Source organism: Amblyomma maculatum, chromosome 1 (assembly GCF_055883805.1).
Source record: "Amblyomma maculatum isolate TAMU_Amacu chromosome 1, ASM5588380v1, whole genome shotgun sequence".
In the NCBI taxonomy this organism is placed as follows: Eukaryota; Metazoa; Arthropoda; class Arachnida; order Ixodida; family Ixodidae; genus Amblyomma; species Amblyomma maculatum.
In genome coordinates, this window is record NC_139344.1 from 115,373,607 (window position 1) to 115,661,964 (window position 288,358).

A 288,358-nucleotide genomic window follows, 5' to 3' on the forward strand; every position below is an offset into this window, starting at 1 on the left:
AAATGTGAAGCTCGGGCTCGGCATGCTCTCCTTTCAAGGCTAGCTTTCGAGGTACGGAGATGTGGCGAAGCTCAGGAAGCTGTTGGCACCAAATTTCCCATTTCTCAAGTACGTCTGAAGGCAGTTTCTCATCCCAGTGCGTACCTCGCTCCCAAAGGGTTTGAAACAAAATCTTGGCTGTGGTGGAAATTGGTGCAAGAAACCCAAAGGGATCGAAATTACGCGCTGATGCTTGCAGCAAAGATCTCTTCGTGTCTTGCCGTTCAAAAAATCTATTAGGGTTTTCATTTCAAACACGAAGTCGTCTGTATGAGGCCGCCATTCGACACCGAGAATCTTGGTCATGCTGAGCGCCGGCAATTTGCCTCGTGCTTTCTCACTCTCGAACATCGACGAAAGTTGTGCCGAATTCGAGCTCCACTTGCGTAGGTGCATGCCGGCCTTGTGCATAGTGCGCTGCGATTCTTCGCAGATGCGTGTCGCCTCCTCCATGGTGTCGGCGCCTGTTACCAAATCATCGGCATATAAATCATTCTTGAGGATATTGGCTGTGCTGGGATAAAGGTCTTGCATTGATCCTATGTGGTGCCTCAGTGCTGCTGCCAGTAAAAAAGGGCTTGATGTTGCCCCGAATGGCACTCTAATCATTCGGTACACCTTAATAGGAGGCAGAGCTTCTGACTGTTAGGGGGCTCGCGTCACCGTCACTCTCCATGAGCTCTACCTGGAGGAATGCCTTTTCGATGTTGGACATGATAGCGATGCTGTGGGTTCAGAACCTGATTAGAATGTCTGCGAGGCTTGGATTCAAATTTGGTCCAGCAGAGAGAACATCATTTAACGAGAGCTCGCCTCTTGCGCTCGAAGAGGCATCGAAAACAATCCTCAGCTTAGTGGTCTCGCTAGTCGGTCTGACAACGCCTCGATGCGGGAAGTAATAAATAGGTCCCTTTAGGGACTCACCATTTTCCTTGACTTCCTCCGCATGCCCACAAATCAGGTACTCTCTCAGCGCTTGATCATCAGCTTTGTTGTTAATGACCGAAGCCTCTGAGTAGCGATGGCCTTGTTGTCGGCTAAATCTGAGGCATTCTCCTTCCAGGGCAGGGCGACCTGATAACGGCCGTCTTTATAAGTAATGCTTTCTTGAAAGTTTCGCAGAACACCGTCTTCCTTTTCTGTTGGTTCTGTGTCAACTATTCCGAGATGCTCCAGTTCCCAAAATGCCTTCAGCTGACTGGAGAGGTCATCTTCTTGCTCGGCGGTCACCAACACGCGCATGACTCCGGTCGTTGTGAGACAGGTCGTATTTTTGGTCAGTGTGCCTTGCAGTGTCCACCCAAAGATGGTTTCCACGGCGATGAGCATACTAGAGACCCGCTTGACATCTCCTGTACTGACGTCCTAGTAGTGGTCAGCGCTAATCAGGAGACAGACTCCGGTGTCCTGTCGATAGTCATCCGGGACCAGGTCAGCGAGTTGGAGCCCTTGGTCGGCAACCAGGCGAGTAGCGGAAGCGTCAGGGGGCGGCAAAAAGTCCCCAGAAATTTCTGGAACTTCGAGGGCCTCGACTCGAATTACATGGTCGTTATGTCGGCTCCGTAGCCACACCTCGACTCTGTTGTATGTTGTTACATTTGGACTGGTGGTCCCGAAGGTGTGAATAGCGAGACGTTCTTCTGCAACCACTCGAAGCTTGAGACGCTGAGAAACACCTTGTTTTATGAACGTTCTCTGGCTGCCACCGTCGAGTAGAATCCTCGCCAAGGCGCGCTTCTCTCTCGATTCTTCCCAGGCTTGTGCTGACTGTAAAATCACGCGAAGCGTACAGCCAGTCTGTGCAACCTGCAACGATGAATGCATGGTGGTCTAAGGAGGTGCAGAATCGTTTCTTTTAAGGGGTGCTGTCGACTTGCTAACTTCGCAGGCGCCTGTCGCGTGCCGGGCGGAGTATTTCGCGCACTTGAGACACTTGACTGTTCTGCACTCGGCGGCACGATGGTTCTTTTTCGTGCATTTAAAGCACCGTCTCTCTTTGGCCATTATTTCTCTCTTGACGTCTGGCGAAACGGAGGCCACGCAGTCTGCTGTAACGTGGATCTGCTCCACAAAATGAAAATTGTGACTTGTGGTTTTTTACAACGAAGATTGATGCAGTGGGCGGTCTTCCCTTTAGGCTTGACTCTCTCGGTTTAAGGTCCTTGTTCAGGGAGTGTCGGCTACCGCACTGTGCTCGTTCTCTGCTTTCCACTTCCATTCTTAAGAACTCGAGGAAATCTTGGAGCTCGTCTTGGGGAACGGTTGCAGCACTGGCCTTCCTTCGGTAATATTCAAGGCAAAGCTGATCTGGAATGCTTTTCTGAAGTACAGTCAGCAACAACACGCCGTACGTGCTCGATGCCACGCCCAGTGCCTCGAGGCTTCGGACCCCAGACTATACCTCATCATAGAGGGTCCTGAGCCGTTCTGTGTCATGGAGGCTGTTTACACGACGAACACCGAGCAAGCGAGACATGTTTTCCTCGATGACGACGTCCTCCTTGCAAATCTTTGTCAGGGTCTTGACGGCAACGACATAGTTCTCATTGCTTAACGACAAACCCTCAATAGCCGCGGCAGCCTTCCCTGTAAGATAGCTTGTTAGGTACTGAAATTTATCGATTGGTGAAAGAGCTCCGTTCTCGTGAATAGTTGCCTCGAATTGGTTCTAAAATCTCTGCCATGATCGCAAGTTCCCATTGAATTTCACGATTTCGAGCTTCGGAAATTTCGTTGTTGTCGAGAGAAGCTGGCTTGTGGTAACGTTGGCGTGGACTAACTGCCGAGAATTAGGATCGCAAGAGGCCCCCGTTACTGATGGAGTTGTCGATCGGTCTTCACTTCAGGCTTGATCTCGCAGAGCTCTTTTGATACGCGTTTTAGTGAAGCTATCTTCTCATTGTAGGCAGAGCTTGCGGACAACTCTACGTCAAGTTTCTGAAGATCTATTTTCTTTTCAATCTTGTCGTTGGCTGTTTTTAACTCTTCTGACTGCTCGACAACAAGGCCAAATTGTTCTTCCAGCTCACCGCTTTTCGACTGCAGGCTGTTGTAGAAGGTTGGCGACTGCTGCGACGATCTTGTCGATGGCCTGTCGTAGTGCTTCTTGCTTCTTTTGAAGTCGCTCCATGTCGCCGTTGAGGACAGTAGACCAACACTTCCCGTTTTTCGGCACCAAAATGTAGAGTTCCTAGTTCTCTTTGTTAGGTTAGTCAAAGTTTCACTGTACAGCGAGCACCACGGAACGATGCTAGCAAGGTCGCACCACGATTTCCTTTTACTGCGCGTTAAAGGGCCACTGTCCAGGGAAGGACCTTTTAGGCGAAGGAGCCCAGTGTTTCGATCAGCTACCGGAGATAGTCTGTGCAAAATGCTACAGTGACACGCGCGCCGCGAAGCAACGAAAATACAAATCAAAGCTCTCTCATGCTCTCCATTGGAACGCCAGCTTCCCCGTTTCCTGCGCTGGCCCGTCGAGCCACAGTAATGACGTACTTCCCGCGAACGACGTCCATTGGTCCGCCTCGCTGTCTGAGGGTGAAGGATGGGTGTCTACCGCTCGCTGCGCGCTTTTCTCTCGCCACAGACCGACTGAATCCAGAGGCGCGCGCTCCCTCGCCCGTTTTTTTTTTTCGCGCAGGCGGAGTGCCACGCCCTACCTCCCGCCAAACGCGGAGGAGGAAGGCGAATTTGCCTTGCGGAGGCTAGACGACCGGATAGGAGAGTGAAAAACCTTTGCGAGAGAACGGAAGGAGAGAAACACGACAGAATCGGGTGATTGGGGTGGCTGTAACTGCGTTATTAACTACTCTTTTCAAAAACATTTTGCGGCCTTGCGTTCTGGGGGCGACGTCTCACAGTCACCGAGGAAGAAAATATTTTCGACCGGAGGGTGGACAGTGGGCCTTTAAGGCTGGTTCACATGCAAGCGAATTAGCGAACTGTGCGTCGAGCGGCAGCGACAAGAGCAAAAAATTTCCAACGAGTTGGAACTCTCTCGCCGCTCGAGCCGCCGCGACAGCTCAGAACGGGTTTTTGCGTCGCAGCGGCAGAAATCGCTAGCGTTTTCGCTTGCATGTGAACCAGGCTTAAAGGCCGGAATACATGGAGCGTTTTTGCCGCGTCAAACCGGCGTTTCACGCCCGACGGCGCGCACTCGACGCCCCGCGTCAGAAAAAACGCGCGCCGCCACCGATCTGACGCGCGGGCGGCGAGGCGTCCTCTCGAACCGGAAACTACTGTCGACGCGAGCCAATAGGAGTGCGGAAAGCTGGCATTTCCGGTTTGAGCGGCCGCTGTCAACATGGCCGCCATGGCTGACGAGGTATGGGGCAGTTTGGCCGCAGAAATGTAATTATCGTAAAAATAAACGCTTAATCAAGCACGAAATGTCGTTTTTTTGTGAGTATACGACTTACTATCGGATCGTTGTGTGTTTGTTTGCTCCCTGGGGTGAAATTTGTAAAAATAAGAAAGAAAACCGTGCCGCTGGTATCCGAGCGGGCATTCCGAAGTATCTTCGTTCATTCGAGCGAGCCAAATCCTTGCGCACCTATGTACGCCTTCTACATTTAGCACAGTAGCATTAGAATGAGCACTTTCGGGATTTTACCACAAGGGAGAGCGTCGCTTCTCTCACGTACCTCGCTTTGCGGTTATTTCCGCTCGCTGCTGCATTTGCTTTCGCATCGAGGGATCCGCGGCGGTGCTCGCGCCGCTTCGTCGTTCCATGTATCTCGAGCTGGGCGTCGCGTCAGCGCGGCAGTTTTCGACGCGCGAAAATCATGGAAAAAAACGCCGCATGTATTCCGGCCTTTACTCGTTCGGGCGGCAGGGTCGCGCACGTAGGAGAACGACGCACACACGTTGGTAACGGTTACGAGACTCCGTTTATTTTACAAGAAAGTGTCGGACAGCACTGGAGAGGAGAGAAACTGAAAGGAGGAAAGGGGGAGAGGGATAGGGATGTCTGCTGTAGCTTCGGCATGCTCAGGTCACATCAGACGTCACAAATTACTGGTTTTCGCGGGGCAGGAGCGGTCCATCTGCAGCTTCGGCTCGGGTTTCGTTTGCGCGTTCGAAGTGCGGACCATAATTCCTGGAAGCCATTTTGTGTTCTCGTTTCTTCTTCCTGCGCTCGACTGGTGCCCCTTATATGCAGCGTTTTCTAAGACACGTGCATCTCCCATTTTCTACAGCCTGTGCTAGCAAACAACAGAGTGTAGTTAAGTTTGAACTGTAATGCAGGTTCCTTTCCCTCATGTAATCAGCACTTTGTTTTTATTTTCTGCAGTATGCAGTCAGGGGAATGTCCAGCTTAATGCACTGTACTCGTACCTACTGCCGAGGCACTGAGTCACAGATAACTTGCAAGTGTGTGGCAAGAAATGGACTGAAGTGTCAGTTTTTATTAGGCTCTCAGAGTGCTCATATCTATAGCGTCTGTCTGTGTTGCATAATGCGAAGACTTTTTACACTAAGGTAAGTGTTTGCATGTGTTTGGAGAACAAATGTATTGTATTTCAGTCTTGCCGCAGTGGTGCAGTGGTTACGGCGCTCGACTTTGTACCTAAGTATGTGAGATCAAATTTCTACTACGTTGGTTGCTTTTCTATGGGGACAAAAATCAAGGTTTCTGTGTGTTGCGCAATGTCGGTGCATGTTAAAGAACCTAAGAAGGTTGAAATTTTCGAAGACTTCCACTATGGCGTCTCTCATAGCCCGAGTCGCCTTGTGATGTTAAACCCCGTAGACCAAAGCTATATTGCACTTCAAGAAATAATCTTCTGTCGCTAATGGGTTACAAATTGCGGAAAATATATACGCTTGCTCTTCCAGCTACATATACTAAACTTTATGAGGTTGGGGGTTCGGATTCTACTGGCAGCATGTGGCTATATTATTTTTTTGCTTTTTAATCAATCAAGTTTCAGTCATAAAATAACTAATATTCATTCCTCGTTGATAAACACTGCAAATTAGAAAGTATGAATAGTCTTATTCTTTCCTTGGTTTTAGTGACAGTTGGCTTTTTCCCTGTCTATAACTATACTAACCTTTCTGACAGCCATTGATGAAATGTGTGATCCATTGGATATTGCAGTCCTTGCACACCTGCCTGTCACATCTGGATACACGAACAGTATGCAGTGTGAAAGGTTCCTTTGGGTTCGACTAATTCCTATACTCCTTCTGGAAGCCATTTGCAGTATAACCAAGAGCAAGGCCACCTGGGCCAATCCTGGCACCTCTGACCTCTGCACTATAACAGATATGTGTGCTCCTACTGTTAACCCCATCAATTGGGGGGGGGGGGGGTAGGGAAGTAGGAGCGCCGTTTTCTATTATAGTGCATATCCTAAATGGCTCAGTTCACTCTTGCCTTCCATGGGGCTGCAAACAGCTTCTGAAAGGGAGTATCAGTTTCTGAATGCAACATTTTGCTTGATACCTGCTACAGAATACAACGGCCATTTTGAAAGCATTGAGCCTTACAACCCCGGACCGCAAATTGCATTTTCGTTTTTTTCGTGCCTTTTGAAGAGTTTTCCTCATTTCATACTGACTGGCACTCACTGCCTTATAAGAGCAAGGAAGTACACACAGCACAATTTACGCTCTTGCCTTATAAGCCCTGTGGTGACAGGCTATAATTTAAGGCAAGCCCAAAATTGTAGCGTGCTTTTTTTTTAAGTTTTAGCTTTCCACATTCATTGCCTTAAAGTATGCATGCTTGATGCCTGTTTAAACAGGAGTGAGCTGTTATAATTTTCCCACAATCAATTAGAAAAAATTGCCTCTCAATATTTCTTTGCCTTTTTTTCAAACTTCTGCAGGCAGTTATTTTACTGCTTGCTTGATTTTATTTTGTGTACTATGGGGGAGGGGGGGGGGGGGGTACATTGTAAACGTTTATGTATCGGGTAATGCCATGGAGGTTTTGTTGGTATGTGGCATGAAAGTTAGAGAAATAGTGGGTTCCACCTTTGAATAATATTTTCATTACTGTCTCTTAAACAATTGCTTAGCCTTTCATTGATGTTTAAAAAAAATCCCATCTCGGATTAAAAGTTAAACAGTGAGAACATTGCCTCCACACAGTAACCATTCCACTGCATGGAGCTTGCGCTGGAGCTTGTACCATCTTCAAGACTGAAAGGAAGCCTTAATATGCCACGAATTAAATTATTTGAACCTGCTTTGCAGTCACTAGTTTCATTGCGGTATGCATCTGACATGGTTGGGTGTGTCCGAATTTGAGCATCCCATGGGCTTTTATAGAAGCCTATGGGTCCGGTTTATTTATTGCGATAGCAATACTGCGCCAGGTTTCAGCCCGTCACGTCGTCCCGGGAAGGGCCTTGTTCGACCTTGAAAAGAAAACGAATGCTCGGTCATCGGCAGCTAATGCTTTCGCTCCATATTCGGTTCAGCAGCATTGAACCCTTCTCATTTATATGTGGGCTGGTATAATTGCTTACGCTCTCGCGTCATACTCTTAAAGGATGGGCTTAAAAGTGTCCCCAATAATGTAGCACCTTACACTGACAGGGCGTGATAAGGAAATAATGTAGCAGGCAAAAGAAGCTTCCGCCGCCGCTATCGCAATCCGCCTTTTGCGCGAGTTTTCTGCGCATGCGCGAAGTCGTAGCGGCGACCGATGGAAACACATTGGACGGCGTCGACGGCGTTTCTCGGCGCCGTCAGTGCACGAGGGCTGGCGGCACGGTGACCGTCACAGGCTTCGCAAAGCGATGCCAACCACATCTGCCGCGTACGGTTGCCACTCTCTAAGCGTGCCGAGATGCAAGACGCGGTTTTTCAGGTTTCCTTCGGCGAGCCGGAACCAACAACGACGTGAAGCTTGAATTAGGGCCACCAAGCGTCAAGATGTGAATGGCCGACCTTAGGAACCGACTGCGTACTCTCGACTGTGCGAAAAACACTTCGTTACAGGAACATATGCATCTTAAGGAAATGTGCATAATGAAAAGTATCTACCGAGTTTGCACCAAGCATGTAACCCACCAGTGATAGGCGCAATGAGCATTTGTTCGGCGCGTGTTTACTTTATGTGCGACAGAGCCTGATGGCGATGCATTTTGTCGTTTGTTTTCTTTATGTGCGAAGAGGCCGGGTAGCGCAGACATCACAGGTGGCTGTGTGCGCTAGACCGTAACATTTAGCATGTTTTATCGCGACTGCCGCCTGACTAAAAAGAAAAAAAAAAGTGGGCGTTTGTTGTGATGCACCGCTGTTCGCGAGCTGAGTGGTTGAGCTGGTCATGTGGCTCGCGAACGGCAGTGCATTAAAACGCCGTATTTATTTTTTCTTGTTAGTCAGGAGGCAGTCACGACAAAACGACGTGCTAAATATTACGGCCTAGCGCACACAGCCGCCTGTGATATCTATGCTATTAAAGCCCTTTCGCACATAAAAAAAAAAAAAAAGAAACGACCAAATACATCGCCATCAGGGCCCGCGGCGCAACTAAAGCAATCACGCACCGAAGAAATCCTCATTGCAGCTATCACTGGTGCGTTACAGGCTGGGTGCAAACTCCAGTAAGTACTTTTCATCATGCATATTTCCTTTAGATGCATACATACCTGTAGTATCTGTGTTTTTGCCGCTAGGAGCATATGACGCACTTGACACTCTTGTATGACGCACAGTATTTTTTTTTTTACCTTAAAGGCTCACCTTCGTGCACGCCAAAGCATTCGGATTTTGTTCCTTCGGTGTACGCGATCAGATGCAGTTCGTTAGGGAGCTTGATAATCGTCGTCTTCGTCCAACCGTTTGCAACGGCAAGAAAACCGCCCGGCACAAATGAGTCTCCTGGAGGGTTCATGCTCGTTCACTTGCAGAGTGGATCGCTCTGGACGTATAACAGCGTTGGTTCCGGACCGAGATGCGCATCCGATATGTAGGAGATGCATATGTGTCACCAAGTCGTTGATTCCGCAGAAATCGCGACGGAGGCAGAAATGTTGTGAATCCTTTCACAACAGAATGACCATTTTATGAGCACCGAGAACCTTTTCACCACTGTGACCACATTCGTTTTGACTCCTGAGGGCAGAAACCGGCTACAGCGCTGAATCATCCATTGCCAGAAAAATGCCGCGCTTTTCCTTCAGGTGTGCGTTCCGGCCGGGACAATGCCCTTTTCCGGGGGTGTGTATAAGTGCCTCTCTGCAGAGCTTCGTAGATGAAATCCTATAGCTGCACGCTTGTAGATGACGCAGGAAGCGACGCCCATTGCACCATGCCGGCGGCGCGGTGACCGCATTGTGCTCGGTAACCCAAGACACCCCGCGCATATGCGCCGCTCGTAAGTCACAGGAGACGATTCCACCAAGCTCTGCAGCATCAACAAACCCCTGGCTGCTTTGCCCTTTGAGATCCCTCTCTCTCTCGCTCTGCCTCCGAGCTCTACTTTACGTTGTCAGCCGAGATCTCTCCAACTTTTTACAATCTTCTTCGCATTTCAGGTATCAATGTCAGTAGCCTCCTTCCTCATGTATGTTGCTGAGGTAGCGTCGCAAAATGAGCTCCTGACGTTCAGGAGCGTCACTCAGGGTCGCGAGGAAACAGTGGAATGGATAGAGGAGATCGAGAAGCGCGCGCGCGGATCGACTGCCGAAAGGAACGAGCGGAGCGCGCTTTTTCATGGTATGTATTTTTTGCCGACGCCATGACGTCATTCATCACGTGAAAAGCAGAGGCCCCGCGCCTAGGCCGATTTGGTGTGAATGTAGCATCATCCGCCCATAACCTGCACGCTGAGAGCGTCTCATTCTTTCACGTCGAACACGGCCCGCGCTACACGCTATTACAATACGAAGATAGTATATGCGTGCGTTATGAGTAGATTGTGAAAACGCTGTAACATTCCCCAATACTGCGTGAACGTGATATACTGCAGTCACTGTCACTACTTTCCGCGTCGAGGCCAAAAAAGGGGGGAGCTTTCGCTTTCTACCTGCGTTGGCGTGGCCATTTCGTATGGTGCGCTATCGCGTCGTCTGCTACACTGCCGTCCAGTGTGTTCAGTCTCTTGTATTCTGACAAAAGAAAAGATGCGACGCCAAAGGACCCACTGCGTTTTTGATTATTTGGTGTATATCGCGATGGTAGGGCCAGCCAGAAAAGTATACCAACAATGGGCAGAGAAGCATCGCTGACTCATTGAGCATTCCAAAAGCTACAATAAGTGATGGGAGTACGTGTAGCTGTCCAGGTTTGTCCACTGTAACCAACTCCCGAAACGAAAGGTGTGTCTCATGAGGAGAGGGCAAAATTAGAAGTCACTCAATATAGTATAGAGCTATGCTATAGCGACTTGCAGTACGATGACGGCAATGAAAACTGCCTTCTTTATATAGTTGATTTAAAACACACGCAGCAAAAATGTCCCGTTTGTAACGGTGCTAGGCAGCAGTTAACCCCCTTTCGCGCACTTTTGGCGCTACACGCGACGAAACACTCTCGTGGCCTCCACAGCGATGTCGCCATCGGGGATGGTTGACGTGGGCATTCATTGCGAGCCTATCGAGTTCTACGGGCACCAACTTCACCAAGCTGGACGCCTGTGGAAGCGAAGTAGCTACGGTATCGCGGGCGCTTCGCTAGGTTTGGGCACGAAGGCCTGAGCTTCGTACCTCTTCTGGACATGCCCTTGCATGTCCAGAATCACGTCGAATTCAACCACTAGCGTGTTCACGACTCCATCCTGAAGACTGCCCTTATCTACAGCGGTGGGGCCCACCAGGCTGTGCGTTTCCGCAGCTGCCAGACCCTGGCGGCCTTGACGGCTCTGGCCAAGCAGCAGCTGGCGCGGGCTGCATCCAAATCTACGTGATGCTTTCGCGTCCTTGCCTTTTGCGCAGCTGGCCGGGGCCGTCCAGCAGCCGCCATCCTTGACGTAGTGCAGCTGGATGGGCATTGCTGCAAAATAATTTATTTTCTTGTATGTTTCGTCACGTGTTGTATGTAAATGTGTTATGATTCTGATTCGATAAATGTCCATCTTGTAGCTGGACCTTCGTATATGCTTTCTTCTATCATTTGTGATACTGTTTATTTATTTTTCGCTAAAATAGTATGCATCATACATGCCAAACATGCAGGCTAATACTTTCGCCAGTTTTACTCCTCGAGCTCCAAGAATGCAGTGTTGTGCCCCTCATATCAACCTTCCTGTCAGGCAGTGTGTGTGCTCTTCATGCGCCTGCCCTTGAGGTCCACATGTCGGTGTTTTCTTTTTTTCTTCTTTTCGCTCGTGTTTAAAGAGGCAGACAAGAACTGCACTAAAGCTACCGTGTATGGAAAACACCATCGTCAAAGTAAAGATCCCCTATAATAAGCATGCAGAACAAAAAAAAAAAAACAGCTAGAAGCGCGGATCATATATGCATTGACAATGAGGCGGGCAGATGATAGCTGGCTCATCTATTATGTGTTCCTGTGTTTCTATGCAGATATGACTCTAGAGCTCAATAGGAGTTCGACGACTATATCAACTCTAGAGACGATCACGTCCATGCTGATCAAGTCGTACAGCGGTGACAAGGATCTGTCTCTGGTCGTCCTCAACTACCTCCTCACCCAACCACTGAAGCATGTTCTCTTGCAGAGCTCAGGAAATTCATAACATTCCTGCCGACCTTCCCACAAAGCTTCAAATCGTGCTACTCTACTAAAGCTCATCAAAAACATTTCCAGCATAGACAGAGTGCAATGGTACAGGTACGGCTGCTGGAGTGAAGTAGATGAATATCTGGTAAATAACATCTGGCACTCAAGTTGGAATTCCCAACCGAGGTCCTATACAGTGCAAACCCCAAGAGGGGCTATGCGCGGAAACGATTCACCGTTCAGCTTGTATGCGATGCCACGTGCTAGCTGGGGTCTCCATTGTGAATTAATTGGGCAATTGCCACAGCACAATAAATAATTCCATAAACACCATTAATATATCTGTCACTTCTTTGCATATGCGATAACATAATCACGTATCAAGTTATAAAAACGCAATCCTCTTGCGTAAATTCATATGAATCTCATTAATCTGCTTCGAATGTTTGTGCACTACATCAAATACTGTTTTGCGCACTATATTCATGATGTACAAATCATCAATGCCCCAACAAAGTGCTCACGAAATTAGATTGCGCTCTTTTCTTCTTTTAATACACTCATTTGCATACCTATGTGCTACACTTGCTCGTCTGCGCAAGACGCTTACTTAGTATTGCATTATAAAAAAAAAATGGTCTAGCATAAAAACGACCATTTTAAGGTCCGGTTAAATTTTTCAAACGGCTTTCAAATATAGGCTGTAGAGTCTCATAATAAAGTATATTGCTATTAAATTCAGTAGATTTTTTTATCGTATGCACCTTACATTAGAGTCAATACTAGATTATTAAGAAAGACTAGCTTTTTGCCTTGGATTTTTATTCCTTTTTTTACTGACGTCTTTCGGGCACCTGGAACACTTTAACGCGCACCGAAATAACTCTGCGCGAGTGAGTTCGCATCTCGGTTGCATCAGATTGCGCCCCCAGTGACGTGCAGATAACTATACTGATCCATTATTTCCAACGCTCCCGAAGAGTATACTTTTTCATCGAGCGAGGCAGTTGAAACTGTATTGGAACGTAGGGGGAAAAAAAAAGAAAAGATTTCTACTTTTCGAACATGCAACAGTTTTATTGCGTCATCTGGAGTGCGTCTTGTACACGCACGTATATATATATGGCTGAAGACGAGACAATGGAGAAAAGAGCGTTGCAGTTCTTAGCGCGTCTTTGGCGCGAGCGTTGCGTAGAAGGTCCTGATGCGCCCGTCCGCCAGGCGCACTTTGTAGCCCTCCTGGTCGCGCACGATGCCGGAACCCCCGAGACCCGAGTACGCGGTTGAGGTCTGCGTCTGGCGCCACGGCAGACGGCGCATTTCGTCCAGCAGCATGTGGCCGCTCAGGCTCGCCTCACGCACGTCCTCCAGCAGGTTGCCCTTGAGTAGGCGCTGCGTTCAAGCACGGCGTGCAACCACTCACGTGGTCGCCCACAAGAGCCCTAGCCGTTGTTGCGAACCATTTGATATTCCACTCGCACTTACGCAGTAGTGCCACGGGAAATGCACGTAGCGCCAAAAACAAAACCCCGACCTAAAAATGACGTCTAAAATTTTAGAAGGCGTGCAGGAGCCTCGTCCACTCACGAAAGCTTAATGGTACAAATATATTGCTTTATTTTAGCGTGACTAAAAGCAGCTTAGCTCGGTTTCTGGGAAAATAAAGAGGACTTTGACGTAACGTTCACGTGAATTAAATGATTTTTTCGATCGATTCACTGGTCACTGACCATGGCCAATTTTAAAACAAATGACGTTTCGGAAGCGCTACGGCTCCCTTGTTCACAATGAACAACCGGCCGGACGTCCTGGGCTTTTTGTAGCAGTTAGTACTGTTCTTAGAAATTTCGCGTAGATAGGATGAAGTGTGCCATCATTCTTGTTTATTGTGTTAGATAGACAACATCTAACACAATAAACAAGAATGATGGCACACTTCATCCTATCTACGCGAAATCTCTAAGAACAGTACTAACTGCTACAAAAAGCCCAGGACGTCCGGCCGGTTGTTCATTGTGAACAAGGGAGCCGTAGCGCTTCCGAAACGTCATTTGTTTTAAAATTGACCATGGTCAGTGACCAGTGAATCGATCAACAAACCATGATTCCTGACCAGACGGTATGCCGTCGAACCCTCGACTACATGAATTAAATGAGCAAATATGAGAAAAGGAATTTAGTCGCAAGGCAGCACTTTTATACTACTCCAAAAAAAGCTTGTTCGTAGAACGTTGAATTCACAACCTCATCTTCGTCGTTGTTAGTTTCTAGGGCTACACTATTCTGTGTACTCTAAAGAATCTCACTTTATACAGGCAAAATTCACCAAAAAATGTGATTTTGCCAAAATGGCAAACGGCCGCCATAGGAGAAGGAGGAGAAAACATTTATTTACGATGATATGATTTGGGAAGGGAGGTGCGTTTCGTTGTGGAGCTGAGTGGCATACCCTATTCCGGGACGCCATTGGCCGCCGCCGCTACCCGAGCTCTCTGCACCAAGACACGCTGGGCCTCCAGGTCCGAGCTGGACAGGGCCGCCTCCCAGACCTCCCTAGTTGGCTGTTTTACTGGTTTTAGTTTATATTTTGCTGGCAGGCCCACGCCATGTGGTATAAGTCAGCATACTGCCCGCAGAATTTGCACCTACCCGGAATGTCTGGTCTACGTGTTTTAGTACGGCGGTATTTAGAAAACACCCGGTTTGGAGCCATATCGATCCCGTTCATAACTTATTCGGACATTAGAAATTGTTTACGCCTCCCTCTGCAGAAGGGCACTCCCGGGACCCGCCAAAGGTTTAGACAGATCTGTGGCCGCCATAGTATGAGTACGAAAGTTCCATAACCAATCTTCTCGTGGGTGATGTTCAAACCGTGCTAGCCATGGGCTGCTTAAATCTCGAACCCTTTAAACACAGACAATGGTTAGAAAAACTACACTGCGATCAGACGATGAGACGGACAAACAGAGGTTGGGTTGATTTAACCTCGAATTTTTTTTTTTTCATTTCCGCCGATAATGAAATAAATTGCGCGGAAACACAATGACAGACTCAATGACGAAAAAAAAAAAGGGACAAACAATGAGATGTTTTTGTTTCTAAACGACCTTCTCAGTTAAGAAAATAATTTTCATTCGTATCGCATGGTGATAAACATTATCAGTTCTGCAAAAAGGAACAATTATCACTACTGGTTTTTGCCAAGGATGTTCTTGCATTAAGGGATAGCTTGTACTCTCATTCTCGTCAAATTATAAACTAAATCATTTATCTGGCATATTTCTTTTCTAGCGTACGAAAGAATACATAAATGTGCCTGCCGCTTCTTTTCTAGCAGACTTTACTAAGCAGTTTTTCATCAGGCACTGGCGAGAATTTCGACTTGCAATAATCGTAAGAAGAAAAACTCTTCTTTACTGATTTACGCCGCGCTATAAACGCGAAACTGGGCAATTCTTGTAGACTGTATACGACGGAGCGTGATGGCCTACCGAGTGGCACGCTGGAGCGGAGAAAGCGCGCGTTTACCGTAAGTGGGATGGGCTTGTCACTCGCTTCCTTGTCTTCCTTGTCAAGAAGGAGGTGCTCGAGTCGCAGTAGCAAGCGTGAGGCCGAGAGGACCTCTAGAGTCAGGATGTGCACGTTCTCCGGCAGCTCCTCGCGCAGACCCGTGAACTGCGACAATTGAGGACACTCGGGTGAGCTGTACACGAACAGACTCGCTGACAGCGCGGTACCAATGCGAGGAGAAAGCGTCACTCTGTGTAAACACTGCTGGTCTTTGAATGCGTCTCTTTACAGCTTCCATATCCATCCGCCCAAAAAAGCGATGGACGGCTGTTTAAAGCTAACAATGGCAAACCTCGCAATGTGTACGGCTATGCTTTGTAAAGCACTTTGAGGTAAAGAAACAGCAAGATCCCAGCTATAAATACAACCGCAGAACCCTGTCAAAATTATGACAAAATATTCTGTTGTTTTGCCGTAAACGTCAGACTTTTCTGTAGTGCTGTAGTACATCCCTATATTACTGGAGTACTGTTCTAACTATAGAAAATTTTGATGTTACTACAGAAGTTCATGTTGCCACAACAGGCTAACAGTAAAAAACAGCACAAACATTTACTCTTGAAAACAAAACATTTTCTGTACTTTTTTTCCGACTGGGACGACTGTCTTCAGGGATGATCACATAATCAGCATTTTGCCGTATGATGGCTGGTTTTTCAACAAGCCTGCTCCGGAATAATCGGGGACGCCCGGCAACACGCCCTCCACACTTAATGTGGCTCTGCCCCCGAAATTTAAGCGTGAAACGAAATTCTTGGGTTCCTTATTCAATATTTAAAACAGCACTTTTCATTGGAAAACCACTGGCTCTTTATAGCACCCTACTTTCACATGCAGCGGCAGCTGGTTCTTTTTTTTTTTTCTGTTCTACACACCGCACACACGAGCTCGTACAGCCGGCAGTGAGACTGATGCTATGTATGACAGCATCGCTTCAAAGTCACTGTGAGGTCTTGGACAAAATCTTTTGGCAGAAATCGGTTTGAAGTCGCAAACGGTCCAGTAGAGTCGTATCGCAACACAAGGAAAGGATGAGCAGGCTCACGAAGAAATTTTCTTTCTCTAAACGACATTGGAATTCTACTGCTATACCATTCTTGCAGCGCGTAAACAACTTGGTGTAAACCAGAACCTTATTGCCAGAGGTTTTTCTATCTCGCCTCCATTTAGACGCGGTACCGAACCCGCGTACGACACTCTCCTGCGCAGTTGATCGACAAGATTCCATGTCAGCTAGGTCCAGCTTCGGGGATACTTACTGAAGGAGTAGATACATCAAAATTTCGTATGTTTTGTTCTTGGAATGATGCGCAGGATATCGCAAAAAATGTAAAGCAACGTGGATAACTCGTAAAAGCGATAAATAAGTTATAACTTAACTTTTTATCTTGTTGCAGTTTTGATTCTTCCTCAGGGTCGCGGTTGTGACGTCACTGATGGGTTTGATCACGTGAGGTGCAAAAAAATTACAGTACGGGGGCTGCTTTGTCTTTGTGCTTTTGTCGTTCACAAAAGCTCCTACGAAAGCCTGCCCAAGAGCTAGAATGGGCAAAAAAAAAATGAATAAGCAGTGATTATATGCCAGTCTGTTCATCACTCTGGTCTGTGACATCATAACCCTAGTTAAAAGGTTGAAACCGAAAAGTTGCAAGAAAAATTATCCAGCTGGCGTTGGTGCATTCCACGTCCAGCCTCATGTATACACTTTTTTTTTTTTGCACAGTTCAAAAAAAAAAAAAAAAGGCGCGTCCAAACTTTTCCTGTTTCTACTCCTTTATTTGTAAGGCAACTGCGGGGTAATAATAATTGTAAGCGACGCCTACGAGCATACTGGTAGAAATAGTCTAAGCTTCCGGTATGTGGCAAAAATCTTCTTGTGAGGATTGTCCTGCGCTTACAACGAGTAACTAAATGCTGCCACAGAAAACCATTAGGTCAAGCTTGGGAAAATAAGCAGCAAAAAAAAACACGCCTGCTGAGGGAGGATCTGCAGTTACACTGATTATTATGATACAATTGCACATTTAGTGCAAATGGTTTTTTAGACGCCTCTTCGCAACACTTTATGATTTCTAGCTAGGCTGAATTATGCCCACCCAGAAAACGTTTATGCCACTTTATACGAGTTCTTTCTGATCTACACCAAATATTCACACTGTCTCTTACCTTTCGCAATTTTACCAAATCTGCCATTGCCGGCATAAAAGGCTCTGTAGATATAAGAGATTTCAAGAATTTAGTCTTTTCTCCTTATATTCGCTGCACAATCAATGCGCTCTGAAATCCGAAAGCCTGCTTCAAGCAGGTTTTCGCGAAAAAAAGTAGATACGCGTTTTCTTCACCCTTCGAGTTCGTTCCAATTGATGAAGCACGCATGCATTTGACTGCACATGCAGGCGTAGATACTTTGCAAATGAATGGGCTTCTTTTTTTTTTCTTTTTTTTTTTAATGGAGCCATGCTGTGCGAACATGACTACCCATCGATGACTTCGCTCTATATTTGTTTTTTATCTTCAACTACGGTCTTTCTTTCACCTTTTTGTCATTTCACAGTGTAATCGGACACATTTCTTCGGCGCCCATGCGGAGAATCACTGCACTGTCTCTATGAATCTGCCGAAAGTGATTGTATTATATCCCTATTTCCTTTCACTGTTACCGTTATCCTAAGGAGCCATGAGAGAATACGGTCCGCATTCTGCAGTATATGCTCACGTTTCCTTTGGCGAGGGTGCTATCGAAGGTTTCAGTGTTCATCTTGGCGTATGCTAGCACAGGGGCATAGACGAGCTGCAGCGCCCGCTGACGCATGCCGGGCCACCCAGAGTTGCCCAGGTGCACCCAGTGGCGCCCGCGCACCACGGACGTGTCGTTCAGCACCTCGCCCAGGCCACAGCCGTCGTCCTCTACCAACCGTCGGTGCACCTGCGACCCGGAAGAGACAACCGCATGCGGAAACTTCATGCGCGTGCTCCGCAAAAAATCGAGAATGTCAGACCGTGCACAGACTCTAATAAATTTATAATAGGGAACATGGCGGACCCAGTGAAGTGAACCGACACTCTTCCTGTCAGAGCCGGTTCGTGTTCACAGTCATGAGAAAAACGTAAAATTTTATGAAAACTGTTCGCTAAAGTAATACTGGTCATCCAAGATGCTGACGTTGAAGATCACTCGGTAAATTGGCTTCTCCTGCGTGAAGGAAGAGCTAGCGCCGGTATCAATACTGCTGGCAAAAAAATAATAACAATAATAATAACGCTGAACTCTTTTCTTTTTCTTCTGGTAAAACCTTGGCAAAATGCAAAAGCCACCCCTCTCCTTTCCACGTGGTCACCCTGTAAGAGCTTTTTCCGCCTGGAGGGCACATGATGAAGTGACAGGGGCTGCACATTTACCGCGTGCGTCCTTGACTGCCACGTTAGCGGCACTTCAGCTATCTATGGCCTCTTGCGTGAAAATAATAGATTTTACGCGCTATGTGTTACAAGCCCCTGCAGAACGGAAGATCAGAAATAGTGGGTGAAGGTGGGTTGGGAGAGTCCAGAGGGTTTGTCAGTGGATGAAGCATGTGCATGACTGGCGTGCAGCGTTTTTTCTTCCTATCCTTCCAAGAAACAAAGCAAAAAAATCCCGTATCAAATGTCCAAATCAATAAATTTTTCCATGGGGGTGGCGGTTCATTTCGAGTATGAATTGACACGGGTGTCACCTGATGTAGCCGCCGCACTTCTGCTCCTGGCGTCGTTAGGGTCCAAAAAATACAGCCTTATTGAATGTGAGCAGCAGATTTGGGTACCTCGCACGTCGAGCAGAGAAGTGCGATTCCTCTTCGCAGAAGACATTTGGCTATCAGCGCTGATGTAAGGACCATTCTACTTGACAGAAGCCGGATTGTGTAATTAATTTTTGTGAACGATCGTAAAAGGATTCAGTTACTGGTGACCTTGTTCACTTTACTTCAAGGCCGTCTTGCGCTGAACTTGGCCCTGCAGAGTACCAGATGCAATGTAGATGTGCGATCATGCCTGGCGTAGCTGCTGGTTCAGGCTGACCTCCGTCAATCCATAGGTCACTTAGGGTCTGGCCAGTGACACCTTACAGATTCAACGGCGCTTGTCGGGATTTGAGATGGTTGTGTGCGCGCGAGCATCACTGTATTACGACTTCGTAGTGCCGAGCAGCCATAAATACAATTCCTCTATGTTCCTGAAGTCCACACCAAAGGGCCCTCTTTCCTGTTTGTCCTTGCCCCGCTGTGTTCCAGCGTAGGCGTCAACGAGGGGTGGAAAAGCAGGTTGTCATTATTGACAAAAGAAGCTGTCGCGAAGTAGTAGTTGCCCTTTTTGTGCATTCTACTACTGCGTGAGGCAGGCTACCTACCATTGAGCAACATTAAATCTTTGCTCGTCGCAGGCATCTTGCTTATTACACGAAGCTGATGTGGTACCTGAGGGCAGGTCCGAGTGCCGCTATGGCAATATCAAAGCCTCCCTCGCCCAGTGGTACTCAGGAAAACGACCACCAACAGTAGCCCTGGCATAAGGAATGGATGCTTACGGGTGTGTATATAGGCCCCTTGTGCTTTTTATTAAGTTAACAATCACGGTTGGGCGGGACGCGACTTGCAGAGAGCGATCGACTATAGTAGGCCGCTGTAGCAGCACCCGTGTAGTAATAGAGCGAGGCCTTCACGTAGAGGCGCATCACTAGTAGACTGAGATACACTGCATAGTTTACTAATATGATACTTGTGGTACAGCCATGCAAAATACATTCTCTGACTAGCCACAGTGAAGAAAAATAAAGCGTTCGAACTGGCATCATGGCACTGATAAATAGGTGAGCAATATCAGTAAGCATGGTGGCTTGGGTCCGTGCCGAGCCAACACTGGCAAACCACCCCAAGATAGTTCAGCAGATGTTAAAATTGCGCTTTATTCTTTTTTTTCTATTTAGATGTTGTAAAAACAGTCTACATTACCATGAGTTCAAGCTCCCCGTCGTGGAGACTAGCTGTCCCTTGTGCCGAGTCCGGTAGAATGGTCATTTGTATGTTTCGAACTACGTCCTGTCGAGTGCGGTAAGAGAGAAAGAACCGAGTATACATGCTTCGTTAGGTCTGAGAATTCGCGAAGCATCTACGCTAACACGAAGGCAACAATTCTTGCCTACTGCGGGTGCATTTCACTCTGAATGAGAGCTACGAACAGTAGCTTACCTTGATGTATACCCAAGACACAACGGGGTAGTACTGCGAAGCTGTAGTACTCCAGTTATCGCTTCCTTTTCTTGCCGTGGGTCCCCGTCTGCGAAAGGATGGTGTCGTGGAAAACAGAAAAAGAGACACCATAATACGAAGCTGTCGTACGCTGTATCGGAGACACCCAGCTACATATACCAGGCGCTTCAAGCGAAGCGACCATTATATTTTTTGATTGGCTGTTTTGAGATATGAAGACATTTTGCGCGGCACAACTGCACTGTGTTATTTGTGGATATAATTAAATAGCTGTTTAAATATTAGCTAACAAGTTATATGGTGAAATAACACATATATGATTCATCATGCAGTCATACAAACATCCCACAAATGTAGTGCATTGTCATTAAATATCACACATAACGTACGACAATCTATGACATTGTATGACATCTGTGTGATATATGCATGATAATATTTGTATGAGGTTATTGCATCATGCAACTTTCAGTAGGCTTACTATAAGTTAACATGTTTGCTGATAAATAAGATTTAGCTAGTGTGTGTTAAATATTTATGCTATCAAGGGTTCATAGCTCACAATTATGAATTGCTGTATCGGTTTCTAAAATTCCGAAAACACGATTACTCTCGGCACTGTTGCTCAGCAAGCTCTTGCTACCTCGAGACAAAAGACGCGTGCTTTCGAAAAACCCGCGTATAAGCACTGCCTCCAGCACCATCAGTCGATGGCGCAAATGCCCCTACACCTTCTTTCCCCCCTGCACTGCAGTACTCCTCATTGCTATAGTAGCTAGGATACAGCATTAAAAAAAGCAGCTATTGTTATATTATAGCCAGTGGTACGCGGCGTCTGTAAAATCCGCTGAAATGTAAACAGAACTACTTTTTGACATCTGACTATACCGAACAAGCCAAAGGCATCAAAATTCTTGGGCTTAATAATTTGGTCTGATGGTTAGCTTTTTGTTTCGGTAACCAGAAAAGCCTTAACTGCGGTCTATACTTTCGGCCACGAAGGGAATGTCAGTGGCGGTTGCTGCAGACTTGAGTTTTATCCGACTATAGCTACTACATTCCAAGCGGAACAGAGAAGGTGACGTGACACTTGCATCATTGAAGGTACGGGGGCTGTTAGGAATGGTGACAGCGAGTTGTGCAGGAAAGCAGCTGCTTCACAGACTGCTCAGGCAGGAACCGGAAGCTATCACGCTGAACGCTATAGAGACACGACTTGAGGCAGCAGCACAGAAGAGCTGAAGAGAAACGCGTTGTTGTTTGGCCGGTCATCGAAAGCGGTCAGCGAGCGGGCCACTGGGAAAAAAAAAAAAAGGGCTCAAGTAATTCCGCATGGATCGATACCCTCAAGGCGGCTATGCGGGCATTCCCTCCTCTGGGTAGCCGAGCGCAGGGACAAAGTATCGTTTCTGGCTACGCTTCTCCCTCCTCTTGCCAACGGCGCCCGTCGGCTCCTTTGACGCAGGTGTGCGCCCAAAACGTAAGACACTGGGCGCTTCTTGTGGCGCCATCTTCACTGTCTCAAATACTTCCTCGTCACCACCGATTCCGAATCCTTTCGGAGGCGCGTCATCAGGAGTGAGAGAGTGTGAAAGTGCGCGATATAGCAGAGATCAGGACACTCCCTCAACTACGGGTTCGCCCTTCACCTAGGGAGACTAGGGAAAACGAACTCTATAAAACTCTGAGTGTGTCCGGGCATTGGTGTTCTCGGTTTCTTGTTCTCGGATCTGGTCCCTGGTTCTTCGTTCTTGTTCTTAGTTCTAGTATTCATCCAAGATGTAAATAAAGCCAGTGTTTTCCTTCGTTCAGCTCCGTACACTGTAAAAAAAAAAATGTATGTGAAAAAAAAATCGGAAATTCCATGAAAATATTAATGACTTGACTGAAGATAAAGAGCACGGGAAGACACACACAAGAGAAGACACAGGACCCGCGCTCTCTCTTGTGTGTGTCTTCCCGTGCGCTTTATCTTCAGTCAAGTTACAATGCACCATCTAGCCCAACTTCGAGTTTTGTTAAATTTAATAACATAACTGTGTTGTTCTCGTTTGTTTTCTGATTTAAATTTCTCTGTAATTTTGGCAATATTTTCTGTTAGCGCGTTTTCTGTAATTCAACAGAATTTTAAGTTTCCTAGTTTTTTGTTAATAACAGGTTAGTTGTGATTTCACAGTTTTTGCTGTCAATCTTTTTTCTGTAATTCAGCCGAAATTTTATGTTTTAGTATTTTGTTAAAAAACAGGCTAGCTTGTAATTTCACATAATATTGCTGTCAATGCTTTTTTTAGGTCTACAGATATCTTCTGTTCCTGGCATCTTGTAAAATAACAAGCAACCTGTAAAAATATATTTGTTGAAAAATACAGAAATTTTCTGTTCTGCTATGTTTTCTGTTTTTAGTTTTTCTTTGAGATTTTACAGTTTTTGTTTACAACTCAAAGAATTTCTGTAAATTGACAAACATTTCTGCTATACTGCGATTCTTGTTTTTTATTTTCTCTTTCTTTTTCGCAGTTAAAAGAATAATGCAAATATATCTTTTTTACTCGTGTTTCAATTTTACAACTTTTACAGCGTATTGCGTGATGATACACAATTTTTCATTCATTGGTTTGCTTCAATTTTGTAGAAATATTTTGTTCTAACGTTCCAATAGGTTACATTCCCTCCTAAACCTAGCACTGGGTTTAGTCGGGAACGCAACCTATTAATAGTCAAATAAGTTTAGCGCAAAATATATTTCTGTAAAATAGCAGCAAACCAACAGTACACTGAGGTTGGGAGGGAACACGAAGATGGAAATTATTAACACAGGGAGTTTAAGGCAATGGTGTCAGCTTCCAAGTGGTGCATTTTATTAAAAATTCTGAATTTGTATTGTTCAGGTCATTTGCCAAGACACTCATACACTTTTGGAGAAGAACATGTCGACACTTGTTGTGTTTCCGTGCTTTTTTTTTAAAACGTTGTTTATTGCCTCAGGGCATAATGGAGTATGTAAAAAAATTAAAGGGGGTTTAAATGAAAGAATAAAAGGTCGGCTGCTCTAATAGATTTCAAGAGAGAGCGATGATAAGGCCCTTGCGTCCATGCAATGTATGAGTTTCCGTGCTTCTTTCAGGGTTCATTGCAGAAACTGCCCTCAGGAAAACGAATGAAGAGCCTAGATTAGTGTACCAGAATGCTATTTGGATAATACCAAGCAATTTCAAAAGTCTGATGTTAGAAGTGTCAACAGTTTCAATATTTTAGGGCTTTTCCAATTTTTGGCAAAAATATTATCACCAATAAGCCATATGCATATACATCAGCCATGCCTAACGATGATAATTTCAACACAAGCACAGTGAAATTATCATGGCAGTGAAACAGAAGTATATCGGTTGAACTTTAATCATCTCAGATGCCACTTGCCATTATTATTATATTATCTGCCCAGGGTATGCATGCCTTTAGGAAAAGATGGAAGATCTGCTTAAGAGAAGCAAGAAAGACTCAAGGGATCACGGGATTTCATCTTTCAGTGGTTCCAAGCTATCAATCGAGAATAAAAATGTAATAATACAGGTGACAAGAAATGTACATGACACGATGTAGTGTCCTGCAAAATTTATTTCGGTGTGAAATATTCCTTGTTTTGGCTGACTGAAACTAAATCCCCCCGTTACTTATTTCCACAGACTTTACATTTACATCGCAACATATTTTCCCTATCTCTGGTGCACTTAGAAAAACGACCATGAACTGAGTACATACAGCATTTGTCAAAAATGTTGACCCTAAGGGTCTGCATCAGGACCACACTATAACAGGTCAGAAAAATTGCCACCCGAAATCCATATACTGGGTGTTTCCACGTAAGGCCGAACAAATGATGGTCGATCGACCTTTTATATTTATTTCAAGGTTTTATGTGCTATTGCCTGATGACTGGAAAGAAGAGATCTTCAATTGAGTTTGCTGCAAAAATTTTTTTTCGGGGCATAGGGAATTATAATAATGACGAAGAGGTGGAATGCCTAGCTTATTTTTTTTGCTGTTTTGGCCAACTTTGGTTATGAATTACACAAAATATGTTAAAGCTAGGCAGCTGAAAATTGTCTGACTAAATATATGCACGCTTTTATCTGTATTTGGTTAATTTTCGATTTTCAGGCTAGTGTAGACGTTTTATAAAATTTCGCAAAGTCGGCCCAGGAAACAACATTTTACCTACTTTGCAGGCCTTTAATTAAAAACAAAGTTTATGGCAGAGCAGCAATAATTCCACACTATATTCGCAGCATAGTTATCTCTCAAACAGATAAAGTTTATATATATATATATATATATATATATATATATATATATATATATATATATATATATATATATATATATATATATATATATATATATATATATATATATATATATAAAAACTTTATATATATATATATATAAAGTTTATATATATATATATATATATATATATATATATATATATATATATATATATATATATATATATATATATATATATATATATAAACTTTATCTGTTTGAGAGATAACTATGCTGCGAATATAGTGTGGAATTATTGCTGCTCTGCCATAAACTTTGTTTTTAATTAAAGGCCTGCAAAGTAGGTAAAATGTTGTTATATATATATATATATATATATATATATATATATATATATATATATATATATATATATATATAAGATATGATCGCGATAATTTCAAGAAAACAGCCAACAATAGAAATTTCTGAGGATAATTAAAAAACATTTTTGATATTTTTGAAACTGTCTCCTTTACTTCAGCTTTCAAAATCATTAAAACATGTTGCATAATTTAGTTGCACCAGTAATTACGGCCACTTTAATTAGGCCCTTGTGCAAGACATTGCGCACTACGCAGGTATGAATATCTTACGGCATTTGTGAATCGCCCACGATTTTTAAATTTTGGCTTAAAATTGTAACAGGAAGAAATATATTACAACAGAGGATTAAAGATATGTACATTGAGAGACGGCCAAGGAGCCAGGCAATGAGGGTCCAGCGTTCGATGCACTTCCCTTCACCTTCCACAAACGAGCGCGCCACTTCGTGCTCATAGTTCTCCACTCGTAACAATATTGCATCTATATGAAGAACTGAACAAGGGTATAGAGGGTGTGCCTCAGTTCGCAGGTCGAGACAACGTTTCGACAAGTGGACTTCTCTCCGTCTGGGCCCAGACGAAGACAAATCCACTAGTCGAAATGTTGACTCGACCTGCGAACTGAGGCGTGCCCCCTTTACCCTTGATCAGTGCTCCTTCATACCGTGTATACCATCTTCTTCCTCTCGTTCTACCTGAATATTGCATCTAGTCCTTTATTTGTCTTGACGCTGCAAATTAGCTGGGACAGACACAGAAATGAATGATTCAGAAAACATTTTTGTACGCGTAGAGTACCTGATGCGCTGTGGCATCGGGCAGCACACATACGTTTTTCGCAATCACCTTGACCATAACGCGGATTACATAAAAAGACGATAAAGTTCAATTAGGAAGCAAAGTATTTCAAATGATGTTTAGTGAAATGGAAAAACTGTGAAGGGCATGAAGAAGTGCTTCATTAAAAGAGAGGGTTTCTAGGCTGCATTCGTTTATTCTAATGAACCGATAGCGCGCATTATTTTCATTCCTGTACACACAGTTTCTTCCATGCAGTCCCGGTAATGCGTGCCAGCATGAAGTGTGAACAGCAGACCGAACGCACGCGTGTCACTCTCACGACGGCTGTGTCGAGTTTATTATTAGTTCACTGCGCTCTAGCAGTATCAAAACTTTCGTAGGTTGGGTCCCTCATAGCTGCGCTTTACCATGCCTACGCTCAGTCCTTGCGTGCGCGTTGCAAGGCGCAGCCTCAGAACATTGCGTATAAGCAAATATTGACTACGCGTGGAGACAATTTAGGTGAACAGTGCTCACGGAATGTGCCGAATAACGGTACAGTAGCACACGCCTGCATATCCTCTCTAAACTTGAAAGTGAATGCCGCTCAGTTTGAGGCAAGGAATTTTCGCGGTGTCTTGTGCTAAAGTAGACCTTCTTTTTTTTTCTAGGGGGTGGGGAGTTGGAGGGGGGGGGGGGGGGGTTCTTCGGCTGTAACAATAGTTGGTAAGGGGATCTGCAAAAACCTCATTCTCATCACTGTTGTTTCAATTCAATCACGTCGAAATAAATGTATCGGCTAAGTGTGGTAGCAAAGTACATTTAAGCATCCCCATTTTTTATGTACGAAAGCACAGCGCCATGCGGGCCGTAAACATGGCACATATATAAGAGTAAATGCGAGGCGTCTTTAACACGCCGCCTTTTTATTCTGCAAGTGCCTTTATACTTCTTTTTTTGCTTAGGATGATGGTTGGACACCAAGTGGACACCTAAAGTTGTTAGATGTGTATATGTTGTCGGTTTGAACCGTAATCGCAAAGTAGCCTCCACCTGGACAAGAAAGATGATGTAAAGTCGGGAGCAGAATGGCATGACACCACCCTGAACCCTGCACAAAACAATCGGTCCCGCATTACTTGGGCACAGTAGTCGAGTGCCCTGACCTCTGCGCCACCACGAAGGGCTGCAAGCTGTTTGTAGCACTACAAGGTAAGGGCTGCGCTCGTACTCTGCTGTGCCTCGCTCGGCGATAGGAGCAATCATGTAGTGCAGCCACCGTGGCTATAACATAGGCCGTCCCTACCTTTCATAAGCTACAAACAACTTGCGAAACGGATAGAGTATAGCTTTCATAGCCCAGTATCGAAAGACGTTCGCGATAGAGGTGTTCGAGAAAAGATTCACGTAAAGAGACCCTTTTTTATTAAAATCAAAAGCAACCATTTTTCTGCATAAACATTTTCGGTTCATTCAGAGGAAAAGTACATTATATAGCGCGAACTGATAAAAAAAAAAAAAGAAAAAAAACCTGTCTTATAGATAAAGAATATCCTGTTATCTTTATTTCAAGAATATTTCAGTACCCAAAAGAGAAATCTCCGTTTTTGTTGTGTTATTTAACAGATATTTTTTACAGTGTACTCCTCTACTCGTCAGCATCTCTCTCCTGGGTGGAAAGAGCGTCGACTTGGCCAAGGAATCGTCCAGCGCAGCACTCGAACCCCACATCTAACAGGGCAGTGCTTAGAGTGCAGGTTTTTTGAATGCGTGCGTATTTTGGCTCGATGTAGGCAGAACGTGTTGAGCCACATGCACCTGATAGTAATCGCATTTTCGAAATCCTAAAAATTGATATCCATACTAATAATAGCCGGATGCAAATCACTGATTGCATGCAGCTAGATGCCTAACTGTAATATTTAAAAAGTTGTAATAATCAGTAATTAATGAACCAGCTTACTAGTTCACAATATTTTCGGATTTTGTGTTGTTCGTTAGAACTGTGCCGCTGATACCGCCTTCATATCTGAACAATCCTGATGGCAGGCATTCTTGAAACACCTGTAATACGTCAAATATGGGGGACGAGAGAAGATTTTGAGTGTCGGAAACATTGTCTTGCACGGCAGCTTCACGTTTCAGCAGTAAAAGTTGAGCTCACTGGTACTGAGCCATAAAAAAAAAAAATACCAGCCGCTCAATGAGCCTTGTTGAACACCTTCTGTCCTGTCCCTTTCCTGAAGGCGGCACTTTCAATGCCCAATGTGCGGGGATGGTCGTAAAGAGTGCCACGTGCAAGTGGACGCTGTAGTGGTATCTCGTCACAAATATCTCAGTTTTATTTCGTACTGCACTCATGGGGGTGCCATGAAGGAAGGTGCTTCCTGCGTTGAATTCCATGCCACACTCTTCTGTGCTATGCGCTGTCCGTTGAGTTCCTTCAGGATAGGTACTAGTAAAAAATTAACTCCAAGATATTATATGGTTATATGTCCCATTAGTACAGAAGGCAGCGGTGCCCGGCGTCCATGCCACGAAAATCATGAGCATGCCTCTGGAAGGTGGTGTTGAGCAGCACGTTTAAGGTGGGATTCAATCTCGCAGGGGGTCTTGAATCCCAACCCAAACGCGCTACTCATCTATGTCATTCCTGCCAACTTAGGTAGCATTTATCATGCATGTCCTCCTCAAAGGCATGGCCAGTCACTGCATTTGGCCAGCCGAATTTCGGACCATGCACGCCCCCATCAATTTTTGTGCTAATCAGTGCCAGTTATTAGCATAGAAGTTGACTGTGCTATACACGGCGTAGAGTATGTACAAATATTACTCATAGTCATCATGACTCGCAGTCATTAAAGATCTTCGCATACTGGCGCACAAGCAGTCTTAAGTGTCATTGAAGAATTTGTTTTCAGGTATGGGCATTATTAATAAACAAAAATGATAGAAAACATAAGAAATATACATTGAGGAGTTCGGAAATGACATTTCATATGGTCGTGCTGGCTCTATCTGCATTACTTCTGAAAGCGCATCAGCGTTTTGTGTGTCGCTGGACGTTGTTATGAAATTAAAGATACGGTAACGGCAGCGATACGTCCTTGTCTGGTGATGATTTCCGTCACTTTCCTTTTCTCCTTCCCTTCTTTCACCCACTCCCACCCTACCCTTACGGTACCGCTCTGGTGTTCCGTGAGAGCGATACATTTACTTCGTCTTTCCTTTAGAGAGAGAGAGAGGCCCTTTAATGAAAAACCGAGAATTTTGCCGGCGTTTAGATTTCGCTTCGTAACTTGCTCCTTCCAATGAAAGCTAGGGTTTTTAACGGTGGCCAGTTAATTTTTGGGATCGTTTCGGACAGATTCATTCGTTGTTTTTGTGCAGCGACTAGTGTTTCCTAGAGGTCTCCGCCATTCCATAAGCAGCAATGCTGATGTTTCAAGCTGACACTGCTCATACGACCTGCCGCAGTAATGCACGCTTTGCGTCGAGAAATGTGGATGGTGCATTCGTTATAATTTTCCCATAATTAATTAAAGGCCACTGGAAGCCAAATTATGCGAGTCGAAGCTCTAGACTAGAATAAATAATAGCGGACAAACATTGTTGGCTGTGCCTGTTAAAGCTTCATTTGGCAGCGCAAAACTTCTGCGTAACCAATGTGAATAAGGCTGTTATACAGCTGTGTACGAACAATAGGAAATCAGGTGTTAAGCTGTGCTTTTTGATGCAGTAGTGCCACGCAAAATTCCTGCAAGGAAGACAGTCAAAGAAAGCGATATTTGGAAAACACCATGAATTGACCAGCTAATGTGTGAGTTATAGATTGAGTCCCATAAACCATTTAATACTTACGTGCTTTACTTAATAGTCCGCGCACTGGCGGCTTTTAATTGCGAAAGCATTAAGTCCCCCATCGGCCGCGAAAACCGTAGTCAGCGTCCAGTAAAAAGCGGCACCGAAACCCCATTATGTTACACCCGCATGACCTCGAGCGGGAATTCCAAACACCCCACAAAGCTTACGTTACTCATGACGTCATGCCCTGGAGTGAAATTAAAACATTTCATGCATTTAACGGACGCCGCATCAGTCAAATTCGAAAGTTGAAGTAATATTTTCCGTTAGTAACGTGATTCGAAGTCACGACTCTTCGGTTTTCAACCAAACGCTACCGATTAGACTAAGCAGTCCACACTCGAAGACCTGTCAACAAGCGGGGTTTGTATGCTTCGCCGCCGGCCCGCTTAACACGAAAGCTCGAGCACGAGGCATCAGCCAATATTAGCGCTGCTCAGCGCTTGCGGATGGGTACGAGATTGTGCTAGTAGCTACGGCACCCGCTACCACCGCCGACCCCGAACACAATGTGCATTCCAGAATGATCTCGCATTCGGCGGGAAGCACAAATCATCATGCAGGCCACACGCCCGAGCGTTCACTGTAAGCGTGCTATCGGTGGTATGCCGTAGGGTCGCCTAACCTCGCAACAGAACTGACGATGAGACATTAGGCTTCTTTTGGTTTATGAGGTTTAACGGCGCAAAGCAACTCGGGCTATGTGGGACGCCGCAATGGAAGGTTCCGGAAATTTCGACCACCTGTGGTTCTTTAACGTGCACTGAAATCGCAAAGCACACGGTGCCTTACTTTTCGCCTCCACTGAAAAGCGCCCGCCATGATCGGGATAGAACACATGTCTTCATGCTTTCGCATTCACAGCACGTATGTAGTATTAAGTGCCCTCTGTAATTTTACAAGACTGAGAGTTGTTTTCGAGGAAGGCGTATGGTGTGCCTTTAGCGTTACACAGAAGACGTGATCATGCAAAAGTGAGAAAACCGCACTCGTTTACTCAGTGCTATCAGCATGCGCGCGATGCGTCAGCAAAGCGTTGGTATACACCAGAGGCAGCCGAACTACGTCTCCCGAGCCACATGCCGCGCCTCACGGGTCCAAGTGCGGCTCGCGAATGTACGGCATCTCTGCCCCCTTCCCACCTCCTCCCTTCGCCCTCAATCAATCCTTCAGCATTAATAGGATCATGGGGCAGAAACGTGTCTGTCCGCAGAAGTCGGTGACATGGGCAGATACACTTTATTTTCTAGTCTTTTTTTTTTCTTTTTCTTTTTTTTACAGCCTCAACATAGCATATGTCCGCAGAAGGTGTCTACAGATCGATATGATAGATAAGGAGGTAATCGATAAGTGTTATTGCTATGTAGATATTAACTTCGTAATTGGCTGTGGAAAACAGTGGCGTCATTCATATTGAGGTGCGTGGGCTACCCCAAAATTTGGCTCCCCAGGCCCCCGAAATTTGACTTCGTCCCAATGTGACCAAAATAAGCATCCAATCGAATTTCACCATGATCAACTCAATCGTGACTAGCAAATTTAGGTAGGCCACCCTCGAAATTTGGCATGCTTATGCATTCTCCGCACATCGCAGGCTACGTGCACTGTCGGATTTTTTCCACTCCGGCATGCAACCTCGTCATTCTAACTGAATTTTTAGATGCTCGCTTCACGGATTGGGCAGCACAATGCAGAAACGCAATGAGCCATCTCTGCATGAAGGGAATACGTTGCGTCGGCCAGCTTTGTTGCACGAAATAAAACAAAGTTGCCATCAGGCACAATTTCGTTCGAATCGCTTCCTGACTAAAAAAGATTATTTTCATGGCTCTGTATACGTCTGTTTGGCCACTCCTGATGTATGCCAATCCCTGCCGGTCGTCTGATCGTATCGCAGCTCGCAGCTAACGTGAGTACCTCCTCTCGATGGTTGTCCGACCATTGGAGTCTGTGTAGAAGATCCCGTCGTTGAGAAGGTTCGTCGTGAAGCGCGTGACAATCTCGCGGCCCACGAATTTGGTTCGTCGGCTCCTGCGAGGAAAAGGAAGTTGGAAATTTCGCGCCACATGCCTCAGCTACTTCTCTTTGCTTAGCAGAAATCAAAGCTTATGTGAAGATACAGACGTGAGAAGCGCCTCAGAGCGAGATAACAAAATCATAGGAAATAAACCCTCCATGTTACATATGATAACTGTGCACAAGTCGGACATTAAAAGCGCAAGTAACCTTTGGAAAAAGGAAGAACTGCCAACCTTAATAAGAGGAACTGCCGTTGCATTTCTTCAAGAGGAGCTAATATTTTCCCACGCGTCCTTATGTGATTTGAATGGGTAGTTGCAGTCCGTAAAGTTTCTCAGAGAACATTTTGTCGAAGTAATGAGCCCGAACGTGCACTTCTGAAGGCAAAAAGTGAATGCATTCCTAATTCTCGAAGAGGAACGGACTAAACGAGTTATGGTCACCGTTGCCTGAGTGGTTGGTATTTCCGGAACTCAGTGGGCTAAATCTAGTGCTCTGAATGGTCGCCGCAACATTCTAAAGGATGTTGGGTATCGCGCAATTTTTGTTGAGGCGAGAGCTTGAATAATGCTCCCATTTTTTCAACTGCTTTGTTATTTTGGGGCATATTTTCTTTTCTCTCTTCTTTTTAACGATTACGATTTTATTTTCTTCTTCTTTCTATGTTTTAAGAATGTCCATGCGTCGGTGTTCTTGTCCTGCCCTATTGTCAAACCGGTTTATGTAGTTCGTACCGAAAATAGGTGATGACATGTTCATTACGAATAGACTAAGACCTTACGTAGGTGGTAAGTAATTTTTATTTTCTTATCAGTCGCGCCACACTTCTTCAGGTTGCCATTTTGTCGGGTATCCAAGTCGTAGTATCTGCAGGAGCCGAAGCGGCGCACACAGGGGGCGAGGATGTTGAATTCCACTTTTTTGTATATAGTGCTCAATTTCACGTGCTGAATCAACTTTTCGCGGCAACTGTCTGCTCTCTGGGGTAAAAATTTAAAAAGATAACTTAAAGTGTCCATTTATGCTCCTACAGCAGTATCGAAGTGGGGCCAAAACTACGAAAGGAAAATAAATGAAGAAAAACGATGGTTCTGTGGGTCAAAAATTATACATAATACGTTCATGATTAAAGTTCCACGCTTGACCTCATCTAAAGCACTTGCCACAGTAAACAAAGCTGAAAAGGAACTGAATACAATGAGAATAAAATCACCTTTTCAGTAAAAACTAATTATCTGGCTCTTTCTAGGCATGCTAACCTTCGTCCGGTCGCAAATAATAATAATAATAATAATAATAATAATAATAATAATAATAATAATAATAATAATAATAATAATAATAATAATAATAATAATAATAATAATAATAATAATAATAATAATAATAATAATAATAATATAGCTATTTATGGGTGAGAAACACAAATTTAAAAATCTTCCCGCCTCTCGATTCAAACTCGCGACGTCCCCATCCGTCAGGTACCAGTTGCCGAGAGCTGGCTTTGGAACAAACATGGTGCAGCATCGATTTGGGATGCGCATTAAAAATTCGTGTCGACGAACGCAGTTTTCGTGCGAAATCGGTCACATGTCCTGTTTTATGTTTTATGTATTTCAGACATAAATGCATTTGTCTTGCTTAATTTTAACACGATGCCACGTATACGTACGCTGGTGTAGATGGTTTCATTTTGTATATTCCATTACTTGCTCTTTGTGCATTTGCTCGTGCCAAGTGCAATGTGATGCTATTTCAGGAGGACAGGCCTCTGTCAGGCGTTTTCATACGCCTTTTACCCGTTCGTCCTTGATTGATGTATACTGAATCAAATGTCATATATAAAAAAAAAAAAAACAATGTGGCGGCATCCGTATTTCGTTTTTTGTTCTTCACTGACTTATAGGTGTTCCGTTTTCAACTAGAGTGGTCGATTAGGTTTCATAATGCCGTAGTATTTCGGTACAGGCCAACTTTAATTTGTCCTCAGTTCCCTTTAAGTACCTGGGAGTCCATAATTCTCACGGTTGACGCTCAAAATACCAAGATTGAAAAAAATTCTTCAGTTGCTGCTAAAGAAAGCAGATATTGAGCCGAATATTAAAAATTGCTTTGAAATCTGCGAAACTAAAAGCCTATTTTTCTTTCGTGTGACAAAATTGAAATCTTTCAGCATGATTGGGGTCCCGTAGAAAACAAATTATTCAAAATACTCGACAGCGTACAAAGAAGAGCGGTTAGATTTCCATGTCCAGACATATACCGGTTGTTCCTTTTTTAGAAAGTCTAACATTTTTAAAAAGAGAAGAGGAACGGAAAAAGGGAAAGGGAGGGTCTTTAAACTGATTTTAGATTAATTGTAGCCGTGTGATTATATTGCGCGATATGGCGGACGCCAGCTAAGATGCAGAAGGCTTCAATTAGTTCGTTAATTAACTAAATACGTTAACTTTTTCGACTTCTATTTTAAAGGGTATGTTGTATTTTCAGAATTAGAGCTGCCCTCCATATTTTCTTTTTTAAAATGTAGCGGGTTTTACATGGCCCCCAAATGTGACCTTGATATGTGGTTTCACCCAATAACACAGCGCACCCGGCGTATATCGCTCGGACAATGCGCACTTTGAGGCAGAACTGCAAGCGCAACGACTGCGCGCATTGGATACCGAAGCGGCAGCTATCATCGAGGCCGCGGCCGAAACGAAACTGACCAAGAACCCCTGTTTTGCAGGGAACGAACCTGTTTACGTGCTTTTACGTTTACGTGATGTACAAAATACCCTTCTCATGTGGGAACTGTTACATAGGGCAAACTGGACGTTGCTTTAATGTTCATTTAAAGAGCACCACGCAGCAATTGAATCATTGGCGGGGGCGGTGAACTGGCAGAACATTGTCGCCATTACCGTAACTGCACGCCCGGGTTCCGTGACACAATTGTCTAGAAAAAATTACTGAATCAGCTCAACAGGGAAATTTTCAAAGCCTAAAACAAACAAACAAAAAAGAGAATAACTGTTGCATAAGCATTATTTCAATTTCGATTTCCATCAAGGGAATGCAACTATCTGAATGCTAACTTGTGTCACGCTCGTCACCGCGCGTGTATTACATGATGATGTCTGCTGTTTATCAGACGTGATTAAGAAACTTGTATAAATCTTGTTTTCTTTGTAGCAAACCTTAGTTCAAGTTCCGCGTTTTTGTCCTGTACTTTCTTCTCTTCGTCCCTGTCGCTTCGCGCGGTTGCAATATGCATTCTATAGTCAACCACCAACTAGCCTGCCTTCGTCTGTTACATTTACATTGTAATCTGACGAAGTTCCCTCGCGTAATCGCGAAGTTCCCTCACGGCCATCATTGTACACAGTTCACGGTATGTCATCAAAACGTGCGAAAGTGTAAATAAGCCTCGAAAGTCGCCATTTCTAAGGAGTTCCGCTACAAGCCAGCGGCAGAAAAATCGCGGACTTCATTTTCTTCAGAACACATCGCTTCAATTATAAGGGGCTCACTCTACGGGGATGGGCCCCAGCATCCACTCGAACTCGATGATGTCTAGGCCCCTGTATAGTCGGATGACTTGGGTGATCCATGAGTCGAACACTTGCTGTATCTCTTGCACCACTCGGCCCTGCGAGAACGCAAAAAAGTTAGAAAATTAATTTCACTTTACCCTCCTGCCTCACTCTGGTTGCCTGCCACGTCTCGCTCACCAGGTTAACATTATATATTATATTCTCATTATATTATCATATTCTCCTAAGGAATAGAATTTGTTTTACATTCAAGGAGTCCTGTGATAAATTTCACGTTTTCTCTGAAGACAATGCGGATTTCGCCACGAAGGTTTGGTTTGGTTTGTGGGGTTTAACGTCCCAAAGCGACTCAGGCTATGAGAGACGCCGTAGTGGAAGACTCCAGAAATTTCGACCACCTGGGATTCTTTAACCAGCACTGACATCGCACAGCACACGGGCGCCTTGCTTCTCGTCTCCATCGAAAAGCGGCCGCCGAGGCCGGGATTCGATCCCGCGTCCTTGGGAACAGTAGTCGAGCGCCGTAACCACTGCGCCACCTCGGCGGGGTACCACGAAGGGTAATAGTTAACGCACTTCTTCAAGAAAAAGAAATAATACTTGATAGCTTTGACTCAAAATTGTTTACGTTTGTAATGTTTGTTGGGTCCTTGGAAACATTTAGCCGGCTTAATTACTCTATACTATAAATTAAACTAGAATGCGAATGTCTTTGTGGTGTAGCATTAGACCTAACAAAAAGTTAGGATTTCGAATACAGTGTCCGGTAGTAAAGAAAATGAAATGTGGATCTCTGCCCATCCGGTCAGGCGTGCCTGATGACATTGTTTTGCAGCCGCTATTGTTTAACCTGTTTAATAATTACATTTTAGACTGACCCATTTGCATAATTCAAAATATATGCCAATGACATTAACATCTTTATTACCGGAGCGACTAGCGAAGCATTGTTCGGTATGGTGAACATTATGCCAAGAAAGGGTCAAGTGGATGCACCTAGCACAGGAACGGGTTATTTGGAGTAATATGGGAGAGGCCTTCACCCTGCAGTGGGTAGAGTCCGGCTGATGACGACAAACAAAAAAAATAACAAAAAAACTTCATGAATGGAGCCAGAGTTACTCACTGGCTGTTATTAATGTTAAAAAGATAAAAGTTGTATTCTGAACTACAAATACTATAAACCGCGCCATGCATTTATTTTGCCAATACAAATTCACTTTAATTGCGTGACTTGTGCAGAAACAGTCGGAGCAACATTCAAGAAACATCAGTGTTGATTCAGTTAAAATGAGGATATTCAAAGGATATTGTAAGTTGAACTTATAATACTTTGAAATTTTCAATTGCTTATCTATTGCTTATCTACAACTCGATTTTCTCTAGCAATCTAACATGCGGTAAATTAGTACGGTGCGCTAAAACACAGACTAATATAAATAAATTATATAAGCCTTGACGAAAAAAAAAAAACGATACAAATCATACACAATATGCCCTATGGCACGCCCCATGTGTGCTCATTTCATGAACTGAAAGTTATAACCGCGTACGACTCGTTGTAAATACACCATAATACGTATTCATATTGTCGCAAAGCTTTGTTCCCTCTGCGTCTTAACGGTCAGTATCGTTGTGACGCGGCTAATTACCACTTCTTTGTAATGTCAAATCTCGAATGATCACAGCCGCGCGCGACTACTTTTACATTACTTCAGATCGTTCTAGTTACCCTTCGCGGATTTATCTCAATGTTTTCTGGCCAGCTTTAAAGTGAGCGCTGCCGAGAGCACGAGAAAATATGTAGTTCGATGATCGCCGAGCATGTTTGCTGCCATCGCCGCCACCGAGTTGTTTGTACAGTTCTTTGTGCATAGGTGCAGGTAGCCTAATAGATGGGCTATTTTAAAAGCATTTCGGTGCCTTCTTGATTAACGAACAGCCATCACTGCAACATTATCAAGAAAAAAAAAGACCCAAAGCAGGTTACTGGAGTACATTGCGAGACGAACGACAAATATTAAAGTAAGCACGTTGTCGATGCATATACAACCAGGGTATATTCATTTCTGTCCGACCCGTTAAGGTGAGGAAAGATTGAAGCGTCGATTACCTAGCTTACATGCTAAATGAACTGCACCTATTAAATATTCCTATTTATTCACTTACACTTTACTCATATAAATTGCACTGGCTTACATACAATTAAATTAGGATCTTCATTCAACATTCACATGATGTGCGGACACTAATACACAGCTACATATTGATGCAATGTTAGTGTTTCCGAGTGTGATGTAGGCATTTATCCGAAGTGCAAGTGCACTTGCTTTCGTCATTTTTCTCTTCAATTTTTTTCCCCCACTTATGTGTTTGGAGTGCTCATCGATCAGTCGCTTTCAGATGATAAAAGCCACAGTTCTGAACGCTGACACACAGTGTTTCTCTTCATCTCACTTTTTTCGTTCCCTTTCTTTACTAGACATTTGCGTCGTATAATTTTCTCGTATGGACGCCGATGATGCTGCGGCTATATATTTGGTATGGTACGTCTTTATAATACAATGCCCTTGCGTCTTTTTCCACCATGCCCCCAGCATCTTGTAATAGGGCTGAACAAAGAGTTGAAGTGAGGTTGCGGCCAAGGCTGCTATCCCGGGTATCCCAAAATCAATGAAAAAACAAGGGCCAATATTTTAAAAGGATTTTGCTGGAAGCACTAAGTTGTGTTAGCATATACTATCAGTCTTTTTTTCCAAAACAATATCAGTTCTTGTAGTTCATTTATTGGTTATTCTTGCGACCAAATGTGGTATTAAGCAAAACTCACCGCCAAATTCATGGGACAAGTCTGCGCACTGCTGACGAATCCATTTATGCCAGCCTTCAGGAGTGGGGCAATATTCTGTACAGGAAGCGAATATCGTGCCTGAATAAACGCCTGTCTTGGAGTTAAAAAAACGCTGAGAATACGAGCTGCCAATGTGCACAAAAGAAATATATGCACATGCGGAACTGCAATGTATAACTTTTGCTCTCATTTTTTTTTTCGTTACTTCTAAACACAGACGTAGTGCTTTCTTTCTGTCGTATCCACGTCCTTGCTGCTTGCGGTGTTTTGAGGCGCTGATGCATCGATAAAGCGTGTTTTCCATCAACTTTGGCTATCAGAAAACCGTAGTATCCCACACCGGAGCAGTGCAAAGTCTTTCTGTCCAGCTAACACCTGGATGACAAAGTCCAGCTAATGTTCCGAACATGCAGTGCAACAGTGGCTGCTAGAGCTCTGGACTGAGGGGCTTGGCCGCCTCGACTCCTCTTCAGAGTGTTTTCACTCACTCACTCACTCACTCACTCACTCACTCACTCACTCACTCACTCACTCACTCACTCACTCACTCACTCACTCACTCACTCACTCACTCACTCATCAACTCCTTGAATTAAAATGACCGGAGACGTGGTACGAATTTAACGAAGTCGCTTACTCCGTAATCGATTAGAACTACAGTGAAACCCAGTGACGATGAAAGTACTTTACATAGAATTAATTGTAACAAAGGAATACCTGTCACCCGTGCAAGCTCCCATAGAAACCCTTGATATTCCGTTTTTACGAAGCATACTACAAAGAAACCCAAATGAAATTTAATGGCTCACTGAGAATGTCGATTGTAACGGTGCACACGACCTCAGCATATATTCGATTCCGGCAGATTGGAGTTACCCCGCAAAATCTGATCTCCCGAGCCTCACACAGACACGCTGAAAACTTTTCTTGCCTTAATCTGGGCCCGCATAGAGCGTTTCTCTGGGCGACTTGTCGACGTTGGCTTAGGTGCGGATAAGTTTTTGTCGGTGCGTCAATTTTCGCTGAAGCTCAGGCACGCAGTTTTCTGAACGATGTCGCGTAGCGTGGCGCGCACAGCAGCGCTACGCCGAGACACACTTGGAGGGCCCCGACGCGGTGGTGCAGTGGTTAGCGCGCTGCACTACTGTGCCCAAGATTACGGGATCTATTCACGGCCGCGGCGGTTGCTTCTCGATGGAGGCGAAAAGCGAGGCGCCCGTTTGCTGTGCGATGTCAATTCACGTACTATAGGTGGTCAAAATTTCCGGAGCCCTCCACTACGGCGTCTCTCATAGCCTAAGTCACTTTGGGTCGTTAAACCCCACAAACCAAGTCAAACCAATTACTTGGAGGGGTCAATAATAGGGCCATTGTAGTTTCCCACTCACCATCACTGCAATTTTCAGGTTTTTAATGCTTCTCATGAGCAGTCTGCTGTCCAGTTTCGCTTGTCGCGGAGTGGAATTTTTTTTTTTTTGGACAGCACTTTTACTGTGAGATAACTATAGAGTATTTTCAGGTGCTGTTGTGAACATATTGACAATGGTGAAACCTGCAGATGCATAGAAAAATCTTGCTTTTAAAGTACATCCTGCGTTCGCAGTTCGCACCGAGTACTTAAGGCTGCCATAGAAAACCGATGGGCTGCGTTTTTGACATTAATTGTGCAGCAACAATGAATGACCCTAAGTATACTGTTACGAACACATCCATGAGCATGAAGTAAACTTCCGCCGCACAGCAAAATCTTGCTTGAACGTTTCTCCTGCGCTTGCACCGAGTATAGGTAAAACTGCCATAAAAACCAATAGAGTATGTTTTTGACAAGAAAAGGTAAAAACTAGAAAAATCTGCAGATATATTGATTCTTATAGCGCAATCTTACGACATGCGAAAAAAAAAAAAAAAAAACTACGTTCATAAACTTCTTATAACTTATAACTTCTTATAGTATAAGCAAAGATATTCGCTTGTCCAGGATTTCTGGGCATGGGCCAAGTGATTCATAGTTTCGCAGCGTATTTCATATCTCTGACGATATGGATGGACTGGTATCACGAGGCCAGAATTAGTAACAACGGTAAAAACGAAACTATAAGACGATTTCGATTGGCCAGGATGACATGATTAATGCGATTGCATCAGGTACAAGATGAGCGTCAGATAGTGAAGGCCTTTGACGTACCTTCGAGCTCGCTGTCTACAATATTCGGCAAAAGAGAAACAGCCACTAACCTAGGTTGCTCCTGCCGCTAAAGGAACAAGAAAAGCTGAAATCGTTTACCGTCGAAGCAGTGGAGTGAACCCTTTTCACTTTATAAAATATTTTATCGGTATCCTTCCATCTAGCGTACGCTGCTGGCATGCAGTGAAGTGTTATGGCATGTAAACCTGAACGGGCAATACCCGAACAACGCACTTGAGGCCTAATATCGCGCTTTTTAATGGGCTGCTTCACCGCATCTCTGACATTGGCTGCCCTGCAGCGTACCTTGATGATTCTGTACGTCGCGTGCATGCCCAGGTCGTACGGCTCGTTGTCCGCTGGGCTGAAGACGTAGGCGCCGGAAGTTGAAGGACCACCCTGGCCCGCTTTGCCTCCGGAGTGCTGCGCCTCATAGCAGTAGAAGGACTGGCGCAGCTGCAGCGTTTCTCCCCTTTCCACGATTATGATCTCCTTCAGAAGGCCAGTGGTAACGTCCACGATGAGGCGATACCTCTGCAGGCATAAAACAGTGCCAGCTGTGTGCGCACTACACGTACGCAACCTTCTTACGTCTCCCTACTGGAACCAGCAGAAGCCACACAGTCACACCATCTCGTCGAGAAAGTCGTGGGGTGGAGCTAGTGTAGAATTGTGCGGCAATTGTTTACAAATTTTATTCTTTTGTTCAGTTATCATTAGTAAGTGTTTTCTGTGACGTCAGTGCTGATAGCTAGCAAGGAATATCAATCACTCCGAATTTTATATTTCGTATTATCCACCACTACTGTCACTCACTCTGTGACATCCTTTTGTACGTAATCTACATTTCACCACACGATGCAATAAAATTGATTCGATTTAACGTTTAGAAACACAAACTCAAATTCTACCTCGTTTTCGATGGATGCTTCTTCCAAGTCAATCTTGAAAATGTCATAGCTCTCGCTCGCTGGTCTTTTGACTGAAAAAAAAAAAAGAAAAAAAAGTGACGGGCTTCTGCATAGCCTTCTGTAGCTCGTGGCATTTCGGTACATATTCTAGTGTCTTCTTTATCACAGTGTTTGATTCCCAGCTCACAGACGACTCAATCTGTATTTGTTTTGCTACCTCAAAGTATAGCGTTGATTCCTTCAGGCACTGACCGCTGGATGAGGTTAAGTAGAATGGGTGAGGTCATTGTACATATTGTACATATTTTTCTGTCTCTATAGTGTGCTAGACAAAAGCGCCCTGACGTGATTGGTAGACAGAAGAACGGAAGTCGTTGCATTGGCACCAGTAGCATTCAGTTAGTTTTACGACTCTCGTTGACACCTGCCTGTCTCAATTCTGCAAACATATGAACTCTGTAATGAACCAACTCGCCTCTTCGGAGCCACACGTTAAATTTGACGTGCGTTCCTTCTGGAAGATACAAAAACTGCTGAAGGCGAAGCAAATTTTTCTAGGCACTGAGTGGTTGTGCCTCGTTTTCAGCCAAAACATTTTTTCGATTCAAGAAAGCAAGAAATTCGGACGTACTTCAAAGTAAATACGAAAACCAGACACATACACACAGCTGGTTGAATCTACATAAGCGATGCCGCGATATCCAGGCTTATTAGGAGGTAGTTATCGACCTTGGTCACGGTTATCTAATAAGCGCCTATTTTCTGATAGTATAGCCTACAGTGTCTCTTTAGTATGGGCTCTTACGGTAGTTGTCTGGTGATATGACACGGTGCAAGTAACGCAATACAGTATACAATAGCCCGGCTAAGTGCTCGCCATAGCTCTGAACTATACCCAGTCTCGCGGCTCTTGGACGATTAGCCTATGGGCTTCCTTATACACGTCTGCCATCGCTGTGTGCTTTGACTGTCAGGGATCATTATGCATCGATTCCATAATTCTATTCCAGAGGATGCGTTTACTAAGCCTCTCGGGATTGAAGATTCCTCGACCCTAAGTGGTGGCCACATGCGCGATTCATATTAAGAGCGGCTGAAGTAAACGCACTTGTGATCTTGGACACGTGGTAGGCAACTGCTCCCAGCGGCGGCATATCGGCTTCGAACACCAGCTCGTTCGTGGCAATGCTCTTCTTGAGCGGAAGGTCCATATCCGTGTTCGCCATGGGAACAACCTGATGAAACAGTACAGGGTACGAAAAAGAGTGAATGAAACATTACATTCATGTATTAGCTTAATGAGAGGACCTTAAAAGACTAACGTGCCTTGACACGTCACCTCGGTTGAAAGCTCCCTAACTGCCCGAACTGACGTACGAGACAAGGAGGCTAACGCCAGCTTCGAAGAGCAGCCAGCAAAAACGGTCCAGGCCTGGCGGTCCCCTATGAGGTCTCGGCCTCACTTTTTGTCGCGCAAGGGGGCCTCCGCATCAGGATAAGTAGTTCTACCGGATGGCAATGGTTTCATCGATAGTGTCCAGCTACGGTCTAGACGTTAAAGGTAAGCACCATGCTCTCGGCCTCTTCACTCCTTACGAAAATCGATACTCTGCTTTGGCGTATGTCACACTGAATGTTTAGCTCCAAAGAGAAAGCAGAGCAAAATAAATTGTTTACTAGAAGACAGAGGCATAAATCACCTATGTATTCAAGAGCTAGGCCAAAGTAGAGGGATAGGAACAGTCCGGAAGCTTAGTGCGATGTCGAGGTACTATGTCGGGTTGAGCCATGCTATATACATGGGGACGTCTGCCGGCCAGGTGTGTCCTTGCGAAAAAGTTGCCTGGAATTGAAGTGCAAGCGTATATTTTGTGTCACATAAGGTGACTTGAGATTTGTGATTTTTGCTTCGGTTGGGCTGAAGGACATGTCATCTCTACTTATGCAGGTTCCTTTTTTTAGAGAGCCTGCAAAAATATACGGAAAAGAAATAGTTTTCATGTCAGAATTATACAGTGCCTTGACAGCTCGTAGCCCTAGAATACTGCTGTCACACGGGCACAGCTGAACGATCCTTTTAACTCCCTTCAACCAAGGTAGTCTATCTCAATGGAGATACGTGCCGTGTCACACGACAGTCTTTTAGGAAAGGAAGTTTAAAGAAGTTCCTAGAGTACGGAGTTCCGACCATGTCCCTCGAGCAAAGGGAGTACTCTGGTTCCCTGTGAGCTTCAGTGCAGGTAAAAAAAAAACACATATGCATTAATTTCGTGTTTATAACTAATTTTAATACTGTAGCACAACGCAAGCATGGAAAAAAGTCAACGCGCAAATATCCAAGCATGCACGCAAGAATTTTGCAAGACCATTGTGGCCAGCCGAATGGACAAACCCGCTGTGCTAGTAAAAGTAACAGCGCATTCCTTTCACATGAATGAAGAATGCATTTATATTTTAAATTTAATTCAAACTGTTGAAAATAAAGCATCTAAAAATTATTTTACATGTTTTTAACTTGATTATTTTATATGCATACACAAAACGAACAGCGCATAATGGGACCCCGACGGCGTCTCTGAGAAGATCGTTCTTAGCCGTGTGACACGGCGACAACTTCATTGAGGCTAAACTCCTTCCGTGGTACTTTATGAAAAAGAAGTTCAAGGGAGTTGGGACTTTCCCGTGTGACAGAAGTATAAGACCCTTCAGGCACAGAAATTCCGATATATTGTCTTGTCTGAGGGACAAGTATACCTTGGAAGATGAGTCGGCGTGTTTACAGGGCATACGGAGCGAGCAGTAGAATCACTTTCAAGGCACTGTGGTCACGCCCTCCTCAATAGGACTTACATCTCATTCGACTCAGTACAGTGGTGTCATTAACAGCGTTAGTAGTCCAATGACAGTCAGTGAGTCCCGGGAGAGGGAGATATAGACGGCATTGTGCGCACCGGTTTGCACGCGCCGTCTCGGCCCCGCAGTGGCAGGTGAGTCACCCATTCACACAAGCGCCCCATGGAGTGAGCACAAAAGCGGTGCAATCGTGGTGACAGGTGAGCTGTAGAAGTGGCGGCGGTCGGCCGGGGGTAGCAACGCAGTGGAATGTAGGAAGGATCTGACACTCGGAGTTTTGCGTTCCCCTCTTCTTTTATAAGTGAGAGAGGGTTTAATCAAGCTGCCGAAGCCACGAGCGAGACGCATGATTCGGCAGCCCAACCACCTTGTCTAACTTTCTCTCCCGTTGACAATCTTCTGTAAGCAATTCGATGATCTTCGGAGCGTACTTGCTTTGTGCTGAGAGTTGAAGTGGGGGTTGTACGTTGCAACGAAGCAATCATGCTGACGTTTGTGGTCATTGGACATTGTGTAAATTAGGGCTGGACCACAGGGGGTGTAAAACCGAGCCCGAGGACCCAGTCCGGCGTTCTGGGCTAGAAATGCTCAGCATCTTCAGCTATGCTGAGGTGGGAATATTTCCCTGTTAGCCAGTTCCACCTTGCACTTCTGTTGTAAATGTGGTAAATCTTCTGTGTATATAAATATTCAGTTTTTCTTCTCGCAAACTCCTGTACTCGCGTCTTCGATATACCGTCTCCGACGGGGCGCCTCTCGCACAAGGAACCTCCGCAGCAACATATGCCGTCTCTGACGCAGCCCTGGTGCACAAGGCAAAAGAACCAACAATGGAACTTCGCTCCGTGTTTTGCCGGTGTCCTACTCAGATCACTGCACAATCAATTCTACTTTAGGAGAAAGGAAACGAAGCAGTGGCTTCTCTTGAGGCTTGCGGAAATTGGAGTCTAACTTGCTAAGTGCCGAAATAATTACTGAGGTTGGGGTGGAAAATATAACAAAAATAGTAAATGATAGCCAATATGAAATCGGACTTCATTGGGAACTAGCGACAAAAAAAAATTAAAGTGTTTGAGCGGGCCATCACTCAGTTAAAGCACGAGGATAGATTGCATAAGAGCTCAGCAACATGGTAGAAATATTAGTGAAACAGAAATGCAGAATGCCGATTGTAAATTTGTAAGGAGGATGTGAGGAAAAAAAGAAAGCTTGAACTTATCGAAGAGCAGCATCGATGGGCGCTTGTGGAGGAGAAACCGATGGAACTGTTCGAAGGGTAGACGTTTAGCAAATGGTCGCTAGAAATGGCAAAAGCGCATGCTAGGTGCAACTAAGTCCGAGGAGTCGATAGGTGGATGTTGCAGTGGCAGGTGATAATTATATTCTTTTGTCCATTTTGAGTAGCACCAAGTGTTGTCTGCGCAAGACGAAGTCGACTCTAGCAGATTTAAAGACGAGTTTCTCAAGTCTATGCTGCGTTAAATGAAACCTAAAAAAAAAAAAAAACTTACAGCTGTCACTTACGAAATGAGAAGTTGAACACGCAATTAAGAACTTTAAAGCTGAAAAATTTCCAGGTGCCAATAAATTCATCATCATCATCAGTCGCACCTACTCCAGGGTGAAGGCCTCTCCCATACTCCTACAATTAACCCGGTGCTCTGCTAGCTGCATCCACTTTACCCCTGCGAACTACTTAACCTCATCCACCCACCTAACTTTCTGCCGCCCCCTGCTAAGCTTTCCTTCTCTTGCCATCCAATTTGTTACACTAAGCGACCATACGTTGTCCTCTCTACGCACTACTTGCCCTGCCCATGCCCATTTCTTCTTGATTTCCGCTAGCATGTCATTAACTCGGGTTATTTCTCTGAGCCACTCTGCGCGCTTCCTATCTCTTAACCTTACACCTACCATTTTTCGTTCGATAGCCCTCTGCGTTGTCCTCAACTTAAGTAGAACCATTTTCATTATCCTCCACGTTTCAGCTGCATAGGTAAGCACAGGTAAGATTCAACTGTTGCATACTTTCCTCTTGAGCGATACCGGTAAACTATTACTCATAATCTGCGAATACTTGTCAAATGCGCTCCATCCCAATCTTATTCTCCTAGTTATTTCTCATTCATGATATGGATCTGTGGTTACTACCTGTCCTAAGCAGATATATTCGCCTCCCATGTCCAGTGCTTCGCTACCCATTGTGAACTGCTGTTCCTTCCCGAGGCTGTTGAACATACCTTATTCTCAACGAAGCAAAGCGCAAAAAACGACAAAGGACGAGGAGGGGACAAGACAAGCGCTCCCCTCCTCGTCCTTTGTGGTTTTTTGCGCTTTGCTTTGTTGGCGATGAACCAACACGCCCAAACATTTTTCCTTCTGTATTACCTTATTCGTCTGCATATTGATTGTCAAGACTACCCTTCTGCTTTTGCTGTCTTGGTCTTCAATTATTCCTTGCAGTTCATTCCTTGAGTTACTAAGCAATACAATGTCATCACAGATTACTGATGTATTCTCCATCGACCCTTATCCCTAACTGTTTTCATTTCAAATCTCTTAATACTTCTTTTAAGCAAGTTGTGAACAGTACTGGGAAGGCCGTGTCTCCTTGCCTAATACCTTTTTTTTTATGGGAATTTTTTTACTTTTTTATGCAAAACTATGGTTGCTGTGCAGCCACTTAGGCATCTTCCAGCACTTTCACGTACGGCTCATCTACCCCCTGATTTCGCAATGCCTGCATCACCGCAGAGATTTCTATTGAGTCAAATGCTTTTTCGTAATTATTGAATGCTAAGTATAAGGGCTGGTTATATTCCGAGCATTGCTCTATCACCTGGCTGATGGTATGGATATGATCGATAGTAGAGTACCCTTTCCGAAAACCTGCTTGATCTCTTGCTTGCTTAAGTCTTGGATTGTCCTAATTCTGTTAACGATTACCTTAGTAAACACCTTATATGCAACTGGTAGTAAGCTGATTGGCCTGTAATTTATCAAGTAATAGGTGTCCCCTTTATTAGAATTAAGGTAAGGATGTTAGCGCTCCGCTATTAGTCTGGTACCGTAGATGACACCACGAATTGCGTATTTAGGGTGCCCTCCCCCTCCTCCCTTCCTTCAACAAATCTGTAGTTACCTGATCCTCGCCAGCTGATTTCCCAATTTTCATAGTTTCTAAAGCGTTCTTAACCTCGTCCTTCGTCACTGGCGGAGCGTCTGACTGCTTTGCACTACTGACTACGTCATTATGGTCCTTACTACATTGGCTACTATATAGATCAGTATAAAACTTCTTGGCTACTTTTACTATCCTGTCCAAATACTTGATGGCATTGCCCGCCTTGTCCGTTAGCGTATATATCTGATTTTTGCCTATGCCCAATTCTCTCCACCACTTTAAGGCTGCCTCCGTTCTTTAGTGCATGCCCACTTTTCCCATGTTATACTTCTTTATGTCGGCCACTTTACGCTTATTAACTAAGCTTTGATATCCCTGCCAGTACTATCCTGTCTGTTGGGTTGGAAGTTTTCAGACTTTGGCGTTTCTTAATCAAACCTTTCGTCTTCTTAGATAGTTTACCGGTACCCTCTGTAACTATCCTACCGCCTACTTCTATGGCGCACACATTAATGATATCTCTGAAATTATTGTTCATTGCTTCTACACTAATGTTATCATCCTCGGCTAACGCCGAATATCTATTCTGTAGAGAGATTTTGAATTCTTATTCCCTCCCCCTCAATGCTAATACGCTGATGGACTTCTTGCCAATCTGCTCCGTTCCCTCTTCAAATCTAGACTAATTCGAGACCTTACCAGATAAATTAAACGATAAGATTATATAAACGTAGCTTTTTATGAGACGTTTTGAAGGGAATTAACTCCGCTGTTTACGTATTTATTTAATGATGCATACTACCGCAATGCGTTGCATTCATCTTACGGTACGTACCACATAGTTGCGATCCCAAATATAGATGATGCGGCAAACCTCTGGCAGGTTAGAGAATAGAGGCTCATTCCCCGCACGAACATCGATTATAAAATATTTGTGAAAATGCCAGCAGCGAGCCTTGAAACTGTAGTAAAGCAACTGTTGGCTTTCATCAATTATGTGAGATAAACGAGCAGCCTATTATTTACGTATTTTCAAGGAGAGGTGTATGCTGGAGTGCTGTGACTGGAGCTGCACAAATACTGGAAAATTTCCAGTAGGGAATTGAATATTATTCGATTATTCTAACGAATCTAATAATAAATTTTGGAAATTATTTGAGCTGAATTGAATACGTTACGAACTTTTGGAATATGCTTGCAGGACTTAGCGCACAAGAACACGGAGAACGACAGGACGAAGCACTGAACATATTTTATTTCGAAAATGAGGCGGATCAATATTTAAAAAGCGCCCTATCAAGCCATGTGACCACGGTAGTCAAAACGGGAATCAAGCGAAAATGACCTGCATCTAAGGTACGGTGAAGCGAGGGCGGGAACACACATGCCCAAAGCAACGAAACAGATTAAGAACAAGGCACAAAATTATGATATCTGCATACCCCCAAAACCAGCTCAGCAAGTTTTGCGAAGCCTAAACGTGTACGGAAAGAAGGTCAACGTACAAAACGCAAACCTAAAAGCCTCAGGAAGGGAGAAAAAGCAGTAAGTATGATAAAAGTAGTAAGCATAAGTAGTAAGCAGTAAGCATAAGACAGTAAGCATGATAAAAGAACTGTGATGAATAATTGAGAAGCCAACATCTACCACAAAAAAAAAACAACATTGAAAGCAGAAAGGAAGGGGAAGTAAAACCGCTAAAAACAATAAAGCCAACAACTAACACTGCAAAATGGATAAACAGCATGAAAGGGGAAATAAAATCTTCAAAAACATGACGGTAATTGTGATGAAAAACCCATGAGGAAGCTAACAAGTAACACGGCAAAAAAAAACACACAAAGAGGGTAAAAAGCTGAACAAGAAACACAACAAACAACTTAAACAGCATTGATAAAAATCTAAAACTTCGTGTCAGAAAGGCTAAATCGATATCTTTCTCCGTCAAAGAAACTGAAGGCTTGCTTACACAGCCTCACTTGTCAGCTTATTACCGTGCATCCCTCCCTGTGGTTTTTTAGAAGTCAGGTAAGCACCCTGTCTCCAAACTCCAAAACTTTGCAGGTTCGGCAGTGAATGGCATTGTGAAAGTTCTTTTTCTTTGGAATACTTTGCACAAGATTCGAATACGGTCCGCCATAGTATTTGTTTTTTCGACTGTCCGAAAATAAGGGTCCACACCAACGCTGCGCATCATCCTGCAGCGATCAGTATGGGTGGTATGATGGATCCAGGGCCTCTACGCGGTCCAATCGTATGGCACCGTTCAAAATGCCCATATATGGCCTCCGAGACTGGACTACGCAACAAGGCCAAAGTAACTTTACAAACCTTGCCTTGAGGCCCGATTTCAGAGCCCATTGTTCATAGAAGTATTATACATCCGTCTTCGGTGCATACGTGCTATCTGGTGTCTCATGTCCTAGGGTGTGGCTCTAGCATATTCTTTTTAGTCATCGATAAAAAAAAATTATTTTTTTCTACACGTACAACATCTCTCATAGAGGTAACTGATCGAATTCGTGTTGCGGCTACTTGGTGAAGTGCAGTGTTACATCCTTCATATAATGTTACTGACAAGCAACGAAGAAGAAGCGCGCAGTGGCACGGGCAGGAGTGCTCGAGCTAGGACCGTTAACATATTCATTAAACGTCATCTCACGACCATCGAGCATCAACTCTCTGTACTCTGTTCTCCTGTTTTCATCGGCTTGCCGCCACGTAACATTTGATGGAGGTGCTGGGTACTTCGTCATCACCCGGTCATCCTGGTCCGGAGACTCCTTGTGCCGTCGGTGAAAGGTTAGGAGGCATCGCATGACTGTTCCCCAGCCTGCCGTACCCAGCAAGACCTTGCCATTCCACCGTCCCGACCACAAGACACGACGAAGGAGAGACTGACCCGAGACATCTCACATGACCAGAAGACACAAGGAGAGACCCGAACGACCATATGTGACCCAACTGACCTGATATGCCGACCAACGAGCCCGCAACCCAAGACACCGCTACACTTGAAGACATCCTCCCCTGCCTATGCCATGCGGTGCGTGCCTTGGCCTCCGCCATCGAGTCGTGAAGACATGTGGCCCGAGAGTGCCCTGGGCCAAGGTTCATCGGGAATCATCGAGCCGGCAAGCCGTTCTGTTCTTTCTTCCTCTTCTTCTTCTTCTGAGAAGAAGAAGCGCGCAGTGGCACGGGCAGGAGTGCTCGCGCTAGGACCGTTAACATATTCATTAAACGTCATCTCACGACCATCGAGCATCAACTCTCTGTACTCTGTTCTCCTGTTTTCATCGGCTTGCCGCCACGTAACATTTGATGGAGGTGCTGGGTACTTCATCATCACCCGGTCATCCTGGTCCGGAGACTCCTTGTGCCGTCGGTGAAAGGTTAGGAGGCATCGCATGACTGTTCCCCAGCCTGCCGTACCCAGCAAGACCTTGCCATTCCACCGTCCCAACCACAAGGCACGACGAAGGAGAGACTGACCCGAGACACCTCACATGACCAGAAGACACAAGGAGAGACCCGAACGACCATATGTGACTCCACTGACCTGATGTGCCGACCAACGACCCCACGACTCAAGACACCGTTACATTTGAAGACATCCTCCCCTGCCTATGCCATGCGGTGCGTGCCTTGGCCTCCGCCATCGAGTCGTGAAGACGTGTGGCCCGAGAGTGTCCTGGGCCAAGGTACATCGGGAATCATCATGCCGGCAAGCCGTTCTATCCTTCTTTCTTCCTCTTCTTCAAGCATCCAGACACGCCCATCATCATGCCACGTAATCATCAACATCAGTAAACTTCCTCGTCCACGATCGGGACGATCGCTCAGTGGCGCGTGATTCCGTTCCCTCAACGGTAGGGTCCTCTGAGCAGCGTCACCTGGCGACAGATAGCGAAAATATTGCAAAAATGAATAATAACGGGTGTAAAGCATGCCAAACTCGTTGCTTCAGTGGCGCAATGGATTGACACTACTGACCTCAGCAATAAGCGCGTAAAACAGATGTTCAAATTCTGTAATAATAACTTTTTCTTTTCATTTTTTTAGTTTTTTTTTTTAAGGCAGCATTATAAAAAACTACCAAGCTCATTCCTGGAGAGTGTTCTCCTTTAGGTTACAATAAGTAGTGTTTTTATTTCTTAATAGCAGCAAAATCAGCTCTGAACAGAGCTACGAGGTGATGGCATGCCAATGGTGACACTAATCAATTAACCTTCACCGTAATCATTTCCTGCCTTCAGTGAGTGTATGTTACCTTTAGGTTGCGTTCAGAGACACCTTTTGGTAACTATCGCCATTTAACGCGCTGAGAGGCATTCAGTGAGGAGAAAGAGGTTGCGGGACCCAACTGTTGAGGAGACGGAATTACGCCTCGGTGGCCTCGGGTCATGTTACGGACGAGCAACGAAGAAAAAGCGGGCAGTGGCACGGGCAGGAGCGCTCGCGCTAGGCCTGCTAACATATTCATTAAACGTCATCTCACAACCATCGAGCATCAACTCTCCCTTCTCTGTTCTCCTGTTTTCATCGGCTTTCCGCCCCGTAACAATATCATAAATAGCTCTTACTATGCAAATTTTTTATGGCCATATTCCAGCGCCGTCGCTGGCGCTTCAGTGTTCAACTATTGCCCGTTTTGTACGATTATTCGCAACGTAGCGAATAGTCGCAGTATTTGGTTCGTTTTCCCTGTTTCCAGATGCTACATCATATTGGAATAAATTACCTGAAGATGCGGTGAAGTGTACGTCCGTGGAAATGTTTCTTAATTATATCGAAAAAATTGACTTTTCTGTTTAATTCTCTCCTACACTTTCTTTGTGTGTGGATCAGAGAACATCTCTGTATTTTTTGTTTTTACTCTGTTTGAGCACAGTGATGCATTGTAAACACTCCTGCATGGGCCCGAAAAGGGCCTGCAGTATGTTCAAATAAAATAAAATAAATAATAAAGGAGGTCCAAGTTCTACTCCCAGCGACGGAAAATGCGGTCTGATGGTGTAGCGGTTAGCACTCTGGAGACTGAATCCAGCGATCAGAGCTCGAATCGCGGCGAGACCTGCTCTCCTCTTCCTTCCCGTCAATTTCTTTTGGAGCCACCTGTGCATGCGTTTAAGCTTCCTCGTTGTGTTCCGGCGTGGTCTAGTGGCTAGGATACCTGGCTTTCACCCAGGAGGCCCGGGTTCGATTCCCGGCGTCGGAATGTGCGGTCTCATAGAGTAGCGGTTACCACTCTGGACTCTGAATTCAGCGATCTGAGTTCGAATCTTGGTGAGATCTCTTTTGCTTTTATTCTTGTCATCAGATTTTGCAGCCGCCTGTGCATGCGTTTAAGCTTCCTCGTTGTGTTCCGGCGTGGTCTAGTGGCTAGGATACCTGGCTTTCACCCAGGAGGCCCGGGTTCGATTCCCGGCGTCGGAATGTGCGGTCTCATAGAGTAGCGGTTACCACTCTGGACTCTGATTTCAGCGATCTGAGTTCGAATCTTGGTGAGATCTCTTTTGCTTTTATTCTTGTCATCAGATTTTGCAGCCGCCTGTGCATGCGTTTAAGCTTCCTCGTTGTGTTCCGGCGTGGTCTAGTGGCTAGGATACCTGGCTTTCACCCAGGAGGCCCGGGTTCGATTCCCGGCGTCGGAATGTGCGGTCTCATAGAGTAGCGGTTACCACTCTGAACTCTGAATTCAGCGATCTGAGTTCGAATCTTGGTGAGATCTCTTTTGTTTTTATTCTTGTCATCAGATTTTGCAGCCGCCTGTGCATGCGTTTAAGCTTCCTCGCTGTGTTCCGGCGTGGTCTAGTGGCTAGGATACCTGGCTTTCACCCAGGAGGCCAGGGCTCGATTCCCGGCGTCGGAAAGACACAAGTCTCATGGTGTAAGGGTTAGCATTCCAGCGATCCGAGTTCGAATCTCGGTGAGACCTGCTCACCTTTTTCTTCTTGCCAATTTGCTTAGCAGCCACCTGCGCGTCCGTTTATGTTTCATCCCAAAGTGCCGGCGTGGTCTAGTGACTAGGATACCTGGCTTTCACGGGATTCTACTTCCGGCCGCACTAGCGAACGAACGTATGACGACTGGCTCCGTCAGAGCGGCTGCAGCGGCCATGGCTGTCCGCGGAAACAGGTCTGCTTTTGACAACGACTACCAGGTGATTCTGCCAAGTCTATCTACCAGTCCAATTGTGTTAAACACAGTTTTTCTTTGCACGCAGACGTTGGAACCGCCCTTACAAGGTGGATGAATTTCGAGATGCATTGGCTGAGCATTCAATGCTAAACGATGTTATCGCCCTAGGGGCGTATCGTATGAGTCACGTCTGGGCAGTTACGTTCAAGGGCGCCGAGGCAGTGAAGAAACTCGTCACTCAAGGGGAAATTAAAGAAAATAAAGGCCGATGTATCATCATAGACCCTGCAAATCAAGACGTGCGTATGAATGTTCATTATGGCTACTTCATAATGTGCCAGTGAAGGATGTGCGGCTTGCTTTCGCGCCTTACTGAAAGGTCACCGACGTCGCCAAGGAGCGGTGGCGTGCACACGGTGTTTCTGATAAAGGGTCGACCACACGGCTCGTAACCCTGAAGTTGAAGGCAGGTGTGCGACTTGAGCTACCACACCTGGTGAGCGTTGGCGGCGAAGTGGCTCTCGTGGTGGTGCCTGGCAGGGCTCCGCTATGCCTGCGCTGTCGTGGCACGAGCCATATTCGCCGTGATGAGTGCCGAATTCCACGCTATGGATCCTACCGTCGGTTTGGACATGAGGAGGGTCAGTGCTCCCGCACTTACGCCAACGTCACCGGTCCATCTAGCGGCTTGGATTCGTCCGACTTGGTCATGGACGAGGCGGATACTGAGGAGGCTGCAACGTCACGAAGCAGCACAAAGGAACCGATGGGTGTAAACTCACCTCCGAAAGAACCAGCCGATGCGAAATTCAGCGTAGACAACAACCTTGCAAGGGACAAGCCAGCCGCTATGCAAGGAAATGTGGCATCTCGGGACATGGTAGGGAGCGTGGATTCGTCTAGCCCCGAGTGCACCCAAAACGAGGCCGTGGAAGTGCAGACTGTCGTGTCTGTTGCATCGGGAAAACGGCCGCACTGGGAAAATGCTCCTCAAACGCAGCAACCGAGTGCCGATGGTGGCGACGAGCCACCAGCAAAAACGTCTGGGTTGAGACGGTCGACCTTGAAACACCGGCCGAACATCCCGTCCGAGCCAAGGCGGGCGGGGGAACCGCCTCCGTAGTTATGTGCGCCAGCTGCGAAACAATTTTCGGTGGCGGTGCACAGGACCGGTGAACAGTGCTGGTGGCTGCAGTGTGTGTCGAGGCAGCAGTGCGATGCGCTGGCAAGATACACTTGCCTTGAAACATCGGCATACCAGTGGAGGGGAGACTCATACATGCGCACCCTTGGCACTGTAAGTCAACAGAATGTTTACGGGTCGCTTATGAGCTTTCCATTGCATGCAGGTCATAATTCCTCAAATCATAAAGGTTAAGCTCGACGCAGCGATTCATGCAGCATCTCTAAATGTAAGTGGGCTTGGAGCGAGAAGGCGACAATATCAACTCAGCCGCCTTTTCCTTGAGAATGACTTGAATATAATAGGCCTGCAGGAAACGAAAGTAGAGAGTGAGGAGCTAACTGATCGTATGGTGACGCCTTTTCGAGCGCTTTATGATATCTGCGTTTGCCACTCCGTTGGTGCGTCCGGCGGATGTGCCCTTTTTCTCCGAAAGTCACTTTGTTTTAATGTAGTTTATGTTACAGCGATCCAAAGTGGTCGCTTGCTACTTGCTTGTTGTTGATTTTTCGCACTCTAATTTACGTCTTCGCGTTATCTGTGTATATGCTCCTAACGCTCAAGCAGAGTGCAAAGCATTCTTTGAAGAGCTTGAAGTGCACCTAAATTGTGACATGATTGTGATCATGCTGAGTGACTTAACTGCGTTTGTTTTGCTGCTGATCGCGTGAAAGGAGTGTCACTGCGTGATAAAAGCGCCGAGTCGTTTAACACCTACGTTCGTGAACGAAATCTCCTATGTACAAAAGTCATGACAGTGACCTAGTTTTCATAGCGGTGCCAGGCCGTCAGGTTGCCATTATGGCCCGTTTTTACCAGTGGCATGCGTCCGCAGTACACGCACTTCCAACGTAACAGTCATGCTAGGCTGGACAGACTATATGTGTCAAATGAATTGCTATCACTGTGTTCTGGATATGAAGTGAAACCCTTACAGGTCAGTGATCACTGTTTGGTAGTAGCAAGTTTCGGAAAGAAAGAGAAAAAAACAAAACAAGCTTCAAATGTCAAGCCCTTAGATGATGAAGGATTTGCAAATGAAGTAGGAAAGGAGCTCGACGAAATGCTTGCAGTGCAGCCTTAAAATTGTGCTGTAGAATGGGAATAGTTCAAGCAACGGGTGAAGATGAAGGAGATATAAAAGGCTAGCACACTACGGTTGCGTGAGAGGCAAAAGGAATATGAACTGTGTGAAGAGCTGGGATTTCTCATAAGTATGGAAAGTGCACTGCCGGCATGTTATGCACGGGATATAAAAGACGTTAAACGGGCTATCGCTCCACCAGCTGCTTCTTCTGCGTCTACTTGGTCCATAAGATGTTCTGCCTGGACTTCGTTGCTTGCACTGAGACCTGCTACATTGGCATACGACCTAAAGCACTTCGTTTCTTCATGGCCGTATCGCTCGCACATGGCACAGCCAGGCACTTTACACTCCCTCCTGATGTGCCCTCGGCTATTACACTCAGACATAACGGCGGGCGCCCCAGTGCGACTAGTAGTGCCATACTTCCAGAAATGCGTATTTGGTGAGGCAAGTCCTCCAGTGTCACACCGGGCTTTAACTTGAGGCCTACAGTGCGAGTAGAGGAACTTTTGTCTGCCATACCCTGAACGCGCCAGCACTCCCAAGACAGGTCCGTTACTTTGACGTATGGGGCTAGTGCAACCCGAATATCTTCGGGGCGTTGTGAAGCACCCAATAGAGCTTCAGCCATACATCCTGGTTAGCCGGGTCGATCACAAGGCACCGTTATCCTTTCACTTGAATATCGCTAGCTTCCAAAATTTTTCTTGTCGCTTCTGGGCTGTTAAAGGTGACCGCCCACACATGGTTCATCTGGAACGCCCCCAAAGCTAGCACTTCAGGGAGCATTCCAAGACTGACCAGAGCGGAAACCGTCGGTGATGCCACCGACGTGATCCCCAGCCAAGTGAGTGTTAGATCCACCAACGAAGGTACGACGGCTAAGGCAGGGACAGCTTCTCGCGGCGATTTAAAAAACGCCGTGTCTACGAACTGTAGGCTGCAAAAGACTGTGCAGAAAATGGGATTTCGATCTGGGGTTCCACAATCGAAGGTAATAGATAGTAATAACATGCGGTTCGGGAGCTCCTTGAGGAAAAAAATGGCAGTGAACATAGAAACAAGTTTGCATGTGGCCACGCTGAATGTGCACGGCTTGTCCACTCGAAGAAGGCAATGTCAGCCAAGTCGACTTTTATGGAAAACAACCACGACGTCATTGCTATTCAAGAGACAAAAGTTGAAAGTGAGGAAGCAACGAACCGCATGGTGGAACCTTTAAGAGCACATTATGAGGTGTGCATTTCTCACGCTATTGGCACAGCGGGTGGCTGTGCCCTTTTTGTTAAGAACTTCTTCGAAGCAACCATTGAAAATGTTTATACTCGTGGCAGTGGCCATCTAATAGTGTGTGACTTTATAATGCAAAGTAACAAGTATAGAGTTATTCGTTTATACGCTGCACATAAGGACAGTGAACGAAAAATGTTTTCCGAGTCAGTTGAGCGCCACCTAAACACGGATGAAATGATCATCGTAATGACGGGTTATTTTAATTGTGTGTGCCGATCCGAAGACCGAACTCGGCAGGCGCCTATTCGAGATGCGAGTTCAGTTTTTGAGCGAGTTGGTTGACGACCGCGGGCCAGAAGATGTAGGGTTAATTATTCAAAACCAACATCACAATAATTTACCCATCACCAGCGAGGCAGCCTCGCCAGATTGAATCGAATTTATGTATCTGCAACAGTAGTAGCTGTGTGCATCGATTATGATGTTAAAAACGTTTATTTCAGTGACCACAGTTTGGCCATGGTTATGCTGGGTCCGAGAAAACCGCCCAAATTGAACTGGGATCTGTGGAATTTCAACGTACATATTCTCGATGATGAACCATTGTTCAAAACAATATAAAAAAAAATTGACGACTTGCTTGTTCGTAGGCAGGAAAGCTACAGTGAGGCGGGGAAACTGTTTAAACAAGAGGCGAAAATGATTGCGATCGAAAGAGCCGGTGTAATGAGTAAAAACAAAAGGAAGAAAGAAAATGAACTGCATACTAAGTTGGACTGTTGGATTTTTTTTTTTTTTAAGCGCCGAAGCATCGTCGCCAGGCCGATTCAGTAAGGAAATCAAGGAAGTGAAGAGCGAACTAGAAATAATCGACGTCGACAGATACAGGGGAGCGGTAACCCGTGCGCGCGCAGAAACTCTGTACATGGGTGAAGCCCCAACAAAATAGTACCTAATTATCAGACGAAAGAAGTTATGCTACGCGCAACGAAATAAGAGCGATAACTTTCGGGAACAGTGTTGTGCGAGATGAACAGTCGATACAACGGATTTTGTGGATTATTACTGTGAATTGCTTGGTCAGGAGCAACAACTGGAAGAAGGGTTTGAAAAGCGATTCTTAAGGCTCACGCCGCAAATAGGAGATGAAAGCAAGTTTGGAAGCGCCAATTAGCGTTACAGAAGTCGTGTTTTCAATAGACGAACTAAACACATTCAAAGCGCCCGGACCGAACGGGTTCGGCGCCAAGTTTTATAAAGCGTTTAAAGACGAGTTCCCTATAGTCCTATACCACGTAATAGAAGAAGCATACAGCATAAAGCAATTGCCCCGTCTTTTAGGCACAGTTATAGGGTGCTGTTTTCCCAAATCAGACGACCCTACTCCGCTGTTGTCAGTACGAGCATACCGGTTGATAACGCTTGCAAATACAGATTATAAGATCTTTGCGAAAATTATTAGGCAGAAGACTGCAACGCATAATACAGAGGTTGGTAGGGACATACCGAACGTGTGGTATCAGGGGGCGTTCTATTCAAACAAACATCCAAGTGGCTAAACTATCCTAGAGTGTTGTGATGCGTACTGTGAGAGAGTAGCAATGATACAGTTAGATTTAGAGAAAGCGTTCGATAAAGTCGCCCAGAAAATCCTTTTCAGAGTCTTACAAAATGTGAACGTCGGGAGGGTACTAATAGAAGGAATTAAGTTATGCTATACTAACATGTTCACCAAGATTGTAGTCTATAAGACATTACCCACTCCATTTCAAGTAGAAATATCTGTTAAGCAAGGGTGTCCCTTGTCGCCTTTACTATTTTCCGTGTTTTTGGAGCCCTTTTGATTAAGCATTATAACCAAAAATGCTATCACCGATTATCGATTTTATTCAACTGAAGTTAAGCTTTTAGCATACGCGGACGACATAGCTGTTTTCTGCACTGATGAGACCAGTATCACTAGCGCGGTAAGCGTAGCAACAAAATTATGCAGAATGACGGAAAGAAGCATTAACAATCTGGCACGGGGAATGGGGCCCCACGCGAGTACGTTTTGAAAACATGAAATGGTCACGCTCGCCAACGAAGTATCTCGGTGTGCCCCTACAACACTATAAAGACACCTCGGAATATTGGAAACAGGAAGCAGAGCAGCTCAAAGAAAAAACCGCGAAGTTAGGTGGGCGGGACCTATTCATCTTCGCGAGGTCAACTGTTTGTAACCTGTTTCTCGTAGCGAAAATTTGGTATGTTCTGCAAGTCATGTGTGCTTCGAGAAAGAGCATACAAAAACTACATAGGGTGTTCGCCGTATTTATATGGAGGTCGACATGGAAGTGCACAAGGCGCACGAACCTTTTTCGTACAGCAAAATTTTGCGGACTGGGTTTAGCTCACTTGTTCTTGAAACAAGTGGTTTCCAGGTTTCTGTTCGTGCGAGACCAAGGCGATACTTTTTTAAGGACTCTGATTCAAACTCGATTGTGTGATCATGGGCCATATTTTGCTGTGTCTTCAACTCGAGTTAAGGGATCAAGTGTGAGCGGATTTCTTCGAGAGGTTATTTAGTCTTTTCAATTAATCTAAGCACGATTTTCAGTAAAATACCTGGGTGACGTAACCCGAAGGCAATTGTACAAGGATGTTGTTGATGTATGCATGCCACAGCATACATCAACAACAATATATCGCTTGATGCATCCAAAAGGTAAAGGTAAAGATGTATTGAATAGAGTAAAGCGGATGCCAGTTCGACCTTCTACCCCGCCGGGGTGGCGCAGTGGTTACGACGCTCGACTACTGTTCCCAAGGACGCGGGATCGAATCCCGGCCTCGGCGGCAGCTTTTCGGTGGAGGCGAAAAGCAAGGCGTCCGTGTGCTGTGCGATGTCAGTGCACGTTAAAGAACCCCAGGTGGTCGAGATTTCCGGAGTCCTCCACTACGGCGTCTCTCATAGCCTGAGTTGCTTTGGGACGTTAAACCCCACAAACCAACCAACCAACCAACCAGTTCGACCTTCTGTAAAAAGCTTCTTTTTTCAAGTACACACTGCAACTCTGCCAGTGAAACCGTGGCTCGAGCAGAAAGGTATTTTTGTTCCGTGGACAGTAAACTGTTTGCATTGTAGAAGACCAGAGACAATTGATCATATTTTTTTTTAGTGTTCTGATGCTGTTTTTTTTGTGGGACATACTACAACGCACCTTAAAAAAAAGGACTTACTGATAACACCATATGGCATCCGCTTTTTCCCTACATCAAACGATGGAGGGGTGCCGCATGATATGATAATGGTAGTATGCATGCACGGCATATGGCGCACTCGGATGGCGGTACATCACGCAAATCTAAACACCAGGCCCGCCAGAGAGTACTTTATAGAAAGTGTACTGTATGTACATTTGTGAAGTATGTAAATCGAGCACCGACCCACTAGAACAGTTACCCGTGTTAGATTACCTTGTTAACTTTAAACGTTTTTAAACACGTGCTAGACAAAGGTTGGCAAACGCTCTTAATTGCGATTGTGTGTATATGTAAACATGTATCGTAATGGCCACACTTCAGGCAATAAAGAAAAAAAATCCGGCGCTGTCTAGTGGCTAGGATACCCGGCTTTCACCCAGGAGGCCCGGGTTCGATTCCCGGCCTCAGAAGGACACAGGTATCATGGTGTAATGGTTAGCACTCTGGAATTTTAATCCTGCGATCGGAGTTGGAATCTCGGTGAAACCTGCTATTCTTTTTATTCTTGCCAAATTGCTTAGGAGCCACCTGCGCATCAGTTTGTTTTAAATCCCAGTGTTCCGGCGTGGTCTAGTGGCTGGGATACCTGGCTTTCACCCAGTAGGCCCGGGTTCGATTCCCGGCGTCGGAATGTGCGGTCTCATGGTGTAACGGTTAGCACTCTGGACTCTGAATCCAGCAATCCGAGTTCAAATCTCGGTGAGACCTGCTCTTCTGTTTTTTTTTTTGTTCTTTCCATCTGATTTTAGAGCCCCCTGTGCATGCGTTTAAGCTTCCCCGCTGTGTTCCGGCGTGGTCTAGTGGCTAGGATACCTGGCTTTCACCCAGGAGGCCCGGGTTCGATTCCCGGCATCGGAATGTGCGGTCTCATGGTGTAACGGTTAGCACTCTGGACTCTGAATCCAGCAATCCGAGTTCAAATCTCGGTGAGACCTGCTCTTCTGTTTTTTGTTTTTTTTGTTCTTTCCATCTGATTTTAGAGCCCCCTGTGCATGCGTTTAAGCTTCCCCGCTGTGTTCCGGCGTGGTCTAGTGGCTAGGATACCTAGCTTTCACCCAGGAGGCCCGGGTTCGATTCACGGCGTCGGAATGTGCGGTCTCATGGTGTAACGGTTAGCACTCTGGAATTTTAATCCTGCGATCGGAGTTCGAATCTCGGTGAGACCCGCTATTCTTTTTCTTCTTGACAAATTGCTTAGGAGCCACCTGCGCATCCGTTTGTCTTAAATCCCCGTGTTCCGGCGTGGTCTAGTGGCGGGGATTCTGCTTCCGGCCACGCCAGTGAACGGACGCAGGATGCAGGGCTCCTCAGGAGCGGCTTCAGCGGCCATGTCAGGCCGCGGTAACAGGACTACTGAACAGGAAACTACTTACCAGGTTGTTTTGCCTGCACTGCCAACAGGTCGGTTTGTTTCGAATACCGTTTTTTTGCACGCCGATATCAGGGCCCGCCCGTACCGGGTGGAAGATTTCCGGGATGCGTTCGCACAGCACTCGCTAATCCCCGATGTTATCGCTATGGGGGCGTATCGGATGAGCCACGTCTGGGCCGTAACTCTCAAGGATAGTGAAGCGGTGACTAAGATTGTTAGTGTAGGTGAGCTTACTGTGAAGAACGGCCGCTGCTTGGTGATTGATCCGACGAACCAGGACGTGCGACTCAAACTTCATTGGCTGCTGCACAACGTGCCGGACGAGGATGTTCGTACTGCCTTTGCGCCGTACGGAAAGGTGTCGGAAGTTACCCGGGAGCGCTGGCATGTTAAAGGTATGTTTGAAAAGGGCTCTACTACTAGGTTCGTCACGCTGAAGCTGAAAGCTGGCATGAAGCTGGATGACCTGCCGCATCAGTTGAACGTTAGCGGTGAGCTGGCGCTCGTCATAGTGCCAGGCAGACCCCCGTTGTGCCTACGCTGCCGGAGTACGGGCCACATCCGCAAAGAGTGCCGGGTTCCTCGCTGCGGAACCTGTCGACGGTTCGGGCATGAAGACAGCCAGTGTGCACGTACCTACGCTAGCATTGCCGGACCTGGGACCAGCGAAGACTCTTCCGAGGTAATTATGGACGAGGCGGATGCAGAGAAGGCTGCTGACATTAGAGGTCAGTCAACAAAACAGGATGCACCTTCCATGACGGTTTTAACAAAGAATAAGGTGACGGTCTCAAGAGAAAAGAATGAAACTCGGCATGTCTTGAACGTTCCATCCCAGGACCATGAAAACGCGTCAAAGGAAGCGTCTGAAGACGTAATGAAGTTTTCTGACGCTGAGGAGGATCTCAGTACTGAGCCTCCCTGTACTGATGCCATGGAAGTTGGGCCGGAGGCAGCAGCCCTAATTGCCGCAAAACGTCCGCACGAGGAAAGCGTCGAGGAGACTCAGCTGCCAGGCATCCGCGGGCATCCGAAGAGCAACTTTGAGACCGAAGCCGAACTTCTCGGCTGACACGCGGCAGGCGGGGAAACCGCCTCCGTAGTTCTGTGGTGTCCTGAACGTTTTGTGGGTCGGCTGCCTACCTACCAGCGTCAGGAACATTCTGCAACCAAGCGGGGCATGTGTGAGCAAAAATGACAGACGGTGCTTGGATTTCGTTTGTATGCAGCCCGACGTTCTGCTGGGAGGACAATACATGCACACATAAGCCGGGTACCGGTGTCTCTCGCTAATACATGACTCTCAAGACCCGCTATTCTTTTCTTGCCGAATTGCTTAGGAGCCACCTGCGCATCCATTTGTCTTAAATGCATGTGCTCCGGCGTGGTCTGGTGGCTAGGATACCTGGCTTTCACCCAGGAGGCCTGGGTTCGATTCCCGGCGTCGGAAAGACACGGGTCTCATGGTGCAATGATTAGCACTCCGCACTTTGAATCCTGCGATCCGAGTTTGAATCTCCGTGAGACCTGCTATTCTTTTTCTTCTTGCCGAATTGCTTAGGAGCCACCTGTGCATCCGTTTGTCTTAAAAAATCCCCGTGTTCCGGCGTGGTCTAGTGGCTAGGATACCTGGCTTTCACCCAGGAGGCCAAGGTTCGATTCCCGGCGTCGGAAAGACACGGGTCTCATGGTGCAATGATTAGCACTCTGCACTTTGAATCCTGCGATCCGAGTTTGAATCTCGGTGAGACCTGCTATTCTTTTTCTTCTTGCCGAATTGCTTAGGAGCCACCTGCGCATCCGTTTGTCTTAAATCTCCGTGTTCCGGCGTGGTCTACATTCTACTTCCGGCCACCGCCGTGTACGGACGCAGAATCATGTGCTCCGACGGAGCGGCGATTGCGGCTTTTACCGGCCGCAGAAACAGGATCTCAGATAGCGAAGACCGCGATTATCAGCTTATTCTGCCTCAGCTGCCAACCGGACGCATCGTTCAGAACACCGTGTTTTTGCACGGCGACGTGCGAGCAAGGCCCTACAGGGTTGAAGATTTGCGAGATGCGCTCTTGCCTACAGGCTTACTGCCGGATGTGGTGGCCCTGGGAGCCTACCAGGTTAACCACGTTTGGGCAGTCACCCTTAATGGGGCCGAGGCTACAAAACGGCTGCCTGGCGTGAAGGAGCTAATGGTGAAGAGGCGACGCTGTGTCATCATCGACCCGCAGGAACAGTAGGTGAAGCTAAAGCTTCACTGGCTATTGCATGGAGTGGCGGACGAGGACGTCCTGTCCGCACTTGCGGCCTTTAGGACTGTAATGGATGTCAGACGAGAGCGCTGTCGAGTGCAGGGTGTGAGTGACAAGGGCTCCACAACGAGGTTAGTGCTTTTGAAGCTGATGAACGGCATGAAAATAGAAGACCTGCCGCACCAGTTACGGGTCGGTGGTGAACTGGCACTATAGTGGTCGCACCTGGTCACCCGATGCAGTGCCTGCGATGCCATGGCTCGGGCCACGTGAGAAGAGAGTGCAAGGTGCTGCGTTGCTCGAGCTGCAGGCGATTTGGGCATGAGGACTCGCAGTGCGTCCGTACCTACGCCGCGGCAACGCGAACGGCGGCGAGTGATGACACCGAGCACCTCATGGACGAGGTTGAGGCGGAGGACGCTGCGGAGGGGACTGGTGAGATAGCGACTGCTTCGGGAGCAGAAATGCCTCTCCTTAGCGAAGGAGCCCAGGATAAAAGCACGGACAGGGCAAGTGAAATGGTGGAAAACCCATCTACGGCAGAGTCGGACATCAACGAAGATGGATCCAGTCAAGTGCAGCAGCCAGCAGCAGTGAAGGGTCAGGAGCTCCCAGGCAATGGCAATGTAAGTTCAGTGGGTTCCGGAACTGCAACTAAACGCCCCCACGACGCAGCCGGCGATCTCGACGACATGCTGTATGCAAGCAGTGTTGACGAGCCGCCTGTGAAAGCGGTGCAGGGACGGCGGTCGTCCTTCAAGCCGCGACCTAACATCGCAGCGGAACGAAAACCTGTCGACAAGCCACCCCCGCCGAAAAGCGAGACCGGCCAGCCGGGCGGCTCCGGAGGCGTCTAGCTATTTGCTAGACGTTAAAGGTAAGCACCATGCTCCTGGGCCTACCTCATAATTAGAGCAACAATGGCACCTGAACCGTCTCTAAGTGTAGCCACGTTGAATGTCAGAGGACTAGCGAGCAAACGAAAACAAAGTCAATTGTATCGGCTGATAACAGATTATGACATTGACGTACTAGCTGTTCAGGAGACAAAAGTCGAGGGAGAAGAGGAGACTGGGAGCATGGTGCTGCGTTTTACCTCAAGGTACTACGCTGTGTTTAGCCCCGATGTTGGGTTGTCGGCAGGATGCGTACTCTTTGTCAAAAAGTTACCGGGTCTTTTTGTGCAGAGCATCACATCAGGGTCCTCTGGAAGATTCGTTATTTGTGATTTTAGTTATTGCCAAAGGGAATATCGGGTCATTTTCATATACGCACCAAATGCAGTGGATGAGAGATATAATTTTTTCGCTATGGTTCAGCAATATGTGGACCCTGAAAAATGCCTCATTATTTTGGGGGACTATAACTGTGTGCTGAATTCTACAGACAAAACCAGCGGCACGGCTTTCCGAGATAAGAGCACAGATTTATTAGCCGATATTGTTACCGCAGCCGAATTAGTCGACGTGGCCGAAGTCCTAGAGAGTGGACAGGCAGTGAAGTACACTCATTTCCCGGGGACAAGCCACGCACGCCTAGACCGGGTTTATGTAGCACTCGACTTTATCCCAAAATGCCGCACTTACACCGTGCTACCGCTGTGTTTTACTGACCACTGTCTGGTTAAGTGCGTAATAGGAACAAAGGAACAAGTTAGGAAGTTTGCTTGGAATATGGGGAAAATGAACGTTAAGCTTCTCGACGACGAATATTTTGTAGCAAGAGTGACAGAAGAAACCAACAGAATAAATATGAACGATTACTGCAAGATGGGACAACAGTGGGAACTATGCAAAGAGCAAATCAAAATCACAGCGATTGATAGGGCCAGTTCGATTCGATTTCACGAAAAAAATTAAAGAAAACGTACTGCAGAAAACACTAAAGATGTTAATAACAGAGGAATGCAAAAAGCCAGGTGTTTTCAAAGATGACGTGAGGATTATAAAACAGCAATTACAGCTGATCGAAGAAGAGCGTTATCGGGGCGCGCTGGTGCGAGCTAGAACAAATGCACTAAAAGCGGGCGAAGTACCTACGAAGCGGGCTTAAGGTTTGGAAAAAACGAACGGCCAACGAAACCACGTATGCGAGATAGAGCGGAAGGGCGTTGTGGTGTCAGATAACGAAGGCATTGGGCGGGAGTTCTTTGAGCATTATCAGGCGTTATTCGCGTTTCATGAAGCTGACTTAGACGGTTTCAAAAAGATGTTTCTGGGTCAGATGCCGCGACTGGCCGACGAGGTAAAAGAAGTTTTGGAGCGGCAAATAACCGAAAGAGAAGTGTGCCGAGCAATTGAAAACTTGAACGACGGAAAGTCGCCTGGGCCCGATGGCTTGAGTGCCGCGTTCTACAAGTTTTTCAAAGACAAGTTGTCTGCAGTGCTTACAGCTGTATTCAATCAGGCATACCAACTGAAAGAATTACCAACGTCATATAGTACATCACATACTGTTCTCGTACCAAAAACTGACGATACAGAAAGACTTCGCCTTGTAACGAGTTACAGGCCCATCTCTTTAACCAATGTTGACTATAAAATATTAATGAAAGTCTTAGCAACTAGGCTCCAGAGAGTGATTAAGGACATAGTAGGGTGCCACCAGACATGTGGAATCAAGGGAAGGTCTATAGTAAGCAACATACACAAGATGCGGTGCGTGCTTGAGTGCTGTGATGTCATGCAATCTGGCGTCGCGGTTTTGCAGCTCGACCTAGAGAAGGCCTTTGACTGTGTATCACGTGTTATCCTGTTCGCCATTCTTGACCATATTAATGTCGGTTCGATTATCAGAGAGGGTGTGGCCATGGCGTACAGGAGTTGCTCAACGCGGCTTATTGTAAACAAGTCACTGGGGGCCCCCATTGCCGTGCAGCGTGCGGTACGCCAAGGCTGCCACCTCAGCCCACTTTTATTTTGTCTGTACATCGAATCACTATGCTTGACAATTATTAAAAATGATTCTGTTCACGGTTCGACTCCAAGCTGCCGAAGTGAAGCTCTTAGCATATGCCGATGACGTCGCAGTGTGTTGTATTGATAAAGAAATTATTATAGCAGTGGTCGAAGAGGTAAAATGTTTTCGGGACATCACAGGGAGTTTGATCAATTGGGAAAAATGCCTGGGATTTTGGCATGGAGAATGGGCGTCAACCCCAGACACTTTTGCACGCGTAACGTGGGTGAAGACCCCAGTGAAGTACCTGGGTTTCCCTCTGCAATTCCACGAAAGCAATGATGACCTCTGGAGAAGCCAGACGCATGAAATACGTGAGAAAGCAGACAGATGGAAGGGGGTTCCTCTCTCATTTTTTGCCAAGGCAACTGTGTGTAATCTTTTTTTTTATAAGCAAATTATGGTATCTAATGCAGGTTTTGCATTGCTCGCGGCTAAATGTGCAAAAGCTGCACAGAGTGTTTGCCACCTTTATTTGGGCATCGCAGTGGGAAAGGTGCAGCCGAACAAATTTGTTCAGAAAGGTGGAGGACGGCGGTCTTGGTCTGGCGCACCTCTTTGTGCGACAGCTTATTAACAGGTTTCTGTTTTTCCGGGACACAAAAGACTCTTTCTTACGAACGGTGTGCCAAATGAGATTAAGACGGGAGTTGCCAAACTTTGTGATCGGCACGAATGAAATACCAGGGCCAATTAAGGGCTTTTTCAAGGAGGTGGTGATGAGTGTATGTTTCTTGACAGTACGATTTTCTAACGATTATTTGTTTGCGGTGAAAAGGAAAACACTGTACAAAGATGTGTGCGACAGCATACTTCCTGTATCGATGTACAGAGCCATGCACAGTGGAGGGCCGGGCCAGAATGTGTTAAAACGGGTGAAGAAAATGCAGGTGACACCAGGCATGAAGTCCTTTTTTTTTAACTTCATACTGAAACACTTCCATTCAAAACATTCCTTGAACAACGAGGTTTTTTTTCTTGCCATGGGGAACTAACTTGTCTAATCTGCAAGCTACCCAAAACTATAGATCATGTTTTTCTTCACTGCTGGGAATGAGTGTATTTCTGGGATGTTCTGCAGAGAACAGTGAAAAAAGATTTCCCTCTAGATCCACAGTGGATCAGATATTTGGCGGTAGATAACGCAGATGGTTTTCCTTTCGATCTCGTAATGTTGGCTGGCCTCCACTCTGTATGGCGCTCCCGCATGGCCGGCTTCTATTGTGATCCTGATGCGAGGCCTGCACGGTTGTATTTTCGGGAGAGCATTTCCCGCTTCGTTGAGGTGCAGAAGACACTTCAGTGTGTGCCGCAGTGGCTGCCAAGGCTTCCAGCCTTGGCAGGGCTAAAGGAATTTTAAGTGAAAATGTCAGTACAAAACTGACAGCGTTTCCTTTTTGTTACAATTCTTGCTTGTGTTTGTATATAGTGTATCGTGATGTAATGAGGTGGTTGTCGGAGCCCGGCAATAAAGAAAAAAAAAAGTTCCGGCGTGGTCTAGTGGCTAGGATACCTGGCTTTCACCCAGGAGGCCCGGGTTCGATTCCCGGCGTCGGAAAGACACGGGCCTCATGGTGTAATGATTAGCACTCCGCACTTTGAATCCAGCGATCCGAGTTTGAATCTCCGTGAGACCCGCTATTCTTTTTCTTCTTGCCGAATTGCTTAGGAGCCACCTGCGCATCCGTTTGTCTTAAATCCCTGTGTTCAGGCGTGGTCTAGTGGCGGATTCCACTTCCGGCTTTCGAGCGATGCGGACGCGGAATGGCTGGCTCCCACGGAGCGGCCTTGGCGGCCCAGGAGGGCCGCGGTAACAGGTGTTTTGCTTCTTGTGCGAAGGATTATCAAGTTATTCTGCCAAAATCTGCATACTGGTCGCATTGTCGAGAATACTGTTTTCAAGCATGGTGGCCCAAGGGCTCGTCCATACATAACGTGTCGAAGACTACCGGGACACTGGCCAATCTCGATGCGCTCCCCCACGTTTTAGCGTTGGAAGCGTGCCAGATGAACCACGTATGGATGGTGACGCTGACAAGTGCCGACGCTGCTCAGAAGTTGCTTTCTGCTGCTGAGTGAAGGTAAAAAGCCGCCGTTGTTTGCTCATTGATCCAAATAACCGGTAAGTTCGCTTAAAGCTACACTGGCTGTTGTTCGGAGTTAGAGTTCGGGTGGCCCTGGCTCCCTACGGGAAGGTGACGGATGTGACCCGGGAAATGTGGCGGGCCATGGGAGTCACGGAAAAAAGATCTACGACCCGCACAGTGGCACTGAAATTGCACGCGGGTATCAAACTTGACGACATCCCCCACCAGCTGAAGATATCCGGCGAGTTGACCCTTGTGCCTGGACGGGCTTCGCTTTGTCTGCGTTGCAAGAGCACCGGACATACGTCGCGACTGCCAGGTGCCTCGGTGCAGTCGTTGTCGCCGTTTCGGCCACGACGACGCCCAGTGCCCAAAGACGTACGCCAGCGTCGCGGGACCGGTCGATGCGACCGATTTATCAGATCATCTTATGGATGAGAAAGACTCGGAGGAAGCAGTAATGGCGACCCTCAATGAGGCGACCAAAAAGAAGGCTCTTCGGATATTGAAAGAGACAAGTCTTTGATGCAGGCAAGCCTGAAGCTGGGCTTCGACAAGAAAACGAATGTGCCAGTTGCGAAAATGTAGAGACCAGCAGTGCGAACAACACAATTCTCAGCGGACCCAACGTGAGTCACAGCGAGGTAGAGCCAATGTCTGGGACTGATACATGCAGTGCCAACTCCACTGGAAAGCGAGCTCACGACGCGGGAGACAATACGATGGGACCTGGTGCCGTTGCGACTGGTGAACCGCCAGCCAAGACGACTTCGGAGCGGCACCCTCTCTTCCGGCCTCGCCCGAATATTTCAGCGGAGCGGAAGGCGGCGGAGTCGCCGCCTTTGCCGACGTGAAGGCTCCGTCGTGACACGGCACTTAGGAGCACAGCGCAGCAGGGAGGTAAACGTTATGCCTTCGACCTTTACTCCGCTTTGAAAAAAAAAAAAAAATCGTTATGGATAAGTCAATTCCTGTCGCAACTATAAACGTGCGCGGGCTTGCCTCAAGGAAGAAACAGAATCAATTGTATCGGCTGGTAAGCGACTTTGATTTGGACATTTTAGCAGTGCAGGAGACAAAAGTCGAGGACGACGAGGAAACCGGAGGTATGGCGCGCCAATTCCTGGTGCGATACAGCGCTATTGTGAGCCATGCTGTAGGTACCTCTTCCGGCTGTGTGCTGTATGTGCGACAGAGCCTAGGAGCTAAAATTGAAGCTGTGATAACATGCTCGTTAGGGCGGTCTTGATCGTCTTCTTTGTGGCGTGTCATTTGTTTGTACGCGCCGACTGTTGTCGAAGACAGGCGGCAGTTTTTTTTAGCAGCTGAAACAATATATTCAGCGTAACAGATTTCTTACTGTTACTGGTGATTTCAACTGTGTTTTGTCACCCCATGATAAAACTAGCACCCGACCGTAGAAAGATGCGAGAACCATCCTTCTAAGCGAGATAACAAAGGACTGCAATTTTGAGGACGTTGCTGAGTGCCTAAGCGGCGGGAGAACTGCGCAGTACACCCATTTTCAGGGATCCAGTCACGCCCGTCTAGAGCATACTTGCGCCTTGATGTAATACCTCATTGCAAGGAGTACCAAGTGAAAGCTGTCCCGTTCAGTGATCATTGCTTAGTATTTTTTTTTTGTTAGGAAGCGTAAAAGAAAGGAAAACGAACTTTAATTGGCAGTTGTGGAAATTAAACGCAAAAATACTGAATGATGAGCAGTTCATGACTGTTGTAAGCAGTGAATTTGAGGAAATTAATGCTGTAAATAATATGTGACACCGTGAAAAATGGGAGAACTTCAGGCAGGCAGTCAAAATTAAAGCATTAGAACGATCGAATGCTATACGCAGAGAGAAACGAGCAGAAGGAAACCTGATGCGCAGGAACCTGTAAAAATTGATTAGGGAAGAGTGCGAAATGCCCGGCAGATTCATGGACGATATTCTAGAACTGAAGCAGAAACTTGAACAGCTCGATGTCGAACGATATCGCGGAGCTCTGGTTCGAGCAAGGGCTGATAGGCCGATAATGGGAGAAGCACCTTCAAGAAGAGCGCCGAGCTCAGAAAAATGGCAAGCACGGCGCAATCAGACAATAGAAATAGAGCATAATGGAAATGTCAGTGACGGGGCTGAAGATATTGAGCGTGTTTTCTACGAGCACTACAGTGCTTTATTTGCCAATTGCTCAGCTGATACTGTTCGTTTCAAGAAGGAGTTTTTGTCATTGATGCCAATGTTAGGGAACGATACCAAAGAAATATTGAAGGCACCTATTTCTGTTCAAGAAGTGCTAAATGCTATTGATAGTATGCATCCGGGGAGATCCCCTGGACCTGATGGTCTAACTTCTGCCTTTTACAAATGTTTTAAAGGGGTTGTCTCGCCAGTGCTGCCTGACGTATACATACTGTATACGTCTAACATGACATGAATGTGCTACCTCCATCTTTCTCGTCTTCCCACACAGTTTTTATACCAAAATCAGAAGATCCCGTCATATTACGCAGAGTAACATTTTACCGGCCGATTTGCCTTACGAACTGTGACTAAAGATAATGATGAAAGTATTGGCTACGAGGTTGCAGACAGTCACTAATGAGTTAGTGGGGCCGCATCAAACGTGTGGCATTGAAGGCCGAACAATTTCCACAAACATACACATAGCGCACAGTATACTTGAATATTGGGACGTAATGGGTGCGCGAGTGGCAATGCTCCAAATTGACTTGGAGAAAGCCTTTAACAGGGTGCCTCATGACGTTCTTTTGTGCATTGTACCCGCATGTATAAATATGGGTAGTATTATTACATACGGGGTAGCCATGGCGTCACTGCCTTGTCGTGGCGGAGGGGCTTGCGAAACTCGATGAAGTCGTGAGCTCTGCTGTGTAGGGCCTCGCAAGATAGACAGGTCACGGCAGAGAGTTCTGACAAAATGTGATTCACTGGAGAAGGTAATGGCAACCCACTCCAGTATTTCCTGCCAAAAAAACCCTATGGCCAGTCACAATAGCATTAATGATATGACGCCGGAAGATGAACACCCCAGGTTGGAAGGCGTCCCACATGTTACTGGGGATGAACAAAGGGCGATTCCTAGTAGCTCCAGGACGAATGAAGCGGCTGGGCTAAAGCCAAAAGGACGCTCAGTTGTGGATGTGTCGGGAAGCGACCGGAAAGTTCGATGTTGCAAGGAGATATATCACGTAGCAACATGGAATGTAAGATCTATGATGCAAGGCAAACTGAATGTCGTCAAGCGAGAAATGGACAGATTGAACATTGATATCTTGGGTATCAGCGAGCTCAAGTGGACCGGAATGGGAGAATTTAACTCCGGCGACCATTATGTATTTTACAGTGGGCACGAATTCAAGAGAAGGAATGGGGTCGCTCTCATAGTAAACAGAAGAATGGGCAAAGCAGTGCTAGGGTACAACCCCAAAAACGACCGAATAATTTCACTTCGGATCCCAGGTCACCCTTTCAACATAACAGTTATCCAAGTCTCCTACCACTGCTGCTGAAGAAGCTGACGTTGAGAGATTTTATGCGGAACTGCAATGCCTTTTAGACCGTACTCCATCAGACGTCGTTTTTCTCATAGGAGACTGGAATGCTAAGGTCGGGAGTGAATAAATATCCGGAATTACAGGCAAGTTCGGTCTTGGTGAGCCAAATGAAGCTGGGCAGAGGCTAGTAGAGTTCTGTCAAGAAAACAACCTGACCATAGCGAATACTCATTTTCAACAGCCCAAGAGGCGCCTGTATACACATGGACTTCACCGGACGGTCTGTACAGGAATCAGATCGATTATATTCTTTGCCGGCAGAGATGGAGAAGCGCTATACAAGCAGTAAAAACAAGGCCTGGGGCCGATTGTGGCACCGATCATCAGCTTCTTGTTGCCAAAATTAAGCTTCGATTGAGGAAAACGCAGAAAACTAGAAGGCCTTTCAGGTATGATCTGGATCAAATTCCATCAGATTATGCTGTGGAAGTGAGGAATCGATTTCAAGAATAAGATCTAGAAGACAGAGAGCCTGAAGAGATGTGGACTGAACTTCGTGATATAATACAAGAAGTTGCTACTAAGGTAGTTCCAAAGCAAAAGAAATGCAAGAAAACAAACTGGTTATCTGAAGAGGCTTTGTAAATAGCTGAAGAAAAGAGGATGGCAAAAGTTATGGGGGAAAGAGAAAGATACAAGATTCTCCATGCGGATTTCCAGAAAATAGCAAGGAGAGATAAGAATGCCTTCCTGAACATAAGAGTGCCAAGCAGTTGAGGACAACAGCCAATAAAGGAACACAAGAGCTCTGTATAAGACAATCAAAGATATCAAAGGAAGCTTCTGTGCTAAGCTGGGCGTGATAAAGGACAAACGAGGCAAGGACCTCACTGAAGCCTCAGAGATAAAGAAGAGGTGGCAGGAATACACAGAAGAACTGTACAAGAAGGACCCGGATGTGCAAACCCAACATAAGACGGTTGTGATTACTGATGTCGAGCCGGGCATCCTGAAGAGTGAATTTGAATGGGCCTTAGCCAGCCGTGCTAAGAACAAAGCTAGCGGAATTGATGGTATTCCAGCTGAGTTGCTTCAAAACCTCAACCACGACGCTGTTAACATTCTGCATACATTATGTCAGAAGATTTGGACAACCCTGCAGTGGCCACAGAATTGGAGGAGGTTGGTTTACATCCCCATTCCAAAGAAAGGCAGTGCCAAAGATTGTTCCAACTACCGCACGATAGCGCTTATTTCGCATGCTAGCAAGGTGATGTTGAAAATCCTCCAAGGTAGGCTGCAGCAGTATGTGGATCGGGAGCTTCCAGACGTGCAAGCTGGGTTTCGCAAGGGCAGGGGAACTAGAGACCAAATTGCCAACCTTCGCTGGATCATGTAAAAAGCAAGAGAGTTCCAGAAACCCATCTACTTCTGCTTTATTGATTATGCGAAAGCGTTTGACTGCGTAGATCACAGTAGATTGCGGCAAGCTCTCCAAGAGATGGGAGTTCCAATTCACCTCATCTGTCTCCTCAGGAACCTGTATAAAGGGCAAGAGGCCACAGTCAGAACTGGGCATGGTCTTACTGATTGGTTTCCGATTTAGAAAGGAGTGAGGCAAGGCTGCATACTGTCGCCCTGCCTATTGAACCTATATGCAGAGTGCATCATGAGGAAGGCCGGTCTGAACGAGTCTTCAGCTGGAGTGAAGATTGCTGCAAAACGTATCAACAACCTTAGGTATGCGGATGATACCACTTTAATGGCAGAAAGTGAAGTGGAACTCAAGAGACTTCTGATGCGCGTACAAGAAGAGAGTGAGAAGTTTGGGCTTAAACTGAACATTAAAACGACAAAGATCATGGCGTCTTGCCCTATCAAGTCCTGGGGCATCAATGGACAAGAAGTGGAACTGTGACAGGTTTTCTCTTCTTGGGCTCCAAGATTACCTCGGAAGGAGACTGCAGCCATGAAATCAGGAGACGCCTGCTTCTGGGAAAGAGAGCAATGGTTAGCCTTGACCGCCTAGTAAAGAGCAGACACATTAGTCTGCAACCAAGATCCGTATAACTCGTGCTATGGTCTTACAAGTTGTAATGTATGGATGCGAGAGTTGGACTGTGAAAAAGGCTGACCGCCGAAGAATTGACGCGTTTGAATTGTGGTGCTGGCGAAGGCTCTTGAGAGTTCCTTGGGCCAGAAGATCAAATCAGTCGATATTGTCGACCATAAACGCTCACTGCTCATTGGAGGGTCAAATTCTAAAGTTAAAACTCAGACACTTTGGTCATCTGATGAGAAGAGAGGAGTCGCTGGAGAAAGATTTGATGTTGGGAAAGGTTGAGGGTCGCCGGAGAAGGGGTAGGCAGCGAACGCGATGGTTAGATGGCATCCTCGAGGCGCTGCAGATGAAGTTATGTTATGTTAGGAAGATAGTGAGAGACCGGAAAGCGTGGCGTGACATGGTCTATAGGGTCACGAAGAGTCGGACACGATTGAACGACTGAACTGAACTGAGCCATGGCGTACCGGGACTGTTCAACGCGGCTAATTGTCAACAAGATTGTGGGAGCGCCCATTAAGGTCCAATGCTCGGTACGCCAGGGCTGCCCTCTCTCGCCACTGCTCTTTTGTTTGTACATAGAGTCCTTTTGTATGTGTGTGATAAAGAGTGATTGTGTACAAGGTTTCAAAGTGCATGAAGCGAAATTTCGTTTGTTGGCGTATGCAGATGATATTGCTGTGTTCTGTGCCGATACTGACATTGTCACGCAGGCAGTCCAGTGTGTAAAAAATAACGTTTGCTCTGCAAGTGGTAGTGCAGTAGACTGGAGCAAGTGCCTTGGATTCTGGCATGGTGAATGGCCGGCGACGCCAGCATATTTTGCAAACATGAACTTCGTTACAACACCGGTCAAAAACTTAGGTGTACCCCTTCAGTGTTATCGAGACAGGGATTCATATTGGAAGAGTGAAGTAGATAATCTACGAGAGAGAGTAAACAAGTGGAATGGGTGGAACTGATCCATGTTTGCGAAGGCCACAATAAGTAACTTGTTTTTAGTTAGCAAAATTTGGTACGTTCTCCAGGTCTTGCACCGCTCAAGAGTAAATATCCAGAAAATTCACCATGTGTTCACCGAATTCATCTGGGCATCAACTTGGGAAAGATCAAGCCGTACTAATTTATTTCTACGATTGCGGAAAGGAAGACTTGGTTTGACGCACTTGTTTTTGAGACAAGTTGTAATTCGTTTTCTTTTCTTCGAGAATGTGAAGCATCCGTTCTTACACACTGTCTGTCAACTTCGTCTAGGGAAGCAGCTGCCTAGTATAATGGTGTATGTCGGCAGTTTGCCTGGTGGCGTTCACGGTTTTCTACGCTATTTTGTGATTTCGTGCAGGTTCTTGTCAAGACGTTTCTCACTGGAATATTTGGCCAGGGTAAGCCGGAAAAAGCTTTACAAAGATCTTTGCGACGTTGTTTTTCCCGTGCCATTATCTCAATCACTGTACAGCGCAGGCCATGGTGACAATGTTTTAAAGCGCGTAAATGCAACGTTAATCCCAGCTGGTGTCACGACTTTCTTTTTTAAGCTCCACACGGGAACGCTCACTGTCATACCGTAGATGGCTGAAAGGGTTTTTTTTTTTTTTTTGTTCCCTGGGGCGCGCGCTGCATAATATGCAGAAAGGAAGAAACAGTTGAGCATGTGTTCTTGATTGGTTGAGATGCTGTGTTCCTCTAGGATGTTCTTCAACGTACAATAAAAAAAGATTGAATCCAGGAGGCCTGGGGTCGAATCCCGGCGTCGGAAAGACGCAGGTCTCGTGGTTTAATGGTTAGCACTCTGGAATTTGAATCCAGTGATCCGAGTTCAAATCTCGGGGAGACCTGCTCTCCTTTTTCTTGTAAATTTGCTTGGAAGCCACCTGTGCATCTATTTATGCTACATCCTCGTATTCCGGCGTGGTCTAGTGGGAATTCCACTAGCGGCTTCTCAACAGGACGGCCGCGGAATGCAGGGCTCCTCAGGAGCGGTTTCAGCGGCCCAGCTGGTCCGTGGTGTCAGGTGAACGGAAACACCCGTATAGGATTGCCAGCTTGTTTTGCCACGCCTACCTTCAGGTACGATGGCTGTGAATACAGTGCTTCGGTGATGTGAAAGCCAGGCCTCATCGTGTAATGCGGCGAGTTGGGGCCAACCCTGTCATCTTGTCTTCGTCCACGTCTTTTTCTGCGCTGCTTTTCCTTATCGCGTCGAACATTTTCGAGGCGAACTTGCCCGTCTCCAGCTAATGCCGGAAGTGTTGGATCTCGGGGACTACCAAATGAATCATGTCTGAGCAATAACGTTCAAGGACGAGGAGGGCAAGAAGAAAATGCTGGTTACCAAAGCGATCAGAATCGAGGAGCATCGATGTGTCGGTATCGACCCGCGCAACCAGGACGTTCGCTTTAAATTGTGCTGGCTACTACATTCCCCTCTAAATGACGACGTTAGAACAGCTCTGGGCCCCTTTGGAAAAGTAACCGAAATTGCAAAAGAGAAATGGATGGTTCAAGGGTGCATTGACAAGGATTCTCACAACCGGCCAGTATCGCTGCGGCTGAAGACAGTTGAAGACATCCCGCACCAAATACGGGTAGTGGAAGACAACGTTCTAAAGTATGTGCCGAGCAGGCCTCCGCTCTGCCTACGGTACTGTGATACCGGTCATACACTATGTGGGTGCAAAGTGCCGCGCTGTGGTAATTGTCATCGCTTCGGTCACGATGACTCCTCATGTGTGAAGACGTATGCGAACATTACCGGTTCAGGGCGCAGCGTTTTGCATCTGAGCACCTTATAGACCAGATCGATGCGGAGAGGAGTGTGGGAGGGGGCAGAGATGTTTCCTTATTCGGGTACACAGGCTCAGATGTTTAATTCACCCTGGAGGTTTGGGTTCGAGTCCCAGCACCGGAAAGATATAGGCCGGGTGGTGTAACGGTCAGCAATCTGGTATCTGAATCCAGTGAGCCGGGCTCAAATCTCGGTGGAGCTGGTCTCCTCCTGCTCCCTTGTTTATCCTTGCTAATTTGCTTATTAAGCTTCCTTGCCGTTTTTGGCCGTGGTCTAGTAACTAGGATGCCTGTCTTTCATTCAGGAAGCCCGGGTTCGATTCCCGGCTTCGGAAAGGTAGAGATGTCATCGTGTAACAGTTAGCGCTCTGAATCTCGCGATCCGAGTTCAAATCTCAATGAGACCTGCTCTCTTTTTTTTTTCTTGTAAAGACCTTGTTGGCATCACGCTGCATGTACCTTTTTATTGCAAGTACCTTATCGTGGAGTCCCAGGGCAAGGCATTTAAAACTAGTTAGACCGGCCGTCAAAACGTTCTTTTTGAAGTTGCACTCTAATACTATTCCCGTCAAAACCTGCCTTCACAAAAAAGGAATCTTTCTCACTTGGTGTACAAACTGCCAGCTATGCAAGAAGCCAGAGACCATTGAACACATATTCTTGGACTTCTAGGACGCAGTACTGCATTGGGACGTCCTACTGAGAACAATAAAAAAAGAATTGTCACTAAACCTTTATGGCATCAGATATTTACCAGTGGAGGATGACGGGGTACCCTATGACTTAATAATGATTCTAGGTCTCCACAGCTTGTGGAAAAACGCGGATGCAAGTAAGGCATGAAGATATTAGCATTCGCAGTGTACGCGAAAATTTTGTAGAAAGGGCTATTTATCTACGGGAGTGTCTCCGGGGTGGTGGTGGTGAAAACGTTTATTGTATATTTGGAGGTTTGTTTGACGTGGAGCCTTAAGGGCCTCGGCCTTACAATACTGGGTGGAGATCCTAGTCAAGGACTCCATTGGCGGTTGCCACCGCCCGCGCACGCTGCGTTAAGGCTCTTTGGGCCTGTAGATCGCAGCAGCCGAGCAGCATCGCTTCCCAGTCCTCCCGGGAAGGGTTAGCGATGGGGGAAAGGGATGGGTTTCGTTGGCAGGCCCATACCATGTGGCGCTCCCTGACACCCCCCAGTGGACAAGACTTCTGGATGATTTAGTAAAATTGGAGAACTTTTAACTATACACGCGTAAGCGCAAGTGCAGCGGAAGTATTCTATTAAGTGCGACCATTTGTTTTCATGTATACTTCGGAAATAAAGAAAAGTGCGACCATTTGTTTTCATGTACACTTCGGAAATAAAGAAAAAAATCTAGCGATACGAGAATCTCTACGGCACCTGCCCTTTTTAGCCGCCTATAGTGCTTTATCGCTGCTTATGCGTCTGCTTGCAATTGTAGCCCGTGTTCCGGTGTAGAATAGTGTATTCTGCTTCCAATCACGCACATGAACGGACACGGTATGTATGGCTTCGCAGGAACGTCCTCGGACGTAATGTCTGGCCCCGGAAGTAAGGTTTTCGCATCTGACGAGAATACCAAGTGATCCTGCCAAGTCTGCCAGCCGGCGAGTCGTTTTGAATTATATTTTTCTGCACACTGGCGTAAGGGCTCACCCATGCAGAGTGCAAGACTTTCCTGAAACGTTTGCCGTACTGTCGCTGCTCCCAGACGGTATTGCTCCGGGGCCTTTCAAATGAGCCACGTATGGGCGGAAATTACAAGGGTGCGGAAGGTGTGAAGATTCTGAGAGCAAGCGAACTTAATTAAAGATCACCGGGGTCTTCGACTCGGCTAACCAACACATGCGTATGAAAGTGCACTGGCTTCATGGCGTGACTGATGAAGAAGTGCGGCTATCTTTTACTTCGTCCGGGACAGCGGGTGATGTCAAGAGAGAGCGGCAGTACGTTCATGGTGTCGCCAGTAAGGGCTCGACAACAGGGTTGGGATGCCTCAAGCTCAAGTCAAGGATGAAGCTTGACGACCTGCCCCACCAAGGTGCAGATTTAAGGTACAGCTCCAAGCGAGTTGGCACTTGTGGTAGTACGGGAGAGGCCATCACCCTGCCTCCAGTGCCATTTTACTGTTCACATCCGACGCATTGTGAAGCACCGTCTTGAGGTGCTTGCCGAAGGTATGGACATGAGGAGAACCAGTGCAATAACATGTATGCCAGCGTCACAGGTCCCTTGGGCAAAGAGGATACCTTCGATCTGCTCATGGACGAGGTTGAATCAGAAGATGCGACAAAAAATGTAACTGATGCGGAGGAAACACAGGCTGAGATGTTTCCTGCTTCGGATACGAGCCGAAGACAAACCGTGAAATGAATTCTTCAGCCCAGACCAATCAGATGGCGGTCGTTGCCGAGAATACGGCCTCGACAGCAGAAAAGAATAGGCAATTTGCTGAAAATTCAGCACCCAGCACAAAGACACGCGTCCCCCGCTCGAGCAGCTGTGGAGACGGTGCCGCTAAGGCTCAAATAGTAAACTGGCTCGTCTGACCAAGTGAATCTTAGTCACTTATGTCGCCACCAGCCATCCCCAGTTGCATGATCGGCCACTCAGCTGACAAGTGTATGGTGTAATGGACTGGGCCGGCACGTGCAGTAAATTGGATATTAGTACCTTCCTCCACTGTCTTGGAGTTTTTGCGCATTTGACTATGGCAAGAAAAATACAATTAAGCCCATACTGAGAAGTGCTTTGAACATTGCCGCAGTTGAGGCTAAGGCTTTACTGTTTTTTTTTTTTATTGCAAATATTTTGCTTTAAAAATTATTTAAATGATAGACTACTTGCCGGTCACTCATGATCCGGATGCGTTTTTAAAATCTTAAATAAGGTGAACGATTATCACCAATTTGGTCACGCTTTTAATCGTGCTTAATTCATTGTTTGAGAAAATTCCGCTAATCAGGCTACGGTTCTACTGCCGAAGACTTTGATGCAGTCATTACGCTGACAAGCGTGCAACTACGTTTTAAAGGTCTTACTCAGCTGAGTGATGCATCATCAAGACGTATCAGCAATTAAGGAGTAAAATCCTTTCACAGCTGTGAAATCAAAGACAGAAACTCACATTTGGGGTATAACGCCATTTTTGTATCTACGTAATCCTGGAAACTCGATGGCCGGGAGTATCGGCGTGCGGTGCCATCGACTGCTGCTACGGTGAGAGTGAGCGGCTCATTTACCATGCAATTTAGCGGGTCTAGTCAGGATGATATATTGGCAAAGAAGTGTATACCACTCGCAGCAGAATCTGGACTGCACAAGAAGCTTGTCCATATGGAGAAGCACCGACCTGATTTAGCGCCCAGACGTTGTGGGAGGTATGTCCGAGATCACAGCGCACACGTTTATCCTGACGTTTTAAAAAGTACCCGCTTTGAAATAATGTCCATAGATTTTGTGCTCTCCATCGCGTGCACCCATTCAGTACCTCCCCCCCCCCCCCCCTTCCGCTCCCAGAGAGTTCAAATTAATTTTGCCTCCAAAAAAAAAAAACATTTCAGTTTTACACATTGTGAGACGGATGTTCTCGGATTTTGTTGGCGAACGGTGATGTCATGTACACTGTGAAATTAGATACCCACTTTGAAATTTTTTTTCACGTGCATTCCTACGGGCCGCATACGCACCTGTTACTCTCTTCCTTCACCCGGCGACAGCAGAGCTAACAGAGCTTGCTTGCGTCACAGATTTGCGTTAGTCTATATTTGCGAAGGGTGCTCACTTCGCGCAAACTCGGGCTAGAACATCTACAGAGCCTTACGTGAGGCATGCTATATACACGTGTGGCCCACTCCGGATTATGATTGGATTTTATATGCTGTGGAGTAAGCAACCATCTGCGACATACAGCTTCGACACATGCACATGAAGATGACCGTGCCGATTTTGAGGGCTCCATTCCTTTCGGCGCCCAGCAATGGCTTCCGTTTTTACAATTTCGGCATCAAAAACGCCGATTTTTGATAACTGTTTCTAACTGGTCGTATTTCGAGCGTGGCGTTTTACCCTGAAATCTCCCCCTTCTACTTCCGTCTCCCTGCCACTGTATAATTTGCATGTACGACATTTTCATACATTTCTTCTTTAAAGGTGGCCTTAATAAGAGGGGACAGTACATATAGATAAGTGGTATGGTAGTGGCGTCATATAAGACGGCATTCGAGTTGTCACATGCAGTTCTTCGACACACCCGTACCTGAGCCTCCAAAGTTTCGTGCTGACGTGTCTCGACCTTGTAGCCTTCTTTGGAAGAGACGGGAAGCCGAATGTAGTGCTTCACATTCTGCCCCAGCGGGTTGTAGACGACCACCAGAAACTGAAAGAATAAACACAGCAAGCACCTCCAGGCGTGGTCTCTCTTGTTGTAATCAACTTTTGCTATCGTCTTTCGTACACACGGGTCTCGGTGATTTGTAGATATACAGCTGTCAGCAAGCGCGTGGCATAGACGGATATTTGCACCGGTGAGCGCTAACCGCTGGGGCTGAATTCATGCCGCACGGTATGTCTGGGGCCGGTGAAGACCCCTGGTGCCCTTTAGCCGCCTTATAAGCATATCAGATTTATCGGCCAGCACTGAGCGGCGCCTAAACTCATCGAGGCCACGCGTGCGAGCATTCGTGTAAAGTCTCGCGCAAAAGTAAGCAAGCGAAGCGGTACACACTGAACAAAGCAACATCTTGCCATGGCGGCTGGCGGCTAAGACAATATTTGCGCGTCAGTGCAGTAACGTAGACCTGCGAGTCATATAGACGCTATATGACATTGCTTTCGGTAGCTATACTCAAATTCAACTGCACCCCTCCGGGGTGGCGCAGTGGTTAGGGCGCTCAACTATTGTGCCCAAGGATGCGGGATCGAATCCCGGCCTCGGCGGCCGCTTTTCGGTGGAGGCGAAAGGCTTGGCGCCGGTGTTCTGTGCGATGTCAGTGCACGTTAAAGAACCACAGGTGGTCGAAATTTCCAGAGTCCTCCACTACGGCGTCTCTCATAGCCTGAGTCACTTTGTAACGTTAAACCCCACAAACCAAACCAAAGCAATCAAATTCAACTGCATTTGGCGCGCAGTGTGTTGTTTAAGCTCACTACCCGAGAATAATCGCAGCTTTAAAGTCGTGCAATACGCGAAGTGGATCCTGAGAAAGCCGGCATCGATGTTATGTTTGCTGTAATAGTTATAATCTTATTTATTCAGGAAGAGAGATATAGAGATAGAGAGACAGAGAGAGAGAGAGAGAGAGGGGGGGGGCATCTACGGCGTTTGTTGATGCCGGCATAGGTGAAATTCGTGCTCTGGCTACATTTTCTGGATGGCGCCGCAATGCAAAGCGCCTCGTGTGTCTAACGAGCGAGCGACGCAGTGGTGGGAGGAATCGAATCCCTTCTAGCGCCATGCGTACTGGGCGCCGACGGGTCACCTCTTCCCCATATCATATGCAGGCCATGACGTACTGGCTTATCAAGTGTGCGTATTCTAGAGGCCAGTTTGTGCTTGACTCAATCCCAATTCCGCCACCTGCTCCCAGAACTGTGGCAGCAATCCGCACAAGATCCCCCGCCTCATGGTGTCCCCCACCACTGACAGTGGTGCACAAAAGGTTGCCGATACATTCATGGTTGAGAACCACTGCTATAGAGCGTATAAATAAATAGTCTCAGTGATCCGAACTCACTTAATTCGAATATGGAGTGTAAACTAACTCTCTGGTCCTACGAGCGTCAAGCGTAATAAAAAAGCTGCCCTTGATTAGAACTCAATATATAATTCGACATAATATTCTATTGCTTTCAAGTTCTTGATCACTCACTGTTCACTGGGAGTGAGCCAATAGATGTGAATTGTAGACAGTTTGTCTTCACTTTTTCACTGGCAGCAGCTCTACTGGAAAGTGCAGCCTCTAACATGTCGTGGTAGCATTTGTCTATGCAGCCACTGAACAAATTCTCTTGCATCTGGAATTTCGGGGGCTACGATTTCATAGCGTTGTAAGTGCATCGAGGATCGGAATATACCTGACTCTCGTTCTCGGTGATGTAGCAGACTGTCTCGTTCGTCCGGTGGCAGAATTGTAATTTTTCCTCGTAGCTGTCCGGGTTGTGCCACAGCAGGTTGACGATCCCGTCACTGATCACCTTCTGCGAGAGCCAGACGCAACTTCTGCACTGAGCGCCTCTTACCTGAGCGGAGCATCTCAATCCATCATAGTCGTCGCTCGTATATTCGATATGTATCCTGTCTGCCAGCCTGGTAGAGCTCAAGCAATGGGAGTCACGGCTTGCACCAATGAACCAGCGGCTCAATTAGCAAGACGTGTATCACGTAAAATGTTCTCTGCGCTCACGATGGGAAAAACGGCTACAGTGCCGACCAATCCTACGCCATTTTTGCGAGCGGGATGATTGACTGTTTGGGCGGCTTAATCTGCTGGCACAATCTGTAGCTCCCATTACTGGAGTGTCAGTGAATTGTGCAGAGTGGGTAGGTTCTCCTCGTAGAAATGGTCTCCTAAACTTTTGAAATTATCGAGGCCCACATGCAGTGCTAATCAAACCCCTCCTTTGTAAGCGCTTATACGCGATTGCCGTTTCCATCGCATTTTCAACTTTCAGCGACATTTCGCACTAGCTTCTCATGTGCTACAGCGATACCGATGAGGCACTACACGAAGCAAATGCAGTAAAAACTCGTTGATAGTAAATTCACTGGGACCGGCAATAATCTTTACTATATCAGGGTCCTCACTTTATCAGTTGTTAGTGATGACATGGCCTTGAAGATGGTGTGTGGTAATTAAATGTCTACTTACTGAACACGTCTTGCTGCTCAATGTAAAAGCACTCTAGAGTCTAAAGTACCTTCCATCTCTCTCTTATCATCTCGTCGTGCATTTTCTTTCTTTTTTTTAAGTAATAAGATTTCTTATTTACATCTTGTGGAAGTATCTCTTAAGCGTGAATGCAACGTGTTTACGAATACAACCAAGTTTGATTTCATGTGAAAACCAAAGACTTTAGTGAACGCAGCGTAATCTTCCACTGTCTCTGTCTGGTAAAAGGCAATAAAGGAGAAATGCGCGCGGCTCTCAATCGTGCTTCACAGTGCTGCCAATGGTCGGCCGTTCCTTACCTTCCTTATTTCTCGCTGCACTTTTACTCTTTCTTACTTTCTGGAGGAATCGCGCCGCCTTCTTTCATTTTTTTTTTTTTTGCGCGGACCAACGGGACACAAGGAACAGGGTAGACATGATAAGGCACTTTTATAATCTTGTCCCCCTGTTCCTTGCTTAAAACCAACTTTAAGAAATGCTCCAACTAGCCTGCAATATGTATGTATACCAAAGCAACACAGCAAGACACACAATGAAGAGCGAAGACACACCAGCGCTGAGCTTTCAACTGACATTTACTTAGTTAAAAATGTACTTATATTCTTGATTCCTGAACAGCATTTAAAAAATTTCTAACAGCCTTGATTCCTTCCATGTTTGTAGACAGATTTATATTTTATTTTTATTTTCCTCCACGCGCTGTATGCTGTCCCTCACGGCTTCAAGCCCATGCAAAGTTGGCTTCTTTTGAGTGCTGCAAGCCTGGTGGTAAAGGCATTGTAAAAATATATATCTTTTTTTTTTTTCAATTTTTCAGTGTGATTCGCTCTTCTAGGTAGCGCGTGTGCGGCGATGTCATTTCGTGGGAAGTCCTCTCCACGCCAGGCGCACTTCACTATAACCGATTTTTACCAAAAATACATTTACTATTAATGGGGAAAAATGTACGGTTATCTACAGATGCTAAACTGGGACTTGAGTTTCACTTTACTATATCCGAGTTTACTACAGTGGTGTTCTACTGTATCACCAATCTATGAGCTTCAAACACTATTTGACCGTCGTAGTTTTTACTCTATGTTTTTTCGCAATGATAAGCTGAATTAGAATTCGAGTCCGTCAACAATTTTTTCTTCTATTCTTGCTGCTAATGAGTATATGGCCACCTTGAACGTGAGCCATTTACTTTACGGGGAGAGGAGTGACGCTCATTGGCTCTTCTGTGTTCTTGGTTTCTACGAATTCTGAAGAAAAAGCCTTTTTTTTTTTTAATGCTGCAGCAGCTTTCTATCCTACATGTGAGCTTCCTCGTGGGCATGGCAGTAAAAAGAACTCCTGTAAAATGAAGACAGGAAAAGGGGAGTTAACGCACTATTCTCACCTCGCACTGAAAGATGCTGTCCCCTACGATCTTGGAATAACCTCTGGCTGCCTTTTCCGAGCATGTCCCCCTGCGCACAATGCAGCGTTTGTCGAATCAATAGCAGCTCAAAATGCCCGTACTATGCACCGAAAACGTAACTGCTCACGTGATTGCATCATGGTGCTGCAACGTGGCGACGGCCCTCTCTGTTCAGAAATAGTTGGGCGGCGTAAAAAGAAAAGACAGGTGAGGAAGAACGTTAACTCGATGCATTATTTAATGAGACACATTTTTAACCACAATCAGAAACACTGCCGTACTGGCCGTAATACTGCGGTGCATGCTTCGGCTGATCAAATTCGTTCCTTCTCTCCTATTTATTTATTTATTTATTTATTTATTTATTTATTTATTTATTTATTTATTTATTTATTTATTTATTTATTTATTTATTTATTTATTTATTTATTTATTTATTTATTTATTTATTTATTTATTTATTTCCATTTTCCGCAGCCCTCAGCTACGGAGTCTCTCATAGCCTGAGTCGCTTTGGGACGTTAAACCACATAACCAAACCATTTTCGGTGCGTACTCCATAGCACAAACACCCAAGAATATCGTCTTAAATTCTGGTACTAATTCTACACCAACTGTCTGCGTCTATACGAATAACTAAAAGAAAGGATTCAAAATCGCCCATTTGTCCTGCAGTTTCTCGCAGTGTTCTTCTGACCCCATTTTGTTTTTCTAATAACCTGGCGTCACAGTTACGTTCAGACTTTGGGTGTAATCAAGCAGAAAACGCTATTATGTGCCGAACTTACTGAATTTGTGTATGGACGCTCGAAGTCCAGCTGTGACAGCAACCTGCTTGCAAGCCTATTGAAAGAAATATATTATCACAGATTATGCGCAATCGTAACATTAAAGAATGGATTTCCTGTGCAGGTGCGGCCAGAATAATGTGGATGCAATTCAACGTTCACACATTTATCACGCACTACTTCAATGAGGTGTGAGAGTAGTATGATTGCCGCCGTTTTCCGCATTATTTTGGCCGTGGCTCTATAGTGCACCCCGGCAATGAAAATTAGATGAAAGATTGCAAAGATTCAGAAAGGTGCATTTGCTGTTTACAAGCGATCTCCTGCTGCTTCCTAAATGTTTAAAAAGAATGCAGGGAAAATGAGGCGCTTCGTATATTTAAGCAGCCATGAAAATGGTATAATGGACTGGTTAGTAGCTTGATTTATGATTCCTTTATGACTGACGAACTAACTGACAAACCGACCGGCCTGAACAGGTCTGGCCTGACCTGATTGACTGCGCATTTGCGTATTAACTGCGCATAAAGTATACTCAAAACAAGCGCAGAGTCGCAGAGTGATTTTGAATACTGAACTATTTCCGCTGCGTAAAGAAAGCGCAGCGAGCAAGCAAGCACCTTGTTGCAAAAAGCAACATCCATTCTTTCATTCACTGCCACAGGCTTCAAGAGTTAAAGCGGAGTGGCCTTGACACTGCATGTCTCATATCTAGAAACGCAACCTAAAAGTAGGAATTTCGGCTACATGCCGCGCTCCTCTCCCAACCAGTTTCCTCAGCCTAATGGCACGTCCACACTGATCTTCTGAGTGGCCAGTTACGCAGGCGTTCCAACACAGCTCGTTTAAAAAATTATTTTCCTTTGACGCGAAATATGATTCCATGACCTAAAATCAGCGGCAAACGTCAGTCCTGAAACCAGCAAATGCGAGAGGCGCGGTGCACGCTAACATATTCTGAGGCTCACTGTTTACATTCGAAAACACAAATGGAGGGCAGCGTCTATCCGCAGAGCTTACAGCATCGGCCGTCTTGATGGTGGCTGCTATGCATCTGCCGGTGCTCTATAATACCTAAAGGTAGTACGTGCGCTGACGGCTTAGCAATTTAGCCTTACCGCGTAGGACAGGCGGCGGTCCTTGTCTTCATGGGTTACACGCAGTGACTATATTCGAATGATTTCTCACACAGTGTACTGACTGCATGGTGTCTGTGAAAAATTCTAACCTTTAAGAATGTGCAGCTTAACAGTTATCACTGAAAGTGACAGGCTTACAGTCTTTCCTTCGCCCCCTTAAAATTATATTCATACAAACTACGCACTTTATTAGGAAGAAAGCTCGTGTCAGCATCCTAAACGAGAAAATTGAAAAATTGGGGAGGTTTAACTTTTCTAAATTTAGATGACAGAGCCAGAGCTCGGTTCGATTTGGTTACAGTTCTTAAGTTTCCATGTCAAAAGTCAAGGGTCAAATATTGTTGGGGTGATTAGACAACGCAATGCTAGCGCCTTCTTAACTTTAAACCAAACTGAAAGTTACTGGCTTCAAGGTCAAATTGCCCCTATTGATGACCTTGACGAAGCCTGGTGTAATAGAGCTTTCGTTATAAAACCATTTCAACGCTCACTGCAGACCTGCATTACCTCCACCACACGTCCTGCTTACCACCTCGCAGCTGAACACATTCATCACCCCAGCCTGGCTGTTTCTATGCGATTATCGCTTCCAACTCCTCTTGTACAAACTGCGCCTGCTCTTATGCCAACGTGGGACGTCTCCTTTTCGCCTGCCCAGCAGCCATCCGTTCTCCATATTACCCCAGCCCATCTCTTGCCCAGCGCGGGCGTGGCTACTCTCGGCGGCTCACGTCGATCAGCTGGTGCAAAGCTTCTTAGCGGAAATGCATTTATAAGGTCTCTATTTGATCTTGAATAAAGTTTATCCTTATTTAGACACCATAAGGACTTGTAATTGACGTGAAAACTATGTTTCAAGCGTTGCGTCTCATCAAATACCAAGGTCGCGTCCTTCAGCATATATTTAAACGAGCCTTTCAAGCCCCGATTTTGGGTTCTGCGTCTGTTCCTGATAAGCATCGACTACAAAGCTATTCACCAAAAGGATCGCATGCAGAGAGCTTTGAAACCTTCGGCTCGGTATCAGCGTAGTGAACGAATCGCCACGCATGAACGAGCGTTGTTAAGGCCACGCGGCGCCACATGCGATTCATTGTAAAAACATTTTGTTGAAAAATACAGACATTTTCTGGCAGCTGTCCTGCCAGAAATTCTTTGTTCTGTTATGTTTTCTGTTTTTAATTTTTTCTGTCATCTTACAGTTTTTTTCTGTTTACAATGATAGAAAATGTTTGTGAATTGGCAAATCGTTTCTGTTATACGGCGTTTTTAATTTATTTTTTTATTTTTCAGTTGCAGTGAAACGTATGCTCCAAATATATCTTTTTTTTTTGCTCGTTTTTCATTTCACGTTTTCTGTCTGTAACAACAACAAAATTGTGTTAAGCGCCAATTTCTTTAATGAACACCATTTATAAGGAGAAATCCTTGCCAACTCCATCTCACAAATATCTCATGGCGTTGGCAATACGCAATGGCACCCATAAAGTTGGCCGCGCAACAGTCGTTGCCGAGCCACCGAAAAGAGGCAAATGAAAAATGCCTAACAGATACCACTGTAGCAGGGAGCCAACTAACAACGTACCTTAATGTGGCGCTACTATTTATATTCTTTCGAATCGAAATTGTTACGCACCCGTTCGTCGGACAGCGCCTTCGGGGTTGTCATAACATTTTGCTTTCCATCCAGAAATTACCTACTATTCAAGTAAAAATGAGTTTGCGGTAGAAAATAGAACAGGCGAAAAAAATATATCGAATTGTTTGCCTTCCAATTGAGGTTTCGGCTGGAAAACAGAAAATTGCTGTTTTTTTTTTTTGTTTTTTTTTTTCGTGAACGTATTTCGGTAAATGAAGTAGAACAGATATTCTCTGTACGGGGACAAAAATTTTCTTTAAATACCTGTAATTTCACACATATTTTTTACAGTGTTGTTTTGCGTCAGAGTGATAGAGATACGCTGGAGCTTACCTGAAGAAATCCGTTGGCACGCCTGGCATATCGTTTGAGGCACGGCCGGCTGGAGTAGAAACCCGTCCAGTAAAACTGGGGTCGGTCGGCGTAAGGCAGGAAGTCACGCGTGTATGCAGGCCAGGTCTTATTGACTGCGTGCAGAGCCTTCAGGTAGCACGAAGGGCTGGAGTAGAACGCTTGCAATTTCAAGCCTGAGCTCGATGCCTGCGATTGATTGATTGATTGATTGATTGATTGATTGATTGATTGATTGATTGATTGATTGATTGATTGATTGATTGATTGATTGATTGATTGATTGATTGATTGATTGATTGATTGATTGATTGATTGATTGATTGATTGATTGAACCGGTTGTCGTGGAGAAAGAATAAAACTGGAACTCTTTACTCTGACCATGGCAAACGCTGAGAGAGCGGATATGTTCGCTGCTTGTTTTCTTCCCGGGAGCATAGCTTCCGGAAACATGGTCCTGTGAACGCGTAGCTTAACGCTTGCTTAATATCGAATGTTAAAGTCTCCACGAGGAAGTTATCTGTCATTTGCCAGCCGGCATTTTATGGTTTCTCTGAAACTATAATATGCCGGCTGCAAAATGACAGATAAGATAACCAAATGATCAAGCAGGTTTTCGGAAAGGGTACTACCATCATACAGATCATAAAAAAAATGGTCGGAATATAACCACTCCTTATACATAGCATTGATTGATTACGAAAAAGCGTTTTACTCATTCGAAACATCCGCAGCCATGCAGGCATTGCGAAATCAGGGCGTAGAAGAACCGTGTGTGAAAGTATATTGGATATATATATATATATAAAGTGGCTGTACAGCAACCATAGTTCTGCATAAAAAGGTAATAAAATTTTTATAAAGAAAGGTACTAGGCAGGGATGCACGATCTCTTCATTCACGGCTAGCTTAGAGAAGTACTCAAAGACTTGGAATAGGAGCAGTTAGGGATAAGGGTTCATGGATAATACCGCAGTAATCTTACCTGTCCTCACCTATAGGGTTGAAACGTAGAGGCTAACGAAAAGGGTCCTGCTTAAGTTGAGGACAACGCAGAAAGCTATGGAGTAGAAAATGGTAGGTGTATCGTTACGTGCTATAAAAGCGTGCACAGTGGGTCAGAGAAATAACTTGAGTTACTGACATTCAAGTGGAAATCAAAAAGACGAAACTGGCATAGGCAGGACATGCATACGAAGAGAGGATAACCGATGGTCGAAAAAAAGTAACAAATTGGATTCCAAGGGAAGGAAAACGTAGCAGGGGGCGGCAGAAAGTCGGGTGGGCGGAGAAGGAAGTTCGAACGAGTGATACAGCTAGCACAAGAACGGGCTAACTGGAGGAATACGGAAGAGGTCTTTGCCCAGCAGTGGGTATAGTCAGGTTGATGATGATGATGATGATTTTATGGAGTACAAAAGTAACGAATCCCCCTGGTTACTGAGCATATTCTGCCGTTCCCGAGAATATGACCCGCCGTGGTTTGCTCTAGCCGCGCTTCGCTTGCGGCTACAGGGATAGCTGGCGGCCGTGCACGTCAGCCGCAGAAACTATTTAAAGTTGAGACTTGCTTGAAAATACTTATAGTCGGGGGCAACCATAATGAAACGTGAAAATTCAGACGCCGATCATAAAATAAAGAATAACAAAAAAGACGCTTCTGTTTCTGTGTGGAAGTCTTGTTTACATTACTACGATACGAGGACTCGAGCGATTTAAATACGCTATGATACGAAGAGTCAAACGATTTAAATACAAGAATACACGCGGGTTCGATTTCGTGTGCTGCGATTAAGAATATCGTTAGTGCCAACGTTTGCATGATTAATGATTATTTCAGGTGAAGACGAGGAAATAACTTCTTTTCAATTAGTCACACATGTGCCGTGCCCCAGTCGACGTCGTAGCCGTATACAGTATGCGGCGGTAGCATTGGAGCCCCCTTTTTTTGTGTTTCTAGCATCGTTACTATGCTTCTTTAGGCGCCCATCAATATTAGTGGTTCCGACGATGTAGACGCAGTCGGGGCATAGGGCTCTGTAAGCGACCCTATTGTATACTTTTCTCGGAAAAGAACATCCTTTACGTTTACCAGCCCGCCCCGCAATTTTCCTGTCGGAACAGGGGTGATATGGACATTGAATGTGCTCAGGATGCGCGTCAAGGTCTCGCTTATGCTGTGAATGGAGCCACGGCACGTTTCATGGACGATAAGAAAGTTGAAAGGAATCAATTTTATAGAGTTTTCGTCGTGTGATGGTGGCTTATTTTTCGTACCCGTCATGTGCTTTGCAAAACTGCTCACGGCTCGTTCATATGGAATGACACCGCTTTTCGCGCTGAACCTTCCACAGTGAGTAGTGTTGCGCAGGTTACAAGTTCACTGCGTTCGGCTGATTCCAAATCACCAGATATATATGATGCCGAGGTCGTGGTTTCGTTTGACGTCAAATAGTTTTTCACATGCGTTCCTGTTTACTTGACTGTACAGGTTTGCTCTCCTGCGGTCGAGGCTAACAAACTTTCCCTTGAAAGGAAACCCCTAGACGTTCTGGATCACCGAAGGCTCCTACAGTTCTAGCTGAACAACACTTATTTTGTATTTCAAAAATCTTCAACGACCATTTCAGGACACGCTAAGATGGAGGTTTGTGCACGTTGGGAAGCCCGGAGAGAACCCCTGCTGAACCGTTTGAACTCGACACCGTGAAGAAAATTGGCTTTTGGGCTGTATGAAGGAAAAAAAAAAAAAGTGGGAGTCCGAAAGAAGTTTTTGTAGATCGCACTCTTCTTTCGTGATAGGATCCTTGTCGGATAGGGAGTTGGTGCTGTCATATTGCAGCAGGCTCTTCGCAATATCCGTCCGGTTCAGAAGGATTCTGGTGTTTTGCTGCCTTTGTCCGCTGAACAATACTTGCTGTTGCGAAGGCTTTTTATATAACAGCATGTCGTTGTTCAGCGATCAGAGGAGACAAGGACCTTCCCGGGCGATACACGAAGAGGCGTTGATAGCATGAGTCTATATCGCTCATGTTCAGGTTAGAAAACTTCGAGATGCGCTGGTGAACGTAAAATACATTCTTCCCAAAGAACAAAACGCTGCCACCGATTACAAAATCCGGTGTTCTGGCTGTGACTATACGCCCACGCTGTCCAGACTGTAGACATTGAGAAGCGCCAGAAAGGAACATAGTAACGGAGCTAGAAACACAAAAAGTAGACTAATGATATCCCTGGCCACTCCGTATGAAAAGGCAACGACATCGACTTGGGAGAGCTTAGAATCATATAATCATACTAACCGCTAGTCACGTCCTCAAACGCGACACTGGCAATCGAACCCCTGTACACGCACGTTCCCTGCACCTTTTTAAAACTCGTTTAGCCGCGTATGATTTCTTGATACTTTGTGTGTGTGTGTGTGTGTGTGTGTGTGTGTGTGTGTGTGTGTGTGTGTGTGTGTGTGTGTGTGTGTGTGTGTGTGTGTGTGTGTGTGTGTGTGTGTGTGTGTGTGTGTGTGTGTGTGTGTGTGTGTGTGTGTGTGTGTGTGTGTGTGTGTGTGTGTGTGTGTGTGTGTGTGTGTGTGTGTGTGTGTGTGTGTGTGTGTGTGTGTGTGTGTGTGTGTGTGTGTGTGTGTGTGTGTGTGTGTGTGTGTGTGTGTGTGTGTGTGTGTGTGTGTGTGTGTGTGTGTGTGTGTGTGTGTGTGTGTGTGTGTGTGTGTGTGTGTGTGTGTGTGTGTGTGTGTGTGTGTGTGTGTGTGTGTGTGTGTGTGTGTGTGTGTGTGTGTGTGTGTGTGTGTGTGTGTGTGTGTGTGTGTGTGTGTGTGTGTGTGTGTGTGTGCGTGCGTGCGTGCGTGCGTGCGTGCGTGCGTGCGTGCGTGCGTGCGTGCGTGCGTGCGTGCGTGCGTGCGTGCGTGCGTGCGTGCGTGTGTGTGTGTGTGTGTGTGTGTGTGTGTGTGTGTGTGTGTGTGTGTGTGTGTGTGTGTGTGTGTGTGTGTGTGTGTGTGTGTGTGTTGTCAGCGTTGCATTTTCACGTTTTAGCAGAAACTATTTTCATCAAGTTTCCCCGAACACAATGAACAAATTAAATTCTGAGCAAAGCTGATCATAGATCACCTCTCTGTTGACAGAAGAGATGAGACGGTCGATATTGTCGAACCACGTTTCCGCTTTGGTATATGCCAGGTCCCCGCCCATGGTCACCATCACATTTTTTGTGTCGTAATACTTGGCCTGCGTAGAGGAACAAGATCTCCGAAAAATGCATCGTTGAAGATAGCTTGAAAGCCCGCACTGCTACCGACTATCATCAATTTCAACAGGTTCGAACCAAAAGCGGAAATTTTGAGGTTCATGGGGAAATCGAATTCCACTGACCCCCCTGCAGTGCTAGGGAACAGCCGCGCTTCTTATACAATTTCTATTTACAGTAGAAGTGCGAGCCTTTATCGTAGAAGATAGACTGCCCTCACAAGAGTGGCTCGGTAATATGTGGTCGTACAACGAATGATCAGCGTGAAGGTCACCCATCGCTCGAGAACGACGAGCCGCTTCTCGAATGCCATGCAGCGCTTGTGTGACTCGTCGTTCCGTTCCTTGTGTTCTCGTCCTTTAATTGTGAGCTGTTCGTTTCTGTCATGCCGAGAAGCTTAAATTGCATGAACGGCGATGAAATACATTCGTCTCTTCGCAGGGAATGATTGCTTCCTCCCGTGTCGCCCGTTCTTCCGTCCTTGCTAAAAAGGATTGAAGGTAAATAGTGCACAGAAATAATGTATTGATTTCGCTTTCCTAACATTGCATGGATAAAATCATACAAAAGCGAAAAATGAGCCTCGTTTCCTTTCAACGCTGTCGAGTAGCTTCGTGTGAGTCAGTTCGCTCATGCTTACACAACAACGACAATATTGCGTGATCAAGACAATTGGACAAAAACTGCAGCGGCTCCAGAATACCGGTACGATGAACATTAAAAGAATATTTTTGGAATGTTTCCATAGTACCTGCCGCTTTCTAAATTCCACATTTCTACAAATCATAATGGCAGATACATTGAGAAATGAATTTAGCATATAATAAACACATTTCAGCATTTATATGTACAGCTGTCGGAGAATTACAGTAAATAGCAATCCGTGAAAGGTTCACACAATGGGCAGCGGGTATGCGTTTCGCGCACGCGTTGCTTCGAGTAAAACTCACGTATTCCCTGACGATGTCGATGAACTGCCTAGCCCGTGTCCTTGCATTGTAAGCCTGCAATGATTGAGATGAATGCGTTAGAATTAAATTCTAGATGAATCCACGGGTAAGTAATGCAATGCTCTTTCACTTATTAAAACTAAAGTTTACGAAAATATCAACGGTCCCCGTTTGTTTTTATTCTGAGATTAGGCCGCCACTCAGTTTTGGCTAATCGCTTCGCAAAAACATAGAGCATATACATCCGAGTATATAGGGCGATTTTCTTAATCGATATTGGTTTATATAAAAAGAGGCCGACGATTAGATAGATGCAGTCATTGACGGTCGTCTGCTGTGAGCCGCGTCTCAGTTAGCCAAATAAGACAGTGGTCGCAATTATTGGGAAAATTAATACAGATAGGTTAATGCCTTTTTAATCGTTTTCTATATGACCCGTAATGCTGCCTAAGCTTTGTAGCTTGTCGGCATCCCGTAAAATTTGTGCAATTGGCGGAAATTTAACAAACCTCAAGATATTTTCACGTGGTAGTGACAGTACCGTAGGCGTCAAACGAAAAGGCTAGCGGTGCACTAAAAGAGACTATTGACAGTTACTGCGCCTTTCCCTTCCTGTGAACCAATTTATTATTGGGGCTGACTTGCGCCCGCAAACGAACAAAGCAACACGGTGGCGTCGAAAGCAGCAGTCGTGTTCGTCGGTCGTCTAATTATGAATTCCCGTTGCAGGCGCAGAAACATCTAGATAAACCACCCAAGAGATACTGGGAAAGTCCGCAATAATACGGAAACAATTGTGTCTGCCTGCGATCATTCCACCGCGCTACAAGGAAAGTGATAAAGGCGAGTTTCGCGATACCGAGCATGAAGAAAGAAAAAAGCACAAAATTAGCCTTTTTAACCTATGGCCACAGTGATAAGGCCGCGGGCTGATGGTTGTGAAAACAACAAATAAATATTTCAAAGGTTTGCGGCCACATTCATTTATCATTTTTTTTGCTAGATTTTTCCGAAACATAACGGTGAAAGAGCGTCGCAAGCGCCAGTAAATGACCAAGAAGAACGTCCTGCAAGTTTAAAGGCATACGCTCAAGAGTAGACCGACATGTGCTAAGGTTTCCCTAGACGGTCAACATCCTCATCAGCGCAACACCGGTGTTGCTTTTCAACTGAATACTCTGGTGGATGCTGCTCCCAGTCGAAATTATTTGTTATTGCTTTTTAGCTTACTGATGCAACATGTTCAAAATGATTTTCAGCATTTATTTTGTTAGAGTGGAGTGGAATAAACAAAGCGCACAAAAATTAAATGAAGGTCCGACTGCAGGGCCGCCGACTGACTGCTTGACTATGTTCACCGGGTTTGGCGCGCCGTGCTTAAGCACTGCGGCAACGGTGGCATCTGTAAATAAAAAATCAGGAAGGCCCGAAACACTGCCCCTTTTCAGAGCAGCCAATTAATGGTAGTTATTAGGCAGAATAGGAATAATGTAAGAGGCCTAACTTTTGCTGGAAAAGAACAAGTGGATTACGTAGGGAAAGCAAAGTGTCAGTAAACTTATGCTGCGCAGCAGCTGAAGCTGACACAGGTATACCTATACACTCGAAAGTGACCCCCGTTGTAGCCATTTTGCAAAGAGAAGCCACCCTGTGCGGGGACGTCCCGGATATTTACTCAAAAGCTGAAATTAGTAAAATAGTTACTGCTTTCTAGTACGCGTCACGAAGAAATAAAAATATCTTCGGCTATTTCAAGGAAGCAGCTTTATTTTCTTTGATGGAGGCCTGTATGAATGCCTTCAGAATATATTTGCTGGTTGCCGCATGCCAGAGGCGAATCGTGTTGGACAAATCATAACTCAGAGCAAGACATAAAGGTTCCAGAGTCTTAGTTATGGAAAAACAAAGCAAGAGAAAAGAAAATGAGGCTTGAAGGTAGGAAGGTTGGCAGTAAATTGCTGCTCATGTTCGAAGATCGAGGGGGGAAAACTCAAGAAAAGGAGCGAGACAGTGCTGGAAAAATTAATGGCAAGCTCCTCGGGCCGGTTATCACTCACTGACAAGGTTACAATCGTCACCGCCCCGCAACGGTGAACGGGCGACTCGACATTCATAATTCATATTCAAACGAAGCTGCATTCCCTCAGGGGGTTAATTTTTCGCCCCCTTTTTTTTTTTTTAATGAAGGATTGTCTAGGAGGCAAGGCCATCAGATGCTTCGTTGTATTTTCTGCGGCGGTGTATTATTTGTGAGCTTCACGTGTCCCACATCTGTCGTTAAAACCGAGGTATTCATCAAGTGTACCCGCTAGCTTTGTTTTTTTTACTTAGGCCAAAACCACGGCAACTTATAAAGGTGATTTACAACAGCCATGTGTCACTTCCGATATGATGAAGCACCTGTTTTATTTTTTAATACTTTTACGCTAACTCGCAACCTCTGCTTCAGTAATATTAGTGCATCTTGAGTTGCGACTATACTCTTACCCGAAGCAATTTAACTATTTTTTTCTTTTTTTTTTATGGAGAAAAATTACCCACGGTTTTGTCCCTTTAGCATGGTACCGATTATGGCTGATAGCAAGAGCCTGTGCAAAATGTTACAATGCCTGCTGCCCCGCCTCTGCCCCCCTCCCCCCCCCCCCCCCCTCCCTGTCCACTGATGAACGCGCTATACAGTTTTGTACTGACAGTGCCTATGCTTTTTAAGCCACCTCAGGGCGCCGAGGTGGTATAATAGCGCCCTTGTAGCTGAGCCCGCCGTGTAGTATAGATTCAGCATAGCTCTGATTAGCAACCGCGCTTCGGTAGAGTTGAAATGAAGAAAACGTTGGAGAGATCATAATTCAGTAACGGCGGAAACCGAGGACCTCGTCGTTACAGTGCTTCTCACAGCCCTTTGTGTATCCTTCAAGACCTATATACAAGAACATAGCCTCGCAATACATAAATTGCTCGCGAGCCGCAAATCTGAAAGCAAATGAATCAATTACAACTGATATTTCAAATTTTTCCAGCACCCAAGCAACTATCACTGTCCGAATGTCTAAATTTTTCAGGTGCTAATGTGCGTGCATGTGGTATGTTTAGTATAACATCCTACGTTTAGTATAACATCCACGACGCTACATCAAAAGGTCATGATATAATTTTCCAGTGGCTACCTGGACATTGCGGTATTGAGGGAAGCCACCAGGCAGACCAAGTTGCCCGTTCTGCACACAACGACGGAACTACAGTGAATATTCCTATATCTAGAGTTGACGCAGCTTGTCGACTTCGTTCCTTAGCGGCGGAGCTAACGCTTTCAGCCTGGAACAAAGGAGAATTTTCCAATCGACGCCTCAGGGAACTAGACCCTGGGCTGCGCCTTCGTGTTCCACCTAACAAAGGGCGGCGCGAAACAACACTGATGTGCCGTATGTGGCTCGGTGTTGCATTCACCAAAAAATACGCTTATGTGATGAGAATGGCGGATAGCCGTAACTGTGAAAGATGCGGCTGCGAAGAGACCACACAGCATCTCCTTTGCGAGTGCCCTGCTTTTTCAAGCGAAAAATATGCGCTGCGTTCGGCTCTGGACCATCTTGACAGCCGTCCTTTCACAGAGGAGAAAATCCTCGGCCCATGACCACAGAAGGCGTCTAACGGCAAGCCTTCAAAGCACTTATGTGTTTTATGAGAGACACAAACTTGATTGAGAAACTGTGACTGTGCTCCTCGCCGCCTTACCTTTCCTATCATTCTCTTCTATCTTTCTCCTTTACACTCCTCATTCCCCTTCCCAAGTGCAGGGTAGCAGACCGGAAGCTTTCCTGGTTAACCTCTCGGCCTTCTCTCTCTCTCTCTCTCTCTCTCTCTCTCTCTCCTGAAGCAGCATATGCAAAAACAGGAGTGTTGCTTCCGTATGTGTTAAGAAGTACACACAACCGTGTCGTACGTGTACCTCAATTAGAAGCACTGTGAGCCGTATTATATATGCCGCGTATATGGCATCGTTAAATCGGTAGCCGAAATTACAAAGCCGCTCGCGCGTAAGAAAACGTCACTTGATTGGTCGCCACTTCAACTATTATGTAGCCAGCTATCGGTATTTTTCAACGCAACCGTATTGGCAGAACACACTTAGCATTTATGTGCAAGCAGCCTCGTGAATTCGGCAGAGCACCATCTCCAGCTTCCAAGATGCAGCACACTATTTGCGAGACAGGATGATTTCCCACGCGCCAGCAGAACACAGCACCAGAAGGCGACCCCTCTCCGGCCTACCAGTATGTCCGCGTCGGTGGTGCAGCTGTACTTGTCGAAGCAGAATCCTCTGGGAGGCATGTACATGTTGGGCAGGATAGAGGTGAAGAGATCGGCTGAGCTCCCTGCGCGCGCGAGATCGTCCATGCCAAACGCTCAGACAAGTGTGCCACATGGATGCAGGGAACTACAGCATACTGCCGTGAGAGCTGCACAGCAAGCAACGCCTACAATTTGCGGCGTATACAAAGCCTACAATGTGCAAGAGAGGCGCGGACGAGTGTCCGAGTGCGGCGTGTCCACTGTCTGATCCGGAGTCATTCATCGAGCCGCTTCTCACGCTTGGCAGTAGCCACAGTAGTGATTTCCCTGAAATGCTTATCCCTTACTTATGATGGAATGTTTATTTCCTCGGCAGAAATGCAATCTATTTATTCTGGCCACTACATCAGCTTCACTCATGTTAATATATTATGTGATACTATGTGCGCGTTTCGGTTCGTTTTAGCTACGTTAGTATCCTTAGCCAGTTAGTTAATGTAGAGATTAGGTACTTGCATGGTTTTACAATATATTTACCGCAGTTTCCGCGGGACAAGTCACTGTGCTGCGGTACATTCTCCGCTGACCATAGGTATATGCACGAGCGCGGGCAGGAGAGAAGGCGAGGGGGAAGAGGTCTTCCAGTCGTAGAGGTGGTGCGGCAACGCTTGCCTTCACCTTTCCAACCTTTGGCTCGAAAGCCTTATTCTTGCCTGCGCCGATGCCGGCCCGTGCGTTTAATTCTCGGGTTTATACATGACCATCCACTTTTCTTCCATCTGTGTGGGTTTCCCGATTAGCTGTAGAATTTTTGCGCACGTTGGCAAAAGTTTCCTCGCATTCAAGGAAATCCAGCTCTTTGATCGAGTATGTGACAAATGATATATACCCAAGCTCGTATCGCAGCCATGTGTTGCCGAAAGAAGGAAAAGGCACCGGTTCTCGAGCAAGTAACATCCTTTTACTAACTTATGAATATTTTGTGCCCAGTCGCGTTTGCGTCCAATCATTCTATAACAGGGTATAGGATCAGAGACTTCCACTGCTAGAGTCACTGCGAACACTGAAAGAATGCGACTTAGTTCGTCCTGATTCGCGTCAAATAGCGGGCCTATGGGACGTGTAGGAAAGGAAGAAACAAAGTGAAGACAGCAACAGCACGAGCCCTACTCACATCCGGACATATACAGTGTCCAAGCTAACTTCAGCAAAGGGTTAAAAAATAAAACATTTGAGGTAAGCCAGGGAAACCAGTTGCATAGAGCGGCCAACCGTCTTGCATGCACACCACAGGTAATGTTTTTGCTTCGCAAATAACCAATTAGTTAATTAGATATTTTTTCTAAGTTTACTAAATATTGACTTCAGACAATAAATGTGATTTGAAAACTTCTAGAGCACCTTCAGAAACCCCCACTCCATTTATTTGCGATGAGAAAAGCCTAACACGTCGTTTTTCCGAACTCCAAAAAAGCCCGCGAATTACAAAACAATCATGTGATAGCCAGCGCATGTGACGGTGCAAGTTACAGCGAGCTGGCTTCAGCCATCACCAACTTACCAGCCTAATGCTGGAAATGGACCACCATGGCACGGCCGTAGGTGAGTTTGGTTCACTGAATCCACAGTTGAGAGCAGCGCAATCGTGGCGCGCAAATGCGCTTGTCACGTGATTGTTTTTGTATTTCGTGGGCTTTCTTTGGAACTCGAAAAGATATACATATGCGACTTTCTATTTGGTGGTGGTGGTGGTGGTGGATATATTTATTTAATAACCAAACAAAAAGAAGGAAAAGAGTGTTGCTGGCCGCGGCAACTGCTATCTAAAATCTGAAGCACCCGAGCTGCGCCCGGCGGGAAAGAAAATGGGATAGGGAGAGGATAGCGAGGGGAAGTACAGAGGGGAGCGATAGCAAAAAAGGACAGGGGGAACATTGCATATTATTTACAAAATACAAAAAAGGACAACGAGTTCGCGTCACTCGCGCGCAAGTGTCCGAGCACTGTCCACAAATGACTGCGCGCGAGCGGCCATTGCAATTGTTTACACTATATGGTCAGGGGATGTATATACATAGCCGCGCGCACATAGCGTCCTATCGCAAATGGAATGTGGGTTTCTGATGTGATGGTGCCCGCCAACTTTGCAAATCACGTTTATCGTCTAAACGCAATAGTTAGTAAATTAGAACCATTATCTTAATTACTAATTAGCTAATTACAAAATAAAATATTGCCTGTTGAACGCCAGACGGATGGCAGCTGTATACAAGTAGTTTCGCATGCCTAGCTCAAATGTTTTAGTTTTAAACCCTTAGCAAACTTTAGCTTGGACACCCTGTATAGGCCGATACGGTGCACTTTTGAGTAACCTTTTTCGTATTAGTGACTTAGGCTCAAAATATTATGTGTTCTTCACATTCCACAGTGGCTATTTTATTTAATATACACTCCACTTGTTGCGAAAATGTTATCTGCGTGTGAGAATTTTGTCTAATTTCAGCGAGTAATTCCTTGCCCATGTATCAATACTTTATTACCTGAATGAGTCAACGAGCTGGACGCGAACACTTGGGCGCAAAATCCATGCAACACACAAACGCATCGCAGTGCAAGAGGCTGCGAGACACGAACCGATGTTCCGGTCGGCATTCCAGAGGAACTCCAGTGAGCGCTGCTTGCGGCGGTACTCTTTCTCAGCCACGTGCACACGGCCCAGGAAAAGTGCGTCGAAGCCCATCTGCATATAGGCATGTACTACGTGGCCTCTCTGCGCAGCGAACTCATGCGCGCAGTGCGGAGTAACAATGATAAATGCGGTACACGTAGAGGCTGCTTTCTTCAGAAGGTTAGATCAGCCGAGCTTTTCTTCGAAGCACGGGAACAAAAGATGAAGCAAACAGCACATTCATAAAGAGGGGTAGAATAGATTTCAATGGCAGAAAAAGCGACAAACAGCTCGAAGTCTCGCCTGCGTGCATAAATTATTGGCACTTGCATAACACGGTGCCTAACAGCTATAGACGGAGGCTAACTCTGAGATCAATATTTACTATGTCTGGCGTTTTAAACACCACCACGCTATTTATGCAGCAAGAGAGTCAATGCTACCCCTTCTTCGCTTGCCTCGAGCTTTTTTACAGGTCATGAGGGAAAAAAGCAAGACTGCTGCATAATTTTTGCTTTCGTAATTTGGTGTGATGCAGTATGAAATCATCGTGTCTGACCGCAGTTTCGCATTCGTCAGGAGACTTTATTGAGCGTATGCACGTCAAGGTTTTTTTTTTATGTTTCAGTATTCAGGTTAGAACTCGGTCATGGTGACCGCCTTCTGATTGAGGGCAAAACGCAAAAAAGTGCCCGTGGTGTGCGAGGTTTAAGATCCCCAGGTGATGAAAATTATTCCTGAGCCCTCCATTCCGGCACATTTCTCTCTTTCTTCTTTCTCTCCAAAATTCATTCCTTACAGCGTGCTTCAGGCGCCCACTGGAAAATGAAAAAGCTTCTCTCCTAAGGAAGAAACTGATTTCAATTTTTCCAACACGCACTCCTGTGCTGAGGCCGAGCGATCAGTATTCGGCGGCTAGTAACCCTAGAAAATATTTGATTCACGTTTTTTTAGTGTTATGTGTATACACCTTTATTGAGATGGCACAAAAGTAAAAAAAAAAAAAAGAAATTGTAAATTTTGAGATATAACGTCCCCAAAGCGACGGGCTTTTAGGGACGCCATAGTGGAGGGCTCAGTTTAATGTAGCCCATCTGGAGTTCATTAATGTGGGCTAACACAGCACAGCACACGGGCGTTTCTGTATCACCTCCATCGAAAGACGGCCGCCGCGGCAAGGTCTGGACCAGCGAAGCCGAGCTCCAAAGCCACGCACATGAGCCGCTGCTGTAGGCCGCACGCACTAAAGTGTGTAGTCCAAGATACGTCTGGCATACTGCAGTGAACCTGATTTCGTTTTAAATATTACGCTCGCCACGGTTTCAAAGCTGCTTAAAATATGTGAGTACATAATGCAGGCGCTCCTTGGTCATTGAGCTTGCTTGGAGAACTCTGAAAATGGCGACGATCTGATCCCGTGGCTGTATATAGTGCTCGTGTCTGTGTTGCTTGCATGTCACATACAACCTGTGCCCCCCTCCCATAAGTTCTGCCTCTTAATCACAGCAGCTACAATCAGGTATTCGGTCATTTGCCTCAAAGCACAATGGACGAGCCCTGCTCAGGGGTGGATTTAGGGAGGAAGTGAAGCGGTTGATCGCCTCCCGTCCTCCTCTTCTAAAGCAAAAAAAAAAAAAAAATGCTTAGGAAAAACACGTTGGGGAGCCCAATTTTTCGGTGAAAAATGTCCAAAATATAAATTCTGGTGAGAGCTCCCCTTCTGGAAACGAAGCATAAGTTCGCCCTTGGCTCTGGACGGCAAACCTAATGATAAGAATGGACAAAGTCGATTGGCTGCTCTGCGTGGTCACAAAGTGATGAACCTGAGCGGATTCGTGCAGAGTCAACCGACTAGTGTGCACGTGAACGAGCGTGTCGTACACCTACCTGAGCGAAGAGGGCGGCGTTTTCGCGGGAGTGGCCATACGGGTCGATCTGCCAGGCTACACGGGGCCGGCCGCACTCTCCGAATGTGTCGTTGAGCCAGCGCAGCCCCAACGTCATCTGGTCCACGATCGCCGAGTAATGCGTGATCGCCTCGTCGCTCTGCACCCAGCCGCCGCCCACAAGCTCCAGCTGCCCTGGATGTAGGACAGACCCGGGCAGCAGTGCGTTCTGTCACAATTAATGTTGAGACGGTTATGGTACCAGATAACAAGCCACGAGAGCTTCTAGCGATGTAGTGAAGAAAAGGATACAAAGGAAGCACGGGGACGAGCACATGCAAGAGACGGCTCACCTTGCTGGATAAGCTTGCGCACGCTGGTCCGCCGCGGAGGCAGCTGGTCCTGCCACCATCGCTCGAAGAAGGCCGTCTCGGCCGACACGTACTTGCGGTCGCGGCTCTTGTGCAGGGCGTCCGTCACAGAACTGTAGATCTCCTGCACATCTGTCGGCACCGCCATGCCGATGTGTTTGCCTTGCAGTCTTTCACTGCCGTCGCTGCTGCTGCTGCTACTACTGGAACGCCGTAACGCTTACAAATAAATAAATGCGAATATCTTCCCCACTACGTCAGCGTATACACCGCCGGCTTCTCGCAATGTGCGAAACACGTATACAAACTGAACCTCTGTAAACCTGTGCGCTTATTCCGTGGGCGTGTTTCAGAAACATAAGGCTCTCGTTTCCAGTGTTCTGGATGCATGCCACGCAAGGGCCGTTTCCGATTCATAGGACGGACGCACCGCCCGCGGACGGAGCACCACGTCATCGACTTCACTGATTCCGGATGAGGCGCTTGATGGACAGAGCGGACGACAACGCGGACAGAAACCGCCGGACGCCGAGGCCACACCACCCCACACCTCCACCCGTGCAGAGGAAATTGGCAGGTGACGGCATTCCTTTCCAATCACGCCGCATTAGGGTGATTGGATGGCCAGGGAGGCGAGAGCATCGGCGCACCCTGTTGCTGCTATTGCTGCACTACAAAATCGCACCCATTACGTTAAAAAAGAAACGAAAAAAAACGTTGTTGCCTCACTTAGAAGATGTAGTTCTGCTAGAAAAAATAGCAGACGACCGCCATATTTTGACAGGGGAAACACGCGCTTGTTTTTGGCTTGCAAAGGCTGCGCCGTCCGCGAACGATGCGGAGCCAGTGACGTCGGGTCACGAGATGATCGTCCGCTCGCGGACTCCAGCGATGATATCCGTCGTGTGAATCGGCCTACCCGGCAGAAGTGGGCTGAGTAAAGCTATCGTGGAATATAACCATGCAGCCCCTATAGTTAGGATTCATTGATTACGAGAAAGCATTTCACTCAGTCGAAACCTCGACAGTCATGCAGTCATTGCGAAATCAAGGGGTAGATGAGCCAAATGTGAAAATACTGGAAAATAGATATAGTGACTGCACAGCAACCATACTTCTCCGTAAAGATAGTAATAAAATTCCCATAAAGAAGTTGTTAGACAAGGAGATACGATCTCTCCAGTACTATTAACAGCTTGCTTAGAGGGAGTACTCAGAGACTGGAATGGGAGCAGTTAGGGATAAGAGTTGGTGGAGAATACCTCAGTAATCTGCGGTTAGCTGATGACATTGCCTTGCTAAGCAACTAGGTGGACGAACGAATTGCAAAGAATGCTTGATGACCGAGACAGGAAAAGCAGAAAGGTAGGCCTAAAAATTAATATGCAAAATACTATGGGAATATTGAATAGCCTCGGAAAGGAACGGCAGTTTACAATAGGTATCGAAGCACTGGAAGTGGTAAGCAAATATGTATACTTAGGATAGGTAATAACCGCAGATACGGACCACGAAAGGGAAATAACTAGGAGAATGTGATTGGAATTGATCACATTTGGCATGTAATCGCAGATTATGAGTAGCACAGTTTATCAGTATCGCTCGAGAGAAAAATGCATAACAGTTGCATATAATCGGTACCGACACATATGGTGCTGGATTACGGAGGCTAACGAAAAGGGTTCTACTTAATTGAGTACAACGCAGAGATGTATGGAACAGAAATGATTGGTGTAACGTCAAGAGATAGGGAGCGTGCCCAGGGAAATAACTCGAGCTAATGACATTCTAGTGATCGAGAAGAAATGGGCTTAGGCAGGGCACTTTGTGCAAATAGGGGGTAGCCGATGGTCACTAAGGGTAAGAAATTGGATTCCGATGGAATGGCAGCGTAGCCGGGAGCGGCGGAAAATCGGCGAATGAGGTTAAGAAGTTTGCAGGGGTCAAATGGATGCAGCTAGCACATGACCAAGTTAATTGGAGGAGTATGGAGGAGGATTTCGCCCGGTAGTGGGTAGAGACCGGGTGATGATGACGATGATGATGATAATTGGGTCGACAACCGGCTAAAGGGTTGATATAAACGCCGCCAGGTCGGGTCGAGGAGTCCAGGAGTCTAGTCGGATCAACTCCACCGCAAGGGGTTGGTTGACTCGCTCGCCCTCGCTGCAGGAAGCATATGTAAACGCTGTCGAGTAGAGTCGGGAAATCGTGGGAGGTGAGAACAGGATGGAGAGCGCGAGCGATTCGCCGGAACGAAAATTGAAACTCGATGCCATCTTCTAATTATTCGCCTCGACGCGAGGCGCCACCATAATCGCCACTCGTTGGGTCGGGTTCATGTAAATCCTGTAGAGTAGAGTCCATTCCTGTAGAGACCCTACCCCTCAACTCGACCACCGCAGTCGGGGCCATGTAAAGGCTGTAGTTTATCGCGACAAATGCGCGCGACCGTTGATTGATACTACTTAAGAGAAAGCGTTTTCGTCCGGTCGCGTGTAAGGTAACATCTAGAGAGTCCCTAATGCTGACGCTTCGTGGAATGTTGATGAAGCCCGAAGTTACGTTTGGCACCCATCATGCATGACGGTCATGTCAGCGTGGCATGTATTCACTATAGTCGGATACAACCAAGAAGAAGCGGCAGATGCCCCTCAAATGAGGCCCTTAAGAATATGGCGTCGACCCATACTCATGACACCGCCGTTAATTATTTTAATGCGTGGTAAACCTCATTTCATCTGCCACACCCTTCGTTGTTCGATTAGCAGGTCCCAGTGGATAATTAAAGAAAACCGGTCGATGCCATTGGCTGCAGGAGGGTACAGTGAGGGACAAAACCCGTTTTTTTCTTCAAGTTGTGTCCGACTAACAACTAATAAAATCACTATTTCGGAACAGATCAGCGTTACTTCAGTATTATGCTCGTACCTATAGGCGCCAAAAATAAGTGCGATTTCAGACCCCTCACATTCTGTGTAGATGACGTCAGGCGTCTCGGTCCAGCCCACGTCGTTGTGACTGTGGCACACAACGTGCACGTTCAGTAGGTCCGGCCTTCCCACGAAGCAGTTCTGCGTATTGAAAACGTGAAACGCTCATGCACGCACGTCACTCGGTACAAGTAATTCATAATACGCACGCATGTACGCACGCACGCATGCAACGCGTGCGTGTATTGTAACCACGGGGAAGAAGCAGACAAAGGCTGATATGTGCTCGTGGTCCCGCGTTTGCGGGCCTATTGCTGTTTGTAGCAGCAACCTTAATAACCCAGAAAGCAAAGAAACATCTTCAAATGCCCTAAAAATAACCCGTTGGGACGGTTGTAATGTTCCCAGGAAGCGCTCATTTTCCCCCAACTCATTCAAAAAGATTTCCCACAACCGCAGTGGCCAAAGGTTGCCACATCAATGACCAGGCAATGCCCCAAAATGTTGCCTCATGATTTCGTGGCTGTGATTTGATGCATTGTGTACTTCTGCGTGCAAGAGATGCAGCTCGCTGCATCTCTTGAGGTTTCAGGAGGCTCTCCTGGAAAAACCAATGAGGCACTGAGGCAATGAAGTCCACGACACAATAGTCGTCCAGCAATCTTGTTTCTACGCATGCGCGAGGCGTAAAACGAAACATCGCACACCGGCGAATTTCGGTATGCACCTTGGAGGCACTGAATCCACTCTTTCGTCATCACATTGTGACGTCACGCATCTATGATGGTTGCATAATAAATGAACACATAATATCAACGGCATACGATCGCGAACATGACTCGAGCCCACGGCGAAGCATGCAGGTCAGCTTACCTGGCAACCGCATTAACCAAGGAAACCATAGCCGCAGCCTGACAGCGCCTGTGTTAAACAGCCACTTGCTTTTTTCTGTGCATCACCGTCTTCATCAACTACCATTCGTGCGTACCATTTGTACTGATCAGTACAAAAGTACGACCACGCAAGCACTTAAGCTTGAACGGGTGGCCGCTGGACAAGAAAGAGCCAAGCACTCTAGAAAGCGTCTTGTCAAATGTTTTAGGAGAATCACTCAAGGTGGAGCACATTGTAATAAGTAATTACTTATTGCCATCCACCCGACCATAGTCATACAACTACAAAGGTAAGATATAACCAAGTCGGCTGCGCTTGGGGGGATTCTAACGAGTAATTTTTTGTTTCGCCTGCCTTGTACAGGTCGAGATAAGGGGGCATTTATTTACACCGAGGGCTTCAAATCGCTGATCGCGTAAGGGCAGCTGTGCCGTATCGCAGGCACTAACGAATTTTCGGACTGCCCTACGTCGTTTCTGCGGAAAAGAGCAAGAATAGAGAGCAAAGCCTGCCGTCTGCGTTCTCGGCGCAGGTTCAAAGCCTTCTACTTCTCCCCACCTTCAGGCGGTAAATGCCAATGAGCTTACTATGACTGATGAGCTAAGCCGCTATGCTTCACTCTAACAAATCTTTGTTGTTGTTGTTGTTGTTGTTGTTGTACAGCACTATCAGGTCATCGTATCGATCCTGTGTGCGATATTTGATGCTCCACGCATAAATTCACCACTAGAGGAATGTCGAGGTATAGAGCTGTGAGGCGCGCTCCGCAGAATACGCGAGCTACAGTCCAGCCTGATAGGTGCGGTCAAGACACACACGAATGAATAACCTAGATAGCGAAGGTAATCCGATAGGCCATAGTTTATTCAGGGTACATAAGGGAGGGGGGGGGGGGGGGCATGAACGACGTTGGTATCTCACACACTGACTACCGCTACGATAGGATGGCGATGGCAAATCAGATATAATCCATGGGCATTTGCACCAAGGTAGGCCTCTGAGGGCACATCGGGCGACAATTGAGATGGACAGCCACCATCAAGAGCGCGTTGCAGTCACTCTGGTCATCGAAGGTGCAGGGGCAGTATATACGAGCTAGGAGTCAACCCTATTGCCACGAGCTCCGCCGCCGCGAACACCGCCCCGAAGAGCAGTATTCCGGCTTAATGGAGTAAGTACAGAAAGGGAAGGAATGCGATGCTCAGCATGCATGCTGCATCAATTTCATTACGAATTGTGCAAGCCCGCCTCCTCAAGCGCCACGCTTTGGCAAACATCACAAACACACCCACGCTCGAAAACACGTGGCGGGGATACATGTCTCGACAAGCGCCGTTTGTGACGATGTGGTGAGAAGAGGTTGTGTGTGTGTGTGTGAGGGCGGGGGGGGGGGGGGGGGGTTCGGTTCCCACTATCGGCACGTTGTTTTAATGCGAAAGCATTATATGGCGACCAGTGGCGTAGCCAGAAATTTTGTTCGGGGGGGGGGGGGGGGGGGGGCTCACGTTGCAGCGCGTCCTCCTCCATATAGAATTTGTCGATGGATCAAATATGATTAGTTTGATCCATCGACAAATGGATCAAATTAATCACATTTGACCCATTTGATCCAACTCCATATGATTATGATTAATTAATCAAATTAATCATAATCATATGGAGTTTCTGTTTTAAGGGAGATTAAGGTCTGAAAGGGCAGCTCGTCTCCGTCTCCATCCCGAAAAGGGGGGTGGCGGGGAGGGGGCTTGGGCTCCTCATCAGGAGACAAACGGTCACTCCGTCGCCATCGGCGCCGCTTCGATGCCTTTTGGTCGCGGTCGCTCACCGGCGTCCGCAAGATGCGTAGGGCGGCGTAGAGCGGTGTAGGAAAAAAAACGAGGTGCAATAAAAAAAAAAACGCTCCTGGGCCAATGTTCAGCTCCTTCTCTTCGGCGCGTAGGAAGAAGCGTGAATACGAAAAAAAAACGCAAACAAAAAGCGCAACCACGGAGAGAGCATAGTGTACGGGGAGAAGGGCGAGGGAGTACCACTAAGAGCTGCTACAGCACGGTGAGGATTCGCAGAAGGCACGAGAAAAAAGAAAGCCCCAAAAGAGAGACACAGGGATTTTGAGGAAGCGGGGAGTCGAAGGCAAGGGAAATACCGCCTTTGAAACACTGAGCGGGAATGGAAACCTGTCTTGTTTCGTCGTCCACCCCCACCTCCGCGGCCGGCGCGAGTTGACGCGACGAGCCCGCTCGCTATCTAAACACCCTTGAAACTTAGTGCTCGGAAATGGTTCCTGGCTTTACGTGACTCCGTCTGCATGGGCGTTGCTACGAAATGTAAGGCCCAAGTTCGTAATGTTCGTGCCGAAATGTATTTTCGAACGAACCGGAAAAAGATATTGTAGACAAAACCCAGAATGCTTTCGAGCGCCGGTGGTTGTTTTGGTCGGCGGTGCATGACAGCACGAAAACATTTCGGGGGGGGGGGGGGGGGGGGGGGGCTGAAGCTTCATAAGCCCCCCACCCCCCTGGTTACGCGCCTGATGGCGATGTCTATGGCTATGTCCTGTCGGCAAAAAGTGTCCAGAACACGTGTCGGCAAAGTTTGTCGGCACGAAATGGTGTTGGGCAGTGCATTAATCAGTGTGTAACATGTAGCAACGAGTGTGACCGATAGTGAGCAGTTAATTAAATCAATTTAATCTACTGAATGTTCCATTCGAAGTAGCGTTTGTGCGAATGCATTGGTGAAAAATTGTGTAAAAAGGTTACGTGCTTAAATTTTACTGTGGTGAGAGTGAAACAAATTGGTAACTAATTACGTAATTAATCAAGTATTATTGAAGCTGTCAAGGTAATGGACAGATAATTGCCGCGTACGAAAAATAGCAATATGCAGCCGAATGAATACAATTAATTTATTATTCAATAAATGATTACTTGATTAATTAACTAAGTCAATAATTCAATTCTCAACCGTGCGACTGTCACTTACACGACCATGCCACGTGGCAGTCAAGTTCACGAGTATGTCACGTGACTATGAAAGTATCACGTGACAGTTATATGACAGTAAAGTTGCATGAAAATGTCACGCGGCTATGAGAACGCTACGCCAGCCACGCGACAGAAGCGACAGCGAACCGTCCAATCCCACACTTGCAGGAGCACTACAACAAACCCGCGCCTAGGATTCCACTGTGCGTAGACAGCAGCAACGCCCAGGTTTCCGCATTTCTCGAGTGCAGATTCTGCAGTGCTCTTGGAAGTTTTCCTTATGCCTAGTATTTATTTATCTTTCTCCTTTTTCTCCCCTCCCTCTAATGATAACAGCGCCAAACGCGATGTCCGCAGATTGTTGGTTCTGTTCTCACCAGCAGTAAGAACCTTCTGCTTTGTATTCAATTACGTTTCTCTCTAAAATGATCACAGTACTAATCCAAGAAAGTAGAAAAAAAAAATAAAAATCCCCCACGCTTTCTTCGCCTCGCCGACTGTTCGCTTCTTTGATTCGTGTGTCATAACGAGCCCCTCATTTCCACTTGAATTTTTTGCGTAAGAGCTTACGAAAGTCTCGGTTCTGGCAGTCTTGAAGCCATGGGTAGCGCATGACGGGTCTTGCATAGCTTCCGCCCTTCTTTTCGATCACGTTCCCCTTGACACCCGCAGTAGCACAGGATATTTACGTCCGCCGATATATGGATGCGAGCGGACTGGTGAACACACTCAAGGTTAGGCTACATACAGCGTCCTCATCAGTGGTACGTAGTTTCTTTCTTTCCACTTCCCATTTAATTATACTTCTCTCAATAATAATCACTTCAATAATGCTAATTAGAGAAATAAGCGAAAAAAATTAAAAAATTCGCGACGCTTTCCTAGATTTCGCCGACTGTTCGCCTTTTTCATTCGTTTATATATATATATATATATATATATATATATATATATATATATATATATATATATATATATATATATATATATATATATATATATATTACAGGGTGTTAGCCACGCCGACGAAGAAGATTCGCGGAAGGAGCGCGGGGAGCGAGCGCGCGACGGATCACGAAAAGAATCGCCGATGCCGGTCGTCCTTCTCCGGGTCTCTTGCGTCTTTTTCTGGATTTCTCTGGGCTGGCCCGCCGTCACGATACATATTTTGGTGGTACGGCTGGGATGCCGCTCACCCCCGCTGAGCGCGGTGCGCCAAACGAGACTGACGGTCGAACTCCGCAACGCCTTGGTCGGCACTAAAGCCTTTACGGACGCGATCCTGGATCTCGAGGTCCAGCGCCAGGTCCGTTTCGGGCACCCTGATTCGATCCCCGCCGCTTTTAGCCTCGCTGTCGAGGGGGCTGGCAAGTGGCGCAAGCTGGGCCTTTACCAAGAGGCTGACTTACAGAGGCAGCTGGCCGAACGGGAGCGTGACCTGGAGGCTGAGCGCCAGCGCACTCTCTCGCACGCCGCCAAGGTGAAGGAGTTGAGGCGGGAGCTGGGAGCAACTGAGTAAGATGCAGCAACAGCAGAAGAGCTTCAAAGCCCAGCAGAACCTTAATGAGGAGTACCTAGTTGGCACAACTGCAGTGCTGGGTGCACCAGTTGGAGGTGGAGCTACAGCGGGCATGGGCCTCGGTGCGAGAACGGGTGCTTTCGCAAGAGAAGGAGCTGGATCTCTCTCACCGGAATACCCTGTAGCGTGAGAGACAGGAGATGGAGGCTCGCTTGGATCAGGCCCAGGTGCAGGCCGAGACTCTGGAGGCTGTATGCGTGCAACTGCGGCAGCAGTTCGACCAGCATGCCCGGAAACTGGCTGCTCAACTGGCTGCCTCCAAAGGAAATGTGAGCGAATTGAGCAAGGTGCACCAGGTGGAGCTGAAGGAGGGACTTTAGAGGCAGTGCCCTACTTTTTGAAGCTAGATCAGGGTGCCTTAGAACACGCAGCTACAAAAAGAAGTTTAACAATGGAGATGACGCATGTGCTGTATGTGAAAACTCCAGTGAAACAATTGACCTTATTATACTCGAATGCAATGGTATCCATCCGGAAGTTGATGCAGGCGCAATCACTGTTCCTGAAGCTCTGGGGTTTGGAGATAACAGTGGCCGGGTGAATAAACCGGCGGTGGAAACTAGCAAAAAACGGCTGGAAGATTGGTGGCTTAAAAGCAGAGAAGTGACATAATGTTAGTAATGTAGGAGCAAAATTTAATAAATAGAATGATGGTTTAGTTAACCATTCTAAATCAATAATTAAGATATATGGAGAACAATGAGCATGATAGCTACTGCTACCACCCTGTTTCAAAGGGGATGCTCCTATATTCCATCCATCCATCCATCCATAGAGCGGGCGGAGCATCGGCGCCGCCTGGACGCTCTGGAGCGGCGCTGCGAGGAGGCCCACCTGGCCGAGGAGTTGCGTGCCCGCCTGTCCGAGGTCGTTGTCGAGACCCGCGGCCGTGAGATGAGCGAGCTTTCATGCAAGAAGGCACAGGGAGCTGAGCAGCGGCTTACCGAGACCTATGAGGCTGCTGTCGAGCTGCGAACGACGGGCCAAGACTGACGAGCTGTGCAGCAAGGACAGGGAGGTGGAAGAGGCCATTCGGGCATTCGAACCAAAAGCTGAGGTCCAAGCCAAGAAGTTGAACACGGAACTGGAGACGCTCAAGACCAGGCACGAGAAGGAAATGCAGAGCCTGGATGAGAGGTTGTTGGCCGAATGTGAGCGGAAGGGGCGAGAGCTGCTAGAACGTTGGTCTGGCCCACCCGGGGTGGCTGGCGTGCTCTGAGCGGGAGTGGCTAGAATTGTTCCAGAAGCAACAGCTGCAGCATGGTATGGGCGGCTACCTCGCATAGGAGGACGGTTCCTCCGTTCTGATGTGAAGCGCCTGCAGCAGCTCACCGAGACCAACACTCGGCTGGACAAAGATGTGTCTGCAGAGCGAAGCGTCGGAAAAATCGAGGTGCTCAAGTTGAAGGCTGTGATAGCAGTTTTGGTTTCCGCCCTCGTGGTTGTAGGGTATTTTTCATGCAGCGACACAGACCAGGCTCTCGATGGAGATGCCGGACAGAAAGGACCTAATTTAAACGTAAATAAGTCCTAGCTTAAGCCTCAGCTACAGGACCCCACGAAAACAGAAGGCGTCGACGGAAATACCAAGAACGAGACCAAGGTTGTGGAGACCAGCAGCGGCGAGGGTGAGCAGAGAGATTAGTCCGTGAATGTCGAGAGCAAGGCTGATGACTCCTCGTCGAACGCAGCTCTCGATGCGGCGACCACCACCACGAAGCCGGGCGTCAGCGGGCGGCGCGCTCTCGGGGAGGTGCAGAAGCACCCGCTCCTGTTCTTTTTTTTTAATTTTTCTTTTCTCTTTCTTTTTTGTTACCTAGTCTCCGTCTCGTTCTTGCACCACTGCAAGGTCTGCTGTTGATGTTTTATTTCTATTTTTTAGCGCAGCGGCGCCTTTCGAATGTGGCATACTATGAGGTCTCGCTCTCACTCTCGAGTGAGCTACGGGGACGAGGTCACACCCCTTCATATTTTTCTCCAAGCCGATGATCACAAGACTGGATAGTGTAAACTTGTCCTGACGAAGGGAATACCACTCCCGAAACTGTCGACAAAATAAACTGTGAAAACGAACAGTCGCGTCTGTCGTAACGCTATATATATATATATATATATATATATATTGAAAGAAGGCTAGGTTGAGACTGCAAGGTCGTGACGGCAAGGCCAGCGATGCCTTGTCTAGCGTTTTAATCCGATGACAAAACCCAGGCGCGTGCCGGAGCCGGCGCCGCGGGACGATGATGATGGTATGTACAAATGAAAGAGGAAGATCATGGCATGTACAAATTAAAGAACATCCACGGAAGGCTCACACAATCTGCCCGGGGGGTCGGAAGCGGCCAGCCTGGCCGCTCCTAACTAAGTGATGCATCGCGGCGCACAAACGGTTTCAGGCGAGAGACATGAACAATTTCAGTTCCACGGTGGCGTCGATCAGCTGGGGGATCAACAGGCGTCACTTTGTAGTTCACTGGGGAAGTTTGGCTTATGATCTCATAGGGACCTACGTAGCGGTGGTGGAATTTGTCACTAAGGCCAGAGATGCGAAATGGTGTGTAAAGCAGTACTTCGTCACCAGGACGAAAAGAGACCGCTCGATGTGTAGAATCATAGCGTGTCTTGCGGACTTCCTGGCACGCTGCCGTGTTGAGTCGGGCAAGCTGACGGCATCTGGCCACACGAGATAAAAAATGGGTAGTTACTGATGTGGAGTAGTCGGGCGTAGAGAAGAAGGAAGCGTCAAAAATTGTAGTGGGAGGACGGCCATAAACAAGGAAAAATGGAGAGTAACCGGTAGTTCGCTGTACTGCTGTATTATAGGCGAATGTGACGAATGGTAGAATAGTGTCCCAATTTCGATGATCTGGTGTGATGTACATTGATATCATGTCCGACAAGGTGCGATGAAAGCGCTCAGTCAGACCGTTAGTCTGGGGATGGTAGCTTGAGGTTGTCTTATGAAGGGTGGATGAGGCGTGAAGAACTTCGGCAACGACTTTCGATAAGAAGGCTGTACCGCGGTCACTTAGGAGCACCCGAGGAGCGCCATGTCGTAATACAATTGATCGCAAAAAGAAATTTGCTACTTCTTCAGCGGAACCAGTCGGTACAGGTGCTGTCTCAGCGTAACGTGTGAGGTGGTCGACAGCTGTTATAATCCAATGGTTACCCCCATAGGAGAGAGGTAGGGGACCATATAAGTCGATGCCGACTACGTCGAATGGCGTGGTGGGACAAGGAAGAGGTTGTAGAAGGCCAGCGGGCGAAGAAGTCAGCCGTTTGCGACGTTGGCACAGAGGGCAGGATGCGACGTATTTGGCAACGGTGGAAGATAAGCCAGGCCAAAAGAATCGTTTTCTCACGCGGTCGTAGGTTTTGTCAAAACCAAGGTGACCTGCAGTAGCGTCATCGTGGAGAGCCGCCAGTATACGTGGGCGAAGCACACGCGGCGCGACTGGGATCCAGCGACTTCCATCAGGGCAATACACGTAGCGGAGTAGGATGCCATCTTCTAGCTTGAAATTGCGAAGCTGTCGGCGAAGCCTAGCATTGGGCGGGTCCGAAGCGCCGATAAGGCGGTCGATGATAGGACGGCAGTAAGCATCGGCTAATTGCTGTGAGCGGAGAGCGTGCTTGTTCTCAGAGTCGTCAAAACAAACGGTTGTGATATACGTCGGGCAAAAAGATGGTCGGCTCTGGTCAGGGGTGGAAATGAATTGTGAAGAAAAGCAGCAAGCGGATTCCGGAAGGGGACAGCGAGAGAGAGCGTCGGCGTCTTGGTGTTGGCGACCAGATTTATAAGTGACGTCGAAATTGTATTCTTGCAGGCGTAGAATCCAGCGGCTAAGTCGGCCTGTCAAATTTTTCAGAGAAGACAACCAGCAAAGAGCATGGTGGTCGGTCACAACTGTGAAGTGCCGACCGTATAGGTAAGGGCGAAATTTTTGGACAGCCCAGACGACAGCAAGACACTCCTGCTCGGTAATGGTGTAGTTTTTCTCAGCTGGAGTGAGAGTCCGACTGGCAAAGGCAATCACTTTCTCACGCGATGTTGCATCACGCTGCAGAAGTACAGCGCCAAGACCGTGACCACTGCCGTCGGTGTGCAGGATAGTTGGAGCGCTGTCACTGAAGTGGCCAAGAACAGGATCTGATGTGAGGGAGTGCTTGAGGTCATTAAAAGCAGTTTCGCACTGCTCAGTCCACACGAAAGGGCTGCGTGCTTTAAGTAGCTCATGAAGTGGTGCAGCAATAGTTGCAAAATGCCTTATAAAACGCCGGAAGTAGGACGCGAGGCCGAGGAAACTGCGCAAATCTGTAATCCGTTGTGGACGAGCAAAGTTCAAGACCGCGATTATTTTTTCAGGATCTGGGCGAATGCCGTCATGGCTGACCAGATGTCCCAATATTCTTATTTCCTTCTGTGCAAAGTGGCACTTCTTGGTGTTGAGCTGAAGGCCTGCCGAAGCGAGACAGGTGAGGACTTCATTCAGGCGCGTGAGATGGTCATTAAAGGTTGCCGAAAAGATAACAATGTCGTCCAAGTAACACAAACAGGTTCTCCATTTGAGGCCACGAAGTACAGTGTCGATCATTCTTTCAAATGTCGCTGGTGCGTTACAAAGTCCGAAAGGCATAACATTAAATTCGTAAAGGCCATCGGGTGTTGCGAAAGCGGTTTTTTCTTTGTCGTCTTCGTGCATAGGTATTTGCCAATACCCTGAGCGAAGGTCCAAGGTCGAGAAATATTCGGAGCCTTGGAGGGAGTCAAGGGCGTCATCAATTCGCGGCATCGGATATACATCTTTGCGGGTAATTTTGTTGAGTGCGCGGTAATCAACACAAAAGCGTACCGAGCCGTCCTTTTTTTTAACTAGCACTACTGGGGAGGACCATGGGCTTGTTGAAGGACGAATTATATTGCGATGAAGCATGTCATTTACATTTTCTTCAATTACTTTTCGTTCAGAGAGGGAAACCCGATAAGGCCGTCGTCGAACGATAGAGTTACCTTCAGTAATGATGCGATGGTGTGCAACACTAGTCCGTCCCAGTGGTGTGGAAGTGACATCAAAAATGGCTTGGTGGTGTCGAAGCACTGTCAGCAGTTCTTGGCGTTGGTTAGGCGTGAGTTTAGGATTAATAGTGTTTGCGAGAACAGAAAGAGAGACGTCTGACGAAACACGTTGCTGAGGCGGAGGGGCGGTGAGCACCATCAGGGAAAAAGGTTGAACATCCACCATACAATTCAGAGAAGTTCCTTTTGGGAGCACGAGGGATTCACGTGAAGTGTTAGTGGCCACTACTGTCGCTGAGCCGTTGTGGAACCGGACAAGACTTGACGGGAAGGCGATGCCGCGTGCAAGATGACGATGAGATGGTGCGATGAGTACGTCCCCGTCAGTGATGTGGTCAGAAACAACGGTAAGCAGTTTTTCGCACTGAGGAGGCAAAACAGTATCAGCGGCGGCAACTAGAGGATGATGTCGTTCAGAAACTTCAGATGAAATATCGCTGTCTGTCATATGGATAACACGGTCGCCACAAGAAATTAACGCCGAAGCGGTTGACAAAAAATCCCATCCTAAAATCATCAAATGCGCACATGGTGAGAGCACAGCAAACTGCACATGATGGCGGATGCCGTCGATAACAACTCGTACGGTGCACTTCGCTGAAGGGCGCAAAGGGACATTATTGGCTCCACGGAGTTGAGGCCCATCATATTGGGTTGTCACTTTTCGCAAACGGTAGCACAAATCAGCGTGAATGACAGAAATTGCAGCACCTGTATCAATCAAAGCTTCAACCGGTACACCTTCAGCGATAACGCCAATAACGTTATACGGGCGATCAGGAGGACTTTTAATAAGTTCGCAGCGTGCAGTTTGACCTCCGGAAACTGCGACACTTAGTTTTCCGGATGGCGGACAGGGAGGCCAGTTGCGGGGCGGAGAGGGGAAACTGAGCGACGGTATGGGGATGTGGACCGGCGTCGGGATACGTGGTTCCCACGAGGCTCAGAGGAAGATACTGGAGGTGGGGAGGATCGTCGAGGTGGGCTTGGAATAGACCGGCGTTGATAATATGAGGTTGAAGGCATGTCGCATTCGAAGGTGTCGTAACCACGGCGCTCGTTCTGAAGGCGGCGACGACAGAAACGGGATATATGTCCTCTAATACCACAGTAATAGCAGACTGGTCGGGGGGGACGCCAAGGTGCGTAATTGGGTTGTGTCGGTTGAGCCATCGCCATTGCATTGATGTGATTGTATGTTGGTGCCGGTCGGGGCGGGGGATCCAAAGAAGGGGGGGATGCAGCGACGTGCGCGTAGGTCGGCGCTGGGCGGATTGCAGAAGGTTCGGAAGTCATAGGGCGGCTGATGGTAGCTAACTCTTCTTTAATCATGTTGCGGAGAACGGCGTCATTAGGAGGTGCGGAAGAATGATCGCACCCATGTCGACAGAAAGGATTGAGGGCTTGAAGCTCCTCGCGGATGATGGCTCGAATCATTGCCCGCAGATCAAGGTCAGCAGAGGTCGGACCAGTTGCGAAGCCGGGCTGTAGTCGAGAGGACTGTAGCTGATCGAGGCGTTGACAGGTCGTAATAATTGCATCAACACTTGAAGGATTTTGGGCAACTAAGGTGTAATATGCCATAGCATTGATCCCTTTTAAGACGTGGTGCACACGTTCAGGTTCCGTCATGGTGGGACTAATGCGCCGACAAAGTGCAAGAACAGCCTCTATGTAAGACGCATATGATTCGTCGGGACCTTGAAGGCGGGAAGCGAGCTTGTTTCTCGCGATCTCAGTCCGAACTGCCGGGTCGGCGAAGTATTGTCGGAATTGCTGTTTGAAAGTGGTCCAGTTAGTAGTGTGGGGTTCGCGATTAATGAACCAGTTTCTGGCGACCTCAATTAGATAGAACGAAACGTTGAGGAATTTCAAAGCATCGTCCCACCGGTTATAGGCACTGCAGTGCTCATATGTGTCGAGCCAGTCGTCCACGTCTTCGTCACGACGACCAGCGAACAGCGGTGGGTCGCGTTGACGTGTGGGCAGAGTCGGAGGCGTCGGTGCAGCTGAGGTAGAGGGTCCGGCCGGGTCGGGATTGCTCTCGGTGGACATGATTATGGTGGTAGTTGCCAAACGACGACCGGAACGTAGCTCCAGTGAGAGGCAGCAAGGGGATCGAATTCGACCTCCACCACTTGTGAAAGAAGGCTAGGTTGAGACTGCAAGGTCGTGACGGCAAGGCCAGCGATGCCTTGTCTAGCGTTTTAATCCGATGACAAAACCCAGGCGCGTGCCGGAGCCGGCGCCGCGGGACGATGATGATGGTATGTACAAATGAAAGAGGAAGATCATGGCATGTACAAATTAAAGAACATCCACGGAAGGCTCACAATATATATATACCGGCGCCACAAGAGGTCGAACCTGGTCTATATTGGATGCGAGACTGCTGCTTTTCCACAAAGCCATCGCTTCGGAAAGAAGAGTTTAGCGCACTGAACAATACCTCCCAGACTTAGATGGAATCGCTTGGGCCGAAAAACCCTTCCCAAGAGCAAGGTCCACAGAAAAGGGACTTGTAAACTCCCACGCCGGATACTGCTCTTGTACCCATTTCGGTTAGGTCATCCTCGGGGGCAAATAGGGTGTCAAAGCTAAGATTGGCCAAGATAAAGAAAAAAAAGCGTTCTTCTGAATTTAAATCAAATTATCTAAAGTACCTACTGGTATTGTTTTTGTTCCCCCTGCTTGATATTCAATCGATCATTATGGTATGGGAGTGTTGTGTCCTTTCTGCACTAAGTTATGGCCATAACTAGAATAATTGGTTCATATAGGAAAGGAAGGGCGCAGTATCTGTCATACGTGTTCTGTGGACACATGAACCGCGCCGTAAGGGAAGGGAGGAAGGTGGGAGTGAAAGCGGAAAGTGAGAAAGGGGTGCCTTAGTAGAGGGCTCCGGATTAAACGTGCACTGGCGTCGCACAGCACACGGACGCCACTTCGTCTCGCCTCCATCGGAACGCAGCCGTCAGCGATCGGGGTCGAACCCGGATACTCCGACACAGGTGTCGGGCATCCTGCCACTGCACCACCGCGGCGGGGCGAATAACTAGAACAGATGTAGCGGAAATTCTTTGGTACATTTTCGACGTACAAAAAGGCTTTTAAATTGGATGTGGTTACTTTCTCTTTAACGTGATGCGAGAATTCAGTCATTCCAAGCATGAAGAGCAGCCGTTTACAAGCAAAACCGCCCCTTCTCAACTATGACAGTCCCTTCGAAGAAGGCGTGAATAATATTTGCCCTTTGGTCTGCTCTGTATGTGTGGCAGTCTGCATACAAGAGGCCGGCTTGGGCTTATGAACATATACCGTTCCACGAAGGGCCGTTCCACAGCTGAAGTTGGCATGGCATCTTGCGAGATGCTGAGCTGCGAAACACCAGCAGAATCTGCTTCTTTTCAAGGAATCTGCTCATCTTGGGGGTATTCTAATTTTGCCGAGCAGTGTTTAACGGTTTACGCCTATATTTTCCGCGGGCTATGTCAGGGGTAGAGTAATGCGCCGCGCTTAGAGGGGCGGTCACTGCATGTTGAACCATGCCTATTTCACGGCCTTCTCGGTCACAAAAAAAAAAAAAAAGGGGGGAGGGGTTATGCCAAGTAAAAATTCTCGCTTGGGGAATCCTCTCCTCCACCATAAACAGTTTTAAATTACGATAGGGCTAAGACGAAGTATGAATATGTCTAGTATTATTAAATGCGCCATAACTCTTCTAATGAGCAATAAGACGAAGAAACGATCTCAAACAAGCAGGACAGATGACAGTCAAGACAAACGTGGTTCGGAACAAACGCCAGCTTTGCGGTTAACGACCGTTCTCGAGAGGATCGCACGCTTATTCTTACGGCCCTCTAAATGGGCCACTGGGGTGTCTTGCCCCCTCCGCCGCACCTCGGTGGGGTCGCCATCGTTCCACTCCTCTGCAAAGTGCCTCGATGCCATCGCCTCCGCAGGCCATCGAGCCACCTAAACGTTGCAATCATACAGTAGGACGCAATTCATTGTTGCAGCGCAGTCAAAATATCAAGGGCCGTATTACGCAACGACCGCATCACAAACCTTTCTGAAATCTGTCGCGAAACGTTCAATCAGTCTCGCTCCTATTGGTCGCGGTTTGACCGGCAGGCATTTTGACCACTGGAGCCGAATCCATGAATGTGTTCGCTTTGGAACGCGTTCGCTTTCTCTCTCGCCGCCTTGCTAAAGTGGTGTGTCGCCATCGCTGGGGGGGTCAAATCACGGATGCGGAACCACGGATTTTGTAGACGTCACAAGACATGTCAATCAACTGAAAACGAACTCGTTCGGTTGCTGTGTGCGGAACCGCGGAAGTGGCGTTCGCTTCAGCGCGAGAAACATACCACCGGTCCCTCCTGTCACCCCTTTTGCGGTGATCGCGGCGATCAGTGAATGTGACCGGCGGCTTCGGCGGTCGCCCGTACATGATAATCATTTCTACATTCATGACGACGCTTTCCGGAGGCACTTCAAGCTTTCGAAGAGCTAAAAGCGCCTCATGGCTAAAAGGAGGACAAGCAGACGGAGCGAAAACTACTCTGCTCGCTGCGAGAAACGTTGAAACCTTTCCAAAATAAATTGTGTTTATATATCTAATTAATAAATTTGCGGTACTGTACCCAAATACGCTCATTTAGAGGTTAGACACGTGCTGAAAGTAGCATATAGCCATGTTTACATGAATGCGACAACTGGCGCATCGCATCGCACCCGGTTCCCCACTCCTCAAACTTGGCTTCCGTTCAGTTCAGTCGTTCAGTCGTGTCCGACTCTTCGTGACCCTGTGGACCATGTCGCGCCACGCTTTCAGGTCTCCATGGTGCATCGCATTAATGTAAACAGTGATAATGCACTATGAAAGCGCAGGGCTGCACTTGAGAGGGGGCAGCCGACTTTCTAAGGGCAAGATGGCGGCATCCGGCGCTTCACTGTGTCTCGCATTCGCTGCAAACGAATGGTGAACGAAGCTTTGTATTTGTCTGAAGATGTCCGCATCACACACTTGTGTAGACAAAACGCCTGAGAATTTAAGATAGCTTCTGGAATCGGGTAGCTGTTATTTGGGCGCCGTGGGGAAATTTCAGAAAGCGTGGGATATTCAAATATCTTCGGGTTGCGACGGCGGGGCTCCCTCTCCCTTGGAGGCTCCCTAGGGTCTTACTGAGGAAGGGGAGGGGCCTCTACATCGACGGCAATAAAGTTATCTTGAACTTGAAAGACGACGAAGTATTTAATTTAGCTTGATACGTTGTTTTTATTATTTATTATAGCTTTGATCTTACTCCGGTGTAAAAAATAATAGTTAAATCAAATTTGGAAAATTTGCAACCTGACACCACCGTTGCTTTCAATATGCGACACCGCGTGCCGCTACCACCGCAGCGAGAGATGATGCGCTATATGTAAACGCTGTCGCATCGCATTACCGTGAGGCGATACGAAATGTGATACGATTCGCTACTGTCGCCTTCATGAACGCATGGTCCCTTAAAAATACAAGAAACCGAGATGGAACCGACCATCAAAGCCGCGGTTGGCTGTTGTCTGCCTCTCGTTCTCCCCCCCCCCCCCCCTCTCCCCTCATGCCTACGCTAGCGAACGCGTTCCAAAGCAAACTATCCCGCCGCGGTAGAGCAGTGGCTAGAGGGAACCAAAGCTGGAGTTTGCTCCGCGACGCCAGCGCTCGGTTTCCAGCGAAGCGGAGAGGAACTACAAAACCTACGCGCATCCGCGCCCGCGCTGCGCTCGGCTGTCTGCGGAGTCTGCGCAGCCCGCTCGCTCGGGAGCGCGTGCTACAGGCAGCCGCACGCGCACGCGGAACGGGAGAAGGAGAGTGAGGACGAGGGGGGGATGGTCGTGCGTCTGTGCGCGCAAAGCCAGCGCTCTTTGCCAGTGGTGTTCCTTATTTTTGCTTTTTTCTGTGCCCCGGCTGACATAGAGGCTGGCTGGAGGCACGCTTTTTATCGGTGCTTTCGAAAGTGAGAAATTATGATTATTTGATCGCCGCGAACATTGTTTTTAAAGAACGCTTGTTGGCAGGCTCAGACAAAAAAAAAAAAAAAAAAAAAAAAAGCAACATGAACGTGAATTCGGTACTCGAAGGCAGAGGCAAGCGACAGGTATTTTGAAGGACTTGAGGCGGCACCTCTTGATGTCTCTTCCATGTTGTTCAGAGAATGAAGGGTCCAGCCTTCTCTTTGAGAATTGATACGCGTGTACACAGCGACGAGTGCTCCGGGCGCTGGTTGGGGAGCTTCCTTTCCATTTGTGACTGCTCACTTGAAAGGGGCCTATTCAACTCTTTGGGGACAGACGTTTTAGGCGATGCTGCCGGCGCCGTGGTGCCTGTTTTCGGCGCGTTTAGGACGCGTTCCCTACAAAGGCACAAAGCATGCCGCCTTACCCTTTGGTTCCTGCTGACAGCGGTCAGGGGGAGTTCGCTGCTGTGGCGCTGCCATCCGAAATCAATGACTTATCTACCTTTAACGATGAGAGGTTTCTTAACGACCTGGATCACTGACGAGAAGCCGAGGCATGCCATTTTTTCGGCAGTTTCCTCTCTCCGCAGACGCAGAGCGAGGAAATGCCTGACGACTTTTCATGCAGACGGGGACATCTCTTCAAGTAAAACTTTGTCTTCTTAATTCCACAGCTACGCTGTGCAATCCCTAGTTCAATTATCTCCTCTAGCGAATGCGCAGTTTTGAGCTCCCGAAGCAGGATCGCGTATGAGGATAGAACGATTGACGTATGTGTTTTCCCTTTATAAGCGCCGAGTGACGGCATTAATGACATATATCTGTTTCTTGAGGCCGACTTGGTTCCGCGATGGCTGCTGCGGCACCGCCAGTTACAAACAGAGGTGCGAGATACCTAAAAAAACAACCGACAACCATCGTTTCGACACGAAAGAGAGAAGAGAGAAAAACACTTTCACGAGTCACTTTTTCACTCCAGTTTTTTTTTTTTTTTTTTTTTTTTTTTTTTTTTTTTTTTTTCCCCTTTGTTGGAGCGCGACGGCGGCCAGAATGCGGCCGGAGGAGGAGAGAAACAACCGAGCGCGAGCGCGCAAACACGTGCTGGAAAGCAGCGCGGAGCAGACGACAGCATGCTTTTCTATGCGGCGGGGAGCAGACGACGCGGCCGCTCTGCGCGTAGGTTTTGACGGAGTGTCCATGGAGGGCGCTGACGCACAGAGCGGCGCAGCGCCCCCTGACCCAGGTTTTCTCCCCTAGAGCTCTCAAGTTACCCAAGTATGCAGGATCGAATCCCGGCCGCGGCGGCCGATTTTCGATGGAGGTAAAAAGCAAGGCGCCCGTAGGCGGTGCGATGTCAGTGCACCTTAAGAACCCGAGGTGGTCGCAATTTATAGAGCTCTCCACTACAGCGTCTCTCATAGGCTGAGTCGCTTTCAGATGTTAAACCCCGTAAAATAAAGCAAACCTAATTGACAAGTTTGTGACAGTTTTTACGATGTGATCATGATGTATTAGTTGTATGATTCGGCCTGAGCTTCAACACTGTCTTAATTTGGTTAATGTCATCTTTTAATGTTAAAATAACTTATTATTATGCTGACAATATTGATTGCAGTGTTTTTGTATAAAAAAATTACAGTAACATTGCTTAATATTCTTACCATGTTGCGATAATTTAACTCATGGTTATACAGCACGAGGATGTAAAGCATTTGAAAAAAATATCTGTGAATCTAAGGAAGTTAAGAATGCGGCGGCAGATACCACTAGAAAGAGGCCCTTCGGCTAATTGTGTCAGTTCTCAACAGTGGGAGGGAACCAGCCTTTGTCTATGTGCCTCCTTATAGCTGGGCAGGTTCCTTTATTTTCGGCACTGAACACTGGTTGCCAATAAAATCATACAATGCCCTTTGTCATCTACTGGTATGAGAGGAGAAACATTTCGTGTGCCTCAGTTGGTGGCGATGCCATTGGTTGGAGGGCTTTCTTTGAGGGGTATTCATCGCTGCATTCTTGACTTGCAACCGACTACTACTGCTTCGCTTCTGCTGCCGACATTCACGCGCGAGAGAACGTGCGCCCGCTTTCCGTCTCGTCCGCATCAACTGCATGTGATAAGTTGTGATATTTCGCACCTTATGGTTTGTACAACGACTGCGCAATTCGCGCTTAAGATTTTTCATCTAACAGGTTTAAAACACTGATAATATTTCGCGCCCGCACGCCATCAGTCTGACTGCATGGCCGCAAAAGCCTTCTGATATATTGACATCAACGCTTTCTACCATTAGATTTTGCGGAAAATCAAAGCTATACAATATGCAATGTATAGGTATTACAGGTATTCAAGGTGTGTAGAACTTGATGAGGAGTGGGGATTCTGAAGCTCAAAATAAAGATTAAAATCTCAATTGCTGCCTTTTTCGTTTAGTGGAAGAGCAGCATTGACGAGAATTCATTGCACACCATAGGTTCAGAGCAAACAACAAAAATGTATTCACATTTAAATTTCCTGCTGTCGAATGCAGTGAATATTCTTTACGTTCACAATTCACACCAGTCCGCTGAAAGACTATGTAGCATCGCGGCTGGAGCCCATTCACGACAAAATGCGGTCCGTTTAATAAATGAACTTAGAAACAAATTTTGATCAAGAAATCGGGCACAAACAACTCTACAGAAGTGAGGAAAGTGGCAAATAAGAACGAAAAACCATTCTTAAGTTTGATTTGGTTCATAGGGTCTGACGTCTCAAAGCAACTAGAGGTATAGGGGGTATTCACTGACGCGCTGTGCGCTGTGCATTGTGGGTAATTGAGGCGCAGTCGGCCATTTTTGTGTCCACGGAACGAACAAGGCGAACGTACGTATCAAGTGCTGTCGTGCGGTTCTACAAGCAGTGGCATCCGCAGCTATATGTTATTTATTGAGCTATCGTAGACTGTAATAGACGCGTGCACAGTGTAAACAACGGAAGCTGAAGAGCTGCGCGAAAGACCTCGGCATTTTAAGGTTCCGGAAGTACACACGAACAACTCCACCCGAACGAGACACTTCCCCGAGATGCGATGCCACGTATGGCTGGCACGGCACAACCGCACAATTATAATGGAATGTGAGAAATGTATGTCAAAATGGGCTGGACTGGAATCTTTCGGATGTGCCCTAGCAGCCAGCTCTTGTCACTATCTGTGCACGACTGTTGTTCACGCACTCAGAAGACACATTCCCGGTAAAAGAGCAGTGCGGCAATGTATCGCTTGCAGTCATGCACATGCATTCAGCGCGCCGCCAACACCTAATCGTCGTGTTTTGTTGCAATAAAATCCTTCAAAGAGGACTCGCTAAACTTTGTGTTGCCGTACTTGCCTCATTCGATCAAAAGAAGTCGGATGTTCGCATCGTCTGTGTCGGCTGCTAATCAAAGCAGACCGCATGCAGATTCGGCGAAGGAACGTAGGCGAGCAGAGTTGTTTTGCAGAAGGTTTGAAGAACTTTATAAACAAATTTATATCTAATAACAAATCAAGTTTAGCTTGGCCAAAACTGCGCTTTATTTCAAGAGTTTTGTTGCAGAAAGTTATTTCGAGCCCGCAAGGCAACGAGGTGGCGCTACCGGTGTCATCGCTGTGGCATGTGGCAGCGGTTTCTTTTGCTTCCTTACCGCCACAGACGATGCAAACATCCGACTTCTTTTGATCGATTGAGGCAAGTACACCAAACAAGTTTTGTATAAAAGATACTGGCTACTAAACGCGATTGATATGCAGAATATCAGCTACAAAAACTTAGCGTTTTAGTTGGTATAAACGTTGGACGGCACGCACGTAATTGCACAAAGAGCGGGTTCGTCTGCTTCAACCGCGGCTCTTAACCCAGTTGCTTGTAACGTAGTTGCGTTCTTCGAGTGGTCAGTAGGCTTGCGGTTGGTTTCTTGTGATGAAGCTCGTCTGTAGGACAAGGAATTCAAGAATGTCGCACATATTTATGCGTGGGCACAGGCCGACGCTTACCGTGCTGTTACGCATATCGACTGCACACGGGTTGGTACCAAAGTTTTGTTTCGTACAGGTCTCTGTCCGCATCTCGCCCACTTTGCAGATAAATCGAACTGTCACTCATGATACCGACTGAGTTTTCATAACAACGGTGCTGGCATGAGGCAGAGTGACAGAGCAAACGGACGCGCACGAACAGCTAACCTAACCGCCGCCCCTTACTAGTACTAGTCAAAACAGGACGCAAAGATGGCGTCAGCTGCATACTGACGTCAGCTGTGACGTCATGTGAATACCCCCTATAGAGAGACGCCATAGTGGAGGACTCTGGAAATTTCGACCATGGTTCCTTATCGTGCACTGACATCGCACAGCACACGGGAACCTTACTTTTCGCCTCCATCGAAAAGCGGCCGCCGCGGCTGGGATTCGATCCCGCATCCTTAAGTGCAGCAGTTGGACACCCTAACCACTAGCTGCGCCATAGCGGCGGGGCCATTCTTCGACAGAATTGAACATTCTCTTAAAGCTATCTCCACTCACGTAAATACGATCAGCGGCAGGAAAATTCACTGTCGGACGGGTGTGCTTTCTTCGTGAACGCATCAACTGCCATTAATTACACAGCGTTTCGACAGCAGTCAGGAGAGCTTAGAAATTGCCTATAACGTCTACAATATGTATATACATAACAGGCTTTTTATCGAACCTGTAAGGAAACAAACCCGCCGCGGGAGATGCAGCCGCATTTGCCAGATCTAGTTTAAACGACTAATTAAATGAGCATAGACATTGCATTTTTCTTCTTGTTAACAATACATGAGGCATTATTGAACCTGAATAAGCAAGTGATATCTGCCTGCGAGCGCTAAATCATTTTTAATTAAACTTTATTTTCTCATAAGTTTCGGTTTTGATTTCAGCAGCCAAGCGATGGCTACGACGTCAAAGCACCTTTCTAATAAGTGGCCACTGGGCGTCGCCATATTGTTCGCTGCACTGCTTTGTGCACTTGGCACTAGCACGGGGAAGCTGTAGCGGAATCGGTTTGCAGTAGTCCAAAAACCAGAAGCGAGCAAAATGCGACCCCCGTGTTGGACAGGTCTATAACCTCCATAGACTAGAGCAGGATAAAACTTAAAAGAAAAACAGCAGTTATCAACTATGGGACATTGTACACGGCGTATGTATAACTCCGCTAAACTGCAAAGAAAAGAATAGGTTTTTGAAATTTTACTTCGCCGATGGAGCCAGAGGCATCGAAATTCTTGGTCTGCTAATCTAATCTGGTGTTTAGATTGTTATTTAGTTCCCCGGAAATGCTTTAACAACTAACTACTTTCTGTCGTGGAGGAATGGTGTGTGGCAGTTACTGCAGACTTGAGTTGTATCCGACTATGGCCACGTGAGGGATGAAAAACTGCGACATAATCTTTGGTGCTTCACCTTTTGTGATTCCTGTCCTCGAGACAGGCCGTCTTTAGCGGTTCGATCTGTGACTTAAAACGGCGAAGGAGCGATTATATCGCAATTTTCGCACCCCTCACGTACCATGAATTCCAATTTGTCGTCCAAAAAATACGCGGCTTACTATAGTGCCTAGCATATACTGTATATTCTAGACACCATATCTATACTCCTTTAACTTCTCTCATTCTGCCGCTAGGGTCCCGCTTGTAATCAACTGCCCATAGGCGACCACGCCTAACCTTCACCACCGACATGGGAATCTGGGCTGCTTAATACGGTAGCCTTTCCTTTCTATCCCCGACAGGCCAGAAATTTCACATAAAAAAAAAAAAAACATGCTGGACTACAGTCTTCAACGAAAACATCTAAACAATTACATGGTTCAAATAGGGCCACCGCCTTCCTCCCGCTGGCTTCTTAGAGATCGTCCCATTAATTCGCCTCTGCGACAACTCAACAAGAAATTCCCACGTATAATTTTCATTTACAACTGTATATTTTCGGGAAATATAGATATTCATTCCGTGATGCTGTTCAAACCATGCGAATTAGAGGGGAGGATCCTAACTTCATTGTTTCCAAGTAGACACACCTGATCTACCACATGGCATTACTTTCTCGAGAGTTCCTTCCATCTAAGCTTTTGCCTCATTAGATTTCATCAGTCCTCCAAGTTTGTCTTCATTTTTTCGAGTATTTTTTTTTTTTTTTTCAATTATATGAATCATGTTTTGCAAGCTGTTTTCAACTCCAAAACTTCATAGCGCCGCGAACAAGTAGTGGTTATAACTTTCCTATGTGGGACGGAAAACTTTACAGGCAGTTGGGATCTATCCACTATAGTTTCCCAGACGATTAAAACATTGAAAAAGACCGCGATGTTTTCAATGTGGAGCCTTAAGCGAACTAATATGGCTAGTACTACATAAGAATTGAAAGAACTAACCTCATACGTGCATGACGACGCCATGTCATCTTCGGCCAACTTCTGTGTGAATGAAGTATTCCCAAAGCTAAACAGTATGAGCACAGCCATAGACAAGTGAAGTCTGGAGCATAATACTAGTTTCTGCGGCATATTTGGAACTTGTTATTGTTAAGGAGATGAGAAGCAACGACCTTTAGGTGCTGTAACACCTTTCTGCGGCAACAGCAGTGCCGGCTGTAGTGCGATTTCCTTTGGCTGGCTTCATATTACTCATACCTTTGCCGTGCCTGTGCGACAAACCGGAAGGCAAAGACGCAGTGTAAGTCTCAGTTTTCTGTGATGATAAGACGATGCATAACGTCTTGCATAATACTTGCAATGCATAAGTATTGAGATGTTTTAAAGTGTTTTAAATTTTCACGTATTCGCGCTCGAAGAGGGAAAAAATAAATAAATAAACACCGCATTTAAAAGTCAGCGACAAATATGCATGTTCTAACTGGACAAGAAAACAACCAGTTTACCCCTTTAAACAATAATAAAAGCAATAATGGCAAGATTCTGAAATGATTTTCTGGGATGCAAACACTTTCGGCATTTATATAGCATTTATATAACTGAAGTAATGCGCCATCTCCCTTACTCTTAGCAGCTCACACCTTCACCTATTTCACATACACATTACTCCAAACTGGCAATTTGTTTTGTTTCTGCATGTGTGCAAAAGGCAGTTTTCATGCTGAAATCAACAAAATGCTATTGAAATAGAGAGATCCACGTATTAGCCGCGTTCAGCCGATTTTTTAAATTCACAGTTTAAAGCCGTTGCCACCAGGGGACACATGTCGCCGGTAAGCCGGAAAGCCGCAGCTTCGTACGAAAACTAGTCTTTCTTCCTCGTTTCGCTGCCACGAGCGGTGAGTGTCTGGGCGGTATGCGCTGTTTTAAGTGCGAATTGTGGCTTCTACTCTTCAAATAAGCTCAGAATTGTTTAGTGTGTTTTCTGGGCTGTCCAAGAATCCGTTTAGGAACCGTTGTAATTATGTGCGGTGATTTTGAACTCTTTTAGTAAGCAGCAAGATCGGCAGTCTTTCAGCTCTAAGCCTAACTGTTCGCTGTGAGTAGTTGGTCAACGTGGTTGCACTCAACGTGGTAGCAGTCAGCTGGATACGATCGTCACTTCAATTTAGGTAGATGCCGCTACATTTTAATAATCAAGTTTTGTTGTGATATGGTGAGGGTGTGGGTAATTTTTTTTGGCTTAAATATTATGATAGCGGCTGCCGGCCGCAGGAATGCTACCGACCATAAGACCACGTTGCCGGCGCTTTAGGTGCGATTTGATCTTGCTTCTACAGCACAAAATGACGGATTGCTGGGAAGATACTCCTCCTGCTACGACGGTGACAGCAGTTGTTCCTACGGAGCAGCTAGAGACGAAGCTGTTTGGCCGTTGGAGTTCCAGCGATGTTCAAGTCAGCGACATCGGCCTCACTGTAAGGACTATACCTACGTCCGTTGAGAAATCTCCGGCCCAACTCGAAGAGCTGGAGGTTTCTCGCGTACTGAATGCCTCGAAAGTTGTGTAATGGCGTGCCGCCGAATTGTGATGTTAGTGTTGATTAGTGGATTCTCTACATTGAAATTAATGTTGTGCAAGCCCTGTAGAGATGCAAAAGCAGTTGCAACGCTTATATTGTTTTGTCATTTAGTTTTCTGAATTATACTTCTTGTCATACGAACACCTCCGACACTCATTGAACTCGATCTGCATTGAGGGTTTGAACGATTTAACCATTAGGTGCTACACGACCGTTTTGAATGACCGTTGAAAAGTTTCCGTCGGGTAACGTCGAGGGTGGCGACGCCCGCTCTCGAATGTGCTTGAAAACTCGAGAGCGCTGGAGGAAGCAACTTCGAACCAAGCAGGCTCGGGCACAATTGCACTTGAGAAAGTTTCCGTGTGACTACCTCGATCTGCATTGAGCTGGATGCAGAGTTCAGTGAGGATCGAAAGTGTTCGTGTGACAGAGGTATAATGCCTTTGGTCAATCTTGAAGGTAATGTAAGCGTCTCGTAGTTCTAGGCCGGTGTTTTTTGACAATATTACATGGGAGAAAAATGCAACTTTTATGTGGTGTGGGAGTTGAGCTCAGAAAGTGGTTGAGTATGTTGTTAAAAAGTGGAAGGGGAGCTTAGGCTTGTTGTGTTGTAGTAACATGACCTTGCACTTCGTATTTTCATGCAGGACTACATTGCGGTAAAGGAGAAGCATGCCAAGTACTTGCCCCACTCATCTGGACGTTATGCATCAAAGAGGTTCCGAAAAGCACAGTGCCCTATTGTGGAACGTCTCACGAACTCCATGATGATGCACGGCCGCAACAACGGCAAGAAACTGCTGGCTGTCAAGATAGTCAAGCACTCTTTTGAGATAATTCACCTGCTTACTGGAGAGGTGTGGTTTTCGTGCTTCTTAGCTCACAAACTCTGCTTGCATTGTTCTTTTGAAGCCACATTATGAGCATTCGTTACATCAGGTACTGTTGTTAATCTATATATTGAAGTGTTGGCTCCGTTACGTGCAGCAACAATTCTGTCAGAAAAGTACTGTAATGCCTTACTGCTTGGCCTTGCCCTTAATTTGCTTGCGTCTGGCTCACTGGAAGGCTTAGCATTGGGTTTTACTAGTGCTTTCTGTACTTGAGGATTAACACTGGAGAAATAATTGTTTTATTGAGTGAGCTTGATACCGCCGTGCCTATAGCGACAGCATTGGTAGTGACCATTTGAAGAAAAGTCGCGTGCATGCCTGGCTGTGTGTGTGATGTTATGAGACCAGGTGACATGGTTGATTTGGAAGGAGTGAAGACTCCGGGACCTTTGATCCCCTTTTTTTAACAAAATCACAGGCATGTCTCTGGTAGATAGTGGTAGGGGTGATATGGTGAGACCATGGGACTTTGGGTGGGGGAGGGAAGTCACTAGGAGCATGAATGTCTGTCATTTCTTTATATGAATGGTAACACAATTATTTAGCATGGTTTAGCATAGATGCCACGCGAATGCCATTGGTTTTCAGTGAATTTATCATGTGTATCAGATTTTTTAATATTGTGCTGGATAGCATGTATCTGCTCCTTTAAAAGTTTTCACATTACAAGCAGGGAAAGCTGCATTTCTTGTTACTGTTCAGTACTGTGTATCTACTGGCTATGTGCTATATTAAGTCGACATTTTTGCGCAGTGGAGTGTAAAGCCTGGTTCACATGCAAGCGAAAACTCTAGCGATTTTTGCCGTGGCAACGCAAAAGCCTGTTCTGAGCTGTCGCGGCGGCGAGAGCGACGTAGTTCCAACTCGTTGGAAATGTTTTGCTCTTGTTGCTGCTGCTCGCCACTCAGTTCGCTCAGTTGCTTGCATGTGAACCAGCCTTAAGCTACTGAGTCGAAACATGCCTTTATACTCAATGGAGTATGTCTCCATTTGGAGATATTAGTTTCTGCCTGAGGTTATATTATCAGTATTCAATATTTAAAGCAAATTTGTAGTGAAACTGACATTTGATGTTGAATTGAAATTCGGGGAAAAAGTTTTTTGATTAAAACAAGTTAGAGGTGCTTCTACATCAGGAAGCTTTCATTCTTGGTGCCAGCTTCTACAGCAATGATGTGAATGAACGAACTTGGTGTACCAGTGTGGCCAAACTACACTAAAACCTTTTTATATTAAGCGTGAAAAAATGTAAAGTGGTTCAATATAGTCAAAATTCTTAATATGAAATTTAATCTAAAACATGCATAAGAGCAGTGCACTAGTTCAGCCTGTGACAAACAAGACAGCCGTTCAGGCTGCGCTTATTGAACAAATGGGAAGACCTTTCCTGAAGCTTTAGCCTTGTTTTCAAAGTTCTTACAGCAATTCCAAAGAAACAAGCATCAGTTAGGTTGGTGTTGTCTACCCCATAGAGTGGAGCAGCTGTGAATAAAGCTCCAGTTTAGGTGGCTTCTCCATATTACAGCATTCTAGCATAAAAAGTAACTTGTTAGACAAAAGGCTATCGCTGTTTTCACCATCTCTGTGACATAGCATAGAATGGTTGCTGAAAGTCTACAGCTGTCTGCACCGCTACTTTAATGTGTACCATAATGGCGCTGCACATGCCAAATGGGTCTGGTTTCAATTCCATTAATGCCGTGATTGGGTAATTTTAAATTTTCTGCATTCCCTTTCTACAAAACCTGTGAACTCTGAGGGGCTTTTCTTTTGTTTATTAAGCAGCAATTCTGTTTAACCATTTTCTGTTAATTCTAGATACTACCATGTTGTATGTGCATTGGGTTGTTTGCTTGAGGTCATATTGGTCCAAGGTTATGCCCAGATTTGGGTTGTGTTTATGCTTATGGTGGCATTGTGCTTTTTGCTTGTTTGCAGAACCCACTGCAGGTGGTGGTAAACGCCATCATCAACAGTGGTCCACGTGAGGACTCCACTCGTATTGGGCGTGCTGGCACAGTGCGTCGACAAGCTGTTGATGTTTCACCCCTCCGCCGGGTAAACCAGGCCATCTGGCTACTGTGTACGGGGGCCCGTGAGAGTGCCTTCCGCAACATTAAGACCATCGCTGAGTGCCTGGCAGATGAGCTCATCAATGCAGCCAAGGTGAAAATCGCCAGTTCTTACTGCTTTAAAAGTGTCGTCGCATTATGTCATGTGTAATGTTGCTGCAGGAGCAACAATTTAGAACGGTGTGAGTTATAGGAATTCCCGATTGCATTAATCAGGTTTCGTTTACTTGTGGTTCTGAGACTTTCTCTTGGGAAAACTGCTGTTTTTAGGGTATTTTGAAAATGCACCAGTTGTTCTAGGGGTGCTTTACAACGCATGCTTACTCTTTGTCTTGGTGGGCTCTCTGGGGCATGCAAGTCTGGAAGAACTTGTTTTTCATGCTGCTTTGTTCTTCTACCTCCTCCCTGTAAGCAAAACCATCGTTACTGTTTGTGAACCTCTCATGGGCTGTGTGTTGCCAGCCACATGACCCTAGTATGAAGTGGGCTAGGTAGCATCTACAATTTTTAAGTGAACTTTTAGGTTTCTTTCATAAACCGAGTAGCATAGTTTGCCTCAAAGCATCGTGCGTGTTTTGATTTCATTTGACCTCTACAGCACTCAAACATGCACACTTTGTAAAAAGCGACCTCATAATGTGAAGCAAACAAAGGTTGGTGTTATTTTTGTGTGTGTGTGGGTGGGTGGGTGGGTGGGTGGGTGCTTACATCAGTCAACGCTGGTGCAGTTTAAAATTGTACTTTAAGAAATGTGTACTTTGGTTACATGAAACTGCAATTGCCTCTCAGTAGGGGCTCTTCCCGCAGTGACGTGGCAGGTTCTCATGATGTCATGAATAATCCCCTTAGACCTACTAGTGGGACATTGCAGTATGTAGCTGTTGAATAGGAATTCAGCACAGTTTATTGGATTGACCACATTAAGAAAATTGGCACATGTAATTGACTGGAAGGGCCTCCTTGGAAGGGCATCTGCTGACAGTTGTCAGAATACAGTGGCTCCTCTTTTCTTTAAGAAGCATAGACACCTACGTTTTGGGTTTGTTTTATTCTTGACAGTGATGCACAAGACAGTGTACATTGGTCACCAAGTGATATTTGCCTAGGACCGCTTAGTAATTTATAGTTGAATTTCTTTTCTCACCTGTGTTTCAATTTCAGGCGGCGCTTGTGACGTCAGTCAGTGAGCAATTGAAAAACAGCCTTATAATCGTTCCTCTGTCATTTTATTTCATAACACTAAATCCAGTCTGCCTCAAAAATGGGAATCTCAACAAAAAATGAATCAGCAATAATATTGTACTTTTTTTTTTTTTTCCATCTTTCACGTGACCCTGACTTGAATGTCACAGCCATTGCTTGGCTGCTGAAACTTTATACTGGTGAGAAAATTCATAAAATTAGCAGTCGTGGGCAAAACGCACATAGTTAGTGGTTCTTATACAGAAATGTCTTGCGCATCATGAACAAGAAGAAAAGAAGTGTAACAAAGATTTGGTACTCCTTTAAACAAAGCTTTGGAAATTAATATTATTTACTGAAAAAGATACGAAATTCTATTCAAAATACAGCGCTGCTGGTTGTGGGGGCATGAATCCACATCCAAAGCTCAATAGCTACTTTCGCTTGTTGCAGTATTTGCATACCTCTGTGCTTTTTGCGCTTACCAGGCCTCTACTTGCAGATTCTGCCTTTCTTGCTGCTTTGCGTCCGACATTGTGACTCTGGTGTTTCACAACTGCATTCCTTTCTCGGTGCAGTGGTGTGCTTGAAGCATCCATAGTAGATTCAATCATTTTTTGAAATTGTGCATTTGGAAGTTTCTGTTTGTTAAACGGAAGTTTCTCCGTATCGAAACTGCGTCGCGATGTTGTGGCTAGTTGATGGAGCCGGGACCTTGGATTCACTGCTGGGAATCAATGCCGTGGGATGCTGCTATTCCAGTTATGCAAACGTTGCCATCATACTCAAGAGCTCGCGCCGCATTAGCGTCGCCCGCCACCGTGAAAACTGAACTTTCCCCGTGTCGGCACTGCGCCGCGACGTTGGTTGACGGCGCTGGGTCTTCGGGTTCACTTCCAACGTTGATTCCAAGGGCGGGGCGGCCTTCCCCAACATATCTCAGTGATCTTCACTGAGTGTGCCGGCATATCCGTGCGGCTGCACAATTGCATCAGTTGAGCTTTCCGTGTGCCTGGAGACTCGTTCGTTGGAGCCGTACCGAGTCTCAACATAAGTGGGATATCCTTGGCTCTTTCACTGCTGCTTGCGTTTCTTTGCCTTTCGGGCGGACTGCACGCGCTGATACTTTTCATAAGCGTTGATGCCGACCCGGTCTTCGTTTTGATTTATTTGCCGCCGGCCGCTTCTTTTTCTGGATAGGAGGCTTGCATTCATACTTCCCGCACGTGTACTTCATCCTATATTTCTGCACCGCGCGCTGCTGCATCGCTGACACACAGACGAAGCCTCATGCAACAGTGGGGGTGACAACAAAGGCAGAACGGCAGCCACGGATTCACAAACTACCGAGCAGTTGACAAAATCGTGTGCGAATGTGGTGGGAGCAGACGCAGCAAGTAATAGCGCACTTCTCAGCAGCCACTCTGAGAGCGTGCTGAGCGCCACGTGACTGGCGCAAGCAATCAGCGCCTAGAAGTGGCTCTGCGAGGCCCTTGCGTTTTTTACTTTTGGGCATTTATTTTTTATCATAGACACATGGTTCCGATGGGAGGAGTACTGCAGTAAAACGGGCTTTTCAGTGGTACCAAAATTTTCGCGGATATTTCGGCCAGTGGTTTGCTACCAGCGGTTACAAAAACAATATTTAGGCTCGCTTTGAGGCTGTTTTCAGCGGAGGTTTTTTGCAATGTAATTGAACAGGCTTTGTAAATTCCAAATCTGATCTTTTCTGAAATTTGATTTTCGCAATTTGATCCCTGCGTCCCCCCTTAATTATCTGGCACTGCGCATGGCACTCGGTATATCACTAGAAGGTTGATCCTCGGTTTGCACTTCAGTGATCATATCTTAGGCTTTTCTCGTGACAGATGGTCACATTTGCATCCACTGTCACATAGTCCTGTCGTGAGAAAGGGGTAGACGGCATTAGAATTCAACTTCTCAGCAGTACTTGTCTCTTCATCGGGGTTTTGGTTTGTTTGCCTCTGAAGTCTGAATGGTAGAAGCAGCCAGGGGTGGAAGTGCTGCTCCATTCTGCTCCGAACTGCTTTCCCTGCTACAAAATGCAATATTGCTCCAAAACAGCTCCAAACTGGCTGCCTTGATGTTCTGCCATCAAATTTAGCAGAACATGGGAAAAATGTCACTGCACTAAAGGGCAAGGCTTAATGCACTGGGCTTAATGCAGAAAAAAAAAAAAAATTGTAAGGGAGGGAAGCGTGAAGTAAAATATTTGTTTGTATGTAAATTTAGTGAGCCACAGGCGATTGAAGGGAATTATTTGCAAAAAAAAAGTGCACTGTGTGTGTGACATAGCACCTCCTCTCAGTCTTTTGAATCACCGGTTGAGAAAAGCAAGAGCAGCAAGCGAAGCAGCAGGCGCAGCATCTGTCGCTCGCGGAAGGCAAGAAGCGCTGCCCGGGGGCGTTTGAGCGCACTCGTTCCCGCTTGGTCCTTATAGCTGACGCAGATGGGTGACGTCTCATCTTGGCGGCACCCTAATTGAGTGACTTAACTATTTTAGTCTTTCATACTTTCAAATTACGCGCCATCGCAGTATCTCCCGCTATCATCCAAAGGTCTGTTTTATTTTAGCCTTTCATACTTTCAAAATGCGCGACATCGCAATATCTCCTGCTATCATCCAAAGGTCTGTTTTGGTGCCAAGACAGTCTTTTCAGTAAATTTTCTTGTATGGTTATTACATTTAACTTGGTGTCAAAAGATACATGATGTTAGCTTTAAAGAAAGTAACTAGCCAAGAGCAGGGCCAGAAATATTGATCTGGTGACTGTCCAAAATTCAATTTTGAGAAATCTGCGAAAAACTTTTTGGGGATACGCTTGAATCACCAAGGCTAACAGTAACTCGATAAAATGGGTTATGACTGGTTTCTGGTGTGAATGCACCGTTTCCCATTGAGATAATTACGCCCCTGCAACTCAGAAGCAAATTTATTTCTAGAAAGTTTGCGATTCCGCTCCGCATGCACCACGCCACTAACTTTTCCAAGTGCTCGATCTGTAGCGCCCATGGAAAAACAGCCATATAATCACGATTACGATGCTCGCATGTGGCAGGAATTGCCAATCGCCTCGAGGAAATTGTTCGCTCTGTCGTGCCTGCCGAGCACCACCGGCTATGCCCTTATCGGCCAAACGGGGAGCGCTGATAGCTGATAACTGCATGCAGCATTGCCTCTCGTCACCGGCGCGCCTCTTATCTCTACCTTTCTTCGATTTCTGGGCCGGAATGACGCTCTAACCTCAATTTCCCCCCTTTTACGCTGTGGTCGGGACGTCTCTAAACCAGCTAGGCCTATGCGACCTTTTCAAAATGGCGCCAGGGTGCAAACAGTCGACGCGGGCAGCCAACCAAAAGTGGTCTTTTGGGTCACATGCTTTCGGAGCCCAATATCAGCGCGTTTCGTGCAAATTTGTCCCTTGTTTTCTGCTTCAGGTGTTTGCTCACAGACTCCGATTGTGACATGGGAATCGCCTGAATCACGATAGACCAAAATGATGCCAGTGGAGCGCATATTTCTCGATCTGCGGGCCGATCAAAGCTCGGTGTGATTTGACCTCGATTTAAAGGGACAAACGTTCAGATTCACATTTTTTGAGTGCTGTAACGTGCGAAATAGGCGGTATTTTTCAACCAAAATTTGCAGATAGTTGCGGAAACATCTCAAGATTGCGAAAATGAAGAAATAAAAAATCCGATTTTTAGACCGATTTCCGGCCGCAAAGAGCCGTGCCCCCCCTTAATCTGAGCTCCAAATTATGGCACTGCTTGAGTGCATCAAAGTGGTAGAGTCGACATTTGAATCTGTCAAGTCAAAATAGGCAAATGGTTTAGGTCACACTGGGTGTTCAGTTACGAAGTACACCAGCAAGCGTTCATTTTGCTGCTGTTCTGTTCCAAGTTGGCCGTTTCTCTTGTCAGAGATGAGTGCAAAGTTGGAAAGTCATTGAACTTGCATAAAATGGAATCAGATTGGAGATTTTATATTTCAGAAAGAGAGAACTGCAATTACCAGAGGCATTTGACCTCAGAAACCTGCTACAAAACTCTTGTTTCATTGCTCCAAAATGCTTGAGCCTGCTGACACCCCTGAGTACCTTTTCATGCTTGTCGCCCACACTTGCTCCCTAGTGTGGGCCCAATTGTGTTGAGCTGACGGCAAGTCAATGCTGCAATACATCTCATTGTCAGCACACAGCAACAGGCAGCAGTAGGGGACCTTGACATTCTGGATTGCAGTCAAGCTCGGATATATTGCATTATTGCTTATATTCTACTGTCTGAATCCACCCTTAAATATCTCATACAAAAATGTTGGATTCACATTTACTGAACTCCTGTTGATGGAACTTCGATGCAGTCATAGACCCATTTTTGACTCTAAGGGACCTGGGAAATCATCCAAATAATCGAACAGTCTGAAAAAGTGAAATTTAAAAAAAAGAACCACTTTGCTTCAATAATTGGCTCCAAAAGTCTCTAATGTCACTCCTCCTCGTGTTCCATTTGCAAGTGGCAATATTAGATTCAATGCTTTTGTCATATCCGTGCAGCTGCATGCTGTGCAAAGCTATAACTGTGTTGCATGGGGCATAGACAGAGACTGCAAAGCAATGAGAAGGATGCCCCTGGAAGTACTGGCTGCCCCTTGTACATCCGTTATGCCCCTCACCAAGGGTGTTGGCATCTGATACTGCCATTGCCTGTTTGCAACGTGCATAGCTCACACACACTGTGTTGTAAGTGCCCTAATAGGCAACGAAGAGAGCGCGCCATTAACATCGGGGGAACAAGTAGCCAAACCTATCCAAGCCAGTCTATCTGATTGGCTCTGATGGCGCCTTTTACGATGGCTAAGGGCCATTTAGTGACAGTGAAGCTTGTTTGCGCCTAGGTTGGGTTGAAGAAAAAAAATCTCGATCCAAAAACAAAAGGCAGTCTCTATAGTATTGTTGGTATCTAGTCTTTTTGGAGTCCAAAGAGTGCGAAATGTTGGTCATCATTATGTAGCTGTTTCTATGAGGTACGTGACTGTACCCCAGTGAAGTCCGAATTATTGCAGTCCATAAGTCAACCGGCTACTGTATGTTGAACTGTGCACAGTGTCCCTGCAAGGGAAACTTCTCCTAATGGCACTCCAGTGAAAAGTCACTTGAGCGACCTTTAGCACCTGCTGGCAGCATTGCAGCTGTAAAACTGCATGACATGAATGCCAAGCCTGCTGAAAGTAGGCCTGGTGCATTTTCAGCATGAAACTGCTGTTGTGCTGTAAAGCTAGCCTAGCTGACGTAAGGCATGCAGTGCCTCTCCCATGGCCTGCTTTGCTGCTGAAAGATGTAGAAATCTACTGTACCTATTCGTCCAAACCAAAAATGCAAATTGGCCTTGTGCTGCAAGCTCCAATGCTCCATTCTGACCCATGGCGTGGCACAGTGCATGTGCCTGGTGGGTCAAAGCACTTGTGGTAAATGGTGTGCTGCTAGTATTCCAGGCTGTACATGGCTGTCAGTAGTGTGTTGCTAGCCTAATATTAACCTTGTGTCTTCTGCCACAGCCAATTTTCAGAAATTTTTATTGGCAACCATGCTCTCCTATTAGCATTTTTGGCCACAGGAATGTCTTACAACACCCTTGAAGAAACATGGGTGCTTTGACTTCTGTCCTATCAGCAGCTTCAACATCTAGTTCTTGCCAAGTTTGTGTCCACCAGTATAGTACTGCGCTCCTTACCATGGGCGTTGGCAGGGGTGTGCGAAAGGGGTGTTTGCCCCCCTCCCTCCAACCCTTCTTTTGCTCCGCTCATGGCAGTACCTAAGCGGTGGCCTTATGGTGAAGCACCCGCCTCTTGTTCGGGGTGTACCAGGTTCGATCCTTGGTTCCGGTGGGTACCCACAGGTTTTCCAATGAGTACAATATTTCCCCTGGCTAGATGCTCGGCTCTTCTTGGGTGAAATGCTTGAGAAAAGTCATTGACCAAAATGTTAAAAAGGGCCGCGTATCTGCATCTGCTCCATGAGGCGGTCTTTGGTCCGCGAAACAGATCGCTGACCCATCGTGCAACCAACACATCCCCCCTCTCTCCCTAAGACAAAATCCTGCGGACACTCATGCTCATGAAAAAGTTCATCTTGACGTACGTTGAAGATGTTTCACTGCTGAGCTGCTTACAATTGCCTTCAGCCACTCTTTTGCCAGTTGGGGCCAATATCTGTTCAGTGCAGAACCAGAGACGCTCTTGAAGACTGGGCTATGGTAATTTTTGAAGAGAAAATTTAATCGTGCGATTTTTTTCAGTGCAATAGAAAGCTTCATGCTGTAGGTCAGTGCTGGAAACAATGAGCAGAGACTGCGATGATGATTAGGCGTGAACAAGTGATGTCTCATCCGTCGCATCAGACGAACATTTTTAGTGTCGTGTAGCATCCATTTTGGTTTCCACTCAAGACTGTTGCGCTCAGGAACGTATGCCTCATTGAGGTTTAGTGAGCCATGGTCACTTCTTCATACAAAGAATTCAAAACAAATATGGTGCCGTCTGGTGACAAATGCTAAAAGCACCTCATAGACTATGTAAAGGAGTGGTTTGTACTGAAGAGTGCTAAATATATAACATGGCGAGTACTGATTGAAAAAACACTATGCACTTGAGAAAATTGGTGTTATTTTTCCTGAGGTGTGGCCATGTGGTGTACTACACTGATAATGGCAGCATTTTAATGCAAGAGGTCACTGCAGTTAGTTTTACTGGATTTTCAGTGCCAGATAGAATATAATTCCTCATTTCTTGGATATTGTAGTGCTCAATCTCAACTATACGAGACTTATCTTTTCATTTCACCATGACTCCATAACATAGGTTGATCGGCGTTCAGTCCCTCAGCCATTCATCGCTGATGCTGAAAATTTTGGCACTCATTTGCAGGGCTATCTCCTATGCCTTCTGCTCTGAAATGGGACTTCTTATCGGAATAATGGCACTGCACACGTTTAAACCACAGAAGAGGAACAGAACCTTTTGTAGTTCACGCGACATCGTCATCCGCATTAGTCATGGTGAAATTGCGCAACAAACACAACACAAAAGTAAGAGGGACACGTAGCACGGGACGAGCGCAACTTTTGTGTTGTTTGTTGCGCAATTTCACCATGACTACAGTAGACATTCACCAACTAGCCCGCCAACAGCTCCTGTTAAAGCATCCGCATTATGTTTGAAGCGAAGGCCCCATTCTTGACAGCCCCTTGAATGGCGGCTTTGTTTTTCGGGATGCGGGTTACGGGGACAGTCACTTTGAGTTTGAAATAGTTTGGTTGTCTGATGAGAACCCTAGTGGCCAGTTCCTCGTGAAATTGTTTCCATGGTATTGCCACCCATCACCTTAGGTAACTAACACGTTGCTACAAGTGGAACTGGAATGTATATCCAACCTTTTTCTTGCAGGGTTCATCCAACAGCTACGCCATCAAGAAGAAGGATGAGCTGGAGCGTGTGGCGAAGTCCAACCGTTAAACACCGTCTGCAAATAAAGTGCACTGCGGTCGGTGCTCCTGGCATCTTTTGCCTTTTCTTGTGCTCTTTGTCTTCTCTGGGCTAGCCTAGCCATCATCAAGAAGGACTATATATGAAGCACACGTTGAGTGGTAAGGCAAAGTCTGCACACCACAAGTGCAAATTTTCATAGCTTACCGTAAATTGTGTGCAACAATGCGAAGTACTGGGTGCCAATTCCTTTGGCTGTTGAACTTTATTGACTTGCTGGGTGCAGAGTAAAAAGCATATTAGGTTTACTCGATTTGGCTGCACTTTCTGCACTAGCTCTGGCAGGCCCAAGCAGGTGCCGAGAGCAGCGTGCAAATGGCTTGCAGCGCTAGTTCAGGTGCTGCGCGTTTGCTGCTCTTAGCGATCAGCCAGTTCAGAGATTCGGTGAACTCTCTCTGAACTAGGCCTGTATCTTTGCAAAAGAAATAGTGAGGACAGGAGTAATGTGCTGCACTGGAAAAACGATTGCAAAGGTGCTGAACTATGAACTAGTTCAGCCAAATAGAGTAAACCTATTACTGGTAATCTCCAGTGATGCTAAGTAGACACGTCCCTATGATAATCAGACTGTCTTGATGTTTCTTTTTGGAAAGGTAAAACAGTAGCTGGTTTTCTGTAGTTTGGTGTGCTATTGTGATGACAAAATTTTCGAGAGCACTGCAGAAATGCGTAAGGCTCACTAACTTGCTGCAGCAAACTGTATATTGCATACGCCTTGTAGATTTCCCACTGCTGGACTTGTGACAATAGCTGCATTGTTAACCTTCCATAGCAAGCTGCACATGTTCTGTTTTTAAATTTTTTCATCCCTTCGATTAAATTATGGAATTTCTGATCAGTTTTATTTCTGATTTTCTTTTGTAATGCTCAACTTCCGGTCACATGACCCCTGCCACGCATCGCATGACTGGATGTGTGACGTTGCCATTACTCTGCGTGGCTATTTTGACGTCGTTTTGGCTATAATTGCCTCATTACTTAACTTCACCAGACAAGCTTTTTTCATTCTCTATCTAGTATAATCATTCATTTTTTGGTCTCTCGTTTACGACGAAATTGTGTACACTACTTTTGGGGATGTCAATTCTTAACATAAGACTCTGAATGCTTATGCATTAATAACCATTCAAAGTGCAAATGCACCAGTGTGAGCTATGCTGTAAGGTACACCAAGCAGCCCTTGTTTGAAAACTTGATACTGCTGCAAAGGTCAAACCAGGAGAGAGAAAATGGAATAGAAAGGCAGGGAGGTTGACCAGGCGATGGCCAGTAGGCTACCCTACACGTGTGGAGGGGAACAACCAGGAAGGAATGGACAAAGCCAAGGGGCAAGTATTCAGCAGCAACATTTTTATGAGGTAGCTCACTGGCAAATGCAGTAAGCTATTGTGTGGAGACAAATGTGCTGACATAAGTTGGTTACATACTTTGGTTACTTTCTGCAGCACAGTTGTAAACTGTGGTTTATGAGTAGTTTATGAGGCAGATTTAATGCTAGTGTAGTTAAAATATGCAGGGATGGAAGTGGTGCTCCAGTCTGCTCTGAAGTGCAATAATGCACTAAAACTGCCTCGTAATGTTTTACTGGGGAATTTGGGTTTAGTTTGGTTTATGGGGTTTAAAGCCCCGAAATGACTGGCTATGAGACACATTGTAGTGGAGGGCTTCAGATAGTCGCCCAGATGCTTTTTGCACTGACACTGCACAGTATACGGGCACATTGCTTTTCACTTTCATCGAAAAGGTGCCGCCATGGCCGGGATTCAATTCCACATCCTTGAACACAGCTGCCCTGCGCCCTAACCACTGCACCGCCATGGCAGGGCACTGTGATATTTAGCAGAACACACTCTTGTTGCATGGTGGGTCATTGTAATGCCTACAAAAGGTGAGATCCAATGAACTGAGAAGCACAAGAGCAGTGGAATGTTGAGTTCCACCTTTGTGATATTGGGGATGCTGTAGTCTAAATGGTGGCAGTATACCTGGGGCAGAGGCATGATTAATTCCGTGCTGGGCCTAATACACATAGAATTTTCGTAAATTAGAGGCATGGAGAATGTTTGTCGTAAATTTAAAATGAGCCACAAGGGATTGGGAAGAATAGATTGCAAAAAAAAAGAAAAATGCTATTTGCACGGGACTACCTCATCAATTTTGAATTGCAGTGGAGAGAGGCAAGTGAAGTAGACACGGCAAACTCCTGCGAGCCGTTGCGAAACTCGTCCGGCTACAAAGAAATACATAAGTGTTAATGCTTTTGCTCTGAAAACAAGCTAGTACCTCACCATCGGGCCTCTTTGTCAATAACAACCTTGCCAAGCCAGTGTCAGAAAAAAGCCTGCTTGAAGTGTTATGGGGGCGACTCCACAATGGTGCCAATCACTACAAATCTCAAGGAGGCCATACAGGTCTACTGCCAATATGTTGAAAAAACCTCGCTTTAACCAAGCCATATGACCATGCCTATATAGCTTGGGTACAGTGTGCCTTACTTGGCATCCAAGGACACTACAAGGTTTATTCTTATTCCACCTTCCCACCTCAAATGAGCAGACCAAAGTTGGCAGCTCCTAACTTTCTGATATTGTGTGGTCTCGTTAAGTTGCACAAGCCATCGAAGAATTAGTGCTTGGCCATGTTAGCTGCCACCTGCCAGTACCATGCTCGTGATTTTGCACTGACAACGCCAATACTGACACTGGATTTTTTGGCGCAAAGTCCCCTTTAACATAAAATTGAAGAATCCCCAGCATGTTTGAAGAGAAAAACGCGAATAGCCACTGGTAAAAGGCAGCAAAGGAGGAAAAGGCTACACTTTAGTGCTGTCTATCCATCCTGAAGCTACTACTGTTTAGTGCACAGGTACTTAACACAGAGGTAGAATCGAAGAATATGCACCAGGTGTTCACAATGATGTGAACTTCTAACTGGTGACTGTGCTTGAGCACATCAGAGTTGCACACTACAAATTATGAATCTAGCAAGTCAAAATAGGCAAAAGCTCTTAGTCTAACTTTGTGTTAAGCAAGCTGAGTCTGCTAGCTTCTGAAACAGCGATGGGTAGATTTTAAATGGGCCTTAAAACATTGGTAACGTGGCAGACGGTATTAAGGGGAAAGCCTTGAATGGCTCATACTGTCTTCGACGAAAGCTGTTCACGCTAGCGGTGCACCTGATTGGTCGACAGAGAAGTGGTCTTCAGCCGCCAAATTCGAAGCGACCAACCAGAAGTCTCATCTTGTCTAGCGTTCCTGCCATCTGCAATCCCAAACTTGAACATGCACCAAGGAACGCCACACGACAGGAGCGATGGTGTACCGTCCAAATGCACACTTGTCAGAGAAAGTGTGACAGATACTGCGCCTTTGGGCAAACAATGAGAGGCAAATGATAGGAGAGGAAGGGTAGATTTTCGTCATTCTCCTCTTAAGAGACATCTAAGAGACCCTCTAATCTTTTTTTCGCTTTCTGACCAGCATAGTTGGGTTTATTTTTTCCCCAGCCCTTTCTATACTGTGGCCTGTTCTTAATCTTGCATCATCCAAACCGGACTTTTCACTAACCTTTATAGATTGCCAGTTATGCTAATGTGTTGTAAGACTTGCACCTGCCATCCATCATGTTTTGTCTTGTTTGTATCTTGACACCGAGTATAAATTTATTAGCATATTTTCCTCTCTGTGATAATGGGTAAGACTTTTCAAAACAATGTGGTATTCATTTACAACTGCTAAATAATCTTGTGTTGAATTTCATTTCGCTCTTGGTTTTATGAACTGAATCATGGCTGTGACATGCAGGGTGAGTTTAGTAGGTGCTTCTCTGAGTTCGATTCCACCATTGCCTTTTCATTCCACTGCTGCAGGGTCTTGTGGGCGAAGGCCTTATGCAGGGTGTAGGTAGGTGGGTTGGTGGTGGGTAGCACTCTTGGGGCACGAACGGTTCACTCATAGTGGCATTTTAGGGATGACTCCCGGATTTTCACCAAATGCTATTGGTGTTACTGTTGCAGTTAAATCATGGATTTCTAGTGGCCTGGCCACACACATGATCTCAGAGGTCCTGAGGTAGTTCTGGCACGAGTTGTAGTTGATATGCAACTAAAGTCTGCAGTAACTGTCTCCCACAGTTCCTTCGTTGCAGAAAGTAGTTCACTCATAAAGCTTTTCTGGTTACCTAAATAAAAAGCTAACCATTGGACTAGATTATAAGCTCAAGAATGTCAGTGTCCCTGGCTTGTTTAATGTAGTCAAATATTACAAAATGATATTGTTTACTGTTCAGTGGAGCAATGCACATGCCCTGTACCATAGCCCACAGTTGGCAACTGCAGTTTTTTTTTTGTAGCGAAAGCTACACTGCGATAGGTTTTCATGACCTTGGGTAGCCGCAGTTACGTCATGAAGAGGTGTAGCTACAAGAAGAAGCCGCTGTTGATAACAAGAACTTGGTATTGCCACCCTGGTAGAGACTAATGACAACAGCGAGTTGCCTGCACTGAAAGCTTTCGCTCCAGATCCGGTTCAGCAGCGTTGAACCCCTGTAATTTTTTTTCTTTCATTTTTTTACGATAAAAGAATTTGCCTGCAGAACGGATTGCTTCAGCAATTCATTTTTTCCGAGGACTATCCGCGAATGTAACCAGCTCAGTGCATACATTGTCGAAAACCCAACTGTCCAGTCATTCTTGAGTGTGCTTTAGTCCGAGTAGCATATTTGTATTCGACTTGCAGCAACGCCCATCTTTATCTTGCCTACGTTACATGTTCATATGTGTTGTTTCTCCCTTAGGTTGCCTCGCTGCATGATGCCTAGAATGATTTTTTATTATTGTGTTGTGCACATAACAGCTGTGATCCGCTTTCTTGTTTAGTTTTTTTTTTTTTCCCTAGCCGACTGTCAGTACTTGCGTACATTCACTTTTTATGTGTAAGACTGGTTTGTTTGCAAGCAATATGAAAAATATCATTCTGTAGTTTTTTTTTGGTCCTTTTTTCATTCAATTACTTCACTGTACCGCCCACTCCTGCATGAGGCCTTCCTTGAAGGCTGGCAGTACTGATGAAAAAAATAAATAAATAAACTTAATATCCTAATATACTAATATATAGACTAAACCTTTTACTTCCTTGATGCTTATGTTTGCCGCACAAAAATTCAGCTTCTAAGCAGCTCCCATAAGCTCTGTAAATTTAAGCAAAGCAGCCTACTATACATTTGTGTCCACTGCAGTGTTACAAAGAGATGTCCAAAAAAGCCCACCCCCTCCCTCTCCCGACTTGAACAAACTAGTCGGGTTGGCCCTAGCAAAACAGAAATTCTGGCTACATGCCTGGTGCTAGGATGCAGTAAGCTCCTTGCTTAAGGGATTGCACTACTTCTTGATCTGCTACACTAGCCTTTTTGCACTAATGTTGGGCAGATATTTTGGTATTGTGAAATGCTTGAGTGATTGTACTCATCAAGTCTGCCATAGAAATTAAACTGAACAATTTCATAATGTTAGACATGAACCAATTCAACGAATACTTGTTCTGAAAATAAAGAATTATTTTGAGCTTTCATTTTGTTGTATTTTATCAGTATATCTTGCCAGAATACTAATCACTTCTCAATATATTTTCTTATTGGTTACTACATATACTTTGGGAAAATCCAAGTAGCTTTCACCTCTTAGAAATAACATCTCAATATGCAGCCTTTTTATACATGCCACCTCCTACAGAGGTCATGTTCAAGGTTAAAAGGCCCAATAAAAGCTATTTATTTAAAACTAGAAAACACGCACAGGTAATAGGTATCCCATCAATCCTCTCTGCAATACAAATTTTGAAGCTAGCTTTGTCAGCACACCGAACATATTGGCGATTGATGCTTTTCCTCTCCCCCCTCAACTCTGTGCACGCTGGCATGCAAGGGAAAATGAAAAGTCGCAATGGAACCCCGCCATGTCCCATCCCATCCGTGTCACTTGGGAGCATCCAATGACTGGGCGCACCCAGCAAGCGGAGGTGTCGGTGTCACCCTAATTGGTGGCAAGCAGTTGCAATAAGCACCTTTTGAAAATTATTTGTAAATTATAGGCTCCACACACAGTTTTTAAATTTGCCTCGAATACTGATGAAGACTACCTTTACGGATTTTTTGCATTAGAATATTAGCATGAGTACCATTTAGGAGCCCTTTGAATGCCAAACCCCTTCATGGATCACTGCCTTGTCGTGGCGGAGGGGCTTGCGAAACTCGATGAAGTCGTGAGCTCTGCTGTGTAGGGCCACCCAAGATAGACAGGTCACGGCAGAGAGTTCTGACAAAATGTGATTCACTAGAGAAGGTAATGGCAACCCACTCCAGTATTTCCTGTCAAGAAAACCCTATGACCAGTCACAATAGCATTAATGATATGGCGCCGGAAGATGAGCCCCCCCAGGTTGGAAGGCGTCCCACATGTTACTGGGGATGAACAAAGGGCGATTTCTAGTAGCTCCAGGATGAATGAAGCGCCTGGGCTAAAGCCAAAAGGACGCTCAGTTGTGGATGTGTTGGGAAGCGACCGGAAAGTCTGATGTTGCAAGGAGATATATCACGTAGCAAGATGGAATGTAAGATCTATGATGCAAGGCAAACTGAATGTCGTCAAGCGAGAAATGGACAGATTGAACATTGATATCTTGGGTATCAGCGAGCTCAAGTGGACCGGAATGGGAGAATTTAATTCCGGCGACCATTATGTCTTTTATTCTGGGCACGAATATAGGAGAAGGAATGGTGTTGCTCTCATAGTAAACAGAAGAATGGGCGAAGCAGTGATAGGGTACAACCCCAAAAACGACCGAATGATTTCACTTCAGATCCAAGGCCAGCCTTTCAACATAACAGTTATCCAAGTCTATGCACCAACAACTACTGCTGAAGAAGCTGACGTTGAGAGATTTTATGCTGACCTGCAATGCCTTTTAGACCGCACTCCCTCATCAGACGTCCTTTTTCTCATTGGAGACTGAAATGCTAAGGTGGGGAGTGAAGAAATATCTGGAATTACAGGCAAGTTCGGTCTCGGTGAGACAAATGAAGCTGGGCAGAGGCTAGTAGAATTTTGGCAAGAAAATAACCTGACCATAGTGAATACTCATTTTCAACAGCACAAGAGGCGCCTGTACACATGGACTTCACCGGATGGTCTGTACAGGAATCAGATTGATTATATTCTTTGCCGGCAGAGATGGAGAAGCGCTATACAAGCAGTAAAAACAAGGCCTGGGGCCGATTGTGGCACCGATCATCAGCTTCTTGTTGCCAAATTTAAGCTTTGATTGAGGAAAACACAGAAATCTAGAAGGCCTTTCAGGTATGATCTGGATCAAATTCCATCAGAATATGCTGTTGAAGTGAGGAATCGATTTCAAGAATTAGATCTAGAAGACAGAGAGCCTGAAGAGATGTGGACTGATGTGCGTGATATAATACAAGAAGTTGCTACTAAGGTAGTTCCAAAGCAAAAGAAATGCAAGAAAGCAAACTGGTTATCTGAAGAGGCTTTGCAAATAGCTGAGGAACGGAGGATGGCAAAAGTTATGGGGGAAAAAGAAAGATACAAGGTTCTCAATGCGGATTTTCAGAAAATAGCAAGGAGAGATAAGAATGCTGTCCTGAACATACAGTGCCAAGCAGTTAAGGACAACAGCCAATTAAAGAACACAAGAGCTCTGTATAAGACAATCAAAGATATCAAAGGAAGCTTCTGTGCTAAGCTGGGCGTGATAAAGGACAAACGAGGCAAGGACCTCACTGAAGCCTCAGAGATAAAGAAGAGGTGGCAGGAATACACAGAACTGTACAAGAAGGACCCGGATGTGCAAACCCAACATAAGACAGCTGTGATTACTGATATCGAGCCAGGCATCTTGAAGAGAGAAGTTGAATGGGCCTTAGCCAGCCTTGCTAAGAACAAAGCTAGCGGAATTGATGGCATTCCAGCTGAGTTACTTCAAAACCTCAACCATGATGACGCTGTTAACGTTCTGTATACATTATGTCAGCAAATTTGGACAACCCTGCAGAAGCCACAGGATTGGAGGAGGTCAGTTTACATCCCTATTCCAAAGAAACGCAGTGCCAAAGATTGTTCCAACTACCGCACGATCGCGCTTATTTCTCATGCTAGCAAGGTGATGGTGAAAATCCTCCTAGGTAGACTGCAGCAGTATGTGGATTATGCGGAAGCAGTAGCTTCCGGACGTGCAAGCTGGGTTTCGCCAGGGCAGAGGAACTAGAGACTAAATTGCCAACCTTCGCTGGATCATGGGAAAAGCAAGAGAGTTCCAGAAACCCATCTACTTCTACTTTATTGATTATGCGAAAGCATTTCACTGCGTAGATCACAGCAGATTGTGGCAAGCTCTCCAAGAGATGGGAGTTCCAATTCACCTCATCTGTCTCCTCAGGAACCTGTATGAAGGGCAAGAGGCCACAGTCAGAACTGGGCATGGTCTTACTGATTGGTTTCCGATTGAGAAAGGAGTGAGGCAAGGCTGCATTCTGTCGCCCTGCCTATTTAACCTATATGCAGAGTGCATCATGAGGAAGGCCGGTCTGGACGAGTCTTCAGCTGGAGTGAAGATTGCTGGAAAACGTATCAACAACCTTAGATATGTGGATAATACCACTTTAACGGCAGAAAGTGAAGTGGAACTCGAGAGACGTCTGATGCGCGTACAAGAAGAGAGTGAGAAGTTTGGGCTTAAACTGAACATTAAAAAGACAAAGATCATGGCGTCTTGCCCCATCAAGTCCTGGAGCATCAAGGGACAAGAAGTGGAAGCTGTGACAGATTTTCTCTTCTTGGGCTTTAAGATAACCCCGAAAGGAGACTGCAGCCATGAAATTAGGAGACGCCTACTTCTGGGAAAGAGAGCCATGGCTAGCCTTGACCGCCTAGTAAAGAGCAGAAAAAATGCCTTTGTGGTAGCGTAGCGGTAGAACATCCGCCTCGCATGCAAGAGGACCGGGGCTCAAATCCCGGTGCCGCGCAATTCTCCACCGGATTAAAAAAAAAAAAAAATTCCGCGTGTCGATGGAATTGCATAAACAGATTTGGAATGCGACCTGATGCAGGTGAACACCTCCGGCAACGCACTCCCTCACCAGAACAGGAGTTGGCCACCGTGGTGCAGTAATTGGCCGCAACCTCTGATGATAAGCTCCACAAAACCCCGGCCCTCAGTCACCAGCGGCTGCGGAACAAGTGACCACGGCGGCGGTCAGACCTGTGACGCAGCAGGGGGTGCTAAGAATGCTTGGCTCCGCTGGACAGGCCGCCATTGGAAACTGACCCTGACAACGTCTAATGCTAGAACCCTAACTAGTGAAGCTAGTTTAGCAGTGCTCTTACAGGAACTAGAGGGTATGAAATGGGATGTCATAGGGCTTAGTGAGGTTAGGAGGCCGAATGAGGCATATACTGTACTGAAGGATGGGCATGTACTGTGTTATCGAGGTTTACCAGAGAGGCGACAACTAGGAGTAGGTTTCCTTGTCAATAAGTACATAGCGGGTAATATAGATGAATTCTATAATATTAATGAGAGGGTGGCAGGCATCGTAATTAGGATTAATAAGCGGTATAAACTGAAGGCTGTACAGGCCTCTGCACCTACATGTAGTTATGATGACCAGGCAGTTGAAAGCTTCTATGAAGATGCAGAATCGGCAATGCGAAAAGTAAAGACGCAGTATACTGTACTAATGGGCGACTTCAATGCCAAGGTAGGGAAAAAGCAGGCAGGAGACAAGGCAGTAGGTGACTATGGCATTGGTTCTAGGAATAGCAGGGGGGAGTTACTAGTTGAGTTTGCAGAGCGCAATAACTTACGAATCATGAATACCTTCTTCAGCAAACGGAAGAACCGGAAATGGACATGGAAAGGTCCGAACAGGGAGACTAAAAATGAAATCGACTTCATAATGTGTTCAACCCCGCCATTATGCAAGATGTAGAGGTAATCGGGAAAGTGCGATGCAGTGACCACAGGATGGTGAGGTCCCGAATTAGCCTAAATCTGAAGAAGGAACACAACAGATTATTAAGAAAGAAACCCATTAACGAATTAGAGGTGAGGGGGAGGGCAGAAGAGTTCAGGATCTCGCTACAGAATAGGTATTCAGCTCTAACCAAGGATGGCGACATTACCCTAGAAGCAAGGAACAATAATTTCAGAGATATCATTACCGAGTGCGCGGTAGACGTAGGCGGTAGGATAATTAGAGAGGATACCGGTAAGCTGTCTAAAGAGACGAAAGATTTGATTAAGAAACGCCAGAGTATGAAAGCTTCTAATCCAACAGACCGGATCGAACTGGCCGAGATATCAAAGCTAATCAATAAGCGCAAGGTGGCCGATATAACATGGAGAAAATTGAGCATGCTGTAAAGAAGAAATCGGGCATAGGCAAAAACCAGATGTATGCGATAAGGGACAAGGCGGGCAACGTCATCACGGATATGGATAAGATAGTCAAAGTAGCCGAGGAGTTCTATACAGATCTCTACAGTAGCCAAAGTAGTCAGGACCGTAATGAGGTTAGCGGTAGGGAAAACCAGTCAGACGTTCCACCAGTGACGAAGGACGAGGTCAAGAAAGCATTAGAAACTATGAAAAGGGCGGAATCAGCTGGAAAAGATAACTACAGATTTGCTGAAGGACGGGGGGGGATATCGTGCTAGAAAAACTGGCCACCCTGTATACGCAGTGCCTGGTGTCATCGACGGTACCGGAACCATGGAAGAATGCAAACATTATCCTCATTCATAAGAAAGGGGACTCTAAGGACCTTAAAAATTACAGACCAGTCAGCTTACTGTCTGTTACGTATAAGGTATTTACTAATGTAATCGCTAATAGAATCAGGACAACCTTAGATTTAAATCAAGCAAAGGATCAAGCAGGGTTTCGGAAACGGTACTCTGCTATCGATCATATACATGCCATCAATCAGGTGATAGAAAAATGCTCAGAATATAACCAGCCCTTATACATAGCATCCATTGATTACGAAAAAGCATTTGACTCAGTTGAAACCTCGGCGGTGATGCAGGCATTGCGAAATCAGGGGGTAGACGAGCCGTACGTGAAAGTGCTGGAAGATATATATAGTGGCTGCACAGCAACCATAGTTCTGCATAAAGAAAGTAACAAAATTCCCATAAAGAAAGGTGTTAGGCAAGGAGACACAATCTCCCCAGTACTATTCACAGCTTGCTTAGAGGAAGTATTCAGAGACTTGGAATGGGAGCAGTTAGGGATAAGGGTAGATGGAGAATACCTCAGTAATCTGCGATTTGCTGATGACATTGCCTTGCTAAGCAACTCGGGGGATGAACTGCAAATAATGATTGATGACCTAGACAGGAAAAGTAGAAAAGTAGGCTTGAAAATCAATATGCAGAAGACTAAGGTAATGAACAACAGCCTCGGGAAGGAACAGCAGTTTACATTAGGTAGCGAAGTACTGGAAGTAGTAGGCGAATATGTCTACTTAGGACAGGTAGTAACCACAGATCCGGACCATGAAAAGGAAATAACAAGAAGAATAAGATTGGGATGGAGCGTATTTGGCAAGCACTTGCAGATTATGACTAGCAGCTTACCGGTATCGCTAAAGAGGAAAGTATATAACAGTTGCATCTTACCTGTACTCACCTATGGTGCTGAAACGTGGAGGCTAACCAAGAGAGTTCTACTTAAGTTGAGGACAACCCAGAGGGCTATGGAACAAAAAATGGTAGGGGTAACATTAAGAGATAGGAAGCGTGCAGAGTGGGTAAGAGAAATAACTCAAGTTACCGACATTCTAGTGGAAATTAAGAAGAAGAAATGGACATGGGCAGGACATGTAGTGCGAAGAGAGGATAACCGGTGGTCGCTTAGGGTAACAAACTGGATTCAAAGGGAAGGAAAGCGTAGCAGGGGGCGGCAGAAAGTTAGGTGGGCGGATGAGATTAAGAAGTTCGCAGGGGTTAAGTGGATGCAGCTAGCACAGAACCGGGTTAAGTGGAGAAATATGGGAGAGGCCTTCGCCCTGCAGTGGGTATAGTCAGGCTGATGATGATGATGAAAGAGCAGAGACATTAGTCTGCCAACCAAGATCCGTATAACATGTGCTATGGTATTTTCAATTGTGATGTATGGATGTGAGAGTTGGACTGTGAAGAAGGCTGACTGCAGAAGAATTGACGCGTTCGAATTGTGGTGCTGGCGGAGAATCTTGAGAGTTCCTTGGACTGCCAGAAGATCAAATCAGTTGATATTGTCGACCATAAACCCTGACTGCTCATTGGAGGGTCAAATTCTAAAGTTAAAGCTCAGCTACTTTGGTCATCTGATGAGAAGAGAGGAGTCGCTGGAGAAAGATTTGATGTTGGGAAAGGTTGAGGGTCACCGGAGATGGGGTAGGCAGCGAACGCGATGGTTAGATGGCATCCTCGAGGCGCTGCAGATGAAGTTATATGATGTTAGGAAGATAGTGAGAGACCGAAAAGCGTGGCGTGATATGGTCCATAGGGTCACGAAGAGTCGGACACGACTGAATGACTGAACTGAACTGAATGCCAAAATGGAATCTGTCATTACAGCAGACTGGAAATATTTACCGACAAGTACTTTCTGGCACCTAGCTTCTCAATTGCCTTTTTTTTTTTTTTTAATATGGTTGTATTCCCTTGTAATATTTTACACAATCAAAACATGCTATGCCACTAACACTAGGTTTGCTGAATTTATCAACACGAAGTGATATTTCACATGATAGAATGCCACGTAAGCTGTCATCTTGCACTAGTCATTCACCTCTACCCACATGAAGCTGGCAGCACCATCCCTGCAACCTCTTAAGTGTGGCATGAATTTCGTCTGTGTGACACTACTACTTGTCGGAAATGAATGACCAAGAGTAACACATCTGAGAATTAGTTCACAAAGTGAAGGAAAATAAAGTGGAATTCACTTTCAGCATTGTTGAGTGGGACTAGACATTTGTTTCATGCCTTCAACCATGTGTGACTTGCATTAAGGTACCAGGCTTCCTGATCCATGTGTGCCAAATTCTAGTTCTTCTAGGTAGTGTTCTCTGGAGCACTAGATGGTATGTGAATGACATTTTCAGTAACAGTCAAAGGAGGTACTATAGGAGACACTGCCTCATTCTTTGTTTCATCGTTTATCAGAATTTACCATGGGTGCAAAGTATTATCAGCTTCAACATAGCAGTCAATGCAGTGGTTTAAAAACCAACTTGGGAAACTATAATAGCACTTCTCACTGCCTTTTCTTACAGAAGGCATAATAATAAGTAGACTTGCAGAGCCAGACTTAGAAAAGTGCTTCCAATTATTAGCTTTGTGATTTGGAATTGTTTCAGAAAGAAAACAACACCAGAATAAGAAATTCAGAAAACCCCTTTCTGAATTTTAGTTTTAATCCACCTAGGAGCAGATAAAACGTGAAGGGAAGGGCTTTTGTAAAGCATTCTTTGCAGTGAAGACCCTCAATCCAGGATTGCCACTACACACCATAGTATTGGAAAGGGGAACATTTGAACGCTTTGTCAACTGCTGCCTGCAGATACACCTTGGCGCATTGGTAAGTAATTACCCCATTTTTGTGCAGAATTCTATGGAGGCGAATGCTGTAAAAAAGCTTGAAACTTCCCTTCCTGGGGATAGATTGGCATCTTCCCTCAACGTCAAAGAACTATATTAACCTGTTCTTGAATGCTATCAGAGAAATTATGTTGACATGTGATGTTAACTTCTAGAATGTAGCAAGAATAAGCAGTAATAGTTTTACAGCATTTTCAGATTTTTACTGAACTCAGTTTGACACTTCATATGAAGGAAATTTGTTTTAAAAGAGAAGGCACTTGTATAGGCTCATCTGTAACACGTCCTCAGCAATATTTTTCTGCCAATGGTTAGAACTGAAATCAAACGCAAAATAAGTAATCTGCATGATGTTCCGGTCTTTAGGTATATTGATAATCTTTTTATTTTTCCGAAGGAAGTTCAAGTTCCTGAATTAGTTTCTGCTGTTACTAACAAGACGTTCGTTCTCACCAAAAACAGCCAGGGCCTCATTTTTACAGTGGAGATGCCAGTAAACGGCAAATTGCAGTTGTTAAATATTACACTGGTTTATGTGAAGCAATACCTTGGCTAGGTCGTACAGTCCTAAATCTAAAGAACATTTGCTACCTCATGATAGTGCTCATTCAAAGCTTGTCAAGCAAGTGATAACTGTCGACTCCCTCTAGTCTGCTCTAGCAGTCATGCCATTAGGTGACTTAAGAAAATTCTTGCAGTCATGTTCAGCAGCTGAAACAAGTAGTTTACACGCAATCCTTTATTTTGGCTGTTTGAAAAATGTTACTGCAGAAATTTTAGCTAACTCGTGATAACAGGGAGATAGAATTACAAAACAAAATTGTGGCAGGTAATGCCTTGCATTCATAAAGCGTCTCATAGCATCAAAAAAGTAGCAAGCTAGTATGGCATTCAAATTATTTTGGCAATGCCATGCAAACTTTGAATACTTCATACTAAAAATAAGTACAAAAAATAACTAGTCAATTCTTAATGAAACATCAGAATGAGTGCACTGTGTATGGGTAAGGGTTGTGTATCTGAGCCAATTATGTTGCAGTCTCAATATTATAGGGCAAACTGGTTGCTTCAGTATGCATGCTAGTGAACACAGACCACATGTGTGCAAAAAGTGAAGGTGCTTCTTTGTAGACCACTGCACCACCTGGGAAAAATGCTGACTAGAAACAACAGTTTAAAGAGCAGAAAAGACAGATTTTAGAGACAGATAGTTGAAGGTAATTTTATCAAGAATGCTGAAGACGAATATATAAACAGGCCATCTAATGAGTGATGCAGAGGGTCCATGTATTGTTAAATTTCACGGTGCCTCATCAGAGTTTGTGTGTAATTTGCTGCTTTTTAACTGTTTTTGATGCTTCAGGTTCCTTCAGTTGCATTGACATGGAGACTATTTTTTTCATAGGTTGCCTCCAAGTTTTGAATTAAGAGTGCCATGAAGGTGAAAACTGTCCAGTTTCGGCATGTGTGACGCCCTTCACCTGCTAACCGTGGGAGGTGGTGCTTACGGGGGTTTCCCTCTCTACACTTGCAAGGGTTAGCAAATGGGTAGTAAATCCCCCTTGCACTTGTAGAGGAGAGGAGGTATGCTAGACAAAGAATGACTCACAAAATATGAATAAAAGAAGCAAATAGAAATAAAAATGCAATAGGAAGTGACTCAAGTCTGGAATATTGGTGAGTGAAAGCCAACGGAATCATAAGTGGAATAGAATCGGACTCTGAATAGATGGGCAAATGAAAGAAAAATGCTGTTGCATCCTCCACATCAATACAATTGATGGCCTCTTAATTTTTTTTAATCTTCTTGTCAGTAAACTTTCATCTATAAATTTTTTAGTTCATATAAATGTGCCAATTAAAATTTTTTTTTTTCGATTTGGACAAGTGTGTATGTTTGACGTGTAATTGAATTCAAGTTTTAAGTGTTTTTGCATTTGTTCTGGTGCACTTGGGAGGTCATGGTATTATATTAACTTACTGATTTGCTTTTCGTCTAGAATGTGGCACTTCCTTTTGTTGAATTTTTGTCGCTCATAACCAGCGACTCATTTGTGGTCTGACAGTTTCAGGCTGGCTTGCATGAATAAAGCTCAGTTGAAGTGGTGCCTGTACTGCATTCTCATGCGACTTCTTTGTCTTTGTTCTCTTTCGCTCCATCTTCAGAATCCTATACAGTTATTATTGAACTAACCCAAATTAAAGTATTACTATACTTCGTCTCACAAGATATCTGCAGCACTGCGAAAGGCAGAGAAGCCCTTGCAATTGTGCTTTTAAATACCTCTCGCCCCTGCACACTATAATAGAGAATTGTGCTCCCACTGTCACCCCCACCAATTTGGGAGGCAAGAGGTGGGTAGAAGCACAATATCCTATTGTAGTGCGTGTGATCCTGATTGGACCAGGGTGCCTCTGGCTTTCGCAGTGCTGCAAACATCTTGTAAGACAAAGTATATACTGCACCCTGCAAAAAATTCTCGCATGATCATGGTGTGATCATCGGTTTATTCTACAACGAATCAATGCACAGTGCAATTCAGCATGTATATGACTACTTTCGGCCCTTTGTCTTGGCCTTGACCTTAGCTTTCTTCTTTACTTGTACCTCCTCGTCCTCGAACGTGACCGAAGGCGCCTCGAATGGATGCAGCTCCTTGTCGTACATCTCCTCGGGGAGCGGCCGCTCTGGATCCGGGTAATAGGTTGGGAACGGCGGCGGGTCATCGGGTGTATGGGCCCTTTTGCCGTGTGTCGAGTCGTACACTCTCACTAGCGCCAGTGTGTGGCCTGGCACGGCGGGCCCTTGCACGAAAAGCACGTTGTGTAGCGTGTTGATGCGCCATACGCGGAGACCCACGAGCACTCTTCGCTCCTGGCCCATGTGTCCCGGCATCCGCTTCCCCTTATGGATGATACCACGGGGTCCGCCGATGGCTCCCAGCCGCCGGTGCGCCTTGGTAGTGCCGTGTGTGGCTGGGCCACCTTTCATGCCCCATCGTTTCATGACCCCTTGGAAACCGTGGCCTCGGGTCTTTCCGTACACGTTCACGTAGTCGCCCGGCCGAAAATGCGCTGCCGTCAACGGTGTACCTGGTGGAATCGCAGCGTCCGGTGTAATTAGGAATCGTGTGAGCTTCTTCTTGGGCATGACGCCAGACTTCTCGAAAAGCTTCAGGTAGGGTGCCTTGAAATTCATGGGATCCGCACTGCCGGCGCCTACCACCAAGCAGCCGCGGCCCTTAGCCCGATGGCCAAACCGCGTATTAGCGTACTGCTCAGGAGGAATGTAATCAATTACATGGTTGTCCAGCACCTGTATCAGCGTAGTGAGTAGACGCTTACCCGTGCTTGTCCACATCGGGTAGATGCCGATCTTACGTCCGATCACTCCCGTCCTGCGCGACTCCGGTGTCCAAGTTGCCACAGGCCATGGTTCCTCCCTCAGTGGGCTTTCACCTGGCTGCAGATACTTCTTCTGCGCTAACTCCTGGAGAAAAGTGTAGTTTTCAGGAAGGATGTGCTCCTGATCTCTCACTTTTCGCCTCCTTGGTGCCCACCAGTGGAAAGGATATGTTTTTCGCCTCTTGATGGTCGTAGAAGTCTTGAAGCGGCACTGGATATTGCATGCGACGGCCAAGCACGGTGCGAAAGTTTGTGTTGTCGAAGCATTGTGGATGGCAAACCCGGAAAATAACTTAATTTGAGAAAAAGCCCTTACGTACCAAGCCATTACTGGCGCACATGGGCTTCTCGCCGAGCGTGACACTGGCGCCGCTACTAGGCCAGACTATGCTACTACACTACCAGCTACTACGCCAACTTTCCAGCTGCAGTGCCACGGCCGTGGCAGTACGCAAAAAAATATTAACATACCACAAATATGTTAATCTATAATAAAACCGTGTGGTAGAAATTATAATAAAAATTATTTTTTGGCGAACAAACATTTTTTATTATTTTTGTACGCTGAGAGTTGTTGATTTGAGCCAGGTCGGCCAATGGGCCAATTTTTAAGTCAGCCAGCCAACATTGACCGTCAGCAGCAGTAGCCACTTTCCTGCGGCGCTTGCTCTTCGGCATGTGTGTACTTTCGGTGTATATTTAAGTACTTTGTAACTTTTCTCAGTATTTCACTAAATTGTGCACTCCTGTGGGATATGGCCGTCTGTTTTAGAGCACTTAAGGGCTCTCTCAACAGTGCTCTGGGGACTGTGAAGACCGGCAACATCAGGTCCCATACCGGTCTCCTGACCCTGAGCGCCGCAACTCCATGCAATTGCTATGTAACCCTAACCTCTAGCCAAGGCACGAAGGTGATTTCACCTTTATTGTGATGTTTTGCATGTGTTTCGTTCACACTATGCGCATCTGTAGTCTCTGCGGTTGTGCGAGCTTAACTGTAGCTGCATTAGTCGACCGGCACTGTCCCCTCTGGCCATTGCGATTCATTCCGTGTGCGGTCAGACGTCACTTGCAGAACTCGGTGTTTGTGACCGCGTCCTTTAAATAGTGTGTCAGTCAGTCATTGATTCCATATCAATCCGTGTGGAGTACTTATTTTATTATTTAGTTAATGGCCTGTCTAGGTAATGGTAACAGCACTGTGCAGGTTACCATCTCTTGAATGGTCCACCCATGCTAGCCCAACTAGAATAATAGCTAGGTATTAGGGAAATATTGCGCCTTTTATTTTTAACTTGCGGTTATTAAATTGAACTGAACGCAATAATGACTCCTGGGATTCTGTAGTGCAGCTCACTTTGGTTTCGCCTGCTTTCAGACCCTCTGTTTATAGAAGCTAATACCAGATCTTGAAGCAACTTGCCATTTTAGCACTCGGATACTTTAGTGGCCTCGAAAGCATGCTGACCAGTCAAACGAGGGAGGTTTTCGTGTACAATTCAATATGGACATTGGGTAAATACCAGCACTGCCCTTAAAAGGCCTTGTGTGGTTTCTACATCTCTTGTGCTATCTCTAAGAGGTGAGTGAGTAGTCTTTGATCAGTGGAGCTGGCACGAAGGCCTATTCAAGGAAGAGGGGTAAGGGGCATCTGTAATAGGTATAGCACCTGTTTGGTTTTATTTAAAGCCGATGTAGTATTTATATCCTGCTGGAGTGTAATTTTGGCATGCTGTGGTACACATAAGCATACAGTGAGGCAGTGGTCGGTCAGAGGGAAGTTGTGTGAGAATTCTCATGACGTTGGTTGGGGGGCATCACAGTTGCAGGAATGTATAGTGGTGCACTCTGGCTGCATGTCTTACAGTGGACAAAGCAGCGTGATTATTTTATTCTTTTTGAACCGCTGTGTGACAGAATATGGTTTTTGAGACTTTCATGTTGTGCACAAAGACCTCTGCCATGCATGAGCCAACTACGTTGTATAATTTGTCATTTACTAATGTAGTGTCTTGAATATATCTTCATGTATGGCATATCACAAACCGAAGTTTGTGTCGCTGTGCTGGTGCCTGACTCTAAAGACGTGTGGTTTCAGCAGTGCATCTCAAGCATGTGGTTGTGAGCTACATTTTCATTTTTTACTCACTTGCACAAAAAACTGTTGAAGGGGAGTGGCGGCAAAAATACAAATCCATAAAAAGCGCAAAACCAAACAAAATGCAGACTGGAATTTGATGCTAATTTAAAACAAGCAAACAAATATGAGAGCATGTTAGGCATAAAATGAATCAAAACAAAAAGCAAAACATGATGGTAATCTAAACCAGGTTAATACTAATGAGGTAGCAGGGTAAATTAACTGGCTACATCTTGTGGATGGTAGCTCCAGACAGATGGTGTTTATAGAAAGAATTGCTGGTACAAGTGACAATTTGAACTCTGTATATGTGATTGATGGTCAAAGAGATATAAATGGATAAGTGAGAAATTGGTAGCTTTCGTCAGGCTTGCCTTAATAGCACTTCTACCTCTGAAAACTTGCAGCACAGTAGAATGCTTCTGTTCAGTCCATGTGGGTCATAAAAGTGGAGTGGATGAATTAAACTTCAATTTTTTCTTCGGCTCACTAAGTACCGTGTCCAGGTTTTGGGAGGGGCAGGGGTGGCTCGACAGTGTCTCACAAGCCTTATAGTGGTTTAGCATGCAGATTGGCATCACGTGATCAGTTAAGCCTTGTAAACTCTCAGTGGAAGTGAATATAAGCTAGCAAGTTCTCTTGATTAGCAACACGTACAATGCTCTAAACAACCACTTTTCTGTTTTTGAAGTTCTCTTTCTTGTCAAACAAAATTTAATGCTTGTGTGTTGTTGGTTTGGGTTTATTGCTTCTCATTGTGCTCAAAGTGTAGTTAAGGGTCACATTTGGGGGTCACATGTGAATAGTTTGCCTCAGAAACTGACAGCTTGTTCACTTATTTGCTGCCAAAAGAAGGCAGCCAGTTGCCGCATTATTGGTGATGTGGAAACAAATGATTCCTTAAAGGAGTATAGACACCGAATTCTCTGTTTCCATGTTTTCTTCTTTCAAATGATGCTTTAGACATTAGTATACACGGATCACCCTGGGCTATTCACCTATGGCCACTAAATAATTTGAATTTCTTGATGCTGTTTCAGTTGCAGTTTCATGAACTGAAAGATGGTTGTGACATATTGTTGGTTTTTAAGTCATATGAGACATGATAAAAATGATAACAGAAGTGCTGATATGTTGTTTGTTGCCACTCTGGCTCTTGTATTTTGAATTGAAACTGTGTACCAGTGATTAGGTTAGCTTTTTTTTTTTGTGCCTTGCTTGGCTTAAACACGAATTGCAGTAAAACCTCGCTGATATGTTTTTTAGAAAAATGTAAAAAAAAAAAATGTATTGACCAGGAAAACTTATGATCTAAACTGCCTGATTTTGAAAAAAAAATTAGCTGTAGAGTGAAACACAGTCATCTAGAGTTGACAGTTTCGTGGCATAAGAGTGTCAATTAGCATTTCTCAACATCAAGTATGAACAGCTACTTCTTTAGCTCTCGTAGAATTCAGTTCGTATGTGCATTATCCTAAGCGCGCAAGGTATTTAATAACAAGTCCCAATGACGAGCCGGGATTGCTTTCTTGGCTGCTTCTGGATGCTTCGCCCTCTTACACTAATGACATGTGGAGAAGCCATCGCAATAGCTTAGAATCGCCGCGTTTTTGTTAATGTTGTGTCCCTCAAACCCAGCCAGCTCGTATGTTAGCACTTAGTTATATTTATCAAACGGTTCTCCCCTATGCCCCTGTTGCACTGCAAAGAAGCCACCATGTTTATCTTCACGAATTCGTGTTTCCACAGGAACGGGCACCTTGTACGTTGGCTTTCTTTCATGCTTCGCCCTTTGCATAAAGGCACTGCAGGAAAGCAACAGCAGTGGTTGAGCGCCGCTGTTCAATTTCTTATTTTGTGAGACCTCAGGTTTGGCCCCCTTGCACATTGGCACATGTTTGGTTTATCGCAAAGCGTATTACCTGACTACATTTGGTTGAAATTTCGAACATAATAACCGGAAAGTTGGGCTATCCGAGAACATACTAACCGGAAGGAAAATAGTAGAACTATGTGGGATGGTTTTATCGCTCGCGATTTTGAGTGCGTAGAATGGGAAATCGTATGAACCGGGAACGTATCAATGAAGTTCTACTGCATGTTGCAGCCATTGTTCGAAACCAAAACTGAAATGGCATCAAGAAGAAGTTCAATTACAAATTATTTAGTGGCCATCGGTGAATGCGACGTGATAATCTATATTTGTTTTAGTCGGGTGTGTAAAACACGCAATTACAAATAGATTTCTATAGTTCTTTAAGCAAGACGCTCATAGAACACAGCTCCATTACTTCAGACAGACTGCAAACAGTGAAGTCATTCATGCGTCTCGGTGCAAAAGCATTACTAGCTACATTCAGCGAAATTCCATCAGTAACCATAGTTGTCCCTCTGAGGGCTCCAAAAAGATGACTTGTCACGCCGTTTCTGAGCAATTAAGCATAAAATTAAAGGGGAAATGAGGGGCTCGTTTAGATACAATTAAAGGAGCCAACAGTCTATGAATGCAAGGTAAACGTATGGGGATATTATTTTTATTTTTTTTTTGTTGTCTTGTAGGTGACACTAAAAAAAAAAAAAAATCCCCATACGCTTACCTTGGATTCATAAACGGTTGGCACCTTTAATCGCTTCTGAGCAATGTGCATGTGGGCACGCGAACAATCCTGCTTCAGGCTTCAGGTTCAGAGCTTAAAGCTGTGCAGCTCAGAGCTCTGAACATGTTGTGGTATTGAGTGCACAACAAACCATGCACATGAATCATCTCACAGAAATAATAATGAAAGAAAACCTTAAACAAAACCTGTGCTGAACACCACCGGTTCTCAATCATTGGTGCAAGTGAGTGCATGCTATTCTGGTAACAGATTTGCAAAGAAGAGATGCTATAAGGGATTATTTATCTGCATCATGCAACCTGTGTGTTCTGTGCCGCATGAATTATTTGGCCAGCAACAGTGCTGCTATAGACAAGCGTCAGCTCGTGACGTCAGTGGAAATGCGGCGGCGCTGGCAACAGCAGTGACTTTCGTGGTGTAGGCAAAAGCTCGGGTCGTCTGCATTGGATGCGCGGCGATTGCTGTGTTTTCGAGCATAATGTGTTTTCGAGCATAATTCCCAATATTCCTGCAAGCTGTGGTGTAGTTGGTTTCGCCATGAGGCACAAAAAGGAAAATAGCACCTGTTTTCACATGTTTCTTGTGGTCGGACAAATATGGGAGCGATAGACAGCAGCGTTGAGCACGACAAGTAGACCCTTCGGCGACGGATTGCCTTTGTGGCTAACGTGCGTTGCACAATTCTGCACTGAAACTTCATCAGTTCGTTTGCAACTCTTAATTGTCTTGACTGTTTTTCGGCTGCACGATGAATAGCGCAATAGCAAATGACTGCAGCTCGTGCATGTTTTGTTCTATATAATATATCAAGTTAAGACAGCGCCCGCCCTGGGAGTTCCATTCACTTGTGCCCGTGCATATATTCGTACAGAAAAGGACACAAAAGTTGCTGCGAAGGTAACTGCTGTTAGTTTGACCGGTCACTCCAGCGCGATATTGCAAAAACAGACCTGAACTTGTGAAGCAGCTTTTCTCTGATACCACTTTCGCGAGTTTCAACGAGTGACTTCATCACCGGCCTTATAGAAAGCAAGTAAACATTGTTAGGATCCGGGCAAAGTCACGCAGCGTCATTCCTCAAAACTTTCTTTCTTAAGGTCATTAAGATTTTGACGAACGAATTAAATATCCACGTACAGCATAGCTCTGATCAAGCAGGATATATTTAAGTATGGAATATATGGTACATGTAATTTAATGCCCCAAAGAGTAATCGGCAATGAGGGGTGCAAAATAAGCAGGTAAGATGACGCACTTTTCAATAAACAGTTTCAGAGTATATTAAAAGAAGCTTAACAGATTGTGCAAAGTTCGCTGCAAGCGATTGTGGAGAACGTTGCATTTCCGTTCGTGCACCTCTCCTAAAGACCCCCCCCCCCCCCCAAAAAAAAAAAAGAAAGAACATTCTTATGGGCTTTCATGTATCTATTAACCTTTGAATGCCCTTGGGTACGTCTGTACGATAAAACAGACGTCAAACGTCTTTTTATCGAGCAGGATAAAACATTGGCAGCGCACACTATAGGCGAATATGTTACAAAGAACTAAAAGATTGAGTTCTTGTTCAGTGAAATTCTGACTTGAGTTGTCGGTATACTGAGCTAGAGATATGATTTCTAGCTCACTATAGTTGTCGGTAATATATTGTTCTTTAGAGCGAAGATGCTTGGAACATCAGAAAGCAAATTAAAGGTCTCTTTGATTTAGCTTGCACTGGCTGCACTAGTTCTGAAAAGTGCTGCAGTGGTGCCAGGCGGTCACGTGAGCGTGCAGTGCCAGTTCCGACACTGGCGTGCGGCAGCAGCTGCCAAAACGAGTACGCAAGTGTAGGACTCTGGAACCTAGCAGACGCGTGCGTGCATCATGCATCGCGTGCTGTAACATGATCACGTCCAGTTTCGAAGCCAGCTGCCGTAGGCCTACAGCACTCGATTGGAAAGTGACGACGACTAACAGTGACACCAATTGACCAGATACGCGCGACTGCGCACGATCGTTATATGTTATATCAGACGGTCTGCGAAGATGCCATTCATGCGCCTGGGTACGAGAGAATTAACGTTGTAAGCAGTTGCCACGAGTACTAGTTTAAATAATTAAGACTGCCTAACAAGACGCTTGATTGGTTTCCACGAACTTCTGTCCAAAAGCGCTAGCTGACGCTCGTATGTTTGTACCTCATTGCGCTCTCAGACATCTATGTACTCCGTGGGCGACAAGTTTGATGTCGCATAGCCGCTGCGCAAGCTGTCCTGTGGCACACACACTTGGCGCGACAGAACTCGATCGATCGCAACTAATTTCTGTTCGCATCCACCCGTCTTCCGAGGTCACAGCGCGATAAAAAAAAATACTACATAGGACAACGCGCGCGAAGGTGCCGTATCGCGGCCACGTACCACTAAATATGTGGCCACAACTACATATAATACCACTCCTCCATCAACAAAATGCCAATCACCAGCATGCAGCCCAACTACCTTGTATACGCAACCATTTATGGATCCGTTAGCAGCGAACCGTCCGGGTTCTGAAGGAGACGGACTTTACAAAAGCTATGCAGAACGATGCGCAGCGTCGTCTGCTCTTGGCCGAGCAGAGCGTACATCATGCTGCACTTTTTTCTGCACCTCCTCTGGAGCGAGTACAGGGTGGGCGAGAACTCGTGCAGAACTAGCTCTGCACCTTGACAAAACAAGGAGAGAAGTGCAGGCGGCACGCGCGGCACTGGCAAAACGAGGACGGCGGTGCTGCACTACTTGAACTAGTGCAGCTGGTGCAGCCAAATCAAAGAGACCTTAAGAGTTGTCATATGAAAAACACACTTCCAGTCATTCATTCGTCGTCCTTGCATGCGCTAGCAGTAGGCATGGGAGTTGAACAACGTTGGCTGTTAGTTTTTCATATACATTGCGCTTTCTAGTTTTCATTTAACTCAGTCACTACAGTCGCCCACCGTAGCCGCGCGCTGCTGAAGCCACGGAGAAGAAAGCGAATTCAGCGCTCTTCGCCAGGTAATTCCAGAAGTAATCTGCTGATAAAGTGCTGAACTACTCTCCAGGCGTAAACAAAACTTTCTACGCACAAACGAAGCTTACGCTTCAGAATATTCGCACGTGCGAACTGGTTTCGAAGGCAGCGTCACTTGGCACTGTGTAGGCACACTGCGTTTTTGCCTACACCCCATGTTGCTGCCGATCGCAGCGCCACCTTTGTTTACAAACATGATGCTTGTCTATATGCTCACGATATAAGGCTTAAGATATCTGCTTGGTAGAATAGAGCAGCATTCTTTCACAGACTGTGATGAGAGGAACTGGTGTCTTCAGTGTATTTATTGTCAACCTGGGCACACTTGCTAGGTTCTGATCAACTGAGATGCAACTGAGAAATTTGTATTGTCACTATTTTGTTGTCTATACTTCAGCATTCAAATGAAGCATATCTCTTGGATGTAATGAGCTGGCTTAGTGGTGTTACTGGCTGCGAGTTTTTGAAGCTTTGCTTGTTCTTTGTCAGGTTCTTGCAAGGCATGCTGCTGTCTTGCCACACATTGTGGCAGGCACATCCCTGCAGAGCACGTGTTGGAGTTCCAGCATATGCCTTCCCGCTACAAGACCGCAGCCTGAGATCATTACAAATGATGCTGTTGCTCCTGAACTTGTCAGACAAGAGGAGCAGGCCCCATTCACGTTTTTCGAGCTGCGCAGTGGAGATGAGGAGGCAAAATCCTCAGATGTAGTTTGCAGGGTTCCCACAACAGTTTTGTCTGGATACTTGGATGCCTACCCCTACAAAGTGAGTGTTCAGTCTTCGCACCTTGAGTGATTGTATTTCTGCACACAGTTCAGACTGTTAGTGTCTGGGTTGCTCCGAGGCCATCGGAACGATTAGTAAATAAATTTTTACAGTTGCTCAGACCTCACACAAGGCCTTTTTAAAATTATGCTGGATGTCATGACTAACTGAAATTTTTATTTTTCCACTTGAAAAAGTTGTTATAAACCCTATTTCCCCAATAACAACAGTCAATTGACTATTTTAGGGTGAAGGTAACACTGGTCAAATATTGTCAGATATTGCTGTTGTACCACACCACAGCTATAAGTGCCGGGCTGCTTGTTTCTAGTGGAGTGTGCCGTCATTTGCCTGCATCACAAAACCATTACAAAATATGACAGAAATTCAAGGTGGAAGCCTGCATTTTATTGATAGGAGAGTGAAAATATCTCATCAGTTGGCCTCATCAGCACAAAGAGCAGTTCTAGCTGTACATTTTTGTCCCATTTGTGCTAGTTGGTTGACGAGAGAATTTATCAGCATTTAAGTCATCAATGCAAGGCGCTGTGCAGAAGGTGTTGTTTTTAGCCATGCAATCTGTGACGAGACGTGTTCATGTTTGCTGCTGTATCATCTGTAGCAAAAGTGAACAAACACAGCCAAGTGCTTGAAGTGTGATATCTCTTAAAACTATTTATTAGCCATGTATAGGTGCAAACAAATAGCAAAGCTCATCTATCAGCATGTCTTGCATTGATTTTTGTGCGTTTGCATATGAATGCCATTTTCAGCATAAATGTCATGGCTTCATTGTCTGTGAAGTGGCATGGATGTGAATTCAGTCTTACCGAGTTTGAAAGTGAATGAAGAGTAAGTTTTTTAAACTGTGCTCACTGTAGGTGATGAGACTATTTTTTACTGGTTGTGAATTGCTGGGTGAATTGCTTTTTCTGGGCTTGTGGGCATTTATGTGCATTGTGCAGTGGATTCAACTGGTCTGACTTACTGTGCGCTGAGATTACTAAATTTTACTTAATAAATTGTAGAGAAGATCATTAAAGGCCTTGTTTTAGCCAAGCAGGTTGTAATAGCAACTTTAGAGTGGAAAGCACTAGCTGTGCTTTCTACCCATTCCGTTTGCATAATAATGGCATTTGATCTGTGGGATTGTGAGACATTGTTAAGGAGCATCTGTCTGGCTGTCCTATCTCCTTCTCAGACAGTGGTGACTGGCTTCCATTTGAATCTATCAGGGTTCATTTCTAATGCTCATGTTATAATTTTTCTTAATCGTATAACATTAGACAGCTTTTAGCATGGATGAGACTCTTATATAAAACTCCACAGCTGTAGTGTTTAAGAGGATGCATAATGTAGTGCACAGTGACAACTTGCAAGTATGTAACTCTCTTGCTTGACATTTCCAACGTGTGTAGTACTGTCATAGTTGTCCCAAGTTCATAATGCAGAAAAGCAAAATGATTGCATAGAAGTGGACAGAAGTGTGGAGTTCTGTGCAGGTTCTCTAGAATTAAGGGTATGTTGATGCTGCAGTATCCTAGATTTCTTCAAGCTGCACAGTTTTGTCTTGATGTCTGTTATTTTATTGGAAATTAAATGCTTTAACAGACAAATGGAAGTAGATAAATTTTTGGGAGTGTGTAGTTTTTAGTTAAACAGGTTATAATAAGCAGGAACTGAGCCTGAATGACTACACATATTAAACATTTCTTTTTTTAAGCTTTCCTTCAGAAGAGTGCACATATAATTTAGTGCGAGCATAGGAGCTAGCACTAGGCCATGTTTTTATCTTATGAATGCAGTTGGTATACACAAAGACTGACTCATACTTCATGGTCATTCTTTGCGCACCCTTTCCTGAATACCGTTAGGTGTACTGCTTCGACGTGGACCGGAGAGTGGCAGCAGAGATGGCGCTGTCGGACTATGAGCGAGAGGTACTGCAGTTTGCGGGCACATCGGTAGCTCTGAAAAGCTCGGGCAGTGAGCAGCTGCCAGACCCTGGGCGCGCCACGGAGGAGCAGCTGCAACGGATATCACGTGCTCTGGCTGATCATTTGCCCCGGTTTTTCACAGAGCCTCACAACTACACATTGTACAACAAGAACGTTGTCTTCAGAAACAACATTCGAGGCATAACCACAAGGTGAGAGAGCTTCGCCACTTTTGCTGGACATTTATATGCGTGTATACATAGCCATTTGCTCAAGCTTGCTAGCCACTTGTTATTTAAGCACAAGTTGACCACATGACTTCTAGCAACAAATGTTATGTCGTGATGTTGCAGAGGAAGGAGAGAGAAATGGTTGAGTGTAATTACAGTGGCAAGAAAACACACTAGAAGTGAAGTTTTTGCATAAAGGCTAAAAATAATGAGATATGGTATAGTGAAGAGGTCAAAGTCTGTCATTAGCTGCAGATTTGCAAGCAAAATTTTTAGTTCGTTTTTACTGTTCACTTGTATAAAAGACATATGGCTAATCGTCCAATATTTAGGGGAATCCTCCGAGGTGGAGTAGATTTGTACTATGGAAGTAATAACTTATTGGCATTGACCCAAGCACAGCTGTACGGCTACAGAAGAAAGGTATACTACTTTCTCAAAAACTTCATAGTTAAAGAAAAATTCGTCCTGTTCTGGAGTTCGAACTTCAGACCAGGATGAAGTTACCAAGAAAGTCTGCATTTTGCTCCACTTTGGGGCAGCACCTGCTGGTGGTGCGGGCTTTGCACTTCTGTTTTTCTTTCTTTTTAGCTACCCACTCTAACATCTGTCAAAATGTGTGTCATAGGCTGGGAAATTTTATTTCTATTTCTTTTTTGAATGTCTGTCTAATTTCTTTTTTGGATGTCTCCCCCTAGATTATTTTATTGTTGTTGAGAGAAGCAAGGAGGTGACCGTTTTAAATGGAGGCTTGTCAGTTCATTCGTTTTGATTTGTGGTGCTATGCCATAGATCAAATTTGATTTCTGCCAAACTGTGTTGAAAGAACAGTGAAATGAATCATACAGCTGCATGTGGTATGCATCACTTTTTCTTCCGAGAGTACACAGTAATATTTAGTCATTTTTTAGCTCTTAGTTTCACCTTGACAGCTGCTGTATTGCAAAGCCATGGTACAAATCTTTTTCCTTGCTTAGTGCTGTAAAACAAGACGTGAAGCAGTTTGTAAATCAGCTTGCATTCTTGAGTTTATTGCTCAGACAAGCATTTTTTTTTTTCTTTTTTACCTCTTTAGAGTACAAAATGATTGTCAAAGCTCCAGAATGTTGCGCTTAGTAACAGTATTATCCTTCCAGAGGTGCAACAGCTGTGCCGATTGTGCCATTTTACACTTATGGTGCAGAAATAAGTAGCCATATCAATATGGCTACTTATTTCTGCACCATAAGTGTAAAATTTGTTAAAATTACGCCATGCTCCGCCAAAATTCCCTGGCTATCCGCAAAAGTATGCCATACTCAAGGACAACTTTCTGCGGCCGTGATATGGCCTGTCACAATGTTTCAGACACTGCAACATGCATCACTGGCCTTCTAGTTTTATTTTGAGATGGTGTCACGGCGTTCTAACGCTTACTCATATTTTTCTCTCTGCATCCACGTGCTTTCTCCACTTTCGAGTTCGCTGAACCGTCGCGGTTTGAGGATGCTTCACAGCACAAGTCACTATCCGTGCGAAGCACCTCCATAACGCAAAGGGGCCGTTTATGACGAGGCACCACTGCTACTGCTTCACACTGTGAAAAGGGCTACCGTGGTACTTGTGATTTTGGAGCAATACTTCAGCACTTTGTTTTAAGCGCAGCATGCTTTTATTGGATGTATTTCTAGTTTTTTATGCGGCTCATGGAAGTTTTCGTTACCTAGTTTGGGCCATTTAAGTATACAGCAAGGTTGTTTTTGTGCTGGCTCGTCGATAGACTCACTTTCCCATTGTCAGATAGTGCAGGAGGTGCGTCAGTTATGGCTTCTGGTTTGTGCTAATATAACGTGTTGGTGCATGTGAAATTTATTTCGGCCGTCAGCAGGTCGGGAATTGCACATCAGCCTTAGCTATTGAATTCCATAATGCCACAGTGGAGCCCAAAACTGCCAAACTTAACATTTCTAAATTCTGCAACGTCAAAGTACTATGAAGTCTGCTCTGTGCACGAAAGACATAACCTAATACCTTGAGTAATCGTCCACCTCCCCTTAATCAAAATATTGTGTCAAAACCACCGAGTCATCACCAGCTCATAGGAAGCATAATTCACGGGCCGAAGACTCACTCGCTCGTCAGTTTTCTTTGCTTACAACTTGCTTTCTCACCTGCTTTCGGCGTTTGCCGTTTCGCCTTTTGGTTGCTGTTTTTCTTTTCTTTTTGTCTTTGTTTCTGTGTTTGCTTTTTAATCACCGTTTTGTTTTTGCACTGCGCTCGCTTTTGGGCACAGGCTGATCGCAGTCACGGCTTAAAATTAAGCTCTTTTGGAGCTGCCCTCGCATGACACTAGCTGTGAATTTCGCAGACAGTAAAACATTGCTTTATGAGCCTTGCAAACAACGTAAGATCCCGTGATTAAGATAGTCAAACCACGCTATATGCAAAAAAAGAAAAAAAGGAATTCTTTAGCTTTTCTCATTTTTATTCAGTACCCAAATTTTGAAAAAGTAGCCTCCTTAATTTTATGGCTCACACTTTTTTTTTTTATTATTATGATAGCATGCCTTGCAGTACAAAAAGCTTATCTACAAAAATAGGTACACGCAGCACCGGTGATAGGTGGCCCTTGCTAGATTTCCTATGGATTACACTCATACGGTCTGATATTCATATCTCTTCTTGTGTTTTTTTTTTTTTTTTTTTTTTGCTGAAAGTAAAATTTCTTTCCTGTTTAACAGCTCCAAAATTTGTTTGTTTTTTTTTTTTTTTTTTTTTTTTTTTTTTTTTTTTTTTTCACTTGTGAGCTTCTCCAAATATCGATTTTACTGCTCGAAAATTAAGATTTTGCTGCTCCAAAAATTGCTACAAATCCTATTTGAGCTGTTGCACCCCTGTCCTCCTTTCTTGCTCTCATGACTGGCTACCAAGGGAACTGCTGCTATCCTGTTAACCATTTGCCAGGCTGATCGCATGCTTTTGTTTGCTTTGCCGACCAGGGGCATCACAGGCTATGTGCAGCAGATGGCACTGGTGCGCATCCTGGGGCACCTGCGATACGCACATGTCCGCATGGAAGTGCTCAAGATGACCACTCACAAGGAAGACAGCACAGTGCGCGTACGCTGGCGCATTGTTGGCGTCTCAGGCTTACGTGCCCTGTTCATGTTCTGGAAGTTTCGTATCTGGGAATGGCAGAAGATGATGTCCCAGGAGGCTGAGTGAGTCCTTTCATATTACAGGAAGGTCATAGACACCAAATTTTAATTGCATTTTTCATCTTGTTTCATACCTATTAGATCTCTACATTGAAAATTATGGTGCAGAACTAGTTGATTGTGTAACTAATTCTGAGCCCCTTACAGTTGATCATCAGGCTATAGATGCTGAAATAGATTGGCTGATATTTCTTTTTTTGCATCCCCAGGTGGACTGATGGTTTTTCAGTGCTTAAAGTGGGATCTGATGGCCTTATATTTGAGCACATTTGTGACAAGGTAAGCTCATCCTTTTTTTTTTGTCTTTTTTCTTCAAATTTAGTAGGACTGCCGTATTTACTTAAGTAATGAACTCACATTAAAAAAAAAAATGCCGCCACCACCTTGCAGATGTTCTACTGAAGAGCGTTAGCAATAGTTCGGTGTTCTTGTTTTCTCAGTTCATGCGTGAAATATTCTCGTGGGCCTTTCATTGCTCTGGATCGCCGGAAACAGCTCAGTGACGGCGGTATATCATCGCCCTACATGGGCCGGGTCGCGCCTCCTCCTCCATCACAGTGTGTGTGATCGCTCTGGCCAGAGCCACGCCTTGGCTATCCCTCTAACACTACCTATCACGCAGATTACAAACTCATTCCGGCAACTGTCTTCGTTATGTCCGAATTTCATTCCTCAGTCCCATATTCGGGTGCCAACATGTTCAGCACGATGTGACGAAGTGGCATTCCTCTGCGACCGCTGGTTCGGCTGGTGTGTCGATGCAAACCCTTACACACACACAGGGTCTCAACTCGACTAGTAATTCTGTGCTCCATATCATACCGAATCATTTGCCACCATTTCGAACCCTCTGCTCCAAACGGGTGGGCCACATTTTTAATGGAATGATTGCTGTAAGTGGCCGAATCTCGGCACCCGTCCGTACACACACACGCACGCACGCGCACGCACGCGCGCGCACACACACACACACACACACACACACACACACACACACACACACACACACACACACACACACACACACACACACACACACACACACACACACACACACACACACACACACACACACACACACACACACACACACACACACCGTGTGTTTCAGGGAAATGATCAGTATTTAAAAAAAATAGTGTTTTTGAGGTAAAGAGAAGCTATTTGCAGCATAGTAATATCAGTGCTGGCAGACTTCAAAAAAGAGGCGAACCATGTTAGCCAGTAAAGTTTTTAATTGAATTCTGATAGCTAACTTCTTAAATATTGCTGATAGGTGCCCACTTGCAATTAGTGATTTCTAGCTGACTGTTAGTAATAACCATATGTATTTTTAGAATTTCAAAAATGCGAATCTGCTTGTTGCTATGTGGCAACAAATTCTGGCTCATCGCGGTGTATGAAATTGAAACCGCATGGCCGGTGCGGGCATACAGCCACACCCACAAGCTCGTGTCTCTCAAGGGGGCAGTCGCATGGCTTCCTGTGCTCTGCCCTAGTCCAAAGTATAAACATGGTATAAATGTGTTGTCTGGCGGTCTGCTGCCGCCTTGCTATCTGAGCAAAGCTGAGTCACTGGCTGCCGCACTTGGCGAACGAGTTTCTTGGTCTGAATGCACGGCTTGCGGCTTGAACTGGCTACAGTCCTGAGCTGTTTGTGTTTTGCGATTTTTTGCTTATCTGTGTATGGGTTTTATCCTGCCAATTCCAACATACCAAGAGCGTGAACTGGCATCACCGACCATTTTGCTAGGAAAGTACCGGCAGGTCAAGTTCTTGTCGCTGTGGCAAATGTAAAATGAAGTTACGCGCTTACCATTCTTATTTTTTAAATTTTTGCTGTGCAGGTAATTTTGAGGCAAGAAATGCACGCTCAACGGTCGCTTTTTTTGCACTGTCATTTTAAATGCAGTAAATTATCTGCATATTTTTTTCATTTTACACGACGTTCCTTTTTTTTCCGCGTCGAAAATTTATGGCTTGATAATAGTACCTTTTGCTCAGAAGGTTTTTTTTGCACCGCCTGCTCTTCGTTGCTTTCTCTCTTCTTTCCAGTTTATTATGTGTATATTTAAGTTTTTCACTGGCTTTGAAATTTATTAAAGCATCTGCCAGGAATGCTCAGCAGCTATGGCATTCACAATTTTAGCATGAGCATGTAAGGACATGAACAGGGTTAATTGGTTTTGCATTATAATTAACAAGGCAGGGACACATATAGAGTATTCTGTGCTGATGTCTTTTTCGAATCGATTGTTTGTAAAATAAAAAGAGAAGAAAACACAGGACCTAAAAGTATGCCGACATGAGTTTAAAAGGCTGAAGTGCAAAACATATGTTAGTTTAGGTGCACGGTAAGGACGTTGAAACGGACTAAATTAATCTTGAGCCTTTAAAAATGGTCTCCAACATATTCGACCTTGCAACCGTGAAGAATGAAAATCTACTTATTAGATGGTAGAAAATTTGTTTGTGAAGGGAAAAATATGTGTATGTCTCAATCAGGAATTATGCTGTGTGTACTATCGCGATGGAAACAAACGCGAAAAACGCGACGCCTATGCTCTCCGCAGTTCGAATTTCCTTTCATCGTGCTTTTACCTGGGTGCTAGGGAAAAGATGTTGGAGGCGTCCTAGAATGCATCACGGACGAAGCTAGCATATTTCTGCTACCACCGAAGTAAAAGCGCAATGAAACGAAATACGAATAACGAAGCGCCTAGGCTCTGCTTTGTTCGATTGCTCCTGCACAGTACAAGAGCATTACATCACGTGCTCTAAAAGCTGTCTTTCCGTGGCAATTCACAGTAAACAGCGATCTTTCATCGCGCGGACAGAGCGCTCAGATGTCCCGCGGAATCCTTGTCAAGGCCACAGTAATTATATGGTCCAGGTCATCAAGGGTACAGGGTTGCGTCGTATAAACCTTATTCTTCACGTATCCCCAGAGGAAAAAGTCCAGGGGAGATAGGTCTGGTGACCTCGGAGGCCAAGCAGTCGGTCCACCTCGCCTGATCCACTGCCTGGGAAAGTTCATGTCCAAAACGTCCACAGCACGAGAGAATGAGTGTGATGGAGCCTGTCATACTGAAACCACATCAACTTCAGCACATTAAGCGAAAGGTCATTACCACATCATTTAGGATGCACTCTGTGTAGTGTCAGTGAAGTTCCCATCAATAAAATGGGGGCATGCAGTTCGTCTTTGAAATATCCCGCACCATACTTTTGTGGACTCCCCACCTGATGTCTTTGTTCTCGTACCCAATACATAGTGGTTGGTGGCCGACTAATAATGGATGTTGTGCAGATTTACCGTGGAATATCTGAAGAAGTACGCTCCGTTGGTTCACATCACATTGTTTAAAAATTCAAGGCTCTCCTCGCATTTGGTTAAGCAACAGTTACAAAAATCGAGGCGGTGCTGAAAAATCAGACCCACGCACTGCTTGGTGCAGGCATACCTTGTACAGATACATGTTGTGCTTTTTGAGAACTCTCCAAACAAAAGAAACTGCATCCCAGTGCATCTGCGATTTCTCTCACGCTGGGCGGTGGGTTGACGTTCACATGGCCAAGACGCCAGTTTCAAACTCTTCGCTCAAAACTGAGCCGCATATTTGACGTTGAGTGTGCACCGACCCTGTCCTCGCAAAATGACTGAAGATTCTGTGAAAGTGCAGTGAGAGGGCACACGGCAACCACGATGCACATCTTCATACAACCGTGCTGCTAAAGGGGCATTCTTCTGCGTGCGCATGTACGCTGTAACAATGTCAACCATTTTGGTGCTTGAAAAACGTCCTCCAACAGTTTCGGCCATGTCAGCGCTCAACTGATGCGAAGACAGTCTGCTTGCAAGGTCTGAAGTCTTAAGCTGTCTCCACTGCTTTCATTCTTGTGTTATTTCTGAATAACTTTGCGCTGCTTTATGCTGTGTTGCATGTGCTGTTGGCGTTTCTATATCATCACTCTCACCATGCATCAGCAAGGCACATTCTCGCTGCGGGTGCCGTCGGAGCACCTTATCACTTTTCATCGGCGCAGCGCCTGCAGACATACATTGTCACGGTGTTGTGTTTTAGCCTGGGTGGGACAGTGCAGACCATGTGACTGTGTAATGCGATTTGATTGATGTCGCTTTTTGCCCTGCTGCCGGTGCATGGTTTTCGAATGGCGCGAGAAATGGCCCAATATAGTTGAGCCACAGCGCCGAGGATAATTGCGTTTTCAAAATTATAAAAGCTGGTATGGGTATTACTAACGGCCGGCTACAAATCTCTAATTGCAAGCGGGCACCTATCTGCAATAGTTAAAAATTTAAAGAGACAGAACACTGTAATATAGGTCACAAAGTTTTTTCGGCGCAATGGGAAGATTGATGTCTAAAATGTTCGATTCCATAACGGTTTTAGTAGAGTAGCTGTAGAAAATATTTACCGATAATATTTCGATCAGTGCATGCGCCCGTTTTTATGTAGTCTGATGCTGGAAACCATGAGCAGCGACCGCGACGACGACTAGTGATCGATAAAGAAGACATACCGAAAACATATAAATTTCACTCGCCAGGCAGTAATTCAACATTTTTTGCTCAGAGTAACATCCTTTTCAGTTTCACACTGAAGGCTGTTACGGCACAATAACACACGCCTCGTCGACGAAGGTTTTACTGGGTACTATCATCGCTTCATTCACGAATTCCAAACAGTGTGGCGCCATCTAGTCACAGAACTTGTAAGCATGCCTCTTGCGGTGCGAAAGGAGGGTTGGTTTTTATTTAAGGACGCAGTGGGGAGAGCGCAACATATAATGTGTTATGACAAGCGTTCCTACAAGAAAAAAGAACAGTTGTACCTGTGAAAATAGGCGATATTTTGCTGACATGTAGTCACGTGGTGTACTACACTGAAAGTAATAGGGTTTCTCCGCTAGATAGCGCCTCCATTGTTTTTATGTGATTTTCAATGGCAAATTAAAATTGTTAAGCCTCTTTTCTTTGATATTGTAGTGCTCGACCTGTACTATATGAGGCAAGGTCTTTTCATCTCCACCATAATCTCTTGACATATTTTAGCCAAAGTTCTGTCCCTTTAACTATCAGAATTCAGTTAGGAACTTTTCTAATAAACATGATTGGGCTGTTTTTTGACGTCCGCCAACACTGATATTACTATGCTGCAAAAAGCTTCTCTCTACCTCAAAAAGTCCTATTTTTAAGAATTAGTGATCACCTTTTCTGAATCACCCGGTATATATGGGTGTGTTCAGATAAGAACGGTAATAGAGGTCTTATGACCATCTTTTGTTTTCAACTGAATCCTTTATATGTGGTGGGCAAATGTCTCCACACAAAGGACTAAACCTCAGTTTCGCAAGATATACAGTAGTTTTCTTGGAAAGCAATTGTGTATCACCACAGGTGGAAAACTCCGTTTTTGGTATTTTAAAAATGTTGCAAGTTTGGAGCCCTGATGCTTGTGCACTCAAATTTTGGCGAGCAATATTTTTTTACTCAATAAATCTATCCAGCTTCTACTTTAAGGAGAGTTATTAAAAGCATTTTTTCTAGCCGAAATTGTTTTAATAAAAAATTGCAAACTTTGCTCCAGGAGCAACATACTGCATAAAAATCTATTTTCAATCTTGCATTCTAGCACGAAGAAATAAGTTGTCTTTTGTCTTGATTATGAAGGTTATATTCTTAATTTCAGGCAAAATTTACAGCTCTAGACCGTAAGGTGTTTTCTTTACAAGGCGTCAATTTCGGCCAAATTTCGAAAACAGCAAGAAAGCGGCAACTTTGATGCCAGTTAAAAAAAATTATCATATTTGATTTTTCCAAAGCCCTCTCAGTGCTTATAAAGTTATTTTCTGCTTGTTGGCAGTGTTGATGATAGCTTAGCATGGAATAAATTTGCTATTTTTTCCCATTTCATGGAAAAAAAGAAAGTGACGGTTTAGCATTTACTCTATCCTGTAATTCTTTTTTATTTTGTGGCACAGTGGTATTCAATCCAGCTCTTAATTTTATTATTTCATATCTCAGTTATGATAAAAATTAATATTAATATGTTTTTGAAGATGATTTTTCTTGAGTGAACTTGCATACTATTGTAAGCAGAATGCTCTACAGCATGATAGCTTTGGTGGAATTATATATGGCCTTATGCCTGCGGCACGAATGAGCCAAGATGGTGAGTGTTCTGCTTGACAAAGCCGTCTAGGCTGGGTGAGGCGAGAAAACACAAAGCGAACTCGCCATCCACCTAACCTGCAAAGCCTCTGGTCTCGAGTTTTGCCTGAGACTGCAGGTTAGGTGGATGGTGGGTTCGCTTTGTTTTGCCTTGCCTTTTCTGCGGGCTAGATAGCTCCTTCGACAATAATACTCGCCATCTCAGCTCATTCGTGCCAGCGAAGGCCCCATTTTTGACAGCCCCTTGAATGGGGGCTTTGTTTTTCAAGATTCGTGACAGGCGTATGGCCTCGCTGTTGTGTACTTTCACTCATAGTAGAGTTCAGGTGTGTGGATGCTTAGGAATGACATTATAATGTGTGCATTGACTATAATCTGTGCTGTGATACTGATTGTTGGTCAATCTGTTTGTTTTAGATGATGCCTGATGAAGAGCTAGAAGAAGCGAAGCCATCTAATGTGGCTGTTAAGCTTGCTTTATTGCTGGGCTTGACACCGCAGTCTTTCAGCTTTGGCTCACCAGCATTGTCCTCGAGCGAGAACAGCCTGCTGTAGTGAAGTGGATATCACTGCTTCCGTTCTCCTACACAGTTTGTGTGTGCAGTGTACATAGCTTAGGAACACAAATCGAGACCCTTGTAGGCTTTGAAGATTTTTTCTGGACACATTTCAGGCAGCACTCTTGTTACAGAGAGGTGTGGCATCGTGGTTTCTGTGAAAAATGAAGGAAAAGTAATGTTCTCATGGCAGAGAGCAGCAGTCCCAGTGAGTAGTGCCTAAAGAATTGTGCTTTCCGTGGTGTATGGCACAGCTTGTGCAGAATGCAGCGTGCTTAGAATTGTGTAATGTAAAATGATAGAGGAAGAACCTTAAGACCAAAATAAGCACCTGCTTGAGAGTCTTTTTTTTTTTTTGCAGGTAATGGTGTGTATGCCTGAGAAATATTTATCGCAGCTTTGCCCTTGTTCTGCCTGCTTGTGCTGTTACACTTTAAACATGACATATGGTGTGTTAGGCTGACTTGATGAGGTTTTTATCTTTTTTCATAGTGTTGCTGCTTACTGTATGTCTTTGAGGCAAGCAGTGGTTTCTTGTCGCAAGTAGCACTGTTTACTAACACAAGAAGAGACGCACAAGTGAGGCATTGTTTTGGTGTTGCTTCTTTTGGCAGCAGTCCAAAAAGCTTGTATTCAGAAGTGTACCCTTGCAATTTTGCTTTTACCAGTCTTCTGTTGGCTGTGAGCATTGTTTATTAGCATTGATTAAAAATAAAGAGAATTGCATAACTTATACTTTGCAGTTGTAGCTGGACTGTGTGCATCAGGTTGTGCTACAGTTGGTGTACTTGCACTTTTATTGACCAAACAACAGCGCTTCAGCACACTTGAGACACCATGTCAACCAAGTTTTGAGGCTTGAGGACTTAATTTTTAAAAGGCATAGAATTTCCATTCTAGCCGTGAACTTCATATGCACCGTCTGTTGCAGAAGTTTGCAGCCCAACGCGCCAGGCGGAGGAGCAGTATCGCTCCCGAGAGGCGGCGCTGCGCCCGCCCACGCTGCCTGGTGATGCAGCTATAAAGAGTGAGGAGGCTCGTTCTCTTCCCCTCATCCCACGGCTGAGAGCAAAGATGTGCGATATCGACTGCGGGATGAGGGGAAGAGAACAAGCCTCCTCTCTCTTTATAACTACGTCACCAGGCAGCGCCGGCGAGTGCAGCGCCGCCTCTCGGGAGCGATACTGCTCCTCCGCCCGGCACGTTGGGCTGCAAACTTCTGCAACAGACGGTACAAGGTTTGGAGAAGTATATCTTAACTGTGGGGGGAATGGCTGTGTCAGTTTTACAAACCTGCACAATTGCGCTAAATTAACCCTTCTGCGTGCTGTAGCAAAATTCAGTTCCATTAAGGGCACAGGGTAGGCCCACAGGCTTTCTTTTACCGAACTAGAATTTTTATTCTGTGGAAGCTTGTTATTTTTGTTTATTTTTTACCGATAGCTTCGAGTTTTCAGCTCAAATGGGCTAAACATCCTGTGCAACAAAATTCTCTTCATCAGTTTTCGTAATTCTAGTTTAGTAGAGACTTTCTTGTATTTGTTAGGTATTGAGAAAAATAAATGCTTCTAGCATTTGGGATTCTTGAGAAAACGGGTCATTTGTTGTAAAATTTTATCTTGAGGTGATTAGCCTTAAAAAGAAAAAAGAAGAAAGCAATTTATTAAAAAATTGCACTCAGCAAATGTATGTTGAAATATTGATACACAATTTCAATAGCCATCAGCTAAGCATTCATTTCCACGATCATTACTGCTTATATATTTGCTCTCTTAATTTTCAGACCTCTTTTGTGATGAGGTTTACAGCCCTTTCCAGAAAGTAGAGCCATTTCTGGTTCACCTCAGGCAACTATTGTGCCATGTAGCATTGTGGTTAAGCACTAACTGACATTAAAATGTCCACTCAGGCGATGCTGCCATCGTTGAAAGTAGACACATTATTCTTGGGTGTTCTTAATATAGAAAGAATTAAAATATTTGTAACGGAAACCAAAGGCCAATTTGCATTTCCTGTCTTCTCATGAAGGCATTTCTTTTTCTTTCTCGATCGATATGTAGCACAGTCAAGAAGTCACCTTTAGCTCGTCTGTGCATGCTGGAAACAGTGAAGGTTTTGAAGATTAACTCATGGAATATGACAGGCACAATATAAAATGAACACCCTGTGTTGAGCCGGGTTGCCAGAATTCAACAGAATTATGGTCAGCATAGGCAATCAGCGCAGAACCAGTGCTTCCAGGATCACTGTTTCAGCATTAAGTCAGGAGCCCGGAGTTGAATATGTAACTAAGTATGATGGCATTTATTGACATTTTCACTTCATAAATATACAGATCAGCGTTTCCTGGAGTAAGATAGGAAGAGCTCTTGTTTTAGTTCTGGCATAATTGAGTGCACACTTGCATTGACCTTGGTGCGGAAATATGAACACATCCGTTACGTTGACAGCAGTGTGAGCCAGGTTCGCTTCCACATTGGTTCTGGATGTTTCACACTGTTACACCAAAGCACTGTGAAAAAGTAGTCTCGGCGGTCTACTGTCACCGCATTCTTGCTTTTTATGCTGCGCTCGCATGTAAGCACATAGCTGTCAAATGCTTTGCCCACCTGCTCCTGAGACACTGCAAAGAAGCCACTGCATTTATCCTCAATGTGCCTCCATGGGAACGGCTTCTCAGGTTAGCTCCGCCCCCTTGCACCAAAGCACTGCAGAGAAGCCATCCCAGTAAGTGTGCGTCTCTGCCCGCTCGTATGTTTGAATATGCACGGTTGACCGCTAACTTATTGTATGACCACAGTTTGTTGAAATTTTGAACGCAGTGGTTTGGAAATTGTGTCATCCGGGTACATATTAACCAGAAAAAAAAAAAAACAGCATAGCTCCATAGGAGACTTTTACTGCCGCAATTTTAAATATATGAGCCAGAAAATCTTAAAAGCCAGGAACATATCAAGGTTATTTTTTTTTTACATTTCTAATGAAATTGCACTAAAGAAGCGCAACAGTAAACAATATAACAATATGTAAACAATATATTTCAGGCAAACTGCATAGAGTCTAGAGCTAAATTTTTCAAAAAACAAAATGCTAGGGCGTCTCTCATAGCCTGAGTTGCTTTGGGACGTTAAACCCCACAAACCAAACCAAACCAAAATGCGAGGAGGTTTATCCTTGTTCCCAGATTAATGCCGATAATCCCTCTAAACCTGACAATAAGGAGTGGGCATGCATTGCATTTGTTTTTCAACAGACATTACGTATAGTTATAGAATACAGCATGGTTGGTTACCACCCAGGTTTCAGAAATATCCTTTTTTTTTTTTGTTTAATAAATATGCGCAACACGTGTCTCGTAAAGGAAAAAGTGGCAATTTCATATTAAGAAAAAATGAAAATTCCTTTTTCTGCCTAATTTAGCCTACCCTGTGTCCTTAACCACAGCTGACCAGGTACTAGGAGCTAACGCCTTTTGCATGGCTCATTGGTTTATTGAGTCTGTATGTGACAAAAAGGGTGCCCGACAGAATCCAAACCCATTTTCCTATTGCATTTTTTTACAGCTGATGCTAGTGCATGGTGTGTGCACATTTCATATGTTTGCTTTGGTAAATTGGCAGTGTTATCTAAAATGAACATGGCGAACGCACAAGCAAGAAAAAAGTCTGCTCAGAGGCCTACTTGGCTGGTGCATCCAAAAGATGCATAATGTGATGGTCACTATATTAGCGCTACTGTTCTTGCTGCTGATGCTAGTCCTGGTTGCATGTTTATTAGCCATATCAAGCACAGCCACTAGCCTTGCAGTGTACAGTTTTTTTCTTCATTTCCTCTGGGCCCCAAGCACTGCAGAAACTAGCCTAAAAGATATTCCACACATTTAAAGTTCAGTAAATAGGCATCAAGATGTAAAATTTCTTACGAAGCCATTTAGAAAGGAAGACATAAGTGTTAGGGCAAGAGCCTGGGAGTTGAACCTAAACATTAAGTGTCAATCAGCGGGCACCATTTCATTGTACCAGAGGGCAAGACAATGGGACTAATCACAGCAAGCTTGAAATGCATGACCATGCTGGATCTGCTGCCGCTGGTGGCACTTGTGCTTTGCAACCAATGAGAAAAATGGACATGTTTTGTATATTATTTTCATTATTTTTGCTAGAAAAACTAACATTGGCACAGAGCACACTATTTGAAAATGCCCCACCATGGTGGTGCTGCGGTTAGGCACTCGACTGCTGTGCCCAAGGATGCGGGATCGAATCCCGGCCTCGGCGGCCGCTTTTGATGAAGGTGAACAGCAAGACGCCCGTGTGCTGTACGATATCATCACACGTTAATGACCCTCGGGTGGTCCAGATTTCCGGAGCCCTCCACTACAGCATCTCTCTCAGCCTGAGTCGCTTTGGGACGTTAAACCCCATAAACAAAAAAACAACAAACAACTATTTGATAGTAGGCATTTCACTACAAATATAAGGCAGTAATGGGAAAATTTATTACTCAGATTCAAAAGTTGTTCAAAATAATAAATATTTGACTTTGGTTGTAATGCAAAAAAACGTGTTCCTTATATTCAGAAATATAAGAAATTGCTTGTTTTATTTCATAAAGTACCTACCTGAAAGTTTCAAAGCATTGACTGGCAAATACCTCGAGCTGCAAAAAATTGTGCTGCTTATTCCTAGAAAGCAAATTTTTTTGAGCGGAGTGTTACAAAACCATTTTTTTCTCTATATATTCTGATCTGAAAATACTGGAAAGTAAAAGCTCGTCGAAATAGAAGTGAATATTATACAATAAAATATCTGTTAATATATATTTTCTGTGCCCATATTTTCAGAATTGAAGTCAGTAAAGTTTACGCATAAAAATAGTTTCACTGCAGTGTTTTCAGCTACAAATGAAAACCTTCATGAAGCAAGGCTAATGTGTCATGGTGTGAAACAGTTTCTCAGTGTTAAAAAGACTTATAAAGACATTCAACAAGCAAAGAAGCAGTAGAAGGCCTTGTGGCCATTAACTCTAGAGGAAGGACACATTAAAACAAGCTGCCAGTAGAGATGAAGTCGTAGAAGCTTGATGACATTCTTTACAATGAGCACAGTATCGGATGAAGCAGCTCTGCACTTGCAACCTTTATGATGAATCACAGGATATATTTTTATTATTTGCTCTGGATTAGCTTCCAGACATGCTAGTTTGCACGGATCTGTGCAGGCCTCATTGCATAAAAATGGGGTGGGAAGTGGGGAATATGTTTCATCCTTTTTTTTTTTTCTTCGAGCAGGATGGCAGTATCTGTAGGGATGGCGGTGCGAAATTTTGGCCACAGACTGTAGAAAGATGACAAATACTGGCCATGAGATGGTGAACATCTGTATTACTCCTTAGTTGGCCAAAAATGTTGGGCCTCTCTCGTAGCCTGAGTCACTTTGGGACGTTGAACTCCATAAACCAAACCAAACCAGAAATATTTGAACAGCGGTAACAGGAAGAAAACAATACTCCCTGGTGAACAGCAGTTGATATTATGAACCGCGTTTTTTGTCATTCATTGTAAAATCCAAAACCAAACTATCTGATGTCGTCCTGAGGCGATGAAAATGACAAACCTAGGTGGTTTGCAAGACTGCCTGGTTATCCGGAAGTTTTGCATGCTCTCTAAACCTTTTCAGTGTCATTGCCAGACCACACATAATCGCCTCCGCATTCAAAAATGCTCGCTTGAACGCAAAGCCCTAGCATCCTTGGGGTGGTACCACCATTCGTAGCGTATTTCTGGAAGCTTGTGTTGTCATCTCTCCACTTGGTTTGTCAGTTGAAAATCGTGAACTGAGGAGAAACCTCGCCAACCCCTCTCTTGTGGAGGGGGGGGGTCATGATCGCTCGGCGCTGCCTGCCGCTTACCTCCTGCACGCTTACCTTGTGAAAGAAGTGGAGGCTTCTCTGTACGTGGGGGCTCTTACACATGCAATTATTCTTTAAAAAATTTGCGACGGGGGTTCAGCCATCTGTTGTAACTTTGTAGAAGTCATTTTTTTTTTTTTTTATCATTTTTGCGCTTTGTCTTGTGCAGTGCGTCAAGTTTTAAGTGTGCACGTTACTAGCCTTCTATAGGCTCACTCCACTAAAAGTGCTAAGGCAAGGCCGTTGCATTGTCCTTCTATCCTTCTCTTTCATCTTTCGCTTGCAAGTTGCGGTTTATGATTTATGTTTATGCTGCAACTGTTCTCTCCTCGTGAGTGCGTCACTCCAAGAAATAACCCGACACTCAAACGGCTAAGGAAAGTTGTGCATTGTACACTTCAGTCTCGAACTACAAATTACATTGCAACTAAAATTTGATTTTTTGGACTACATAACTGATAGCCTAAGGAGTCAGAAAGTTGGTTGGTAGCATTGAAATAGTGTGCAAAAAAATGTTAAGGAAACTTAAGCTGCACCTCTGAGGGTATGACACTGTAATGTTAATGGCACCCATCTGCAGATCCTAGTTCGCATGCATTCACTTTGCTCAGTGCCTAATTACTAACCTGGTAGCTTTGCCTCTGTTAGTTCACTTGCTCAGTGCATAATTACTAACCTTTTAACTTCGCCTCTGTTAGTTCACACATACTCATTTTCATTAGCATATAGCCTTCAGCTACCACATTATGTGCCAGACCACCTGGCATAGATATAAAGCTCCGCTTTACCCAACTGGCTGTATAATGCAGTCTCCAGTGATTCAGCCCAGATGGAGAGGGAAATAAAGACTGAAAGAAAGAGTAGCTGGCGACATATTTTACGCAGTTTTATAGAAAAGGAAGAAAGTTTTTCTTTTTTTTTTAATATGGATTTTGCCAATTGCCACTTGCCAGATGCATGCTTTTAACTTTTCACTCACAATGCCGACAACACTTGATTTTCTGGAGGACGGTGCTATTAATACTGCCGCATTAATACCTATAGGTCATAGGTGACCCATGCTCAATGGACATGGTACAAAAAGGGTTAAGGTGGCTGGTAATCACATAGTTCGGTCACTCATTCGAGCAAGCCAGATTTCAGTGTCTACCTCCCATCATTGCTGTTTTGTCTTGTGTTCTTGTTTCTTCAGATTACACTGTGCTAATCATTTAAAGTACTATTAGCATAATGCAGTTAGCTCACACTGGGAGCTAATTGTACCGGTCACTTGCCCCTGTATAATTTCTCACTACCACTGTCTAGTCAGGCAGGCCAGCTGAAGCCTTGTTTCAGTAATTTTTAATCCCGCAGCCTCATGACATGTGGCACCGCATCATGTGCAGTGATGTGCGTGCCACCAGACTATCATATCAGACAGTGAGGTCGAGCCTGAACATTGCCCAACTATGCACCCACCACTGCCTGGTCTGGGCCCTTACTTTTAATGAGCGTCCTTTATGTGCAAAACGTGTAAAGAGATAATAGCATTGCATCGGATCTTCATTACAGAGGTCTCCAGGGCAAGGAGTTAATGTTTTTTTTTTTTCTTGCTATAACCCTGTATGGCCTTCTGCCTCGCCCTTTGAGCTAAGTTCTGTCGTTGCTATCAGGCAGTCGCACTTTTTCTATGCAGTAAGGCAGTTCTTGTGCACTTGGAACCTCCACACATATTCCTGCTCCTGCCTCTGTTCTCATGTTTTCAGTTGTTTCCAAGTCTCTTTCTATTATGTTTTTACTGCTGTTTCGCCTTTTGTATGTGTATAGCTTTGGTTCATGCTATGAATCCTTGTAATGTGTAGTTGTGACACCAGTCCCTGCATGTATTACCTAACATGCCATCAAAGCATTGTGTCCTATATCACCATACCCAGCTTGGTTCATTCGTTTTCGTTCTCTGCACTTTCTTCTATCTTATGGACCAGTATTGCACTTTGGAAACCAAACACATTTGGAGCCATTTAGCTAATGTATACTGCGCTGTGTAAGTAGGAAGGTATTAACGGCAGAACATACGTTCAGCAATGTTGAAGGGTTGCTTCTTTGCAATATAGTAGACTCTGTTTTAAACTCATTTGAAGGGACCAGAAAATTTGTTTGTCTGATAAGAAGCTTGGCTTCATAGAAACACCCTTAAAAATGATATGTGAGCAGACTAGGTGCGTCGAAACACATCTAACATAAAAACAAGTAAAATTTTATAGAGAAAATAATTGCACATGAAGCATTTATTGCACTATACATGAAGTGAGCTGAACAGTTTAAGCATGCAACCAGCTCATGTTATCCTACTTAAAAATGGCAGTGACCTAGTTTTCTTTTTTCATTGCCTTATCTTTCTCACTACAACCCACACATAGCTCTGATACCTGGCCCTCTTTGCATCGCGGTAATGCGGGTTGTGATGCCATGTCAGTATAAAATGCGGCTCTGGAGTTTTCAAGCTCCAAGTCAACAAGTGGGCACAATCTGCCGATGTCAGACCTCCGCCAGCGCAAGCGCTATATTTCCCCAACTTTTCTGCAGTGGTAAGAAAGCTGCCAAAGAACAGGTGCTTCCACGAGACAGCTTCCCCACTGATGTCAGCAATTGTGTGTGGAAGCCATCTTGTGGGCTTCGCATTCTTGTGCAGAAGCTTGTTACCTATTAATGCAATGGTGTTAAAGGCCTCGTTACTCAGAAAATCTGGCATCAGCATTGTTTCCATTAGTGTTGTGTGCAAAAAACCACTGGCTGGCACTGGCAGGTGATAATTGGCATGGCCAGGCACTGAATTTTTGGTGGTTTGTGCAACTTCATCAGACCGCATAACGTCAGAAAGTTGTGAGGAGCTGCCAACTTTTGTTGCTCATTTGAGTTGGAAAAGTGGAATGAGAAACCTTTCAGTGCTATCGTGTCATACCCTTATAAATGGAGCTTAAGTGTCCCCTAGGTTTTTCTTTTAAGTAAAAGCTTCACTAGGCCATGTATCAGCCAAGGTTAATCTGTCCATCCGCTTGACCTTCAATGAGCCAGAGGTCACAGTGTGGCTGTATAGCTTAACCTTATGGTACCACCACATGACCTTTAACCTAAATTTGCCTTGACCTTTGGCGGCAAATGCAGCATCACATGTTCCTTCTTATAGTTGACAGTATCCTGCACTCCATAGGTTTGGCAGTTCAATCACTGCCAAACCATGTCTGCCTATTCAGAACCTAAGCCTAACCAAAGCAAAACCACACTTTCGCTTCGCGTAACTAGGTCTATCAGGGTTAAACCTCAGCCATTCTTTTCCTAGACAGTGCCGCACATATGCCCAGTGAATGCTTGTGCTGGATCATCATGGTTTGCAGTGACGACGAAGTTCATTTTAACTGCAGTACATGCGAAACAGTTCATCATGAGTTGACTTTTTAGGAAACTAAACAGTAGTCTCACTCATTTAATCTGAAATTTCACCCTAACTGAGTATATCTTAACAGTAGTCTACTGTTAATGAAGCCGAAAATTCTGAATTACTCGTTTCTGCAGTCGAACTCGTTATATCACATTTTATTTTCTATTCATTTTTATTTGTGTTCCTTACCTTCTTGTTTTATGTGTTGTGTGCTGTGCGGTACTGGGTTTGCATGCTTCTAGTCTAAAGGCATCTTTGTAATAAGAACTATAGATTTTCATCTTTACTTTTCGAGTCTACATTGGATTCCTGGCATAAAATGTTAGGAAGCTGCTACAGATTTATATTTTTCTTGTTACAAAGACTGCTTCAAAATGGCCTTCAATATTCCCACCACTTCAAGCACACCCAGTGCAATGTTTTAGTGGCAAAAAAAAAAAAAAAAAGGGATCCTGGTAATGTTCCCAGTTGATAGAGCATGTACATTCTCAAAATGTGTCCTGCACACCTACATACCTTAAACATTTGCTATAAGTCAATGTGAAACTTTTTTAAAGTAAATTTGAAGTGTGGGAAATTTGGCATCATTTCTTTATTTCAGTACATAGTAGTTTGTGAATGCACACTTTTTGCCGTTGTTTGCGTTAACTACTCAAAAGTGTCTGAAGCGTAGAGCCTTTGTATTTTTTAGTCTATTTCTGGTCTCTACAGATGTGTAACATATATGGCCACACCTATGGTGTGCAAATACAAATGGTATTAACTACTTTTTATGCTTTGTAGAAAGTAGGGCCATCTGTCACTACCATTTAAACATCTGCTTTGGCCAGGCCTGATGCTCTGAATATTGCTGTGGTTTTATGAAATTGATGGTGCTTGCTATCACTTTTACACAACAATGGCTACCAATTATCATTGGTAATGTTTCATGTCATGTGAGACAAACTCCAGCATAGTTCTTACTGTTTTTGTTGACCTTCATGCTCCATTCAACCCGCACCAATTGTTTTTGATACTATATTTATATTGGTATGGACGAGGAAGGAGGAAGAAGCGGGCAGTGGCGCGGGCAGGAGCACTCAGGCTAGGCCCGTCAACAATTCATAAAACGTCATCTCACTGTCATTGAACATCTTTTCCCTGTCCTCTGTTCTTCTGTTTTCATCGGCCTGCCGCCACGTAACAATACGTAACAATGAACTTAAATGGACTGTGAGCTTGTGATGGTAATTGTTTTGATAACACGTATGCATGAAATCAGACGTGTCGCAAATAATTGTGAGGCTTGAAGCAAGTTGTGCTTGAAATATCACAACAAATATGGTTAATAAGCATTCGACTTTTTGGTGTTTTTTTTTTTTTCTCAATTTGAAGAACAAATGTGCACATTCATTTCTCATAATTTTTATATACATATTGGTATCTTGTACAGTGCTGTCTTTAGGCACTTTCTCTACGTCTTGTTTAAACTTTGCACATATGTATACAGTAGTAATAGAACTTTGTGACAAAGTTAATCAAGCACAGAAATTACAATTTCAAAATATTAAAAACTTCTCCTTTTCCCTTAGAGCTGTCAGTGCTCATTTCTATTTTATTGTTAGGCCTGAGAAAGCTTGAGCTGCACATCACGTTGATGCTCATTTCAGGAAATGGGAGTGTTCCCTGCACCATGTCTTGGAGATATGATGTTTGCTGCTTAAAAATTAACAGGCTGAACTTTGCTGACTATTGCATAGAGAATGTGTACTTTTCACTTTAGTGTTGGCAGTCAACAGGTAGGTCACTTGGCATCATGCAGAATGTCTTCTCTGTCATTGGACAGTAGAGAAAGTAGAACTTTTTCATGCATTCACTGTTGCCAACACTGGTTTCTTACCACAAAGATTGTCTTCAACTGCGGAATGCTTGCTGCCCTTCGCGAGTTCTACATAAACCTGGCTGGCAGGCTACTTCTGCTTATGCCGCTTGACTTCTGAAGGGTTTTAATAACTCCTGTCTTCTGTCCTTCCTTTTTCATTTTCACCAGCTCCCTTCCCTTCCCTTGAGCTTGTTTGCTGGTTCCTGTTGTGAGGAACCGTGCTGTTAATTGTGCAGAGTCCCATTTTGGATTTATTGGTGTTCTGAAAAATCCCCAATAACTTTTAACAGAACCTTCAAGCTTTTCTGTTAGTGAATTTTAGATTTTTAGGTGGTTCACAGTTGCCCCACTGCTGTTGGGACGTGTGAAATTAGATGTGAAATGTCGGCTGCATATTTTGTAGCTATTTCAGAAGGATTTCATTGTTTTTCTTCGCCGTTCCCGCTAGGTAGATGATGATATTGGCAAGCATTATGCTAGCATCTCACTGGTTGTTCTTGCTGCACCTTTCGTATTCATCGAGCCAATCTTCCACATCCGTCTTGTCTTCGCCGTTAAAAATAGGCGGATGGCGGATTTTGGTTAAGACCATGGGGACAGGTGGAGTTTACGTAGCGGTTGATGTGTCCTGGGATGCCATGCTTACTGTGGCAGTCGGTGGGGAGAGCTTGGGGAGATGGCGTCCATTGCGCAAATCCTGATTTCTGGCGCGGAAATACGAGGAGCTGTGGCAAGGGAATTGAAAGCGCCTCCACCAAGATGTTACGGGGGTTAGTTCAGCTTGAGGTTGCAGAGAGCGGAGGCGGGAGACAAGGCTTTCACACAAGTCTTTCCTGCAGGCACCAGCCGACACTATTGGAACGTCGTCGTCGTCGTCTTCGCCACTAACTACAGAGATTCTTCTTTTTCCTTCTTATGCACATATCAGAGCATGCATCGCCTAACGTAACAATATCATGCTACATAATCTTAGAATACACAAAGGTCTGCATTTTAAAACAAAGATGCAAAGTAAAACCTACATCCTGCTAACCAAGCACCAAAAAGATTATTTGGCAACTTCAACTACTACCTGAACTGCAATGATCCAAAAAAGCTATATGTGTGACCTAAAAGGAATAAATAATCTACAAAAAGCACACAAAATCCTGCATGGAAGACTGTGCAATAAAACAAAAAGGATGTGTGGGCAGTGGGTACCACAGTAGTTGGGCAGTTTATCAATTCCATGCAGGGTTTCGTGCTGTTTAATCAGCAATCATACAGATTTCTCTACTGATTTGTGACCACTACAACATGTCTCGGTAAAAGCAGTAGCCGAAGCAAAAGATAACACCTGGCGAAAGCGCTCCATAGACAGCAAGCTGTAATCTGTCAGCTGGAGAGACGGGAGCCGTTGTTTTTTATGGGCCAGCCAAAGAACTACTTGAAGGAGGGCAAAACATCAAGAGAAGCATATTATACAATGTTATCAATCTCTTGTTTGAAAGAGGTGAAAAAAGAAAAAGCCCCAAACTGGTACACACAAGGAAGTACTCCTTCACCAAAACACAACAGTTTCTCACAAATTGACTCCTTTAATGACACATACAATTGCTGCTCTTTTGTGCTGCCTATGATGATGCCTTTTTCTGATTGGAGGTGAAAACACTGTAAATGTGATGAAATAAATGCATAGTCATCAGAGGTGACCATGTTGAGAAATAACATGATTTTTGTCCCCCCCCCCTCTCCACCCCCCAAAAAAAAGGTGTTTAATTTGCATTTTTGTCATACTTATCAAAAGCCCTCGTAACAGAAGTGTAGTGAGCAAACAAATCGAAACAGTGTCTCAGATTTATAGTGCAACACTTTCTTCATCTTGTGGCAAGCAGCCATCATGTTGGTTTTAAGACAAACTATATTGATGTGGATGGATGGATGGAAAAACTTTTATTTTCGTCAGATAGCATGTATGGATGATTCCGTGTTAAATGGCCATCAACCCATGGCTGACGGCGACCTGGGTGGCCCACTCCACGGCCCTGGTCTGGACGACCGGGTCTGAGCTGGCCAACACGGCCTCCCACTGCTCGAGGGAAGGATCACGCATAATATCCGCCGGTGGCGGTGCTATGCTACAGCTCCATAATATGTGGTCGTAGGTTGCCAATTCCCGACACCATTCGCACTCCGGCTGAATGTCCGGGTAGATTTTGCTCAACACGTATGGGTTGAAGAAACATCTAGTCTGCAATCGTCGCCAGACGCATTCCTGCGCCTTCAATTGCTTGTCTGGGGGTGGGTAAATCCTCCGCTCAAGTTTGAAATGATTAGTAATGTCATGAAAGGATGCCAGCCCATCTCTCGTGGACCTTCCCGGAACGTCCGGCTCACCTACTCGGCTGACGAAACCTCGAGCATTCATGTGAGCCGTCTCGTTCCCAGGATTCCCAGAGTGTGCTGGTACCCAGACAATTTCCGCCTCCGTAGTCCCTCGCTCCGTGGCCCGATTCAGCAATCGCGCCGCTGTGACAGATATTCTGCCCCTCGCCAAATTTCGGATGGCTGTTTTGGAATCGCTGAAGATCAAGTCAGCATTACTACTAGTAATAGCTAGTGCTATCGCCGCTTCCTCTGCAGTTTCTGGGGAGCGGGTTTTGACTGATCCAGAGGCGATCAAGCGTCCCCGCCCGTCCACCACCGCAATTGCAAATGCGTCCTTGTCCTTATACTCGGCGACATCTACATAGACTGCCCCGTTGTACTTCCCGTACTTAACATGTAAAGCTTTGACTCTTGCCTTCCTGCGGTCCTCGTGATGTATTGGGTGCATGTTCTTGGGCAAAGGTTTTATGTACAAGCCCTTGTGCATTTCCCGCCTAATCTGAATTTTAGTGTCACCAGCTGGAGCGTCAACTCCAATGCCGATCCTTTCCAATATGTCCCTTCCTGCTTTTGTTTTTGAAAGCCTACCGAGCTGCATCACCAAGTGCGCCTCTCGTAGTTCTTCTAGGGTGTTGTGCACCCCTAATCCCATCAGCCTTTCGGTAGACGCATTGTGAGGCAACCCAAGGGCCGCTTTATACGCCTGCCTAATCATAGCCTCCACCTTGCCTTTTTCCGTCGCGTCCAACTTCAAATAAGGAGTCGCATACACTATTCTACTGAGCACAAACACCTGCACCAGCTTACACAAGTCGTTTTCCTTGACACCTCTCTTACGATTGGCAATTCTCCTGATTAGCCTCACGGTAGCATTGACCGTATTTTTAAGCCTTTACAAGGACTCGCTATTCTTCCTGTTAGTCTGCAGATACATACCCAGGATCCTGATCGTTTGGACCTCAGCGACCGGTACGCCCCCCACTTTGACCTCTAGAGGCGGTGGCGGCACATAGTGCCTCGCATGTATCCCTCTTGGTTTGTCCCTCAGCACAAAAAGCTCGGACTTGGGCTGAGAGCACGAGAGTCCTGCTTCCCCTGCTAGCTCCTTAACAATATCCACCGCGTGCTGTAGAGTTTCTTCCAAATGTGCGTCACTGCCTCTTGTTACCCAAAGAGTAATGTCATCCGCATAAAATGTATGTTTAAGTCCCGATATCCCTTGCAGCCTGGGTGGTATCTTGATCAAGGCGAGATTAAATAGGAACGGCGATAATACCGACCCTTGCGGTGTCCCCCTGCCTCCCAATGGGAAGGGATCCGATTTCATTTCTCCGACTATAATCTCCGCAGTCCTACCCTCCAGAAACGATCTGATGTACCGGAAGGTTCTACCCCCCGGTCTTATGTCTGATAGGTTCCTCAATATTGCCTCATGGGTAACATTGTCAAAGGCCTTAGTTAGGTCGAGCCCCAAGATAGGTGCCCGTGCCGTACCCAGGATCAACCACGTCTTTTTTGAGCTGTATCATGACGTCTTGCGTTGATAAATTAGCCCTGAAACCAATCATTGTTTCAGGTATCAACTCCTTGTCCTCTACATAACCCTGAAGCCTGTTCAGGACCACATGCTCCATCAATTTGGCTAAACACGACGTTAGCGAGATGGGACGCAGATTCTCAATGCAGAGCTTCTTCCCTGCTTTAGGAATAAATGTAATCCTAGCATGCTTCCACTCTGGCGGAATCTCCCCGGCCACCGAAAATTTATTCATCAAATTCGTGAGTGCCCCTACTGACTTCAAATCCAGGTTCCTCAGCATCTTATTAGTAACCCCGTCCGGACCCGCTGCTGACGTGGTACGAAGCTGACCCATTGCAAACTCCACCTCCGCCACCGTAAACTCTGCATCTAATTCAAGGTTTTCCTCTCCCGAGTAATCCAGCAAGCAACCGCCCGCCTCTGCGTTTATGTAACGTCTTCGGAGTTCATGTATAAACTCCCCAGTCGTGCCTTGATACCGATGCACTAACCTAGCCATTTGCCCCTTCTGCGCAGATTTGGTTGCCGTCGGGTTAAAAGGTGCCTCAACAACTGCCATGTTTATTTGCATCCGAATTGCCCATTCATCCGGTCACAAATCTGCCCCCATTGTTTGCACTGCAACTCCAATGTGTACGTTTCGATTTCTCGTTCTAACTTGGCCATCTTTCTACGGAGCACACCATTATGCCTTTGTTTCCTCCACCTCCGAAGGAGACTCGCATGTGCTTCCCACATGTGTAACAATCTAGAGTCAGCCGTAGAGCCCTCCTCCTCCGCTGGAACCTCTTTTGTGGTACTCTTCACGGCCTGCTTGAGTGCCTCAACCCAGGCTCCTAAGTCCTCAATTTCCCCGGTCACTGTGTCATTCCTGACTTCCCGAAATCGGTCCCAGTCCGTCACTCGAGTTCCTTTCACCTTGTCTTTGTGCTTAGCAGCACTAAATATCGTGGAAATGATATAGTGATCACTTCCCAGTGGCTGTCCCGTGTTTACCCACTTTGCATCGCTATAAGCCACTCAACAAAACATTTGAGTAAAAAAAAAAACTACTTCATGCAAAATTAATATTTGACTGCCTTCATTGTATGGAATGCATCGACAGTTTTCCCATTTTTAATGGTCAACAATGTAGAGTATGCAACACTACAAAGTATGTACAATATATATCTTACAAAAAAAGTTTGTATGAAGAGAGTATTTACAAAAATAATATTCAACATGAGCGCCTGGTCACACCAATATCAGAAGAATTAAAGTACACTCCAAACCCTTCATGGTCTTGACAAACTTGTAACATCACAAATCATCAACAATTTCTCTACAGTCTGGAACTCGTAGCATATTTTTTTACTACTGCTGCATAATTTATGCATTATTATTTTAAGCCACACAATCAGTCTGAGACTACAGAAAAGTAAACAATGAAGCGATCATAACAAGTGGCTTCATTTCACAAGGTTAACACAAAAACTATTTTTCCTTTAGCATGCTTCATTGGAACTCAACATATGTCCCATGCATTTTTAGCACCGTAACAAAAACAAACATTTCATGTGTCATACAACAGCAACCAAAAAAACTACAATGCAGTTATAAGTAAAACAATGCCAGCTCTGAGGAAATGTAGGACTGAGTTTATGTACATCAGGTGTCAAAAGTTTAAAAGGCTTGCGAGCTGAAAAAAAAAAAAAAATTACCCCAACCGCTACATGTAACTGGCAGTCAAAATGTGCAGCTCATGCTTTAGAGCAAGCTACACAGAAATAGCCAATTAAGCGACCTATGTGCTCCATAAATTCTTAAACCCAGACATATATGTTGACTGCATCAATGTGTATCAGTGTGCCCATAGGTCAGAATAAACAATTTGTAATTGATATGGACATCAAGATTGATCCCTCACAGTTTAGAAGAGTACTAAAAATGCAGGGTGCTAGGATTGAAGTGCACGAGTCTCGGGTGCCTTACACTCACTATAAATTTAATGTAACAAAACAAATTATATATCAATGGATACATTAATGCACATGGTATCAGGAGAAAATTACATTCGGCATGCACGACACGAATCATAAGAATTGTATTTTTTGTGAAGTGGGCAGTGTAGCTTTCCCAGTTAGACCTGCACTGTTTCACGAAAGCTGTTCCATTATATTCACTTTAGCTGAATATATTTTGCTTCTGACATGCCCCCCCTCTCTATTTCTTTGAAATAAATTATGGGGACACTTGAGACACCTCGAGATTGGAATGCAACATATCAAAAGCGATCTTGTTGCTACAGGTTTCTGTCACTGAACCTGATGGGCTCGCAGTTACTTGTTATTTTTTTATTTAATGTTTTTAGCACTTGTAGTAGGTTGCAGATCCAGCCCAGTGACTACAGGTTGTTTATCCTGTGTTAGACACAGGGCATCACTAATTCTGGCTCCATTCCAATCTGAGCTGTTTAGGGACGTTTGCACACAACCAAGCAGAGCTGCCAACTACTGCCAAGCCCACCACCACTCTTGGTCACGTCACATGACCAGCACATCTGTAAACTGCCAGGGCACCTGCAAATTCGGCCATGTCATATGGTCTCACGACATCTCTAACACCCCAATGACCAGTCAGCACTCATCTATGTCATCTGCCAGAGTGCCTGCTAACTTGGCCATGTGACGTGGTCTTGATGACACACAACCCGCTGACCGAACAGCGCACAGCATGCGCTTGGCCATGCCAAGTGACCTTCTGACGTCATCAACCTCCCGACCTCTGAAAATTTCCTGACAGCATCCAGTTTTTTTTATTCACAATCTTCATTTTGGCAAGCTCAAACTGTTCGCAAGCTTTTCTTTTTTGCTGCCAAACTGTACACCCATGAATGCACCTATGCCTGTGCACGGACGCACATATGCATACATGTACATACACACATACGAGCACATAGCCAGTGCTACTAAGGGACCACAAAGAGCAAAATCTCGGGTTATCTATGCATGGAAAAAAACTGAATATTCTAATTGGCCATCATAAGACCAATTTCACCATATTCACCATGCACATGCACAGCTGCTATTATGCCTGTATTTCTCGCCGGTTTACTCAAGGTAACAGTGATAAACGCAAGGAACCTACCTTGCCACACTGCGATTATAAGAGATGGTTTTTTTCTGTTTTTTTTTCCTGGCACACTCAGAGGGCAATGTTTTGAAAGACTGCACGGAAAATAATCTTAAAATCCCAGACCTACTTTTTAGCAGCAAGAAGGAACGACTGTAAGAACTTCTTTAGACGAAATATCAAGTTTCATTAGGAATACAAACATTACTTCCAAATAACAAAATAGCTTTTGTCAGTACAAAAAAACGAAGCACCCCATAAATCTACATTTCAAACTATAGATAACATGCAGTATTTACTAAGAACTACTACAAATTCTACGTCCTTTTTAGAAGTAGGAATGTAATGAAACTTTAAATGAAATCATCTATTCAGCTAGGAAGCTTGGGGTTAGCATACAATGTCACACTTGATACGTCACCATAAAACAAGGTGAAAAAAACTAAGGTACTCATTTGTTTAATTAAGTGAAAATAAAATCTGTTTCTTCCAGACATAGCAGAATTCAGCACTGAACTTCTTTGAACTGTTTCACACATGCCAACTCATAACCACAGAGGCTACCAATAAAGCACGTTTGCAAATTATGTGTAGACAAGTGGCCATGCAAGTCGCACAACCGGCAAGTTCACCATTTTGCAACATGAAACTCTTCATCTCCTCTGTCAGATTTTCATGAACCATTGACAAAAATTTGGCTGTAGGATAATGCCCATATGTATGTCTTTGACAGACAAGTTACCATGATATGACTAGTTCAACAATGGATGAAATTCTAGACCATACACACACACATTTAGCAAACGAAAACTGCACAGATATCCAAACACTGCAGTGCCAAAATAAAAGCAGCTCGCAACCGGCTGTTCCAGGCCATCAAGTTGAGAACTGATTTCTACCATCACATTTTTCTTGTTCGCAAACACAAAACAGTAAAAAAAAACTGCCTTCTAACACAGCTTTCACCTTAGGAACAGCGAATAATCTTCATTAATAGTGATGAGTTATCAGTGTATCAGTGAAGTATGACAGAGACAATAACTGCTACTACTAGCTTCACTTGCATGGCTCCAATGTCTTAAAGTTACTCCATGCTTGATGCACAAGACAATTATGAAAGGGTAGCATGCTTGGTACCATATTCCTTGGTTCACCCTGAATGTGATGATGATAGCCTAATTATCATCTATGGCATGAAATAAATTTTGTAAAATGCATGTGATGAATGGCGCATTGTTTCAAGTGTTCAACAATCGGTGATTCTGCTGCCTAACTAGAGTTGTCATCATGGCCTCTGAATACGAGCTGTGGCATGTATGTATGTATGCATGTATATGGCGATCAGCAAAACCATGTGAAACATGAGTATGATAAGTAATATTTTTTTAACGTAGAAAAGGTAGAGCATATAAAAACCAGCAAAAAAAAAAAAAAAAATCACAGATCAGAAGAATCTGACACACTTGCTAGACCTGAGAAGTGCATTTCAGGTGCAGTAGCCCACCATGGTGGCTCAGTAGCTACAGCAATTGGCTGCCAAGCATGAGGTTGCTCCATCAAATTCATGCTGTGGCACCTGCATTTCAATGGAGGCACAATGCAGAAGTTCCTGTGTGCTGTACAATGTCAGCACTCATCAAAGCAGCTAGATATTGTTCTGAAGCCCTTCGTTACAGTGACATTCCCTCCATCTCTCTCCACTCCTTCCTTCACAACTTCGTTCAGATGTACACAAGTGAGATAATATGCCTTTCTCTTCATCATAACCAACCCACTACCAAAATCCTGCATTTATTTCATCACCCCTCACTGGCCCTTTCTCATCTCTGGTTTTTGCATGTTTTCCCATGTATCCAAGAAGCCAACCCGTTATTCTCCTTGCCTGGTTACTGCACACAAATTTAACATAGTGAATTAGTTTGGTTTGTGGGGTTTAACATCAACAAAATTAATTCACTACCTATGATAGTCAAATGCGAATAATATAGGTCTAGTATTTTCTAAATGCATATATATACCACAATATGGCTTTATTTGCTTAACCTGCATTATGGCAGAGCTTCAACATGTAACAAAAGAGGGCTGCACTTAACAAACATACCGATCCACACCAGCAAGACACTTTACCAGAAACCGATATGACGAGGAAATGAAAGCGATAATTGGTAAATGTGGCTCTGTTCATGCACTTGACACAATTAATTTTGCAAGATGCTTTTCATTATAATACACTGTCACCAACAAGCTGGTATAGTTGGATACAACTTAAATAAACACCAGCTGGAAACAATGAGCTGTACCTGTATGCCTGATTGCATTTACTCGTGTGACTGGTCATAGCTGTAACACAATCACAAGAGCAAACGAAATCAGTTTTTTAATATTTGACCATATCAAACAAGCAACAGGCATCAAAATTCTAGCACTTATAAATTTGTCTGGTGCTTTTACATAACAAGAAAAGCTTTAAAAACGGATTACCTTTTGCCTCGGAAGAATTTTATGTGGTGGTCACTGCAAACCCGAGTTGTATCCAACTATATAATTAAGAAATGTCACCTTCCTGCTCATGTGTAAACTTCATAGCAAACACACATTTTGTTCATTTCTTCTGGAATGCACCAGAACTTTAGGAGAATGATTATTAATGCGAAAGCATTTCTTGGCTGATGGGTGGTGTAGACAGAGCCTGTCATCAGACCCTACCATCAGAGCCTGTTTGCACGAACTGTCAATAGAAAAAAAGTCATTGCCATGACTGGGTTTCAAATACGCGCCAGAATAGATCAGCTTTCCTGGCCCAGGCATGAGAGATCTATATTATTGCCACAGCCGATCATGCCTCGTGTAAAACTTGCAGCACACTCTCGCGCTGTTCTCCATCTGCAAAATGCTCTCACGCTGTGCAGTAAACATCATCATCTTCATGAAGTTCCGCTCCTTCATTTAACCTAGGTAAGTATGCCATATACATATGCCACCTGGCTGAGTGTGGCCAAGGTCTGTTAGCGTAGTGTCAGGCGAATCCACCAGGCAGCATGATAGAACTCTCTCAATGCTTTCGAATTTACACCTAAGCAGCCCTGCTCCTTGGAATTTTTTTCACAACATTCAGCATTTTTGTGCAGTTATACAGGGTATTTCACTGAACTTGAACAAAGCTTTTAAAACTTCCTGGCTCATTAACTTGGTAATGAAACACTGACAGTGCTCTTAGAAGCTGCCAAGCACTGCTGAATGCATACAAGAGCAAATTTGCTAAAGTAGACTATTTTAAACTGATCAACTAGCTTTTGAACCACTGGGCACACTGAAAAGAACACAATTCAAAAGTTACACAGCATCATGAGAGGCATGTACAGAGGATTCACTTTAGGATGAACTCGACTCAGGCGAATTATTTTTTTGGAGCCATATAAGAAACAATGCAGAACCCTTTGGTTGGTTTGGCAAAAGCTCCAATGTAGGGGAAAAAAGATCTGCTTAATACGATTGTACTGCACGTTAATTTAAAGCAAACTTTCGTAGTGACTGCAAACCAGGGTGACTCATGTAGCAGTACTCGTGGAGTATATGTGCGATACTGTCATGCCACAACAGATACTGGAAGGCACAGTAGCAGGTTGAAAAGGGTAAGGCCAGTTTTTCCCAACACATGTACCACAGATGCTCAACTCCTTTCTTTTCAAACATATAAAGGCATTCTACTGCACAGCCACTTTACACAAGCCAGGCTTTCTCAAGACTTGTCAATATCACCGGCTGTGCCAAAAAAACCAATTGTAAAGTTCGAACAGCAGCAGTAATATAAGTTCAGTTTTTATCTTTAAGAGAAGAGCAGCAAACAATTTCAGTTTTTGTTCTGGTTCACAAAAAACAGTTAAATTTTAGTCCACCTTCAAAAGGACAATATGAAATGCTGGTTTGCACTGGTATATCTACTTATTTAATGAAAACTTAATTATGATGGCTAAATAAGTTAAAGAATCAAGGTAATAGTGAAAAATAATAACCTTCAACTACTTGACTGAAAATAATTTTTGCACTATGCTTCATTGAGCGTGTCAGAAGATAAAAGTCGCAAGGTGGTGATGCACCTTAATGAATACCAGAACATCACACTTTACATCTAAAAAACATTTTTCAGTGCATAGGAGTGTTACCGGTGCAACAGTGATGATTTGTGGGAGTTTGTGAAGTTCTGGTTGGTGCTCCCTCCTTTTTCCCTATTTCAAAAAAATGGTACCTAACATAATGTGGCTAGGTTAGCAAAAGCTTACAGGACTGAACAATGTATATGAGGTAAATTTTCCGGCTGTTATGAGGACACATTACAACAGCACGTCAAATTGTTATCAACCCTTGTTATGACACATATGATGTTAATACTGCTGATGTTGTAAACTGCGCTTAGAACACGAGCTTAACATAAGAATGCCGTGAAATGTCACATGGCCTCTTGTGAAGTTAAAGGTATGGTCGGAAGTGAACATTTACTTGTCAAATTTATGTCAGTGAGCATGTAAATTTTCGATGAAAACTATTCATCACGAGGCAAGAAATTGACAGAAGCACCTTTACCCAATGAACTGACATAAAGCCCCAAGGTTGCACGTGACAAACTGGCCCTAAAGATTTCAGCCCTTGTTAAGAACTTTATATGTTGCCTCTTCTTTGCCTCTCATGGATTGCAGCCATACAATATTTTTTCAACGTCCAGTTGTCAGTGCCAACTTCAAAATCAATAATTTAGAAAAATAAAAGCTAAAAAGAATAAAGAATAGAAGTTGGCGACGATGCAGTTCATGGAACAGAAAAAAACAACAACAGGCAAGCAGCAGAAAGTAGACACCACAACGCTCCTGGTGTGTGGTGTGCAATTTTGCCTTGCCTCTTGGATGTGTTATTTTCATTGCATTAACATTCAGGCAGCTAGGCTTTTTGTAAAAAAATGAAATGAAAAAAAAAAAAAAAATCATGGTTGTCAAGTGGTATTTATGCCACAACTTATTCATTTTTACTCCTTTGTGTATGTTTGAATTTACCTTTGTCTACGTCTGCTTCTTTTTCAGTTTACTTATTACTTTAACCCTCCTTCTCTCCTGCACATGCATGTCAAATGGCCCATGGGGATAAAAGCCAGTCAATGCAACCTGCATGGCAAACAAGTTTGAGGACCCTGCTACAAGTACATGTATCTTGGTGGTAGCATAGAAGCACTAGGCATTATTGTGGAGTTACCAAGCAGAAACGACAACCGATTATTAATTTTAATAATTGCTACGCACCTGATGCGTAAATAAACTTTATACTTCTTGCACTCGTGATACTTTATTTTGCTGTTTTCAAGAAATCCAAGCATGTACCCCAGAGAGCTAACCCCAAAGTGAATAATTTAGGATCAGTTTATAGTACTCAGCTATACAGCAAATGAAACATATACCTATTCAACCTATCATGTCATTTCAGCTGTTTGTGCAGTACACTTGCAACCAAATGAAGTTGTGTAGCAAATAATCGGCACGTTGCTGTTCTTCAGACATTTAATGTTTCCATGTTTTCCAGCCCCTTTTTCAGCTCGCAACACATATGCTTTCCATAAATGACTGTTTTCTAACGAGTTCCACAAATTAGATCACAAGAGCTCCACTGTTTCATTAATTATTTTGTGAATTATGTCCGACCATTGCATTTAATAAGAAAAGGTTATGCAAGACCGCAGGAATAAAAAGGTGCATTAAGTCATCTTAAACAAGTTATAGGCAACTAAAAGCTGATGATGTAAAGTCGTGCCAATGGGTTCTCTCCTTTAAAGCATATCTACAACTTCTTTTTCTTAATCATACTTATGGCTTTTTGTTGGATGAGTGGGATGCACTATGCAAATGAGAGTCTATGCCTTTATGTACTGCTATAAATTTGCACATTGCATTTTGACATGATGTCACCAGATGCTTACAGCATTGGCATGATGGCATGTAAGGGGGGTTCTTTCTCAGATGCCAGGCATCACAACAACTTTATGGCCCTGCCATGAAGAAAATTTCAGGCACAAACCAACTGAAACTATAAGAAACCGGAATGGCACACATGCAACACATACACTGTGCCATGACAAAATAATAAAATAAAGACAAAGGGATGTGGTGAATTTGTAATTACTGCTCATTCTTGCCTACCCCATTTTGGCCATGTTCATCAGCTCTAGTGAAAAAGACTAGCACAAGCCAAGAAATGTGCAGGCAACCATGCAATGCGATGCAACAAACCAGCCTTAGCAGTACTGGTTATACAATTCAGTTTTACATTGACTGTCTTCGGACTGCATCGTTGAATTTGATTTGCCATCACTTTTTTGCGCCGCTGCTGCATGGACTTCTGGAGGATGGAGGTTCATAAGCGAGAGATGATTTTTACCAGTGGGTGCCTGAAAGTGCAACCAGCGAAGGTGCCCGGATCTGCTCTGATCTGGTAGGGGCACTCGGGAGTAAAGGCTTCACACAGGCACATAGATCACAGCTTATTTGCCAAAACTGGACTGCACTGCAAACGCAATGAAATGAAAATAGGTGTTGAACATCCTGGGGCTATGTCCAATGCTTTATAAACAAGGTATGGTATGGTATGGTATGGTATGGTATGGTATGGTATGGTATGGTATGGTATGGTATGGTACGGTATGGTATGGTATGGTATGGTATGGTACGGTACGGTATGGTATGATATGATATGGTATGGTATGGCATGGTACAATACTGTATGTGAGGCTTAACATACCAAAGCTGCACATGGGCTCTAAGAGATGCTGCAGTGGAGGGCTCCAGATTAATTTCAACCATCTGAGGACCTTTAATGCAAAACATCACACCGCAGAGTGAAGTAATCAGCATTTTGCCTCAACAATTTTTTTTTTTTCTCAGGCAGTTGCTAATGAACTTGAGAATACCTCCAATGTAGTCAGACTTCAAAGTGTTCATTGGAAATAATAATGATAACAAGCTAGATGTTATGAACACATTATAAACAAAATACAAAGCATAATAAGTGCCTTGCTTCTTCTCTGTGAACTAAGTCAGATGTTATCCATGGCTCAGTGAACCAGCAGTTCAAAGTTTCACCTTCTAGAAATTCTCAGTTTAGGCAGAAAGCATACAAATTTATGACAGAGAAGAAATATATACACATACGAGAGGGCCACCTGCAGCATTCCCACCTTTGTCATTTTCCCCTGCTGAACAACAAACCTTGTTAGCAATGCTCCTTTACTATTCCTTTCACAAAGGACTCAGTTCATTTTTCATTCATTCACCTAGTTCATTCTTGGGTATTCCCGTCCACCATCCTGGGACTCCCCTTTTGACTGGTGAAAAGCAGAGACGGGTGAATTTTCAGTGCTGTGAGCCTCCTGTTGCCCTTCGAGTTGACCGTAGGCACAGCCTAGCTCACTCTTGTCATTCTCTGGCTGCTGCTCCAGCTGACAGCAAGCAGAGATAGGCTCGGCATCACTACTGTCAGGCTCCTCATCCAATTGTTCATAGGGGCACACAGTATCAGTGTCGGGCTCCTCTTGTAGCCGACGGTAGGCAGGCTCATCAGAATTGCGCTTGTCCGGCCGAAGGAATACCTTGACAGGCTGTGATGCACCAACAGCCCTGTCCACTTTGCTTGGCGTGATGTGAAAGCCTGGCTGGGCACAGGCACCACACTCGCAGTACAACCCTGCAGTAAACCACACACAGTAGGTAACAGCTATGCAGCAATAGCTCAACTGCATACATAGATGTTTCACTACTACAACGCTAGCTGAATTAAGCCCAGCAACTGTGGAAGAACCTCCTAAAAGGGCATGCTGTCAACGACTTAACCTCAGCAAGGACTTAAAAGAGTATAGACAACAAATTTTAGATGCTTGTTTTCTTCTCTGTACATGGATTACCAGAATTGCACTATGCCATAACTCTCTGCTAAAACATTTTTTTGGATGTTGCCTAGGCTGGCAGTGCTGGCAAACCATGCTGAGAAAGCAGCATCTTCGCAGTAATCAGTTCCTTTGTTCAACATACCTCACCAGTTGGCATTCCCATAGCATGCCAACTGACCACACTTTCGTCAGTGCTCCTGCTTTCTGCTTCGTCGCTGGTGAGCAGATCGAAATCAAAGTGCCTGGCAATGTTGGCAACGTCCACGCCATCGGATGAAATAACATCAGAGTCCGAGCCAGAAGCTACGTTCAAGCGCTGCTTGACGACAATATTTTTTTGCACATGCGAATGCAAGCAGGTGAAAAATGGTACCCATGTGCATGATCAGATTCTGTATCCCCATAATCACCAGTCTTGCCAGTAGGGGATGCTCGTGTAGCATTTTCATATCTCTCACGTCATCCCACACTTGTTCTCGGAGGGATCGAAACCGAAACTGGTCTTGATAAATGCCCTGATAATTATTTAGTTAAGCTGTGCAGGGCCTTTTGGAGTTGCAGTTCCCCTGTTCGGTTAACACAAAATCTCAACACAGAGAATGTATGTGTCTATACTCCTTTAGATACTGCTATTGTAAAAAAAATAAAACGTTTCTCTTAGGCCCCTCAAGACTACCTGTTCTTTGATGATCTCGAAAGAGTTGACCTTCAGTGACATCACACAGTACATGGGCACCTTGCTTTTGGCATCTATCTAAAAGTGACCGCCACAGCTGATATCGCACCCTCGTCCTTTGCATCCTAAGCCCCGAGCCACTTCGGCGGGGCTCATGACAAAATGCATGTTACTGTTCACATTTCTAAGTTCCAGAACACATTCGAAAGCCCAGATGAAAGGTTTACAATAGAGCCCTAAACAATTAAATTTAAATTCCATGAAGAGCACAAACCATTACAAGCACAAACCATTACAAGTCCCAAACAAAAGGAAACTTGACATGATTGTCGTTAAATGCAAAAAAAAAAAAAATGTATCTTGTCACTGCTGCTTAATAGTTAAGTGGCTGCTTTGTTATCAGAGGATTTCTCATGGAAAAAAATTGTGTCATTTTTCATGCTATGCATCGAAACAGCACCAGGGACAGGCATGAAGACAAGGTAAAGTGCATGCAATGCTGTAACTTATTTTGAGCATGATAAACCCCAATGTTCACTAAATAAAAATATTGCTGAACGAGAGCTACTATCTAACCTGTCAATTAATTCTACATTTTTGTATACAGCCAGGGCTCTGCCTCTGACGCAGCCAATTTAATCCCAGAAGAGCGAAGTTCCCCAAACTTGTCCGATCACAAATGCTGCTTTCAGTCAATGCTGTCAACCTCTGCCACATCACAGCAAATGAATGGCAATAAATTTTTTGCGTGACAAAAGTATTAGCCTGAAATTTCTGCCATTTCAATATTTATTCAAATTTAATCTGCTCACATTCAACATAAATGTTAGGGAACGATTCCAAGACAGCCTTTCCATTAGAGGAATATGTTTTGCACAACAGTAAATACTGCAATGGGGTTCATTGCACTGAAAAAGGAAAGAAGTAAAGAATATTGCATGCACTTACCTGACCAATTGTAGTACCCCAGTTTTCCATGACAATTTGGACACGTTAACTGCATTGAGGATAGAGAGGCACTAATAAATGAACTGCAGACATACAAGTCTGTTTTTATTCAGCATACATGTGACCTCCGTTACTGGCTGCTACAGGTGACAGCTGTGCTAGTGCGGATAGGTAGCTGGCATTGCAAATCGGCATGTATGCAATGCAGGTTCATTTTGAACAATATGGACAATTTTCAAAGGAAAAAGTGCACACTTTGCAGTGAATGGGCAAGGGTAAGTCTGATAATGTACCACTTAAGCACAGATGAAAAACGAACAGACATGGGCTATCAAGGAACATGGGACTGGCACACAACAACACAATCTCTATTTTGCTACTTGCTCAGCATTTTTACATGTGACTGGATTACAATGCGCTTACAAGATTACAGTTGAATACAACTAAGTCTACAGTAACCGCTACACAAATTTCCTCCGCGACTGAAACTAGTTCTCTGTTGCAGCTTTTCTTTCAGACCAAACTAAAAGCTCAAGAATTTTGATGCCTCTGGTTTGTTTGACTTAGTAAAATAATAAAAATTAACCTCATTTACTGTTCAGAGGAGTAATACATGACACATACCATGGCCGACGGTTACCAAGTGCTGTTTCTTGAAGTTGTATCCTTCTATGCATGGCATTCTGGTTGTATTACAGTTACTCATTTAACTAAAGATGCTGTAATTTTTGTTAATTTACTTTCAAAGAAGATAACTGATACATTAAGCAAATTTGATTTTATTAACACCTAATGATGCAATTTGTAGTTTTATAATTATAAATGAATTACCCTGATGCACTAATTAATATGTTATAGCAAGAGTAAATGCAATGCAACAGACTGTCAATGCTTTCATGGACATATACTCTAAATATCACCAGACATCACACACAGCAGCAGCAGCAGAAGCTTACAATAATGACAAAGACAAGAATGAGCAAAACTCTGGTTAGCTCTTTTCTTGATGTGATAGCATTAGAGTTGTCACACCGAAATCTCGCCACTGCATGTATCGAAATTCTATGACTGGTTGAGATAGAAGACAATATAGGACCAAAAATGGAGGAAGCCCAAACGCAACCCTAAAAATAGACTGGGAAAAACAATGACTGTGCCCCCTTGAAGGTTCTTGGAGATAAAGGACCTCTGGTGTAAAAGACATTTACGGTAAATTATTTTTGCAGTAAATGATCTTTACCTTTCAGGTAAAGGATCTTTGGAATAGGTGGGACAGCAGTTGGCTTTTTACTTTTTTAAAAGTGCTTAGGAGACCCTACAAATTTTAATAAGGCAGCCATTTTAGCCTCATGTAAACAAATAAATAATGAGGAAAAAAGCTTTAATGACACTAATACTACTAATACTAGCAGCAACAATGATAAATGAGAAGTGTCACACTACAAAGCAGGCAGCACATACTACAAATAAGAAGTGAAACACAAACCACAAGTGAGGACTGAACACACAAGCTCGGGATCAGTTGTTGCATTGCTGCGGCTGGTGAAGGGCAACACCTGAACAGAGTCTCTCAAGTAACAAAAGGCTGTGCCAACCATGTTAATAAAGCCCTCCTGTACATTTTAAAAGAAATATAATGTTAGCTCACCCTGCCTTGGAGTGCCCTTGCTTGATTGAAAAGCCAGGCCGTGGGTTCCACAAAGATACTTGTGTTGCAGAGCCTCTCCTCAGGCTCCTTCCAACGAGTGTCCCACCAAGCAATACTGTAGCCTGGAGTGTGGGGCACAATCTTGGATGCAAAGCAGAGGGTAAACCTGCAGCAACAACAGGCTTTGCAGTTCAAGTCACACACATGACCAACCAATCGGCTCTTCAACAAGAATGGTTGCAAACTACTACACAACCAGTTGTGTATTATAGTGTGCAACCAGACACCAGAAGGAAAGTGTACAAAACTAGTATTTTCTCACAGAAAGGTTTGTCCAGGCAGCTTACAATTAGTTTTCAATACTGCATTACTGGGTACCGCTGTACAGTGGACAATAGAGGGGCCGGTGGTAAGCCACATAATTGATCTTGGCATACAGATAACTACATTTTGCGTTCATCGGTATGCAACAAAGGAGTAAGCTTTCCCTTTCTATGCATTGCAGTGTGCAGTTTTACACAAACTCTTGTCACAAATCACCACCATCTAGGCATGCAAGGAATTTCAATGTGCAGTTTGTACACATATTGTAGTCCAAGTAACATGCTCCCACTTAATGCCAGCAAGCCTCGAAATGCATGACAAAGTACATGGAAAAGAAATACTGCCAATAATAACATGAGACAAGTTCAACTGAGACGCACAAGTGATTACCGATTGATGGCATGAAGTGATGAAGTGGTGACACATTTCACGCTGACAGCTTTCCGGTAAGCCAAGAGCTGGAGATAATAAATAAATTGCATAAATGTGCTTTTTTTGGCATAAATGGCCGCTGAGGAAGTAATGCGAAAAGCTGAGCTAGCTGGTGTAGCATTTTTGAAAAGTACAGCAGAAACAGAGGTTGGATGAAACAATAAATAAATGCCATATAAACACTTTCTAGAATAAAACATGGGGGGGATGATGTCACAATGTTTCACTCACTATGGTATAGTATGGCATATGGTACGATATGGTATAGTACAGTACACCTTAGTAAGGTCATAATGGCACTGACCTACACTTCTTGCACCTGAGGCATTCACCACTAGATTTGTCCTGATCAGTCCAGAAGTTCTTCACTTCACATGGCACAGCATAAAATGAGCCAGCTGCAATGAAAGACCTTCAGTTACCACAAGAGATTTTTGACATAAACTTCTCATTTAATGTCAGGGTGAACACACTTATCTCAGGCGTTAATACTACTGAAGATCTACGGTGGGATACACATATTAATAACAACTGTACCAAAGTCTTTAGGTCTCTCTGGTTTATCCGGCATAAGTTTTCAAAAGCCCTTGTCCATGTTAAGCTAGCAGCATATAAAGCGTTAGTCAAACCACGTTTGGAATACACTTCGTGCCTGTGGGACCTTCTCACTGACAAAAACATAGTCAGGTTAGAAAAAGTCCCCTTTCAATGGTGGACGACGGCTGTTGCGACGCGCGTATTTCTCCCCCCCTTTTTTTTTCTTCTCTATTTTCTCTTCTGTCCGCACGAGGCAGTGGAGGTGGCTCAGCTAAAGCCAGTAGCAGGCCCGTGCATTTTCTTTTCATTCTTCCTTCAGTCACAACAACAACCGTGCACTGACATCGCACAGCACACGGACGACACTTCGTTTCACCTCCATCGAAGAACCACGGCCAGATTCATTTGCAACCGATATAAAAGAAATGACGACCCTACAGAAATGATCAGGTATTTCGGCCTTGACACACACAATGAATGTCGATTAAGGTACCTATACCTCATATACAACAACCAGATCCAGATGAACAATCATAATTTCGTTACCACAAACACCCCATGCGCAAGCTCCTGTTTTGATAATGGTACAATGATTCAAACGTATGCCTCTTTAAACAACACTTTTAAATTTTCCTTTTTTCCTAGAACCATAAGCGACTGGAATAAATTGCCAAACATATTGTCGATAGCCCCACTACTGACGCATTTATTGAAAATTTGAAGAAAATGCACACATGATGTTCTTGTACTCCTGTGTCCAATTTCATTTGCTTCAGTGTCCTGATGTGATGTAGTTGATGCTTATTGTGCGGTGTAATTTTAATGTAATTTTTTTTTGTGCTCACTCTGTTATCAAAAAAAGCCAATAACATTCGCTGCAGCTGGAAAACTACACATTTTGGTGATCATTAGGCAGTCTCTCAAGGTGGTAAGTCAAATGTACAAGGTCAATAAGAAAAAAAAAATTGGAATGGTAGAACAGCATTAACAACCAGGCATTCTTTAGTGCATTATAACCACATCTTGGTTTAATGATTATAAAATGTTGCAAACAAGTTCTGCAAGCAAATCAGATATTTAGTGCCTTTAGCAACAAACAGCCACTTGGATCTCTATACATACCCCTTCATTACACCTGTTAAGGAAACTACTCAACAAGAAAAAATTACCAGCTGCACTAGCCACACATTTAGAACAAAGCCCAAACCTGCATTGCTTGAGGCACAAAATGAGGAAAACAAAAACTAAATGTCGGGTTACCACTGCCTGTTTTCACAAGACAAATAAATATGGCTTAGATATGATATATAAGTAAGCCAAGTGGCAGCATGGTCACAAGCTATGCAAAAGCAGCAGTAACTGAGAGTGTTAAAGTAGGCACTGCAAAACTCACCTCTTTTTGCCAAATGAGAAAGCCTCTCCAAGACAAAAAGTCTGAACTGCAGGTCTGCTCTGTCAACCTTGTAGCCCATTTTTTGGAAAAGCTTGAGCTGGGCAACAAAGCCTGCATTTGGCCTATCACAGAAAATAAAAGTAACAGGAATAGTTACTAGGAAATGAGGCACAAAACAACATTTATGCAGTTCAGCTCATCTGAGCCAGGTTATATGGAGCGATAGCTTGGTTAAACATCATCTAACTGCCGAAGTGGCAAAGGCAATGAGGGCATGCACAACATAGGGCCAGGAGCAGCCACCCTCCACCACTGTCCGTCTCGGGTTGTCCAGGCAGCGAGCGCTGCTTTTTTATCTAGCGAGAGCGAACCACTTGGTGAACCACGTGATACAACTGACGAGAGTGAGCGGTTGGAGCGACGGCGGATACGATTGTGCAGCCCACAGCTTGGCAGCGGCTAGTCACGTAATGTGCCATGTGCCACATCTGGCACAAGGGAGATGCAGCTACAGTGTTTTGGAACACTGTAATGCAACAGTCAGCATAACGGTGGGGGTGACGTGAATTGTACAGCTGTGGCGGCAGTGCACCTCTCGTTAGAGGTCATTTCCAAGCCTGACTTTACTTTCAGTCTTGCTTGCGAGAAGTGGTACTTAGCTCCAAAATATCTAAGCCGTGCACCAATTCTACATAAGCACAACAAAAGCGATTTGTTCTCATCAAAATAAACAATTTTTTTTCTTTTCTTTTCTTAATTTCTTAAAATATTTTTATACACCGATACTTAGCATCAGCAAACATTGACTTTCAATTCTGAGCAGTTTGACACTTTTGATTGCATTTCTCATTTTTTCATTTACTTCAATTTATTAACTGATTGATTACATCCTAAATTTTCTTAATTAGCATCATCAAGCATTGGATTTTCATTCTGAACATTCTGACAACCTTCGAACTTCCCTTTTCCAATTTTTTTTTTCATTTCTTTACATCATCAATTATTCAATTACTTACAATGACCGATTTCATTAACTCATCACCACCTATCACACGTCAATCAATCAACAATGATTATAACCACAAGTTAACACGACACGGCTTTTTTTAAGCAGCCCTCGATTATTTCTGACACGTGGTGTTGACTACTACTGCTACTATACTATGATGCCGGTGGCTTTTTGACCTAATGAGCTGTATACACTGTCACTTAATAACTTAATAATAAATAAAGTTAATAAAAGTTCATAAAAGTTGGGCTGATTTTAACGCTCATACTGCACAGAAACTTTCTTCACTCCTTTCACATGAAACGTGCATATAAACACTTTGCAATATATAAAATAATTGCCAGGTTTGGCACTCGAGTGCTCCAACTGTGTGTTGTGTTGGATTTAATAGCGCATGCAACTAAGGCTATCATGTGCGAAGCACGAGGTATATTATGTCTATGTTATGAATACAAACTACAAACATCCGAGACAATACAACTTGTTTAGGAGCACTGCATACTCTGAGAAGTTACAAACACAGGCGGTATCAACAAGTGCATCCTCTCCGAGGAGCAAGGTGGGATGGAATGGGATTTGCTTGATGTAGAAGTGTATAAAGTATTTTTTTTTTCTTATTTTTTCGAATTTCATACAGGAGAATAATACATGGTTTATAGTGACCTCATCTCCACTATACTTGACTTACAACAAAATATCAAGGGCCTGCCTATGTGTGCTGGGCTCAGGTTCAAGCCTTGAGCCCAGCCCACGCCCAAAAACTAAAGGCCATAATTCCTGACCTGGCCTACACTTATGGGTCAGCTTGAGCCCCTGCAGCACTCTAATGGCAAGCTTAAGAGCCTGAAATTGCATGGCTGCAGTTCTTTTTGCAGCCATCAGCCGGCTCCTGTTGTAACAGGTTGTGCCATGCTCCTTTCCTTAAAGCTTGTTCAAGTCAGCCGTGCCAGCTTTGTTTTATATTAGAACAGCTGCCCTGAAAGCTGAACTAATACTCCGTGTAGCTGATCCACTGTTCTTACTTCTAGGAGGGGTTAGCCCTTCAGTTTCTGGACAAATAGAGTAGAGAGATCTTTCAGTAAATGTACGGGGACAAAAATACCAAACAGCAGTTGGGCATTTTCAGTTCACTGCAATGCAAAGTCTGTTCTTCAAGAAGCTGCTAGGCAAATGCATATTTAATGCAGGTTTCATTCCTATAAACCACACTTTTTCATAACACTTGCAAATCACCTGTGTATTGTGCAAAGCTCAGTCACTAACTATGGCATCATGCCAATGACTATTCTAGGAAAACAAAACAAAAAACAAAGTGATGATAGCATCAAAGGTCTAGTAGCATACCTCGACAAAATTACAAGTGCTCACTGAAACTCACTCAAAGTTTTGGTCAACCTGCAGACTCTCTCAAACTCACACATGCTCCGTCTCAACAACTCATGAACTCAAACTCGTTTAGACTCACAACTCATTCGGACTCACTCTGACTAAGGACTCATCCAGAGTCAACGCCTCCTTGAGACTAACTCACTTTGATAGGAGACTCACCTGGACTCACTCGCTCATTTCGACTCATGGCTCACTTTGAATCTCTACTCCATTTGGGCTCACTCACTCTTCTCGACTCAACTTATCTGGAGTCCCTCACTTTGACTCAAGACTCGTTTGGTCTCACTCACTCCTCTCGACCCATGACTCAACTGGGCTCCTTCACCCATTTCAACTCACAACTCATCTGGACTCATTCACTCACTTGGGCTCACTCAAGAGTCATTTGGCTCATTCTTTCAGTCAGCTAAGCAATTTATTTAGCCCAAGTGGCCCTGACCAAGGCAGTTATGTTCAGGTAGGATGCTTTGTTTTTTTGTGTGTTTTGATCTGGCTGACTGTTTTTTTATGTGAATGAAATGCTACATGTGATTTTTACTCAGTTATTCAAAAGCAGGTATAGACAAAAGCCTGAAAAGGCATGACTAGGCCTCTAATCACCTTAAGTTATACATCAGTGGCAACATTCATTGTGTGCAAAATGCACAAAATATATCAGAAAGCTCAATCAGGAAGCCATTCAACAGATTTCTCTCTTTCGGTCACCAAGAGATGTTGCTAAGCCACTGAACTTGCAAGTGTCCTTTATCACGGAAATATATCTCCCCCACCCCCCTTGCTGTCAATAAATGAAAAAAAAAAAAAAAAAAAGCACATACCATTGTCACGAAAAAATAAATCATGACCAGAGCCTGAGCCGGGACTCACAACTCAGATCATGATCTGAATTTGTATCAGACTCACAAAAAGATCATTATCAGAAAGAGAGCCCAGACTCGCTCACAAATCAGATCATGACCTGAATGCAAGGCGGTATTCACTCATGACTCAGATCATGATCGGATGGTGAGCGTGATTGAGCCGGAGAGAGTAGACTCATAAGTGATTCCGCTGACCTCTGTCTAGTAGTCATATGTTGACATCGTTCGCATGTTCAATATGCACTGCAACTATGGGGCAGACACTGCTTTTATCATAAAAATGTCAAAGCCTCCAAAATGTGAATTAAAGTTTCCTTTTTGTCTCCTAGTACTGTGCACTTCTCAACTCATTAGTATGTGTACATATGCACCAATATCTACAATTCCTATTGCATTTACCTCCATGCAACTTTAAAATGGTTGGGGTTTAAGCACGACTTGAACATAGTTATACAAGTGAAAGCTCTGTTAAGCATGGTTTCATATGGTTTAGCAAGGTTGTACACGGTTTAACGTTTTGAATTAGGAAGACCCTCAAGCTTTTCCTTAAGAGTAGATGGGTAGCACCTTTAACACCGCCTTTTAATTCAAAGGTTTTTAAAATATCTTTCTGGAGAAAATGATTTTGGAGAAACGAAGGCATGGTATCTGTCTTCACTCATGGTCACTCAACCCAGCTCAATGTCATTTGCTAGCGAGGCAAAATAGGAAGTTGCACCCCAAGTAGTAGAGCTTACGCGATAAAAGCATTAAAAAGAATGGTAGAAATTGAGACTTCTTGCAGGGCCCCTTTATTTGCTTATTGCCCATCACTACACCTGAAAGTACATGAAGCTGCCTTGCAGGCAGTGCAATGACTCATTTACCTAGATTTCCAAGAACAAAAAAGATATAGGGCTTCGAAATATGGTTATGAGAAAATGCCATATGGCCGTTTTTCATGTTTCTGATTGTTTCTTCTTCAATGCTACAGCATACCTCAATACAGAATACTATTACACTAGTAAGCTCACAAGCTTTCATGATTTAATTGCTTCCACTTTCTGTAGACTTACAGCACTGAATTCAATATAGGGTCTTGCGGTGCATGCATACTTGCTGGTTTTAAAATGCAGACTCTGCACTCACCACGCCATATTGTCAGCTACAAAGGACATGACAGTGCATGAAGTGATTAATGGTGCAGTAACAGAAGCATTTCCCATTTTCTGTAGCTAGTGCACAGGTGACTGCCACAATCGAAACGTGTATGTAAGGTGAATGGTTGTCAAATCTTTTGCACCCAAATAGCCTCCCTATTCACCTCCATGTCATATTTCCTGGCAAGCAAGGTTCCTATATGTCTACTACTTGACTGTTACTACTGCAAAGGCCCTGTAACATCCTTTGTTGATAGTGCCTTTTTTAAAATTTCCGAATTCCTTCCTCCTCCTAACTCTCGCTTCCCTTTGATGACGCTTTCAGTGTTTTTTTTTGCCTCACCATGAACCTTGATCCGAGCTGGATGCTCACTTCACCAAGGAAATTCAGGTCCACAGCAGACTACCATGCTGAAGGGTACATGCTGAAGGGTACATGGGCGGATCCAGCACAAAAAGAATGAACAATGATCCTGTCTCCAGACAACCAGGCATTGATGTGATGCATCGCTTTTTTACGTTGCTCTTTGATGGAGCACTCAAGTAGATCATGTTGGAAACGGAAAGGATGAAAGAAAAGTGTTTCCAACATGATGGTGAACCTACAAACCCAACTCTTTACTCTTCTAACTCAGGTAAATACTTTTCGTTTCCATTCGAATGATTAGAGCCAGTAATGGCACTTTATTTCAGTATACATGCAAGGCATACTGATACCTGCTTGAGTCACAAAATATGCCAAGAGATGAACGGATACGCATGAATGGACCAATAGTTAAGGAGGGCCTTTTTAAGTGCTATAACAATAAATGCATCAGTGGCAGTAAATTATTGAAAAAAAAAAAAAAAAAAAAACACTGACAAGAGGGAACATAAAAGAACACAAGATGAGTGCGGCCTTGTGTTGTGTGTTCTCTCTTCCCATTCTCTCACAGTGTGTTTTTTACATCAATTAGCAATGCACCAACTAGCCCAGACAAAAGACCTGATTCAGTGGCAGTAAGAAAGAAAAAAATGCTAGTGGCAGCTGGTGACAAGGCATGAGTACTACAGCACTTATTCATTTTAACTGGAATAGATCAAAAAAGCGCAAGTGTTGCACTACACTCACACCTCATTAACACCTGCTACTCTGCATGCCCTGGCATACAGAAGGCAATACAGAGGAGTCAGGAAGATCTATTGGTGAGTGAGAAAGCCAACCCCCTAGTTAAGCCAAGCACAACATACTGCATCTCTAGAAGTCAGCTGGCATGAGAGACATGCATGCTTTTATGCTTCACTACTTTTATTGCGAAAGCAATACTACTCTAGGTTTCGAGCCTTCAGCGTAGCACGGTGGTAGCCACGTCTTACCCACATGACGCTATGACGTCACACCTCACGTGACACTAGGGTGAGAGCTGGGCTACCAACTCAAGCGGTCGGCGTAGCGCGGCGGTAGCCACGTCTTACCCACGTGACACAAAAGCGAGAGACGGGCTCCCAACTCAAGCGGTCGGCGTGACACGGTCAGAGCCGCGGTTCAGTTGGCAGTTTCTGCCAACTTGGGTCTCTCGTTTCACATGGGACGGTTATGTCAGAATCAGCCTGCTAGGACCCTGGTATTCACGTTACCCTTATAGGTCACTAAGGCACGTTCACACGGCTCAGTTAAAGCGGGACTTTATATGTGGGCTGAGGAAGAAGAAAAAGAGAAGAACGCTCGATCACCCGCAGCTAATGCTTTCGCTCGATATTTGGTTCACCAGCGTTGAACTCTTGTAATTTTTTATGAATCAAATAACACAGTGCTATGTTGAAACAACTATGCATCTGGAAGGAAAGCCTTCTCCTACTGATACACTGATTGTCTTTCTACGGTATTTGCGTTGTGTTAACTCAGTGAACAGCAGCAGCATACATACATATTCAGCACCCCCAATGAATGAAATGTGCAATGTAACTTGCAATTAGTGAAGGTAAGCTGAGCAACCTTTCACTTGATGATTTCAGATGGAAGGTGCTGGTTGATTTGGTTTCTGAGGTTTAACGTGGCAAAGTGACTCAGGCTATGAGACACGCCGTAGTGGAGGACTCCGGGAATTTCAACCACCTGGGGTTCTTTGATGTGCACTGACATAGCACAGCACATGGGCGCCTTGGTTTTCACCTCCATCGAAAAGTAGCCGCTGAGGCCGGGATTCGATCCCGCATCCTTGGACACAGTGGTTGAGCGCCCTAACCACTGTGCCACCCCGGTGGGGCAGATCGAAGGTGTAGCAGCGCATGACCTCTTAAATGCTTTAGCCCCTTCTATGCATGCATGCTTCATTGCAGCATGCAGTGTGTCAAAGGCCATGGATTTCCTCCAATGTATGTCACATGTTCAAGAACTCACTTGTATTGCTTTCTGTTTTAGGTAAACAGGCCCCATCAAACAAAAGTAAACGTGAACTAAAATAAGCTTTAATGTGGCAGTATGCAGCAAACAGCGGTTAATTCAATTTTCCAGCACATAAGCTTTCTCTAGATAGGTTAACGATTAAAATAGCGAACACAGAGAGGAAACGAAATTACTATATTTTCCAGTCACAGAAAGACCACTTCAAAGCAATGATCACGTACCCAATGCAGGAACGCCTCTCCTTCAACTTGTGCAGCGCCTCAGTAAAATCTAAGGCGTATTTCCGCATGAGGTGAGCGGCCACCAGCGTAGCGCTCCTTGAGACACCGAAGCGACTGGAACAAATATAAATGGCATTGATTCTACGATGCAAGCACGCGTTTAATGAAACAAGCTGCTGAGCTCAACTCACCAGTGCACAAGACATGCGCCAGTTTGCTGCCCTTTTTCAATGAAATCACAGGCCTCAATGAAACGGCTGAGCAAGTCTTCCTCGGCCCGGTCTTCAGCGTAAAGGTACAAGCAGACGACATTTCCCTCGAAATCTACACGATACGTGTCGACCGTGAGAACATGCGTGATTCCAAAGCCTTGAATGAAGTCTTCGCTTTCCGCCGCATCACGACCGCCAAGGTAAAGGCCGTCTTCCACTAGACTGCAAAGGGTTATGCTTTTCGGGCACGCAGGATTATCCGGGGGTTCTGCTGAATTCTGGCTGCAATCGCCAGCCCCGGTATCAGAACTCATGCCTCAGCAGCCGTCGGGGACCTACGCCGGAGCCATAATTGCTGTCAAGCTGTTAATACCCCGATTCAGCAAGGTAGCAATGCAGCTTGATGAAAGCGAGAAAAATGCGTCCCCGTGACTACTCTGCGCGAGCAGAATAGAATACGAAAACAATATACATATCGCAGGCCGACCTGTCAAAACAATAACAGTGATGATCAGCATCAGCTTTCGACACTTGTCGCCAGGGGCGTTAGCTACGATTTGCTTATTGCTGATGATAACGCCAAACTAGCCAAACGCTTCGTCTAAAGCACGGTGGTCTAGAGTAGCCAGTGTAGGAAAAATAATAGAAACGGTTAGAGTTTGGTTGGCTCGTTGGCCGAAAAGTACTAAATGCTTCGGGTAACAGTGAAATGTTACAATGGTTTAAGGATAAGAAAAGTGCATGTGATTGTCAAGCTCCTAAGAAGCTTTAATCACCATGGTAGAAAGAGATCACCGCCTGTTCATGGCCAATCCCCATTGTGGGTATGCGCTATGGAGGAAGGAAAGAACTTCCTTCCTCCATGGTATGCGCCAATTTTATGAGAGCAACGGCCATCGTTTATAGATCCTTGCAACGGCCGCCGCCGCTGTATCGAGGTGAATCCGGTTACTCTGGTGCAGTAGCCGAGCGTGCTGACCACTGAGCCACCACGGCGGGTTGCAGTTAAATCAGCCGTTGAGTGCCCCTGCACCACGGTGCTCTGCACCATGCCGGGCGTGCCTGATACTGAGCCGAAAGCGAGCCAAATAATATACAGCTCCCGATGCCTGAGTTCATGACGAATGTTGCCGAAGTTCGTGACGCAGGCGGCGTCGCTGCATTCCTCCATGCTACAAGCGTACGGGCTTCTCACACATGGCTGCATGGCTGGATAGGTTCTGAACATGAAAATATGGCATATGGGTTCTGTGCAAGTGACCATGTGAACCCATAAGTTCGACCTACCTGCAGCTCTCACCTCTTCAGCATTGGTGGTTTGTTGCACCACGCGTAGTACATGACATGTAAATAGCTGGAAATAGCCGGGAGTAATCCTACAGTTCGCAAACAGCAACATAACGCTGCACACAGGTGAAAATCCTAACGTAAGAATAATTTCCAGTTGATCCCAGTTGGTTCTCGCACGGTTTTCAACCGACTGCTACTGGAACTGACGGTGTCAACTGGTCAACTGGAAATTAATTCTTCCTTGAATCAGTTCGGACATGGTGACGGTCATACATCGATCGATATGTCCGTATCAAAACAGTACGCTGGTGGCGAGCACGGCCACCGACCACCAATTACCTCTTTCTGGGCAGGGAAAAAATTTATTTGACAAAAGATAACCCCCGTCGTATAGACGACGACCCATATGCAGGAACGAGTACAAAATCGAGTGAACTGGTCAAGCCTGCGAACCAATAATATCTAGAGCGTACTCAATTCTCAAAAAAAAAAAAGAAAAAAAAACGTACGCAACCGTGTAGTTCGACCGGCCCTATCAGAGAGAATATCGTAATGATCGAAACTTGTGATATCAACCCCGCCCGAAACCTCCAACAGCTGGTATAAACCTGGGTCCGTATTTCGAGTTTGCATCGTTATCGAAAGCCTGGTTGGTGGAAACACCGGAACCGGATGTCAGTTTGATTGCTACCATTTTCGGTTCCGCCGTTTTAACCAATCAGATGACTCGAGATTAGGCAGATACCGGCACTTTTGATAATGACACAAAGTCGGAATACAAATGTCCATTTTTGATCTTGTCAAAACTTGTTTGCCGACTGCTACAACCAACACTGACAATGAGGAACGCAAGCGATGATAAAAATTTATCGGGTGCTTCGTTGAAACCCTGGCCTGACCGACGTTTCATGACAGTGCAGCCACATTTCGGTCATTTATTTTATTTCTTTGAACAGCAATTGCACAAAGGCATCGTGCGCCTATTCTTACACCGTGGTCTATACTTTTACGATCCTAACCCCTCCCCCATCTTCACTTTCTATTTCGCGCCTTCCCCTATAGCGCCGTCCCTGCAGACCGGGTCTAGTGGACGAAAGAATTACACATGAATCTCCCAGCACCTCCACCACTTGTGAAAGAAGGCCAGGTCGAGACGGCAAAGTCGTGACTGCAAGGCAATATGCCGTGTCAGTGTTTAATCTGATGGAGAACCCAGGCACGGGCCAGAGCCGGCACCGCGGGACGATGATGATAGTATGAAAGAGGAAGATCATATGGTATGTACAAATGAAAGAAGATCCGTGGAGGGCTCACAATATATATAATAGAATCCGAATTATTAGATAACGAATTCACAAATTACCCTCCTGAATATCCTGTGTGTATATAGTTTGAAAGATCACGTAAGGAATTTTTTAAGGGACAGAACACTGGAATTTAGGTCTCGATCTTTTTTTGCCGCAATGGAAAGATTGATGTTTAAAATGTTCGATTCCATAACGGTTTTGTTAGAAACGCTGTAGAAAATTTTTACCTGGAATTTTTCGATCAATGCGTGCGCCCGTTTTTATGTAGTCCGATGTTGGAAACCATGAGCAGCGAGCGCTATGACGACTGGTGGTCGACAAAAAAGACGTACCGAAAACAAATACAACCTTCACTCGCGAGACAGTAATCAGACATTTTTCGCGCAGAGTAACGTCCTTTTCAGTTTCACACTCAATGCTGTTACGGCCCAATAACGCACGCCCTCGTCGACGAATGTTTTAGTGGGCACTGTCATTGCTTCATTCGCGAAATTGCAATAATTGTGGCGCCATCTAGTGGCAAAACATAAAAGCAAACCTCTGACGTTGTGAAAACAGGGGTGGTTTTTATTTAAGGACGCACTGGAGAGAGCGCAAAATATAATAAATTATGGCAAGCGCTCCTAGAAGAAAAAAGAACAATGTGTAGTTACGAAAATCCGGGATATTTTGCTGACATGTAATCACGTGGGGGGGGGGGGGGCTACAATGAAAGTACAAGGGTTTCTCCGCTAGATAGCGCCTTTGTTGTTTTTATGCGACTTTCAATGGCAAATTAAAATTGTAAAGCCAACTTTCTTTGGTATTGCAGTGCTCGATCTGTACTATATAAGGCAAGATCTTTTCATCTACACCATGATCTCATGACATATTTTGGCCAGTGTTCTGTCCCTTTAAAGGGCAACTCCGGAGGATTTTGACATTCGAATATTCTAATAAAAATTTTACTGTATATTCTCCTGTCCGTCCTGACGCATTCTACAAAATTTGGGCGCCGTACGATAATCCGTTCGCGCGCAACACGACTTTAAAATATGCTGTTTTCATGGCTTAAGTTGAGACTATTTCTGCCGGCAACACTGAGTTTCTGACGTCACAAACAGTATACCGGCGTTACTGTCCACTTCCCGCATGATTATGAAATTGTGAGGCTTATATTGAACTACCTGAAACATTGTATGCAATGCTTCATGATTTCCATACGTTATTTTCACCATCCAATGCCCGTACGAGTGTTTTTCTAATACTGAGTGTGGCGTCACCATTTCGTCACCTACGTCGTTTCTGGCCGTGAAAGCAGTTTCGGTTTCGATTCGCTGTTTTTCTTTTTTTAAAAATACTTCTAATTGGAATTTCGAAAAGCGGTTTTTTGCGTTGGAGTCAGGACGTGCCGAGGAATGTAATTCAATGAAAAACAGAAAATGATGGAAAAACCACCGGAGTTGACCTTTAAGCTATCAGTCAACGACGTTCATGCGCAGTCTTTGCCTTGCCCTTCTTCCAAGCGTCGCTTTCAGCCATATTTACAGGAAAGATGCAATAGACGCGCGGAAGCAGCAGGCCGCAGTTGTCGCGGAAGCATTACTTTGAAACGACAATGCGGAATGTTGCGGTTGGCAACATCAGGCCAGCGAGAGAATGTGCATGCGACGTCTGTGGAATGTAAACGCGAACGATCCACAACAACGGTGTGCCGTGAACCAGCACGGCGAAGGTGGCACTTTTTTGCCGGTGTCCACGGGTTGAGCCGTGCACTCTCTTTGAAAGCTAAACATTCTGAGAGACTGTATCGTTAGGTTTGGTAACGACCCCGAAAAATGCCATACTCCAGCGAGCGCATACCCGCACGTGCTGACACCGCAATAACCGCGGCTCAACCTAAGCCGCGTTTACACAAAGGCGACAGTAGCGCATCGCATCTCATCGCATTTCGTGGCGCATTGTGATGCGACAGCGCATCATCTCTAGCGCTGGGGTGGCGGCATGTGGTATCGCATATTGAAAGCAACGGCGGTAGCAGGCTGTAAAATTTTCAGATTTCATTTAATATTTATTCGATTTATATACCAGAGTAAGAGGAAAGCTGTTATAAATAATAAAAACCGCGTATGAAGCGAAATTAAATACTTCGCTGCCTTTGCTTATCCCATCTGAAGCTGTTTGAATATTCCGCATTTTTTAGTCATGGCGCTCAACAGCGCTTACTCGCTAAGCCCAACAGCTGTCCAATTCCAGAAGGTATCTTAAAATCTGAGGCGCTTTGTAGCCAGAATTCGTTTGTAGCGAACGCGAAGCATAGCGGAGCGGCAACGACGAGAATTGGTGGTGAGACGAGCGACCACCGCTTCGCCGGACGCCTCCATCTTGCGCTTAAGTCGATACGACCGGGTTTACATGCACGGAGAAAGTCGACTTACCTCTCCCAATCCAGCCCTTAAATGCGATGCGCTTCCTTAGCGTATTACCCTTGTTTACATGAATGTGATACGCTAGGAATCTGCTGCGATGCGATGTGCGAGTCGTCGTATTCATGTAAACACCTGAGACCCCCCCCCCCCCCCTCCACACACACACGATATACTCCTTTCGAACCCGTCTCAACACCCACTCTTTCTCTCCTTCCCCCATCTATAGTCCTCTCATCAGTATTCAAAGCAATTGAGTTAAAATTAAAAAGCAGCCGAGCCGGCTCCGCCCCCTCCCCCTCCCCCCTTAGTAATAAAAAAGAAAACTGTCTTCGTTTTTTTTTCTCGCGAAAAATGGAGCTCGCGCGTACAGCGACGTTAGAAGTAACACAGCAAATACCGATAGTGTTTCTCCAAGGCTTAATAAAGAAGCCTGCAAGCGAGCACGCATGTTGATAAAGTAACAGCTGGAACAAGGGGAGAATGAAACAGGCCGATCCGACTTGTGAACATATTCCTGACCTGTGTGCGGAGTCTGCCAGAATTTCTTGAGGCATTCCAGCTTTTTTTTTTTGCATGTGTCAACAGTTCGCCCACATGAGCCTCAACTCATTTTGTGATTAATTCCAAGCGCGTTTGTCATGGTACCACGTATTTCGGTCAAAGAAAGCTGTTTTGTCTGTCTGCGTGTCTCGCGCGAGTGATGCGGGTGGATGGATGGAAACAGGACTTACTGCGTCGACTGTCTCACTTGATTCGCAAGCCACCGCAAGGGCTACTGCCTCTACGGGGCTTGCGCCCGATGGCCCAGGTTGAGCACTATGAACGGACCCCACATGTGAATTTTCGTGTTTTGTCTGCTTTACGCCGCTCTCGACAGATAATTTCGGTTGTGCCGTCCTTAGTTACTACGGGTACTGATTAAAAATGCTGGAAACGATACCCTTTTTCAACATCAGCAACTTAATTGGTGCCTTAAAGAAAGTAACTTTGCTGGAAATGTAAGCCATAGTAAAAACAACAGAATAATTCGATGTTGAGTCTGGCTACCAGTTTCCCTTTTCGGACTGCATTCAGCTATCTATCGCGGAGGGATGACCTGGTGACGAAGGTGCGCCGGCGGTCTCCCCTGCGGAAAACATAACCGTGCGCGTTCACGACCACCCACTGAAAGACCCCGAGCGAGTTGCGAGAGGCGTGCTCCTCGGTTCGGACCGGGTAGAGGAGTTGTCCCGTCTAGGCCTGGAGGCGAGAGAGAAACGAGCGCGGTGTCGCGGCGGAAGACTGGGAGGTGGAGTCCCCCGTATTCACGAACCAACCTTTACCTTCCCTTTCGAGGTTCTCACCTTTGCGGCTCCTTATCGCGTTTCAGAAACCAGCCTTCCCTTTAAAGGGCAGCTCCGGTGGTTTTTCCATAATTTTGTGTTTTTGGTTGAATTACATTCCTCGGCACGTCCTGACACCAACACAAAAAAAGTTTTTCGAAATTCCAATTAGAAGTATTTTTAAAAAGGAAAAACAGCAAACCGAAACCGAAACTGCTTTCACGGCCGAAAACGACGTCCTACTTGACGAAATGAAATGCTGATGTCACACTTAGCATTAGAAAAACACTCGTACGAGCGTTGGATGGTGAAAATAAAGTGTGGAAATCATGACGCCTTGCATAAAATGTCTGAGGTAGTTCAATATAAGCCTCACAATTTCATAATCTTGCGGGAAGTGGACAGTAACGCCCATAGAGTTAATACAAAGACTCTAAACGGAAAGCTGGGACAGGGAAACGAGCTTACAACGAGCTTCCCACTGGTTGGTCGCCATCATCAGATTCGTCATCGTGGCCAGCACAGTTTTTGCTCACTGCGTCAAAAATGAATAAAGGGATAAAGGTTCGAACAAAAGTTTTAAAAACCGCTGCAGATAACACAACTGTAGGAAATTTCTATACATTGTTTTCAAGTTTCAAGCGCATTATATGATCTTTGGCACCTTCTTGGTCGTAAAGGAATGATGTAGAACGATTGGAAACCATGTGTGCGAGCAGACGTAGCAGACGCCCTTTGAGTTTCGGTTTCAAATTTCAGTTTTCGAGCGCCTCGAGGTCAGACACTTGAAACAACGAGAAGTTTATAGCGAACAGGTGCTTGCTCTTTCATGCATCGCGATGGCGCCTTCCTGCGCTGTATGCAAGGCAACAGCTATAAAAGGATCCGGCACATCGCTTCACGTGTGGGTAGACGTGCCACATTTTATATTTGCAAATATCATAATTATACCTGTGCCAACTAGAGTTTTCTTTCAAGCAAGTCAAATTATGCTAGATTAGATTTGTATGCTTGATTTTTCCCTTCTTGTTCTCCTCTTTCTTTTTTCCTGCTTAATCTTTAGTTTTGCATTATTTTTTTTTATGTCAGCTGACAGCATATGTATGCTCAGACTTGTCTTACGCTGCTAAAAACTGCCCTACAAGCCTTCTGTTGGCTTTGGCAGGCCCATATATGCATCATGGCATTCCACGAATGAATCATTATTATGATATACTTGCATGATCTCGTTTAATGCTACATGGGTGTGAAATTGCACACTATGAGATGACTAAAATGCTCAGTTCCTAACTTCGGGCTGCAACTCGAATAAAAGGTCTTCAGTGATATGCCTTACCACTGTGTGCATGTCTTGCCATCAGATGCACAAAAACCATTATGATCCTGTTTATTTTTAAGTATATTGAGCTTCCTTATCGCCATTTCCCCAGCCTGCTAGGGGACACATTATGCTAATTTTAAAAGGTGAATGATCGAGTGTTTTCAGTGGCATCTAAATTTGTTTTAGAGTAATGTTTTGCATCGCTAATACATGCGGTAATAAAGACGATATTATTTAGCGCATTTCTGATTGGCTGGAGATGATGCTGTGGTGAGATAATCCCATTGCGACATCGTCCCGCGCCAAAAAAAGATACGTCGACTTCATCCTATGCGAAACGCAAGGTAAAAAAATGCACAAGATCCACAGGAGTTAAGAAACCTTTGACATTTATAAAAGGAAACAAAATAAAAAATACGCACACAAGGCAAATCAACAGTAAACACACACGAGCACCCTTTGACATTTACTGTATGCAGCACTAGCCATCCGGGGATAGACCAAGAAGGGCCGTTGCTGTGGAATTCGTCACTGTTTTTTGTTAATATACTGTGGTCGCCGTCTTGCGCCAAAGCAAATTTCTGACGTGTTTTCAGGTGATCTGGCACAGAGGAGATGCATGTGTCCTCGACAGAAGAAATGCATGCGAAGCGCGTAACAATTGCAGGGATAGCCCGCCTTACGATAACAACTCGTAAGAGGTAGGACACCTATGTGATGTTACAGTAGGTACGCGACGCAACATACCACCAGAAATACTCCAGACGCGACGATTCTGCCGTTGTTTACAGCGCCTACTCTACAGTAGCTCAGTAGCCGCCAGTTAACTGCACGCCGCCATCTTCCCACGATCTACGTTGCCAGCTTCAAACCATTTTCATGTGCCCGATTTAGCAAGTAAAAATCATCTGGCAACCATCAAACAGTGTGATGATGGCGGCAATCACGCGGTCACTACTCGAATGCATTGGCTGAACGGGCAGCTTTCCCTCCAGAGTCTTTGTATTAACTCTATGGTAACGCCGGTATACTGATTGTGACGTCAGAAACTCAGTGTTGCCGGCAGAAATAGTCTCAACTTAAGCCATGAAAACAGCATATTTAAAGTCATGTTGCGCGCGAACGGATTATCGTACGGCGCCCAAATTTTGTAGAATGCTTTAGGACGGAGAGGAGAATCTACAGTAAAATTTTTATTAGAATATTTGAATGTCAAAAAACCCCCGGAGTTGCCCTTTAAACTACACCTTTAGCCGATTCGGCCTCGGAAAGGGAGTGTTCGCTAAGGTAGCGTCTGACCTACCTTCAGCAGCTCCTTTATACCACGGTACCGCTTCGGTGATCGGTGGAACGAAGCTGCATTTACAAATATCATAATTTATAACGTGGTTTCAGGAGTACCGAGTGCCGTCCGACGAGGAGTCAACAGCGCTGTCAGATGGCAGCACCTCCTTGACTGCCGTAAACACCGCCGTGGTAGCCCCTCCTCCCGCAAACCGTGCGCGAACGACAAGGCGGATAGCTAGATAAATTTGTTGGCGTCTGGAATACTGAGCCGAATATGAAGAATGAAGCACTCGTGAGGATCGTTGACCAGCAGCAAATTGCTGGTATGAGCGATAGCCGCGATACAAGCAAGTTTCTGCTCAAGCCAGCTGCCGCCGGTGCATTGCGGTTCATTCGATCTGCTTGTACTAGCTCTGCGATTAATGCGTCGCCAGACATAATCCTACCATTCTTTTACTATGGCAGAACAGGTTAAAAATAAGGCAGTTTCATAAGTAGACTATTTACGATAGCGTTGATCAGTTCCAAAGCGCCGACCGCAGCGGCTTCGAAGCGAAACAATTTAGGCCTAGCGACGACTAGGGACGGTCACGCACGGCGCCGTCGTGCGCCGCGCTCTCGGTAAGTGTAACGTAGCTCAGCCTGCTCGCTGCATCCCGTGCTGAAAGCGTTGCAAACTCGTGTACTTTCATGATAGAGCTAAGGCCACACATTTTCTGACGTTTCGTTCATCAACAAGCTGTTCAAATGATACTGCAGGCAGGACGGGGCTTCAGTACGCAGTCGCTGCGCTGTCAGCCGTAACCGAAGACGTCGGGCGGTAGAGTAGACACCGCCTGTTTTATGCATCGATTTTTAAACGTGATGAAGTTGGAAAATGAATAACATTGTGAAGCAGACCCGCTCGTACGCTTCGCGCACTCTGGCGCCGACGATCGAGTAGCCTCCGTCAACAGACGCCTCGCAGTTAACGACGCAAACCGAGGTCGCCAAGCTCGGTTTGCGATAACCGCGGAACCACGGTTTGGTCCGCCGTAGCATGGTTTCGCGTAACCGCGGTTAACCCTGCCCGTCCGCTCCTGTGACTGTTGATCGCCCTGTGCTTCTATGGTGCAGGGACATTTCAAGTTGCGACAGGTGATCCCGTGCTGTATGCCGTACCATCTGCGTACTGGTGATCTCGCTGCGTGATTTGCCGTCTGCATGCCCCTGTCGACTTATTCTCAAGGGAATATGCAGACAATAAAATAAAAACGATACTCGCGGAGCTTTATCTTAAATTCTTCTTTAAAAAAGACAGGTTGGCGTTCGCGCAATGATAACCACGAAAACCACTTGTACTATGCTTTCCGGCTAGCAGACGACGCGCACACTGTCTTGTAGTACTGTTGACAAGGTCTACTAGAACGCCGCGCTCATTCTCCGTAAATGAGCATCTTCTTTTTTTTTGGTTCCCATTTTGAGACACCAAAAAAAAAAAAAAAAAAAAAACGAACGCTCACAAAATGCAGCACGAAGCACATGGCAGCTCTTGTATATATTAAACTACAATTTCTAGGACAAAAACAAGCTACGCGAACATATGCTGCTGATTGAAACATTATTATTTGTTTAGCCTCGCTACCATATCGCTTACAACCGCGCTAAGGCACCCTTTCCGGAAGGTTGCCCTAAGGTGGGTCATTGAAACGCGGCTTGGCCTTTGCGTGACCATCCCCTTTCCGTTACCTTTATGAAGGTCGCCTTTGCAGTTGCAGGAAGGTAAAGGTTAGGCCGGTTTGTGAATACGGAGGAGACGAATTTCCTCTATGTGGCGTTGGGTAAAGGCCCTCTCTGGGAGGTGGTGAGGGGTGGACAGCGCCTTCTCCTCGCGGTCCTCCCTAACAGCGCGCGGCGCGGCCGTTATATGGGGCAGGGGATTCGTGTGTATCCCAACAAGGCTGGCCACTAGCAGTAATGCAGATGGGAGGATGATCGCGATAGTCATGTCGACCTCGGATGAGGAGCAGCTCGAATTTCTGAGGGGAGCATGTGAGATCTGCTCCAGCTACGTGGCGCTAAATGACATCCACCGCTTGCTGAAGTGTGGATTCAATTTTGGCACCGTTGCCCGTTGAAACCCAATATGGGCGCGAGCTCCACCACTGGAGCGGGCGGCGCTAGTGTCAACCTGTGGGAGTAAGTGGGACCACATGACTCCGCTTACTGCTGCTGAAGAAAGCTCTGTATTGAATTGGTGCTTTTACAAGCTAAAAGTCGCGGTTTTCTCTGCAGTTTTGTTTTTTTACGTGTAATAGCATGACACAATTTCATCGTCGCTGTGATTGCTTTAGTTTATTTAAGCTGTTGACATGGTTTGTTACTGCTCTGTATGCGCGACGGAATCCGGGGCACGCTTTCATTTCTACCCGAAAAATTAGCTGAAGGAAGTTTGATTAAACAAGTTGCCATTTTGTAAAGAAGTGAGTGGTCATTCTCAACTGTCCAATATGCGTTTCATCGAGCAAGATTTCATCTATATGGAGTTGGAGAGTTCCGTGAGTTGCGGCCAAGGGACTGAGTTAAAGTTTTCGTTGTTGCGTTCATCACTTATTAACCTAATGAAGTCTGATTGCTGGCGGGATAGAAAATACAGGTTGTTTCATCTAAGATTTTACCTGTTTTTTTAAAATAGGAAAATTAATTTTTATTGTCGATTCTTCTTTTAGCTGTTGTATTAAGAGTAGAGAACAATCTGGAGCATTAAAGGGTACTAATTAGCTTAATAATTAACTGAGAATAACTAATTAACTTTTTATTTATACCAGCTAGAAGCTACTTTCAAATTGCAACAGCGAGCTACCGGTGTGAGAATTCCAAATGGTATTTTAAACGACAAGAAACGTGCATTTTTTAAGGACTGCAGCACTGGCAATTCTGGCCACTTTCGACGCACGAAAACGAAACCTAGCAGACGAAGCGCGGAATTGTACGCGCCCACGAGTGACGCAGTCGTGACGTCGCCAGGCGAATCAAGCCGTCTGAAGGCGGCTGCTGCCGCTCGTGAAATACTCGTCTGGCGCTGCGTTATCGCATCCAGTGGTGCGATATCTGTGCATGTACTGCTTTTCTTTTTATTTCACCCTCTGGGAGCCAAAGCTTGTAGTCAAGAGGGAGGGCTGGTTTGCCCATACCATCAGCGCTACGCCCGCCCCATGACAAGCTTCGCCCGCAATGCGTTGGTGATATCTCAAGATCCTAACAAACCATGACGCAGCTCCGCCTCCAGACGGCTGGTTTCTCTCGGTGACGTCACGGCTGCGTCACTCATGGGCGTGCATAAGTGCGCGCCTCGACTGCTAGGTTTCGTTTTCGTGCGTCGAAAGCGGCCAGAATTGCCAGCGCTGCAGTCCTTAAGAAATGCGCGTTTCTTGTCGTTTAAAATACTGTTTGGCATTCTCACACCGGTAGCTCACTGTTGCAATTTGAAAGCAGCTCCTAGCTGGTATAAATAAAAAGGTAATTAGTTATTCTTAGTTAATTATTAAGCTAATTAGTACCCTTTAAGGCTCCTGATTTTTCTCTACTCTTAATACAACAGCTAAAAGAAGAATCGACAATAAAACTTAATTTTCCTATTTTTAAAAAATAGGTAAAATCTTAGATGAAACACCGTGTATACTGGCTTCTTCGCAAAGCAGTATATATATATCCAGTGCCTTATAGTGAGACATGTTTCTAAGCCGGAAAAAAAAAAAAGGTGAATATCTGATGGTGTGGATGTGTACTTACGAGGCACAGATTTCCAGGAAGGAAGTTTCCCCTTCAGAAATCTGTTAAATGGCTGAAAGATAACTCGTTTTTGCTTCTTGCTGATAAAGAAGGAGGTTTAGTTGTTTTGGACAACTATACATATGTATCGAAAGGTTCGGATGCTCTCCTCGCTGTGTTTGACAAACGCGACAATGTAAAAAAAAAAGAAATAAAGCAGCGTTGTGTGTCGTATCCTTCTTTATCGTCCAAACTTACACGCTGTAACTATGGAAGATCGTCACCAACTCGCCGAAAAACTTGCTTTACTTACCCAGAGCAAGCAGTGTTCGTCCGAAAGTAGGGAGGTGTTAAATGTCTTCTCAGTGAAGGCACTGATGCCTGAAACTAAACGTTTCTGGTGCAATGGATAGCGGTACGCGTTATGACTCGCCTTAGGCAACTTCAGCAGTAATTTCAAATGACCGAGAAAGCAAATAACCATGCATACCACAATGTGCTTACGTAACTGTCAACAAAACTATGCGGAAAAACACCCACCTACCAGAAGCTCAAGTGGCAATGATAGCGGTCAGTGTGCAAGAAGAAACACACCTCTGCACAGTTGCTTTAAAAGATTTCTTCGCGTCATCCCCACAGTAAAACTTGACTATTCAAGGTTCAGACGAATGACGCCGCTTCTGCCGGTACTGTGAGTGCCCCGAATCTGTCGCCAACTCAGAGCTCAGTTCCTCTAGCAGAGAAATATGACTACCAAGCAAAGCAGCAATGTATCGGTGCAGCGCGTGATTTTCTTAAAATAATTACCATGAGTTATGACCGCTTATTTCCGAATAGATGTGTCACATGTTCACTTTCCTTAACAACAGCGACAACAACCCTGCATGTGTGCGGCGTCGTAGCAGTAGTTCAAACTCGTCGGGCTACGCTTCGACAGCTCACGGATTCTGTGAAATGCCTTCTTGCCGAATAAAGTTGGCTTACGCCTCAAATAGTCTCCAACAGGCCTAGACCGAAGTGTATATGCAAAAATTACAAGGATTCAACACTTCTGAACCAAATATTGAACAAAAGCATTAGCTGCGGGTGACCGAGCGTTCTTCTCTTTTTCTTCTTCCTCAGCCCACATATAAAGCCCCGCTTTAACCAACCCATATGAACGTGCCTTAGTGGCCTGTAGGGGTAACGTGAATGCCAGGGTTCTAGCATGCTGATTCTGCTATAACCGTCCCATGTGAAACGAGTGACCCAAGTTGGTAGCTCCTGTCAGCCTGTGTGTCACGTGGGGTGTGACGTCACAGCGTTACGTTGGCAAGACGTAACTGTGACCGGGTCACGAGAAGGCTTGAAAGTGCGAGTAGTATTGATTTCGCAATAAAAATAAACCAAATGAGCATTAACGCGCAACTAAACTGCCTAGGAAAGCATCACACAGCAGCAGTTCAATGCGCGTTCATTCATTCATAAACCTTTATTCATGAGGATGACCTGAGGCCTAAAGGGGAAGAGGGTGGGTTAGGTGAGGTTGAGGGCGCCAGACTCCAACATGGGGCAGGGCACTAATCTTGCGCTTGGCGTTGGTATTGGGGGCTGTCCAGTCTTCGTAAGTCTGAATGTGATGAACAGATGTGTAGCAGGCGCGGAGGCCAGCAGTACCTGGCAGGACAGGTCCAGATCAAGTGATGCAGGTCAACGGAGTCAGCAGGGCAGTTGGGGCAGCTGATCCTGGTTCGGCGCCATTGACTCAGGATGTCCGGTGTGTACGCTGCACCGGCTCGCGCCTTGTGAGTTAGAACTTGGGCTGGACGAGAGAGGCCGGAAGGGATCGGAGGAGTAATACCGGGGACAAGGTCCCGCAACAAACCCCTCCGCTCATGTTTAAGCCGCGTGATGGCAGAGCCCGGTATGATGAAGGAGACGGGAGAACAGTACGGGTGGTCCGAATTGGACGGGCCCACATCAAGGCTATGCCGGCGGTCTTCCTCTAGCTGCGCGCCCGCTGCCTCGTGGGCCGTTCTGTTACCGATTCCTTGTGCGTGATGTCCAAGTGTCCAATGAATCCGTACCGAGACTTGTGAGGTCTCTCGCAGGGTAGCGGCAGTGCTGTTTGATGCGGTGTTGTACTGAGGTCTTGTAAGAACGGGCTTGCAGAGTTTTTATAGCCTCTTGACTGTCGGTGTAGACGTGGATGAAACGATCTGTTCCTTTGGTGCAGTGTTGAAGGGCCTCGTCGATGGCCGTTAACTCGAGTTCAGTTGCGGACCAGTACCTGCGACCACTGTGGCTAGTAGCGTGCAGCTGTGAACCCTCCTGGTAGTAGGCGGTGGTTGCAAACGTGACGCCGGTGTCATCGTCATGATATATAGCGGCGTCGGTTAAATGCGGAGACCGATGTGCTGGTCTTGTGTATCAATTATGTGGCGTTGTCGGTGATCTCTTCCTGGCCCTTTGGTGTTGGTTGGAAGGGGTTTTGGATTCGTTGCCAATATTTCTGTCCATGGTGCTCTAAGGTGGTCCAATATGGGCAAGTGCAGGTTTGCTTTGTCAAATATTCGAGTGAGGAGGCGATGCCCGTTGGGTGTGTGTCGCAGGCGAGTTTCATGATTGGCTCGTTGAGGAGCAATAAGTGCATCCACTGATGGGAGTTGAGCGAATCTGTGAAGCTCAGTGATGCCTGTGTGTACAGGTAGACCAGTTATAACCCTCAAGGCAGAGTTATAAACTAAGCCAAGAGTCTTGTAATTACCTGCGGTCAAGTCAAAGTAAGGGACACCGTAGCGGAGCTTAGCGAGCAGAATAGCGACGGTGAAGCGACGCGCTACCTCCGTCCCTGCGCCCCCACTCTTGCTGCTGAGCCGTTTGATTAAGTGGAGCGTTGGCTTCCATTGAGATTTTAGCTGTTGGATCCAATCCTTAGCAGTACCATGTTGATTGATGGGAACGCCAAGTATCCGGAGATAACCTTCCGGGGGTTGTTCGATGCTTTGACCGCCGAAGTGGAGGTTGACGTCCAAGCCGCCAGGCGGTGGATGTATGACCAGACATTTAGTTTTTTTCCGGGGATGGACGCTTGCCTGTAGAATGAAGTTCAATGTCGATTGTATCTAGTGCTAGTTGCAGCGTCTCCGTTTGTTCTCGAGCCGTATTACGGTACGTGGTCCAGAGCGTGACGTCGTCCGCGTATATTGTGAACCATAGGCCGTCGATTTTGTCTAGTTTCCATGCGATTTTTGCCATGACGATGTTAAATAAGGTTAGGGAAATGACTGAGCCTTGAGGCACACCCTCGCGGTTTGTAAAATGTTGTGCCGAGTGGTTGGTATCAATTTGAATTTCATAGGTTCTGTTACTCAGGAAGGATTTCACAAAGGTGATGACGCGGGCTCCAACTCCAGTGTGAATGAGCGCGTCGACAATGGCTTGATGGCTGATGGTGTCGAACGCCTTGTGGAAATCGACAGCTACGAGTATGTTGGGACGGCCTTTGCACAATCGGCGTGCTCTCTTCAGGTTGATGTGGAGAAGATAAAGGCTGTCCTGTGTTTCTAGCTGAGGACGGAAGCCAGTCTGGAACGAGTGAAAATAATTTGAGGGCTCAAGGTAATGTGGTAATGTGTAAGTCGATTGGTGACCATGCGTTCCATTAGCTTACAGACGGTTGAGGTTAGAGAGATCGGTCCAAGTTGGCAAGTTGCGTGGGGTGTTTTCCAGGCTTGGGAACTGGGACGACTACCGAGTGTTTCCAGTGTGGTGGTAGGCAGCCCGTATCCTAGTGCTGGTTGATGAGGTCAAGAAATTTTTCCTTAGCAGGTGTGCTGCATTTCTGGAGCATGCTCCAAGTGATGCCATCTTTGCCGGGAGCGCTATTATTTTTAACTTGTGAAAGAGCATATTCGAATTAAAATGTGTTAAAGGGGGCGTTAATGCCAGTAGAGTCTGTGGATGGAACAGGTGCATAGGCATCAGGTGGGGGTGGTGAGGCGGGTTGCGGAAAGAAAGTGCGAGCTGCCTCCTGTTCAAGTTCGGTAGCTGAGTCTGACTAGTGCGGAGGAGAAGGGTTTCTCCGGTATTTGCGGATTTGCTCTTGCCGTTAATGGCCCGGAATACTCTCCACAGCTTGCTGGTGTTGGTCCTATAAGGTAAAGAGCCACAAAAGCCAAGACATCAACTTCTGCTAAGGCGTTTGCTATAGCGGCTGGCCTCAGCAGTGAGGCGACGAAGTTTTAGAAGCTTTTTGTATTCTCTTCCAGATTGCAGGTAGTCGAGTTCAGCTTGTTTTCTGCTTTCCCATAGGTTAAGCAGGTGAAGGTCAGGTACAGGAATGCCTTCTGTTACTTTTGTGATTGCATTGGCTGAATCAAGGGTGCGTTGTAGGAGTGTTTCGACTGGCAGTTCGGTGAGATGATCGTCTAAAGCCTGTCGGAAGTTTTTCCAGTGGACGGTACAGGTATTTCGTTTGCGGCGCCATAGATTGGACTGGAGCTGTATCCATATAGGGTAATGACCACTGCCCATGGTTTCAGGGCCACACCGCCAATTTTGGATAATGTTGTTCGAGTGTCAGATCCGGCGACGTATCATGTTGACCAGGATGCATGTCTCGTCGTGTCGGATAATCGGTGTCATTGCCAAGGTATAGACCCGCTACCTCTGTGGCTGTGATGCGCAGACGTGTTCGGAGAATACTGGAGCGGCTGTAACCACATGTTTTATGCTGCGCGTTGAAGTCCCCGCAAATGAGAATCTCGTCTTTAGGATGAGCATCGCGAAGTTTCCGTATCCAGTCAAAACTGACTTCGTGAGGCTTTGCGCGGGGTCTGACATATGCGCTGACAACCACAAGATCCCACTTACTGCGTCACGCGGCGCATCCAAGAGATGGCGCCACGGTATGTCCTCACGCCCAATAAGGTATGAGATAGAGGCGATGCTACAGCAGCCCTCTCCTCCACCCGGGTCAAACCACATGATCTCTTGCCTCTCGCTCCAAGTAAGCAGCAAATTATAGTTTGTAAAGCCCTTCTTATCTGAATGGATATCCTGTAGAATTTTATGTCGCTTACGCATCGGACACACCGACCTCCCCCACAATTTCTTACTGATAAAACAAGACAGACCGCTCTGCAAAAGGTGCGGCGATGAACTCACAGTTAACCACATCTTAACTGCCTGTTCAGTACTAGAAGGTCTAAGGAAAAGATATTTTACATTATTTTGTAAAGAACACTTACCATTACACCCCATGCTCCTTTTAGGCGAACAAGCACTTCTTGATTCTGAGCATATTTTTAAATTCCTTAAAGACTCCAACATTTTAAACAAACTATAAGGATCAAGGTATACCATTTTAAAATCATCAGTTTTAACCTTGTGTTTGGCGCAGCATAGCCTTGGCCGCTATTGAGCCATAAATCCCAATATAACTAACCAACTAACCAAGCATAATTTAACTAATTTTACAGGCCCCAACCTCCCTGAATGATCAAAATATGACTTTACACGTTGTTGCGCCCTCTGTTGTTAGCAATAAAACACCGCGAAATGTGATCGAGCTTCAACTGTGAAGTTTAAGTCGTAATTGTCAATCATAATTGGTAACTGCATTTGTTATTTTTAACATTTTGGTGCGAATTGTCCTTGGGAGTGTCGAAAAGCGTGGACCCATTCCTCCTCTCCCGGCGACCTTGACGATGGCGACTTCATAATTTGTATATCGTAATGTCCCGAGTCATCGCTCGTCCACTAGCCACCTGTAATTCATGGAAAAAGTGATGTGGGCCATGTGTCGGGTACCAAGCAAAAAAAAAGAAAAAAATGTAGGCTAGATAATATTCCTTTTTTTTTTAATATAACGTATAGATTGGCAACAGGCACACTCGACTTTATTTACAAGATGTTAGTTGCAAGACTCATAAAACATTACTCTCCGCGAAATCCACTGATTGGTGCTGGCTTACTTGCTCCTGTATTTTCTTTCCTGCATGCACTTATAGCGCTATCATTCTCGCTCCTTTGTTCTCTTCCCTGCATGCGCTCATAACACTATCACTGCCATCATCATCATTGACGACTCGCGCTCGCTCCTTCCTTTTCTACCGCTTATAGCAATAGCAATCCCCCCCCAATCCGCCCCCCCTCCCCTTATCATGAGCACGGATGACTTGCTCTCTCCACCGTTTTATTTCCTGCTCGCACTTATAAAAAATCACCGCCATCAGAATCATTAATTACTTGCTCGCTCCGTCGTTTTCTTTCCTGCATGCGCTCATAGGACTCACCACCATCATCACTGATGACTCACTCACTCCTTTGTTTTCTTTCCTACATGCTTTCATAGCTCTATTACCGCCATCACCATAATTGTGTCGAGGCTGCAGGGACACCCACGCAATTAGGCTAGGACACCTGTGGAAGTTTTTTCGTAAGGACCACTCGACACAAAGGGGACATTCCAAATTCAAGTCTAAAAATCTTGCTCGCTTCGTCGTTTCCTTTCTTAGCATCGTCATTGACGACTTACTCTCCCCTTCGCTTTCTTCTGTGCACGTGGTCATATCTCTATCGCAGTTGTCATCCTCTATTATGACAAACGCTCCTACAGCCTCCCCTCGATTCCTCCTCCCAAGTCCGGGCTTCTAACAGAAAACTCTATCAAGGCGAATATAGGACTGAGAGACATGGCTTATGTCCCACGGGGCGGGCTCGAAAGAACCTCAGTTTAACAGCTCACTTGCGCTGTTGAACTACGGTGATGCATGGAGGTTGCATGCAGAGTTTAGTCGCTTTGTACGAGGGACTTTCACAAAAGGCAAACTTGTGTTCCCACGAAACTGTAAAAGCGTGGCAACAGTTCAAAGCAGACTGCCGCTGGAGAGAAGTTCGTCCTAGCTCGAGACAGAACAAGGGAAAACGGCACCGAAGAGGTAATCACCAGAATGTCGCTTCCTGTTGGCAACTGCGTCGTCTGTCCTGACTTCGTTATCTCTTTCTTCAAAGAACACCCATGCGCGTACTAAAACAACGGTGGAGGTCATCCACTTCTACCATGCACGGTACGAAATGCGCAGAACATATTTAATAAACAGTTATATCAAAAGAGCAATAAGAGCTGTTTTTAAGAAAAAAATCAGACAGTGTTTATCTTCCACAAAGTCTCTTTGTTCTGGCAAGACGTAGAGAAAGAAGAAGAGCATCATGGCTTCCCCGTGTTCAGAGCTGCCGGACTCATGATGCTAGAACGCATAAGTGCCACTGCTTGGAGATGAGCTGACTGCACACGAATGCTATGCCCGAAGACAGGCGCTGCGTTGCTGGAGAGATGGTGAGCGCTACGGTTTTCACTTGGCACCAAGAACCCCGCGGCTAGTGTTGCTCACACCGATTAGCAGTGTAGTGGGCTGGGACTATCTTGCGTTCATTTCTCACTCTCCCGGGTGCTCGACTGTGTAGTAAAGCCTCTGTGGGTATGTCCCGTGATCGCCGCCACTACAGGCATTGCAGCTGTAGAATATACGGTCAGGACACGGGAGGAAGTGCACTTTCAAATTGTGGTTGGGTGAAACGAGGCTACTTGCGAATTTTATTGCCATATTGCATATATTGACATACTGTCTTCCTTCAACTCTGATATCGCCTGCAAGCGCTAAGAGCTGCTCGTCAACGCACCTGTTCTGCTTTTCAATTAGGTAAATTCAAAGTTATTAAAATAAGCAGTACTATTATGTGCTTGTCAGAAATCTGACCGTATCGCATATCGACCACGTATTCGACGTTCAAGCCGCAAAACTGCTAGGTGCTTGCCACCTAGGCAGCTGATTATCTCAGTCGCCAAGGGCCTTCTAGGAAGCCGCGGTTTTTAAACGCAGATGTGTAACTTTGTTGCATGGTGAAAACAAAATATAGATTTGTGATAACTAAATACGCACACGCTACTGCACAATTTGAAACAGGCGTCCCAGTAAGTTCTAGAGCACATGTAATGACGTCCACCAGGCAAAGTAAACCAGCCATTAAGCAAGTTTTCTGAATGTAAAAACTGGTCGTTTTTATTACGAACCATCAATAGGGACCCTTTAATTACAACGAGGTGCCTAACTGTGATAGTTGACCGCTCAAAATAAGTTAGTAAACTAGATTTGCCTGATCCCTGACGTTGGACAACCCTTATAATACTATGCCACACACTTCATCTTATGCTTTAAAAAATAACGCTTAAGTTTGGTTTTAGGGTATTTAACGCCCCAAACCGACTCAGGCTATGGAAGACACTGTAGTGGAGGGCTACGGAAATTTTGACCACGTTAGGTTCTTTAACGTGCAATGACATCGCACAGCGCACGGTTGACTTGCTTTTCACCTCCATCGACTAGCGGCTGCCACGACTGGTATTCGATCTCGTAGTTAAGAGCCCTAACCACTGCACCACCGCGGTGGGTTCAACGCTTAAGCATGCTTAAGAGCATTAAGAGCGATATCATTGCCGTATTTATGGTCATCATGTGCTCTTTCTAAGTGATGGACATAGCTACTAATTGGTAGCCATCAATACTTGTAATATGTGTGAGGGTTTAGTAGTAATGCTACTTAAATTCATGGTGTTTATCTCAAATCGGTTCAGGAAGACGCCGTAGTGGAGAACTCTGGACAACAATTTAATGTTCTTTAGCGTGCACTGACAACGCCAGTACACAGCGGAATCACATCTCGCTTTCACCGAAACGAGGTCGTGGCTGCCGGGATCGAACCCTTGTCCTTGGGATCAGCAGTCGAGCGCTGTAATAACAAAAACCACTGTGGCAGGGTATTCAGAATTGATAATAGTGGAGCTAAATTAGGGGTCTCAATTTTAAACGACTGTTGCTGTCATGTAGTGTAAGGCTGCTGTCTACAGCAGTAGGCAGTCGCATGAGGTTTTTCAACTATATCGCACTGAACAAATAATCCCCCGTGGTGCAAAGGTAGCGCGCCTAGGTCGCGACCGAAAGGGCAGCGATTCGATTCTGCTTGACCACCTTTTGCTTCCCAGCGAGAGTGCTCTTCTTTCTTCAGAGGCACTTTGTAATGCGGTTTGGATGAGATTGTAGCCCTATTGCTTATGTCACATCTTTGTAGAACTCTTCCATTTCATCTTCCAACTGCCACATGCCAGGAAACCTGCCATCTCGGCTACGAAATTCCCTGATTTGTCTTTATGTTGACGATGTCACGAAGTCAAGTGACCGAGTCGAGCGCTGATTGCTGGCGGGTGTGACGTCACGAGATCAGGAGACAAATGCCGATCAATTATGGAATTTCGTGACACGACATCAGCTTTTTCTCGGAATGTGGTCTGGCCTGTGCTTTGGTTCTAGTTTGCTCTAACCGGCAGGGAAACACTATCGGTTAGTTTGCTTGAGCAATCTAGACTATCGGCAATTACGGTAAAATTGCCCTACAAATGTTTTTCGGCATCTACCGAGCGAGTCAAGTTCTGAACGGAAGGCGGGCTCATGGCTTTCAAAGAAAGCAACTGGAGTTGGACTCAAGTATACTGTTGAAGGCGCCCCAAACTCTGTTATCGCTAGTTTAAAGATGACGGTAGCTTTCATGAACAGCTCATTCGATCATGCCGAACCGAGCCTTTCAGTGGCTAGACCTCTCTATTGTGTGCTGAGCTGGCTCATTGCCGAAAAATTATAAACATCATCATCAGCCGGACTATACCCACTGCAGGGCGAAGGCCTCCCCCATATTTCTCCAATTAACCCGATTCTGTGCTAGCTGCATCCACTTGGCCCCTGCGAACTTCTTAACCTCATCCGCCCACCTAACTTTCTGCCGCCCCCTGCTACGCTTTCCTTCCCTTAAATCCAGTTTGTTACCCTTAGCGACCATCGGTTATCCTCTCTTCGCACTACATGTCCTGCCCATGGCCATTTCTTCTTTTTGATTTCCACTAGTATGTCAGTAACGTGAGTTATTTTTCTGACCCAGTCTGCACGCTTCCTATCTCGTAATGTTACCCCTACCATTTTTCGTTCCATAGCCCTTTGGGTTGTCCTCAGCTTAAGTAGAATCCTCTTCGAACCTTCCGGGACCTTCGTACACCGAGTTAGACGCGCTACTCCTTGGCCACCCAGGCACGTTCGTAAGGCTTTGTTAAAGCGGGGCTTTAACATTAACCCACCAGCCCAAACTACTAATTCAACAGTTTCCTCATAATCTTTCTTCTGTTCCTCTTAAATGCAAAACCCTTATTCTGCTCTACCATCTTCTAGCCGTGGCAGGTGGTTTTTCGCTGTGTTACTACCTGCTACATCTGGAAGGTGGCGTGCTACGCTCAATACTGACGCGAAATCCGGGAAAATTAAGGGACTAGGGGAGTAGCGAAGTGCTCATACAAGATCGATAATTCACAATGAGAGCCGCCGGCAGAAGGGAGCCATTAAGGCTGTCTCATCATATATACCTTCAAAGGCGGAGCCAAGCGTCTCCCATTTTGTATTAAAATATTTAAAATCCTGGTCTATCTCATATATACGTACCGTGCTGCGTTGGCTCAGCGGACAGGGCTCTCGACTGCTGATCCAGAGGACGCGCGTTTGATATCAAAGCAAAATGCAAGGCGCCCAAGTACTGTGCAGTCGAAATTTCCGGAGCCCTCCTCTATATTATCGCTCAAAGCCGATGTCGCTTTGGAACGTTGAGCCCTATAAAACGAAGCCATTTTTCACACGTTTCTCACGAAGAAACGAGGCAACCCACTTGTACCGCCTTTCCTTCTCTTCAAGACTCTGTGTGATACCCCAAGCTGTTGCCTACCTTGAATTGATACTAACTAGCGCAGTGTTCTTTGCATTTCAAATTTATGTAGCTGACCGCCTCCACTACTCCGAATGACAGAGAAGGCAGCGAAAGACAAATATTACATTGTTCTGATCTGCTCTCACTCCCAGATCGCCGGCAAGGAGACCTACCATCAGTGCGCGAGGCCGTTCAGCCGAAAACATCGGAAGTGCCTTCGGCACTTTCCCTTGATCTTCACGTCTCTAATTATTCTTACGGCCGGCGGATGCATCCTGCGCAGCCCGCAGTGGGGTCCCATGACTGCGCCGGGGGCGGACGGGGGACAATTCACCGGCCTCAATGCTCAGTTCGTCGCAGCCGGAGCGGAGCAGAAAGTCGAGTCCGGTAGCAAGGAGGACGGCCCGCCAGCTCCGCATCGCCCTACGAATGTGCCTCCCCGAAGCCGCCAAGCGGTTTCCAGGCTCCGAATGGTGCCCGCAGCCTTGCGTAAGGACCTCCAGTGGCTTTCGCGCAAGTTACCGTTCCCGCTGGATACACCGAGCGCTGTCGAGCCGGGTGCCGACGGTCACCGAGTTCGCCACCTGTGTAGCACGGGCCAGGCCGAGCACCTCATATTTGTTCACACTGACCCGGCGCACGCTCAGGAGCGCAGATTGTTCCGAGCAACCGTGGGCCACCCGCGCGTTGCGTCCTTGTTTAAGTGGAGTATGCTCTTCTTGATCGGCCTGCGGTCGGACGCGAATGTGACTGATGAAGCGGCCACATTTGGCGACGTCGTGCAGCTGCCATTTATCGACCACTACCGGAACTTGTCACTCAAGTTCCTCTACGGCATGCGTTGGGTCATGGTAAATTGCCCTTCCGTGCGCAGCCTCGTCAAGATCGATGATGACGTCTTCATCCACCCGGAGATGCTGGACAGCTACCTGCGCCAGCGCATCAGAACGGACGAACGACGCTTGCATTGCTCCACATTCCGAGGCAATGCTGTTATACGGAACCCGCACAGCCGCCACTACTTGAGCCGCACTGACTACCCAAAGAAGTACTTCCCCACCCACTGCCACGGCTGGTTCGTGGTAATTCCCGCTTCCATCATGTGGGATCTGTACGCTGCTTCGTTCCGCGTCCCTTTCCACGCCATAGACGACGCCTACGTGACAGGCGACCTAGCCAAGGCGGCATCGCTCAGCCACGTCGACATCTCGGCTTCACTGTCGGCCGACGAAGACAGGCTCCTCGAGCTGCTGCGCGGCGAGTACATGTGTGCCCTGTTTACGGGAAGAACCAAGTTGAGCATGCGCGTCACTCTCTGGAAGACGCTCTCATACATCAAGAAAAGGCAGGACCTAGACGAGGCCATGCAGCACACACTCAAATCGTTTAAGTAACCGAGGTCTTTGTGGGCTCCTCTCGAGCAGCGACGCCCTGTCGACGTGGGTAGCTGGGCGCATTCGCGAAGCTGGCATTGGAAACAGCGGGACAAAGGACCAAGTGGGCCGAACTGGGCGCAGAGGAGCAGCGATCGCTGTTTAAAGCGATAACACATATGCGCGCATGCGATGGTACAAGGAAAATGGCAAAGACGACTTCAACGACACTTTAAATGTCGTATATGAGGCCCTCTGCTTGATTTTTCAAGTACTGAAACTTGCAAAGATTAGATTTGAACTACTGTACAGTCACTGAAATACTATCTAATGCAATGCTACCACGCATGTGCATGCATATCTAGTCGCTTCAATCGGCATGTGTTGATCGCTATTTCTTGTGTTGGCGTGCGTGTGTCATTTAGTAGGTGGAATGAGTGAGAGTGAGAAAGGCGTTTTGCAGAAACGTGCTCTGCCCTCTGCTTGTCTATAACGTCTGGGCCTGATGTCAATGCTTCGAGATGGACTGGCCAGCAGAAGTACTGGCCCTGTGGTCTAACCAAACTATACTGTGAGCCTTGCTTCTCGAGAGGAAAACGTTCATTTTTGGAAGGCAGGAAATGGACCTGCATATCATTGTTCCGATGCCAGCATGCGAAAGGACTTGTGTGGCTTTGTGTGGCCTACGCGAAGATGACATTCGCTTTTCAGAGTGCCGGAGAAATGGGGGGGGGGGGGGGGGGGATATGTTTTGCTAAAATTCCGCGCCGCTGTCCATGTGTGAGGAAATGGCAAATTGAGTGATTCCGCGTAAGAGCTCTGAACAGGGGGGCTGGTGCGGAAATTCAGTAGGCGCACACAGAGCCCACATTGTCAGGCCTTAGACTTGATAGCAAGGGTGCTGTTAAGCATGTTATTTTCTTTAAGACTGAAGAAATCACTAGAAAAACCAGTTCCGCAAGGAATGCGCTTGGGTTTTTGCTACGCTGTACAGTGCTTCATCGCAGCCGCGCTCATTCCTTCGTTCACCATTATGCGTGAGAACCATTCTCTCTTGACATTCAGCACGTGCAGCGACCTGTGCTGTACAGTGTGGATTTTAACGCTCAGAAGTGCATGAGGTTCGTTCTTACCGCAATTATGTCACGTCTTGTCTTGTTCTGTACGAGTGAAATATTTTTTTTTCGTCACTGTACATAAGCCCATGCGTCTTTGTGACTTGTCTTGTAAGTGTGACATTGAAAAGATAATTCGAAAGTGTCAAGTCGTTATATTTTTATTGCTCTTATCTATTACATTTCTACCATGCGGACATTGGTGTAGAGGCTAAATTATTTCGAAGTGTTACGGGGTATTTGCAAAGTGCTAGTGTATTTAGGCGCTAGTAGTACCATCATATTGGTATTATTTTGACACACAAATGCTACCGTTTTCTTTAAATCTCACTCTGGGCGTTCCTGTAAGAATAGTTTGTGGTTTTGTGGGGAGCCCAGAGGTACAGAGGTGTATGCCCAGGAGGGTGCTCGACATCCTCCATTCCCGGAAGATGCCTCCTCCGGAACACACACTGGTATGCCTCGAAAGATGTCCGCAACGTACCCCTGCCTGCTTCGGTACTTTAGGCGGTAGATGGGCTACTCACCCATTTAATGTCATTCTCTAGAAGCGCCACCGCTCCGTCTACCGTCTCATGGATGTTCTATCTGGCTATCTGGCGTTACTGGAGGGTAGAGCTGAGTGAGGGGATAGCGGATTGATCATCTGGAGGGGAAAAAAAATGGTGGCAGCGTTGGAATGAGACGACGGATCCAGGGTGATGGTGAGTGGATGGGTCCTGTCGTGGGTCCTGTGAAGGATGTGGGTGGAGGCTCCTCGCTTGGGATGAAGGCTTCATTTCATCAGAGACCAAATTTCTGGTAATTGGGGGGAGGGGGGAGCACTGCTTTAACAGTAGAAACTAGAGGTGAGGCGTGAGTGGTGGCATTATGATTCAGGAATTCGAGGACGAACCTGAACTGTGTTGTTTCTCAGCCGCTTCAGTTAAAGCACCGCAGTATGTGCAGAAAACTTGTCTGATCTCTATTACGATTACTGCGGGCTTAATATGTCGCGAATTACCCACAGCTTGTATTTCAAACTTTTAGTGCGGCAAGGTGCGTGACACAATCTGAAGCCAGGCATGCTAAATATATGCCTCTGCGTTATACCGGAGTTCTGGTGAGTGTGGTTTTGTTTGCATATACAGTATATAATTAACTGACCGCTTAATATAATTGAATTTCGCTGATTTTTGCATAACTTCTTTTGGTGTAAATGAGTCAAAGATAATCTGAGGCCCTTAAATCAATGTTGGTTGGTCACGATGTGTACAATCGCCTGCAAAATTTACAGAATGTGTGGGCTCGTAAACAAATTTATGACAGCGCTGTATCGCGACCCCATTCTCTTGGTCTCGATACCATTGAGAGCAGTATTTCAGTACTCTCATACTAGCAAGTACTTCAGGCAATTAAATAGCGTTATAGGGCTGGAATATTTCTCTTTTGCGCACACCTGCACCACGTAAAGTTTTTTGTCGACTCCAGATATGCTGTTATGATCGTGAAAGCGCTTAAAAGGACGAAGGCATAGGAAAGAAGGACGCACAATGCGCTCCCACTTCTTTTTTTTTGTTTTTTGTCATTGCCCTTTGGAGCGCGTTCACAATCCTAAGGTGATTGTCCAACTAGCCCAAACGCTGCCACGGTTGAATTGCATATGCAAACGAGACATAAATCCCAGAATTAATCATTTGGAGGGTGGAAATATTATGGAAATATTATCACATGAAATTTCTTTTCTAAAACGGAAGTATTATGAGTGGAAATATTATGAAAATATTAACATGTGAAAAAATTCATCCCATTTTGTAGTTGCGACTGACGTTATTAAGACCATTAATATCACCACAGCTAGACCATGCGATTTTTCAGCGACAATCGTCTCATCTGTTAGGTGGATGCTGGAAAGACAGACATGCCTCTATAGCAAAATGCATTGTCGAAAAGCATTTAGCGGTCCAAAGTGCCCTCTAGAATTTTTATTTGCCTGTTTGCCTCTTAATAAATAAATATGAGCAAGCTATCTTACCACGCTACAATGAAGTCAATAAGCGCCCTTATCGAGTACGTCATGCTGGATAAGGACATCCTCCGTCGGTCTTCGGTGCTTGATATTCTTTGCTTCGCGGCGTCTCAAGTGCGTGCAAGGGACGATGTCAGTAGGCGCCGTGTCAAATTAAAACGAACAGGTCACCAACACCCAGACAACTTAGAGCACTCGCTCAGAGATTATATACACTCTCGTTTCTGTGTGGAATCCGACAGGTGCTCAAGCATGAATCGTCCTACGCTGTTGCCGATCAGATACAGATTGACAGGCCATTCTCTCCAATTTGAGTATTTTAATGCGTGTGTCGCAGAAAAGCCGGTGTCGTCGGCGTCGTTGGCCGTGAGCGATAAATCCCGGCGGCATGCACTTCATAAATAAAAAGCAACTTCCAAGATGGGCTGGGTGGGAATCGAACCAGGGTCTCCGGAGTGTGAGACGGAGACACTACCACTCAGTCACGAGTTTTTTTTTTTCTTTATTGCATGGAAAAACTTCCGTAAAAAGGAACAACTCCACTTACTTAAACATGTCCATGTCTAAAGTTACCGGGCTGCTTCCTACGAGCCCGTCATATCCTCAGCCCGACAATGCACAATCATCAGAACATCAAAAGTCTGGGAGACATACACATGCGTCTAGATACGGCATCCAGTTTGGAGGTTCTTCACGTGCAGCATATACACTTCTCACCAAAGCACACTGCTCCCGAAACACGGATTTCGACGATCTTGGTGGCTCTGCATGCCTGTCGATCATGCGGCTTTTCCAAAGGCTGAACAGTCCCATCAACACAAATAGATCGTAAGGCACGACAGAGTTTTTGTCAGGAGGCAAAAATCTAATTGTATAAGGCGTAATTTCAATGTCCTTTTTAAGAGTTCTTTGTAGTATGTCCCAAAAGAACATAGCATCACGGCACAGAATAAAGCAATGATCAATTGTCTCAGGCACGTTACAGAGACGACAATTTACCGACCAGGGCACAAACATCTCCTTATTGTGAAGAAATGTCTTGACAGGCAACGTAGCTGTATGTAATTTGAAAAAAAAAAAAAACGTTTTTGCAGCTGCCTGAATGCACATTTGCCTAACACGCTTTAGAACAGTGGTGTCCAAAAACCCCAGATAAGGCTGCCGATACAACGGTGTAGGGAACAAAGACTCAGTGAGAGCCTGGGTCATCTGCTTTCTCGAGAGGCTATACAGGTAATCTACAGAGAAACGCACAGTGAGAAAATTGAAAGTGTCAGCAACCTCCTTAAGGAATCCCCATAAACGCCCCTCACGAGCCTGCCCAGTTGGTGCGAATAAGTAAGGCAAATGTGGACTAAGGCGCCTAATGAGCACACTTACAAGAAACGGATGGTTTGCCGATTTGAAAAAGAAAAAACGGGAGACAAGTTGATGCACAAACAAGTGAACAAGGCCCACTCCACCAGACTCTAAGGGAAGAAACAAGTTGTCACGCCGCATGGGCTCCCATTGAGAGCGCCACACAAATGTTGCAAATATTCTGTGTATAACTTGTACTTTGCTCCTCGCACAATGCAGGACTTGAAGGACATACGCAAGCTTTGCAAACAAAAATATGTTACAGACCTGTGCCCTAGCAAACACTGAGAGTTCCCTACCCATCCAAGCCTGCGTTTGTCGCCGCATAGGTACGATTTGTGAATCCCAGTAGGCTGCGCTGTTACGAACTTGGTGCAGCGGAACCCCTAGGTACTGAAGAGGACTACAGTCCCAGCATATGCCTCCAAACTGGCTTGGTCTAGTGCCCCAGTGTCCCAACCAAAAACCTTTGGATTTATCTAAATTAAGGGCCGCGCCTGATACATCGCTGAACTGTTCAGTCAAGTGTAAAGCCTCAAGTACACTCTTTTTGTCAGAACAAAAGAGGGCGATATCGTCCGCGTAAGCTAAAATCTTAACTTCACATTGAGCCAGAGAGAAACCACGGATGGCTGCACTGTTAATTATACTGAGACAGAGGGGTTCCAGATATAAGCCAAACAACAGTGGAGACAGTGGACATCCTTGACGAACAGATGATTCCAGTGGTATTGGTTTCGTTAGCTCCTGATTAACAATTAGTCTTGTATACGAGTTCATATAGCACAGCCTTATGCCTTTGAGCAAAACGTCACCAATGTTTGCATTCTCCAAGACCGCGAACAAGAAATTGTGCCGAACTTTATCAAACGCCTTCGCCAGGTTAATTTGAATAAGAGCTACTTGGCCTGTCTCATCTGATACTGTCTCGATTACTGAACGTGCAATATGGATGTGTGTTTGAATACTGCGCCCTCTGATACCACATACCTGATGCGAACCTATCAAGTCCATGATAACCAGCTGCAAACGAGAACAAAGGACCTTGGCAAAAATTTTGTAATCAACATTACAGAGGGAAATTGGACGATATCCTTCAACAGTTTTCAACCGATTAGTATCTTTGCTTTTGGGTATTAATATTGTGTAGCCTGAATAGAAAGTGGGAGGCAGGAAACCCACATCATAAGATGCTTGGAATACTTCCATCAAAACAGGCGTTAGGCAAGGCGAAAATGTTTTATAAAATTCGCTAGTAATACCATCTGGGCCAGGAGATTTCTGGTTCTGAAGGTCTGAAATGGCTGATTTAATTTCTTCCAAAGTGATGGGTCCCTCTACTACAGCACATTTCTCATCGTCTAGTCGAGGAAAGTTCTCAAGTAAGGAATTATAATCGAAACCCTGATTTGGATCTTTACAACCACCGAACAGCTTTCGATAATAATCATAGAAAGCAGCAAGAATACTAGGAGCATCCCTATATGTGCAACCACCATACTGAATTTCCAATATTTCCTTCGTAAGAGCATTCTCTCTTTCATCACTGAGGGCCCGACGTGAAGGTTGCTCGTCAAGAAACCTTCGAGTCCTAGATCTTATTAGGGCCCCCTTGTATCTTTCCGTCGCAATTTGTTGAAGCTCTGCCTTTACGTTATTAATTTCTTCAACATAGGCACCCGGGCTAACCCTCTCTAGCTCATGTAGCTCAGTTAGAGTGCGCCCAAGCTCACGAAGGTGGTGTCTCTTTAGGAACGCGATTCTTGCAGAGGCTTCAATTGCTATGTTTTTGGTTTCCTGTTTGAACAAGTCCCATTTTTGAAAAACTGACAGATCATGGTGTGACCATATGTCTTTCAAACAAGTAGGTACAGCACGCTTAAAGATTTCATCTGAGAGCAGACAGTTATTAATTTTCCACAGTTCCCACCGAGGGTGAAGTATCTGCCGACTGTACCACCCTACCTGAAGAGACACCATACAATGGTCACTGAAGAAGATGGGCCGCACCCAGTAACCAAACAAATTTGCTAACATGTCTGCAGAAACATAAATTCTGTCAAGGCGGGCATTAGAGAAGAACTGAAAATGAGTGAAATGAATACTGTCGCCTTTTTCCTGCCCCACATCCACAAGGTTATATTCACAAGCCAAATCGTTAAGTAATGCAGCACTAGGGTCATATCTCTTACATAATGCTGATCGATCCTCATCCCTACAAACACAATTAAAATCTCCCAACAACATAATTTTGCGATCTGTGCACAAATGATTAACTAATGAAAGAAAAAAAAATGCCTTCTGTCTCGCTGTTTTACAGGGGCGTAAACACAAATAATTCGCCACTGCACACCTGAGATTGTGAGGTCACAGCATATAAGTCGTCCCTCGCCATCTATGCAATAAGACATGGCTGTCATCTCTAGTGTTTTGGCCAGGAATAGCATACACCCTCCGGACAAGCCTCTAGCGTGGCTAACAATAATGTTATATTCCGGCAAAAACGGCTCAAGAGCAGCTTCCGTCTCTTCATCGGAGGACAACTTTGTTTCCTGAATTGCTGCTACAGACACACTCCATTTCTTTAACAGATGTCTTAACTGCTGCTGTCTCCGACGATTACGCATACCCCTGACGTTAAGGGTAGCGACTTGATATGCTGCGACTCTAGCCATTTTTGGTACTAGTCCTTTTAAACATCATCCCCTGGAATGGGGTGGCCCGCCTGCAAATTGGCGGCCTTTCGGGCAGACATCGCCCTCCTCTTTAAAGTCACCCTTCCTGTGGCCTCTACACAGTGTGCCTTCTGGCCAGCACCATCGATACACACCTCATCATCTGCGGGACTCTTCAAAGGCACTGTGTTGTCCATGTCCTCCTCTGAGACACTCAAGGCTTCGGCCCACGAACCTGATTGGAGCACATCGCTCGCTGCAACACTGACAGCCGACAGAGAACCGGACGCACCAGAGATCGGCGCCACAGAAGGCTCACTGTTACCCTCCAACGACGAAGGAGAACCAATGACGAAGGAGGATAGGCGAGCATCCACTGGCAGTATCCTCCCCATTGATTCCACAGGAGGCATATCCAGACGTCCTTCAATGACAGGTGGTTCTTGGGCAGCAAGCGCAGCACTCTGAGTGGCACTCACAGGCGGACCCGGGTCCGGCGGTTTTGGCTCTGGAGACACTGGTTCTTGATGGCCAGTCACTGCAGATTCTTCTGAGTTGGTGTGAAGTGCAGAAGGCTTCTGGTCCCCATCAATTTGAGGTTCACGACCTAACTCACCAGTTACATCAACAACCTCTGACACATCCATGATATGTTCGGACGCCACGTCATCTTCTCGTGACCACTGGCCTTGACGCAGTCTATCGGCATAACTTAATACACAGTTCTCCACAGTATGGCCAAAGCGCCGGCACTGGGTGCATCGAGGCGTTCGGCACTGACGCCGTACATGACCTACCCGGCTGCATCGAAGACACAGTGGAGGTCTCCCTGAGATAAGCACTAATGCCTGCACCCCATAAACATTAAGAGTGTGTGGAATTGTACTTGCTGACACTCCGTCCTTGAGCGTGAGGGAGATTTCACGGTTCGCCGTTTCCATGTGCTCCATCCCTGGGCACCGCCACTTTTCACGCTCCACAGATTGAATCGTTCCATAAGGCTCGAAAGCTTCCACAATCCTCCGGTGCTCCATATAGCGGGGAAGCCAAAGGAGCTTAACCTTGACGTTCTTTGTATCCGCGTCGAACACCATGCACCGAAGTCCTTTCACAGGGAACTCTGCTTTGTTAATTAGCTTCTGCTTTGAAGAACTACTCTCGCAGGTAACCATCCACACGTGGCTCATTTGGTACTGACCAAAGCACAGAATTTCCCGGAGGTCCAAAATTTGTGCAAGTGCGTCTCGAAAGTCAGGTGCTCGGTACGGGCGACCCTTAAGGTCGGCATGAAGGAAAACGGTATTAAGGACAACATTACCGGTGGGCAGGCGTGGAAGGACAACTTTGTACGTTTCGGTAGTGTCCTGAGGAGTCGAAAGACCTCGGCCAACGGCCGATGCGCTGTTTCCAGCAAGCAACATTTTCAGGCTCAGCCGCCCAGAACGCCCTTCTTCTGTCACGAGTTCGATGCTTGAAAGCTGTACAAAAGCGCTTCTAGTGAATGCGGTGTTGCCTTAGAAACGTGCCGTATACGTTATACTGCGGTGTATATCGGTAATTATGAGCATGTTACTTACAGAAGTCGCAGTTACACGAGTAGCGAAGTACGTTTCCGCTACATTTCTTCTGCGCTCTGCGCACATGCAGAGCCATCTTGCGGCAAACACAGAAGAACCCCTCCTCGCAATGTGCGGCGCTGCCCCGACACGTGGCGCGCCACTCGCCCCTGACGCTGACGTAAAATCCCTTGATAATTTGAAAGTAGTGACACTCTCCTCCGCGCCGCGCTTTCCTCCTCGATTCTCCTCGCGCGGCGGCGGCGAGCGCTGCGCACGACACGCTTTTTCTCCTTGTCGCCCACCGACCGGCCGCAGCAGTGAGTGAAGCGCGAGCTTTTGGGCCAAATCCGCGCTCCAGGAGTGCACAAAATTTGTGAAAAATTGCGAGAAAAGCATTGAGAATGCCGAAAGTAAAGTTCATGAATTGATTGGTTTCTTCTTTGAACTGTTTGAATGGGGAATACTGATAAACAAAGCTTTCGGGCGAGTTCTGTGCTGCAGACACTTTTTAAGTCACATGATAAGGTTTTACTTTGTGCCCCTAATCTAGTACTGCCTCTGACTTTGTGTTTTTTTTAGAGCGTGAAATCTTTCACCGCGGTAAAACTTCGGAAAACGATCCAGGCTGGTGCTTTGAACTTCAAGATCAGAGAAGGTCAAAGCAGGACTTAGTCTATTTCGCTACTGTCAAGCTATCTCTCTAAGCATAGTATATGTCACGTGATAAACCGTGAGATTTGATTATTGGTTAATTGTACATGTATTTTGATCAATTACTGGGCCAAACTAATTGATATTTAGTAAATTGCAATTAAAATATAAATTTTAGCTGCAACATCGAACCGTATACCGTTGGCAAGCTTAGGCCAAGTGTAATGGCACTGTGCTAGTTAGCGATCCGCGATAATCTGCGTTAATTAGTTAACTTTGTATAAAACCAAATTTTGAGCTGTTCCTTGCCGCTTCGAGGTAAGGAACAGGTTTGCCACGGCAGTCTTGATATGATGCTGATGGAGGAATTAAATAATTTTATGAGTACGCGGCCACTCACTGACTTCGCGTGTGGTTAAATGACATCAGGATACACTGGGAGAAGTGGTGGGCCCTATTGCCGACACACTGAAGTTCTGAGGCAAGCATGCTGCGGCCTCATGCGCTATGTAAAAGAGCGTGATTTCATTGAACGCAACAATCAAATAAAAAAAATTACAGGGTGCACATAGGTCTTCAACGTGCGGAAATGAGAAAGCATATAACTGCCAATTCATTAACTATCGCTATCCTATCTATCACTATATCTACTAATGCCAGTGACCTATCGTAACTGTCACTATCCGCAACGAACACTATCACCTCTCTATCCGGGCCTATTACTATCATTTACTATTATTATCCGTAACAGCCACCATCATTACCTATCACTATTCATAACCATCACTATTTAATCTGATGCCGTCCCATGACCCATTGATATACTTCAATTTTCATTGACTTACGTTGTCAGTCATATCTCTATTATCTCATAACATCTGACGAGACAACTATACATTGACTTTTAATTCTTATACTTTCTTGTTTTCTCATAAATGGAGGTGGGAAAAGAGCAAGCCACAGAAATAACTGACTACTATCAGCGCGAGGTTCATGTCTCTGTCGAGGAGGCTTCTTTTACTTCAGGACAGGTCGGTTAGAGAAAATTGATGGAACTGCGTTGGGCCTCAGTTTTTTTTTTCGAGTTCGTGTAATATTGGCGGCTCAAAGTGGTCTTCTGTGAAATGTAGCTAGAACATAGATAGCGATGAGTTAATCACTCAGGCAAGGTGAAAAAAAAATCTTCTTGCATACAATTGAAATGAGTAATATGTTACAGTGCTAAGAATGGTTGCTCGCAAAATGTTCCCCTATTTTTTACATCATAACTATAATCATTATTGATTGTTTAAATTTCATAAATACAGAAAATTGATGCAATGATTCCGGCTGATTTGACATCGATGGGAAAACTTTTCTCGCAGTAAATGAATACGCGGAATCGCGGTTTTAGAGCTCCAGCTTTCAAAGCAAAGGTAACCTGCCAACGACTAGTAGTCATGGTTAAAGTGAAGCGTGTGTGATCATGTGAACACCTCCTGCACATTGGCCGTATCGCTGATAAAACGAACGCATACTTTTTAACCCACGCGTGCGTCGAAGCATGGCAAGACATTCAAGAATTGAAAAAAAAAAATGCCGTACGACCTAACTAGTGCAGATTACCCGCAATACCTCGGGTTTACTTGCCAAATAGTTTTTCAGGGCCAGCATTCATTGCTCCCGAGTAACCGACGCACACTACAAGCTGGAAAGACTAGCTCCTCTACAAGCCCGAATTTTGATTTTTAGTGAAGGAGGCCAGGGATCCTAGCATAATCGCGACGAATGCAATCGAGAGACTGTAATTTTCCAGTTATCTCTGACAGCAAAAAGCAGATTATAGTGCCCTATTTCTGACTGTACAGAAGTCGACAGCGTGTTAAAGGATGGAGCCTTGGAGCCTCGCAGAATATTCAGCATGCTGCAGAGGACAACCTTATTTTTATACAATGAACATGTTGCCGCTGCAAAAATATTGAGGAGCAAGCAGGAATAAAAAATGCAGCATCAGGTGACGCGTTATTTACGGGGAGTGAGAAAGGCACCTTACGTCGCAAACAACTCTGTTCTTTCTAGGAATAAACTTCTTTCGACTAATCTTGTGAATCCATTGACTCGTGCGCAAGCCGTCACGCTTGCCTTGAGGTATCATGAGTACCGCATAACCATCTTCAGGCCGCTTGCTGCAGTTGTACGCGCAACAGCACGGCATAGAGCTTCCACGCTGCAATAAAAGCACAGCGCGCAATATTCGCTCGCCGAGACTAGGAGAAAAATGGCGCGAAGGAAAAAGAAAACACAAGGAAAACGCCGGACGCGCGTTGGTTTCCAAGGGCAACGGCAGGGATACCAATCATCGCTCAGGAAATGGGGCGGAGAGCCGGCTTTCAGCGAAGGGGCGCGCAAGGGGCGAGGAGGAGGCGAGGAGGTAGCGCGGCGGCGGCAAAGTTCAATCGTTGGCGTAACTTTCAAAGTATCAAGAAGTTTTACCCTGACGCTATCGCGTTCCACTCTTGAAGGCGAAGCTTAAGCGTCCTCCAAATTATTTTCCTGGCCATGTTAATCAATTTGGTAAAAAGTGTTGCTGCCCTTTTCAATACACATACATTGCTTCTGCGAAGAGGAGAAAACAGCATCAAAAATCATACGGCCTTAACTGTCCCGCTTCCCTACTAGGATTGACCGTGTTTACTTCGGGAATAAAGATTTGACGGTTGCAGGAATACGTAGAAAATCTATTTCTTTCGAAACAGTTGTGTATCCGAACCGTGTTCTGATAACAACAAATTTTAATTTTAAAAGACTGGATCATTGCTCTATGCTTAGAGGGCTAAAATACAACTTGCCCGAGCAAAACATGGCATCAGTGTCTTCGCATGTCTTCGCAGCAACTTATATTCGCAGATCTAACGAACCAGGCATTGTCTCCTTTTTTAAGCCTAGCAAGAGCCCATCTGTAATGGGCTAGCACAGCGACTATAGCATATCGTTCTGAGCTTCGCCATGCCCAGGAGTGCCCCTGTCGTGGATGACAGACGCAGTGGATTCGCCTTACAAGATTAGAAAAGGACGAGAGAAAGCGGATGCTTAGTATGCATGGCTCGCAAAAAGTAAATTTCGGATAGCAATTTTCTTCCCGGCGTAGCAATGTGTTGCCACAGTGAGGTCTTAAGATGCGAAATGCACTCGATCGCTGGAAGTGACTCTGAATTTGCCTGGCTCGCCCGTATTTGCAAGCGCGCGCTGGAGAAAATGTGAAGAAATAAAAACTGGCATCTGGCATGTGTGACGCAACGAAAATATAAGGCCCGTGAGTGCGACATAGCGCAAAACGCGTGTAAAACGACGTAACCAGGAGGGGGGGTTGCGTGCCGTATTTTTCTACTATCCGCGCTTCTTTTCACCAGCGTTGATGTGTTCTACGATTTCTTCTTAAAAATTGTAACACTATATAAACAGTAAACCACTTACCCATTGCAGAGAGCACGTTTTCATCGCCATAAAACACGCCGTAAATTTTGAAACAAATCGACGCCGCATGAGTTTCTACTATAGTGTACTAGAACATTGGTAGTGTGCTCTCTGCCCTATGCGGCTCACGCTTCCGTCTGAAGCCGCTCATGTCGCCGGAGCTGGAGGCCACTAGGGGCGCTGAGAGTCCGCGCGCGTTCCCGTACCACCGCACGCTTGCCACAGCCTGCACACGAGGACTAGAATCGACTAGATTTGGGCGATTTTTGTGGAGTGCAACGTTCGTCTACCTGTATTGCGTTGTCCTCGGGCTTACTTTGTGCTGATGCTATGGCGCGGTAAGCAAATATGCTATTCGTCCCGCCTATCTAACGATCGAAAACGCCGAAAGCAAGGAACAAGCGAAAGCGGCCTGAAAACGAATGAACGAGCAGCAGCAAAAAAAAAAAAAAAAAAAGAAAAGAAAAAAAAAAGCGGAACACGCCCGACGAACCGCCGTCAGAAAATGTCAACACGCTCGATCAGTCCCCGCCCGAGAATGTTAACTCTTTTTCCGCTGATGGAACGACGCAGGCTGCAGCCGGCCCAGCTGAGGCGCAAGAGTTTGCACTTTTTGTTGAATCTCCAAACCCCTTCAACGTATGTTCACGCCCGCCGGAAACAGCTCTGTTTTTACCAAAACAGCGGGGTATAATTTTCATAGTTATAAAGCGAATGACATCGTTCCAATGGTCAAACGGGTTCCGACAAATTAAAGTGACGTTTCGCTTAACTTATTTTACCTTTTGAAAAGTGTGTTCTTAATTTGCACGTGGTGTTAATTCGTCTACTGACGAAAAGAAAATTCGAGGATGAGCCGCGAACGTTACAAGACCCGCAGGAAGCGATTCCGATTGATGATTCGTCCCGAAACGGCCGCTGTAATAATAGGGAGCATTTATTTTTTAACACTTACTGCGAACGCTCTTTCGCACAATTTTCGCGATATGTTCCGCGGGAACTAATGTATTTTGACGCATTTTGGCAAAAAAAAAAAAAAAGAACTACCTGACTGACTGTGTTTAAAACAGGCGCTTAGCCACGAAATGCTTCAGGAGGAATTATTTCTAGCATCATCTCTTGGCGGCGACATGCCGGTCCTCAGGCGGAGGCGCTGTCTGAGCCCACTACCCCTATTCTAGTACACTATATATAGTTTCTACAAGCGCCGCCGGCTACCGATCCACACTATCGGTGGTCACTGTACTATCGAAGCGATGGGCACCACCTCTAGGTCGATCTCGCAGCGAATTGGTAAAACCGTGGCTTCCGCGATAGAGCGTGGCCGGCCACGGTAAAACTCATATCGAGAGCGAAGCTTGCTAACCCAATTGGTTCTAATAGCGGAGGCACATTCTTGAATAAGCCGCTACGTGTACCATTTGATGTTCAACGGAGCACACACTGAATCCAGTCGATTGTAACTTGCTCAGATTCATTTGAGATGAGTACGCTGCTTGAGCATAATTTTCAGACGGTTCATACTATGTGTCGAAGTTTCGTGACGTTCAAGCAACTTTTCAAAATGATCAACTTCCGATATTGTCTCCGCTTAGAATCTAGATAAGTGCGCTGCAGTTTTTATTTCATAGACAAAAAAAATCTGTGCCTTGCGAAAAACCTGTTATATCTGGATCAAAGAAGTCATTTCATCATCATCATCATCATTATCATCATCAGCCTGACTATATCCACTGCAGGGCGAAGGCCTCTCCCATATTTCGCCACTTAACCCGGTTCTGTGCTAGCTGCATCCACTTGACCCCTGCGAACTTCTTAATCTCATCCACTCACCTAACTTTCTGCCGACCCCTGCTACGCTTTCATTCCCTTGGAATCCAGTTTGTTACCCTAAGCGACCATCGGTTATCCTCTCTTCGCACTACATGTCCTGCCCATGTCCATTTCTTCTTCTTAATTTCCACTAGAATGTCGGTAACTTGAGTTATTTCTCTTACCCACTCTGCACGCTTCCGATCTCTTAATGTTACCCCTACCATTTTTCGTTCCATAGCCCTCTGGGTTGTTCTCATCTTAAGTAGAACTATCTTGGTTAGCCTCCACGTTTCAGCCTCATAAATGAGTACAGGTAAAATGCAACTGTTATATACTTTCCTCTTGAGCGATACCGGTAAGCTGCTGGTCATAATCTGCGAGTGCTTGCCAAATGCGCTCCATCCCAATCTTATTCTTCTTGTTATTTCCTTTTCATGGTCCGGATCTGCGGTTACTACTTGTCCTAAGTAGACATATTCGCCTACTACTTCCAGTACTTCGCTACCTAACGTAAACTGCTGTTCCTTCCCGAGGCTGTTGAACATTACCTTAGTCTTCTGCATATTGATTTTCAAGCCTACCTTTCTACTTTTCCAGGTCATCAATCATTATTTGCAGTTCATCCCCCGAGTTGCTTAGCAAGGCAATGTCATCAGCAAATCGCAGATTACTTAGGTATTCTCCCTCTACCCTTATCCCTAACTGCCCCCATTCCAAGTCTCTGAATACTTCCTCTAAGCAAGCTGTGAATAGTACTGGGGAGATTGTGTCTCCTTGCCTAACACCTTTCTTTATGGGAATTTGGTTACTTTCTTTATGCAGAACTATGGTTGCTGTGCAGCCACTATATATATCTTCCAGCACTTTCACGTACGGCTCGTCTACCCCCTGATTTCGCAATGCCTGCATCACCGCCGAGGTTTCAACTGAGTCAAATGCTTTTTCGTAATCAATGAATACTATGTATAAGAGCTGGTTATATTCCGAGCATTTTTCTATCACCTGATTGATGGTATGGATATGATCGATAGTAGAGTACCGTTTCCGAAAACCTGCTTGATCCTTTGCTTGATTGCAGTCTAAGGTTGTCCTGATTTTATTAGCGATTACCTTAGTAAATACCTTATACGTAACAGACAGTAAGCTTATTTGTCTGTAATTTTTAAGGTCCTTAGAGTCCCCTTTCTTATGAATGAGGATAATGTTTGCATTCTTCCATGATTCCGGTACCGTCGATGACACCAGGCACTGCGTATACAGGGTGGCCAGTTTTTTTAGCACGATATCCCCCCCCCCCCCCCCCCCCGTCCTTCAGCAAATCTGTAGTTATCTGATCCTCTCCAGCTGATTTCCTCCTTTTCAAAGTTTGTAGTGCTTTCTTGACCTCATCCTTTGTCACTGGTGGAACGTCTGACTGTTTTTTCCTACCGCCAACCTCATTACGGTCCTGACTACTTTGACTACTGTAGAGATCTGTATAGAACTCCTCGGCTACTTTGACTATCTTGTCCATATTCGTGATGACGTTGCCCGCCTTGTCCCTTATCGCATACATCTGGTTTTTGCCTATGCCCAATTTCTTCTCTACCGCTTTAAGGCTTCCCCCATTCTTTACAGCATGCTCAATTTTCTCCATATTATACTTCCTTATATCGGCCACCCTGCGCTTATTGATTAGCTTTGATGTCTCGGCCAATTCGATCTGGTCTGTTGAATTGGAAGCTTTCATACTCTGGAACCAAATCTTTCGTCTCCTTACACAGCTTACCGGTATCCTCTCTACCTATCCTATCGCCTACTTCTACCGCGCACTCAGTAATGATATCTCTGAAATTATTGTTCATCGCTTCTAGGGTAATGTCGCCATCCTCGGTTAGAGCTGAATACCTATTCCGTAGCGAGATCCTGAACTCTTCTGCCCTCCCCCTCACCGCTAATTCGTTGATGGGTTTCTTTCTTACTAATCTGTTGCGTTACTTCTTCAGATTTAGGCTAATTCGGGACCTCACCATCCTGTGGTCACTGCATCGCACTTTCCCGATTACCTCTACATCTTGCATAATGGCGGGGATTGAACACATTATGAAGTCGATTTCATTTTTAGTCTCTCCGTTGGGACTTTTCCATGTCCATTTCCGGTTCTTCCGTTTGCTGAAGAAGGTATTCATGATTCGTAAGTTATTACGCTCTGCGAACTCCACTAGTAACTCCCCCCTGCTATTCCTAGAACCAATGCCATAGTCACCTACTGCCTGCTTTTTCCTTACCTTGGCATTGAAGTCGCCCATTAGTACAGTATACTGCGTCTTTACTTTTCGCATTGCCGATTCTACATCTTCGTAGAAGCTTCCAACTGCCTGGTCATCATAACTATACATGTAGGTGCATAGGCCTGTACAACCTTCAGTTTATACCGCTTATTAAGCCGAATTACGATGCCTGCCACCCTCTCATTAATGCTATAGAATTCATCTATATTACCAGCTATATACTTATTGACAAGGAAACCTACTTCTAGTTGTCGCCTCTATGGTAAACCTCGATAACAAAGAACATGCCCATCCTTCAGTACAGTATATATGCCTCATTCGGCCTCCTAACCTCACTAAGCCCTATGACATCCCATTTCACACCCTCTAGTTCCTCTAACAGCACTGCTAAACTAGCTTCACTGGCTAGGGATCTAGCGTTAAACGTTGCCAGGGTCAGTTTCTCTGGCGGCCTGTCCAGCGAATCAGGAATTCTTAGCACCCCCTGCTGCGTCACGGGTCTGACCGCCGCCGTGGTCAGTTGTTCCGCAGCCGCTGGTGACTGAGGGCCGGGGTTCTGTGGAGCTTATCATAAGAGGTTGCGGCCAATTACTGCACCAGGGTGGCCAACTCCTGTTCTGGTGAGGGAGTGCGTTGCTGGAGGTGTTCACCGGCATCAGGTCGCACCCCAAACCTGTTTATGCAATTCCATCGACACGCGGATTTTTTTTTTTTTTAAACCCAGTGGAGAATTGCGCGGCACCGGGATTCAAACCCCGGTCCTCTTGCACGCGAGGCGGATGTTCTACCGCTACGCCACCGCTGCTTATTTAGTTATTTAGATGTTGACAATTTATTCGCCCACGGCCGCCTCGATCGACGCGCGCGCCGGGTCCCGCCACGCGATGCGGCCGGGGTTCGCCGCTCAGGCCGTGCTGCGGCAGCCGTATTGATTATGTTGCGGAATTGTTCGGTGCCGTAGCGTGTGAGCGTTTTGTGAACTTTAAGTGCGGCAAGGAACTGAAGAATCGAAACTACTATCGACACCGAGTCATTTAAAGCTGATTTTTTTTTTTTTTTATTGTTCTAGACGTTTGTCATCAGGCACAGTGAAAAAGGGAGCGGGAACTAGGGGGAAGTCAGAAGTGTAAACTGGTCACTCTTAAAAATTCGGAGAAGTTTCCGATAAACTGATCGTTTAGAGTCCACTTGCGGAGTTCCATTCTAGGTCCCACAGCAGGTCTGCTTTCCTAGGTAGCACTGTCTCACGGATGCCGTAGCTGGGCAGGTTTACAGCAGGTGTTCATATCGCACAGTTCCGGTGAAGCACCACAATGCGGACATTTGTCTGTCACTTGAAGCCGTTCGTCGCATTGACTCGTGACGTCACCGATGACGCACAGAAGGGGTCAGAGCAGCTCCTGCCCGAATCCGGCGCACAGATACCTCCTCCTCCCGAGCGAGATTGCTGGGGAGAGGTACGAACACGGAGGAATTAGAGGGCGGGTTCGTGGGCGCAAAGGTTATTTCCTGAAAACATGGGGCAGGAACTGATCTGGAGGAAGAGGGGAAGGTTGCGGGGTGTCTGATGTGTCAAAGTGTGTCATTGTATCCACATGGATATTATGTAGATCGTAGGCATGGTCGCGATCCAATGCATACGCACAGGACAGGGGTATTTTTTGCAGAGCTGGTGAATGGAGTAATTTGGATTGTGCGCCGAACAGCCTTAAGTTGTTTAAGGGTGGCTAGGGAGTCAGTGTATATATAAACAATATCAAATGTGGGTTTGAGCGGAAGGGAAGTAATTGCACTGCGTACCGCCTGAAGCTCCAAGGCCAGGGAGGTGTATGTCTTCACGCATGGCCTCACGGGGAGACTCAATAAAACGATCGCCGACATGATTTTAATGTACATACATAGACTCCCAGCACAAGACCTGGGACGAGATTCTCCCATACGTCACATATATGCCTACAACACTGCCATCGTAGAGACGACACGTTTTACGCAATTTCGCTTGCTCTACGGACGCGACGTTCAGACGATGTTGGATGCAATGCTTCCGTGCTGCACGGATAATTCTCTCATCCCAGACGCTGAACAGTTTGATCAGCGCGCCGAGGAAGCACGTCAACTTGCCCGCATTCACATTCAGCAACAGCAGGGCAAGGATACGCGTTTCTACAATATCCGTCATCGACACGTCACATACCAACCTGGAGAGCAAGTCTGGGTGTGGACACCGTTGCGCAGGCCCGGCTTGTCTGAAAAACTGATGTCGCGTTACTTTGGACCATACAAAGTTCTGCGCCGTGTCACGGAAGTGACATACGAAGTCCTTCCAGCGGGCACTGTGCAGCCCTCGCGTCGGCAACCACGCTCCGAGGTGGTGCACGTAGTCCGCATGAAGCCGTATTTCATGCCGTAATGTGCAGTGTACTATGCGCTTGTTCAGTTCTGTAGTACACCGCCTCCGTTTCTATTCGGTTTCTGTGCTGATCATTTTGTTTTCGCTTGCATCGCCCATCGCTCGAGCCCAGTCTGTGTTTTCGTTTTTTTAGGAGGGGGAGTAATGCCACCTGGTGTTCCTGATGTTCTTAGGTGGCGCCTAGAAGATAAAGACACTAAGTCGGCTCGAGTGCTGTGTGTGCGGAACTCTGCCTGCTGGTACAGCTTTTTCCCGTCGTTTTAGTCCCGTCTAGCCTTATTTTCCGTGACAATATGTTGCGCGAGAGTTAAGATGAGGATGGGAGGGACTGCACACTGCGGTAACTCTCTGCATTACTGTATGTGATGCATCGATGTATATTATGAATCCTGGAGGTAAATGCGCGGCTGGTGTTTGCTCACTGATGTTTGCTCACTGATGATGAGCAAACACAAGATGTTTGCTCACTGTGAAGGTCCACTCGCCAAACGTTTTCTGTTCTTTACCGCCCCCCCCCCCCCCCCCCCCCCCCCCCCAGGGAAACTTAGCCACGTTTTTTGACCGCTTTGAGCGCGAATTATTCTTTTTTAACACAGAAACCTTTATTTCCTGTATAGCGGGAGACTTCAACATAGATATTAACAGAGTAAGTCCTGCACAGCAAAAGCTTTCTGCGCTTCTCGGGACGACTGGATTCCACAACGCTATCAGTAGTCCCACACGCATCACTGCTACCTGTTCTTCGGCGCTAGACCTTATAGTAACAAACAGTCCCAGTACACTCTTTTCGGGCCGGATCGCAATAGATATCAGTGATCATTTACCTGTTTTCTTGCGCCTAGACAAACAAATCCGTACGAAGGCAAACGCACAGGCTCGACGGCAACTTATTTCCCAAGAAAGGCTTGAGCAATTTAGGAGACGCATTGCTTTAGTGAACTGGGATCCCGTATACCGAGAAAATACAGCTGAGGGCGCTTACCGCAAATTTCTGCAAATTTTTCTCTTATTGTACAATGACTGCTTCCCTGTGGTTGACATAACGCCATGCAAAAATGCTCGTAAGCCGTGGATGAACCGTCGCCTCACGCGACTCGTGAAAAAGAAACACAAGATGTTTGCACAGTTCATTAAAACGAGAGATGCGGACGTACTAGCGAGATTTAAATCATTGCGCAATCAGCTGAATAAAGAAATTAGGATAGCTAGGGCCGCTTACTATAACAACTTGTTTGATATCCAGCTTTCTAGAAATCCCAAAGAAAAATGGAGGCGCTTAAACTTAGTTTTAAATAGAAACACACACAGCAGAAACATAACGAGCTTAATAATCGATGGTAAAGAGACCTCAGGTTCATGCCTTGCAAATGCATTTAATAAATTCTTTTTTGAAGTAGGTTATAGCCAATACAATGCCGGAATCGCGAATTTCTTGAGTGACAAGATAGAGGCATCTCTCTTCTTAAAACCAACGGACGAAAGTGAAGTTTTTGCAATATGCCGAAAATTAAAAGACACCTGCAGTCTTGATGCACATAATATACAGAGCCGACCAGTTAAGTACATTCTTGACATAATTACGCCATGCCTAACCTATATATTTTAACACCGCACTTATTACAGCTCATTTCCCTACTGACATTCAGCTAGCCAGAGTAGCCGTGATATATAAAAAAGGTGATGCGAACAAGTTGGGAAACTATAGGCCAGTGTCTGTACTTCCGTACTTTTCTAAGGGTTTAGAACAACTGATTCGCATCCGTTTGCAACATTTTCTGCAGAAACATTCCGTAATAACCGACTGTCAGTATGGCTTTACACAAAATAGGTCCACGCCCAGTCGAAAAAAACTACAGAACTGTGTCAAAAATACGACAAAAAATCCTGTAGTTCTGTCGTAACCATCAGACTTTTCTGTAGCTCTGTAGTACTTTTCTGTAGTTCTGTAGTTTTTCTGTAGTATATTTCTGTTGTCTGTAGTTCTGTAGCACTTTTCTGCTGTAGCTACAGAAATTTCTGATGTTACGACAGAATGTTCTGTTGTCACAACAGGTTTCCCGTCAAAAACCGCACAGAAATTCTGTCGTAACATCAGAAAATTTTCTGTAGTTTTTTTCGACTGGGCGGAGCATGCGCTACTCGTCCAAAAGGAATACATTTTAAAAAATTTTGAGTCACAGCTTCTAACTCTCGGAGTTTTCGTTGATTTCAGTAAAGCCTTCGATTGCCTAAATCACGATATTCTTTTTGCAAAACTAGAGAACTATGGCATACGCGGACATGCTCTCAGCCTAATCAAATCTTATCTGAATTCACGGTCTCAGTATGTGGTGATTAATCATTCCTCTTCACAGATTCTAGGAATTTCGAATGGCGTCCCTCAAGGCAGCATTTTAGGGCCGCTCCTGTTCAATATATATATAAATGACATCCCTAATATCAGTAACCACGCAAAATACATTATATATGCAGATGACACCAGCCTATTTTTTTCTTCCAATGACGTACAAAGCTTAGCAGACACCGCGAACCGCACGCTCTTATCGCTTGCCACATGGTCATCAGCCAACTCATTAAAATAAACGAAGAAAAAACTAAAGCAGTACTCTTCCTTCCTAAAGGAAAACAAGTACTTTACCGCCTCTCGTTATACCTCAATGGCAGTGAAATCGAGTACGTGGACACATTCAAATCATTAGGTGTAACGTTTAGCAGTACGATGACATGGGATGCCCATGTTAATAATATCGTGTTAACGCTTTCTAGAATTGTCGGAATTACTTCACGTAACAGGGATATTCTACCTATCAAAACTAAAATTACTTTATATTATGCATTTTTTTATTCGCACCTTATCTATTGCCTCCTTGTCTGGGGCCATACAACGGTATCTAATGTCATTAAACTGCAAACATTACAAAAGAAAATGCTTCGCGCAATTGTCAACGGGACGTATGATTCGCCTACTAGACACATTTACCTACATTATAATATTGTACCTTTCAACAAATTATTTGACTACAGATTTGCATGTCTCTATAAATCAACGATAAAAAAGGGCGATTCATTTTTTTCTGAAATTGTTCCTATTACATGTCGCCACTCATCATACGACATCAGACTGCAGAGTAGGTTTGCATTACCGAAGTGCAGAACTAACTATGGGTTTTGTATGTTGAGATTTATTGTGCCAAAGTTCCTAAATACCCCTTTGAGTGACCAAGTGAATATTATGTCTTTTTCTTCCATTCGTAAAAGCTTTATTCAGCAATCTATGCTACAGTGATGTCAATTGTGTTTGAACGTACTGTGCCACTCTGTGTTATAGCCTCACGGTCTTCTGCGTCTATTATTGCTGCCAGTTGTGAGATATGTTCTGTCAACCTTGTTCTGTAGATGCACTTTTATTCATTTTTTTTTTTTTTTTTTACCAGTGGTTGTTTTTGCCTTGTGCCTACTGCTGACTTGTAGGGGTGGTGAGGCCCGTCAAGCGGTGCATAATTCACTGCTTTTTCTCACCATCCCCAGTTTGCATGTACAAACTGAAATAAACATTGATTGATTGATTGGTATCGACAGCGAAGCAGCGGAGCGATTGTCTTTGAGTTGACGATACGACCAAGAAGGAATGGTCTGTAAGCGATGGAGCTGAACCGACATTTTCCGTGCTCTGTTTGTCTGACGCAGGTCGATGAGTTCAGTTAATGTATTAAGTTGAGCGCACTCTTGCAGGACGGCTATGGGTGTAAGACGAGGGAGATAGGTTCTGGCACGCATAGCCTCACGATTGATAGCTTCAAGCGTGTCCCGTTACCGACGGGTGAGGCGATGAAATTGTGCCTGGTACACTATCCGCGGCTGAAGAATGGAGCACACGAGCTGACGAGCAGTATAAGAAGGCTGATTCTTGTTCTATTTGCCCGAACTGCATGAATGAGCGAAACAGCAGCGAGAACGCGGCTTTGTAGTCCCTATTAGCTCGTTATAGAAAAGCACTCAAGGGCCAATTTCAGGACACTCCTTGGATTATGTGGCCTCTTTCAAAGTCTTACGTGCACCTTAATACTTTAAATTAATTACATTTTTGTGTAATTTTGCATTTTTTCAAGCAGTAACGTTTCGCATAATTCAAACTTTTTTTCTGCAATTGATTACCGGCAATCAATTATTTGCAAAAAGCTGCTGAAGCGAAGCATCTGCGAGAATGCTACTGCGTCAGGTTGTTCAGCTGCATGACGGTGCGAAGAGCCTAAAACGCTATCTCAACTAAATAACCTAGGGAGAGAGATACTTTTAATTAAAGCCGGTGCGAAATATTCGCCCCAGGTGGGCAGCCTCCTCAGTCCAAGCAGCCGTGTACCCGAGCCATGTCCTTAGTCCGGTCGACGAGTCTACACTGGTCATCCAGGCTGGGGCTTGACAGCTGGGTCTCCCACTGCTCTTTTAGGTCTCTTGATGGTTATGGCACCATGTGGTCTCTTGCATCCCCTCGCCATATTGTCACGTAGTGGTGACAAGGCTGTCGACACCAAAAGTGGACACAGGGCTTGATATCACTGAAATTAGCTTTTTATTGGGCTGACTTGCGCCAGCAAAAGAACTAAGCAACTCGGCGGCAATAGCAACAAACGTGCTCGTCGAACTGAGAATGCCGGTTTCACGCGTCTGTGCTCAATTTAAAGACTGCAAATCACAACCTACATTTCAGAAATATACGCGAGTGGCCGGAATTTTCAAGAAACATCTCGGAGCATCTTGCGCGACAATGAAACTGATAAAGATGCGTCTCGCGACAATGAGTATAATCAAACAAAGAACACAGAATTTATATGCGTACCAGAATCAGACTGATAAAGCCGCATGCCGGTGGTTGTGGGAAAAAAGAACAAGTACAAATTTGAATGGTTTGCGGCATTACTTACCCCTTAAAAAAGGCATCCACCCGATGCGTGCAAAATAAACACATAAAGGTAAACAAAACACCAAATTCTGAAACAACTTTAGTGCGCGTAATAAGGTCTGAGGCGTACAACATGGTCGCCTTCTGGGCGCGCCCGGCGCTTTTGGGATGTCGTCGCGCCGTCGGTGATGACCTCGTAGTCGTGCTGTCCGATGCGTCGAAGCATTCTGTATGGTCCGAAGTACCGCCGCAAGAGCTTTCCACTCAGTCCGCGACGGCGTATCGGCATCCAAACCCACACTTGGTCTTCCGACCTCTACTCTGCGTCACGTCGTCGCAAGTTGTACCGCCGGGCGTCGATGGGTTCCTGGTTTTTGATGCGCAGCCGGGCTAGTCGTCGGGCTTCCTCTGCACTCTGCAGGTAAGCGGCGACGTCGGGGTTGTCATCTGTCACGTGCGGCAGCATCGCCTCGTCGTACACAAGCTTGAACGGCGTCACTCTGATTGCCTCCAAGATGGCCTTGTTATACGCCAAGACCACATACAGCATAACGGCGTCCCAGGTCTTGTGTTCGACGTCGACGTACATGTCGAGCATGTCCGCAATAGTTTTATTCGGACGTTCTGTAAAGTCGTTCGTCTGCGGGTGGTAGGCGGTCGTCCTCAGGTGGCTTGTCTGGCTGTACTTCCTGATGGCTTGAGTGAGCTCTGCCGTAAATGCTGTTCCCCTGTCAGTGATGAGCCCTTCTGGGGCGCCGTGTGGGAAGAGAGTTTGGTCGGCGAAAAACTTGACGACTTCCACTGCGGAACCGTTAGGCAGGGCTTTTGCTTCGGCGTAACGGGTCATGTAATCAGTGACCACGATGATCCACTTGTTTCCCGTCGATGAAGTTGAGAAGGGTCCGAGGAGGTCCATCTCTATTTGTTGAAAGGGCTTATTTGGGGGTGGTACCGGGTTCAGTAGACCAGCAGGTCCCGTCGGAGGTGTCTTGCGTTGCTGGCACTCACGGCACGTTTTGACGTAAGGGGTGGCATCGGCAGCTAACAGTGGCCAATGATACTTCTCCCGGATTCGGTTCAATGTGCATGCAAGGCCGAGATGTCCTGCCATTGGCTCATCATGACACGCTTGTAGACTTTCATCTCTGAGGTTTATAGGAACAAGAAGGTGTGCGGTTCTGTTGGATACAAAGTTCTTAACAAGGACGTCATTTTGTAATGCGGAGGACGACAGGTGACGCTTGAACACGGCGGAAGAAGCGATCTTTCTTTCGATGTAATCGACTAGCGCTTTCAATTCAGGGTCTGATCGCTGTTGTTCTGCGAAACTGCTGGCGCTTACCGGCACCAAAAAGGCGTCTTCGTCGTCGTCTTTCGGCGGTGCTCGTGACAAGCAGTCGGTATCTGAGCGGCCGGACTTATAGACGACTGTAATGTCGAATTCGTGAAGGCGTAAACTCCATCAGACGTCCGGAGGGGTCCTTCAAGTTTGCAGAGTGCGTGATGATCGCTGACCACCTTGAAGGGTTGACCGTATAAGTGCGGACGGAACTTTGAAGTTGCCCAGATGATCGCGAGGCACTCTTTCTCGTCGCCGAGTAATGCGCTTCGGCTTTCGACAGCAAACGGCTGGCATACGCTATAACTCTTTCTTGTCCTTCAGTTCTCTGAACGAGGACTGCGTCTAGGCCAACGCTACTTGCGTCTGTATGCATTTTTTTCGTCCAAGTACCCGAGGAAGGAGGGGTCTGTAAGCTGCGCCTAAGTTTCTTGAATGCTTCCGCCTGCGGCGCTTCCCATTTGAAAGGCACATCAGCCTTTGTAAGTTGCGTCAACGGTCCGGCGATGCGCGAAAAGTTCCTGAGAAATGGGCGGTAGTAAGCGCATAGCCCAAGGAATCTGAGCATTGTCCATGGAATCTGCGCATAGCCCAATGAATCTGCGCACAGCTTTATCCGAAGGCTGCGGAAACTGGGCGATCGCAGCAGTTTTCTGGAGGTGTGGGCGAATGCCATCCTTGCTAACAATATGGCCCAGGAATAACAGCTCTTCGTAAAACGAAGTGGCACCTGATGACTTGATGGCATCCAGCACTGTCCGCAGCCTTTTCAGGTGGTCTTCAAAGTTTGACGAGAGCACAACGACGTACCCGCCGAGGACGCGGGATCGAATCCCGGCCTCGGCGGCTTCGTTTCGATGGAGGCGAAACGGAGTGGCGTCTGTGTGCTGTGAGATGTCAGTGCACGTTAAAGAACCCCAGGTGGTCGAAATGTCCGGAGTCCTCCACTACGGCGTCTCTCCTAGCCTAAGTCGCTTTGGGACGTTAAGCCCCACAAACCAACCAAACAACGACGTCATTCAAGTATACCAAATAAACCTGCCGCTTTAAGCCAGCCAGGACAGTGTCCATTACCCGTTGAAACATGGCTGGTGCGGAGCACAAGCCAAAATGGCATTACCTTGAATTCGAAGAGACCATCGGGTGTTATGAACGCCGTCTTCACGCGGTCTCTATCATCGACCTCAATTTGCCAGTATCCGCTCTTCAAGTCCATGAACGAGAAATACCTAGCGTTGCAGAGACGGTCTAGAGTATCGTCGATTTGAGGGAGTGGGCAGACATCCTTATTTGCGACGTTGTTCAAAAGGCGGTAACCAACGCAGAAGCGAAGTGTGCCGTCTTTTTTTTTTCACTAGTGCGACTGGTGCGCCCAAGGGCTGTTCGATGGCTGAATTACGTCTCCGCGAAGCATTTCCTCAACTTTATCGCGAATGGCTTGGCATTCGCGTGGCGATACGCGGTACGGGCTTTGACGAAGAGGCCGGGCATGTTCGTCTTTAATAATGCGGTGCTTTGCCAACGGAGTTTGTCACACCTTTGATGCTGAAGAAAAGCACTCGCTGTAACTTTGGTTGATTAATCCATGTTTATTTCACTTTTTTGATGCGCCGAAGGCGCTACGGTGGAAGGCTGTAGCTTTGAAGAAGACGGCGAATCCGATGTTGCCTGTCTTGGGGTAGTGCTGCGTTGAGGTCGAATGGGGGTTGCTTATATAGGTTGAGCGTATATCGTCTTCGGGTTGGCCGGGAAGGGCGAATACATCTCGACTGTCCGCTATCTCATCGAGGAAAGCGATGGCCGTGCCCTTGTTAAGATGCCGATATTCTTTGGTGAATTTCGTCACGAACACTTGAGTCTGCCCTCCTCGGATACGGGTGACACCTCTTGCTATGCCTAGCCCTCTTTCCAAAAGCAACTGGGTGCTTCCTTCGACGACGCCTTCGGTAATTCCGTTGTCTGCGTTGCCCAAGCAGGCGACGACGCTTTATTAGAGCGGTACACTCAAGCCTTCTTCGAGGACGTTTAGAGCGATGTGATGCGTCGACGTCGCCGTGAAAGGTATGGCGTTTTCCGTCGATAGCTTGATGAGTTTTGAGCGAAGGTCGATTATTGCCCGAAGCTCGTTCAGAAAATCGTTGCTCAGAATCGCGTCGCGGGAACACACCTGCAGGACCACAAATCTGGTGGGATACGTCCGTTCATTCACTGTTACTCTTGCGATGCATCTCCCTGATGACGTAATAAGGTTGTCCCCAGCAGTGCGGATCAGCGGGCCATCCCAAACGGTCATTACTTGCCTGAGCTGGGAGGTAAATGGTCCACTGATGACTGAATAGTCAGCTCCAGTGCCTACTAGGGCAATGACTGTGCGACCGTCGACAGCAACCTCAAGGTCGCTCGTTTGCGTCTACATTGCAAGTTGGCTTCGGTGTTCGATCTCTGCTTTGTCTGCTGAGGTCGCGGTCGGGGCACACCATCATCACTGCGCTGGGCAGCGATGTCAACTTGAAGTCTGGTCGTGACCTCGTCGATGCAGTCGTCGTGTGAAGTCGCGATTTAATGGTTGCGTCGTCGTCACTCGTCGTTGGCGGCGGAGGGTCTTCGTGTTTTCGCCGTGAAGCAACCTTACCTCCAAAGTTTGCTCCATTTATTTTCCCCTGCGCGGGCTAGGGGACCTTCCTCGCACGTAGCTCTGGCCCGGCGAAAGCGGGACCTGAACGGCGAGGGTGAGCGTGACAGGCGACATGGCGAAGCGTGCTCTCCCCTCCGCAGGAAGTAGTCGATTTCTTGTGGTCGCTCGCCAGGATGGGGTCATGGGGCGTCGGTGGCGAAACCATGCAGGCCGATACGCCTCTATGAACAGGGACGGAGGATGTGCCCAGTATCACCACAATGGAAACAGAGTGGCCGGTTGCTAGATGTTCTCTAGACGTCGCATTTCCTGGGGCTTCGAGATCGTTGGTAGGCTTGGCGGGCGGGGGCTAAGGAGCGGCGTTAAAAAGCAGCTTGTTCGCGTCGACGGTAGTTTGGGGGTCTCGTCTTGGTGCAGGACGGCTTAATACGGCAGCGTAGGTCATCGTTGTGGGCTCTTGCGTCAGAGCCGTCGGAGCCATTGGATCCATCGCTTGAGGAACGCCCAGTGCTTGCTGGACTTCTTCCATAGACGACGCCCGCGAGCGTCGCCACCTGAGGTTGTTGGGATGAAGGCAGCAACCGGCGAAGGTCCTCTCGCACGATCTTCCGGATGAGGTCCCGAAGGCTCTCTCCGCTCGCAGATGCACTGCTGTAGGGCTTACATAGAGCGGTTGGAGTGGTCGATCGTAGTGGCGCATTCGGGTGTCCATCGTCTTCCCAATGGTCGACGCCTCTGTTTCAAATTCGGCCACGGTTTTTGGCGGATTTCTGACAAGCCCTGTAGAAACTCTTTAACGCTTTGCACTAAAAATGTCGCATTCTCGCCTTCGGTCATATTAGGGTCGACGCGGCGAAATGGGTACTTCATCTCTTCAATGTAAGCCAGGACAGACTCGTTCGGGAGCTGAAGTCTTGATTGAAGGAGGGCCTGTGCTCTTTCCTTTTGGACGACACTTGCAAAGGCAGTCAAAAACTCTCTTGAAAATCTCCCAATTCTTCTAAGCTGCCTCATAATTTTCGAACCATATTCGAGCAGATCCTTCAAGAACAAAGTAGACTTGCCTGAGCTTCGTTTCGTCGTTCCAGACATTGAAAGTTGTCACGCGTTTGAAAACCTCGAGCCAGTCTTCCGCATCCTTGTTTGGTCGTCCTTGGAAGCAGAGGGGCTCAAGGGGTTGGACGAAAACCAAAGGTGCTTTCTGCCCGACGGGTGCCATCATCGAAGTACCTCATGGTGTCGGGATTCAGCACCGCCATCAGATGGCACGTAGTGGTGACAAGGCTGTAGACGCCAAAAGAAGACACAGGCGTGATAGCACTGAAACTAACTCTTTATTGGGCTGACTTGTGCCCGCAATAAGACTAAGCCATTCGGCGGCGGCGATAGCAACAAACGTGCTCGTCGATCGTCGAACTAAGAATGCCGGTTTCCCGCGTCAGTGTTCGATTTGAAGGCTGCAAAGAAAGATCGAGATAAAACCGCGAACATGACTAGCACAACCTAGAACATTGCAGAAATAAACGGGAGTGGCCGGAATCTTCGAGAAACATCTCGGAGCATCTTGCGCGACAATGAAACTGACAAAGCTGCGTTTCGTGACAATGAGCATGCTCAAACAAAGGACACAGAACTGATACGCGTGCCAGAATCAGACTGATAAAGCCGCATGCCGTCGGCTGTCGAAAATGAAAAAAAAAATATACAGATTTGAATGGTTTGTGGCAATATGTTGTAGGTGTTTGCACGTTACAGAATGTGCATTCATATTTGCAGGTAATGGGCGATGTCCTGTGTAGTAACGTGACTGCTGGTAGTATTTTTTAGAGGGTAACTGCTTCTTTGGTTAGTTTCTGGTGCGGCGGAGAATATTTTCTTCTGTCAAGTCTGTAATGCCGGAGGATATCAGTATACTTCTTGGGTACATCTTGGATTCTCCGAATTCCCTGTGTAAGTGGTGTCCTGTCAGCGTATTCTCGAGCCGAGGCGTTGGCGACCTCGCTTCCTTGCAGGTGGATGTGTCCCGGAGTACATATGATGTGTGGTGCGATGGAGGATTTCAAATGCTGTGTTGGAAATGTTTCCCTTTTGGTAATTCCTGCATTCAGATTGCGGATCACTGAGTATTATGGCATGTTCAGTGAACGCAGAGAGGGCTAAAGCAATTGCAACCTCTTCTGTGGCGTCGGTGTCATTTGTTTGAATAGTTTCAGGGATCTTTTCTGTGAACGTTGAATCCATGATGCTGATGCAGTGGACTTGCCTTCCCGGGTATCTTGCTGCTGCAGTATATCTGGTTTCCGGAGTTGTTCTTTGCGCTTTGCTAAGGGCCCGAACTTTTGCCTGGCGCCGGTCTTAGTGGTATGTACAATGTATATCTCGCGGGAGAAGGCTACGGTGATATACGAGCTGATCTCGTCAAAGATGTGCTGCTTGGTGCACCTTTGTTCAACGCCTTCTTTGTATCCAAATTCTATGTGGACTTCTCCGGAGTTTTCTATGTGGACGTCTCCGGTCCGAACCCTAGGAGTTGGTACACAGTCGCGGTCATCCACAAGGACAAAACAGTAGATGGCCTTACGTTCAAGGCCCAGTCACCAACACACGCAGAAGAGGTTGCCATCGCCCTCGCAGCCTCAGACTCCTCCTCCAAATACATCATAACCGACTCGCGAGGGGCTCGTCGGAACGTCCAGCAAGGGTGGAATTCAGCCCTAGCTTACAGCATATACCAAAATTGTAGTCGAGATTCGGCTCCCGCGCACCGATCTCTCGCTTGGGCAGGTCACCAAGGTCTCCAAGGGAATGAGGCAGCCAACGCCTCCGCCCGCGCGCTCTCTCTCCAGGCATTTCCCGCGGGACCCGACGCGGACCAGGATTTTGATTTCAGCCCAGTTTACAAATTTAAAGAAATATGTGAATATTACAGATCCACGCACCAAACTCTTCCCACCTCGTGCAAAGGGCTGGGGAAGGCTAACGAGCGGGTGCTCCTAACCAATGCTCACCAATACAATGTTGTGCCCGGCTACTCTAAAACATTTTGATCCGTAATTCGACGGGCTGTGCTCGCACTGTGGGGAGGTGTCTGACATCTACCACATGGTGTGGGCCTGCCAAAAAACCCCATCTTTGCCCCCTATCCCCAACCCCACCCGAGAGAACTGGGAGGCGACCCTGTCCGGCTGCTGCACCCTAGAGGCCCAAAAGGTCTTAACGCAGCGCGCCCGGGCTGCGGCAAACGCCAATGGAGTGCCTGTCTAGGCATCCCACCTAGTGTATATACCTCTATGTATTATAATAAATGTTTTCACCACCACCACCACCCTCGTCATATCCTACTACCTCCAAGGTACAATTAAAGGAGCCAACAATCTACGAGTAGAAAGTAACCATATGGGGACATTATTATTATTTTTCAGTGTTTTGTAGTTGATCTTGAGCGGAATTAGTCCTGTGCTGATTTTGGGGAGAAAGAATACAACTGCAAAGCGGATCGGCGCGCTGTTTTTCATTCTGCTTTGCATTTATATTCTTTCTCTCTAAAATCATCACAGGACTAATTCCGGTCAAGATCAACTACAAAGCACAAAAAAAGATAATATCCTCATACGTTTACTTTGGACTCGCGTACACTGTTGGATCCTTTAATTGTATCATAATGAGCCCCTGATTTTTCACTCAATATTCTGCTTAATATCTTGCGAAGGTCTTGGTTCTGGTAGTCTTGTGGCCAAAAAAGGTGGCGTAAGAGGGTTCTCGCACAGCTGCCGCCCTCCGTAATGATTACGTGCTACGTGACGCTTGCGGTATAAAAGGATGTCCCACCTCCGCCGCTGTGGATAAGGTTAGCGCTGGTGAAAACTTTCACCTTTCGATTAGTCAACATAAATACCCAGGAAAGTAGAAGGTTGGAGATCCGTCGTTGTAGCTCAGTTGGTAGATTACTGGACGCGATATTCGGAGGTCGTTGGTTCGTCTCCCACCATCGGGACATTGTTGTTCCTTCTGCTTTGCATTTATATTCTTTCTCCTATATTCTTTCTCCTTAAAATCATCACAGAAATAATTCCGATCCAGATCAGCTACAAAACACTAAATGATAGTAATATCCCAATACGTTTGACTTGGACTCGTAGACTGTTGACTCCTTTAATTGTAGCATAACTAGCCCCTCATTTCCCATTAAATTTTCGGCTTAATCCGCCCAATGTAGTTATAGCCTCCGACCTAACCCGTGGCAGCCACATTCCGGTTGTGCGAGCAACCTACTGCCTCTCTCCCTCTTCCCTGCTTCTTAAATGCGGGGATAATATTTCAATCGCTCAGATCTACTACCGGCTAGCCGTCACAGGCAGAGTTTGGCGCTGTAACGGCCTGACTAAGCTAGTATAGTTGCCCGCTTTGGCAACGGCTGCGTAATATCCTCTTGTATAAACTGGTGTGCACTCGGTTTCCGCAACGGTTCTGAAGAAAATGCAGATAAGCGCCCCCGCTTTTTTGGGGTTTTGAGGGTGGCTTTACCACATGATAGCGATGTTCCTTAGAAAATGAGCACTGCAGATTGATGGAGACAGCACACCCACGTTCACTTTTGCTCATAATCTCTCTATTTGCGCAGAGAATGATAGAAAAGAAAGAGCGACTTGCCAGGGAGCGGCGGGCAGTTTGATACATGAAACGTCCGGCAAAATTTGAGTTCAATAAACTGAGCGACATTGTTACACTTTTGTGTAGGAGTTTCAAAAGGATAATCTCTGTGTTCGATACAGCCAAATTTTCGAAATATTTGGGTTCGACATATCCTGGCTTGATGCGTAAAGAAAGGAAACTACGAACGAGAACACATAGCTTCTGAGGTGTGTCTTCGCTAACTGCATGAGGATTTAAACAGCATTGTCCTGGCCAAACATAAATATAGGGATTGTGCCTGGGACCAAAACAGTTCGGCATTTTCAGCACCTGTGCTAGCACGTGCACTGAGACGGCTCCCCACAAGTTGTTGAGATCAAGGGAGACATGAGTGTTGATGTGTAGGGACGTATTAAATATCAGTACTTTCAACCAAAATATTGCCCGAAAGGGTCGTCAGGATATATAGATATATAAACAGCCGCCACCGCATTCTCACTGGCACCTCTCCTACGGTTTTTGGCCTAGTAGCGTGAAAACATCACGATGAATTTTACCGTCTTTGCCAAAAGTAAGCAGGCTGCGTGTTCCGCTTCTCTGGCGGATAGTACAGAATTCGTGCCACTTCTGAAGCTGTAAATCTGTGCAAAGTAAATGCGAGTTTCTGTCCTCACTTCTAAACAAGTTGTTGATCGTCTGGGAATCAATGCTTTAGAATACAAGAGAGAAGGAAAACATGAAGCCTGGCTACTTTTGGCAAAGAAAGTACATTAAGGCAATTTTGTCATAAATTATAAGCTGCGTATGAGGTGGCTGTTGAGAGTCCTCTGTGTTCCAGCGTGAGAGTAAAGCACCCCCACTATCCTTATTACTGCAATCCGCGTTTCTTCTGGGGAGTGCACAAGCGGGTGAACTTGTGCAGTCAACGGCCAGGCAGGTGGGGAAATTTGGGTATACGACGGAGAGGGTGTTCCAAGCGCGGTCGCTTTAGAGACGAATTTATACTTGAAGAAGTCGTATTCCCATCCGTCCCAAGTTCGAGAGATGCTTGGTGTAAGGGTGACCCACGTACGTGAGCCCTTCAAATCCCGCATACAAGCAAAATACATTTAGATTACTTGTAATGTGCACCTTTGGTGTTTTTGTGCCTGTGAATTGCAACTCATTTTACCTTTGGGTTTGTTTTTTTCCATTAGTGTTCGCCGCCATTGGCTCAGACACTGATAACATAACATTATAAATTCGGGAGATAATCGTAATTCGAGGATACAGCGACTGTGTGATACAAATGAAGAACATTGCTGGAATATCCCTCTGAGAAAATCCTCAAACCAATGGAATCACATTGGTTGAATGAATTGCTCCAGAAGGTGTGTGCCACTATGCTCTTCTAGTTTTAATAGACAGCCGTGTACGTACACTATAATGCTTTCTTAAACATGTGGTTAAAGTTACCGTATGCCATGTGCGCCCAAAAAATCAATGTGGAAAGGACTGTAGAGGTGCTGTAAAACAAGGCTTCAGTACGAATTTCTAGAACGTCTTGAAGAACAGATTGATGAGAGCGTCAGGAGCACATGGGAACGCGCCTGGAACGTCTCGACAAGTTTCAACTTAATGCCAAGCTGGGGTACGTCATAAAGAGGAGCTTTGACAGCACTGAAATGAAGTCTAGTTTTTAAATGTTAACCTTCCTATCTTTGAGTCTAAGCTGAGGTCAATACTGTATGCACGCTGCTTTTCATGAAATGATGGCGGAGGAGAAAATCTCAAGCTGCTCAACGCATCACATTGTCGGGAAGAATAAGGAAGCGACTCCGCACGAGGCTACAAAAAGAATCTGATCGACGTTGTTGTCATACCGCGACTATTTTCTCTTCGCCGCCACGCCCGCGTTGGCCATGTTACGATGACGTCTTCCGGCGCAGGCACGGATGGTTCACTCTGGTGTAGCTGACCTGGAGCGGCGCTTCCCCGCCGTCTGTTCGGCGTGTTTGACGGAAGCCTTTATAAGCTCATGACTCGCCAACGTCTCTGTCTGCTACAAGTGTCGTACTTCTTGGTGAGGATCCGCGGGACACCGCGGTAGAAGTGGCAGTTAACCTTTAAGAAAAGAAAAACCATGCCTCAGCGGGAATGGGACTCGTACACCTCCGATTACCAGCCGAGCGCGTTAACAGACCGGTATTTTTTACACGCTTTAAATGCAGAAAAGAGCTATACATATTATTTACAAAGCATTATGCCTCTAGCCGAACAAGTTCAATTGAAATACACAACGCCACACAAATAAAACACGTCTTAACAAAACTCCATTAAAACGGCGGCAAAGAAACACAGCACATCAATAATGGAAGCCAGTCTGGTTGATAGCCACTGTCTTCGCAAGTGTCTCTCAGTTGGCGCTCCATCTGGTCGAAATGAGTAATACGGGAGACGAGGGGCTCAGTATTCCTGTCAAACATGGGCGTTTTCCACAGGCTGTGCAGTTTAGGGAGGAAAATCATGTCAAAGGGTTCATGGTCATGTTTGGTGCCAATAGGTTACAAACAATATGAGAAATAAACAAAAAAATTCTTTCTTGGGCATTCTTTGTAGAACATCCGAAAATAATACCGCCTTTTTACAAGCAATAAATCATTGTTCGCTGATTTCAGGTGTATCACATGGCCGAATATTAATAGAAGAAAGGAAGTAATGTTTTGTGAAGCCATACTTTAACAGATAGAACCTAGGCATAACGTTAAATGATAAACGTTTTAGTACAAAGCGAATTCGGCATTTTTAATGCTATCTTTAACACATCATGCCCCACACAATTGGAGTAGAGAGATATATAATAGAGGCAAGAACAGCAATAGATATCAACTCTTTGTATAAAATTTTGTGACACAGAAAATAAGTACTCATAAGAAATTTAAAGCGAACTGCCAGAAAACGCAGTGAATCATAAATGTCTTTCATAAAACCAAATAACAAGATCCAATCGGTAAAACTGGAAGAGTCCATCCACTAAGTTGAGAAGAAGGTTCACAAATGTAGTTTGGAGGGCTGCTCTGATAATTACATAGGAGCTATTACGAAACAAGATTCTAACTTTCTGACGACATGGAGAAGTGTCAAACCTAGTCCTCTAAAAGAAAAAGGTCTGAATAGGTTATCGCGCCGCATCGGCTCAAAAATGGACGACCATATGAATGTCGCGAACGTTCGCTGAAAACTTTTGATGAAGTATCTCGCGCAGTGGGGGAGTACCTGAAAAACATAAGAAATGTTTGTTGCCAGAAGGCACACCGGGCACGTGAGATACGTATCTTAGTTCTTCTTGTCTAGCGACATGCCAACGCGGTTGCCATGGAGACCACCACCGTTGACGTCAAGGCACATCCTAGCAGCAACGTGGCATAATTGGAGAGGGCGGCGGCGAAATCAGTCGTGGGGTGATCGAGCGGTGGCGCGACGACAAAAAAAAAAAAAAAAAAAAAAAAAAAAAAAAAAAAAAAAAAAAATCCTAGAAAGTTCGTGTGCATCGAATCCGCTTCAGACGTTTCCGCCTTGCGTTAAAATGTCACGTAGGTATGAGAACGCATTGTTATAGGAGCGACGCCATCCGCCAATCCCACACATGACTGAGCACTGCAACAAATGCGCGCCAAGAAACGCAAGGCGAAAGCCTCTACAGGCTCATGAGCGTGCATCCGCAGAAAGTGTCACATACATGAACAAACGTTATAAACCTCTAATGTCAGACTTTGCCAAATAACTTATTTGGCGCTAAAGAATCGGTAAACAGTCATCCACAGTTCAGTAAAAATCGCGCAAAAGACTCACCAACCACCGCGCTTTAAAGGCTTTCGCCTCATTGCACTGCAGTGGTACTAAGTGCCCCCTCGGATTTTGCTTATTCTGTGTAGTTCAATCTGCTTGAAACGCACATACCGCGGTATGTCTAAGCCGCAAAGGTTGCAGAAGTGTCGTGTTTTCTGGGGCAGCAACAAAATCGAATCCGGCGATGCACTTATTTCGAGCAAACGAATGCCTGTGCGGGTGCACTGCGTTCGGCGCGACAAGTTTTGCTAAACAGGACACCCAGCAGTTCGACCTCATCTTCAGTGGTATATGAGCCATTATTTTCGGCCGCCCTGCATTTTTTTTACTTGAGCGTCGCTAAATAATATCTGTGAAAATCACATGGTTCTCTCGATGTTATTATCATTAGAAGTATTTTCTATGAAACGTTAGTTGAAGCCTCTCGGCCGCCCAGTGATATTGCCAAGCCAAGCTCGTAACTAAATGCGAATTTTTAATATATTTCCCTCGTGAGGATTGCTTGCTTTGAATCATAATCTCCACGTATTGTAAGCTTATTCTTGGAAACGCATTTATTATACACTGCGAAAATTCCGCGCAACAACCTGTTCGTTTATGTAACGTGCCACTTTATATGATAGGAATTGTCTGTAGATGTGCAAACGTGCAACACATATTTAGACATTTTTAAGTAACTATGGTAGATTTCCTGGCAATATTCTTACTCATTAGCAGGACCACTTTGCTTACTAATGATTCGTTGCGTTTTCACGTTGACCGAAAAAGGAGTTGAAGCGGAATTTAATTCTTACAAGATTTCCTTTTACGGGTCGTATACAAACAAAGAGAAACCGTGATTTCCTAGCGGAGCCTATTAGCACCTGAGTAAGCCGAGTGTTGGCATCTTGAAACTGTAAAGCGTAATTGGCACGCCTGCGCTGCCATGCTTCCTCAATCTGGTTTTAATGCGATAGCGACAAAAGCCCCGTTACTTTACAATGTACCGTACGCCTGAGTTAACTGGACAATAACAGGTGGGCAGCTAAGGAATTTATATCCTTTTACAGAAAAAGCTTTGACTCCCATTCGCGTAAAAGAACTAGAAAGCTAACCAGTAATTATGTACAGAGAGATCGGCAGCGCTAGACGACAGTCCACAAACGCAAATGATAAAGCTGGATTAATTCAGTGAGAGAACAGCAGAATACAAGCCAGCATAGAAAATGTAAAAGACAGATTATGAAGGAGGCGACCTCTCGTAACTCAAGAGTCAGACACGTGTTTATTCGGATTTATATAAGTAATTTGAATTGCGCTGGTTATTTATTTTATGTGCCTCCTGGGTTATATCACCAGACAATGCACAGACAAGATTTTACGCTCACGCAGAATGGCTAGAGTAGGGCAGCGTAAAACAGAGGAGTAAAGGCGATGATTTCTTTAACACAAAATGGGCTGCAAGGGAAGCTACCCAGAAATAAAAAGGCGGCCAGCGACCAAGACTGATTGGCCCTGATCCGGGTCGCTGCCTTAGGCCGATGAGTTGAGGCTCTATGCCGCTTTATATACGGGCGACATCGGTAAAAAAGAAAAAAAAGAAAGTGGCCAGAGTAATCGACTGAGTTCAGCACTTCAAATTCTGGCCGTAGGGTGCACCCATACACGAAGTTCTCAATTCATTTCCTTCTAAACGGATATCAACTGCGCGGGTTATGTACTCTCCGTTAATACCACGAAACACAGACGTGAGCTGACACTGGCTGAAATGGGCATAGGATTATAAATGATGCCTAATAACTGGAAGCCAGATTTCTTTATTGTGCATGTTCAAGTGCCACGCTGAGCGCTTCTTCAGCACGAAATCCTGACGTCCGGAAGGTGGCACTTGTCGAAGCGAAAAGGTCAAATTTCTCCGCCACGCCGATCCACTTGTTCTGATACCGGAATCCAGGCCTCCGGATGACTGCTCATAACAAAGTGAGGAGGTTGGCCTCGGTTTAGTTTCCGATCATCTTGCTTTCCGGCCAAAACCACCTCCGGAAGCTGCTCACCAAGTGAAAAAGGGTGGCTTCTTCGCTTGGTATGGTGTTCTTGGACCGAAAGCCTCCTCTCCGGAGCGTGCACAGCTCTAGTTGGAAGAAGTATCTTTCCCTGTGCACGACGAGTCTGGTTTTCTTAAGCTGATGTAGTATACAGGAGCCTTTCGGCGACGTGGGTACGCCGACTCCTTTTGGGAGTCAGGGTGCTTTGTTCCCGCGGCGCAATCCTGATGTCGAAAAGAAGACTCTGAATCAGGATTAAAGGTCAGCTCCGTTGCCGACGGCGAGTCGGCTATTTTCACATCAGAGACGTGGCTATCGGAGACGTGGCTTGCCTTCCCTTCGCTCGCAGGGTTGGTCTTATTAAAAAAAGGAGCCTCACGTTCGGATGGCGCCCCTAGCTTAGATGCGAAGTCTGGCTCTTTCCGCCCTGCCGGGTCTAGGATGCAGTCATGGCTTCCAGAAGATTTCGCTGGCTCGGGCGAGCACACCGAGTCTACTATCTTCGTGGTGGAATTTTGGCTTCCAAACGACTGTGACACCACACATGACGATATGAAATTCAGCTTCCCCTGAGACGCTGTGGTAGTTACTTGGCTGGAATCTTGGCCTCCAGAAGATACCCGAGGCTCAGTCGTGGTGGTCGGCTTTCTGTGGAATTCCGAGTCCATCTTCTTCGTGGTGTAACGAGAAAGACGGTGCCTGCCGGAGTGAAGATGTTAGCCCGCAGACCTCGTCGATGGTTGCTTCTTCTGGCCGTTAAGCTCTCCTTGAGGACGCGCAATTAAAACGCTTCGGGTTACTGCTATTGCGGGGACGATAAAACGAGCAAACGACTTCAGGCCCAACGCTGTCTTGTTCGAATCGGCTCGCGCACAAGATGAACGTACCGCGTCGTCTTCCTCGATTCCTCTTTGTTGGATGCGTGCGCATGTTATATATGGCCCCAAATCCAAAATTGATATTCTGCACCCTGCCACGCGCGCTTTAAACAAATGCCGCAGTTACAGCTCGTTGTAAGAAAGACGATTTGAAAAAATAAAATCAATTATCTGCCCTCTGTTAAAGGATTCTTAAGGTGAACTTCCTCGCGCCCGGAATACGAGCGCAGGGTCTGTATGCATGCCGGGGCTGCGTCACCATTCCCTGAAAACTGCACCAACGGAAGTGCCGGGTGGCGTCACTAAAAAATGAAACACAACAAAAAGGAAGTCAATTTCTGATTCTGATTCGCTAGTTCTGCGTCAGCGAACACGCGCTCTCATTCCTCCGTGTTCGCACCCTCTCCCCCGTAGTCTTACTCGGCAGGAGGAGGTGACAGTGTGCCGTATCCGGGCAGGGGCGGTTCTGACCCTCTGACCCCATCTGTTCGACATCGATGGCGGGAAAAAGATTACCAGTGACTGACAGGTGCCCTCACTGTGACACTCCACCTGACGTCTGCGATGTGCGTCACTTGTTGTGGACGTGTCCATCAACGACTCACATTAGGCAACGGATAATCATGAAGGTGGGCCTGCGGTGGAATCGCGATAGTGATTATGAGAAATGGACAATCGCTACACCGCCAACCTCTGCAAATACCTAAGCGCAACTAGACTTCACTCCTTCTTTTAACTTTCTATCTCCTGCATCCCATTCCCCCTTTCTCAACTTATGCCTTGTGGCAAACTCTTCGGAAAAAAAAAAAAAGTCAATAAAGCTATATCCTTTTTTTTAATATTCATTGCAGTGCATAAACTAAAATGCATGCGCAATAAAATAGTTTGCAGGAATAAAATTGCTTGCAGTAATCCTCTGATCATGGCAGTTGCGTCCATCGCGCATTTAGGGCGTTGAATCAAAACGAATAAGAGCGCATTTAAAGACCGCTATACCCGTCGCTTCTGTGGCGCGACGGGTAGTGCGGTCTTTAAATTAACACTACATACCTGATTTTAAGACATGTGTTCGATTCCTTTAGGCACAATTTTTCATTTTTTAAATTCACAACATTCAAATAAATGACGACCATATTTCCTGGGGTATGTTCCCCTTTAGGTTGCATAATACCATGATTTTAGTTCTAAATAGCACTAAAAAGAGGCGCGAACACAGCCAGGATGTGACGGTATGACAATGGTTACACTATTCAATTACCTTCACCGTAAACAATTCCTGTCTTCAGTGAGTGTATGCACGGCCGGTCTCGAGGGAGAGCGCGTTTCTCTCTTCTCTTACGGCCTCTCCAATGGGGTCTGTTTCCACCGCCCGCCGCGCCTCGGTGGGGTCGCCACCGCCCCACTGCTGCTCTTCCGCTACTGCCGTTCACGCGCAAGGGAAACGCGCGCTCGCTCTTCGTGGTACGCAACAGTACACCATCGGCGCGTCGAAGAGTCGGCGGTGAGCAGTCCACACAACATGTAATCAGAGCAAGCTTGGAACGGGTCGAAATCCACACCAAAATTCACGGCACAAAGCACAACGCTGGCTGCAGCGGCATAGTGCGGTGAGAGCACGCGGCGTGTGCACCAAGTCCAAGGGAATAAAGCGCGAGTCTCGAGCAAAAACCGGCAAAGCACGGGCTGCCGATCGGTTTGCGCTCAAGCGAATGGAAGGAAATGGAAGTTAGGTTGGCGCGCTTTAGCGCACGCGTTCATGACTTTAAAGCAGCGTCCCAGATGGTCCCTGTGAGTGATTTTCTTGATGACATCCGAGTCCATCTGTGTGCACGGGCAAGAAGCGGGGGAAAAAAGGAAAAAAAAAAGAAAAGTCCCAATCTGTCTACCACGTGTGCGGTACGCTTTCTGGACGCCGCTGCCCGTGCCCTCCTCAGGTGCCCCAGGGCACGTGTGGCCGCCACAACCATGTAACAATCGTGTAGCGGCCTACCCGGCGCCACTCAAGTGGGTTTGTTTAAAAAAAGAAAAGAGGCAGACATTAATATTCCGCAAGACCGTGTACATATAGGTCAGACCGGAAATTTATCTACACCAGCTAAAGTTCCTCAATCGTTAACATAAACCGCGTTGATATGGACAACTCTAATTTTGGACAGTTTTTCTGGGGACCAAGCTATTCAATCGCATGAAGAGCCGTGGTAAGAGTAAGTCATCTAGACATAAGATATGCCATCAAGCGTATAAATATCCAGGCAAGTAAATGTGGAACTATGTTATTTCAGGCATAATTACAACGAGGATAATGAGATTGGAGCGGCAAAAATATTGTCTACTTCCAACTTCAATGAACCCCACTATGCGCAGAAGCAGATCCTATCATGGCATAATATTTGAAAAAAATGTATTCGCGATTCGTTATTACGGACAACTCGTTTTAAGGACAAATTTGCTCGGGAACAAAACTGTCCATATTAATGAGGCACGACTGTAATTAATTTTTTTTTTGTTCTCCATTTCGGCCCAGCTATCGCTCAGAATATTACAGTAGTGTTCAATTTCAGTTTTGGTCAAATGTTATTTCGGTGTTCCTGACGTTCTTTTTTTTTAACGCCTAATAGAGCTATAAATAAACGTTAGCATAACCTTTCTATAAACATTTTAACAACATATCTAATATATATGCAGCATTATACTAGCGTTCTTGAAAATGATATAACAACTCTGCACGAGCATGTAGCCTACCATTGGTGACGGTACACAACTACGCAATACAGCCCGATATACAACTCTTATAGTCACCTCTGAATAAATAGCACAGAGAAAAGCTTTTATATCCATTATTGAGGAGTGTCCCTTGAGTAACAGTGGCGAATGTGTAATAAGCAAAGCATTCTACCAAAATAATGGGGCAGCGATTGCTCTCTAAGGCACTATTAGTTCAAAACATACTAGAAAAAGAAAGAAAATATTTCTAGAAATTAGTGCTTGAAATAGATTTCCTGTTTTTTTTTCATGAAATAATCATGATATCATGTAAAAATTTCATTAAACCAACGTTTATTAGCAAAATTAAAATAATGTTTATAATACAACAAAACATTTGCTGGCCATAAATTATAGCAAATTTGATAACAAAACTTAAAAGCGTTTACTCTGACTTTATACTAATACTTTATGTCATGTAAGCATTGTGCAACTTACATTACATTTTTATAAAATTATTTTCATCTTCGGTGTTACCTCGATCTAGCGCTGGAAGACGGTTTTGCTATTGTTGCTGTTATGTTTGCCTTGAAGAAGCTTCGATGTGATCACTGCTCATTCATTTTTTTTTTTTTTTCATCTTCTTGTACAGGCTTGGGAAAATATTCAGATTAAAATGAACAAAAGTAGATACCATGCCGGAATACATGTCATATGCTTGTCGAACGTTTGCTGAACGACAGCTTTTTTTTTAATATAAAGACTCCATTCACGTGTGTAGCACGTTGGCAGGATGCTGCTGCAGCATCTACTTTCTGTAATCTTTCATTTAGGGGCTGCACTCACCACGAAACCCGCGGGCGACAGCGCGAAACCAGGCAAAAGCCACCCGCCGCCACTGAATCAGATGCTGAGCGAATAGTGAGCAGGTCGCACCCCTTGCGGCGGCAGAGAGCGTGACTCAAGGAGAAAAATTCCCATTGTTCACGCGGCGATTGAGAAGGCCATAAGAAAGAGCGCGTGCTCTCTCCCTCGAGACCGGCCGTGGTGTATGCTACCTTTAGGTTGCGTTCAGAGACAGCTCTCAGCAACAATCCCCTTTTAACATGTATTAAAGGGTTTTTTTGCGGATTTAGGCCGCGGCGATTTTTGAAGTTAGCTTATTCAACATCGCAAAGAAGGCGCGACGAACGGCATCGATGTA

General features: G+C 45.5%; 6 protein-coding genes, 12 non-coding genes and 1 pseudogene across 22 annotated transcripts; 16 read left to right on the plus strand and 3 right to left on the minus strand.

Annotated features, from left to right (window-relative positions):
• Positions 1 to 12,741: 12,741 nt before the first annotated feature.
• LOC146203543 (lysosomal alpha-mannosidase-like) lies at positions 12,742 to 130,009 on the minus strand. 4 transcript variants are annotated; one of them, XM_084585716.1, is made up of 24 exons: positions 129,727 to 130,008; positions 106,809 to 106,911; positions 103,820 to 103,969; positions 103,468 to 103,661; positions 101,547 to 101,652; positions 98,892 to 98,995; positions 94,623 to 94,676; positions 93,537 to 93,653; positions 89,403 to 89,609; positions 86,292 to 86,346; positions 85,631 to 85,670; positions 85,483 to 85,552; positions 83,287 to 83,409; positions 81,470 to 81,589; positions 42,408 to 42,534; positions 41,300 to 41,370; positions 40,695 to 40,922; positions 35,329 to 35,447; positions 31,712 to 31,825; positions 20,478 to 20,565; positions 20,241 to 20,327; positions 17,972 to 18,181; positions 15,214 to 15,360; positions 12,742 to 13,074 (listed from the first exon to the last, which is right to left on the minus strand). In XM_084585716.1, exons 1-24 carry the CDS (start codon positions 129,856 to 129,858, stop codon positions 12,847 to 12,849), a joined length of 2,994 nt encoding a protein of 997 aa, XP_084441842.1. In that variant the 5' UTR covers positions 129,859 to 130,008; the 3' UTR covers positions 12,742 to 12,846. The 4 variants fall into 4 exon arrangements, with proteins under 4 accessions (XP_084441842.1, XP_084441843.1, XP_084441844.1 ...); XM_084585717.1 differs by lacking the exon at positions 94,623 to 94,676 and having other exon boundaries at positions 129,727 to 130,009; XM_084585718.1 differs by lacking the exon at positions 93,537 to 93,653 and having other exon boundaries at positions 129,727 to 130,009.
• On the plus strand, positions 52,423 to 52,494 carry TRNAE-UUC (transfer RNA glutamic acid (anticodon UUC)). Its single transcript has one exon. It is a non-coding gene; the product is annotated as a tRNA-Glu (tRNA).
• On the plus strand, positions 52,641 to 52,712 carry TRNAE-UUC (transfer RNA glutamic acid (anticodon UUC)). Its single transcript has one exon. It is a non-coding gene; the product is annotated as a tRNA-Glu (tRNA).
• On the plus strand, positions 52,859 to 52,930 carry TRNAE-UUC (transfer RNA glutamic acid (anticodon UUC)). Its single transcript has one exon. It is a non-coding gene; the product is annotated as a tRNA-Glu (tRNA).
• TRNAE-UUC (transfer RNA glutamic acid (anticodon UUC)) lies at positions 53,077 to 53,148 on the plus strand. Its single transcript has one exon. It is a non-coding gene; the product is annotated as a tRNA-Glu (tRNA).
• TRNAE-UUC (transfer RNA glutamic acid (anticodon UUC)) lies at positions 60,726 to 60,797 on the plus strand. Its single transcript has one exon. It is a non-coding gene; the product is annotated as a tRNA-Glu (tRNA).
• On the plus strand, positions 60,803 to 60,874 carry TRNAQ-CUG (transfer RNA glutamine (anticodon CUG)). Its single transcript has one exon. It is a non-coding gene; the product is annotated as a tRNA-Gln (tRNA).
• On the plus strand, positions 60,953 to 61,024 carry TRNAE-UUC (transfer RNA glutamic acid (anticodon UUC)). Its single transcript has one exon. It is a non-coding gene; the product is annotated as a tRNA-Glu (tRNA).
• Positions 61,030 to 61,101, plus strand: TRNAQ-CUG (transfer RNA glutamine (anticodon CUG)). Its single transcript has one exon. It is a non-coding gene; the product is annotated as a tRNA-Gln (tRNA).
• On the plus strand, positions 61,184 to 61,255 carry TRNAE-UUC (transfer RNA glutamic acid (anticodon UUC)). Its single transcript has one exon. It is a non-coding gene; the product is annotated as a tRNA-Glu (tRNA).
• On the plus strand, positions 62,917 to 62,988 carry TRNAE-UUC (transfer RNA glutamic acid (anticodon UUC)). Its single transcript has one exon. It is a non-coding gene; the product is annotated as a tRNA-Glu (tRNA).
• TRNAE-UUC (transfer RNA glutamic acid (anticodon UUC)) lies at positions 63,141 to 63,212 on the plus strand. Its single transcript has one exon. It is a non-coding gene; the product is annotated as a tRNA-Glu (tRNA).
• On the plus strand, positions 68,229 to 68,300 carry TRNAE-UUC (transfer RNA glutamic acid (anticodon UUC)). Its single transcript has one exon. It is a non-coding gene; the product is annotated as a tRNA-Glu (tRNA).
• LOC146203556 (uncharacterized) lies at positions 68,238 to 70,340 on the plus strand (annotated as a pseudogene).
• Positions 130,010 to 130,514: 505 nt separating the features above from the next.
• On the plus strand, positions 130,515 to 143,034 carry LOC146203557 (uncharacterized). Of its 2 annotated transcripts, none has more exons than XM_084588837.1 (5): positions 130,515 to 130,625; positions 131,067 to 131,204; positions 131,957 to 132,166; positions 134,141 to 134,368; positions 142,922 to 143,034. In XM_084588837.1, exons 2-5 carry the CDS (start codon positions 131,073 to 131,075, stop codon positions 142,988 to 142,990), a joined length of 639 nt encoding a protein of 212 aa, XP_084444963.1. In that variant the 5' UTR covers positions 130,515 to 130,625; positions 131,067 to 131,072; the 3' UTR covers positions 142,991 to 143,034. The 2 variants fall into 2 exon arrangements, with proteins under 2 accessions (XP_084444963.1, XP_084444964.1); XM_084588838.1 differs by lacking the exon at positions 130,515 to 130,625 and adding an exon at positions 130,741 to 130,898.
• Positions 143,035 to 159,168: 16,134 nt separating this feature from the next.
• mRpL3 (mitochondrial ribosomal protein L3) lies at positions 159,169 to 160,480 on the minus strand. The gene has a single exon (XM_084588839.1). The coding sequence runs from the start codon at positions 160,411 to 160,413 to the stop codon at positions 159,235 to 159,237; it is 1,179 nt and encodes a 392-aa protein (XP_084444965.1). The 5' UTR covers positions 160,414 to 160,480; the 3' UTR covers positions 159,169 to 159,234.
• Positions 160,481 to 160,697: 217 nt separating this feature from the next.
• On the plus strand, positions 160,698 to 181,491 carry LOC146203559 (uncharacterized). Its single transcript, XM_084588840.1, has 6 exons — positions 160,698 to 160,996; positions 168,363 to 168,641; positions 170,516 to 170,790; positions 173,787 to 174,008; positions 174,215 to 174,284; positions 180,619 to 181,491. Exons 1-6 carry the CDS (start codon positions 160,841 to 160,843, stop codon positions 180,754 to 180,756), a joined length of 1,140 nt encoding a protein of 379 aa, XP_084444966.1. The 5' UTR covers positions 160,698 to 160,840; the 3' UTR covers positions 180,757 to 181,491.
• Positions 181,492 to 197,535: 16,044 nt separating this feature from the next.
• On the minus strand, positions 197,536 to 220,524 carry MKP-4 (dual specificity protein phosphatase MPK-4). The gene is made up of 7 exons (XM_084588841.1): positions 220,040 to 220,524; positions 219,849 to 219,962; positions 212,845 to 212,966; positions 211,219 to 211,312; positions 210,159 to 210,324; positions 208,511 to 208,559; positions 197,536 to 206,684 (listed from the first exon to the last, which is right to left on the minus strand). Exons 1-7 carry the CDS (start codon positions 220,372 to 220,374, stop codon positions 206,275 to 206,277), a joined length of 1,290 nt encoding a protein of 429 aa, XP_084444967.1. The 5' UTR covers positions 220,375 to 220,524; the 3' UTR covers positions 197,536 to 206,274.
• A 23,302-nt stretch (positions 220,525 to 243,826) lies between these two features.
• LOC146203561 (beta-1,3-galactosyltransferase 5-like) lies at positions 243,827 to 244,947 on the plus strand. The gene has a single exon (XM_084603136.1). The coding sequence runs from the start codon at positions 243,827 to 243,829 to the stop codon at positions 244,919 to 244,921; it is 1,095 nt and encodes a 364-aa protein (XP_084459262.1). The 3' UTR covers positions 244,922 to 244,947.
• The last annotated feature ends 43,411 nt before the right edge of the window (positions 244,948 to 288,358 follow it).

What these genes read in the sequence shown, in the direction of transcription:
- LOC146203543 (XM_084585716.1), bottom strand. Translation starts at nt 129,858, where the DNA reads ATGCCGCAGAAACTAGTATTATGCTCCAGACTTCACTTGTCTATGGCT. An exon ending in TCGACATCGTCAGGGAATAC is followed by an intron (nt 93,654 to 94,622) that starts GTGAGTTTTACT and finishes TCCTCTACGCAG; the next exon opens with GCCAAGTATTACGACACAAA. An exon ending in ACGGGGAGCTTGAACTCATG is followed by an intron (nt 18,182 to 20,240) that starts GTAATGTAGACT and finishes TCCGGGTCGCAG; the next exon opens with GTGCACCGACGGTTGGTAGA.
- LOC146203557 (XM_084588837.1), top strand. Translation starts at nt 131,073, where the DNA reads ATGACGGATTGCTGGGAAGATACTCCTCCTGCTACGACGGTGACAGCA. An exon ending in TCAGCGACATCGGCCTCACT is followed by an intron (nt 131,205 to 131,956) that starts GTAAGGACTATA and finishes ATTTTCATGCAG; the next exon opens with GACTACATTGCGGTAAAGGA. An exon ending in TTCACCTGCTTACTGGAGAG is followed by an intron (nt 132,167 to 134,140) that starts GTGTGGTTTTCG and finishes GCTTGTTTGCAG; the next exon opens with AACCCACTGCAGGTGGTGGT.
- mRpL3 (XM_084588839.1), bottom strand. Translation starts at nt 160,413, where the DNA reads ATGGCTTGGTACGTAAGGGCTTTTTCTCAAATTAAGTTATTTTCCGGG.
- LOC146203559 (XM_084588840.1), top strand. Translation starts at nt 160,841, where the DNA reads ATGGCCGTCTGTTTTAGAGCACTTAAGGGCTCTCTCAACAGTGCTCTG. An exon ending in ATTCGAGGCATAACCACAAG is followed by an intron (nt 170,791 to 173,786) that starts GTGAGAGAGCTT and finishes TTTGCCGACCAG; the next exon opens with GGGCATCACAGGCTATGTGC. An exon ending in TTGAGCACATTTGTGACAAG is followed by an intron (nt 174,285 to 180,618) that starts GTAAGCTCATCC and finishes TGTTTGTTTTAG; the next exon opens with ATGATGCCTGATGAAGAGCT.
- MKP-4 (XM_084588841.1), bottom strand. Translation starts at nt 220,374, where the DNA reads ATGAGTTCTGATACCGGGGCTGGCGATTGCAGCCAGAATTCAGCAGAA. An exon ending in CAAGGGCACTCCAAGGCAGG is followed by an intron (nt 208,560 to 210,158) that starts GTGAGCTAACAT and finishes TCCTCAATGCAG; the next exon opens with TTAACGTGTCCAAATTGTCA. An exon ending in GGGGTACTACAATTGGTCAG is followed by an intron (nt 206,685 to 208,510) that starts GTAAGTGCATGC and finishes GGTTTACTGCAG; the next exon opens with GGTTGTACTGCGAGTGTGGT.
- LOC146203561 (XM_084603136.1), top strand. Translation starts at nt 243,827, where the DNA reads ATGACTGCGCCGGGGGCGGACGGGGGACAATTCACCGGCCTCAATGCT.